The sequence below is a fragment of the Urocampus carinirostris genome, chromosome 6 (assembly GCF_059441175.1).
Source record: "Urocampus carinirostris isolate Australia breed hairy pipefish chromosome 6, RoL_Ucar_1.0, whole genome shotgun sequence".
In the NCBI taxonomy this organism is placed as follows: domain Eukaryota; kingdom Metazoa; phylum Chordata; class Actinopteri; order Syngnathiformes; family Syngnathidae; genus Urocampus; species Urocampus carinirostris.
Genome location: NC_142354.1, coordinates 6,181,369 through 6,425,513, shown reverse-complemented (window position 1 = coordinate 6,425,513; position 244,145 = coordinate 6,181,369). Strand labels below are relative to the sequence as shown.

Here is a 244,145-nt window from a genome sequence, read left to right as displayed (position 1 = left end):
ATCTCGACGCGGGTGATGCGCTGATGGTGACGTTTTAGTTTATTATAAACCCAAAAACTTCCACAACCTTATCTACCGCATGCCTATGGAGTAAGGTAACTCTCTAAAAGCCGTACCCACGAAGAGGCCATCCTTACCCGTAAAATGTCACCTTTGTACGTACGCATTTGTGTATTTAAAATGTTCTTTGAGTGCGAGTAAAAATTGTATTGTTCATTAATTTTGTATTGCGAGTGCGTACGTGTCATGATTAACGATGTGAATCACCTGTGCCCGCTCATTTGGCGCCAACCACTGCGGGTTCTGATTGGCTCCTTGTCCCTATTTAAACTCGGTCCTGTCAATCCCGTGGGGTCAGTCCATCTGCGAACTTCTGTTTTTACAAGGCAAGCCTTCTTCGACCCTGACTCCCGCCTGTCCCGTTTTTGCTCCCGTTTGTCTCTGGCTACGACCCGTTTTGATCCTGACCACGTCTGTGCTCCCGTCCCGACTTACGACCCATTTTTGACCCCGACCACGTTTTTGCTCTCCTTTCCCGGCTATCGACTGTTTTTTTTGTTCCTGACACTGCCATCGCCCACGAAGGAAGATCCACTTCTGTATTCGGATCACAATCCGAATTCGAGAGCGGTTGCTTCCCGCGTCCAGCGAGCATCGGATCGCGGGCACTGCCCTTCCTCTTTCTTTCAATAAAGTTGTGAGAAAACGTTCCGCGATTGGGTCTACTCTATGTGCTGGTCGTGACAGTACTAAAAGATCTTAAGTCAGTGTCTGACTGGCCGAAACTGTCAATCATTGCTTTTGGGTCAGGCAGGGCTTCTTTCTTGCTGTCTTTTTTTTCCTCTTTGAATTATTATTATCCATTCGGCGTTGTTGTTCTTTGTCTCTCTGCTTAAAGACGTACTGCTGCTGGGGTTAATGGACCAATTTTCAACCTGTAAAAATGACAGACGGTGTAAGGTTCATCTGTAAAGACATTTTGTAATTATTATCAAAGAAGGAGAGACACAAATTAAGCTTTCCTCGAGGGGGAGGAAACAGCCTTTTAGTTTGGGCTACAGACATTTTATAGGTACCCGGTACATGGCATCAGATTAAACGTTGCAACGTATTGGTTTGTCAGGAAGGTTTGTCAGCATCTTTATCAGGTAGGCGCACACTCGTCGGCATGCGCTAGGTTTGGAACCACACACCAACTGAAAACATTAAACTATGGAATAAATAACACAGCAAATATACCTTGACTACGTATGTGTACCACGGTAAATGTAAATATGTGTAACCGCGGTGTACTTGTCCCACCAAAGATCCATATTCACGCTGGACTGGATGATGAGGTTTTTATTACAGATACTGCAAATGAATGAGTCACAACATTAGCTTTTCTGCTGGCTTTGATCTCTTTGATCTCAGTAGCAGCTCTCTCTGGAAACTCCCCAACAAAGCAAATCAAAGAGCTTTCTTTTCAATTTACATAAAATACATTTTAGAATATCACAATACATTTTTACATCCATTTTAAGAAGATACTTTTAACAAGAGATCGTATAGTGGATTTTTAACGTTTACAATGAATTCAACATATTTTTCTTTAGTCTAAATTTTAACCAACATCATCCTTTTTAATATACATGAGAAAATAGAAATAAAAACAATAATGAGTATAAAAACGGGTACAATTTACCTGCAAATGAATGAGTCACAACAGCTTTTCTTCTGGCTTTGATCTCTACAAGGGGAATTAATATTTTAGTAAAACAGAAACAAAACGAAAATAAATCTAAACAGCTTGACAACATCAATCACATTACTGTGCATGTTGAGAGATTTGTCAGCTGTGGTTACAATGTTTAAAATTAACTTCTTTTGTGGAGCACCAAAAGATGTGTCTTACCAGTAGCAGCTCCCTGGAAACTGCCAACAAACCCCGCTTCCCGGTCACATGTCAGAATCCAAAACCAAACCCCACCCCATACCAGCAGATGGCACTGTTGGACTCATCATTGCAGGACATTTACCTAAAACTACACATATTTCAGCAGGAATTTCGATGAAACAAAAGTTATTATTACACCTGTTACATATGTATAGCGGCAAATGTATTCTAGATACTTAAAATTACTCCAACAGATAGCCTTAAAATGTTCCTGTCAATTTGAAAAAAAAAAACAAAAAACAATTCATGATGGAAAATTGTCAGTAATGTAACCTCTGCAGACACAAACTTAAAAGATTAAAAAAATAATTGTTTCACTTACACTTCTTTGTTCATAAATCACCTCTCCTCACAAGACCTCACAATTAAAATGTAAAATTTTGAGTTTTCTTTGGTGTTTGTCCTGCAAATCAAGGTCATTAGTCAGGTTTGGGCTGGGTCGAGCTGTAATACCTACGGGTCTGGGTTGTGCTGAATTATTTTAGGCCTGATTTTGCCGTTAATGCAGGGGTCTCCAACCTTTTTCAAGATGAGAGGTACTTATTGTTAAAAATTAGCGCAAAGAGCATCCAGCTTGATAAGAATTTCTAAAATAACAGCTGGTCATGTTACTACTAGGTTGTTGTTACTATATTATTACCAGAGGTGGGTAGTAACGGAGTATATTTACTCCGTTACATTTACTTGAGTACGTTTTGGGAAATGTTTGTACTTCTAGGAGTATTTGTAAATCCCTTTACTTTTACCTAAGTAAAATTGTGAAGAAAAAACGGTACTTTTACTCCGCTACATTCGGTAACAGTGAGGTCGTTACTTCGTTACTTAACAAATTCCCTCCACGTAAGTAAGCGTCTGCCTTTATCATGACGGAGACCCCTGGTCTTGTGCCTAAATCCTACTCCCCAGCATCCCCCTCCCCTCGCGTGAACGCGCATTCTGCTTCTCACGCTGCGCCTTTGACAAAAGCGATCGTATTGTATATTTTTTTGGTTTTTTTTTTGGTTTGAACAAATTTATTGACACTAAAAACAGAAAACAATCATGACAATCTCAACAGCAATTAAGCACATTCACAATATTATATTCCAATATTACGTTTTTAACAGCAAACACAAAGTGAGGTTTGAACAAACCTTCTCGAAAATCTTATTAGCAATGAAACATATTCACAATTTCATTATATAACATCTTTGTTAGTGTCAATAGATCCGTCCAGGCCAAAGTCGATTGTCCTCGGTCTGAACAAATCCACCGACACCAACAGCAGCAAAACACAGCCATCAAGCATATTCACAATTTTTTTATATCTGACAATATGACGTGACGATATGACGTTTTAACATTTTTTCCTGACATTTTCAACATCAATTAAACAATTTCAGAGTTATTTTCTTTTAACAGTAGTTAACCAGCGTGTAAAAGGCAATACTATTGTGCAAGGGCATAGCTCTGCCATCCCACCCTCCCAAGCAGCATTCTTCCAGTCCTCTGTGTGGGTCCTCTCCCTTCTGCGTGGGTCCTCTCCCTTCTGGGTTCCACAACCCAGGCCGTTGCTGCCGGGACTCCCACAGTGTAGCTCCGGCTCCCCCCTCCGGGTGGGTGCAGACGAGTCTTCTTTATGGCTGTGTCCTAGGCCCGCCGCTCGCAGATTGTATGGTATCTGCAGCCATTTGGAGCACAGCCACGGGGGGGAACTGCCTGCACCTCCATACCAGCAGGTTTCTGGAGGTCCAGATGGCGTCCTTGATGGCGGCGAGAGTGAGCCAGTCCCTGGCAAAGTCGTTCTGAGGCCTCCTCGACCGACTCACCCCGTAAAGCACGTACTGTGCATCAGGGACCTCTCCTGCTGGCAAGTCCGGGAACTTTCCTAGTTGTTCGGCCATTGTCCACAAGACCTGGGCAGCGCTGCACTCACAAAAAAGGTGCCTCACCGACTCCTGGGCGCCACAGCCAGGTCGAGGGCACGTCGAAGTCGCTGACATTCCTCGGTGGTGCATTACGGCTCTGACTGGGAGAACTTCATGAGCCACCATCCATGACAAGTCTCGTAGTCTGTTTGGGAGGGCAGGATGATTGACGTTGCTCCAAACCGTTGTGGATTCGCCAAACGCAAGCCCCCGCACAGGGCTTACTGTTGCTCGCTCTTGCACAATAGCAATAAGGGCCCTGTGGTTTTGTAAAGTGTGACATTCTTGTGTTTCCAAATCAAACTTCTTCAAAAAATCCCGAATAAAGAGATGTGTTGGTGGCAAGTTAAATGAAACTGGAATCAAACGATTGTTTGGTACAAGCTTTAGCTTCCGCAAATATGAGCCCATCCAAAACCGGGTCATTGCTTGACTTTTCGGGTTGTTGGGTGGGCCCACAGCGTTTTGGAAGTGGAGAGAGACATATTTGCTTCCCAGGAAAAGCTGGAGGTCAGGCACTCCTTTCCCCCCTTTTTCCTTTTTCTTTTTCATTGTATCTCTTTTTATCCTTTCCCACTTTGAGCCCCAGACAAAGCGAAAGATGGCTCGGTCCAGTTGTAACAGCACGTTTCTTTTAGGCTTAAAAATAAACTGATTGACAAAAGCATTGGGAGGATGATCGCTTTGATGATTAGGACCTTCCCCTCTATTGTCAGTTTTCTTAGTGACCAAAAAACAAGTTTTTGCTTAACTTTCCTTGTCACGTCATTCCAGTTGGTCTCGCCTCCTCCATCCGCATTGAATTTTATCCCTAGGATTTTCTGGTCTGTCTTTAACACCGTCAGCGGGAGTCCTGCCTTTTCTGTCTCTTTCCACATTCCATAAAACTTCACTTGTGATTTTTCTCTATTTAGCCTTGACCCAGAAGCAGGGGTCATCATTAATTGATTTTTGGAAAAAAAATTAATATTTAAGTGCGAAAAAATTAAAATTAATTTTTTTGCGGCAAGGCCAATTAATGGGTATTTATTGGATTTCTAGCCATTAATTGGTAATTTAATGGTATACTAGCCGTGTCAATATGGTCGAACAAACTGGTCCCTTTAATCTTTGCTTTTAGTACAAAAAATATCTTCTGAGTTATTGGTGATCACATCAGCTACCGTCATGTTGGGGCTTGTTTTATAATTATAATTTGTCGATTCCTCCTAAGTTAATATGCGAATTGTCGGAACACTAACTGAGGTTAGATGAACAGTGAATGATAGAACATTCACGCCAACATTATCATGCGCAGTAAGACACCTTAGTAATAAGAGGTTTTGCTATTTATTACACATTCATTTATGAACAAAAATGTGTACAACATAGAAACATCGGAGATAGTGAAAATGTTAGAGATTTTCATTAGATGAAACGATGTGGGAAACAAATTCACTGTCCCAGAAGCGGTTGTTAGAAAACAAAAAAAGTTGGGCTTCTAGGCAATTTGTTGACAAGTTGTACCGTTCATCCGCATAGGCACGTCCGGCAGCACTGAAAAAGCGTTCTACTATGTTGGAAGTTGGCAGTATAAATGTTGTATCGATAAATTGATCAGAGGTGGGCAGCATCATGTTCAGGCGGCGCCGTTTTATCAAATTTTGGCCGAAGGCCATATCCGATGACTCATCTATTGGACTTTCATCGACCGGTGCAGTTTCGGTGACTTTGAGAGCCTCCACTGCTTGACGCTCTTTTGTCGTAAGTTGACCATGTTTTTGGTTTTGAATTTTCACAATAGCCCTCTCAAACATAGGCGCTTGAACGATTTCGGCGTCGGGGCTGAGGTGATGGGCCATGGCAGGATGGGACGACATTGCAACATCAAAGAGGTACCTCGCCTCTGCGACTGTCAGATCTTCTTGCTGCAAAGTAAGCGTCAAAGAATCCAACTTGGCCAAATCACCGTTGAGTTGAGTGAGTTTATGAACATCCGCTGCGTTGAGAAGTAAATCCATCACCCTTGGGTCGGTGGTGAAAACTTCTTTTGCAAGAATTTTCTGCAGCTCGAAGAACCTGCGCACCATCTTTGCCGTGCTTGACCACCGTGTCTCATTTCTCGTCAACGGTCGAAGGTCTGTGTACTCATCCAGTAGTGCACTAAGCGTGCTGTATCTCAGGCGAGCCATCAAGGAGTTCAACTTACAGAGTACCTTAAAAAAGTAAAAGCAGGAAATAAGAAATATGCTAAATTTGAGCAGCTTAAAATCGCCTTGCGTAAAATTCCTTTGATAGAAGGCGTGGCCGCGTGGGGTATGTGAAAAAAATATTGTGGAACCGCTGTGACAGAGTGCACTCTGTCTTCAATAAAGATATTGTGAGATATAAGTAAGCAGCATAGAAAAGAAGTTCACCTTTTCGTAGGGCTTCAAGAGTTCTTTGACAGCGAGGATGAAGCGATGGGAGGCGCAGCCGACCAGAGGAACATTGCACTGCTTTGCAATGGCTTTGTTCACCTTGCAGTTGTCGCCACAAAGCGCCACCACGTTGGCCATAGACTTGCCGTACCTGCTAAGGATGTCTTCGATGAACACCAGGTGGTTTTCAGCCGTCTGTGCCTTGGGATCCAAGAGTGTTGAGAAGCCGAGGAGAGCACTTTCCCGACCGCGTGGGCTTATATACGAGGCGAAAACGCCAACGTAATAATCGGAAGAACAAGTCCATCCGTCGAATACCACCGCGAATCGGGATGGCAGATCGAAGGCGATTTTCTGTCGCACACCCTGTGTCACCAAGGCCAAATACTTCTTTAAGGTGTTTGTGCAGATTGGCTCCGTATTGCTGATGTCCCTGATGGTAGGCCGATCAACAACATTGAAAGGCTCCAGGTCGATACAAACCAACCGCAGCCACTTGAAGATTCGTATTCCTTTTCGGCAAACGGTTGAAGGTGACGACAGGAAATTTTCTATCGATCCAGGATTGGATGACTCCTGCTTCTTTGCATCACTTTCTTTCTGCAAGTGCTGACTTTTAATGTGGCTTTCCAAATTGCTCCAACCGGTGTTGCGCCGTTGGATGCGCTCGGCGCCACATGAGCAGCGCCATTTGCCGTTGACGACATCAATCTGTGTGAAGTACTCTCTAACCATTTTTTCCTTCGGTCCCATAACCGTGCGAAGATTACAATTAATACAGCGTAATAGTAGTGGTGTACAACATGTGCGTATGTGCATCCACGACGTACGTGCTTGAGGCAAAACGTGAGCTAATCAACAAGCCCGATTTTGTCCCGACCAATAAAAAGCTGCTTTGCAACCACACTATGTACGTACAGCTACCGTGTTTCCCCGAATATAAGGCCGGCCTTACTTCAAAATCATCGTCAAAAATTGAGGTTTTGAAATAAAAATATGTGCAAAAGTAATAAATTTTCGCTAAAAATTTCTTAGAAAAGCATTGCCGTTGTTAAATAACGTTGATATCTACGGTTTTCATAGGTAATATGAGCCTCTTATTTGCAGGAAGGTTGAATTTCATTTCTCATAAAAAGCTGGGCCTTATAATGGGGGAAACACGGTAGCTTACGCGTATGCATGCACTGTCCCGATTGTGCGTGTATGTGCCCTTGACCGCATACGAAATGCTCGCGCGGCGAGAAAATTTGCACGTTTGTTGACGCAATCGACTAACAAAAAACCCGAATATTTTCGCAATTAATGGGTCGCAAACTCGCAATAATTGCTAATTATTTAAATTTAGCAATAAATGGATTTATGAATTTAAGCAACCATTCCATTAATTTTTCGCAATTAATGGCATTAATTTTTCACCAATCATTTATTGCTGACCCCTGCCCAGACGCCCTCCCAAACAGGTCAGTCAAGTCAAGGGCTCTTCCAACAGATGCGTGGTCAGTACATAAAATATTAAAATCATCCATGTACAAAACACACTTGGTAATTTGTCCCCCACTTCCTGGGATATTGATGCCTTCGACAAATCTATCTTTTCTTAACATTTGTGCCAAAGGTTCAATGCAAAGAACATAGAGAAGGGGAGACATAGGGCAACCTTGACGTACACCGCAGTTGATCTCGATTGCTTCCGATAAATTCCCGTTAATCATGAATTTGCTGTAGATGTCTCGGTATAGCAGTCCTACCCACTTGATGTATTTTTGGGGAAAACCACATTTTTGCAATACCCTGAAGAGGTATTGGTGCGAGACTCGATCAAAGGCTTTTTCAAATCTAGGTTTAGGACCGATAGTCGCATGTTTCTGTCTCTTGCATAACAAATGGTGTCACGGATCAGCATGAGACTGTCGCTGATCTTCCTTCCCACAATGGCACAGGTTTGGTCTGGATCAACCAAGTCTCCCAAGACAACAGACATTAGTGTTCCTAGAAGCTTGCTGAAAATTTTACAGTCCACGTTTAAAAGCGTTATGGGTCGCCAGTTTTTTAAGTCAATTTTGTCTCCTTTTTTGTGCAATAGAGTAACTATCCCTATTCTGAAACTGTCTGGCATATGGTCTCGACTGGAAAATTCGTTAAAAACAGTTAACAGATCTGGTGCTAAAATATCCCAAAAAGTCCGGTAAAATTCGAGGTTGAGTCCGTCCTCCCCGGGTGATTTGCCTTTTTTCATAGTCTTTATGCAATCATTCAGTTGGTCTTGGAAAAAGTCCGATGTTAAAAAGGGGTCTTGACGCACTGATCTTGAAATATGATCTAATACATGCCCCATTTCATTCTCATATGTTTCTTTCTTTTCAAATAATTTTTTGTAGTAGTCTTCGACCAATCTGGTTATTTCACTACTTTCCTTTGTTATTTGCCCGTTTTCGTTTTGAAGTTTAAAAGGCCCCTCATTTTTGCCCATAATTTTTTTTAAAAAATAGCGTGTACATTTTTCCCCTTCTTCTATTTCTCTTTCTCTGCTTCTTATTATGATGCCTTTGCTCTTTATTTCCGCCAAAGCGTTTAGTTCTTGTTTGGTCTCTTTGATTTCATCATTAAAGTCCATCCCCTTTTCTGTTAGGATGAAATAGCGTTGGAGTCTTCTTTGTAGTCCCGACATGCGTTTCATCTCTTTAAGTTTCTTGTTTTTCCCTGCATTTTTAAAAAAGGTCTGTGTTCGTTTCTTTGTCATTTCCCACCATTGTGCTCGTGAATCATACGAGTCTTGAAGGGTCTGCCAGTCTTTGTACAGCTCCCTGTATTGTGCGGCTAGAGCCTCATCCTCCAGCAGGGAGCAGTTTAACTTCCACAAACCCTTCCCAACAGTCATACCTGAAGGAAATGAGAAAGAGCAGGACAGTAGCAAGTGATCCGAAAAAAAAACTGGAATTAATCTTGCATCACTCTGTGCTAAACCCCTCGTAAATATGTAGTCTATTCGAGAGGCTCTGGCATTGTCACTACTGAACCAGGTGAAGCCCTCCTCTCCTGGATGTATGGATTTGAAACAGTCCACCAGTTTAAATGTCCGGCACATGTCCTGTAATAAAGTTGATGTTTTATCTACTTTAAACTCCTCATCGTTCCTCTTTCTATCCTTCCTACTTAGGATGCAATTAAAATCTCCTCCCACGATTAGTGGTTGATGGCCTAGCATATGCGACTGGATGTCCTCTAAAAGTTCGTACCTGAGTTGTCTGTCGGCATGGCCGTATATGTTAATGAGGTTAAAATCATTCCCTATATAAGAAAGTCTTGCTAAGATTGCGCGTCCGTCTCTCATCACAGTACTCCCCTTTATGATGAGTTGAGGGTTGTTTATTAAAATGGCTACCCCATCGTTACGGTTTTCATTCGAGCCACTCCATAATGACGGATATGGCCAAATCTCTTCCCACTGTTTATAATTTTTTAGAAAGGGGATGCAGCATTCCTTTAGTAAAAACACATCTGTTCTGATAGTTTTTAAGAACGATAAAACACTGTGAGCCTTAACCTTTGATCTCACACTTCTCACATTGATAGTAGAGAATGTAATGTTCATAATTGTTGTTAAAGTATTTAAACTAGTTAGACAAAACCGGGGGATCTGAGTCCATTCTTTGGTGATCATCGAGATCATCGAGAGTGTCACCTGTGTCAGACACATCACTTAAGAGTAGTACCTCATTTTGAGACTCACCGGGGAAAACTCTGGGACCCTCTGACTCTCTGTCTGTGGTTCCAGGTCTTCCCCTTTTTTCTGGGTTAGGGGGTGAGCCAGAGGACCTATCAAGGGGTCTCTTACTTCCCTGCCCACAAAGGGTCAGATTTTTTCCCTCCCCGACTTCCTCCGTCTCAACTTCATACAGTTCCCTTGTGGGCTTATTCACCGGCAATCGGCTTTCTTCTAAATCTCTTATCTTTGTTTCTGTTTTTTTCACCACTCCCAATTTTGTTTTACTTTTACCCCTCTTTCCAGTGCCCGTATGGGTTTTTGGAGAGTCATTCGCCTTTTCGATTTGTTTGTCTTCTCCAAATCCCGGCAATGACGTAGCAAACAAATTTGCTAATTTGGACTCTCTTCCAGGCCCTTCCTGATTAATATGTGTTTTCGGAGTGGCAGTTACTTTTTCTATTCGTTTGTCATGTCCAAATTCAGGTATTTTATGAGAAATCGAATTAGAATTTCCAGGTTCTTCCTGTTTCAATTTTGATTCTCTGGTCTCTCCTCCAGGGGTTTTGGTAGGTACATCTATTTTTTCAATTTGTTTGTCTTGTCCAATTTCTTTGTGCATTTCTTGATCAATTTCATTGGGTATTTCCATAACTTTATTCATTTCCTGTTCATCTTCATTGGGTATTTCTATAACTTCATTAATTTCTTGTTCATTTTCATTTTGTATTTCCATGACTTTATTAATTTCATTGTCTTTGTTATCTTTATTCATTTCATTGTCTTTGTGACATTTATTCATTTCATTATCTATGTTGTCTGACATCATTTCATTGTCTTTGTTGTCTTTGTTAACTGCCTTCCTAGCTTTCAATTTGTTAGCAAACGAATTCGGGCAGTTTCTAAAGAGGTGATTCGTTTCTCCACAGAGATTGCATTTTCTGCTATTGATACATTCCTCAAAGGAATGTCCAATTGTTCTGCACTTTCCACAAAAAATTCGATCACATACCTCAGCCAGATGCCCATGCTCACCACATTTGCGACAGAGTTTCGGTTGCCCTTGATAGTGGATAAAGCCACGGTTTTCCCCCAGGAATATAGTCGACGGGATTTGTTTCAGTCCCTGAAAGCCCTGAGGATCTTGCCGTAGTTGGACTGGTACCCTCCAGGCACCAGTCCAATAGCCTTTCTCACACCTCACCTTCATAGTCTGGCCTTTTACTGAGCAGTATCTACTCAACCAATAACAGACGTCATCAGCACTGATTATTTCACTAAACATTCTAACAATGACAATCTTGTTAGCATTATCAGTCAGCTTCTCCACTGTAAATCCTGAAAACTGGGACCTCACTCCCTCAAAGCGATTCCAAAACTCTTGATAAAGAGCTGCCGTTTCAAAACTCACATCAAAGCCTTTGCCAGAAGTCATTTTTATGACAGCATGTACCTCCTCCTTTTTAAACTTCAGAATCTTTTCAACAAACTTGTTAATAAAATCCATCCTTGACATTCCCTCCGAAATTGCCACAACACCTTTGAGCAAGAATCTCACGCAGTTACGTCTCCGCCCGCCGGTATAATGCCCGGCCATGGCAGGACTCGGCTGCTTTACTTCTAACTATGTTAAAATGGTTAGAATTGTAAAATTAATAATTAACAATACTCTTAAAACCGACGCCAATGACAGAATTGACCACTCAATAAGTATACAAATTTGGAAACACAGTGAGTTTATTAAAACAATATAGCGATCATAGTCTATAAAATTGCGTTTATTAAAAAAACGAGGCACAAACGTTGTCTATATAATGCGTTTATCAAAACGGATACAAACGTCACCAACACTTTTGACGAACCAATGTATGCTATAATATCCACGATCACAATTAATTGAACACAAGTAGCCTTTATTTGATGTACTATAATAGCCTTATTGTAATGCAATTTTTATTGTGAATGAAACCCTGGTTTCGTGGATCCCGCGGTGTAAACAAATGCGTTTTTTTTTTTCATTTAAAATCTAACTTCCCTGCCTATATACTGATTGCAAAGTAAGACAAACTTTAAACCTATTATGCTTTTTGGCTTTGGGATCTAACTACAGGGGAATACCTCCACTTTGTGATGTGTTACTGAATAGGTGTCCGACAAATGTAGTTCGTTTTTATTATTACTATTATTACTAATAATAGTAATATTATGAGAAACGTCTGAAACGCTTCTGACATATTGACGTCACAGAAGATTACTCTAAAAGTCACAAATCCATACCTCTCAACCTGTACGTTTTTGCCGTACAAAGTACGTTTAATATGCATTTTAGGACGTGTATGACGTACAAGAAAGTCTGTACGGGAGAACCGGCTTTTTCGGCTCAACTCATTAAAGAGAGCCGGCTCTCAAACGGCTCACTTGCTCTGATGCATTATATTACGAATTATTATGTTGTATAAAGAGGTTAATAAAAAAAGGAAGTACGAAAGGAGAAAATGAAAAAAGACAGGTTTGTGGTTATCCTTTTAATCAGTATATTACCAACAATAATTTAATGCAGAAAATGAATTAATAATTTGAATAAGAAAATGTATTATTCTACTTAATTATATTTGCATGTATTTTTTCCTTCTACAGTGAACGTCCAAGCGACTTCATTTTCGAACTTTTTTTATTATAAACTTCATTCATGTCGAGCAACTCAGTATCTCACAACAAAATGTTAATTAACAATGTATATGATATAATGAAACACATGTACAACATGTTAAAATACGTAAATAAACACGTTTGAAAAAAAAATATTATGTAAGATTATTTTGTAAGGGAAAATACAACATTTCGTAAGGGCATGGTTGACAGGTATGCAAGTCTGTATCCATTTTAGCAGGGGAGTCAGATTTTGGCAGGTAAAATGCCTGCCGTATCAGACGCACAGTTTGCTAATTGTGTCATAAGGCTAATGGATTATTGATTAGATAACCCATGTCCAAAGATGTTGCATTATATTATTATTATATTATATTATTATTATATGTGTATGAATTGTATTTTAAGAGACATACATACTCAGTCATCACCAGCTACGTAAAGCTGTTCTCAAGACCTCTATCACCATTTGTCACGTTAGCATTTACAGTTTTCCTGAGAAAATAATTCTCTTGGCAGAATAGCCAAAGCAGAAAGCAGAGCTGGACTTGATACATACATGTACTTGTTTTATTTATGAAAACATATTAGAAGACAACAATACTTACTGGAAATGTTAGCACAGCTGGTTAGAAAAGCTATAAAAGTGGCCTTCCTTTAGCTAGTACCTGGAGCATCACCTTTGTGTGTGTGATTAACATTTAGAATGGCCAATAAAAGATAATTTTCAACTTTGAAACTCAGTCTATTCTTGTTTTAAGTAATAAAGCCTATTTCATGCGAGAGATTGCCAAGAAACTGGAGATCTCCCGCCACTGTGTGTACTACTCCTTTCAGAGAACAGCACAAATAAGTCAAACCAGAGTTGAAAGAGTCAAAACAGAAGATCCATTTAATTCAGAGTTTTGGCACCACAAGATTGTGAACACCTTGAGTTCTGATAGATAGATAGATAGATAGATAGATAGATAGATAGATAGATAGATAGATAGATAGATAGATAGATAGATAGATAGATAGATAGATAGATAGATAGATAGATAGATAGATAGATAGATAGATAGATAGATAGATAGATACTTTATTCATCCCCGTAGGGAAATTTACACTTCCAGCAGTATCCTTGTGTTGAAAATAAAACAATAGTAAAGTAAAAGGAATATAATACATGAATACCCAATGTAACGTGTTGATATAGAGTATTTAGGTAGTGCTAAATAAAATACACACTGTAATAAAAATACGGTAATATGCAATGTGGGGGTATGGTTTAATGTGGGATTTTGCTCCCCCGGGTGGAGTTAGAGAGCCTCATGGCATGAAGAAAAAATGATCTCCTCAGTCTGTCCGTGGAACAAGACTGTGGTGACAGCAGTCTATCGCTGAAGCTGCTCTTCCGTTTGGAGATGATGCTATATAGTGGATGTGATGAATTGTCCGTGATTGACCACAGCTTTTTTAGTGCCTGACTCTCAGCTACTGTTGTCAGGCTGTCCAGCTCTATGCCCACAACAGAGCCCGCTTTCCTCACCATTTTATTAAGACGAGGGGGACAGCCCATAAAGAAGCTGGTCTTTCACAATCAATATGCACTACTGTTCAAAGGTTTGGGTTCACACAGATAATTTTGTGTTTTCCTTGAAAATGTAACATTTAATCATCAAATGAGTTATCCAATGTCCGTGATCTTTTGCTGATACTGACCACTTTTTTTTGGCCACTCTGCCTTGAAGGCCAGCACCTCGGCGTCGCCTTTTTATTATATATTTTGACACTGCTGTTTTGCAGGTTCTATTTAACAAGGCTGATCATTGAAGACATTTAAGACAGCTTTCTCAAACTACAGACTCTAATGTACTTGTGCAACAAGATCTCCCACATCTTTTTCAACTTTTTGTGCTGTTCTCTGAAGGGAGTAGTACACATCATTGTAGAAAATCTTTCTTGGCAGTTTCTCAGAACACGAATAGACGGTTGAGTTTCACATAAAATTTATTTTTCAGGCCACTCTGCCTTGAAGGCCAGCATCTCGGAGTCGCCTCTTCACTGTACATGTTGACACAGGTGTTTTGCAGGTACTATCTAATTAAGCTGCTCATTAAAGATTAGTAAAGGGCTCTATTTCTCAAACTAGATAAGGGAATTTTTAAGCAACCCTAAACTTTTGAATGGTATTTTATTTTTTTCCTGGAACAACTTAGGTGCGTGTGTGAGAAGAAAAGAAAAAGAAAGCTGTGGCTTTAGCTGTACTTTTGGTATTTAGTAAGGTAAAATGAAATCTGACTACACTGAGTACTGTGCCTTCCTCAATAATCAGCCAGTTTATTCGTGACCTGTTCGGACAGATATTGGACCAGCTCTTTACACCCGCGACAATTCTCAATACCAAATTAGCCACTCATATACGAGTATACGATATCACACACGTTTATTTTAATGAGACCCTAATTATGGCATGCTCGTCAAAAATAAAACAGAATGCAGAGCTTGAGTGCACTCAATTCGATGTTTGAATATTCTGTTTTAATATTTGTAATGCAACGTGTCTTGTGTAAAAGCCTGTACATAATGTAAATACTCTTTTGTAAAGTTATTTATCTTGAACCTAAAGACACTTGAGTCAAGTAACTGCTTCGAGAGTGACATAACGACAAAAATCGCTGAACAATTAACAGTGGTTTTATCAAGTCAAGGACTGTTTATTTGTACAGCTCTTAATTACACAAGGTCTCTGCACAGACAACCATTACAACAATGCCTGATCTCAACCCTGCATGAGAACAAGAAAAAAACTGAGCCTGAGAACCCATTAGAAAGATAGCTCAGGAGGTAAACCTCCTTCCTTGCAAGGGCATTACTAGACAATACCCAGTCAACGACAACTCTAAACATATGCAAATAAATCCAGTGAACAATGATAAGCTTCCAGTCTCAAAATCTCTGCCAATGCACCAGGTTCTAGATCTACGCCCTTGAGCAGCATCATATTGGACTTTAAATACAATCTTTCAACCCTCGAAGAGAACAAAGCAATTTTCTGTTGAAATGTATTATTAATATGTTTATAAACATTTGATATAATCAGTATTACATTTGTGATGGAAATGAAGACATTTTTTGTTGTGCCCTGGGGTAAATTCACTCTTAGGATTAAGAAATTAGATAACACTGTCATGATTACCAGTTCAGAGCACCTGCGACTGCTTAATTGGCGCCAACAGCATGGACAGCTGGTTGGCTGATGCACTCTTTTTAAACCCCCGGCTTCCAATGGGAAGCAGTCAGATCGTTATGCAAACTGTTCCCACCAGCTCAGTAAGCCCTTACGTCCGACTCTGTTCCTGCCCTGCTTTTCTCTGCCTGATCTTTGTTGCCAACCTGTTTCCGGACCTGACTTTGCCCCGTTCTGCCTGCCTGTTACCCGATCTGTTTTGACCGTTACCTGCCTGCGTCCTGTTGCCGACCTCGTTTCCGAACTTGACACCGCCTTTACACTCCAGTCCCAGCCAGCGACTTGTGATTCCCGCCTGTCTTCGATCCTCTTCGCAAGACACGGAAGTGCCACTTCTGCATTGCCCGCTCCTCTTGTCCGTCAGCCATCGGATCGTGTAAGCAAGCCCTGCTCTCCCTCTTTATTAATAACAACTGAGAAAACAAGCGCTATTGGGTCCTGTGTCCGTTTCTGGTCTGTGACAAGGGATAAATGATACATTGGAATTGTACTTGCATCACACCACTCATTGTATTGTATTGTATTGGTCTCCATCTATGTGTTAAGATTTGGTGGCAAATAAAAAACTCAAGTGGAGAAGGCAGGGCTGTTCAAAAAGAAGGTTGTATTTAATAACAAAACCAGGATCAAAGTTGCCAGTAACCACACAATGTTCAACCTAGAAGCACCAAAATTGGAAATTGAAGGATGCAGGGAACAAAGAAACCGGAAACAAACTAACCTGAATTGATGGTGGATATGAAAATGAAAATGACCAAACTCGCATAATGTTCAAAATGTCCTTTCAAAGGGTTCAGGATAATTGGGCATACCTGTGTCCAGTTCAAACTCCGGTAGGGGCCCTCTGGTGATTGGAGCTATGTCAGACCCTAACACCACAATTACATTAAGAGTTGTCATCCCTCCGGAATGACATTTTTTATATAAATTAGTTGATCATGAATTAAAAAGAAACTTCGAGCATGTTTGACAAATTGTACATTTCAGGTTTTGCCTGGTACTTTCTGGTCTCCTTATAAACAAGTGCCTTCTTTTCAAATGATGTGTGTCTATTACAGGGGTCTCCAATGTGGTGCCTGCAGGTACAAGGCTATCCCCTGATGACAGTGAGGTGCCTGTGGACCCTTTCTGAAAATAGCTCACCAGTGCTTGGTCATTGTGATTTTCTAGTAAAATGTTTTTATATTGGTTAAATTAGTCTATTTAACCCCATTTTAATAATTAACCTGGTAATAACATAGTAACAACATTGTAATAACATAATTGTTTTTTAATTCAAATAATTCCGTTTATGGGCTTCATGAACAAAAAAAAGTATAATTATTTTTATGCGATTAATTAAGATAATATAATGAGCATCTATTCATGCATGAAACATCTATATTTATAGATTAATTTTACGGGAAATACTAAAACTCAATTCCAATTTATAGGTTTTATAAAGCGAATGAGCAAACAAGGTACAGTTTTTTGGCTAGTTATCATTTGACGTTTTTTGCTAGTTCTCGCGCTAGATTTTGGTCCACTATACATCTAGATATTTACCTTTCTATCTGGTTATTTGGTTGGCTATTTACTGTTTTAGCTAGATATTAAGCTCCCTTAGTTTGTTTTTTACCTGTTTACCTTTCTAGATAACTATCAAACTACAGTTTTAGCTATTTAGCTAGCTTTCTGGTAAACTTTTTACATGCTATCTAGCTTGTATTTCTAATCTTTTTTTGCTAGTTTTTAAGTTAATTTGGGCCTAGTTTCTAGCTAGCCATCTAGCTTTTTTTTTTTTTAGCTTTCGTAGTCGGGTTTTTACTCTTAGCTAGCCTCCTTCTTTTAACTGTTTACCTTTCTAGCTAACTATCAATACCTAGATAGATAGATACTTTATTCATCCCCGTAGGAAAATTCACACTTCCAGCAGTATCCTTGTGTTGAAAATAAAACAATAATAAAATAAAAGGAATATAATACATAAATACCCAATGTAACGTGTTGATATAGAGTATTTAATTGGTGCTACATAATATACACACTTTGATAAAAATATGGTAATATGCAATGTGGGGGTGTGGTTCAATGTGGGCTCTTACTTCCCCGGGTGGAGTTAAAGAGCCTCATAGCATGAGGAAGAAATGATCTCCTCAGTCTTGCCACAACAGTCTAATAGAACATTTGTAGGAGCTTTTTGCCAATGTTGAAGGACACCAGCCTTCTGAGGAGTTAAGTTGCTATTTTAGAATTGCATATCAAACTGAGTGCCCTTTGAGCTAATTAGTAACAAAAAGCAGAACTCAGAAAAAGGTTAGAGACCCCTGGTCTGTTGAAATAAACATGTAGAATTTTCACCAACCACAATTTCATAATGCCTAACCCAGAGGTTTCAAACTCAATTTACCTGTGGACCGCCAGAGCTAGGGTTTTCCACACACAAAAAAAAAAACACACACACACACACACACACACAAAAAAAATCTGAAACAAACATTTGACAGTTTTCAAAAATCGTTTTTTTAAATTCCTTGGACAAATAAGATCTAAAAAAAAAAAAGCATTATTTCATGTGAAAATTAGTAATAGATTAATCACCTAGGGCTGCACTTACCAGAACCATTGCATATTATTCAGTGGCTCCTAGTACAGTAGTGAAAAAAAGTGCCCAGCAGGCTTGCCTGGAGTTTAGCTTCTTCGCCTTCCTCATGTAGGCCAGGTTCTTGTGATCTGACCTCATGTTAAACAACTGCTTTGATCCCTCGAACCAGCATCTCAACCCCCACATGACCTCATGGACTGCCAGAAGTTCTTTTTTCTCCACATCATAGGGGAAGATAATTTGTGCTCACCCAGATCGATCCTGAACTGCGGTGTATAGGCATGTCTGACCGGTTTTGATAAAATGCCCTGATTCGCTACATTAGACGCCAAGCTGGTGTTTCGGCCTCAGGTCCTTTTTGTGAAAGTTGTGTTAGATAAGGCCTCTCCAATATTAGAAGAAATGAGCTATGCTGCTGGTATGTTGCTGGAACTTATCTTTCCTTGGTGTATTCCTATAAAGCAGACACTCGGACACTCGGACACTCGGACACTCGGACACTCGGTCCCCGATCAAGTGTATGATGATCCTTTTAGTAGTAGTCTTGCTCGGGTTCGTGTTACCCCGATGGTCAGCGTCCGAGCACTGGCTGTTTGTCGCCCTGCAGTATTTGAAGGAAGACGTCTTGATTGAAGGCGGCTGCAGCTGGGTCAATTATGATCCTCCCCACCTGTGCCGGCTGAGGTAGATAGAAAGCTGGTTCAGCAGTGAGGAGAAGGACCAAGGATCCCCTTTGTCTGTGGCATACACAACAGGCAACCCCCCAAACAACTGGCAAATCGCAGGGCAAAAAATAAGAAGAAAAATAATGATTTATGGTCACTTTGAGTCTCCTTAATTGTATTCGTGCTTTTTACCACTTGTTTTCGGTTGCACAACAGGATAATACAACATTTTCACAGTTCGGTTTACGGATCCTTTAACCGCATGAGTCGTCGGGACAATGAGGACGCAACTCTGGACAACCTACTCGACTGCAGTAAAACATATAGTGGTCAAATTCACAATGTCTCTTTAACTTTCTTATCAATATGGCGGCTTCATACTATGCTGAGGGTCGCAAATAGCCCCTGTGCGGCGAGTTTGAGACTCTGTCTGAACTGGAGAGCTTCTGATCAGCTTTTGACATAAAACACAATAGTCCACAAAGGCGGCTGAAGTTGTTATATAAGAGTGTTCAACAACCTATACTTCAAAAGCATATGCTATTGAATGATCAAAAATACTGACGTCAAAATCAAATAATACTTAAAGCAATTTTAATCTCTGAATTGAAAACAATATGCACAGTATTAACTTACGTTTTACAAACTCAAACTGTGCTCGATAGGTGGCAGCAGTGTGTTTGCCCACACTCAGTTTGCGTGTTAATCACAACGAAGAAATATCACAGCAACAACATGGCGTCCGTGGTGTTTAGAACGACGGAAAGGCTTCACTAATGGGAATCCTATCAAAAAGTAAGTTATAACTGCTGTGTTGCGGCCCTGTGCAGGCCGCAGACGGATAGGGTGGTTCCCTTTTTGGACGCTCATTCCTTGCCGGATGGAGGGCCCTTCAGGCGGCCGTGGTGGCCCGTGCCCCTCTTCGTCATTTCGGGGGTCGTCAATGGTCGCCCACAAGAGACACATGCCAAAGGAGCCTGACAAGTTCCAAATCCCGAAGAAGGAGAAGAAAGGTGGGTTAAGTGTTTGTTGTTTTCTAATTTTTTATTTGACAGACAGAAACTCAATTTAAACCAAACTTGTCGCAAAGGATGCTAGCCAGTTAGCTTTTACGTCTCTTTATGACCTAAAGCTTTAATCCTTTGAACAGCGACCATTAAGGCCCGCCCCACGTTTCCAAAGCACTCTACAAGTATTTGGCTGAAACCTAGAGCGTTTAAAGAAATCCCATATAACAACCATGTAATTACTCTTCAAGGACAGCACTTTGGTTTGCCTTAAACGAGGGTTGCGTCGTTTGAGGTGTCCTTAAAAATCTGAAATCTCTATTAAGTATGTGTTCACAATACCCAACTAAATTCAAAGACCATTATGCTTTATTTTGCATTACACCTATATGCTTTCATCTTATTATTAGCATGGCTGTTAGGGACGGAACACGACAGGTAGGAGGAATGGGTCTTGGGGGGGAGTGCTGGAGACTGAAGTCATGTTCGTCCCTGCAGGTTTTTTCTTTCAATTTGTTCAGGGTTCCTGCGGAGCATTGAAAAGTCTTAGAAGGCATTGTACTTGTTATTCTAAAAATAAGGCCTAAAATGGCATTAGACTGTATTAAATCCAATTTTTGAAAGTCTTAAAAGCGTGAATATGTTACGGTTTATATTTGTTTAATATAATAAGTCTTGGTGACATTTATCTCTTGTCTTTGAATAATTTACTGATTTACTTTCATGGCAACATTGCGTAACGACAATGACAGAACTATCAAAACAGGGATCTGGTTTTAGTCGGGCCTTTCAGATTAGACGCATGTCGTAGGTCTACCTACAATCCACATATCAACCCCGGACAGACGTTTACTTTGAACCATGGGAAAGTGTACATTTATTTAGAAATGCCTGTCTGACTAATGTTTTTTTGCCATGGCTAAAAGTTGCGCCAGGTAATGTGTATGAGGCATGGTGTGTTGTGTGCAAGAAATGTGTTTTTCTTTGTTTTGGTTGTTTCAATTGTGGATTTTTTTTTACTTGGTCTTAAATTTGATGTCATAGATTTCAAAAAAGTCCTTAAAATGTCTTGAATGTAACTTGCCTTTAGCTGTAGGTACCCTTTTGTTGGGTAGCATGAAAATGGTAGAAATGAAAGTTAAAAAAATGCCTGCCTCAAATAGAGTTCAAACAACAACCCAAATACATCCATTATCTGCACCACTTATCTTCAGTAGGGTCGTGGGGGTGCTTGAGCCCATCCCATCTATCTTCAGGCAGTGGGCGGGGGACACCCATAGCCTGTTGCCAGTCAGTCGCAGGGCACACAGAGACAGACAACTCGCTCGCTCATTCACACCTAGGGACAATTTGGACCGGCCCATTAACCTAACATGCATGTTTTTGGAATATGGGAGGAAACCGGAGTGCCCGGAGGAAACCCACGCAAGCATGGGGAGAACATGCAAACTCCACACAGACCCAACCCAAACCCACAAAAAAATTTAAAAAAGCATTTATTTAAGCGTGTTTCAAGAATGCACGTACTTACACGCACATCAAGAACCATCTAAGCCTGCAATGATGACAAAAGCCAGGAGGTGAATAGAATTGTCTTTATTGTCATTGACATCAACGTTGCGAAACATTGTATGCAACAAGATTAGACCTTGCACTCTAGGGTAAACATATACTAAAGGCTTTATCGAGAAAAATACGTTGAAAGACTGTCAGCATAGTGCTTAGAGACTGCCCTTAGTTATATTGGTGCAATAAAAAGTAATACAATGTAACATTTAGTAGCAACAAATACTCCCAAATAACTGTGTTCCACCAAGATCTTAAAAGCTTGAAAAAGTCTTCAATTTGATAACTGCAAATTAAGGCCTTAAAAAGGTGGTAGATTTTGTCTACAAGTCTTACATTTAACTCTCAAATGTATTAATTTTTTCTGTGTGATAGAGCTAATAACTGTACAATTATTGAACTGTCAAAGGGATGTAACTTTGTGTCAAAAACTATTTTTCCTTTCTTCCGACTTTATGGATCGCTGACCGATAAATGCCGGTAAATAAATGTCGGTTGCAAAATCCAGATTTGCGTGTTTTTGAAAATGCAGCATTACTTTGAAGCTTTACCTACAGTCCGTTTCTAACACGCTGTCGTTGTCAGAACAACTTTGGGTTTGGAAAGTGTAAGTTTAACCTGTTGTGGTTAAGTGTCTTCAAGTATAACTGGGTTCAGGCTGTATCGGGGAATATGTGGGAGTCTGTATTGTAAAAATGTCAAGCTTGGCACAATGGGACGCATGGCCTTGGATTGGCATATGAAGAATACCTACCGTATTCCTCAAATGACAATATAAGTGAGCTCTTTAAAGTCATGTTCCCCAACTCAAGAGATCGCCACTACGCTCTTGTGTAGGAGCAACAAGGACAAGTTTGCAGAACTTATTAACCTGAATGAACAGATCGCAGCAAAAAAAGCAAAGCTCCAAAAACTTTAGTCTTTATTGTGTCTGCAAACAGGCACACTGACAGATATATTCACACACACAGTTGCACCTCTTGCAGTCACTGATGCACACATCCACTCACACACACGCACACACAACCACATTCCGTGCAGCTACTGCTTTCTGTATATATTTTTTAGGTTAAGATGTTGTTTATGTAATGTAGCTGCACAAACACACACTCCTCACACAGTTTAGTCTTTGATAAAAGATAAAAGATTGCCGCAGAGGTTTATAGGGCTATATGCTGTATTTGTAATACATTTGTACTAGGCGTGCACATCTCCACACTGTATTGTGTTATTGAAAAAGTGATTGTCAGTTGTTGCTGTCTTTTGTAGTTATTCTTTATAGTACAGACGGATTGTTTTGCGTTATTTCATAAATGCATGCGAGAATAGGTGTGAGATTGGTCTTAAATTGTATTTGATGTGGTCTTGAAAAGGTCTTTAAAAGTCTTATGTTTGAATGGAAAAATCCTGGGGGAACCCTGAAATAAGCTGCAAGATTTTTTCAGTTTTTTACGCTTGGTTAAGGTGGTCATGGCCCCGGCGAAGAAACTGTCTATGGGCCTGTTAGACCTTGTTTTAAGTGACATGTAGCGACTACCAGAAGTCAACAGGTCAAAGATGTGATGGCTGGGTTAGAAGACTCTTTTATGATGATGATGTTGATGGCTCTTCTGCGGTATCGCAAGCCGGCATTGTTGTGGCTGCATGTAAGAGTTCAGAATTGTGTACAGCTTCTTTAACCCTTGTAGCATGCTGGTACACATTGTGTTCCGTTTCAGGTTTTCTGTCTTTTCAATCAAAGAGATCATTGTGCTGTGATTTATGTTATTCAGTTTAGAAGCTAAATAATTTTGACTTGTAGACATCTATTATAATTAATAATTTCCGACTATCACAAACATTGTGTGTTTCAATGCATTTCCTGGTGTTTTGGTATTTTTCTATTTAGTGCCGTGGAGTGGATTGTATGCAAAGTAAAGAATGTTGAGTGGCACCAAAGTCCAAATATTATAATAATAATAATAATTTTGCCTGTAAACCACTGACTGCTGGTATTGCACACCGTAGTGCATCACTCGTGTGACTATTCTTTTGCATTGCTTCGCAGAAGTTTTTGCAGAGCATTCTTTTACAAAGCAATGCAAAAAATTATTTGCTTTTTTTGCAAAATCAAGTGTCTTGAACTTGAATTGCGTGTGTGGCTCTTGGCACAGACAAAGCACTTGTGGGTGTGTTCATCCTGCACTGATTGATTGGTGGGAAAGAAATCATCTGTAGGATTCCCATGGGAAAAGTGAACAATTCAAATAAAAATGTCTTTGACTGTCAACTATTATTTATCAGCCGTTTAAATCTTAAGTGGATTGACTTAAAGATAGGTGAGCTTTGTTATTGTTATTTTTGCAGTTCTGTTGAAGCAAATCTCCAGCGAATCGCGGGAGTACGAGGGCGTGATGAGCATCCTAACCGCCGGCCACGTGGACACTGCTTCAGCTGGCTGCTTCACCTACAGCTTCCCCCGTCTGGTCCACAGTGAGCTGCTGGAGAAGGAGGTGCAAAGCATTATGATTTCTGTGTTTCAATGATTGAGCAGAGTTAAAATAAAAATCAGTTGTCTAACTCTTCTTTTGCAAAAGGAGAAGAAAATTTGGTTCACACATCTTCTGACCAGAATGGTCCCACTCCTTAGTTTTTAAATCTCTCTAAGAGGTTGTGCTTCACCATCTAATACCAAGAATTCCTTTCTTCAACAAGAATAACAGCTTAGTTCTTAAACAAGGTGAGGTTAAAAACATGACACTTCGGCCATGTGTCACAATACACAGTTTAAGTGTTAAATGAGATAGCCTAAATAATTAACAGATTGGGCTCAGAAAGACATGGATTTTAAAATGAGATTTTAGTTTTAGAAAATAACCCCGCCTTGGTCTCATTTTTTTCCTGTTGAGAAATTAAATTCAAATTTAGAAATGGAAACTTTTGTTCAGACATGTGATATATTTTAAACAGTGGTCGGCATTATTTTCTGTATCACTGACCGGTTAAATGTTTGACTATATTCTTGTGGCCCAGCCCAATATAACATCAATAATAGTAAAAATAATAATAATATCCCAAATCCACTGTGTAATCACTAGACTACCAGGGATCTAGATAACAGGAAAACATATTTGATATTATCTCATCAATACACATTTTTTACTCACAGTTCCACTTTGTACAAAGTTGTTTTGGCTGAACTATTTCCTATAATGGTCCATTACAACATTGTACAACATGGCCACATAAGTAATAGTAGTGTGATGATGAGATTTAATAATATTTCCCTTGTCACTAACAAGCCCAGTGGTTAGAATTCGGCACTCTCCACGCCACAATTTGGGTTCAATTCCCATTGTATGTAATGGTCAGCAAATGATGACAGCGATATTTATCAACTAGCCAATCATTGCTCAGTTCTGGTAATATGTTGCCATAAAGCCTTGGTATTAAAAATGGTGTATTCTTCAATAATTAAGGTTTAAGCAAAACGCTAGGCTTTCGTTTTCTCCTGTGCAGCCCGGTAAAAAAGGACCCACAGCCCGATACCAGTTTGTGGTTGCCAACCACTGCTCTAAAAAAAATAATTTTCTGCACCGTTAATCTTCACGAGAGACGCGGGAGTGCCGGAGCCCATCACAGCTATCTTCAGGCAGCGGCCAGGGGACAGACGACTTACTTGCTCATTCAAACCTAGGGACAATTCGGCCCAGCCAATTAACCTGACACGCATGTTTTTGGAATGACTAAATAATATAACTTTTGAAATGGACAAAAATAACGAAATCAAGGGCATATGTTTGGGGTGTGGCAGCTGACAAAATGCTTTGCTTTTTGTGTGTGTCCTTGCCAGTTTGGTGTGAAAAGAAGGGAAATGAAGGCTGAGGGTCGGACCGATAAGGAGCTGGAGGAAAGTTATTGTTTCCTTTTGACGGAGGAGTCCAAGGTAAGGAGAATTTTCTTTTTTTTTTTTTTTTTGCACCAGTTACTTTTTTGGAGGGGCGGGGCGTATTTCTTTTACAAAAAACATAGGTTCTGAAATTTCTTCTCATGAACTGGTATGATCAAACGCAAAACCCATGTCTATTTCCTTATCTGCATTCTCGGGGCTCTGCAGTAACTTTTACACTGGTGCTGACAGCTTTTTTTCCTACTTGGTTTCACTAGACAGGATTTTGCTGCTCCATTTTTGTATGGGTATATATTACACAGTGATCGTATTTGCATACCATAATTCTGTAAATATTGATAGCAACTCAAGAAGGACTGCAATTGCACTACTAAACAAGTAGTAAACATGCAGTTTGTTTAGTATGTAAGTGTTCTTCATTTTGGTTCTTAAAACAAATACTACTTCCATTATGCAAAATAAGCAAAACTGCTTTACAGGATTTTGGAAGAGGTTCCAAACATCACAACTGTGAAAAATGAGTTGATTGTGAATTAAGAGTGTGTTGGTGTGTTGTAGGTACCTCGACTGTGTGAGAAAGGCCTCTTTGTGGGTCAAAATTGGCATTCAGCATTGGGAGACCCCAAAAAAGGTGGATGAGATACAACATTCTTACTTTTATTTTATTAGGAAATATGAGTTTTGTTCTTGAAATTTTGTCTAACTACTTTTTTATCTTTGCGGTCTTTCTCCCTCTGATTCTGTCCTGATCCTGGATTTTTACCCACCTATTTCTCTATTTTTCTCTCTTGCACTCATCTGTTTTTTTCCCTCTTGATCCGTTTCCCATTGTTTTTCCTGCTCTCTCTTCTATCACTCTTTTTTTCTCAACCGTATTTCTCCGCAGGAGTCTATTTGTGCAGGTATTCAGACTTGATTCAAATTCATCCATTCCACCATGGAGCCTCTGGTGAGATCATCATCTTCAAAGTCATGAAGGTGAGATTGAGCATGTCTAAACTGGCAGATGCTGTTTGATTAGTATGATCAGTGCCCACTGGGGATGCTTACATGTTAATTCACTCTTGCGAACTTAGGGCAAAGTCAAAAGCATTTATGAAAACATCAAGAATGTTCTGGACCCCACACCCCGCTTCGACAGCCACCTTTCCAAGAACGTCAGCAAGGTCACGTCTGTCCATTGCTACAGAGCTTTCGAGCAGACCCATGTAATGAGCACAAATGTCATGTTTTTTTTTTTTCTTTCAAATCAGTTCCGGATATGTTAACTTTGTAAAATGTTCCAGCATTACTTTTACGAATACGACTTTGACCAACTGAAAGAGCGTCCCCGCCATGTGTGCCCGTATGCTGTTGTCTCGTTCCATTTCAAAGGCAAAGACGTGTCACTTCTCAGCATGCCTTTGACTCCCATCAGGTATTATCACTCAGGTTAATTGTGCCTTTTATTGTACAGGTCATCTATTAATTCCAAACATTAAAAATGCAAAGAAAGATTTGACTGATCTCAAATGTCATAAGATACAGTGAGTTACACATCGTTGCGGGACTGGACTGGATTGACTGGTTTATTTCCAAGTGGACAGTGCATATCAACAGAACACATGAAACATGGTTAAAAAGCAAACAGAATTAGCCAGAAGGCTAATTTTTTTTTGTTTCTTTCTGGCCTTAATGTAAAATGGCTGATAAGTTTAAAGTTTAGTAGACACTTGAAATGGGAAGAGAAGACATTGATTAATGTTTAACTTGTAAGGAGAACAGGGAGAGAAGCCAAACCTCAAATAAGAGATTCCAACCTGTTCTATTCTTCCATGTCTACAGTTGGTGGAAATATGCGCTAAATGAAAACTTGCTATTTACAATACTTTGAGCCCATAGACGACTGCCTGAAGCAGGTGCACAAGTCACTAAATGTTATCTGCTTTTATGCAAGCATACTCTACAGCAGGGGTGGCCAACCCGGTCCTCAAGAGCCGCATGTCCTGCATGTTTTTGGAGTTTCTTTGTTCAAATACAGGTGATCCCAATCACCTGGGTCATTATCAAGCTCCCGCACTGCTTGCAAACAATCTTAAAATTTGCATCACCTGAGAAACCTCCAAAACATGCAGGACATGCGGCTCTTGAGGACCGGGTTGGCCACCCCTGCTCTACAGCATAAGGAGGATAACATTTTGTTTGATCCTTTATTAAATTGTCCCACTAGAGCAGATTACTTATTTCTTGTTGACTCCAACTTATTTTACTTATTCATGCACTTCAAGACCCCCCCCCCCCCCCCCCCCCCCCCAAAAAAAAAAAAAAAATCTCCACAAGAATACAAATGTTCCCCTACTTACGAACGGACGATTGTTCGTAAGTTGAATTTGTTAGTAAATTGCTTCAGTTCTATATTTTGTATGTTTAAGGCTTATATAAGTAACCTATATTGTTTTTTTTTTTTTTTTACTGAAAAACAAACATTTCATAAAATAATATGCTATATAAAGTTTAACTTACTTGTAGTAGATGGGCTTCAAGAGTTAGGCTTCCTCCACCTCAAGGGTAAGGGTAGAAAGTGGCCCAGAAAAAGCAATTTAACCATTTTCTCAACCGCCTCAAGCTTTCTTATTCTACTTTTATTTCAAATGAAACAGCTCGCCTCTTCTTTATACTTTATACCAACCATATTGAATGGATGCACAAGATATTAAACTATAAAAATGTCAAAGTTCTTAGTGCGCTGGAGATACTGTACAGTACATTTACACACAGACTAGGGCTGTGACAGGAAGAGGAAGCCGGTTGATGCTGGGTGTGAGCTCTCACAGCGGCACACGCCCGTAGCAGCGGAAAGAAGCACTGCAGTGGTGTCCTGTACTCGGGGAAAAAAGTGCACAATGCAGAATCTAAATTACAGCAATGTCCGTAAAATTTTTGACATCCCGAAAAAAATGTTCGTAGTTAGTTTTTCGTAACTCGAATGTTTGTAAGTATGGGAGCGTCTGTAACAGATGAATTAACCAACTCTGTGGCCTTGGGGTAGGGCAACCGCCCTGAGATTGGGAGGTCTCAGCAGAGTCGTACCAATGACTTTGGTAATCACTCCCAACGACAGTTGTTGCGACACATTTCGTCATTTCTGTTAGATGACTTGTCTAAATACAACAATCAGTCATTTGTTCATAGTGTATTAAAATTACAAATGATATCTAAAGAACTGACATACTGACAAAGGTACTCTGTGGTTTAGGTCAACCAGTGGTCCAGGAGAAGCCAGTAGAGGTGAGAGATAGCTCTCATGTAATTAAATTCATTCAAGTGTCTTTTGAAAGGCAGTCCAAAAATTGACGGATCTGTTCTTTCCCGCAGAGCCAGCACAATTCACTGTGTGGAGTGGCAACCTGGTGCACAATGGCAGTAACGTCTTCCCCATCTCTCTGCGCTCCTCGTTGTTGCCCTTCCTCCCCCACAAATTGTGAGTAGCTGTCAGTTGTAGCACAATTACAGTGGGACCTCGCTCTTTCGCGGTTCCGTGTTTGCGGGTTCAGAGCTTCGCGGGTCTAAAAAATAATATTAAAAAATATATAATATATATATATATATATATAAAAAAAAATTTTAAGCATTTTTGAAGGGGCGTCGCTACTGGGATAGAAACTGAGGAGGGGGAGATGCAGATTATGATGTGGATCACATAGAGCATATTTTAAATTTGTATCAAGATCAGTTCCTCTAAATATATCAGAAATACAGATATAGTTGTTGAGTAGTACATTTGCCATTTTCTCTATTATTTGAGTAATACAAATTGTAAATTTTTTTTCTTCAACATTCACGTCTCATGAAATAATATATCTCATCTCATTAGCCGTACCGCTTATCCTCATTACGGTCGCGGGGGGGCTGGAGCCCATCCCAGCCATCTTCGGGCAGTGGGCAGGGGACACCCTGAACTGGTTGCCAGCCAATCGCAGGGCACACGGGGACAGACAACTCATTCGCTCATTCACACCTAGGGACAATTTGAACCGGCCAATTCACCTGAAATGCATGTTTTTGGAATGTGGGAGGAAACCGGAGTGCCCGGAGGAAACCCACGCAAGCACGGGGAGAACATACAAACTCCGCACAGAAAGTCTGGAGCTGGATTTGAACCCACGACAGGTTCCCATGACATGAACTGTGCCGCACAAGCGCTAACCACTGTGCCGCCGTGCTGCCCTGAAATAATATGTAATCCTGTGTATTTCACTTTGTATGCTCAACCTATGTCATTCCCAACAAGCTAATACACAATAGAATATACAAAAAGAGTAGATTTTTTTTCTATCAATTGTCCCCTTTTGAGATTAGGAAATTACATCATGATGTTGATTTGAATGTGCAACATTATTGAAAGTTTTTGATTTGGAGATGCACAAGCCACAGATCTGTTTAGAGGCCATTTTGTTTATGATGTTTTCTCTAGACCTGACAAGCTTGACCTGGGACGCTTTATGAGGCTTGATAAGGTGGCTAAAATGCTCCCACATGAGCTGTTTTCGTACAACCACTATGGCAGCAGCAGCCAGGAAGGTAGTGCAAAAAGCGAGTATTTTAATTCTGGTATTACTTTTTAGATAATATGATGTCCCAACCTACTGTCTTTGCATGTAGTTGTTATACAGGGCCATCACTGCAGCCTGCTGGAGGCGGTGGACAGAAGTCGCTCGATGAATAGTATTACCAGGCTACTCCAGGAGATGGAGGACCAGAACATGGTGGGTAGACATATTTGGGGTAAAGGACCTCTCCAGCGTAGAAGTCCCATTTTTCATTTGTAAATTCTCTTCTTTTAATCTTTAATACACACATTTTCTAAATTTTCAAGTGCATCCAATTATTTTTGGTGTATATGATAAAAACGAAGTTCTCCTGAAATGCCCTCTTGCTGCCCTTATGAGCACTTTTTTAATCTTTGTTTGGTTTTGTAGTTGTGAAGCCCTTGCATGTGATGTAGTAGTCTTCCGAATCAAGTTTTCATCACCAGAAAGCATTACCTAATTTATGTGTCTCATTGATTGTTAATGGGAATAAAGTTAAAAAAAAAGACTGGCCTGGGAATAGTAACCGGTGTCATTCTCTCAAACCATGATTTTTATTGATGTTTTATAACTACATTCGTCCCTAACTTTTTGTTGGGTTCTTAAAAAAGAGTTTTAATTATTTCACATTATTATATATATTTTATATACAGTGTCGCTTTTTGATAACATTTTCTGCGTTAGTCAAAAGCAAAAGAATTTTTCCTTGATGTGGTTTATTCTAGATTAATACTGGAATCGGAGAGACTTGGTGTGTAAATAAACCACTTTAACGATAACATACGATTTCTGTTTTGGTTAAAGTTTGCCACTTCTGGTTTTAAGCAAGTAGTTCTGTTTTTGTTAATATTCTGGTGACTTATTGTGTTTCTCTCATAAAAGTATATTGCGTAATAAAATCTAAAGCTTTTTAATGTCTAAAGGTTGGTGTGTATGTGAATTATACAAAAACATGAGAATGTTAGAACAAAGCAAAAATACAAACATGTCAGGCTTATTATTAATCCTCAATCTTTTCTAATTGTTCAATTTTAATGTTTATGAAGGTTCTGGTGAATATGCTGACTGAGCGAGGCTTTCTCTTCCTAATGTCCAGTGCTCAGATGGTCTCTCCCCATGGTAGGAAGCATGGCAATCTCATCAAATAGTGCTAACTATTTTAATGTAATTCCAATGTAACAATCCTTCTAACTTTGTATTTGTCATCATTTATTTAGAGACAGGAAAAAGTTGGAAAAGACGTCTGCAGGCCTTATTTGTCTTCCCTCAGAGCAGAAATGTTGACCAATCTGGTGAGGAGCACAACACCAGCACTGATACCAGCTGTTTTACGAAATACTTTTTTTGTTATTCAGAAAAAAATCTCTTTAATTGAAAAAAATACTGAATTAACAAAATTGAAAGTAGGGGGTAGTTTGGTCATTTTCTGGCACAACACAGACAAGCATACAAGTGTGCGTATTTGAAAATACGCTAGTAGCAAAACTGAGTTTGGGTCTGGTTTATTCTAGTATTGATGACATAGTAAAACACACGGATAAAAACTCTGCTTGGGGCCGCTTTACAACAACACAGACAGGCATACAAGTGTGCCTATTAAAAAACAAAAAACAAAAGCAACACTGAGTTACTTTGTGGTTTATTTAAGTATTGATTACAAAGTAAAACCCGGATTAAACAAAATGAGAAGAAATAAAAAGAACGGGTGCAAAACAGTACTTGGTACTTACATTTTTACCGGTAATCCATACCATAACTGTCAAAATCCTTGTCCTCTGATTCTGACGAGAACAGCTTCACTAAATCTCCATGAGAAGGTTCGCTTTTGTCACTTTCAGGGTCACTTTCCCTATGCTCGAACAACAGTCCTGCCCAAGCGTCGATAACCCATTCTTTTTACTATATTCATCCATCTATTATCTGCACCGCTTATCTTCAATAGAGTCTCAGTGCTGGGTGCTGGAGCCCATCCCAGCTATCTTCGGGCAGTGAGCAGGGGGAATCCTGAACTGGTTGCCACCCAGTCGCAGGGCAGACAACTCACTTGCTCATTCACACCTAGGGACTATTTGGACCGGCCAATTAACCTGACATGCATGTTTTTGGAATCTGGGAGAAAACCGTAGTACCCGGAGGAAACCCAAACCAGCATGGGGAGAACATGCAAACTCCACACATGAGGAATCAATCCCATGACCTGTGCCGCGGATACGCTAACCACTAGTCCATCGTGCCACCCCTCTTTTTTTATAATCCTCGTAAATTTTAGCGCCACAGTAGTCCTTGTTCGGACGGGGGAAAAAGACGATATACAATAACTTTCAAATTGCCTATGGCGTTAGCATCTATGTGTTGCACTTCCGCATACCGTGGATGCATTGCGTGTGATGTCACGTGTCCTCTTTTGCTTGTTGGAAACTTGTGGCAAATACGGGAGAAGCCCTAAGTCACAGGAGATCGCATGCATATGTCGCATTTGTTTCAAAATGTGAACGACTCATGAAAAAATTTCACCCAAAATGTTGTAAGTCTTGTCTCGGCCAAGGCTCGAACTTGTGACCCCTTAGTCCCTGGGGCAGGCGCCCAACCCTAAACCACCGAGCTGGTCTCTGCCGATTTACACGAGACACAAGGCGCTATAGGGCGTGCTGCACAATTTGGAGGAAATCTGAGACTTTCATGTGCGCTTAAGGTTGTGAAAATACAGTAATTGAAAATTTGAAACACTGAGCAGTATATTTTTTTCCCAAATATTTGTGCGTTTAGCAACCAGTTGTGCCACCTACTGTGGCGACTTTGGCGGAGGTGGCGTGATAGGACTCAAGCATTTTATCCCGGCACTTCATTATGCCCTCAGCAAGAGCCATGCAAATCCTAACTCTGAGATTGCCACCAACGTGGAGCTGCATGCACAAGAGTACCTGGTCGGCCAGAAGAACAGCAAGGTAGGGCAATTGAGTGTTTGCGTAACCACCACATAAACGCACATAAACTGAAAAAAAGTTATTTGTTAAAGTCACTAGGTACTTCACTAAAAAAGTATTTGTGTTACCCTGACTGACACCCAAAAGTAATGCGTTACTCTGAAAGTAACTTTCTTATTACAAATCACAATATATACTCGCATTGAAGCCAAGCCCCTGGAACTGCATTAAAAGACACGTAATAAAATACTTAGAAAAACCCGTGTACACCAAGCTTTGAAAGCAGTGAACCGTTAATATATCTTAGCTTGTGGAATCTTTAGAGTGTGCCAATTAACACACTATATAAATCTTGTCTTTAAACTACATGAATATCTACTTCTTCATTTCTGGGTAATGTCCAAAGTGGTTTCCATTTTTCTCCAGGTGTGGTGTATTGAAAAAATAATTTTACAAATATGAGGAGCAGCACTCTTTTACCGTAAATGCTGTGCTCACGTTTGCTTTTGTTGGTTTGTTCCCTTATAAGCCACGCACTTCCTACCATTCACTCCTGGTGACACACAACAAAATGTTCACATATAAACAGCCCCCCTGATTTCAGTATTTTATTTAACAGCCTATGTGAGGATGTACACTAGGAAGAATATCAGTAGGGAGAAAGTATTTGCCCTCGTGCTCTGCTTGCGACAACATCACTGTAACTGTTCAGTTGTATATTGCAGGTAGATATAAGCACAACGGTTACACTGTATGTCTATACTAATAAGTGAAAGAGGAATCGCCAGAGTACAGAAGACATTGTAATTAAGGGCCTGGTTTTAAAAAGCAGCAGAGTAAAGGTCATTTTGTAACGCCAGTTGAATTGCAAAGTTTTATCAATAACACATAACAAGACTCGTTACAGAAAAAAGCACTTGTGTTCCTTCGAACAAATTTCTCTCTACACTGGGTTTTACGATATTTTAATAATATTCTTATCAGAATGAATTTCCCATTAAAGCAGAACTACTATAAAGAGGCACGGTGACTTACAAGTGTAATGCAGATTAGCAATTTATTTAATGCTTCCATTTTCTGGTTAAAAAAAATCTTGGTATGTTATCTGACATAAAGTTCTCATGACAGCAGTACGTGTATGTTATAGCAATCACTTTTCAAATTTGTTTGTTCGACTGGCTCTCTTGGTTCTATTTTGTTTGCTCGGTCCTATTTCTAAGTATGCAAATTAAAAATCATGTCAAGTCATTTTTATTTCTATAGACCTTAGTGACAAGAAGTCTCAAAGGGCTGCACAGCCTGCTGTTACACCATACCCTGATAAGTTTTTTTTAGGTTTTGAGCCACTCTAACACGTGCAAACACCGCAGATTCGAATTCAAGACTTGGACAAGTATGATGTCAAATCAGACGAGATGGACGCTCTTTCCCGTCCATACAAACGCCTCCGGCTCAACACAGATGGCTTCATGCACCCGTATCTTCATAATCCGGCTTGCTACCAGCTACCAGTGGCATACGCTAGCAAGATGGTGGAGCTGCATTGCCAACACTTTCAATCCATAAAAGTCCAACAGGGCCCCACCAGCAATACACGCAAGGTAACTGTATTTTTGTATATAGATAGATAGATAGATAGATACTTTGTTCATCCCCGAAGGGAAATTCACATTTCCAGCAGCATCCCTGAGCTGAGAACAATCGAGAACAATCGAAAATAACACGGGAGCTGCTGGAGTGGCTGCCATTCGTGACGGCGCCGGAAGAAAAGATTCAATTTGAATCATTTACAAACAAACAAACAATTGAATCATGTACAAACAAACAAACAAAATATTCATGTTTCAATAAGTGGAGTGTTAATAAAATATTTCTGATACTGATATAACCAGATAAAACTAATTTTAAGTTACCTGTCCAAATGAATGTTGTGCCATCTCACCTTTCCCACTCTCTCTCCTGCAGTTGACTTGCTGCTGCTCGCTCCTGAAACTAATACTTACCTCTTTGTGTATTGCCTGCATATGGCGACACCCTCTTTCAGCTTGTCTGTCAGAACCTTGATCTCCTCCTAAAATGCTTAATTACTCGTATGCAATAGTATAACTGTTTCGAGCAGAATGTGGACTATTGTAGGCTGTAAGGGTGACAATTACATATTCATAATTTACAAGAATGCACATGAACCCCAGGATACAGTGACAGTACCTAAGAAGTTTTAATATGCTATTTGCTGAACTAGCTCCTATACAGTAAGACCTTGGTTATCGCGGTTAATGGGGACCAAAACCACCCGCGATAGGACCAAAAACTATTTTTTTGGGGGTGCGCCCTATAACCAGGTGCGCCTTATAGTGCGGAAAATACGGTACTGTTTTTTCCTCGTACTTTTTCTCTTGATTGAAAACAGTTTTATGTTTGTATGTATGTGTATATACATATAAATTTATTATATATAGTATGTTTTTGTAATTGTGTAGCTGTATATAGTGAGATCTATTACATTTCAGAGAAGTGCAGTTGCGTAATATCTTAAAGAATATTACACATGTAATTACTCTTCTATGTTAGTAAAATAAGACTCAAAATTCGTAGTCCTAAAATAGATGTACGATGTGTTGGAAAGAAAATAGTTATAGATATGGTGCAGGCGTTTTGAGCAATTAAAGCAAAAATATGTTTTTGTTTTTTGAGAGGGCCACAAAATATATTTTAAGATGAAAATTCAACAAAACCGCCCAACCCACTTTCCAGACAAAAGCTAATTCTTCAGCAAATTTTTATTTCAATGTGACATTTGATACACTCTTTGAACTTATAAAAATGTCAGTGCATGTGTCTCATATCAACGTAAGGATCAGTACCACATAAAGGTGCGGGTCAATAGCTCTCACACTACTATAAAACTTCAACTTTAACAGAAATCGCACAGTACAATAAAGTTAGAAAAAATATAATAAAAAAAGGCAATCAAAAGTAAAAAGTCTATCTTCTCTGTGGGTTATTTTTTTAAAATTCCATATAATGTTACATTTGTTTGATTGTATTCCGTGGTCGGTGTTGTAGAAGTTGAACTGCTTTGACACATCTGCATTAAATGTGCTGTGTTCACATCTCTGCTCTGCACTGCTCATATGTGCTTGCCTGCCTTAAGTGTAAAAATAGTATTGGGCTTTGGTTCTGCCATCAGTCTTTTATACTATTTGTCAGTCCAAATATTGAAATTTGGGCGTTCATTAAACGATTCAGAATTGTACACACCAAAATTGCAAGACATACGAAAATTTCCCCGACTTTTTTCATTCCTTGTCCATACGTTAATTATTGTGTAATGTTGGCGACATGCTGGGAGCCCATCTCAACCGACTTCAGGCAATCATACTATCGACCTGTTGTCAGCCAGTCAAAAGGCTAAAACATTAATTTCAAGCTATACGGATGCGCCAATTGATTTGCCATGTAGGTGTTTGGAATGTAGGAGGAAACCGGAGTGCCTGGAGAACATGTAAACTTCACACAGGAAAGCGGGTAATTGGAGTTTAATCCTGTACCTCTGAACATTGAGGGTGGGCATCATACTGTCACCCAAGAAATAATTAGTGTGAAATAATGAGAAATATAATAAAACATTCAAATAAAATAAGTATTAATGTTGCCCTTGTGTGTAGCATTATACACACACTATTATTGACGTCATAACCTGACTTTTCGTTGCATTTCCAGTGTCAGTGCAAAAAATGTTGAGTTGCAAATTGTGCTTGTGGGGCCCGTGACTGTCAATGGGATTGGCTTAATTTCTTTTCTTGACATTGAAGATTGTGGTTGGACGTGTCACCAACTAAGTGGGAATGTTTTGTGTAATTGTGAAATCTGATTGTGTGAAATGGTTGAACAAAGGCAGTAGGCATCTTTTATCAAGAAATATTTGACTACTAATGAAATTAAACTTCAACAAAGGATTAGGGATTTACATACATACAAGTTAGTCATTTACATACATAAAAAAATTGTTCTTATTGTCCCACAAAACCATTTTATTATGTCTGATTGGGATTTACGTAACATGGGCACATCAAAAGTCCCTGCCCCCCGAATAGAATTGGCTATTGATGACAAAGTAAAGCACCCGGATAAAAACTTGTCGATGTTCGCTTTTAAGCATTCTCCGATTGCGAACCATCGATTCATCAATCTGGCTTCCATGATCTTCCACTTAGCATAGAAAGCGAGAAAGCATTTAATGGAGGGAGTGTGAGGTTTTAAATTTAAATCATATTTTGGGGCAGAACTCTGTTCAGCCTCCGGTAGCCTAATAACTTTTAAATTGCTTAAGACGCTACGGCGTTAGCATCCATGAGTAATCCCGTAATTGATGCACTGCATGTGACGTGGATTGTCCACTTATGGCTTTCTAACAGGAGACTCTCAAAAGTCACAGGAGATCGCATACAAGTTGCATTTAGTTGGAAATGGGAATGATCTCACAAAAGTATTGGATTTCACCCAAAAATTGGAATTGAGCATTAAGCTTTGCAGTGTGAATGGCAGCCTCATCGTGTCCTCAGCTACACCCGCCGATTTACAGAACACATAGGGCGCACTGCATGATAGGGCGCGCTGCAAAATGTGAAGAAAATCTGAGCCTTTTATGGGCACCTTATGTTAGTGAAAATATGGTATTTTTTTGTTATTTCTGAATGAGCTATATATTTCCACAATGTGTAAATTCATCTTTCAACTCATTTGGACGCTGGATCTATGTGGCACTGTGCTCAGTTGCAAAAACTGCTGGACTTGGTGTTAACCTGCAAGAGGAACGCGGAGAACGAGGTGAAGCAAGAAGAGGTGCTAGGAGAGACCAAAACGTTGGCGAGGAAGCGAATAATGGAGCAGAATGTCGCAGAGCGGACGCTAAAATACCTCAAGTCCTCGCAAGAGCCGTCGGAGTGGAACAAAGGTCAAGGTGGGAGCACATTATATTTTTGGAATACAATACAAATTTTGTGTGCACTTGTTTTTTGACCCCTCTTTTTTTTCCAATGTTTTCATTTATCCATTTTTCGGGTTATTTTGTCCAGCAGCGGAAGGCAAGCAGCCCGTGGCTCTCCCCAGCTCTCTCGCCCTCGCCATTCAGTCTGTGGGTCTGGTAGGTGTGGCGGTTCAGGAGGACGGATCGGAGCTTTCCGGCAGACTTCAGAAACTGCTGATAGGTGAGTGCACCTCACAATGTTATGTCATACACAGGTTTCGATGACAACTATTTGATTTTATCCACTTATTTTGTGGTCACTGTTAAAAGCTTAGAAATATATTCCTAATAAAGTGACATTCAAAAAAGTAGGTAGTTGTCCATTTAATGCCGTATACATATTGAAATTAGCATTAGCATCAACTCTATGCAATAGCGCACAAGGAATTACTTTTTGGTGGTATGAGCAGGTTAAGTATTGTAGAACAAGACACACAATAAAACAAATGTGCAATTGTGGACATTGCATGTAGCAATTCGAGATGTATCAGTTTGTTGTATGTGCCGGGTAAGCTGTATGGAAGAGTCTTGATTAAGAGAGTGAGAGGATCTACGAATGAGGTGGTGATGGAGGAGCAGAGGGGTTTCAGGAAAGGAAGAGGATGTGTGGATCAGGTGTTTGCAGTACGACAGGTGTGTGAGAAATATTTTGCAAAAGGTAAGGATGTTTATTTGTCTTCCATGGACTTGGAAAAGGCGTATGACAGAGTTGATAGATAGGCGTTGTGGCAAGTGATGGTAATGTATGGAGTGGGTGGAAAGTTGTTGGAAGCATTGAAGAGTTTTTATGTGAACAACAGAACATGTGTAAGAATAAGGAGTGAGACAAGTGAGTGGTTCCCTGTGTTGACAGGTGTGTGACAGGGGTGTGTGATGTCACCTTGGCTGTTTAATGTGTACATGGATGGCGTGGTGAGAGAGGGAAATGCAAAAGTATTTGGCAGAGGTGTAGAGATGATCGATAACAGTGGAACGGTGTGGCGGGTAAATCAGTTGTTTGCATATGGCACAGCGCTTGTGGCTGATTCTGAGGAAACTTTGAGAAGGTTGGTAATGGAGTTTGGAAGAGTATGTGATTGGCCAAAGTTACGTGTGAATGTTGGGAAGAGTAAGGTGATGAAGTGTTCACGTGATGGAGTGAGCATGTTGTTAGAAATAAGGTTGCATGGACAAGTGCTTGAAGAAATGTAAAGCTTTAGGTACTTGGGTTGTGATGTGGCTGCAGTTGGTGGAATGGAGTGTGTGGTATTGCACAGAGTGAATCAAGGAAGCAAGGTTTTGGGTGCTCTGAGGAGAGTGATGAACAGCAAGAGTATGAGTATGGAGGTTAAGAGGGGACTGTATGAGAGTGTGATTGTGCCGACTGTGTTGTATGGTGCAGAGACTTTTAGCCTAAAACGCAGATTTGAAAAGGAAATTAAATGTTTTTGAGATTAAGTGTTTGAGGAGTATGTTAGGAGTGACAAGACTGGATAGATTGAGAAATGAAATTGTGAGAGACACAACTGGAGTAGTAGTGGACCTGAACAAGCGTGTGGATAAGAGAGTACTTTCGGTTGGTTTGGACACATGGAGAGGATGGATGAGGAGTGAATGTTGAAGAGGATCTACAGAGCAGAAGTAAATGGAAGGAGACCAAGAGGAAGGCTGCGATTGACGTGGATGGATGGTGTTATGAGTGCACTGCAGGAAAGAGGTGTAAATCGAGTGGAATCTAGAGCTCTTGTTGGTGATGGGAATGAGTGGAGAGGTGTTGTAAAAGGATAGTGGGATGTGTGGATGCGTTCTAAGGGATGGGCAGGGGTAAACCAGTAAAAGCTGTCGGGCCCTGCTGTTAAACAAAAGAGTGTGTTGTGTCACCCTGACCCGAGTGACACGGCCGCTTTCTTGTGTCCCTTTTCATCTGGAGGGACGAAACCATGACCAACTTGGGTGCCGAGGTGCCTAACTTGTCTGGGCATTTGGGTTGGCCATGGTCCAAAAATGTTTGTGTGTATTTTTGCTATTTTTTTCCCTTTTTATTTTATTTGTTATTGTATGTGTTTGTCTTGCTGTCGGTCACCACTCTTGAGGGATATGACCAAAGTAGGTAGGTAGATAGATAGATTCAAGTCAAGTCAAGTCATTTTTATTTGTATAGCCCTAAATCACGAAGAGTCTCAAAGGGCTTCACAGATAATTACACTATATTACACAGACTATTTTTCAGCCGACGAGAAGAGTAGGTTATTCATATGCTATGGAGTAGAAGTGAGTTTTAAGCTTAGATTTAAACATTTCCACTGAGGTTGCAGATCGGATCTCAGGGGGAAGAGCATTCCACAGCACCGGTGCCCGGATGGAGAACGCTTTCAAACCAGCAGAACACTTCTTTGCTCTTGGGATCACCAGAAGACTGGCACTCTAGATTAATTTATTCTTGATTTGCAAAATGTTACTGCTAATATCATTGCACTGTTTTCAATTCACTATATTTATATCCACTTATTCCAGCACAAGCGCCACCTTGTAAATATTGCCCATCCTAATATTCTTTTTTTTATTCGGTATCTTTGAGTCCCTACGTTTATTCTCGTAGACGATATTCACTACGTTCTTACTGGTATCGTTAAGCAATTTTGATTTGTTTGTGTGTGAACATTTTCATGGGAATTACGCATGTAGCAGGGGTCGGGAACCTATGACTCGCAAGCCATATATGGTTCTTTCCACGAGTACATAAGGCTCAGAGATAAAATGGAACTTGCTCAATTATTTTAATGTATTGTTACATGCGGTGCCAACTGTCGCAGGTCTGAAGCTGAGACAATATGGACTACTCAAAGGATTCGGTCCAATATATATAGGACACCATTTTAACTACAGTATAAAGTCATGGACGCGCTAACCACTCAGCTGCCGTGCCGCATTTATATATATATATATATATATATATATATATATATATATAGATAAAATTGATTTGGGACCAAACATCACACTGTGAAATAAAATGTGCTGAAGAATTTGCTTTTGTCGGGAGAGAATCAGCGGTTTTGTTGAATTTTCTTTTCAAATATATGTTGTGGCTATCTCAAAAAATATCGTAATATTTTTATTTTTATGGCTCTTTCGGTCAAAAAGGTTCCCGACCCCTATCATATAGCAATAAAAAAAATTAAATTTTACCCTTTTTTTTAACACTTCTGTGAAAAATAATTATAAATATTTAAACCAATGTTAATTTTTGTGTGTCCCTAAAAATAAAGCATTGGTTAATATTACTCTCTTTATTCGATAACAAATATGGTAAAATAAATAATAGTCTATATTGCTCAAAACTGCCTGATTTGTGCATCTTCCACCAGGTCTCAAACAGGCTGCCGTAGCCACGCCTATAAAATGCCACAGAAGGGAAGCTTCTCAAGATGGCCGGGCCCAGGCGTCTCCGTTTAACCGGTTGGCAGCCAAAATGGGCTTTCCTACCAACTGTGACATTGACCTAAGGAAGCAGGAAGATCTGGAGGTGGGCTGGAGGCCTTTCCAGACCATTCCGCCCGCTCCCATTTGAAGGCTCACTCTCATTTTCTTGTTCATTCTCAGGAGCAGGCAGCAGGCAGCGTCAATAGTCTGGAGGGATTCAGTCCCAATGGAGAAAATTTTCATCTCGACCCACGAGGAGCAGGCGGCATCGGGAGAAGAGTGTGCGAGGAAGATATTCCATGGAGGCTCATACCCATCACAGGTGAATGTTGTTTTTTTTAACCTGATGAGGACCACAATTTTATTGTTGCCGGAGGTTTTGCTAAAGCTTTTCCCACCCTCGCCAAAGAAAGATGTGTGTGCATCTGAAAATATTGGGTGCATACGAAGTGCTTTCCTTGTATCGCTTGTGATTGGTCCTTTTTTGAGGGTTCAGATTCTTGAAAGTACTATAAAAGCATTGAATTCATTATGTTGAAAATAAGGCCCAAATTGGCATTTAAATGATTTAAATCCAAGTTTGTAAAGTTTTGAAAATGTGAACTTGTTAATAATATTTATATTTGTTTTCAACTAAAAGGATTTCGTAGCATTTATCAATTGTCTTTTTTAATAATTTACAGATTAGTTTCATTGCATACTCGCATGACCACAATAAATCAAAACGATGATGTGGTTCCAGTCAGGGCCTTTCAGAGCAGACACATTTCGCAGGTCTACCCACAATACACAGAGGAACTTTGGATGTAGACATTTACTTTGGACGATGGGAAAATGTAAATTCAATGAGAAGTGGCTGTCCAACTAACGTTTTTTGCTGGAACTAAAAGCTATGCTGTGTGTAAAATATGTGTGTGAGGCTCCATGTATTGTGTGCCAGAAATATTTGTCTGGGTTTTTTCAGTGTTTCATTTCATTGACTTGGTTTTAAATTTGATTTCAAAATGTATTTAAAAAGTCTTAATACATCTTGAATTTAACTACCCTTAGCTTTAGGAATCCTGGTTTGCACAAATGTTGCGATGGTGTTATTGTAAATGGGGAGTTTTCCAAAAATGATCAACTGGTTAGGATTATCCAAAAAACACACAATATGTTTCTTTTTCCATAGGGAAAAGACTCAAATTTGTGAACGGACCTTTTGCTTGTACAGTACCTTACGGTCATGAACAAATCAAAATTTAATGTATAGCACTTTTTAGACAGCGAAATGCAACTAAAGTGCTGTATGAAAACATTAAGTTTGGGTAAAGAATAAATGAAAAAGACACGGCGTGGAGAGAAAAGGTGGCCCTTTTGCAAAACAACACATCGCTCTGCCTGCAAGTGACGGTTGAATTTAATCTTGTTTTGTTGTTTTCTCAAACTAATGATTCAACTTGATTTTACGTTGTTGTTGTCATATAACAAAAACATGTATATGAATAAATATAAGAGGAAGCTACATAAACCAAAAACAAAGGTGAGAAAACAAAAGACGTATTCAGAAAGGAGTAAGCAGAAGCATAGAACTTTGTGAAGTTTGAGAATTTTTCTTTTAATTACTGCTGGCAAAAAAAAGTTTGCTTTGAGGGCCTGAATATGTATGTAACTCTTGAAACTTACACCTCAAGCTTGTGAAAAGGGTCGAATTATATGTTTTCTGTGATTTTTCAAAGCAGGTCTCTAGCGCAGAAATGTCAAACTCCGTTTGGCTCGGGGCCAGATTCAGACTTAATGTTTTGAGGTGGGTCGGATCAGTAAAAAAAGTCAATGCTAAATACTTAGCTTTATTTTTCAGTGCTACGCTTTATCATTCAACCTACATTTATTTGTAGCCTACCCTACACTTTATAATCACAGATGAAAAAGGGATCTATTCTAAGCAAATCACACCTTACAAACAATGAAAAAATAATTTGTTTATGTTTGGCATTGAACGCGTTAACAAATTGATGATTTTAACAAATGATCAAATACAGCTTTACATCCGAACCAACTAACCACACTAAACAAACTCAAATGGGAGCTACTAATAAAAATTTGCCTCAACTGTCAAACTGCTCGGAATTTAATAAAAAATACAAGATGACATACAACTATTGAAGCTGAAAAAAATACCGCACACTATTGTCTTTGAAATGAAACCAAATAAATCTCATTTTGAATAAACTGCGCAAACACATGTTTTGCCATCACACTCTTTACTCCTCTCTCATTGAATTCCGCAGTCTATGCACTGCGACTGGCTCCTGAAACTTGCCATCTTTTTGCCTTTACAAATGCAGCAATATTAAGTATTAAATTCTGAGTAGCCGCTCATTTAACAATGTCATTCTAGTGTTTGTTCGTTAACCCTGACCCCTGTTTTTTTTTTGTTTTTTTACTGTATTATTGTTCATTACAGAGAACACCGATTGATAAAGATTAGTAATCCTAAACATGGATAGAACCTTTGCTGGACATACTCTTTTACACCTTTGCCAGATGTATCTCTGGAGATGATCTAAACCTAGTTGTAACCTAGTCTGGAGCAGGCTAGCTATAATAGAATAAATCACTTTAGTAACTGTTATATTTAACATGCATTCATGCAACTGACATGAGGCTAAATTCTGCCAAAATAGCAAACATATCCAGGCTTAATCCCTTATTTTGCTTTCTTGCAATACCCCAAGGTGTGTGTGTGTGTGTGTTTGTGGGGCCTCCTTAAGATTACTGAAACAAAGTGTGGGTCTACGGACCTCAATATTTTCATCTCTACAATTGGAATGGTCAAAATAAAAAAATCATTGGAGCAGGTTTGCGGGGTAAACAGATGTGTTGAACGCAATCAAATGTGTTGCAGGTCTGAATTCTGAAAATGATTCGCAGAAGGGCCGGAACGTCCCACAGGACCCCCGCCTCTACTTTGCCAAGGCAACCCCGTCTCACCACGCCCCTGGATTGTCTCCCTTGGACAACCCTTCTTCGAAACCCTTGGGCGAGCCCAGTGCCACTCCCAGCACCCCGCCCTCACCCGTTCCTCCCGACTCACCCGTCTCAGCTGCCGTATCGATTCCTCCTGCCTCATCTAGCCCTCTCGCCTCACACTTCCCTCCTGCCTCAGCTGATAGGTGTCCCTCCCCAGAGCCCAATCGTCTGTTATCCCCAGAAACCCGCCACCACCATTTTCCCGCAGGTTGCCCATCCCCTCCATCTTTCCCACCCCAGTGTCAGTCATTATCACCAGAACAGCAAAGAAGCCATGTGGACCACCAGCAGAAGGTTGCTTCTCAAGCCTTCAGGGATTGCACAGGTTTGTGGCAACACCTGTTCACTATTTGAAATGCTCACATTAGATTTCTCGTTTTATGAAGGCTTTTATCAGTCAAAAAATTGACCTCTTTAATCTTTTAAATAGTCAGACACTATAGTCCTAAGTCTACATTTAGTCTACACTTACACTGACGCCGCATAGTTTCTTTTGATACAATGAACACCTGGATGTAAAATGTAAATGTCTTTTATTTGTTAGGGTCTTGTCACTGCAAAAAAATACATTCTTTGTTTAAACAAAAGCATACAAGTCAACAAACATAAAACTTAAATTGTGCAAACCCATCCATTATTGCGCAAAATAAATCTCAAAATATGAAATAATATTATCAAGTAGAATATTAGTTGTAGTACCTGGAGTCTTAGGATTTAGCTTTATGGTTTATTTCTAGTAGGCGTGGTCAATACTGGGAATTTTGATATAGATTTGATCCAAATAAATACAGAGTACTATCGAGCAATACCTATCCGACCCATACTTTTTGTTGCTTGGAAATGTTACAATCATTAAATAATCGAGAGTATAATTAAGCTAAATACTGCACAAATATTTTTACCTCTAAAAATGTTTAAAAAAACAATTTTTATCAAATAATGACAATAAAAATATTTTCATTACAACTGTTTCATAACAAAAGTCGAGAGTCAAAAACGCAAAAGCATCAATGTAACCAAAATACAAATATAACAAACTTAAAATGACAACTATACTTTTTATAGCACAATATTTTGAAAATGAAGTCGAAGTGCAAATATTCCAAAGAATACAATCTTAAAACCATTAACAGTATTGTAAAATATGTTCACTACAACAGTTGTCTCGGAACAAAAGTCTAGTAAGTCAAACCCAAAAATGTAAAGACTTCCAATTGCACAATAGTTTGAAAATGAAGTCAACAGTTCAGATAAAGTGTAAATCAAAATAATAACATAATTTTCATACAACTGTTTCAGGAAAAAAGTCAGGATAGGTCTAGTCATGTTTATTTGTGTAGCCCCTTATCACAAGAAGTATCAAAGGGCTGTACTTACTATTATTACACCATCCCCCGATCCCAAACCTAGTGGAAAAACTAAACCTCAGCATGAGGAAATAAAGAAATTTTGAGAAGGAGGGCACACATGAGGTAATCCCCCTTCCAGGATGACCAGGCTGCAATGGATGTGTCAAGGGCACCAACAAACACTATACATATTATCAACATAAAATATAGGTTATTCATATGCTATAGAATATAAATGTGTTTTAAGCCTAAATTTAAACGGTTCCACTGAAGTTGTAGATTGAATTTTAGAGGGCAGAGCATTCCACAGCACCGGGGCCCGAATGGAAAATGCTCTCCAACCTCTAGATATCTTCATGAGAAATTTAATCTGAAAGATATTAGGGGGCAAGTCCAAGCGTAATTTTGTTTAATACCAACATAACCTTAACATCACATCTTAAACTGACAGGGAGCCAGTGCAGGTCATCCAAAATTGGGTTAATGTGATCAAACTTTATTGTCTTGTTTTATAGCCTCGCTGCAGCACTCTGTAGGAAAAAGCCCCCAAAAACCAAAAAAGCGGAAATGTGACAAAAATACAAATACTGTATAACAATGTCGACAAGCTAACTAAAATACCTTCTATTGCTCAATGTTTTGAGTCAGTAGTGCAAAAAAGTATAAGCATAAATGGATCAAATTTGAAAGTTGTGTGTATAATCTTACGACCCACTGGCAACATTATTATAGAAAAGGGTGAGTACTGTATTAATCCCAAGACAATGATATTGATTTGTTCCAAGTACTCGCTCATTTTTGACAATATTGATATTTGGATCGAACTGCCCACCCTTAATTTCTTATGGATGAAATTCCTCTTGCTGTGCTAAAAAATACAAAATGTTGTGATTTTTGTGATTTCCTTTGCACTTTTACTCAGTTTTACTACTACTTCAATCTCCCTTGTGTCTTATTTGCAGTTGATGAGATGAGTGTAGTCACTCGGGACCCGTTGGAAGGTAGAACTCCAAGTGCAAAACGCCGTCTTGAAGGAGCAGAATATCAGGCTCCCTTAAAGATTGCTCCGGTTAGTGACACATCACCCTCTCTGAAAATGGGAGACAGAAAAGAGGATCAGGAACAAAAGATGGATGTGGTGGACTTGACGGTGTCTTCAGAGGAGGACAATAGCTCCTCGCCTTCCATTTGGAATCCACTTACCGGTCACCTCCAAAGCATCGACAGCATCCTGGATCACCACCTCAATGACTTTTCGGCTGACTTGCACCTTCTCTTGCCAAAGGAGCGCATAATGTGCCGACTCCCCGAAGCACTGGCTTTTCATCCTGGCGAGCCACTCATTACCGTCCCTTCCCTTATGATGCCGTTTTCCCAATATGTGTCTTTGTATCACCCGTGCCCGCCAGTTCAGGGGTACGTGAGCTCGCTGCATGACGGCATCAGAAGCATGTTACAGGACTTCGACAAGACAACCTACGAACGCGAGTCTGCAACCGCCAACACGGTCAGCGGGTTGGTGTCCAGCATCAGGGCTGAAACAGACAAGAACGGGACAGAACAAGCTGAGGGGGCGGCAGAACACCAACCTAGTAGACAAACTGTGCTTGGTGAATCGTTTTCTGACCCGGTGCCGTCTATCGTGACCGAAGCCACATCGGTCTGCCAGACTTTCACACAGTCTAATAGTGTCTCCACGTCTTCCTCATTGATGGAAGTGGCATTGTCCAACTGCAAGCCCGTTTCTGCCCCTTTTCCCTTTCCGCCGACAGAGGCCCTCAGCAACGTCATCCGACACTTGGAGCCAGAGGTGCTTAGCAACTTGTGTGACATCATCAATGACGTCCGGAGGAGTTCCAACGTGCAGTTCTACATGCATGCTGTCCAGCCGGACGACCTCTTGGTCAAGAATATCAAGGTAACATCGTACAGTGAATAGGTGTGTTTGATATCACTGTTTCAGACGCATAGTAATAAGAGTACTCATCTTTTGAGAAGTTACTCATACCAATCAGGCCTGGTCAAAATATATCAAATTATCTAGATTATAACGCACAAGCCCAAAAAGTCATATATTTTTCATACATAAGGTGTACCAGACTTTAAAGCACATGAAATTGGGTCTACAGGAAGAGCTACCACATGAATCCATATGTAACCATTTTGCTCTTTATGTACTCACGGTATATATGAATCCAAGTCAAAGTGCCGACAGTTTACAACTAGACCACCAGTGGTACAGATTATATATGAAAAGGCATTAAAGCTCATCTCACTATTACACTATTTTACTCACGGTGCCAGAAATACCGATTTTTGCCTTGTAGATTATAATTGGTTAAACAGTCTGTCCCATTCTTCAACTGTGCATCAATAACGTGTCGGTTTTAATTTTTATACATACATAAAAGAGCTTGTATAGTATTTTTGTTGAAAGACTTCCTGTTTTCTCCATTCTCTAACATTAATTGGTGAAAAAGTGAATCGACTGCACTGTGCAAATCAGTGTTTATAGCACTGTGAGTAATAATCGTGTGATGATGAGATAAGCTTGAATGCCTTTTTGTATGTCATCTTTACCATTGGTGGTCTGTTTTTAAAGTGTTGGCACTCTGATTGCCACTACTCGGATTCAATCTCTGTTGCATACAATATTTCACGATTAAGGTCATCAATGTTATTGATTTGATCAATCAATGCACAATCATTGATCAAATACGGTAGAATACCAAAAAAACCTTGTACGGTAACACATACCTATAATTATTGGATGCATTTCCAACCTTACCATAAAACCTTTTATAGAATTGCATACCCATGATTACTCTATGAAATTCCAATGTTATCCACCATATTCTGAGGTATATAAGGTGCTCTTTCAAATTTTTGGGCAAATTAGGGTTATAGGTGCGCCTTACAGTCCGAAAAATACGTTAATTTTTTTAATCAATTTGAAAATTGTAAATGTTAAAATGGAACTACTGATGGGCAGCTAAGTTATTGTAAAAAAATGCTAGTGAAAGGAGACACTAAAACTAAGCTATTTTATGAACATTTTATACGCGTGTTTTAGTTTTTTAGCTCTGTGAGCCTTAAAATGTGTATTTGACCCATCGTGTGCTGATCCCAATCAGCTGAAAGTCAAGTGAATGGAAATCAGGTCCGATTACTTGATCAAAAATGCCTTTAAAATAATGCTTTTATTTTGTATTCTTTTTTGCAGCCGATTATCACCACTGCGGGGGGATAAAACTTTTCTGTTAACGCAAGAGTGGGAGTAAAAAATTCGGTATGAGAAGTCTTAAATCAATATTTGGGCCAAGCTATGTCTCAAAACCAAATATATTTGCGATATACTCAAGATCTAAAAATCATATGTCCTTATAAATGCTCAGGCATGATTAAAAATCGCATATTTAAAAAATTAAATTATTTGTGACTGTGCAAAATACATGGTTCACACCAGATTTTTTTACTTTCAATGGTATTGGAGGAATTGGGAAATTGGCTTTGAAAATCCTTAGAGTTTGAATTTGGCCTTAAACTGTACAAACCCTTAATTACAGATGGGACATGGGTAATATGAGAATGCCAAAATGTGTATCTTTCCTCTACAACACAAGATTTGTTTTTTCCTCACATCTTTTCTGAATGTATCCAAGGCCTTATTTATCTTTTTGAATAACTTGTCACAGTTGTTATCAAGTTATCAAAATGGGCAGTCTCGTTTTTCGCTTTATAAATTGTTTTTTTTTCTCCAGCATATACTTGGACTCATTAGCTACGTGTCTTTGTGTGCATGTTGTAGGCATACCTCACACACCAAGGCTACCAGGAGCAGGATCCTGTCTCCTTTCTGAAAGAAGAAGCCCTTGATCGCAAACTTCTGGTCATCATTAAGAACAAAGACATAGAGGGCCACATTCACGAGGTAATCATTGATTATTTGGGACTGTGAAAAAGGAACAAATGCAGCACTTGACTGGAAATATCTGACATTTTGAAGCAAAGCTGTCACTGTTTACGTTTGAGGTAAGTTCGGGCCTAAAAGATCTGACTCATCCCGGGCCTGCGGGTGTTAAAGCCTGACCAATTAATTTGATTTGAGGGACGAAGCCTGAAGAGAAACAAAATATATACATTTTATCTGTGAGGACTTGGGAGAAGGAGAGATGGTTTTGTCCAATCCCCACCAGCTTCTTTGGGTATTGTTATTGTACAATAATACACCGAAGGGCTTCTTCTCTCAGTGCAAGAAAGCGATGTAGAGCCCGGTTTGCTTGCTGCATGCTAGCATCGGGGATCCTCGGATAAGCCAGGTCTATGTGATGATTAAATTACATGGGTCAAGAATGTAGCAGTTTCCTACAAACTGTAGCTCCAGGTCATCCATTTTATGGGTAATGGATCTAGCATTCTTGAAATACTGGCTTGACAGGGGTGGCTGGGTACGTCGTCGTGTGCCTGACCTGTGACCGCCTCAGTCTCTTTCCGGGTCCGTTAACAATCCAGTGTTGATCAGAATTTCTTTGTGCTTTTCTAACTTTCCCCAGTCTAATTTGATTTCTTTGTAACAAGCCGTTATATTAAATATTAGCTGTCGTCGTGATTTGCAGTTTGTTTTTAGTAAAGCCGTTGACTTGTGGGCCCGCCCAGCTGTTTGACTGACACACTAGCTTATCAGAGTCGCGCACGCGCAAGTTTCACACCCACCCAACACACACAGTCCTCAGCCACCTGTCCCCGAGATAGCATTTTCTGTGTGTTGTCTGCTGCAGAATACAGCATCGATGAAAATAAACGAAATGTGTCAAAACCGCAAAAAAATAAAACGCGAAACACTAAAGGATTACTGTACATTGAATTTTCTAGAATTTTATTCAAGCACAGTTCAGAAACAAAAGGACTTTCTTCTAGACAAATGACTAACGATTGTTACCTTAAGACAATTTGATCATTATAGTGTCATATTTCATGACATAGAATGAAAACTCACAGTTGAAGATTAACTCTTTGAATTAAACAATTTGCAAAACTTCCACAAGGGAAGCCTTGATTCTTAAAGTGAACCTCAATCAAAGAATGCTCAATTCATTTTAGGTTGCATATGCTTAGGCAATATCCATCTGCTAATCAGTTGATCTCTGGTTGGGCATTTAAAGAATTGGTGTCATAGGATCTCTGTGCTCAGGGTTCAGCTAATGATCAACCAGAAAGCAGGTGAATTGTGATTGGCTATCAGTTCAACTTGAGCAACATCAATGTCATCATCCCATCACAATAGCAATCAAAAGGTCTGCGCCCCAGTAAAGGATAAAAACAGGTTGGTTTTGTTGTTTAATTCAATTTACAAACCTAATCACAATGCGTTAAGATTACTGGTGGCCCATTCTACCTATTACGGTCTTAAAAAACTTTTGGCGCTTTCAAAGTAATCCTGAATTCCTAAGTATGCAAAATGTGAGGAAATTCTAAATGTTTTTTGCATGGAATCTACATATAATAAATTGGTATAATCCACTTATTTTCCGAGGTAATGCATTTTAAACACAGCATGTCTCTGTCATCCTGAGCTGTGACATCATCAGAGGAACACCAGCACTCCTGCAAGCCAGTCGCCATGTTGTTTTATGCGCTAATTAGTCAGAAAGGTTACGATTGTTTTTGTGGAGAATGTCTAAGTGTTGTGTCGCAGGTGGATGCAGTAATGTTACAACAAAGGCTAGCAGCAAAAAAAGGGCTAACTGGCCAAAAATACACTCCGAGAGCTGCCAACGGAAATCTGTTAACAGGGGGCTAACCGGGAACCAACAGAGAAAAGCGGCCGCAGCCTCAGTGGAAAAACGCAAGGCTGGCAAACCAAAAAACACGCAGTAAGCCGCCAGACTAACCGGTAACAGAGAAAAGCGGCAACAGCATTAGCGATAAACTCTAACCCGGCCGGAAATAAACCTAGGGACACAGCAAAACCAAAGCTACCAACAGGCTAGCTGGCCAAACACAATGGTTGGGTACCAACGGGCGCCAACCGGGAGCAAACAAAACAGAAAAGCCCTCGGCAGCCTCGACGCTGACCAGGAGGTAGCCAGACAAAATGATACCAACAGCGACACATAAACCGAAAAACACAGAAAAAAAAACCAAAAATCACTTACTTCCAAGCAAAAATGAGTGGTATGCAATCGCTGTTCAGTACAGTCACTGTCTGTTTTGGACGTTGCCTCATATTGTGTTAATAGGATTCGCCTGACATCACAGCTCTACAGCAAACAAGCCAGATGGATCAACTTTTAGATTCAATTTCTTGAGCCTTCAGGCCTGTGGAACACGATACGTTCTGTATCTAATTGATTAAAAAAATATGTATGGGATTACCTTCAAGTGTTGCTAGAGGCAAATTCCCCGTCATCTGTTTCAAATTGATAAAATGTTGTGGACTTTGTTTTTTCCAGATTCCGGGTCTGGTTTCGCTCAAGCAGCACCAGTCTGTGGTCTTTCTAGGCATCGACACGTTGGAGGACGTTAGGAAGCAGACGTTCACGCAACTGTTTGTGTGTGGTGGCTGCGTCCTGTCAGAGGACGTGTTGCTTAATCCTGACATGGTCACCCCAGGTAGGGGACACCGTCCAATAGGGGTGGACAATGCTGGGAATTTTGGTATCCATCCGATTCAAGTAAATACAGGATAGTGTAAATTGATATGATCAGATACTTTTTACCTGGGAATATCAATAATTGAATCCCTCCCCCATCAAGTTAGCTTGTCATTATGATAAACACAGCACAAAGATTGTAGGCCCTAAAAATGTTTTATTAAACTAAAAGAAAGAAGTCTGGGAGGATGGGGTGGAGGATTGATTTCACAATTGCGCTCGAGGACTTCCTCTTTTCTAGGATGAAATGGTGAAAGTAGGAACGGGCCTGTTTTGAAATACAGTCCAAATGCCAACTCAAACCCCCTAAAAGATGTAAAAAAATAGTTTATTCAGGTCCGTCTAAGAGAGACTTGCACGTGCTATACAAGCGGCAATCATGATTTTTTTTTTTTTTTTTTGCAAAATTAAAAAAAAAGATTTTGGTTTAGATTGCGAGCAAAAAATCATGACGTGTCATATGAACAGGCCTTTTTTTTTTTTTTTTAAATACTCGTAGGTCAAGAAATTTGCATTTAATTGACATCATATGAGCCTCACCTAGATGAGGACATCATTGTTGGTCATCATGTCAGTGTTCTCGTTTGCCCGCGTCCCTGCGTCCTAGACGCATTATTTTTGCTGGGAACGCATCGTGTCAAATCAACGTGCGTCCCCGGGACGCAATTTTTTTGACGAGAAATTATCAATTATTAAAGAAAAAAAGTAAGTATAAAAGGACAAAATGAAAAAAACAGGTTTGTGGTGATCCCTTTTAATCAGTATATTACCAACAATAATTTAATGCAGAAAATGAATTATTAATTTGAATAAGAAAATGTATTATTCTACTTAATTATATTTGCATGTATTTTTTTCTTCTACAGTGAACGTCCAAGCGACTTCATTTTTGAACTTTTTTTATATAATAAACCCCATTCATGTCAAGCAACTCAGTGTCTCACAACAAAATGTTCACTAACAATATATATGATATAAGGAAACACATGTACAACATGTTAAACTACAAAAATAAACACGTTTGAAAAAAAAAAAAGATTTTTTTGTATTTTGTAAGGGAAAATACGACAGTTTGTATGGGCATGGAGCACACTAAATTTTGGGGACGCATAGATCTCTGTTGGGACCCATAGATTTTTGAGCATGCGAGTCCCGGGACCCATCACTTTTAAGAGGTAAAACGAACACTGCTATGTGTATCCAAAAACCTAATAAAAAGATCCGGGAAAAAATGAAAAGAAACTTGGGATATTTTGGTCACTTTGAGTCTCTGTAATTTCTATTCTTTGTTGTGCTTTTTAGCCATAATTTTCTGTTGCACTACATAGTACAGCAACATATAGGAATCAAAAAATACATACTGTTTTTTAAACAGTATGTAAAATGAATATGAATAGTTCTATTGCAACGGTTTTGAAACAAAATTCCAAGGGAGCCAAACCAGAATATCAGCAATATAACGAAAATAAAAAATGCTGACCATGACAACTAAATACCTTCCACTGCACAAATGTTTTGAAAATTAAGTCAGGAGTGCAAATACAGTGTACCGTAAATACAATTAATCCCATTTGAAAGTTATAATGTATGTATAATCTTACAATTCAGTAACAGTAACAGCAATATTATTTAGCTATTAAAAAGATGGGACGGTATTGATCCCAAGGCGAGAATACCTCTAAATACTTGTTATATTATATCGATAATTTAAATATTCAGAACGATCCGCCCGCCCTTACCACCTGGCGATGCTGATTAGGTCGCAATTCTCTTTCCACCTGAAGACATTTTTTTTTTCTTGCAGTTCAACTGGAGGCCCTGTTGACACTCCTGGAGCAGCGTAATGCTCCAGAAAGTATTTGGAGGTGGAAGATTCACAGCAAGCCCCTCAAGAAGTTGAAAGATCAGGCGAGGTACAACTGGATTCAGCCAATTCAGCAAAAAGACTTGCCCTCTATGTTCTATGTTATGCTTGGATGTGTTTGACAACCTGGTTCTGCCTGCTGGTGACGGATTTCTTTTGGTTAGTGTCCACACCATGTCTAGAGGCTTCTACTGCGTCTATTAATGTAATGATTGATCAGTCAATAAAGGTAACTGACCAAAATTGCAAAACATGGTGTGCAACGGGAAACAAACCTGAGTAGTGGAGGTAAAAGTGCTGACACATTACCACTAGACCACCAGTGATATGAATGATCTACGTAAAGGAATTTAAGCTTATCTCGTTATTATTCTATTTTTTTTACTACCGGTGCCAGAATCACTGATTTGCATAATGCATTCTGATAGGTTAAACAGTCTCTCCACGTCTTCACCTCTGCGTCAATAGCGTTATGACTGCATAAGTTAAATAGCTTGCATAGTCTTCTGTTGAAAGACTGTTTTTTCCATTCTCTAGCATTCCGTTGGTGAAGCAGTGGAAAGACTGTCCAACAAATCAGAATGACCTGTGCTAATCAGGGTTTCTGGCACAGTGCGTAAAAATAGTTACGAGCTAAGCTTGAAATGATTTTATTAAGTCATCTGTACCACTAGTGGTCTATTGGAAAAATGTCAACGCTCTCACCGCCACCCCTCAGGTTCGATTCCCATTGCAAACAATATTTTGCGATTTTGGTCTGCAATGTTAATCGATCAATTAACCATTGCTCAAATACCATAGTATACCATAATCACAGATGGGTAGAGTAGCCAAAAATTTTACTCAAGTAAAAGTACTATTACTTCAGAATAAAATTACTCAAGAAGAAGTAAAAGTAGTCATCCAAATACTTACTTGAGAAACAGTTAAAAAAGTACTTGGTGAAAAAATTATTCAAGTACTGAGTAACTGTTTTGTTTTTTTAAACAACCAATCAGATCATCAAATTATCAAAGTCCATGCCATCAACAAAAAATACATTTAATTTAAAAGTGGATTATGATAATCAATGTAAATTCAAGCGCTTCAATAAACGATAAAATACAAATAGTATAATTCAAATAAATAAACTAAGCACATTTTTATTTTAACAGGCTCTGCAAGGAGAACAATAAGCTAGTCCATGAACTCGCACAGAGGAGACGTTGCATATTGTAGCTGGTGTTTGGCACCCTTATTAAGAAGAACGTGCTTTTGATGTGAAGCCAGAGGTTCGCCTCCTCTTCTTTGTTTTCATAGTCAGTATTGCTAAGTGACATTTTCGATTTGTTTCCTCAGTAAAAAAAATTCCCCCGCTGAAATTGAATATGGTCACGTAACGAGGCTGCTACGTTTGATTGGTTAAACATTGTAGAGCCTGCTGGAGGTATCCGTCATAATAAATGCGCCTTAGAGAAGACAGACGGACGCTTACTTACGCGGACGGGATTTATTAAGTAACTACTTCAATGTTGTCTAATGTAGTGGGGTAAAAATACAGTTTTTTTTTCTTCAGAAATCTACTCAAGTAAAAGTATAGGGATTTAAAAATAGAAGTACAAAATTTCCCAAAACGTACTCAAGTAAATGTAACGGAGTAAATGTACTCCGTTACTACCCACCTCTGACCGTAATTACTGTAAACAATTCCAGTCTTATCCACTGTATTCTGCAGGATATAAGCGGCACCAGGTTATAAGACGTGTGCCTTATAGTCCGTAAAATATGTGACATGTTATGGCATTCTTCTCTACAAAATGAAAACATGTTGGAGCTGACCTGTCTTGCCACTTGTGATTCAGCTAAGAATGTAACAAACATTCCTGTGTGTGTAATTGTTTGCCAAGGTTCCGGAGAGACGCAGCTGGTCTGCTGGACGTCATCCTCAAGTATTTCCAGCAGGGGATCGTGTATGTCCTACCGCACCACCACTGCGACGACAACAACCAGCCCTCGCCCGACCTTGACTGCCTCATCCAACAACACGCTCGTAACACCCGCTTTCGGCACACCGTGTTCCTCAGACGTAGGCTTACTGGTTGTCAGCAGAGGAAGACGTCACTTGTAAAATGGTCCTAGTTGATATTTCTTGAAATTTTCCTCAGTGCATAGCTTGGACTTCATGCGGTACTCCAAGAGCGGCATCATCACGGCTGGCATGGACGAGATGCTGAATAATTTTGACGCACTGCTCGGTCACCACGACGACTGTGACCGGCAAACTTTCTCCAAGGACTCGCACCAGCAAAAAGGTCCGTCCCTCTCTTCACATGTATTTTCTGCAGTGGAACACTCAAGGCCACCATAGGGGTAACCCCAGGCTCACCTGTTATATGTTGTTGTGTCCTTGGGCAAGACACTTTACGCACCTGGCCTCCAATGCAAATGATACTTGTGAGTGAAATGTGCAAGCAGTAACAGTAAAGAGGGTAAAGGTAAGATCGGGCCTTAAAAAATTCAGCCTGACCCAGCTCAGGCCTCGCCAATTAGCTTCAGGCTCGGTCCAGCAAATGAAGTTAACGCAAAATTTCACATTTTATATGTGAGGTCGCTGGAGAAGGAGAGGTGATTTTGATAAATAATTCATGATTGACTTTTTAGGTCCAACCCAGCCCGAAATTTTGCTCTGGATCAGGCTTGGGCTTAAGATCTGACCTCTGCTTCACACACACCTTGCCGCCAATGCAACTTATACTGGTGCGTTAAAGGTGCTAGTGGTCAGAGGGGGCATAGCCATGTTTCTCTTCGTCTGCCCTTGGGCAGCTGTGGCTATGTATTTGGCTTACCACCACCAAAGTGTGATTGAACAAATAATACACCTCCCGTGAAGCGTCTTTGAGTGTCCAATAAAGCGCTATGTAAATCTATTGCGTTATTATCAAGGGTACATACAGAGACAAAGCTCAACATTTCTAAAGTATGTTGTTGTAAGCCTGGGCTCCTTAAAATTCCCTGCAAGAGCCACATAACTTTTTCCTTCTCCGACAAGGGGCCGGTTCAGTTTTTAACAGAAAGGTGAGCGATTGTAGGAGTGTATAAATGTATAAGTGTATTGTTTTCCAGAAAGCCACAATCAAATAACCCCCTCTGGATTTTTCACAGAACAAAAGTCAGAAAATAATAACACTATTAATGAAATAATTGTTAAGTCATGTCAAGTCATGTTTATTTGTATAGCCCTTAATCACAAAGAGTCTCAGAAGGCTGCACGGACCACAGATTATTGCAAACCGCAGACTATTGTGACACCATCCCCTGATCTAAAACCAACACGAGGGCAAGGAAAAACTCAAAAACCTCAACGTGAGGAAAATGAAGAAACCTTGGGAAGGGACCGCACATGAGGTAATCCCCCTTCCAGGATGACCAGGCGGCAACAGACGTTGCAATAACAAATAATACACAGATGTTGTAACGTAAATTATAGGTCAATAATAAGCTATATAATAGAAGTGTGTTTTAAGCCTAGATTTAAACAGTTCCACTGAGGTTGCAGATCGAATATCAAGGGGCAGAGCATTCCACAGCACCTGGACCCGAATGGAGAACACTCTTGAACCTGCGGATCTCGTCTTGGCTCTTTGGATCACTAGTAGACCAGCAGTTTCAGAGCGAAGGCTCCGGACTATAAGGGGAAACTAAATCTGAAAGTCTATGCATGATTTTGTATACCAGCAACAGAACCTTTTTTGCAAGGTCTGTGATGTGCAGTCAAGGGAGGCTGGCTTCATGGAAAGAAATAAAGAATTCAAAATAGATGAAATCGTTATTTTTATTTGATGTTAAAGTTCCTTCTCATTAAACTTCCCCATTTTTTAATTTTCTCTTTTAAAATCGCCAATTATTGACATTATATGAGGAATATTATTTATAAAATTAGTATGTATTGTAATACTATAATTAGGATATGCAGAGTGAGGCAAGCAATTCTCTTGCCTCATGGCAGAAGGCGATAGAGAGTCTAACGCTTCTGATTTGGTGCACACCTCAGCCCAAACGATACAATAAATAATAGTATTAGAATGCTATGAGCAAGTCAATCATACAGTATTTTTTTTCTCGTTGCATTGCCTCATATCCATAGTGGAAGATGACTTATTTAATTCAAACGAAGCAGTGCACTTTATTGATAAGTTAGGGTGAGAAGATTAAGCTTTCTTTCTCTGCAAATTAAAAGATAAAAAATGTAGGTTTGTTCATTTATTAATCGTACTGTGCCTCACCAAATAAGAAACTTAACGCACGTCACTATTGTAGTCCAATGTCAAATTGGATTAAAGTAATTAAAAATATACAATAGTATTTTCTGACCTTACATTACAGTTGGTGCACATCTTCACCAGCATCTGTTAAATACAGCCTCTACACGGGTTTGAGACTTGTTAGCCTAGCAGCCATAGCACTAGGCCAGACTTTACTCTCTCAAAGCCACCTCAGTCGATTCCTGGACTCTATAACAATCCACAGAGCACCGGCTGGTAATCAGCATTTTTTTTGCACTTTCCTAAGAGTCTGATTTAATTCATTTTCAAAGTAACAAGCGGCTAAGGCTACTAGCTGTCGCATAGCATTGCTGTTTGTTTTGGTGGCCATTTTGCAAAATGCCCACTGTTTGACGGCATACACCAGCCTATCACAGTCGCGCAAACTCTGCTTACAAACTTTCCCTCGCTTATATTGGCTAGTGTCGATAAAACTTGCCTCTCAATTCCGGTTGGCCAATCACTCACAAACATGGAATTATAAATCCTTGAAAAACAGTGTCTTACGGTTACACAATCAAACGGGTCACATCACAATATCGATTAGATTACGACTATCCGTGGAGCCCTAATTTGATCTCATCACCACGTTTTTAGTCACTGTACCAGAAACGGATATTAACTTTGTTGTGCACTTCACATGTTAGAATTACAATAAATTCCATTCTTCTATTGTATTTTAAGCGACAAAATGATTGTCCTTGTGAAATGCACCATGAAATTAACATTAGTCTCTGGTACCGAGACTCAAGATAATGGGATAAAAGAACACGCACTCAAAATTTTTGTTCTTTTTTGGTTGAAATAAAATGTGCATCAAAAGATTCTCTGGTACTGTTCAGAGTGCTGGACCAAATTAGAGACGTTCTGTAGTTAGGGGACCACCGCATTAAGCCAGAAAAGAAAGAAGCCTGCTGTTTCATTTTGTTTTTCTCTGAGAACTTTAGGGCGAGTTTTTTACTGCTCAGGCTCACTCATCAATGCAACTACTCTTATCTTTAGGTGCAGCCGGGAGTCCAAGTGGTGGTGACGACACAAACGGCAGTGCTACGGAGGAGCAGTCTTACCCACCTGTCTTGGACCCCTCCCAAGTCCCGGAGCAGCAGGTCATGGAGACTCCAATCAAAGAAAGTGACTGGTATCATTGCGAAAATGACATTCACTTACTGCACATGGCAATCTCACAGCTGCGAGTGCAGAAGCACCAAATGGGTTCTGACACCAAAGGCACGGCCTCCCCCACGGGAACAACAACACCATCAGCCAATGAGAAGACTGCTTTAGACTCAACTAATGACAGGGGAAAAAAGGCAAAGCTTTCAAGTGTAAGCAAAACAGATGTGTGCATCTCCTCCAGTCCAACTCCCTGTCCTGGTGAAGGCAGGCCAATCAGGTGAGCTGTATGCTATTATTAGGACTGCAACTATTGAAATGATTAGTTGAATATTTCTTCTTAAATTTTGCATGGATATGTTTATGTGGTAAATGAAAGTACAAGAAAAATGGGTACAAGGAAAAACTGAGCTTTTATTGAACATACTCCGGATTTGTCCAAAAATTCTTAAACCAATTGAGCACTGTGCTCTGTCACAAAAACATTTTTTCAAATCAAACGTTAGCCGCACAGAGAACACAGTAAAAATGAAGAAGTGGTAAGGAATTAAGCCAAAACCTCAGCCTCAGAAGAAATATTCAAAAGAAGCTAACAACATTTATGACGCTACAAAACATCAACGTACATTAAAAGCATCGTGGAAAGAGCAGACGACGCAAAGCAAAAATTGCATGACTGAAGATGAGTAAATACAGGTACATACAGTGCATCCGGAAAGTATTCACAGCGCTTCACTTTTTCCACATTTTGTTATGTTACAGCCTCATTCCAAATTGATTTAATTTAATCTCTTATCTCAAAATTCTACACAAAATACTCCATTATAACAATGTGAAAAGGTTTTTTTTTTTTTTTACTTTTTTTGAAAAAATAGAAAACTAAGAAATCACATTTACATAAGTATTCACAGCCTTTGCTTAATACTTTGTTGATCCACCTTTGGCAGCAACTACAGCCTCAAGTCTTTTTGAATATGATCCCACAAGTTTAGCACACCTATCTTTAGGCAGTTTTGCCCATTCTTCTTTGCAATAAGTCTCAAGCTCAATCAGGTTGCATGGGAGACGTTTGTGCACAGCCATTTTCAGATCTCTCCAGAGATGTTCGATCGGATTCAAGTCTGGACTCTGGCTGGGTCACTCCAGGACATTCACGGAGTGGTTCTGAAGCCAATCTTTTGAGATCTTGGCTGTGTGCTTTGGGTTGTTGTCCTGCTGAAAAATGAACCTTCGCCCCAGCCTGAGGTCAAGAGCGCTCTGGAGCAGTTTTTCATCCAGGATATCTCTATATATTGCTGCATTAATTTTTCCTTCTATCCTGACTAGTCTTCCAGTTCCTGCTGCTGAAAAACATGCCCACAGCATGATGCTGCCACCACCATGCTTCACTGTAGGGATGGTATTGGCCTGGTGATGAGCGGTGCCTGGTTTCCTCCAAACATGGCGCCTGGCATTCACACCAAAGAGTTCAATCTTTGTCTAATCAGACCAGAGAATTTTGTTTCTCATGGTCTGAGAGTCATTCAGGTGCTTTTTGGCAAATTCCAGACGGGCTTCCATTTTCCTTTTACTAAGGAGTGGCTTTTGTCTGGCCACTCTACCATACAGACCTGATTGGTGGATTGCTGCAGAGATGGTTGTCCTTCTGGAAGGCTCTCCTCTCTCCACAGAGGAACGCTGGAGCTCTGACAGAGTGACCATCGGGTTCTTGGTCACCTCCTGACTAAGGCCCTTCTTCCCCGATCGCTCAGTTTAGAAGGCCGGCCAGCTCTAGGAAGAGTCCTGGTGGTTCCAAATGTCTTCCATTTACGAATAATGGAGGCCACTGTGCTCATTGGGACCTTCAAAGCGGCAGATTTTTTTCTGTATCCTTCCCCAGATTTGTGCCTCAAGACAATCCTGTCTCGCAGGTCTACAGACAGTTCTTTTGACTTCATGCTTCATGCGTGTTTGTGCTCTGACATGCACACTCAACTGTGGGACCTTATATAGACAGGTGTATGCCTTTCCAAATCATGTCCAATCACCTGAATTTACTGCAGGTGGACTCCAACTAAGCTGTAGAAAGATCTCAATTTTGAGCTTCATGGCAAAGTCTGTGAATACTTATGTAAATGTGATTTCTTAGTTTTCTATTTTTAATAAATCCCAAAAAAGTAAAGAAAAAAAAAAAATTTTTCACATTGTTATAATGGAGTATTTTGTGTAGAATTTTGAGATAAGAGATTAAATTAAATCAATTTGGAATGAGGCTGTAACATAACAAAATGTGGAAAAAGTGAAGCGCTGTGAATACTTTCCGGATGCACTGTAATGATGGCAGATGGAAAACAGCGGTGTCATATACATGCAATGAATGTTATAAGTAGATTTATTATAAACTTAATTTTGTTGTTCTGTTATATATTCTGATTATCAATCCTTAATACTTTGCAACAATGTTTTGTTTTTTTTTCTGCGATTAGTCTTATTGTGTTTCAAGTAGTTAAAAATGGGGCAGGCAACTTTTTGTTGTCTCTGAAAAGTTGTCTGCCCTGGTGTCCAGTAACTTTTTGTCATGAGTTTCAGACACTGTAAGAGCTTGTATATTATTGACTTTTCAACATTCTTTGGTTAATAAGTGCATACTGTTCAACCTATCAGAATGCACTATGCTAATCAGTGTTCTTGGCATCTTGAGTAAAAATAGTGTGAAAATGAGATAAGCTCTAATGCCTTTTGGAATGTGGTAAAGTTTTGGTATTCTCTCCGCCACTACTCTGGTTAGAATCCTTTTGCATACAATGTTTTTTAATTTAGGTCAGCGATGTTTATATTTATTTGATCAGTCATTTCACAATCCTTGCTCAAATATGTTAATGTACGGTAAAATATTGTACGTAAAACTTATAGGTAACGCATACCTATAATTACTGTATGCGTATTCTGTGGTAAATAAGGCACCTTGAAATTGATGGCTGACTTTGGGTTTCAAGGTGTGCCTTATAGTCTGTCTAATTATAACTATATGCTGTGACATTTTACAATATTCTATCAGCTGAAATCTGAACATGTAAATGGTCTGCATTTATATAGCGCTTTTCAAGTCAATAAAGACCTCCAAAGCGCTTTACAATGCGCTTCACACTTTTCCCTTTTACACACACTAACTAACCGATAGCAGCGTCAGCCATGCACGGCAACTACCTGCTAATCGGGGGCAGTAGGGATTCACAATGTCTTGCCCAAGGACACTTTGACATATAACACAGAGGAGCCGGTAATCGAACCTGCGACCTCTTGAGCCCAAGACGAGCGCTCTACCTCCTGAGCATATCACACCCACAAAAAGATTTCCCAAAAGATGGACTGTGTAACAGAAATGCCACAAATGGGGCTCAAGCATTGTAAGAGAATTAACAGATCACCTACTAGCATTTTGGTTTAAACCAACAATTCTCAACACTCATTCAAAGTAAAGTTCTCCAGATTGTAGTTCAATGCCATTTGTCCATGTGCCTTTTGTAGCCGTTCAAAGTCTGATCGAGAAGACTTGCAGAAGCAAGACATGAACAAACTCCCTGGCCAGTATCCATTCCGTGCGTCTTCCACTTTCGGCCCACCACCGCAGCGGTTTAGGGGAGCCTACAAGAACCACCCGTACCACAACCACCATTACTACAACCACCCGTACAACAACCATCCCTACCAGAACCAGCAGCACCGCAACCACCAGTACTACAACCACTAATATGAGATTTGGAACGTCCAACACAAGCCGATTGTGTCAATTAGTTTAGCCTGCAGGGGGCGCTGCTACTGGGAAATGCGAAAGTGCGTTTGGAGCCGCTCCATAGTTCAAAGACTCTTGTTACCACCCCTTTCATGTTGATCCATTAATGAAGAGCTGAAATGTTTTGAAAAGCCCCTCCTAAGACTTCAAGTTGTGTGTAGTCAAAAACTTTTGATCCCTGAAAAAAGTTTTGTGAAAGGTGGTTTTAACTTCATTTTTTAAATTTCTTTTTTACATACTGCATTGTATAAAACTTAAATTGAAAAAGAAACACCTTGCTAAGTTTGTCATTTTTACACATTGGTGTGTTTTGTACAGCCTAGCGGCACTCAGCCCCTTTTGCACTCAGTTTTTGGGGTTAGGCTTTGCGCCGACAGTACTGGTGTCTATGGTTTCCAGTGGACGCCTCTTGAGCTGACTCAGATACAGCACCTTCATCATCTGGTCGGTGTTTTTCAGTGTAAAGCGCCACTCGGTTCTTCAGAGATGAGTTGGACTTAGGCATTGACGGGCAGCAGCTCCAGTGATGTTGGGGCATACTTTGCCCTCAAAGATTTCTGGTGGTACCTTTTTTAAAAATAATTTGCTAGCATTTGAATACTTACTCCCAAGGTTTTTACAAAAAACTCAGATCTGTCGTGAGAAAGTACACAATACAATTGTACGTTATGGGCACGTATTCATTTTTGACTGTGGACAGTAAGCACTTGGACTTTCTCCAAATGACCTCAAAAATGTTTAGAACCCTTTTATTCTCGGGTCATGGGAGGTAACCAGAGTGCAGGGGTGGCGAACAAGTTTGACACAAAGAGACGAAATTTTTAACTGTAGAGTCAAAGAGCCACACCACGCACTGACCTGCCATGACAGACACACACCCAAACACACACAATTAAAAACGGATGATATCCCAAAACACACTCCTCTCCTTACAATACAGTATTGTTCTTGTGTTGATTTCAAGGAGTGTGTCCACCCTCAATACACACACAAAAAAAAGTAAACATGAAACAAGGTAAAGAGCCACAGTATATAGAAAATATGATGAGGCAAAGAGCCGCATTCTTATTGGCCAAAAGCCGCATGCAGCTCTAGAGCCACGTGTTCGCCACCCCTTGCCAGAGTGAGTTGGGGAAAACTCAGTACTGTACATCCAAACTCTTTGACCCCCACATATATTTGTTTTGACTCATCATGTAAGGTAGTCTGCATACCTTTCGATTTATACGCTTTCCTCATATTTTTTTTATTGTTTCAAATTGTGTTCACCAACTTTTGTAGGAATTAAAGAAAACAAAAACGATTTTTGTTAGACCGACCTCTTCTTGCCCTTTTTGACCCTAATCTGAATCATCTGTCACTTGTGGCGGACGTCATCATCGTAGATTGCTAATATTGTTGCGGTATTTGACAGTTTCTTGCTGTAAGTAAATAGGTACCGAGTGGTGTTTGTAAGATTTATTATTATACAATAAGGGAAACCGCATTGCTATGTTTAAGCACTAAAATGTCAAAGTGAAGCGGGCCTTCTATTTTGTAGTGTTCCAAAACATTTTAAATTTGCTCATTCAATTCAAAAATAAGTAAAAAAATGACCAGCTTTAATAAAAAACTACAATAAGTTAACGAGAATTCAATTCACACATCTTGCAAAACTGGGCAAATTAAACATCGGCGGACATTTCATCATGTCTAACAGAAACCCGTAGCTCCACCATGGCCCTGGAAGGATGCGAGTGCTGTCTTCAACACATTGACATGTGCTTGTTGCCATGACGTCGCAGGTCACTTTCCATCTCTCTTTGCTTCTGGAGTAAACCCTAAACACACACACAGTGGCTTGTCAACAGTATGAAGAGTAACATGTTGCAAAAGGTGTGTTCCTTTCACATTTACTTTGGTCACCGACGAGTACCGTAACACGTTATCAACCCCATTTTGTAAATCAAATTTTGTTACAAAATGTTATTTTAGAAGCAGACCATGATTTCCAATGTTTTCCTGATCTAACGGTACCTCCCTAGCTAATGCAGCAATACAATAGTGAATCCAACGTTTAAGTTGGTTTATAAATACAACACACCGTTACGGTGGTGCTGGAGTACAAGGACTTTAAATTTCTCCCTACTAAGATACTGGTCATCTCCAGTGTGTGGCCTCGCATCTACCACATTTTAAGTAGAGCATCTAAAAATCTCAGATTTTTATCAAATCCTGCAGCGCGCCCTATGTGTTATGTTAAGCGGTCAACCAGCTCGGTAGCCTTAGGCAGGGATCAGAATGGAGATTTTCATTTTCAGCTGAAATAGCCAGGGTCCAGGGCGGAGCCCGGTGGGGGGCGAAGCCCCCCTGAAGTCAACAGCATTTATCTTATTTGCTATGTGAATATTGCACTAGAATGAATTAAATCCAACAAAACAGAAACCATGTATTATATATATATATATATATATATATATATATTAAAAAAATAATAATATATTGACATTAAAAGCATTTGTAATATTGAACATGATCATGATGATACAAAATCTATTTTAATCATGTTTATAACAGATTTTAAATTTTGTTTATCCTGTTCTAAATATTGTATAAACACAAAAGATAAAATCATTTCATAAATAAATTGATTTATAAATACCTCAGATTAGGATTTTCTGTCACACAGGGGAACCAGTGGTTGACTGCTGCTAGTATTTGAAGTGGAAAGATTTGAAACGGCCAATAATGTTGAACCGGTGGCTGCCGATTTTAAATGCGGATCCGAGTGCATAATTTGATCGCCGGCAAGCTATTTTTGATTTGTGCTTGTTCATTTTAGCATTATCGATCAGTGCCACACAACCTCGCGTACCATAATTGATCAGATCGACACAGTATAGACACTTCGCTTTCCCTGGAACATCACACTTTGCGATGAACTGGCTCAAAGTTTCTGTAACTTCCTCGATCTTTGCGCCGATTTTAACAATTACTGTGACAGTCTTCTCCAGCCATGACCACTTAAATTTATTCTTGATTCCTTTATCAATCTCGGAGACAAAAGCCTCGTCTTCTTTTCTTAGTATTTTCATATTTACTTTTTCAAACACTCATTTCACCGTTTGAAAAGACCGGAAGGAGCGCCATGTTTGAGAAAGCCAATGCTCTGAACAAAAGCTCCGCTGATTGGTTATCAGCAAACCTATCGACCAATGGTCTAAATGCTAACTTGGGGTGATGAAACAGTCACGTGTAATACCTCACCCCCCCAAAATATTTTCTCATCGAATTTAGACGATTTACGGGAATGACCTTTGGGGTTCAAAAACAGCGGAAATCCACGGATCCGCGGAAAATTCTGATCCCTGCTTAGGGTTGAGTTCCTGCCTGGAGACTGGAAGGTCACAGGTTCGAGCCTTGCATAAGACTAGCAACATTTTCATCTTTTCGTGAAATCGTTCACTTTTCCATCTAAAAGCGATACATTGTTGGCGGTGAAGGATTTTGTACAAGTTACATTTTTCGAGTGCAATGAATATTTTCACTGAGTGGGCGGCAGGTCACGCTGTTCCAAATGCGGAATGTTCTGGCTGGGGAATTTTAATAACAGGACACTGACGGGGACGGCAGGTGATGTTTGGAGAACAAGGCCCTGATGATGTAGAAACGCTCTGCTGTTATGAGTTTTTCAGACATCGGGACGCTCTTCCCCTAGATGGTGGGGCCACGTGCGCTGTTTCATTGGCACGCCCATGGGAGGAGCCAGCACACAGGCTTGCGGAAAAAACGTGGGCAGAGGAAGGAAGCAGAAGATCGAGAGAGGAGACTTCACGGAGACTTGAGCGACACTAATTCGGCCATATATTCGACGGAGTTCACTTAGCTAAATTATTTAAGAAATTAAATCTGCCCCCGTGTGAAAATGTTGGCTATTCTTGTCCATCTTTCCCCATCAAGAAACAAGCGCGCATTGTTAGGAGAATGTAGGTTATGTTTGGTTAATGGAGTCAGATAACCAATTCGAACAATTTTGGTAAACGATACATTTTAATATTTAGTTCCTAACAGCGGAAGTACTCATGCTCCGGCATTAGCATCTAGCAATTTAAAAGTTATTGTGCTACCGGAGGCTGAAGAGAGTTGTCTCCCAAAATAGGAATTAAACCCAAAAGGTCACCTTCCCTCCATTGAACGCTTTCTGTGTTTTCATCTACTATGGTGTGTTGATTTCGTCACTACGCAGGACATGGTTCCAAACAGGTGGTTTCTTTCTTTTTTAATCCACATCTTACCATTCATAATTTATTATGATGAATGGCTTATAAATTAGGGGAAATAAAGCAAAATTCACTGAAATACACAGGAAATACAAACTACAATATTTGAACCTTTTTTATAATCAACAAATTCAATTGTCAATAGCACAGGAACCCTAAAGAATGCCTTTTGAACAATCATCACGGACAATTCTTGTCTCGAAGGGAACTGGTTCTCGATTGATGTTTAGCCAGCTCCCACTTCCAAGCGCCGGCTCATAGGGCTATTTTGTTGGCGAATGACACGAGTCTTTTGCAACCGCATTCCCCAATTTTTCGGCGATATTAGTAAATTATTTTTAATGGCTATTTAACTATGTGCTATTTTAAATGGTGACGCGATTTGAATTAACGTGACGTGACAAACTGAGGGAGAGCGAAAAACCGCGCCGCTGAGAACAGCGTCAGGTGTGCGGGGGCACGCCAAAAGTAACACGCTGCTTTTGACCGTCGGATACGATACCAGTATTGTAACAACGGAAAAAATAATCGATTACCCAATGACTGAAAATGTAACACCATTACGTAATGGCATTATTCATAAAGTGGGTATTACCAACACCGCTTAGGAATTTATTACGACATATGCAAACGTAGCCAACACCGCATCGCCGAGAAACATAGTTCATGCGAAGCGGAGTCGGATTCAGGCACTACAGCAGCGTCCGCGAACGAAGGCACCCACACCCTATCGTGGGGTGCACCTTGTGTAGTGTTAAATATAGAAATAGAACCAGCTACGGAGACTGCGCCTTTTAACACGGTGCGCCCTATGTTCGTGAAAATACGGTAAGCTGTATTTACAACTATAAAATACTGGAATTAGGGGGGGCTCAGTTTATATGTACATATTTGGTTGTGTGTCACCATAGGTGAGCGGTAGCCAGTAGAGCTAAGGCAGAGCCTAAAAGAAATCCAGACGGAATTTTAAAACCTGTTCCAGCCCGAACCCAACCAATTTTTTTATTTAAGGGACCGAGGCCAATGAAAACCAGAATTTTTATATTTTATTCGTAAAGGCTTTTCTCTCGTTGCCTTTATCTTTGATTATCCATTAGTCATTGTTCTTTGTGTCGCGTGGTGGCGGATCTGCATGATATTCAGACCCCCTCTTGCGCACAGCCAAGCGTGTTGCCGAGCCTGTGGGCTGCGCTGCGCGCTCTCAGGCTCAATGTCTTAACTCAAGTAGGTGCTGAATTGATATTTTTATTTGTAAAATTATGCAAAATACTATGCCTTAAGAAAGAAGAAAACTTCTTGGACATTATCCATAAATGGAGAAGGAAATATTCGAGTGGTTTGGAAACAAAAGACAAAATGGAAACGGACCGTTTTAGCTGTGTTGGTTTGCAAACTCCCTAGATTGTACAAGCCAAGAAATATGAGAAGAGTTTGACACTCTTACAAGTTTGTGGACATCTTTTTTATTTTTTAATGCAGTTTTAGGGGGCCGGTTTCTATGTAAGTAGGGTAATTAGTAACTACTTCCTCTCAGAGTGACACGCTACTTTTTGGTGTCTGTAATCTGGGGCGTAACGCAAATACTTAAGTAACCATCCATCCATTATCTGCACCGCTTATCCTCAGTAGGGTCGCAGGGGTGCTGGAGCCCATCCCAGCTATCTCCGGGCAGTGGACAGGGGACACCCTGAACTGGTTGCCAGCCAGTCACAGGGCACACAGGAACAGACAATTCGCTTGCCCATTCCCACCTAGGGACAATTTGGACCGGCTTATTAACTGGACATGCATGTTTTTGGAATGTGGGAGAAAACCGGAGTGCCCGAAAGGAAACCCACGCAAGCACGGGGAGAACATGCAAACTCCACACAGGTGGTTTGATCTCATGACCTGAGACTCTGCCGCCATGCTGCCCTACTTAACTTATTACTGTAAATACTTTTTCCAGTAACAAGCCCAACACTGTTTTGGAAGCTGGACTCAGTAAGGTAGTGTTGTAAATGAAACCTGTCGTAAATGCTCCAGGCCTTTGAGGATTTCCTTCTGTCTCTGTGCGCCGCGCAGAACCAGGATGTCCTGGGGTGAAGCGGAGCCTTCGGGAGGATGCGCCCAGCTGGAACCTATTGACAAGAATGGAAAGCTAGCATCACTTCACAAGAATACTGTATGTGTGTATACACACCAGAGTGTGCATCAGGGGGCGTGTCACTTGTCTCTGTGGGGTCCAAGTGGATGACGTCATTGGTTCGGACGTATGGGATGAACTGTAGTAAGGGTTGAGTGACGGGAGGGGAGCGTTCCCCGTGAGATGAGGAGGGATTACTGCAAAGGAATCAACAAAGCAGGGGCTAAGAATATACAGCTCGCAAACCAACTATGGATCTTTTCACGAGTACATCCAGAACGGAGATAATATGCATAAGAAAATCCTCTATGTAATCAAAATTTTGGTATGTGCAAGGCAAAACAGTAAATATTTGATTCAGTCAAGAATACCTGGGCAAAGACCAACTACAGTTTACAGTCACGGTGTTACACTGAAGGACCCCGTTTTGGCTGTACGTCTCCAAGGAGTCCTATAAATGGAAGCTCATTTGAAATTGTATGGTCACTGTTGAGACTTTATGATGAAAACCCACCGAACAAACTGTAAACACCGGAAAAAGCCAGTCAAGCACCCAGAGCAATTTGATTACATGAGCGGTACAGGTATTGCGGTCACATAGCTGAAGGTAAATACATCCGTATACCTCCTTTACAGTAAGTTGTGCCATTTTTACAAAATGAGCGTCAAAAATCTTAAGTAACTGAACGAGGGAGACATATTTTAAGTGGTCTATTTGTTGATATGGGACACAGGCTCTGGCATTATCAGGATTATTTCATACATTTGATCAAATCATCAAACGTCACACAGTGAAATAAAATGCCCTGAAGGATTAGCTTTTGTCTGGAAGTCAAGTTCAATGCACCGACTTAAATTCAAAAGATCGTACAATCATAAGTTTTCTTTTGAGGAAGTTTTTCTCATGCCTGGGTATATGTTAATTCCAATTTAATTCATATTGACTTTTGCGCGAGTTTATTAAGCTTGACAGCTGCAGATTGAGTCCCTTAACGAGTGCCTTGATCATGGCACGATAAGTTTCTATTCTACTGTACACTGGAAATTTCCCTGCTAATTCTGCCAAGGTCACAATCTTACTCCATAAGGATAGTGGGAACTTAGTTCATCCATTTATGTGAGTCACTAATTAGATGAGAAGGTATTTGGCTACCCAAGGGAGTCATAGTTACTCTCGTTGTATAACCATACTTCATTGAATTTGATAATATTGACATTCAGAGCACTTTGTAGAAATCAAATGGCACCATCGCCCGCCGCAGGCCCCTGTGATGCTATTTTAATGAAACGATCAGGTTCCCTGGTCCGCACCAGTTCTAAGCCCGCCGAGGCGAACCGCCAGGGATGTGTCGCGTCTGGGAGCCCCCACGCGTCAATGCAGATCTCTGATGGGATCCGCAACTAAGGAGAGCCGCAGGAAGAACCCAGCACGCATCCAAAGTTGACACCATTCGCCTCACAAAGATAAAAGAATAAGCTGCATCGTATTGCAAGCTGCTGTTTTTGAAATTTAAAAAAAAAAAGCGCAACTTGTTGTCGTGAATTTACCGTAGTGATACCTACAGTTTACAGTCAGTGTCACACCAACAGACCACGTTTTAGCTGTACATCACTAAAGAATTCATAATATCAAAGCTCATGAAACGATTGTTAACACTATGATGAAAAATCCAAGAGTCAAACCATAATTACCCCAAGACAATCCCTTGTCAGTCCGCGGACACCACTCAAAGAAGCGCAAGAGAAAAATAAGCTGCAGGTTCAAATATGTCAACTCGATGTTGCCAAAGCCAGGTTCAAGAGTGTCATTTAGAGCATAGGTGAATCCACCTATGCTCTAAATGACACTCTTTGTCTAACGATGCACTGGAAATGTATTGAACCAAAAGCACGATCTAGAGGACAAAAATAAACGTTGCTTGAAATTTCTTTCCCCCCCACAAACCTTTTAGTTTTCATACAAAATGCGGATTTTGTAGTTCGAGAGAACTAGTGTGATAATCTATGGAAGATTTGTAGAGTTTGGTAGCTCTTGGTTTGAGCAATCCCCAAAATGCTTTGAGGATTGGTTCGGAGATGCTTGGCTGTAAAATGTTCGAATGTAACTCCAGTCATACGAGTTCCGAGTCTCACTCCTAATCCTTCATGTTCGCGCAAGAAGATTCCGTAGGAAACGAACCTGTGGTGAGACTGGAACCTATGCAAAGGTGTCAAAAATGACCCATTTGGACAATATTTCTCACACTGCGCATGCACAAAGGGAATATTCAGTGTTTTAAAGCCCAGCCTATGGCGGTGTGTAAGGAGTAAATCGAGCCCTTTTACATGGGGTTCTTTGGTAAATAGAGGTTGAGAAGCAGTGCATTCAACTATCCTTAGAGACTTGCAATTAAGGGCTATACAAATAAATGTGAATTGACCATCTACTGTGTTGCCATCAGATGTAATCCTCACCTCTTGGCAGAAACACTCACACGTTTAGAATCCACCTGGAAGCAAAACAAAATAAGTAAGAACAGAGACTTGTTCTTTGTTGTCTCTTCAACAAATGGTGCTGTGGTTTTTGCTTTACCACATGATGGCAGGGAGGTCTTCTAGCATTTACATGCAGTTTGGTTTGATTAGCGGGAGGGCAGTTCCTTTGCTGCAAGCCGAGTATCTCCTCCTGCCTCTTGAGTCGGTTCTCCCGTCGGCGCCTTTGCTGCGTGGCCGGGTAACGATCTGACGCGGGAACGAAGCGTCGACTCGGCCTGGGTGGACAAAAGCAAGATGTGAATAATGAAGTGATAAGGAAGGTCTTTCTTTTTCAATTCGAGAATGGTAATAATAGGATACTTAAGGATTAACTCATTCAGTGCCATGACATAAAATATGTTTATAGAAGCATTGTCCCTGAGTGCAAAAACATAAAAATGTTTTTAGCATTATTATTTTGGAACTATTCTAAAGGCCTTAGGAATTATTATGAGTCACCACAAATGGCAGGAGATGCTTTGATCAGATCTTTGTCAACACTTAGTGCCTAGTTTCGTTCTTTTAGCCACAGTGTTTCCGCAGTGCAGTGGTAAGCTCATCCGCCTAACATGTGAAAAGTCCCCGTTCATGACCGGGTGGAAACATATGTTTGCCTGGAAGGGATGGGCGCCACCAGGCTGACATTGTCCAAAACAACACAGGAAATGGTGCCCCAAAAATCGACAGTATTACACCGTTTGGCACCTTGCTTCGCCCATATGCCAAGTAAGTGCAATAAGGCAACAGGTAACAGTCTGTACTTATATTTTTGCTTTTAACTCTTCAAAGCTAAATACTTACCTAAAAAAGATGACAAAGTGCCTATGTAATTGTCTGGGAGAGAGAAGGATAACGTTTTGTGTACCTCCACGATCGCCATGACAACCCCAATCGTGATCTCCGGAAACTTTGGGGGCCGAAAAGTTCTTGCAAAGTTAATGCATAATTTTTGCAATTAAATGTCATTTTGCAAGCAAAGTGCCCTTCTGTTTATGGAAAGCATTGTTCAGATATAGGAGTTATCACAGAAATATATATAACAGAGTGTTATATTCAATATTAAATTATGGCAAAAGTGACGCACTACAACAGCTGTAACAAGCATGGTGCTAGTAGTTTCTGGTCAGTTCACCTGACTGCATGTGTTGTGGTGAGTCTCATCAATCTCTGAGTACAGAGTGAATTTATGTTAATATAATTTGGTTTGTTATCCCTTTTCTGACTTGTGTCTTACTCCTAGGATATTCTTTAGTTGTTATGTGCTCCTATTTGTCTTTATTTTGAGTTAATTGAATTTTTGTCAAACTGAGTATGCGTGTGTGTGGGTGCACGCGCTTTGCATTACCATACGTTCCTGTAGCGCAGATTGAACTGACGACAAACTCATCCAGCACTACCCACTTTGTCAGTGTATTTCCAGGTAAAGCGCTTTCATTTTTTTGTTTATTTGCTTTTGTAGTTTGCACTGTTGTGAATTGAAGTGGTCACTTTTTTTACATTCATCTTTTTCGGCCAATTGCAGGCTTTGTTTCGCCCCTTTAGCCTATGCGAGTCTGTAAATGATAAAAAGGATCCACCCCCTTTACCTCCGAATAACTTAGCCAAAATGACTGATTCAAATGATGATTGACACATTGGTTAGGAAATGAACCGCCGGTATATAAATCCCAGCATACACCGCGGACTACTTCACATTCGGGGGAAAATCTAGTCGGTGGCTGCTTGCCTTAGTTGCAAGACTTTGCGACTTAATATTGATCCATATATAAGGCGCACTGTATTATAAGGCGCATGGTCAGCTTTTGAAAAAAAAAAATCAAGGCCTTTAGGTGCGCCTTATAGTGCGGAAAATACGGTAATCCTTTCCTAAAGAACGATTTTCCTCAGTTTTCTTAAACTGTTGTATAGTACACAATGGTAGAGGCATCCTTTTGTTCCTAATAAAAATTTTCCTTTGATATTTCCTATGCCTATATAGCCTCAGAGCAAAATTTTCTGTAGGCCTTAAAAAATGAGTCAAAAATTGTCTGGCACCTGCACTTTCCATTTGAGCAAAAACGTCTCCCACTGAAAGAGTTAAAGGTTGGATGAAATTATTTCTCCTAATCAACAGATTGTGAAGAGATAAAACAGTCTCTGCTGAATGATCTTAGTTGGCACCTTTGCGTGTTCCACTCGGGCTTCCTCTTTTCATTTCTCCTCTCTGCCCTGTCGCCACATCCTGGAACTGGCGCGTTCTCCTTTCCTTGCCTGGCCTTGTCAACGGTCGGAAGACGTTCTTCTGTGATGAGAGGAGGGGCCGCTTCTGTGCATGCAAGCACGTGTGTGAGTGGTTGGTCACAAACGTTGGGAGGATTCTGGCTAGTTAGGTGATTTGGTACCTGTCTGCACAGCCATGTCTCTCTTCTCCTTCACATGCGCGGTCGGACATAATGCTGCGTAGCAAATACGTCAACATAAAGACTTGACGGCAAAGAATGGATCACTCACTCTTTCTCATACATATGCACTCACTTTTGCTTTTTCCCCATACGCACCTGTTCTCTTTCCACCCGTGATCCCTTATACACGCGTGTCCTCTCACACACACTTTCTCTCACGGCGCTCTCCCTATCACACACCGCTCTCTGTCACAGTTGCTCTCACAAATGATAAATACTCTTCATTTATGTAGCGCTTTTCAAGTCCCTGAAGACCTCCCTGAGCGCTTTGCAATGTGCTTAACACACACAATCACGCACACAGATGGCCAGAGGCACCAATTCACAACTGCTCTCTCTCACTCCCACCTTCACTCTCACACACAACCGCTCTCTCGCTCTTACACACGCGCACACTCTCACAAAATTCCCCAAAAACATGGTCAACTCACCTTGCACGTCCGCTGACTCGTTCACTTGTCCAGCATCATCTTTCTGCTTCTTCGTCTGCTCCTCCTACACATATCATTTGAGTTTTTGGTTGAAATGTCAATGACGTCTGCTAGTACTTTATAACCCTATTTTGGCAAATTAATTTAAAGAACTTAACTGTAGCTTTAATTTCTTCACCCCTATTTTGAAGGTATAAGTGAAATATAGCATTCATCATTAGTAATCGAATATTCTCTGGACTTAGTAACACCTAACTGTACTCTACGTAAGGTTTAAAACCCTAACTACTCTAAAACCCAAAACTTAACTGTTTGAAACCCTATTTTGATACCCTAGCTCTAACTCAGAAAGCCTTATCCTATTCAAAATCCCAAGTCTAAAATTACATTAGTTTGAAACCCTACTCTGATGGTCATTCTCTTAAATCTACACTTTATAACCAAAATCCTAACCAAAAACCCAAGAGTGAAACGCTATCTTGGAACCCTCACAGAAAAAAAAATTCGCAGGACCTTGTTTTCTCCCTGCAGGAAAGTCCTTTGCATGAGGTCCCTCTCCATCATGATTCTCCTCTCGTCTTCTTCCTCCTCCTCCCTCTTTCTGGTCTGCTCTTCTTGCTTCTGCAGCCGGCGCTCCTCCATCTGTCGGTGGATGTCTCTCTGAACAAAAACGAACAAGTAAGATGAGCACGATTGAGGAAAGAAAGCTGAAGCACACCTGCTGCTGCAGCTGCTTGAGCCTCCTCCTCTCACGCTCCTCCATCTGGACTGGGTCCAGCAAGGCGGTCATGCTCCGAAGATAGCTACAAAACACATTTGGGTGTTGGTGCCATTGACGCTTTGTGATGTTCCTAATTTTGAAGTCCATATATAGGCAATTACAAAACCTTTTTGGATTGTAATAAATACATAAATGATCTTGACATATTATTTCAATAATTTAATTATTTTTATTTTTCCAATTGGTTTTAAGCTTGTTTTCTAATGAAGTCATGATTTTATATTTTAAAAATATATTAAAATAAATTATTATTAAATATTTCTTCTAAAATATATGATACTATTCAAATGTGTTTTTTAGAAAGAAATATTTACCTGTAATCATTAAAATGACTTCTTTAATTTATTTAAAAACAATTAAAATATATAAAAAATAAAATACCAATTTAAATGATTTCAAGTAATTATTATTTTTTCCTAATTTATTATGTAGTTTGTCAGTTATTTTTGGTATAGGATAAGTTTGTTCTGTTTTTAATATTAGACACCTGCATAGGATGCCAGTTTGTTATTCTGACCCCTATGCACATCATTGTCTATATCGGCCAATCATGTTTTTATCAGATTATTTTTGTGCAAAGGTTGTTGTTTGGACTGTTAATTAGCACTATTGTTTGTGTTTTTTCCTAAAATGTGCTGCTTACATCATTGGCCAACCATGTTGCTGTTCTTTGATTTCCACACACTGTAGGTCGGCTTTTATTTTGTATTTTTTAAGAAAAAGAAAGGGCTCAGAGGAGGGCTTTTAGAACAGGTTGGAATTTCTTATCTGATCTTTGGATCCTGTCTGATCTCCTAGCAAGTTTAAAATACATTAATGTATTTCTCCTTATTATGAGTGTCTACTAAACAATAAACTCAAAATGTTTCTGTTTCTTAGGTATTTTTATTAAATTAATTTTACTCTTATTTTTTTGTTTCCACAGTAAAACTAGAAAAAAATAACAATACCTGAGATAGCGGTTTTATTTGACTAGAAAAGAACAATATTAAAACAATCCTTAAAATGATAAGAATAATTTACCAATGGGACCTTTTTGCAGGGTAGGTATGATTTTGCAATAGGTTCACTTTTTTAATATACAGTGGTGCCCATTTATACGTGCAATGCTAGACACGAGAATTTAAATACACGAGTTTTTTGGGGGGGAAATCACTGCTTTACGAACAAGGGTAAATCCAAGCTACAAAAAGTCCCCTAGGCTACCACTAGAGACTGCTCACTGCCAGATTCAGCTCGTCCCAGTTTGTGAAGGGCTTCTCACCATCAGGCACCTGATCCCGCACACTTGTTTGAATTACGCAGCTAGTTTGTTTTTAATCGTATTACATCTCCTTTCTCAGAGAAGAAAAGGAGAACGATGTCAATTGAAATGAAGCAGGTAATAATAAACAATCATGGTGTGTGTGTGAGTGACCTAGCTAAGGAGTACGAACGGTCAACATCTCCTATTTGTACGCTATTGAAATAGAATGATGTCATCAAGGCTATAAAACACGGCAGGAGTGAGACAGTTCTTTCAAAATTGTGAACCGCTATTCATGACAAGATGGAGAAACTTGTTATTGTGGATACGTAACACGGAACACAGCAAGCAGAAGTTATTGTCTATCTACATTCTACAAGGACCAAAAATCTGAGGCAGCATCAACAAAGGGAATCACCATCGGGGGACAACCAGAATAGATTTCAAGCCCAGCTATTGCTGATTTCAGAAATTCAGGAAGAGCTCTGGCATACACTGTGGTACGGAGAAGCTGCGAATGCAGATAAAAGTCTGCTTTAGAATAGTCTGCTGTAAATAATGTGTGTACGTTTCTCTAAAGTTACAGGAACTCTAATTTTAGGTGTACACCATGTGCTTATGTATAATCACCAGTCTTTTCTATGTCACTCTCCCATGTAAAAACAAACACACTCTCGCATCTCCGTGCGACTCCTACCATGGTAAGTGCTCACAATAAACCTGCATTTTATTTAGTTAACATCATCATTGGGAGGTCGGGAAAAGGACAATTCGTTTTTAATTTGTTTCTTATCGAGAAATTTCACTCATTACACTAGCTACCGAACTACGAGCATGATCCTGGAAGGAATTAAAACTCGTATGAACAGGTACCACTGTACATTTTAAAATCTCAAAAAGTACCTTGGGAATTAGCATACCCCATTTTGGAAGGACTGCTATGAAGTACCTGCTCCTGGTTGGCTGTCTGCTGCTGCTGTTGTTGTTATCAACGCTGGCTCGGTCAGCACTGTCTGCTCCACAACTGCTGGAGGTGTCCCACGCAAGGGACACACTGGACGATGCCTCCCAGTCACCAGAGGGCGCTAAAACTGGGACGACAGCAGGCGGGGCTAACACCACTGCAGGAGGCTTGCGCTGCATTGAGTCAAAGTGCGCTGCCCACAACTCATGATCCTCTTTCTGCAACGGCAATATACAGAAAAATGTTTCGGAAATTATATATGAGAAGAGGGCTTTTGTTTTACTTTCCCACCTGGTTGAGCAGAATCTTCTCTTGCCTCTTTCTCTGGCTGATCTCCTCCCTTTGTCGGTCCAGATCCTGTAGCCAAAGCCTCCTCTGCTCCTCTTTCCTCTCTGACACCAAAGCCTCCTCCATTGGAATTACCGCCTAAACACACATCATTTAAATAATCTATTAAGATTGATACTATAAAAAAACTTGTGAACGAGGACTTTTTTTCCTTTTACCCCAAGTTTGAGGCTGGATCTGATGGCTGCCGGTTGGTCCCTTTGGCAGTCTGCCACTGGAACTGAACAAGGACTTCCTGGTTCGTCCTCTACCTATACAAGCACAATCCAGATAAAATGATCTGATGGAAGATGACCTGAGGTCACATTCAGATTTTAGGTGACGTACAGACAATTCCATCAAACGTATTGGGACGCATGGACTCAATTACATATGGAACACTAATTAGTTTTCAGTTATGCCTCAACGAGAATCATTTTCAACACTTTTGAGAACTTCATTTCCATGTACAGTCATCCCAAGTGGCAGGTGGCAGAGGGCTGTGTGTGTGTGTGTGTGTGTGAGTGTGCACGTGTTAGATGGGCGTGACTGTATGTGTGACTGTGATAGGCTGGTGTGTAATGTCAGTCAAACAGCAGGGCAGGCGCTTAAGTAAATGTGTCCACTGAAACAAACTGATACACAGTGCAATTTGTTACATTTAAAAAAAAAATCAATTGAATTGGACTCTGAGGAAAGTCAGAAAAGTGCAAAGAAATGTTGTTTACCACCAGGTGCTTCATGGATTGTTATCAGATCTGGGAGGAGACTGAGGTGGCGTCAGGAGAGAAAATGATAGCCGTACTGCAGGTTCAGCCTATTGCAGATAGGCCCTGTAACAACGCTCACAAAAGCCACCACTGCCGAGCCTGCATCTCACCAACACCAGATCTATTACCCATAAAACGGATGACTTGGAGCTACTTGTGGTAAAATGCTACATTTGTGACTCTTGTATTTAAATCACCAGAGAACTGGTTCAGTTAGAGGATCCCCGATGATGGTGTGTAGCTAGCCAGCTGCCCTCTACACATCAGTTTCTCACACAGAAAGCGAAAGCCTTCCAATTTTGTTGTGTTATTGTATAAAGACAATAAAGACCAATTGTTAAGTCATTTATATGCAATTCTGTGTTTTGTGTTTTTTTCATAGATCTTTAGTTGTTATTTCTTTATACTCGAAAATAATACATGTTACTGATATCAAATAAATAAGTGTTTCTACTTCAGATTTTATAGGGCAGCACGGCGGCGCAGTGGTTAGCGCTTGTGCGGCACAGTTCATGTCATGGGAACCTGTCGTGGGTTCAAATCCAGCTCCAGACTTTCTGTGCGGAGTTTGTATGTTCTCCCCGTGCTTGCGTGGGTTTTCTCCGGGCACTCCGGTTTCCTCCCACATTCCAAAAACATGCATTTCAGGTGAATTGGCCGGTCCAAATTGTCCCTAGGTGTGAATGAGCGAATGAGTTGTCTGTCCCCGTGTGCCCTGCGATTGGCTGGCAACCAGTTCAGGGTGTCCCCTGCCCACTGCCCGAAGATGGCTGGGATGGGCTCCAGCCCCCCCGCGACCCTAATGAGGATAAGCGGTACGAGATGAGATGAGACTTCAGATTTTCAAAAATAGCAGGAGCTTTTTGAAAGGCAACCACTGCAAGAAACAAGGGAATTTTCATCCCAAATTCAGTAAAAGTGGGTGTCAGACATTGGTAGGAAAACAAAGTTTTTGTGCATCATTACTCGTTATTGCATCATTTTTCATCCAATAGCATGTTACTGACATTTGTTTATAGAAACATAGGATTGAACATTCCTAATATTTCCCTACCTGTAGCCTTTGTGAGCTGAAACTTTGTTGCCGTCGTTGCTTCAGAGCCACCTGCTCGTCTAAATGACACACACACATAACTATATACAAGAGAGTCAAAATATAGTACGGTACTTGCTTTTACTGTATGTTGTGTAGCCTATTTGAAGTACTTCGACTGTACTATATTGTATGTGTGCTCTGAACTCATTGCACAAGTGACATCTCGATTTGATGCTGATCACTGTTGGGATTTGCGCATTACAAATAAACGCATTTCCTGGAACACTATTACTTTTCTCTGTAACGAATACTGTAACGTGTTACCAATGGAATTTGTAACTCAACTGTCGTTACAACATTGTGCGTTACTATTTAACAGCAGATCACAAAATCCATTATATTTAGTTCTTTGGCGGTTATACCTTCTCTTACAAAGTATCATACGACCGTAATTCTGCAAGCGACTTAATATTTTACAATACAATTATATAATTAGATGGGCGGGCGTGTTTATTTCTACCTACAAAATACAACTGAAAACAGTTACCGTGACACCCTCTCAAGGGCGTGTAATTTCTTTCAACTGATATTTTCCCTGCGGTATACATTTGCATCCAAGCCTTATTTACAAGTATAACATAAAATACTGAAATCAGGGTTCAGTTCATTCACGCATATTCTGTCGTGTGTCACCAGTAGCAAATGGTGGGCAATGCTTGGGGAGGGGGCGTGGCTTATACAGGAACAATTATGGGGCAAACGCGAGCACAGAATTTACAGTGTGAAGAAGAAAAAAGTGCTGAATTTTGGTCTTTTTATTCGTAAGATTATTTTGCAATACACTATGCCTGGAGAAAAACAAACATCTTGGACATTACCCAGAAATGGAGGGGGAAATACTTGAGTGGTATGAAGAGACAAAACAAAATAGATATGGAGTGTCTTGACTGTTAGTTTGAAAGCTCCCAAAGATTCCAATAGCCAAGAAATATGAAGGCATCACGGCTTCAACAGGTTGGTGTACACGTTTTGTACCATATCTTTTTCTGTGGCTATTTTTTTAGCAGTTTTAGGGGTTTTGCTTCAATGTAAGTATATATAGTAATTTGTAACTAGATAGTTATTTTCTGAGAAACGGGCTACTTTTGGGTTTCAGTAATCTGGGGGTTAGGGCAATTACGTTTTAAATGAAGTAACTTGTACTTGTCACTAACAACTTTTTTTCAGTAACTCGTCCAGCACGGACATGAAATACAATAATATTGTTAGGGATGCACTGGGGGTTAGGGCAATTACGTTTTTAATGAAGTAACTTGTACTTGTCACTAATAACATTTTTTTTAGTAACTCGTCCAGCACTGACATGAAATACAACAATATTGTTAGGGATGCACTGGATTTTCAGCACCGAAAAAAAAAAAAGAAAACTAAAAAAATTCTGCAGGAAAAAAAATAATGATGATATCACAGTTTTAAGATATTATTCATTTTTACTGGTTTACTCAAAACTTTGGCCGAGCGTTTCCCATTTTCTGTTTTCCATTCTAATACATCGCATGCTCAGGTCTCTGCACTGGCTTCCTGTCGCTCAGAGAATAGACTTTAAAACAGCTCTGCTGGTGTATAAGTCTCTTCATGGTCTAGCACCAAAGTACATCTGTGACATGTTGGTCCCATATGAACCATCTCGGACCCCAAGAACCTCAGGGACAGGCCTTCTGCTGGTGCACAGAGCCAGGACTAAACAGGGGGAAGCTGTGTTTCAGTTCCATGCAGCTAAACTCTGGAATAGTCTTCCTGATGACGTCAGACAGGCGTCTACTCTGACAGTGTTTAAGTCCAGACTGAAAACAGCTCTGTTCAACTGTGCATACAACTAAAAGGGTTCCATCTGCACTCTTCACTTTTACTTTATTTTAATTCATTGATTTTATTATGTTTATCCGGGGTTTTAATGCATTTTAAATGTTCAATGTATTTTCTTCTATGTTTTAACTGTAATTGTGTGTTTTTAACCTGTCTCTTAGCCATTTCTGTAAAGCACTTTGAATTGCCTTGTGTATGAATTGTGCTATACAAATAAACTTGCCTTGCCTTGCTTAATTGTAATACTTGACCACCAAATCTAAGAGCCACACTTGAGTTTGAACGTGTTGAGAAGTATTGCCTATCGGTATATAACAGACAAGTAGTAAAGAATAAATGTACCTAGTTGTCGTTTCCACTGAGCCTTCTTGTCTTCCACGGATACTCGGCTGTCAATGTCACGCTGCTCCAGCCAGCTGGAAAAACCCTCAGAAGGCCTACATCATCAACATTTACATTGTATTATATTATTAACTATCTCTATAGCACCTTACTACAAGCAAAACTCATTTTGGGATGTTGTTTTTTTTTAACAAGTTTGGGTGGGGTTGTTAAGAGAGGTGGCAAGAGGGGTGCAACGTGTAAAATATCACAAGATGAGGTTTTGTTAGTGTCAAACTTCTAGCAAAATCAAAATGTGACCAAAATATATTGTAAATGAAGCTTTAATTATGTTAGCCCTAAAGCTCATGGCAAAAAAACATGCACATAATTGACACGACCTGTTCAAAAGATTTTGAAATTTAATTAGAAGTCACAAGATGAGGGTAAAGAGGAAGTTTGGTTTCTAGGAACCTGCTCAATTCAGTTTAACAAAATCCCACAGGATGTACATTTAAAGACTAAGGTGTTTTTTTGTTTTTTTTTTTGCAAAAAACAATGTGATATAGCAATTGATTGATTTGCAGTAACGGGACACTGTGTAATATTTGACCAGTTGATGTCGCTGTATAGTGTCATGCAACCGAAAACAAGTGCTACAAGTCATGCCACATTTATTTGTATAGCCCTCAATCACGGTCTCAAATGGCTGCAAATACACAGTTATAGAAGGTACAATGATCTTAAGTCAGTCTTATTCTAATGATATACAGTTTAATTATTTGTTGTGTTTAAAGTAATGCAGATGGACAGTATAAACCTTGCTTTAGTTTTTCCTGAATACTAAATATTTTGGGGGATAATTGTATGATTATCAAAAGTCAGTGGCGGACTGAGCATTTCACAAAATGTCAATCATTGCGGTCGGGTTGTACCAGTCATTGTTCTCTTTGTGCTGCGACATGTTGCTGCTGTGGTTCATGGTCCAAATTTGAACAGGCTTTTTAAGTCAATAATGGAACATCTTTGGTTCATGTACCCTCTGTCGACATTGAAATATAAAAGATGTAAATGTTTATACAGTCTTGTTTAACTTAGATTTCGTTACAAAAGACAAGCTTTGTGTGTTGCGCTTCCGCTCCCTCTAGCTGAGCCATATGTTTTGTAAAGTAAACACAAATTTCTCGACTTTTGGAGTATTTTTGAAATGCATGTTTATATGCATTTCAGGTGAATTGGCCGGTCCAAATTGTCCCTAAGTGTGAATGAGCGAATGAGTTGTCTGTCCCTGTGTGCCCTGCGATTGGCTGGCAACCAGTTCAGGGTGTCCCCTGCCCACTGCCCGGAGATGGCTGGGATGGGCTCCAGCCCCCCCGCGACCCCACTGAGGATAAGCGGTACGGCTGATGAGATGAGATGAGATGTTTATATGATGATTCATGTATTTTTTTCTCATTATTATTTCAATGAAGGAAGATTTTCTTCACCACTAGGGGACGCTAAATAATACACAATGTCCCTTTAAATTATACAAAAACAATGTAGTAAAATGATGAAACACGTCACCGGTTGTCAATAGATATTCCACTTGTTGTTTCATCACTTCTTACTCTCTCCATCTCTCCTACACATCCTTCCTCTTCTGTGTTATACATGAAAGGGAATGTCACCATCAACCAAATAGTTCCTCAAAATGTCATCACTTTAATTTTTCACTCACCAAGCTGACTGGACGCTCCCTGTTCCTCTGCAGCGTTTTGATCATGACTAGTGGTCTGGACATCGTGGAGAATAAGGCGCATATGTTCCAAACTCGTCGCAACGTCCGTTAGCCCTTCGTGCTCGATTGAATGTTGTCTTCTGGACTTTTTATCAGACATCTCAGCCCATCTTTTAGACTGTGCTGATGTTTTGTTGGTTGACGAAAAGCTGCTTTTCTGACACTCTGACTTCTCCTCCAACACACACAGAAAATTGAGACATGTCATTTGTTGTCCTGCTTATTTGTCCGATACATATGAATTTTAGGGAATGGGGCTCTTTGCAAAATGAATTACCGGTAACTATTTAAAAAAAAAAACATTTCTTAAAAGGTGGGGTGCGTAGTTGAATGTGGCCTTTGAAAGTAGTGTTTGGGCCAAATAGGAATAGGGGGACGGGGGAGTGGTGGAGAGTAATTCCATGCTTGTTACCATGTTTTTTTGTTTTTGTTTTTTTTTTTAGTGCAGCATACCACACGGCATAGAGAAATATACGAACAATTTTCAACAATAATGGAAAATGCTAAAATAGGAGCCCTACTTCAAGTACATTAGTAAGTGCATTATTACTTGTGGTGAACCCACCGCGGACACCAAGAATAGCAATTACATGAAAAAAGAAAAAGAATGGCAATCAGCCTAATAATTTAGGAGGATATATGCCTGTGCTCAATTCCAACTGGCTTAGAAATTCAGTATTAGTGCTGCTTGTTGATCAAACACATCCACTATCATCCAAAAGATCGTCAGGTAGCCCTTTGCTATTATACCAGATCAATGTACGTTTGGTTGGGCACGTCAGTATAATTTTTGTATTTATTATGATACCAATCCCTCGTGAGGTGTCAGTTTGTGCTCTTGCGTCCCAGTCAAATGTTGTAGTTTTGTTTTATTTTTCCATCGTCTCGAACCAGTCAACATGCACGTACTTGCACGTGCTTTTCATAGGTTGCAATGATATCACAAGCCATAGGTGGCATCAGCGTATAAAAAAGTTCCAAATTCAGTTAAAGGACCTCTTTGAGAAAAATATAAAACCAGTGATCATAAGGTCATGAAGATCCTATATGGAGAATATTTTTTAAGCAATTTTGGATATGTACAAATGTTTTATGGCATGTAGTGGCCAGTCATTACTCTAAATTAAGGGAAAGGAGGAAAAAGGACTTAGATTTAAAGAAAACAGTAGACGAGTAGTGGATATTTGTAAAACGCAGCGCACATCCACTAGCTCCAGAATTTAAAGAGAATTCAATGGGAAGAACATGGTCAGATTATTTAAGACCCCCAAAGTTAGGAAATTATTTTGGGATGTTCAGCAACCACGCTGGAGCGCATGTGGAAAGGTAGACGTCGACCACATGCATATATTTTCTCTGTCAAAGAATACAAGATTACTCGGAGAATTTATGGTATGGTTAAAAGATGATTGTGCGACATGGGATTATTTAGGGAATCTAACAGTAGACACATTGCAGAAAAAGGATGAGTACCAGGTAAAGGTTCTTCTGACTGCAAGCAAAACAAGTAATAACAAGGCTATGGTACAAATAAGAGCTCTCTACTGTGGAGCAGTGGATGTGCACTGTGGAGAAATATTTTGTAATGAAGAGGATAGCACTTCGAATAAGAACACAGGACACCATATCCAAAGACTATAGAAAAACAAAGGACACCACCTCCCTACGAGGACTGGATTTTGAAAATGACTTGATCATCAGCGATATTCCCAATTCTGCAATGCTTTTAACCTTTGTTATCTTTTGTTGATCGTGGGTATAAAACACAATAGAAATCAAGTTAAAAAAAATATTCAAAAATTCCGTACAGCCCATTTATATACAAAATGTCTATGTGGTCATGGAGAGGGCAAACTAAATACAGTGGTATCCTACATACAAAAGTTTCAGGTTACACAGTACCTGAACTGGAAAATATTGCCTCTAGTTACAAATGTATTTGCCATTCCCAGAGTTCTACCTGGAAAACCGGTGCATATGCGTAAATCTGGCATGCTCTTAGTGTCCCCTTCCCGCTCTGTAAATAGCCTACTGTCTGGTACCACGACAAGGAGCTGTCATTCACAATATATGCTACAAAAGACATGCAGAGAAGTGGACAAGGAAAAAAAGAAGAGGAGACTTTTTATGGCCAATGAAATAAAGCAAGAGATAATAGAAAGATGCCCTGCGATTGGCTGGCAACCAGTCCAGGGTGTCCCCTGCCCACTGCCCGATGATTGCTGGGATGGGCTCCAGCATCCCTGTGACCCTACTGAGGATAAGCGGTGCAGCTGATGAGATGATGATGGTGATAATAAAAAGATATGATAACACACATTGCCGTGCCGAAGTTCAGAGATGACACAGAGGAGGATGCAGGCATCATTCCATCGGTCCAAATTTAAGACATTTCGGCAAAATTCAGTGAAGTCTCAGAATTAGTGGAAAGAAATCATGCAGATATAGTGCTGACAGGTCGGGCTTTCGCTTTTTATGATAAAGTCTGCCTCGCATATTTTGGACAGATTGTCATAAGCTGGTAAAAGCATACGTCATTGGATAAGTTTTTCAAGAAACGTGAGGGGAAAAAATTAATACATTCATCATTTCCTTTATTCTTTTTTTTAACTGATTTGCTTCTTGTTTACGGTTTATTGTGCGGATATCTAATTTTAAAATGTATTTGTTTTAGCTTGGAATAAATTAGTGCATTAACATTTAAAAGGCGTCTCAACTAACAAATGTTTCAGGTTAAAAAGCTACTCCCAGAACTAACTAAGTTCGTAAGTAGAGGTAGAGGTTCAAGAAGTAAAAACATACCTCGGGTGCATTTTCAGCTTCGCTTCCTACCAAACGACAATCTGGTGTTTTGAAACTCATGCGACCGTCTCGTATTCTGCTTGCTGCCTTGTTGGACTGAAAGGTGTCTCCTTGCTCTGCTGACTTAGCATATCCAGGAGCCCCAGGCTGCGAGACCATGGGGCGCCGCCCCGCCTGAAATGGTCTCCGCACATCCTCCACACAGAAACGTTGCCTTGAGTTCAGGACGTAAGTTGGGCGAGTCTTGAGGGATTTCTGCAGAAAAAGTCGTGCAGCATTTTTTTTTCCAACATTCAAAGCACATTGCAGCTTTCACAAGATTTTGAGTCTTTGGATACTAGTAGCAAGAAGATGGCGGACAATAATGTCAGCTCCCTCGTGGGGATCCTCAAGTTATGTCAAATAAATATACATTTCTTGACCTACGGCTTTTATAAAAAAAAAAAAAAAAAAAAAAACTTTTATATGACTGTTCATGTAGTTTTGCTTCTTATAGATATTAAAAGTACATTTTCAATGAATCAGGTGTTTCCGCGAGAAGGCGCTAAATAATACATAATGTCAGTTGAGTTTTTATCTTTATAATTGTAAGTCTATCTGTATTGGCTACACTCATTTAAAAGGGGCAGTGTGTTTTATTTGATCACTAGATGTTTCTGTATTGTGTAATGAAAACGGAAATGAGTGGTTGAAAAAAATGAAATATAAACTGCGGAGACTCTAAGTGACCAAACTGCACTATCATTTTATACATGATTTTGCCCAGCCATTAGAGATTTTTTTTTTTTTTTTTAAAACTCTCAATTTTGCACTTAATATATTGTACCCGTACCAGGCACTACTTTTAGCATGGCAAATAACGTTTGTCAGACAGCCACTTCTCTTTAAATTTACTTTCCAATTGTCCAAAGTAAACGTCTGCGTCTGAAGTTGCTATGTGTATTGTAGGTAGACCTAGGACATGAAAGGCCCGACTGAAACGACATCACCATTTTGATAGTTCCTTTTTTGCGGTCACGCCATGTTGCCTCAAAAGTAAATTGGTGAATTGGCTAAAAAAAAAAAAAAAAAAAAAAAGACAATTCGTATCACTAATATTCTTAATTCAAACAAATAAAGATATAATTATTGTGTTCACATTTTTAAGACTTTCGAAAATTGGATTGAAGACATATTAGTGCTAATTAAGGCCTTTTTGGAATAATTCAATGCCTTTAAATTTTCCACGATTTGTGGGAACCCTGTTTTAGTCACATGACTCTTTGGTGTAACAATACTGTATTTTAGAGGGAAAACATTCAAAGAGAAGAGTAAGTGCCACTCTTTAATCAACCTTTTTTCAAATATTTTAATTATTGTTTACTGATGAGGAGAAGCATAAAACATCCACCCTGTTACGCTTATTTAGAGCGAGAACCAATATTTGTTTGGTAATTTTGATAATAAGTTTTTTTAACATGTTTATAAACCATTCACATTACTTATCGTATATTGGTAGTAGTGGCTACCTTAAGCATAAATCACCCCTCCCTATTACTGGTTTGCACTGTAACTGGGGAAACATTTGGCCTATGTCATGTGTAGAGAAATTGATTTAAAAAAAACAAAAACAAAAAAAAAAAGTTACGGAATAATAACCTGGGCTGGACCAATAAATTTTTCGTATGGGTTGAAAGTATTTCATTCATATTAAACGTTGAAAACATTGAATATGTTACATTTTTTGACCATGATGGAAGGGCACCGAAATGTATGAATGGCCCATCTAATGCTTTTGGGGTCAAGTCAAGTCATGTTTATTTTTATAGCCCTTAATCACAAGGAGTCTCAAAGGGCTTCACAGACCACAAATTATTACAAATAACAGACCACTATTACACCTTCCCCTGATCTAAAACCTACATGTGGGCAAGAGAAATCTCAAAAACTACAGCATTTGGAAAATGAAGAAAACTCGAGAAGAGACGATGTTTGTTTCAATTGTGAATGTGATGTGCATAGTCATACCTTAACATGGTGCTTTTCAGTACCTACTGATAGAGAAAAGAAGACATTTGAAAAGTTGTTTCCAAACAGCACACATTGGGGACGTGAAGTTCGTTTGCATACCGTTGTTGACGACACTTAACCTGGGTTTTCCATTTTGAAGTTCAAATAGCAGCCCGTCCCTGTTCCAAAAAACACATTAACATAGGTATCATTTTCCTCCAAAATTGGCACATTACCTAATCTAAAGCGATCTGTGTGGTGTGTGCATATCACTGCAATTTACATTTTCAAAGCTAGCACACTAAGCTAAACTTACCCGAGATACATGGCAACAAACCAAATCAGCAACGTTATTTGATGACCCGAAGTATCGGTTTTGTTTTTTTGTTTGTATAAACGAATGAAAATCGCCCAAAGGTTGATGGTTGTTTGCACTTTCAAGTCGATTTTCCCCGTGCTTCCTGGGTCGATACATTATTCACGCTGGTTGGTGACAGCATCGGAAACGTGCTTTCTGATTGGTCAGTTCACTTTTCTCATTCAAATAAACAGCCAATCAGAAACATTTCCGACCGGGAACTCAGCCGTAGTGCGGTGATGCGTTTTTGCACCTAGGAAAGTTCTCGTTTCTGATACGTATGTTAAATAAAATTACTCTGCGAGAGTACAGTATCCATATTTTAAATACGTTTGAAATATCCCTGTCAACCTCGGCCAATAGCTCCCCTTATTGAAAACTGCAATTGATAACCCGGAATCTAAAAAGAGCAATTTTGCATTAATTTGGCAAAAGGCAGAGGGGTGGGAGGCGGTAGGGAGGGAGTTTAGAGTTCTGACATAAGAAGCTGTCATTAAGCCTGTTGGTTCCGAGACCCCGCATTCTTTTACTTGGCAAAACGGGTTGAAGAGGCTTTGAGTCAGGTGGGTAGGGTCACCTGCAATCCTGGTGGCCCTGCGGGGGAGGCAGGTCTTGTAGATGTCCAGTAGGGGTGGATACCAATGACCTTTTCCGCTGTTCTGACAATGCGCTGCAGGGACTTCTTCCTCAGGACACGTAGTCACCATACCACACGGCGATGCAGCTGGTCAGGATGCTCTTAATGGTGCCTCTGTAGAAGGCAACATCTGCTACCAGTGACCAAATCAATCCAGATTAGAGCCGAATTGGGCAAGATGAGATCGATCTACCAAAAAATAAGTTTTAAAAAAGATTTCTAAAAAATAAAACTGTTGTACGGTGGCCACAATTTGAAAATATCAAGAGACATATTCAATATAAGGGAAAATATTGGATAACACATTCCTTATAAATAGGGCATGGAAAGGACACTATTAAAAGTAAAATCATTTCAAGTTGATTAAAACAAGAACTATAAAATGTATACCCAGACTAGATAGTCACATTTAAAGGAGCTGTATGGAATTTGGAACGTTTTACTCGTTGCTGCCATATCTTAGCTTGTGTCAACATTGCAGCCTCAGTCATCTCACGAATGCATAGCTTATGATATCTCAAATAAACGCTTATTTCTTCATTGTTCTTGAGGTTTGGGTTGCCGTTTGGACTTTACTTGTGGCAGGTCTTTTCTTACTTTCACAATTTTCATGCTATACTGACAAATAGAAATTAGGAGAAAATGCAGGGACAAGCATGATGCGACTTTCAGCGCTCCCCCCAGTCCCCATTCCTCAAGCCTAATGTGTTCTGCCCCAAACAGCTCTACTAAAAGTAAGCTAAAATCAGATAAGTGCTTTTGGAAAATAAAGCATAAAGTCTCATTGACTTTAGTTGGGGAATATTAACATGTAATAAATAAGAAGAATATTTACCTTTCAACTTTTTAAGGATGCATCAAACACCCCTCTTTAAACACGTTCAAAAGCAAGCCCTTATTTTACCACAGTGGTGGTCCATCAGGGCCTGCAAGGCCTTCTTTGCTGGCCTAAAACATATCTGAATCATGTCATGTTCCTTGCTTTTATTGCTTTTGCCCCAATTGTGCTCCTTCCAGATGCGTATTTTCACATTTAGGAATTTAACCAATAACATTCCAGCCATTACTTGTTGCCAGGGTCAGAAATCCACCCGGAATCCTTCACAATCAGTTCTGCAGCTTAAAATAACTGTTTATAAAGCTGTTCCTCGAACCAAATTCTGAGTTTGAGATGTCCCGGCCTTCTAGCTTGTGTAAGAAAACGTCAGCGTTTCAACAAACTATGATTGCTGGGGGCAGTAATGCAACAAAGTGATGGCGCCAGCTGCCGTAAAACTTGAAGAGGACAAAGAAAAAGGATTGGCTAATGATAGATTGCACTAGACAGAGCTAGCAAACTGTATCTGTTGCGAGCTGCACCAGCAAATATATTATTATGTTGATTTAATAGCGGTTTTGTCAACCCACAATGGCTTAAGGAGAAGAGTAAATGTATTTGTTTGCTAATGTCAAAGCCCTTTTAAGGACACCATGAAATCGCTGGATCAAAAAAAAAACAAAGGAATCTATGTGGAGTTTCTTTCGTTCATGAGAGAAACATAGATTTACATTACCACGTGTCCACTAATAGGTGAAGAATGGAAAATGGATTTTGTGTACAAACAAAACAGATCAGCACGGCGGCGCAGTGGTTAGCGCGTGTGCGGCATAGTTCTGAGGTCAGGGTATCAAACCTTCCTGTGTAGAGTTTTCATGTTCTCCCCGTGTTTGCGTGGGTTTCCTCCGGGCACTCTGGTTTCCTCCCACATCCCAAAAACATGCAGGTCAGGTGAATTGGCTGGTACAAATTGTCCAAAGGTGTGAATGAGCGAGTGAGTTGTCTGTCTCAGTGTGCCCTGCAACTGGGTGGCAACCAGTTCAGGGTGTCTCCTGCCCACTGCCCAAAGATAGCTGGGATGGGCTCCAGCACCCCCGCGACCCTACTGAGGATAAGCGGTGCAGATAATGGATGCATGTGTATCCGCTGTCTACCCGTCCCACCAAAAATCCACATTCACGCTGGACTGGATGATGAGGTTTTTATTACAGTTGCTGCAATGAGTCACACAACACGTTGTTAGCACCTCCGTTGGCTTTCAACACGTTGGCAGCGTGCTGTAGACTGCCCAAACATATCAAATAGTTTTCTTTCAGTTTACATAAGATACATTTTAGAATATCAACCATCACGATACATTTTACATACATTTTAACAAAATAATTTTAACAAGAGATCGTGTAGTGTTTTTTTTTTAAACGTTTATAATGAATTCAACATATTTGTCTTTAAACTGAATTTTAACCAACATCATCCTTTTTGTATATATATGAGAAAATAGAAATGATAACAATAACGAGTATAAAAACGGGTCCAATTTACCTGCAATGAATTAGTCACACAACACGTTGTTAGCACCTCCATTGGCTTTCAACACTATAAGGGGAATTAGCATTTTAGTACAACGTACAACGTCCGGCAAAACTAACATAAATGGCGACAGAAACAAAACGAAAATAAATCCAAACAGCTTGACAACATCAATCACATTACTGAGCATGTTGAGAGATTTGTCAGCTGTGGTTTTAATGTTTACAATTAACTTTTTGCGGAGCACCTAAAGATCGTGGCTTACCATTGGCAGAGAGCTGTAGACTGCCAACAACCCCCGCCTTCCGGTCCCAAAATCAAAAGCCAAACCAAACCTTACCCCATACCAGCAGGTGGCACTGTTGGACTCATCATTGCAGGACACTTACACAAAAACTATACAACATATTTCAGCAGGAATTTCAATACAGTGGAACCTCGGTTTTCGAATGCCTCTCAGTTTGAACGAATCGGAGTCCGACCAAAAATTTCGAGAAATTCTTGCTTCGCTGTTCGGTCAAAAAATCGGAGTTCGAACGCCGGTAATGCATGAGTGCGTACGTTCATGTTAGCGTAATCTTTCGCACGGAAGATTACGCTAACGCAAACGTACGATTAGCCTGGGTTAGCTTTTTGTGTACGGTAAACATTCAGGGGGTTGGAACGGAGCCCAACATTCAGGGTGTTGGAACGGAGCCCCCTTTCCAATGAATCGCTCACCACTTGTTGTGGAGACCCGGGTGCTAAATGACTTGTAAACCACTTGATTTTTTTATTTTTACACGTTCATGTTAGCGTAATCTTTCATACAGAAGAATACGATAACGCGGACGTACGATTAGCCTGGGTTAGCTTTATGTTTACGTTAAACATTCAGGGTGTTGGAACGGAGCCCAAAATTCAGGGTGTAGGGACGCAGCCCCCTTTCCAATGTACCGCTCACCACTTTTTGTGGAGACCCGGGTGCTAAATGACTTGTAAACGACATGATTTTTTTATTTTTACACATTCATGTTAGCGTAATCTTTCGTACGGAAGATTACGATATCTTGCTTTAGCTTTATGTTTACGTTAAACGTTCAAGGTAAACATTCAGGGTGTTGGAACGGATTAAAACAATTTACATTATTTTTAATGGGAAAAATGATTTCGGTGATCAAACAAATCGGTTTTCGAACAGGGTTCTGGAACGGATTATGGTCGAGAACCGAGGTTCCACTGTAAAACAAAAGTTATTATTACATCCGTTACACATGAATGGATAAAACAGATCGTGGCTATATCCTAAAGAATCTTGCAAATGTATTAGGTTATTATTAGTACGTTTTGTATGCGTAAAGCTTTTATAGCCATTTAATGTTGGATTTATTTAATTATAGCTGTCCTAAATGCCGAGGTGTGAAATCCACGGTCCACCACTGGTTAATCAGATAACACATTCTTTAGAAAAAAGGTGGGGTAAAAAGACTCGTTTACAAAAAAAAGTCTACGACTCTAAATGTAAAAAAAAAACAATCCAAATTGATTTTCAAAATTATATAATTATAGCCGGTCTAGATAATCACATTTATTCTGACAACAAATCGTTGTTGACTGAAAAGAAACCAGCGTCTGAGCTTTTCGGCATGCTGCTCACAAAACAAGCAATACGAAGCGTAATGTTCCCACATCAATGCACGACCAGCTAACAAAAAAAAACGTCTGCGTTAGCTCCCTGTCATGACGTTAGCCTGATGCTGGATGTTTTTCATCCATCCCGCATCGTTCTCGGAGCTTGAACGGGCGAACATCCTGACACTTGTTCCCCAGTTCGCCGGACACGTTTGCCGTTGACGGTTATCGGGTAAGTGACATCATGTCGTCGCTTATGCTAGCTCAAACGGCGAAAAAAACGTTACCGTAACGTTTTGACGTTTCGCCTCCTCCAGTTGAGCTTTTAGCCACTTAGCCTGACGTTAGCATCCTGAGGGCTCAAATGAAAGAAAGTCAACTCAAACTGAAACAACGTCCTCAACCATATATCAAATAAGGATACCCAGAGTATAACTGTACTTTCATTTTGTTTGTGTTTTTTTTTATAATTTGCCTTTTTACACGATATGTTATCTGGCTATTAGCTAGCTTGTAGCCAGGCTAAGGTCAACAAGCTTGGCTGGTCTTGACAGCGACGTTTATTTAAAATGCGGATGCGAGGTAAGTTTTGCCTGATGGATGGGAACAATTGTGATTTTATGCCAAGTGAAGGAGATATGAAGCAAAATTCGGACTTTTTAGACGGGAGAATATTGCAAATTTTACCATTTATAGTAAAACCTTGTTATTCGCGAGGCTACGATTCAAAACAAATAGCAGTCGTTTTATGACTGTGACGACTGCCTTTCCTTAGCAATGACTCTTTTTTCTGTTTGTTTAAAAGTAAAGCCGAAGCCTGGGCCAAAATCCACCAACTGTATAAAAACTGTCCAGGGGGTATTGGTGATCAATACTGGGAATTTATAGTATCGAGTCGGTCCAAGTAAACGCAGGATACCAATCCAATACTTTTTGTTTGGAAACATAATTATCATTGAAAAATAGAACCATCCCCTCTTGGATTAGGTTATAATTGCAATAGACACCACGCAAATAATATTAGCAGTAACATAATTTTATTTTTCATTTATAATTGGAGGTAGTGTTTGCAGTTTGAAAATGGTCTACTTGCTGATGCCTGAAATATTATTTTTGCGTCTTATGAATACTCCTTCTTTCATCTCTTTTAGGATTCGTGTAAGCATTTTATGGGTGGGTTGGCTTTTCTTAATTTGACCATTTTCATCCTAGAAAAAAATAAAATAATGAGCACGGTCGTGAAATCATTCACCAACCCACCTTTGCCCCAGCCTAATGCACTCTGTGGCTAGAACACCTCTGATAAAACTAAGTTATAAGCAGAAATAAATAAATATCGTCAGTTGGGCATTCCTAACACATACTTGATAGAGAAAATTGTTAATTTGGAGCTTTTTAAGGGTACCCCAAAACTATGCACTCTACTTGCACTATATAATTTAATTAAAAAAAACCACTTGTTTTAGGTAAAAAAGCAAGGAGAATCAAACAAAGGCAGAGAAGTAAAGAAAATACAAATACTTTATAACAGGGGTCTCCAACCTTTTACAAATTAGCGCAAACTGCATCCAGTTTGATCCGAATTTCTGACATAGCAACTTAGTTAGATGGTTTGCTAAATAGCTAAAATAAAGTAGCTTGATAGCAAAAAAAGTAATCTCGTAAAACTAAAAGGGAGCAGCTAGACAGCATGGTAAAAGACCAAAAAGCCAACTAAATGGCCAGTTAGAAAGCTAAACTAGAGCTTGACAGCTAGCTAGAAAGGAGGCCAAATTTTAGCTTTATCAAAAAATATATAAAATGTTAGCTAAACAGCATGCAAAAAAGTAAGAAGCAAGCTAAATAGCTCGCTAAAGAGTTAAAAAATGTAGGAAGATAGCTAGCTATAAAGCTTAAAAGATAGCCAGATAGCTAGCTAAAAACAGCACATTTCTTGCTCATTCGTTTTATAAAATCCATTAATTGGAATTTAGTTTTATTTCCTGTATTATGAATCAATGAAACAATGAATACATACATGTGTTTAATACATGAATAGATTCTCATTTTGCTTTAAAATTAATTATCAATACTTGAATGCATTTTTTGTCCATGAACTGTAATTTATTTCTTTGAATTTCTAAATAAAATGTTTAATGTTATTACTAAGTTACTACTAGGTTAGTTATTTAAATTTGGGTTAATAGATAGATTTAACAGAAAATTACACTGACCCTGCACTGGTAAACTATTTTAAGAATGTTGGAAGACCCCTGCTGTATAAGAATGTCAACAAGACAACTAAAATAACTTCCATGGCACAATATTTTGAAAATGAAGTCTGTAAGAAGCACTTTTTTGGTTCTGTTGCCTTAGTGACAACGTTTTTTTTTTTAGGAATAATAACATGTTAATATTTTTGGTGTCAGCTCATTGAGCTTTTTTCGTGTGTTCTATAAAGGTATATAATTTAACTTGGTGGATCTCATCTCTAATGATGTGCCAGCGACAATTTCAAGAGATTCTGCTAACCCTGACTAATACGCATTATCAAAGGCGCTGGGTCTGTTTGTGCGTTTCCTTGCTGTGATCAGGCAACAAAAGGACATGCTACGCTTTGTCCGACATTAAATAATCTTGTGAAAAAGTTTGGGCACTCCTGATGATTTTCAAGATTTTTCTTTATAAATCATTGTTCAGATCAGCAATTTAGGTAAAATGTATCTTACAGAAGACAAACACGGTGGTACTTCAGAAGTAAATACAAGTAAATAGGATTTACAGAAAGTGTCCAATAATTAAAAGTAGGGAGGTGCATACATTTGGAAATTTAAACAGAAAAATTACATTAATTAAGGCATTTTGACCATTTTTCTTTACAAAACATCTCCAGTTCCGTCAAGATTAGTGGTTTTTGATCATAGACAGCCCAACTAAAATCACACCACAAATGATATTCAGGTTTGTGGAATGAGTATTTTTTTTAGGTCAGGACTGTTCTGTGCATTTGCACTTTATTGTTGTCAATTGTTGTCTGTGCATAGAACAGTGCGAAACAGAATTTCGGTTTCTGGTTTGTCAAGTCCGTTTGATAAATTGACAAATAAAATTGACTTTCAGGTGGCACTTCCAGAATGTTGCACTTGTTTTTTTGCATGAATGTCTAAGCTGAGAAGAATCCTTAATTTTTGGCTTGCTGAGGTTTTCTTGAGTTTTTAATTGCCTCATGTAGGTTACTTTTTAGGGGATTTTGTAATGTGCACCCATTTGAGAGACTTTGTGATTGAGGGCTTTCAAATAACTGTGACTTATGTTTAGAATCATTGTCAAGCTGAACTAACTAGCCCAGCTGCAACCTAAACTTTGTCACTGATTCTTGAACATTTTTCGTGTCTTCTGGTACTTCATGATGGCATGTTAAAACAACTGCCAAATTTTACACTGGGATAGCAAGTGTTTGTCATGGAATGTTCTGTTTCTCATCCGCCAATACCGCCTTTGTTGTGTACAAATAACTCAATTTTAGTTTCATCAGTCTACGGAACCTCATTCCAAAATTAAGTTGGCTTGTCCAAATGTGCTTTGGCATACCTCAAGCGACTCTGTAGCATGTTCACAGAACAGGCACCTGCCACGTTACTCTCCAAGAAGGCATCTCTTTGTGCAAAGTGCACTGAATTGTTGAATGATGCACAGTGACGCCATCCGCAGCAAGATAGTGTTATAGGTCTTTGAAGCTCGTCTGTGGGTCGGTTTGGTTGTTTTCACCATTCCTCTTAGTCTTTGCTGAGATTTTTCTTGGCCGATCAATCCAGACTTCACTAAAACTGTGCCTGTGACCATCCATTTGCTCACCATGTTTGCTCAAAGTAGAAACTGACATCTAAAATCTCTGATCTAGCTTTTTGTATCCTTCGCCTAAAGCTAAACAATCTTTGCCTATAGATCATGTTTCCACTCTTTAGAGAAGATGCAAAAAAAAAACTTGCAACTGACCACCTTAAATACCATTCATCATAATATGCTTCACCTGTCTATGATTTGTAGGTCAAGGATCTGTAATATTAGCAAACAAGTTTTCTGTTCCAATCATTAGTGCTAAAGTTATTCAAATCAATAAAACAGCAATGGTGCACAAATTTATGCACATGCCTACTTTTGTTTAAGGGACATTGTGTAATATTTAGTGCCTCCTAATGGTACTAAAAAACTTTTATTCAATAAAAAAAAACATTGATTTGAGTACTTGGCAAAAATTCATGCCTTTTCATACCAATGTTAATTTCGGGAAGAAAAATCATAGGTCGAGACATTTGTATTTGTTTTACACAGTGGAATCCCCACTTAGGTCATGGCCATGTTTTTCCAGCACTTTGCCACCATGTGGGACTACCCCTTGCTCGCACCAGACAACACAGGGCAATCTAGTGGTCAAATATTACACATTGGGGCTTTTAGTAACCCTTGCACGCGTTCTGTAAGTCATAAAAGCTTAATTTCACTTCTGGAGCTAGATCAGGGGTGGCCAACCATTCAGCGACTAAGAGCCAATTTTTCGTCTGTGTTACTACAAAGAGCCACATCATAGTTGTTAACGGGGGCGAGTTGATTATTTTTTTTCTTTGTTACTAAAAATGCCACATTATACACATAAACATCTTTTAATCATGTACGCACGCATACACAAATCTCTACTCGACTAGATCTGATGAAAATAACCACACCAACATGATAATATCAATAATTTTCAACAGTTAACATTGTGAGCACTGTTCCAGATCCATTATCGACTTGAGGTCTGAGAGCTTGGGATAGTCCTTGTCCTTCTCTTCCATGAACAGTTTCACTGGATCCAAAAGCTCAAAGAAGCGAGATAGTACCTGGCTTTTTGACAGCCACCTCACAGTGCAGTGCAGCGGCAGGTCACCTGGAAGTCCTTGGTCCAGTTCAGCGATGATATTCCTGAATATCCTCCGGTTAAGCGCATGTGTGCAGATGAAGTTGACGATTTCCATCACAGGTTTCATGACGTTGTCAAATTTGAGTGATTTAGACACGAGTTGCTCCCTGTGGATGATGCAGTGGAAATCCCAAAAGTCTGGAAATGTTTGATCAGCTTTGTACAGTCCCACAAGCCCGTTCATTGATCCGATGATGGCTGGCGCTCCATCCGTAGCTCTTGCAGTTAGTTTGTTTGCAGGTCAGTGTGCAACTGTTATTCAACAGCTGCATTAATATCGGATATTCTTCGTTCCATACTGTGGCGAGACAGTTGAACATCTGATTTGCTCTGTTTTAGTTTGTTGTCTACAGGAGCCAAGATTTCAAAGGCGTCAATGACGCATTTTTAATGAATTCTCTTTCGTTGTATAGCTTTTTAGCCCGTGCTATGTTCCAAGCTAACTGATACGAAGCAAGCATTACGGTCTCAGAGTTTCATAATTTTTTTGAAAGAAATGCAACTGTTTTTCTGCTTTGCTTTTCGTAGTCAACAACTTTTTCTTACTAAGTTCAGTCCCTTTTGGAAATTCCTGTTCGATGTTAGGGTGGAGTGAGCTGAATTGACGCTGAAGATTTGAAGCTTTGAATGTGCTAATGCCGCGTTACGTATAAGGCAGATAGGCTTGCCATTACGTTCAATAAAATAATATAAACTATCCCATTCTGGCAAAAACGTCCTGTGTTCTTCTTCATATTTTAGTTTGGCTGTGCCTTTTTACCTGCCATTTCAAGAGGTAATTTCACATAAATTGACTACAATACATTTTGTCAAACAAATATTTTCTCGTCGCTCGTTTTACGTCACTAAAACAGACATTCATTGTCGGAGTGCCATCTAGCTGTAGGGAAGGCAAATTACAGTGCCGGCTAAACATTCTTGATGCATGTCATGTTACAGCTTCGAAAGAGCCGCATTAAACAAGTTTATAACAGCTCCTAAAGAGCCGCATGAAACTAGTTCAAGAGCCGCATGCGGCTCGAGAGCCGCGGGTTGGCCACCCCTGAGCTAGATTATGTGCCATTCCCTTCAGTTTCATTTTGTGAATTTAATTTAGGCTTGGACTTGATTTGAGTAATTTAACGCACAACAGTTTTTTTTTTAACAATTTTGGTGTTAAACTAAGAAGGATTTGTCTCTGGATTCAAAGGAATGGTTTGCGCGCCACTTCAAACTATGGCAAATAACAATAGCTTTAACTGATTTATTTTTGGGGTTTTGATTCAGTTACTAGTGTCAGAAAATATAGACATGTCAGATAATCATCTAAAATATGGACAATTCAAAGCAAACATAGATGTTTGTCACTTTGTTTTTTTTGCTGGACAAAAAGATTAATTGGTAGTTGCTACAAACAATTATTATAGTATTTTTTTTTAAAGAATTTTACAAATGGGGGTTTTCAGATTTATTGCCTGGTTTATTTTTCAGCCCCATTTTTTAAAAATTTTGGTGGATATTAGATGGGCTGAATTAAAACAGTCTTCCAGCAATATCATCTAACTTCCCTATTGATTTCAGACATTGTATTTTTCTGCTGAAATTACTTAATTTAATTTATTATTTATGAACTGCGTCGTTTCCTGATAACACTAGATTGTTATTGTTTTTATTGGAAAGTTGAAGGTGTTGTATGCAAATAAAAATTTGGGATCGGCATCTGCCTGTTCAGGGTTTTAGTCATTTTTCCCTCACCTCCCTGTCGTCTTCAAGACTATTTTTTTTTTATGCGTTTGGTGCCTGGATTGCTCCAGACCTGGACTGCTTAACATCGCTGTTTCCTGTCAGGTCACTTAAAGGAAGGCGTCCTTCACTTTAATGATCCTCCTAGCTACTTTAAAACATGACAGGACGTTATCCAATGGCTGCAGTGAGGAACACGGCCTAATGATAGCCAGGAAAGCAACGCACGCCCCTCCCCAACACTCACCTTGTCTAATCATTTCATTTATTAATGGCTTACAACATGACTAGAAATATGAACTACAACCTGAATTTATTGATGACTGTGAAGACGCCATATGCATTTACACCGTGGGTCGCCAACCCGGTGCCCGTGGGCTTGTGACGCCCGTTGCGACCTTTTCATGTGCCCAATGGCCCGTTCTTAAATATATATCTAATAATGAACTATCCATGTCTAAGATGTGAGGATTTTTTTAAATTGCATTTACAGTTATGTAAATTAAAAACAAAAATATAAAAAAAATAAAACCATCCATCCATCCATCCATACATTATCTGCACCGCTTATCCCCACAAGGGTCACAAGGATATATTATTATTATTTTTTTAGGATTTTGTTTTTTGTTTAATCTTACATAATATAATGTCTGTTACTTTTGTTCCTGTTTTTGTTCTCGCATGGACCCTTTAAGACGTGACGCGAGGGAGGGGGGCGGTGACAGATGCGGATGTTTTGTGCTTTGAAGTCAATATATGTGTGCACGAGACCAGTGCATTACGACTTACAGTAGCTCTTGTGTGAATGTTTATAACGCTTGTTATTTTGTTATTAAATGGGCGACGAGACTAAATCAGTGACTGGGTGCATCATTGATCACATTTAAGGGCAAGTCAATAATTTATAATTTCTACAAACATCATGAAGAGTTCATGAAACTGAAAAATTTATCGCGACTTCCCCTCAAAATGTTGTTGTCGCAAAGGAGCTGGAGCTCATCCCAGCTAACTTCGGACAGTGGGCAGGGGACACTCTGAACTTGTTGGAATGTGGCCTCTATACACCTATTGGGATATTTTATTAAAAAACAGACATTTTCAGCTCAAAGTTATTTACCACGTTAAAAATGTAGGGGTGTATTTCTTTTTCGGTTCATGTTATCCTTATTATAAAAACTGCTTTTCCTTCAGAATTGAAGAATTTATAAGTGACTCCAAACTTGTGAATGGTAGTGTAGCTACCATCAAGAAAAATAATATTGTTTAGGGGGGGATTACATTCTTAATTTTTCGTTTGACTAATAATAATCCAAGGGATCGGTTATATGACATTAGCTAACATCAAGAAAAATAATATTGTTTTTTTGGGGGGGAGATTACATTCTTAATTTTTCTTTTGACAAATCATAACAATCCAAGGGATGGGTTATATGACATTAGATCCTTTAGGACAGCTATGTCCAAAGTCCTGCCCGCGGGCCAGTTACGGTCTGTGATCTTATTTTTACTTGGCCGTGTCCTCTGTCCTAAAATTGATAATATGTGGCCTGCCAGTCATGTTAATGTAGTTTAAAATAAATTTGTAACAAAAAAAAAAAGATCACTTATTCACCGTATCAGTGCAGTAGCCCTTTGCTATTGGCTTTCTGTAAGAATATTAGCCCACCTCGTTTAGGATATGGCGACTGTAAATAGAAAGGGAACATCGACTGTGAGGGCCGTCGTTTCCAGGACAAGTGACAATTGAATTTTTATTTATTTATTTATTTATTTATTTTTTTACAGAAATCCGAAACCACTTCATGTGCCTAATTTGCCAATAGACTGTGACTGTTTTCAAAGAATATCTAAAGGCACTGCCAGACGAAATATGCTGCCTACAAAAAGCTAACTGGAAACTAAAGCTGTGAAAAGTTGAAGCAACTAGAAGCTGTTTTTATGATACAGCAGCGCTTTTTAACAAAAATGCCTGGCTTAATAGTCGGCCCTCGCACTATTTCAGCTAAATATGGCCTGCTTTTTGAAAAGTTTGGACATCCCCGCTTTAAGACTCATGATCTTGAAAAACTGTCATTAGATTGGCTGTTTTTAAAAAAAAAATCCCTTTCTTTGTTGAGTTTCCAAAGATCAGATATTTTCTCATTCATTTATTTCCTTTATTTTTGTGTTCCATTATACTTTTCATTTTATACACACAGTACACGCACATCTATTTACACTTTCATTCTGTTATTGATACAACAATTAAGTCAAACTAACAAGCATAATTGCCTCTTTCCTGGTTTCAGTACCGCAACGTAGTGTTTCATTTCATAATTTTTCATTATTTGAAATGCACATGTATTTAAAAGGAAAATGCACAATTTTCGGTGCTAAAAATTAGATGCATTCCTGATAGTACAGTAAACCTCGGATAAGTCGGATCCAGATGGACCGGTCATTTTCATCCGACTTATCCGAGGATCCGACTTATCCGAGGTCGCAAAATTTCGAACTAAGAAGAAATTTAACTCTTAGAAAAGTGCATACTTGTATATGTAAAATGAAATACCACAAAAATCAGTGCTTTGTCGACATCTGGATGATCATTTACCCTCTGCCTTTTAGCGGTCGGAGCTCTAAAATCTGTCGCACACATATCTTTTATCTTCTTCTTGCTTTTCAGAATGTCGCTCAAAGTTTGAGGGCTCATTCCAAACTTCGCCGCGATGTCTTTTTGCTTCATGTGCTGATTCTTTTCTTGGAATTCAATGATAGCGAGCTTTTCTTCATACGTTCTAGTCTTGAGACTCCTGCCTTTGGTTTTAGAACTTGAGGCCATCGCCACACCGTAGACCGCACAGACCGCAAGGAAGTCCAAAGAAATTCACACAAATTCAATTTGAATGCTAGCACTACTGTAATAAGAAACAATGGGATTATGATTACGAGGCTTTGTTCTATGACCGCGTGCTGTGATTGAGAGTGCTATCATTCAACACTGAGGAGGAGTTTGATGAATAGCCTCTGCCAATCACGGAACGCCACGTCACATCAAGAAATCTTCCCGGAAAATCTGGGAGGGGTGAAAATCTTCCCGGAAAATCTGTGAGGAGTGAAAATCTTCCCGGAAAATTCCATCGCTTACTGCCACTGGAGGCTGAAATTTAGAGCATTTGGGAGATGTCCTAGGCGACCTGATACCGATCCGACTTATCAGAGGCGAAAACCATTAAAAAGGGTCAATTGTACGGAAAAATCCATCCGACTTAGGCGAGGATCCGACTTATAAAATCCGACTTATGCGAGGTGTAATACTACAGAAAAGCCTAGAGAACAAACGTTCCACGCAATTTGTCCGACTTATCCGAGAATCCGACTTATGCGAGTCCGACTTATCCGAGGTTTACTGTATTATCAATATTATTGTAGTTGTTGTACTGTAGTTGTTTTTAGACGTGATACCTAGAATAAAGGACTAAGCTTATCAAAGAAAGCCTCTTAATAGGTGGATGCAGTGTGAGGTACGGTATCAATTATTTATTGACTTGATATCATGTGTTTTTATTCAATTTGGGAGTTATTTTTAAATTCTATGCTCATTTGATACAAATTTGCATGTTTGCACTACTTAAATGAAACCTGTTCATAATACATAGTTTGCTTCAAATGTTTTATCTCTTTTATTTCACAGAGACAGAAAAATCTTTAAAAATAAATAAATACAAATAAAGATTTTATCACAGAATTGTGATGAAATCAAGATAGTGATAAAAAAGAAAATCTTGAAATATTTATGCTGTATCCCTCATGACCTATAATCTATCCCAATTGTATTCTCTAATGTAAGCTTTTCTTTCATGATGAACATTACAATATTGTAGTCACTGCATTCTCCTAATTGTCAACATCAACCGAATAATCCTTTGTGTGTGCGTGTGCGAGTTAAGTGCCCATGCACACGTTTATTATTATCGTTGGTTGGATTCCTTAACCACGAGGGTTGTAGGGGCACTATTTCTCGTAGTGTGTCTTGAGCAAGTACAGCCTGTTGGCGCCCATCCCTCTCCTTTTATCATTAATATTTTTAAATTGTTGTTTTTGTCACAGCTCACTTGTATGAGTATTCTTGTTGATAAGGTAAACCCACTTTGTGCCAAAATGACATACAGAAGTTTTGACTAACCTAAAGTGTCTTTGCAACAATGTTGCTGATTTGAGTGTACGAGTTTCTGTCTTATTTTGTGTAAGCAGCTGCTGTAAAGGTATATGTCTAGCTGTGACTATTTTTCCAATAAGTATCTACTCTTACAGTTTGTGGCCCATGCATTCAGTGTGAGATTTGATATTTGTTTGGTCTTCATGGTCCTTAATGGTTTCATGAGGACAAGCTAAAGCTGCTCTACTTCATTGCGTCTATTGTTAGCTGTTGCATCAGCAACTTCTCTTCGATAGTCTTCATCCCGTTGTTCATTATAAAATTTAGCTGGTTGAGTCAAGTTATCAGAGGGACGTGATAACGGTAACGATGATGGTGATATGTTGTGGAGGGCAATGTTGACGCACCGCTAAAGCATATTTAGTGTTTCTTTTTATAACATTAAAATTTCGTTAATATAGTGTTCATATTTAAACCCTGGATCTTGTAAGACTAATACCAAGACTACAATACCTACTTTTCGAAACAAAATCTGTACGTAATGTGGAACCTTTATTTTTGCAACCTCTTCAGTTTGTTCATGATGTGCGTGCAAGTATGTGCATTTCTTTGACATGTCGAATACTCATTTTTTTTTCTTTGGGTTTGGGATGGCGTTTGAACTGTCCTAGAATTGGGCTTCTATAGCTCTTTCCTTTTTTTAGGGCATTGTGATCAACTTGCATGTTGAAAGTTTTAAAAGCATCAAGATTCCTGAATATGCTAAAAACTTGTAATGGTATCAGTGAAAATCATGATGCTTATCGGACTGCGCCAATGCCATTAAATAGATGCATCCCATTTATTCAATTACATAACAGTTGAAATAATTTAATTAGCCGACACTTAAGGGGTTGACTAAATGAGGTCGAGTTGAAAAACTCTTCGGCTGATGGGACTCTGTTTTCCAGACGCTCCTATTTAAGTCCAGCTAAGCTCCTCCAACTGCAGCCGTCTTGATGCACAGTGCCCCTTCGAAGCAATGACACTTACTGATCAATCCCATTCTGTGTCATTGAAAGACAAAATGGAACAATGCCTTTGAGGCTGCAAGCCAGTCAAAAGGTCTTTGAAATGCAAAATGAAGGCAGCATCCACAATGGATAATCGGCCTTATCTTGGTTCACGCAAATCCTAAATAGACACTTAATTGGACACATGCCTAAGCTGATTGGACCGAGCAAGCCACCATTCTCCTCATCTGGGCGCACATATGGCTGAAAATAGTTTTAGATTCAGTTGACCTCTCATTTGAAGACACTAAAAAATATAGGGAAGAAATAACATTGTGACAACAACTGAGACGTTTTTTAAACCTGCATTGTTTGTTTGCTTCATGCAGTGTAGCGCAGACACGCTTTGAGGTAGAGAAATATCTGAAACATTTTCTCAATAAATTACCGGCAGCCAAACGCTGTAAAGGTTTTCATTTGAATTTCTCAATTTTACAAGACGTCTTTATATCGGAAACTGGAGAACACTTTATAGCTTCTACTTTTTTTCTGTCAGGGGATTATAACTTTTTCGCTCGAGATTAAGGTAACTGGAAGTTGTGTGAAAATTATGACTGTTAAAATTCTTAAAAGACAATGTAGAATCATATAGTGATAACATAAAATTTGAAAAAGCTTAACAAGATCCATAAAAGACACTCACCTTTAAATGCAATTGTGACATGATACCTTGAAGAGAAGGGCTAGGCATATGAAAGGAGCCCTCCTGAAGCCTGTGCATGCATAAGTGAAGTGAATAGAAATATTGTGCTTTCATTCAATCCGTGGGTTATTGTTAAATTTCATGTACATTTGATACTAACTTGCACATTTGCACTAGGAATATCTTGAATACACTTTTTTAGCAATGAGGTTTTGCTTCGAAGTACTTGTGATTCCATACTTGAGTGGCTAGAGAGGAAACAGTGGCATGGCTGGCTTAATGTTTTCTTTCTTTTGGTTAGAAATGAGCAAGTAAGTTTGAGGAAAAAAAAGTTAAAACAATGAACAAATCAAGAACGTGATTTTATTAAATAAAAACAAAAGAAAATAAAGAAATTTCTGCCATAGACCCCTCCTGTAGTTTTAAAGCCTACCCCCAGGTTTAAGAAACACTCTTTTCTCCATGTTTGAACAAACTGCAATCGCGTGTTCTGCTGGTTCGAGAGTGTTCTCCATCCGGGCACCGGTGCTGTGGAATGCTCTTCCCCCTGAGATCCGATCTGCAACCTCAGTGGATATGTTTAAATCTAAACTTAAAACTCACTTCTACTCCATAGCATATGAATAACCTACTCTTCTCGTCGGCTGAAAAATAGTCTGTGTAATATAGTGTAATAATCTGTGAAGCCCTTTGAGACTCTTCGTGATTTAGGGCTATACAAATAAAAATGACTTGACTTGACTACTCTCCATCACTGTATTTCATGTGGTAACTGGAGAGCAAACATGTGCAGTTTACATGCTTTTGTTCTTGTTTTGCAGGCTCTTAAGATGTCTGATCTTTGATTCCCACAATTCACTAAATTCATGATAAAACACGACTTGGATCGATGAATGTGCTTTGTGACATGCGTTGAGGCAAAACATGGCAGTACGGCTTGCTTGCATTGAACCTCACTTCTGGAAAAAACAGTTCTTGCAATATTTTGGTGTTGTACAATTTAATCCTAGTTATCCGTAACATGCATTTAAAACTTTTTGAAAGTATAAAATAATGGAAAGATACCCCTCAAATTTGATGTGCTCAATTTATTGATGATTTAACTTCTGTTATTAGTGTGCCCAGAAATTTTGCTTTTACTTAAAAAAAAAAAGGTTACCGTATTTTCCGCACTATAAGGCGCACCGGGTTATAGGGCGCACCCCGAAAAAATAGTTTTGGGTCCTATTTTTGACATACATAAGACGCACCGGATTATAAGGCGCTACAATGGGAACGTGGACAAAACAGTCAGATAGTTCAGTCCAACGTATTACCCTCTTAACATTCCCAAAGCTTGCAAAGACGCAAATACGTGTCGAGAACACGTGCGGATGCGGTGTCCGTACGATGTCACTCAAATGCATCGTTCCATCATTCGGAAGGTTTAAAGTCTTGGGATTCAAGAAATGCCAAACATTCCTTAGTTTCTATTTTCTTTTTCGCTCGCAACTTTACTGTGCATATGACAATAAACACTTGGAATTGAGTTTAATTTAAAAATAGACACTCCATTCCATCCATTATCTGCACCGCTTATCACAGAAACAACGTGTTCAGTCTGAAACAAGATACAGGGACAATATTAAACCCGGAATAGCTCACAGAAGTCGTTGTGTTCATAATGATGTGCAGGCAATGTCCTCTTGTATCCGTGAGGGTAGTAAATCCAGGAGAATACAATATTTACAAATACAGAATAGAAAAAAATGCTTTCTCTATGCCGTCAGCCACATGCTATACGCATTCATCTTTTTCGGCCAATTGCAGGCTTTGTTTCGCCGTTTAAGCCAATGGCAGCCTGTCAATGATAAAAAGGATCCGCCTCTTGACCTCCGAAACACTTTAGCCAATAGTGATCGAGTCAAATGATGATTGACACATCTTTTTCGGCCAATTGCAGGCTTTGTTTGCCATTTAAGCCAATGGCAGGCTGTAAATGATAAAAAGGATCCGCCTCTTGACCTCCGAATAACTTTAGCCAATAGTGATCGATTCAAATGATGATTGACACATTGGTTAGCCAATGAAACGCCGGTAAATAAATCCCAGCATACACCGCGTACTACTCGGCGTTCGGGGGAAAATCTAGTCGGCGGCTGCAAGTTATTGGGAAAACTTGGCAACTTTAAAATTGATCCATAAATAAGGCGCACTGTATTATAAGGCGCATGGTCAGCTTTTGAAAAAAATAAAGGCTTTTAGGTGCGCCTTATAGTGCGGAAAATACGGTAATTGAGGTGAGAATGACTTAAGCTATAAGCTTTTCGAGAGAGAGATTGGAGAGTTAGACTTTCCAGTAATATGTACTAGGTTTTGCTTAAAATGGCATGTATAACTGACATTGGTATTTTATTTATATATTTATATGTATAATCTCCATCAAATATGAATGTATTCTTACACTAATAGGAGAAATGTACACTCCCCTCCCAATTAAAAAAATCAAAAGTAAAATGTGTTTAAGCAGGTTAAACTGTTATCTTTAAGTTAGATTTCAAACTAAACTTACAAACGAAAGAATGAGACAGTATTTAAAAAACCCCAACATAAAATCAAACACCACTTAATTTAGTTCACTCACCACAAAAAGTAGCATAATACCTACGGTTTTCTTTTTTTTTTTAGTTTTGTTTTCTTAATAGGTATATTTTAGAGGGTGGTAATTATTTGAACATTAGATAGATAGATAGATAGATAGATACTTTATTCATCCCTGAAGGGAAATTCACATTTCCAGCAGCATCCCTTCGCTGAGAACAATACAATAATAAAACAAAAAGAATACATTATACAAATACCCAGTGTGACGTGCAAATGCCCACTGTAGCGTGTTATATAGAATAACTAAATAGTGCTACACAGAATACATATTGCAATAAGATTCGGTAATATGCAATGTAGGTGGTGTGGTTTACTGTAGGCCTTTACTCTGCCGGGTAGAGTTAAAGAGCCTCATGGCATGAGAAAGAAAAGATCTCTTCAGTCTGTCCGTAGTACAAGACAGTGACAGCAGTCTGTCGCTGAAACTGCTCTTCTGTCTGGAGATAATGCTGTGTAGTGGATGCGATGGATTGTCTATGATTGACCGCAGCTTTTCCAGTTCCCGTCTCTCAGCTACTGTTGTTAGGCGGTCCAGCTCTTTGCCCACAACAGAGCTCACTTTCCTAGCCAGTTTATTGAGACGAGAGGCATCCTTCTTCTTGACGCTGCCTCCCCAACACGCTGTCGCATAGAAAAGGGTTTCATAGAATATTTTCAGGAGCTTTTTGCAGATTTTGAAGGAGGCCAGCCTTCTGAGGACGTAAAGTCGGCTTTGCCCTTTCCTACATAGAGCTTCTGTGTTGGCAGTCCAGTCCAGTTTGTTGTCCAGCTGCACACCCAGGTATTTGTAGGTCTGGACAAATTCTACACATTCTCCTTTGATGGTTACAGGAACCGGGTGAGTTCTGGTTCTCCTGAAGTCCACCACCATCTCCCTGGTCTTGGTGGTGTTCAGGTGCAGGTGGTTTGCGTCGCTCCATCGGACAAAGTCCTGAATCAATTTCCTGTACTCCTCCTCCTGCCCATTTCTGATACATCCCACGATCGCAGTGTCGTCGGCAAACTTTTGCACATGGCAGGACTCAGAGTTGTACTTAAAGTCCGATGTATATAGAGTGAATAGGAACGGAGAGAGCACGGTCCCATGCGGAGATCCTGTACTGCTAACCACAGTGTCCGATGTACAGCCCCCTTGTTTCACATACTGGGGTCTGCCTGTCAGATAGTCAGTAATCCATTCTACAAGGTGTGAGCTAACTCCCATCTCTGTCAGTTTCCTACTTAGTAGCAGAGGCTGTATGGTATTGAAGGCACTGGAGAAGTCCAAAAATGTAATCCTCACAGCCCCCTTAGCCCTATCCAGGTGAGAGAGGGATTGGTGTAACATGTATACTATAGCATCCTCCACTCCCACCTTCTCCTGGTAAGCAAATTGCAGTGGGTCGATGGGGTGACGGACCTGTAGCCTCAGGTGGTGCAGCAGCAACCGCTCTATGGTTTTCATCACATGTGATGTCAGGGCGACCGGCATGAAGTCGTTGAGTCCCTCAGGTCTTGATTTCTTTGGGACTGGGATGATGCAGGATGTTTTCCACAGCTGAGGAACCCTTCCCTGTTCAAGGCTCAGGTTGAAGATGCGCTGTAGAGGGTCTCCCAGCTCAGACGCACAGGCTTTCAGCAGTCGGGGGATACTCTATCTGGACCAGCTGCCTTGCTGGTTCGCAGCCTTCTCAGCTCTCCACACACCTGGGCTGCAGTTATTTTTAGTGGGGGGATGTCTTCCATGCTAGTGTCCAGAGGGGGAGGGGGAAGGACAGCTGCAGTACTCAGGGGTGAGGATGAGGCGGAGTGGTCAAACCTGTTGAAAAAGTTGTTCTACTGGTTGACTTGCCCCACATCTACATCCACAGCCACACCCTGCTTTGTGCTGCAGCCAGTAATTGTTTTCATCCCTTCCCACACCTTCTTCATGTTGTTGTTCTGCAGCTTTTTCTCCAACTTCCTACTGTACTGCTCCTTCCCCATTACACACATACTATAATTCTTGCCTAGCTGTTCATTTCAGTTCACTGTTTGTAATGTTTTAATTGAATCAACATCTTGAGCCACAACATGCAGCACAATTGCTAACTTGGTAACACCAATTATAATTTTGATAAAAAGCAAAGTACCGTGCTTGTATGTTGCTTGCCAGAAGCAGGGACTTACTTTGTATATGTATGAATACACTTCTGCAACTTGTCGTAGGGACTGATAATACAATAATAGATAGATAGATAACGTAAATTCCGGACTATAGAGCGCAGCTGATTATAAGCCGCACCCACCACATTTTAAGAGGAAAACCGATTTTGTACTTACACAAGCGGCACCTGTATATAAGCCGCACCTGTATATAAGCCGCATGCGCCCACATTAAAAAATATAACACAAACACAAAATTAACCAAAACCCGACTAAGTCCCGCAATTGAAACTGAATGTCCTTCATAAAAATACACAGTCCAAAAATCACAGCCGGCAAAATGAACGGAAAATGATGCCGGTACTTAAGGTTTGATGCAGACCTGCAGAGTCCGGGTCCCGTTGAAAGTAATCCAAATTACAATTACAAAAATCACGGTAAACCGTCCTCATCTTTCTCCTTAGAACTGAAGCCGTCAAAGTCGTCTTCCTCAGTGTCGGAAAGAAACTTCGTCGTATAGACGTCGTCCCACGCTCCCTTATTCCAAAACACGCTGGCAACACGCTCGCTCCTTTATCGGACTGCTCGATTGCTTTTAGCTTGAAAGCTGTGTCATGTGCCTTTCTTTTTGCATTTTGCATGATGAGGGTATGTTTACGCTCATTTAATTTACTGTATGCACAAGCCAAGAAGTTGCAGTCTTCTTCGGCGCATATATTCCACCGGTATAAATCTTACCTTTTGTACTCGAGCGCCGCTGGCGGTCGTTAGAAAAATTACATAAATTGGCCGCATCACTGAATAAGCCGCAGGGTTGAACGTTTGGGAAAAAAGTAGCAGCTTATAGTCCGGAATTTACGGTACTTTATTCATCCCCGTAGGGAAATTCACACTTCGAGCAGTATCCTTGTGTTGAAAATAAAACAATAATAAAGTAAAAGAATACAATATATATCTATAATTATATCTATAATTATATATATATATATATATATATATATATATATAATACATAAATACCCAATGTAGCGGGTCGATATATGGAATTTATATTTATATGGAATTTCTCTGGAGATATAAAACAATACACATAATGCTTGTTGAACTAGTGAGCTGGAGTTGGCGTGTATCATTTGACTCTGCACTAAAAGTTTTGTCCGGCAACAATAAGGTAAAAAGAAATATTCTGGATACATGAGCAGCATTGCGCACCATAGCTCTTTTGGTCAAAAAGGTTCCTGGCCCCTGGACTAACCCAGTACTTTCAATTGGTCTTTTTGCAGTCGGACTAAAACCATAATTGGATCAGTGTGCGTTTACATAGCTTTGGTTAACCAGAATACCGACTACGGTCCCATTTCAATCGGACTATTGTACGATTGTAAATGTACCCTCAGACTATGTGTCTGCAGATCACCTAGACTTCATAACCTGTCAGAACTTATTTTTATCAATTTTATGTAATATCCTGTCTGCGCAGGAACTGCTGACCTGCGCACAATCCTGAGCTGAGCAGGCGGCGCATCAGAAAAGTCACCTGCGTGCTCGTTTTCCGGTCTGGCGCCGCCTCCCCCTGGGGCCGGCGTGCGCTCCCAGCAGCCTGTGGTCCCCTGCACCCCTTCCTCTCCGTCACTGCCCGCAAGAGTCTATGTACCAGGTAAGGGCATGACCGAACGTATCGTTCTAAATATCGCTTGAGGATAGCATTAAAACTGTTTGACTACACACAGGAGGAGGCGCGGTTTGTCCGCCAGGAGCCATGTGCCTCCCGCACACCAACAGCATGGACAGCAAGCTACAAGGGGCGGGGCAAGGGGGTTGCACACCACTTCGATGCAGAGGAGGCGGGGTTCCACTGGAGCCCTTTATGCACCAGGTGAGGACCCATAAAAAAATTTGGATAGTTATGGCAGCTATTGAATGAATTGTCTTTACTGATTTATGTTTTGCTAAATGAATACAGTGTTTCCCATACCCTGGCTGGACATCAGGGCTCATTTGGTCTTGAAGTGTCACAAATGTTCACTCTTGAAAAATAACTATTTGACATCTATTTAAATTTGAACTTAATCAAAATTACTTAAAATTCCTCATATCGATGATCAAAACGCCATGGTATGTATTTGGTCAGTCAGCCCCCTCCCCTGGGCTAAAGTGCGCATTCTGTGTTTAGATGGGTTGGTAAAACGTGACATTGGCGAGTGTCGCTTTTTCACCCAAGTTGCACAATTAAACTATTGGCGACCAGACAAAAAGGTTTAAAACCAAGTGTTCCTCGAATAAAATCTGCCCAGAGCCTTTTCACATTGACCGTTTTTTCAGCAGAGTGCAAAAACGCTGCCCTGCCATTGGAAGCAGCTAGAAAAATGTGCTCTCAGGGTCTGTAAACACTTTGGTGGAAACGGGCCCTTAACTCTAAGTTGTGCAGTACTCTAACCTCATGTTTACCATTGAAGAACCAACATTCCATCATAGCATCAATCACAGAATCAGCGGTACTGAAAATGAAAACCGACGTCTCCCTAACCTGCGTACATTCGCCTTACGGATTCCGGCAGATACGATCATTTTTTTTCGGGATGTTGAAAAATATCCGGACATTGCCGTAAGTTAGATTTTGTATTGTGTGCACCTTTTTTCAAGTAGAGGACAATACTGTAGTGCTTCTTTTTGCCGCGTGGCGCTGTGAGAGGTCACCCAGCATCCACACCAAAGAAGAAATCCGGCTTCTACTTCCTGATTCGTGTGTAATCATAAAAACGTGTACTGTATCGCTAGCGCGCTAAGAACTTTGAAGTTTTTACTGTTTAATATCTCGTGCACCCATTCAATATGGTTGGTGTAAAGTGTAAGGAAGAGGAGAGCCGTTTCTTATGAAACGAAAGTGAAATAAGAAAGCATAATGCGTTTGAAAAAAGGTCAGAATGCTTTTTTTCGGCCACTTTTTACCACAGAGGAGGATCAAGTAAAAAAGTAAGTAAAACCTCACTTTATTCATCTTTATAGAGCATATTATTTGATTAAATGCTTTTTTTTTAGTACAAAACAATACACGTTACTTATACAAGCCTTAAAAATACTTATATAAACCATAAAAATACAAAATATAGCACTGAAGCAACTTACAAACAAATTCAACTTACCAACAATCGTCCGGTACCTAACTCGTTCGTAGGTCGGGCAGCGTCTGTACTGTAGTTTACCAAATCACCGATGATTGATTAAATTCGGTGGTTTGGTCCATTGGTCATTCTATATATAATATATAATACTGTGTCAACCTTGGGAAGTCTGTTGATTTTACACTTTGAAAAACACACAACCAAGAGAGAGTTTTTGGGGTTGAACAAAAAAACCTTTATTAATTACCTAAACGTTCTGGGGAGATAGGGCGAGAGGTCCAAAAATAACTTAACCCGCCTCTGATTGGAGAAGAATCTTTCTGTGGTCGGCGGGGCAAATGCTTAGTGGTCGCACACTGGTCCTTTAATTGTGAGAATGGTGCTGGAGAGTTTTGTTACTACAAAATCAAGTAACTCTTCAAGGTTCTGCCTTGTCTTTGGCCCAGACAAAAGAAAGTTCCTCTTTTTTCTTTAAAAAGGATTCGGCCACTGGCATTTTACCCCAGAGGCGTGGAGAAATTGGCACATTTGGTTCATCAAACTGGTCATCTCTACTCCTCCTGGGAAGCGGCACTTAAATTCTGCTCCTTGGGCAATGAGTGCATTGGCCTCAGGTGGGCCTAAACCCAAGATCCAATGGATTGCAGAGCATGCACTGGGAGGTAGCGGTGGTTCGCGGCCTCACCCATTAGAAAAGGCCATGTCGGCCCGGCCAGTCAGTGCAGGCTGCCCTTTCGGATGGGTCCTTGGGCTGCCACAATACCTTTAAAAAGTACAGCATTGGTGTCTGAACAACATTAGTTAGACGTTTTTGCATTCATTTCCTGTCTCATTTACAATGCTTTGCAAGAATGACTTGTTTGCTCTGTCTTTGCCTTTTATAACTAGTGTATTTATCATGATTCAATAGTTTACAACAACACACATTCATTATAGACCTAGCTTTTGGATATTGCTCTTAAAATGCCACCTGCATATGAAATAGAAATGTTCAAAATTTTCTTCTGGGGGAGCATGCCCCAGACATCCTTAGACTGTTCACCCACCTACTGGTAAACACTGGAATATATTAGGAAAAACATTTACCATACATTTATATTATAAAAGGCATATTTATTCTGGAAATTATTTTGTATAGCACTGCATTCCCCCCTCAAAGAGTTGATAATACTGGTCCGTAGCGAAAATTATCATTATAATTATAATAATTATATTGTCAGATTTAAAAAAAAAAAAAAAAATTATATTTATTCATTCCAAAAACAAAATACTTTTGCTTTTGTTTAAGCACTTGGTTTAGTATCCAGGCATGCACTCAAATAGAAGAAAATGTACCCATAATGTGTATTTCTAGTTGAAATATGGGAAGACCAAACCCAAAATAAATTACAAAAAAAATTTAATAACATTCAAAATATTTATTTTTGCAATGACTTGCTTTTAAATTCATAATACAAAATGATAAATAACTGACGGGTATTCTATTCGCTGCTGAATTTAAATGTACTATACATACTACATTGTGAAGCGCTTAGGGAGGTCTTCATTGACTTGAAAAGCTCTATATATTAAATGGATTTCATTTACTCATCGTATTTTCACGGCTATAAGGTGCACCTAAGCCTTTTTTTTCTTTCTCAAAAGCTGACCATGCGTCTTATAATACAGTGCGCCTTATATATGGATCAATATTGAGTCGCAAGGTCTCACAACTAATGCAAGCAGCCACCGACTAGATTTTCTCCCGTAGGCGAAGTAGTCCGCGATGTATGCTGGGATATATATACCGGCGTTTCATTTTCAAACTAATGTGTCAATCATATGAACTGGTCACTATTGGCTTAAATTATTTGGAGGTAAAGGAGGTGAGTCATTTTATGTACAGGCTCACAAAGGAGTTAAAGCAGCGCAAAACAAAGCCTGCAATTGGCCGAAAAAGATGTGAATCGCGCGTTTGGTTGCTCTACGGCCTGTAGAAAACATCTTTTACTACTGAAGTCTGTATTTGTAAACAGGAATTATGCGGCTAAACAGACAGCTAGCAACAAGCGATGTCCATCGCTGCAGATGCATCTCGTTGGATTCTTTCTTTTTATTTGTCGGCATTATTGCGTGTCTTAGAGTGTGAAAATATTTTACACGGTTGGATTTACTACACTTACGGATGTAAAAGGACCACGGTTGTGTATTATTATTGAACGTGATTGCTGCAAGACGACCTCGGTGAGCTACCCCGGCTTTATATTTTCCCAGTATCTTTTCAGACTGATCTTGATGTTTCTGTGATGAGTCTATTTTGAAATTCAATTCAATTCAAATGGACCAGTAAAGAACCACGTTCCCTGCACAATGAAATGCTTACTTTGCTGTCCACACAGTTTCCAGCGAAAAAGAAAATAGAAAACTAAGAAATGGTTGGCATTTCTTGAATCCCTAGAGTTTAACCTTCCTAATGATATGTGGAATGACGCATTTGAGTGATTGGTGACGTCGTCCAGACACTGTGTCCGTACATGTATGAGAGACGTATTTTCTTCTTTGCGAGTCGTTGGAATGTTAAGGGGTTAATTAGTTTGACTGAACTATCTGACTGTTATGTTGACGTTCCCACTGTAGCGCCTTATAGTCGGTGTGGCTCATTTATGGAAAATATGGGACAAAAAATATTTTTGGGGGGTGCGCCTTATATTCGTTCAAATACAGTAAATTCGATTTTCATGAAACAAAACTAAAAAGAATTATTTATTTGACCGGCCCCTAACCGAGGGATTACTGTATTATTTTTTCAAAGAAATTCGGTCAGACAACATATTGCAACAGATAAAGTAAAACTGCTGATGGGTCTAAAATGCAAATAGTAACAGCAAATTAATTCTGTTTCCGTATTCTCAATAAAGTGCCTGCTTATTATTAACAATAAGCAACTTGTTGCCGCAGCACCAAACAATCCTGACCTTTTGATATTCATATTTGTGGCATTTGAGTTTTTAATGGACATGACGGGAAATAGTGACAATAAAATGGGAGGAGGGAACTGATGTTGATGATGATGATGATACAACAAATGAGTCACCCTCTCATATTCGCCATAGTAAATTAATATTAAATTTTATTTCTCCTTGGACATCTTGGATCCATCCAACCGACCTCATGGATGAACGGATTGAATGTCACGCACAAATAATGTGTTAACGACTGAAAACTGCAGATCTATGGATAGTTTTTCCCTTTAGTGTAACAATCTGTGAAGCCCTTTGAGACTCTTCGTGATTTAGGGCTATACAAATAAAAATGACTTGACTTGACTTGACTTTAAACATTAGCCCAAGTCAGGCTAGCGGGTAACAAAACTTGTAGGCAAAGTGACACTCAAACTTTTGGGAAAATCTCTATTTGGTAGAAGCTGAGACGTGCTCTTGTTGATTTTTTTTTTTCTGTCTCAAGTCAAGTCAAGTCATGCTTATTTGTGTAACCCTTAATTACAAAGAGTCTCAAAGGCCTGCACAGACCACAAATTATTGTAAACCACAGACTATTATTACCATCACCTGATGTAAAACCTTCATGAGGGCAAATAATACACAGATATTGTCAACCTAAAATATAGGTTATTCATATGCTATAGAATAGACATGTGTTTTGAGCTTAGGTTGCAGATCAAATCTCAAGGGGAAGAGCATTCCACAGCATTGGGGCCCGAATGGAGAATGCTCTCGAACCTGCGGATCTCTTTTTGGCTCTTGGGATCACTAGTAGACCAGCATTTTCAGAGCGAAGGCTCCTGACCGGAACATAGGGGAAATTAAATCTGAAAGATATGAGGGAGCAAGTCCTTGCATGATTTTGTATACTACCAACAGAACCTTGAAATCACATCTTAAGCTCACAGGGAGCCAATGCAAGTCTCTTTTTATGTTCAACATGAAAAATAAGCAGCTGTGCAGAGTTGAAATTGACTTGACTATTTTGTAATTTTTGTGTTTTTAGGTTGGAGGTCACACCAGTATGATGCGCTATGACGACCACACAGTGTGCAAGCCTCTGATCAGCAGAGAGCAGCGCTTCTATGAATCTCTCCCTCCCGAGATGAAAGAGTTCACACCGGAGTACAAAGGTAATGACTTTGGTGCCTTTTTTTTTGCGACTGTAATATATGTACATGTCGTAATTCTAGACACGTGCTGCTGCTGCATCATGCTGTCACAACACATTTCATGGTAAATGCTCTTGTGTTGTTAATATGCTTTATAAGCCATGAGATAACCAATCAGATGATGCCTAACAGACATGGAGCTGTACATGTTTCTGGAGCTATACTGCCATCTAGAATCTTTTTTTTTTTTTTTTAAACAATAATTGTTTTTAGTTTTTGAGACAAACTGTCGATTAGTTATTATGTTCTAGAGGTAAGATCTTGAGTCCGGGCCCGAGCCTGGGCCGAAAGTCTAGCGGCCCACCGGTGGGCCGTCTGAGCATCAAGGGCTTAAGGTACCGTATATTATAAAAAGTTTCTGTGTACCATCTTTTTTTGTAAATATCTCATGTTTAAATGTGGGCGAATGCGTCTTATTGTAAGGTGCAGATTTTGTATGTACAAAATGTTAAAAAATGTGCGGTTTATGATCTGGTGCGCTTTATAGTCCGAATTTTACTGTACTTAAGTAATTATTTATGTGACTGCTTTCTACTTCTACTTGAGTAATATTTTTATGAAGCAACAGTACTTTTACTTGAATAATACACTTGGGCGCCGAAATGTGCACTTCAGCCGCAAAGTTAAATTATTTTTATTATTATTATTATTATTATTATAATAAAAAACATGATAATCAAACTATCAGTTTATTTCCAAATCACAAAATCCAAAGAAATTTTCATCCTCGGCGTCACGAGAAGATGCGCCACATCCTCTTTCCACCTTTACATCCGATGCGTCAGACGTCATTTCCGCTTCTCACCAATAGCTTACACGCTTTACAAACGTTCTGCTTTTCGGCTGCATATTTAACTATTTGCAACCTGTAATCTGTAGAATATGATTTTTTTTTTCGGTGGTATTCCCCCTAAACGCGCACTTTCGTGCCAAAGTCTTAATTTTGGCGCTGCACCTCAAAGTGCACACTTGATTTGAGGAACTTGGCCCTAAGTAAACTCAAATCCGTGTACTTCAGCCAAAATGTACACTTTAGCGCTGAAGTAAAGCTTTGGATTTACTTGGTGCCGAGTCCCTCAAATAAAGGTAATCGTGCGGGTTCGGGCTTATATACCTGCAGGCCAGGTCTGGTCAAGCAGGATTTTTTTAGGCTTAACCTTACCTCTATTAAGTTCTTACTTCGTTAAGGGTGTCCTTAAAGGGACAGTGTGTAAAGTGTAGTGCCTCTTAGTGGTTACAAATAACTACCATTCAGTAAAAAATACAAATTGATTTTGAAAACTAAAAATCCATGAACTATCATACCAATGTTATTTATTATTAAAAAAAAATCATAGGTCAAGAATTGTTTTGTTTCTTTTACATAAGTGGAATCCCTACTTAAGTCATGTTTGTCGTCGTATTGTTGCTTTCTGCGGCGCCGGTTTTTGTTCGCATTAGACAACTGTGCCATCAAGTGGTCAAATATTAAACACTAAGGCTTTAAAAAAGTTGTAAGTTAAATATTTTCTCTATTATGTGTTAACAATACCCAAATGAGGTCAGTAGCCCTTATGCTTTTATCCACACCGCATATATCTGCTTTTCTCTTACTTTAAGCAAAGTTGTTCGCGTCGGTCAGGAATCGGGGCAGGGGTTTTGTCAAGTGACATCATACTCGTCACTGCGCTCTGTTCTCCTACTAATTTACCAGATCACTGCACGTTTGCTTGACATATCCAGTCTCACTGTTTCATTTATTACAATACAAATCCCTCATAAGGTGCTCTTGCATCGGTCTCAAGTCTATCAACATGCACGTACTTGCACGCATATTCGAACGTCCTTTGCAGAGGCTGCAATGATGGCACAAGCCAAATATGGCTGTGGCCAGGAAAAAAGTTCTAAATTCTGTACAGGTTTTTTTAATGTGCTGAGTTTTTGTGTTAAGAAATAAAACGTGTTCTTGCTCAGAGATGATTATATGCAATTCCCAACCATTACATCAGGATTAATATTGCATTATGACTGAAATACTTAATGATGGTCCTGTTTAAAAACCAATGGCCGTTTTAGTCAAGCAGCAGAAACAGCGCTACAGTGGTCTCCTAACCTAGCCACCATGATGCAGGTCCCATAGGTGCCATGACAACAGCAATCCTTCAAGTGTCTATATTTAGCGCTGGCCGTCTTCCCGCTGAAGACATCTAACATAATTGCAGTAGGCAGGCAGGCGCTCTTTGAAGCACGTCATTGAGTGTCATTTCACGTTTGTATGCAGATGCTAAAATAGTCCCCTGTACACTGGCACATGCGAGGAACTAAAAATAGCAGTTTAATGAAATAAGACGTTCCTCCTAATAGTCTGTAATTTGGTTTCCACCTGGTGTCATTTTGGGCAGCCTCTGGCTAGAAAAACAATGGATGTCAGGTTGTTTAACTAGCGAAGCAAGTTATTAAGGAAGACAAGGAGCGCTGAATAATAAATTAAATTAACAAAGGACTTTAAGCTGCTTCTTTGTTGCCACTGTCCGCTACAACTGTCACATGGGAGAGAAAAAACTAGAAAATCTATAGTTCTCTTCAGCTTGTTTGCAAGTACAGTGGGACCTCGCTACTTCGCGGTTCCACGTTCGCGGGTTCAGAGCTTCGCGGGTCTAAAAAATAATAATAATAAAATTAAATTTAAAAAAAAAACATTTAAAATAAATATGATTTTTTTTTTTTTAAGCATTTTTGAAGGGGCGTCGCTACTTTGCGGATTTTCACTTTTCGCGGTTGGTTTTGGTCCTCATTAACCGCGATAAGGGGCCGGTCACACAGCCGTTTGCGGCTGAATCACGGCTAAAATTTTGCGTTTTATTTTTGCCCGTGGTTGCCCGGGATGGAAAATGCGCAAAATTGGCCAACCAGCTGTTCATCGGTGGTATGCCCGCAAAACAGACGCCAGCGACTGTTCCGCTTCCTCATCGCGTCATTTCTGCGTCATTTTCTCGTGTGGACCACGGGTATAAAAGCTCCCGAGCCGGTGTTGTGCCCAAATCAGACTCCTACGCAACACAACCACCCCCCCACCCCCTCGCGTGAACGCGCATTCTGCTGCGATCGCTTTTGTTGTAAGCGTGCATTGACGTTGGTGACTTTTTCATCCGCGTTAACAAACGCATTTTGTAGGATACGATCGCACTTTGTTTAAATAAACGCGTTATATAGACTAGGATCTCCCAATTGTTATAATTAGCTCGCTTTATAGTTTTAATAAGCGTTTTATATAGAATACGATCGCTTTCGTTGGAAGCGCAGCAGAATGCGCGTTCACGCGAGGGGGGGGAGGATTTACCGTTCGATTACGTTCACAACAAAAACAAAGACGGAATGGTTTAAGTTGTATTACATTTCCAACAAATGCAAGACGAAGTGGTTTTGGTTATATGTTCGCCATTACATTCCCTAAAAGTGAGATAAAACGAGGTAAAAGTGGTTGTAGTAGCGAGGGGATGCAAATCTCGGCACCGGGCTGTAAAAATCATAACCGCACAAGACACAGTCCCGTGAAGATCAAGATTTCAAGCTATGGCATCATTTTTATTTTATTATCTTGAAAAGAAATGTCAAGAAATAAAAATGGATTAAGACGAGGTCACTACGCTGACGGGGATCCATGTTCACTCCCTTGACGTCTCGAGCACAACTGACGTGTGCTCGGCATTCGCGCTGTTTATACGCGGAGAAAGGCGTTTGGCCGTCACACGCGTAACACGCTAATTTCACGTAATAACACCGCGATACAGGCGCAGAACATGCTATTACCATGCTCCACCCACGATTACCCGCTGAAATTTCCTGTCCTACCCATGTGTAACCACGCCCTGGTCGCGGCCAGAGCACGTCGTTCCGCGTCATTTCCGCGTCATTACCTCGTGTTGACCACGTGTGCAGCACGCGGTTTAACACGTGCTCAAACTTTTGAGCAGCTCAAAAGTTTTGCGCGCGGCCAACCTCGTGTGAATTTCCGACCGCGAGTAAAGCACTGCTGTATCTCGTCTATATGGCGGTCTCAAAACGTCCAACAGCGCCCAACAGCATCTGCTTCACGGCCAGAAATTTCTGGCCGTGGTTCAGCCTCGATACGTTCGTGAAAGGCTGTGTACCCGCGCTCTGAAAAATTGAGCAGCGCAAAACGTTTTCGCGCTGCCACCCACGCGCGAATTTCCGACCTCGTGTTAAGCACTGCTGTATCTTGTCTGAATGGCGATCTCAATGCGTCCAATAGCGTCCGCCTCAAAGGCAGAAATTTCTGGCCGTGATTCAGCCGCAAATGTCTGTGTGACCGGCCCCTAACCGAGGGATTACTGTATTGCAAATTAACATCAAAAGCATCAGTACATTGAAAGTTACACGCCAAATTGGATGATCCCTGATTAATACTTTGCAATGAGTCACTCATTGCATGACCATTCCGATTCATATTCATATTGGATGTAGGGCTGGGCGAAATGGTCAAAAGACCTAACCCAATTGTAATCAATTTTAAACGGTGAACCCCACCCAACTCATGATTGTGTTTAAAAAATCATGTTGTGCAAAACGTTTAGAAAGGATAACTAATTTCTAATCAATTTTGATGCAAGCCTGACACTCATTAATAATGCAAAAAAAAGGTATTGGTTGGATGCCAAAATAACTGGTTAGTGAATAGTTTATTTATCAGCACAAAGTGTACCTCAAAGGTAGGGCATGATGTTTGAAAAGTCTTTAAAAATGTTTGATGTTAAATGTGTTCTATTAAAGTGACAGTGTATACTATTTAGTGTCTTTTAATGGTAAAAGAGACTTCATACATTAAATAACCCATATTGCTTTGAAAGGACTATCGCATACGTTTTTAAAAAACACTCCTAGTTTGAGAATTTAGCGTTACATAAAATGAGCCTAACCCATATGGAGTTGACATAATTGACCGCTATCTTGCTGCTACAGTGACTGAAAAACCTCAGAAAACCTGGCCACAAGATGAGTAAAATCACGAATTATGGCCACTTTTAAGTCCTCGTATTTTTTGTTTTTCCATGTGCTTTTTAGCTCTTGTTCTCTGTTGCTTTTCACAGTACAGTATGAAGATAATTGAATTCTTGATATTGAATTTATCATTAGAGCAAGTACTCTTCCCCAGTTTGTCAACGTAATTTGATGATGTTTTTGGTGCATCCAGGTATGGTGTTGGTGTGTTTCGAGGGCGACTCTGACGGCTACATCAACCTGGTGGCTTACCCATATGTGGAGAGCCACAACGCCGACGCGGGCACTGGAGAGCACGAAGAGCGCGTACCCGCCGATAGGGAGCAGCCGCGGCGGAAGCACTCCCGCCGCAGCATTCATCGATCGTCCTCAGCCTCCGAGCACAAAGACGAGCGTTGCGATTCCGCTGACAAGTACGCTTTGCACTTGTTTGGTTGTGTGATTTATGAATTGATTTTAAATGTTGTACATGAGATTATACTTTCCAGTGGAGCTCTGGTGGATGGATTGGGACTACCCTAATCCTCAACAGGGCTGTGGAATAATGGATTCATGTAATCTAATTTAAGATGTTTGCAACTCTAGTCCAGAATTGCAAAATTTGGATATATTAGAAAATATTTTATTTTGTTACTGTCAGCCCCGCCTTTTCATCCAAAATTGCAATACATGAAATCGCCACTCATATCGATCAACTTTTTGTTGGTAAAACGTTTTCCTACAAGTTTCCAAAAATACGTTAGTAATTAGAGAAGATTGAAAAGATTTGTACCGTACTATATACTTCCGTTGACTATATCAAGCTTGGCGATATGTGGTCTCAATCACTCAGTATTTTTCAACCGTTTTTCGTTGATGTTCCCACTAGTCAACTCATTTTACATTCATTTGTATAGCCCTTAACCAAAAACGAACTTTCAAAGGGCTGCACAGAACACCATCACAACATCCCCTATTCTGAACCCTACATGTGTGAAATATTAATTGAGCCGAGTAGCTCCTTAACTAGGATAATCTTAACCTTGTTTCAAAAATAAATAAATAAATCCTCTCCCTTTTGCAAATAGTGTATCTCGTTTTTAGTGTAGTTTATAATTTTTCACGATAATTTAAACTTGAAAATAACAATCCGATAAGATTGATGGCTGGTATTTTTTCCCTTTTTGGTGTGTGTTTTTATATTTTTATTTCCATGTAGTCGTCAATATTTAAACATTTATAGAAATCTTCTGAACCAATTCCTTATTTTACAATTTCAGTAAAACAAATTGTTAAATAGGCTTAAAAGGAGAACATGAAAAATAAATATGTTTAGACAAAAACGTTAAAAATGTAAAAAAAAAAAAAAATCTAGTTAAATAAGAAGAATTGAATTAAAATGAGCTAAATTACCTGCTAATACATTATTTTGTTTAATTGCAGTGAAAGTAGAAGGTAAACAATTGCTGTAAATTTGAATTCACACAATTTTAAAATGTCACGTACCCAATGGAGGACCTTCATGTAACCCCAAAGATACACATACTCACATTGCACCTCTGCTTTAATGGGTCATTAAAGCAGAGGTCAGGAACATCTTTGAGTCGGAGCTATGAAATAAAATTGAGATTTGTTTTTTTCAGTGAGAGCCACACCATATATTTTAAGACCAAATCTAAACAAACTTGCCAACCTGATCTCTAGACAAAATGTAATTCTTCAGTAAATTTAATTTCACTGTGTGACATATGATTTCATGAAATGATGATAAAGCCAGAGCTTGTGTCCCAGATATAAAAATGTCCCACCTAAATTGTGTCTCCCTCCTGCAGTTAAGATTGTTGATGTTCTTTTCATTTTTTTTCATTTTTGCAGTGAAAAATGTTTTCAAAAGGTGCGAGAAGAGTCATTCCGTACAAATGTCACAAAATACTGCAAACAAGAAGTATATGGATGTATTACCTTCAGCTATGTGACATGGTCACAGTTGGAGTGGGAATTGAGTGCTCATTATTCGTTTTCCATTGAAAGTTGCATTGTTGACGATTTGGCATTTTTTCACTGCGTACTGGTGGATTTGCTTTGCTATTTCCTTTCTTCTTCCCCTTTAGTGATTAACGACATTGGGCATAAGCATTTTACCCGACACCTATATAGTGAGAGATTTGTTTCAAACACCTGTACAAGCGTATTGTTCAGATCCACTCAAGATTTAATAAATGTATGTCTTAAAAAGTTCTTGAATTTGGCCATGAAAAAGGTGTGTGAACCCCGAATTAGACACATGTTCCCTACCCCAGCACTAAAGTTCTTATTAGTAGTACTGCCAAAAGCGAAAGATTTAACTTGGGAGTAGATGCTTTAAATAGAGATAACAGTAATTCTTATAACGGTCTTTGTACTTCAACCTCGCATCTCCCCATCTGGCAGCAACTTGGCTGAGCTGAAGAGTCCGCGGTCCGAGCCAAAGATCCACCAGGACTTACCGTTCCAGATGCTAGACTGGAACAGCGGGCTGAGCTCAGAAAAGATCAGTCACAACCCGTGGAGTCTCCGCTGCCACAAGCAACAGCTCAGCCGCATGCGCTCCGAGTCCAAGGATCGCAAACTCTTCAGTATCCTCCTCTTACTGGCCACTTGTGGCTATCTAATCACCTTCTCTCACAATAATGTTGGCCGAGCATTTTCAAGTCATATGGCATATACATGTTTAACTTTTTATCTCCAACATCGTAGAGCCCAGTATACATGACACATACATTTGTAGTTAGGGCTCACATCCTCTGGAGTTACAATAGACTACAAAAGTTAACCTGCTGGTGTGTGAATGCAGTGTTTCTCAACTTTCTTTGAGCCTAGGGATATTTTTTTTTCACCCACTTAATCTTAATGCAGAAAGCCCCTAGGAAACGGTTTTTTTTGTTTGTTTTAAATTAAATTTAAGTAAAATTATTTCATTTACATTTATTAATATTGTATTTTCCAGATTATAAGGTGATGTCACTCAGCCACTTGACCACCACTGGTACACGTGACGAGTAATAATGCATTATACCTTATCTGATTATCACATATTTACTCATGATGCCAGAAACACTCTCCACTTCTTCACAACAAATATTAGAGAATGGAGCCAACAAAGTCCTTCAAGAAAATACTATACAAGCTCTTTAACATATGTATACATATTCAACCCCAACGCTCTGTAAGCACAGGTGAAGAAATGGCGAGAATGCAATTTTCAAATTAGTATTACTAGCACCATGAATAAAAATATTGTGACAATGTGATAATGCTTATTGCTTTTCCTTGTGTTATCTGTGCCACTGGTGGTTTAGTGGAAAAGTGACCACTCTCTCAGCGTCATAACTCAGGTTTGATTCCCGTGGCATACCATGTTTTTGTGATTTTGGTCGGCGACACTTATCGACTTGTCACACTTTGCGTTAAGAAACAATAAGTTTATTAAGAGCCCAACGATTATTCACGAATCCAAGTGGTAGGTCTTATGGTATTTTTCGAGTATGCACCTTAGATTCCGGTACGCCTTATAATGCGGAAAATACAGTACATTTTAAAATTGAGTTTATTTTTTGTAAAATAACAAAATCAATACTTAGTGGAATTTTACCATGGACTATATTATCAATATAAGCTGAAATGCATCTTTTAAAAAACTTGCCAAAATGGTTAACTCGCAGAGTAGATACTTTAGCAACATTGTAATGCAGATTGGGAACATTTTCTAATATGACAGAGTGATATGTTAATTTAGCAAGTTTTAAGGATTATTTTGGGTTGTTTTGGGTATTTTGAGTTTTTTCTAAAGCACCAGGGACAAGGTTTTATGTCACTGAGGTCGAGAATCACTGCAAAATTTACCTTAAAGGTGCACCATCAGTAAGTAAAAGGTGAAGGAAAAATGCAGTTCCTTTTTCCCCTATGTTCCTGTCAGAACTTTTGTTAAAGCTCCGTAACCGCGACTTTCTCCTAGAGTTCCTGTTATTGGAAAACGTGGTGCACCACTTCTCATACCCGTGTATCTTAGACCTGAAAATGGGCACCCGGCAACATGGCGACGATGCCTCGGAGGAAAAAGCGGCGAGGCAGATGAAGAAATGCGAGCAGAGCACCTCAGCCACGCTGGGAGTGCGATTGTGTGGCATGCAGGTTGGAGACTTTGGTAGCAAACACTTAAAATCAAGCCTGGTCACGTGTCAACCACCTTGTATTGTCTGCAGGTGTACCAGCTGAACACCAGCCATTACCTCTGCAGAAACAAGTACTACGGACGCGGCTTGTCCGCGGAAGGATTTAGCCAGGCCTTGCAGCAGTACATGCACAATGGGTGGGGCCTGAGGCGGGACCTCTATGAGCCCATCCTCCACAAGCTGCAGAGCCTCAAAGCGGTGCTGGAGCGCCAAGCATCCTATCGGTTCTACTCCTCCTCACTGCTCATCATTTACGAGGGCAAGGTGAGTTACATAGTGACGTTTAGACTTGGTAAGGTCCTTCAGATACAGTGGGTACTGAAAGTATTTAGATCTCCTGAAATGTTTTACTCTGTCATTGCAGCCATTGCAGAAATAAGAGTTAATTTTATTTCTCCTTAATGCACTCTCAACTCTCATCTTGACAGAAAAAACAAAATATATTAACAAAGAAACTCAAATGGTCACGTTTTCGTACCTTTTGCAGCAAGCAGGGTTTGTATGGCTGCTTGAAATCCAGACAAATGCTTGAGATTTAAAGCTGTATTTTCAAAGTCATAAAAATGCTTGAATTCTGGGTGAGGTGCTCACAAAAGCATGAAACTTTTTCCGGCTGTCTGACTCGACAAACCTCGCATTGAACGTGTCGGCTTAAAAATTACGCCGGCACGGTAGCCGCGTTGTCATGTGAAGCGTCATCACCCCATACAGTTGCATTAGGACAGGTACATCAGTCCGGTCCATATCAGTTAAATTAATCAGAAAAAATTGTTCAGATGATCAGTTCATATTTGAGTGTTTGTGAATTCATATCACATCATGTAACTTACGAGGCGAAACCTGGCATGAATCAATCAAATAGCTATATAGTTTGATGTCATTTAGTGCTGTCCGTAATATAAAAATAACATGAAAATTCGGTACAATTTGAACCAAACAGAGACCGCAGCAAACACCAATAAAATGGGGAACCAAAACTAATTTTTTCTGCCACATTCAGTTGCTGCTTTAATATTTGGCTAGGATTTAGCAATTTCCTGGTTCTTTTTCCTACTGGCAGCACTCAGTCACCTCAAACAGGGCTACAGATTGATTCATACCGGATTTCCTCTGGTACTGGAGAAGTTTAAAATTGGCCCTTAAAGTGCTTAAAAAGTGATTTTCCCTGGCCATGAAAAAAGGTTTACGAACCCTGAGCAAGTTTCATATGTAACTCACATGCTGAGCAAATGGATGAGTTGTGTCTAGGGATGGTGGGTACCTTTTACATTTACCCCAGTGTTCTTGTAATTCTTGTCACCTGCGCATTAATATTGGAAGTGTAGCAAATTTAGGGGTTGATAAATTATTTGAATAAATAATCATTTCAAAAATTAATGTGAAAAGACACATTTATGATTGTTTCACCTTGCAGAGCACCACATTAGTTCAAATAGCTTTATCAGGAAAACGGATTAAAAACTTCAATCTCATAATCTGAAATCTGGCTACGAATAATTTAAAGTGAATTACAGGAAATTATTTTAATAGTAATCTAACAGAAGGGAGTTGACGAGAAAAATTACACTTGTGACTAAAGAATAATGGGTGACAGAAAGAGAGATTACTTGAATTATGCTAACAAAATAAAGAAGGAACAATCACAGTTGCTTAAAGTTGAGATGGGTAGGATATTCTTCCAAAAAGGTCCCGTGAGAGCAGGGTTGGGTAGGGTTACTTTAACTGGATTACTTTAAATTACTTTTGGATTACTCCAATACCAAATATGCTAATAAAAGACAAAATAAACTAAATATGAATAAAATTATGACTCACAACACGTGGTAAGCTTTCTCTCCTGGCTTTGATCTCTGGCAAAACTAACAAAATACGACAAACAAAATGAAAATAAATCCAAACAGCTTGCCAACATCATTTTTGCCGTTCCATGTATTCCGTTACTCCCCAAGCCTGCATAAAATTTAGTAATTTTATTCATATTTAGTTTCTTTTGTCTTTAATTAGCATATTTGGTATTGGAGTAATCCAAAAGTAATTGAAAGTAATGCAGTTAAAGTAACCCTACCCAACCCTGCGTGAGAGTCAAAACCTAGTAAGTAGAAGCCTTTATTGATTTACTCTATTCTACTTTGAAACCAAAGAACAAACCCAATTTACAAGCTCAAGCATGTGTTTAACAAATAAAAACACTGCTTAATAAAAAAATGTTTGTTTTTTTGGGGGGGGGGAATAATTTCTGTACTGTCATTATAATTTTAGAAATAATCTTGCAGCATGTATTGCACTAAGGCAGAAATGATTTCCCAACACTACACTTTTAATTCACATGATATTATGACACCATCATGTAAACGGTACAGAAAACTCCTTTAACCTTCCTGTCGGCAGGGGCCGGAAACCAAAACTGTTGAAAGAGACAAATTGGACTAACATATTTATATATGTGTGTATATATATATATATATATATATATATATATATATATATATATATATAAAATCTCTTGAACACCCTGCTATCTTACTATTTCTCCCACTTAGAAATCATGGATAGTTCTGAAATTTTCATAGTAGGTGCATGTCCACTGTGAGAGAGATAAACTAAAAAGAAAAATACAGGAATCACAATGCATTATTATTATTTTTTTTTACAGTTTTTGTGTGATACAGCTGCTAGAATTATGGCCCTGAAAGACCTGTTAGTCTGTCCATTAGAAGTCCACCTGCACTCCATGTATCATCAGATGAATCAGATGTACCTGTTTGACGTTGTTAGCTGCATAACGACACCTGTCCACCCCGTAGAATCAGTAAAACTTTAACTTAACCTAACCAAAGAGCTGTCCAAAGACACCAGAGATAAAATTGTACACCTCCACAAGACTGGAAAAGGGCTATGGAGCAATTACCAGGCAGCTTTGTGAAGAAATTTCCACTGTTGGAGCAATCATTAGCAAATGGAAGAAGCTAAACGTGACGGTCAATCTCAATCGGAGTGGAGCCCCTTGCAAGATATCACCTGGTGGGGTCTCAATGATTCTAATAAAGTTGAGGAATCTGCCCAGGAAAACCAAGGAGTGGCTCCATAAGAAGCATATCAAGGTTCTAGCATGAGCTGGCCAGTCTCCAGACCTTAAGCCAATCGAAAATCTTTGGCAAGGCTCACACTCAGTGTTTCTCAGCGACAGCCCAGGAACCTGACTGATCTAGAAAGGATCTGTGTGGAGGAGTGGGCCAAGATCCCTCCTGCAGTGTGTGCAAACCTGGTGAAAGACTACAAGAAACGTTTGACCTCTGTAATCGCAAACAAAGGCTACTGTACCAAATATTAACATTCATTTTCTCAGGTGTTTAAATAATTATTTGCAGTTATATCACACAAATAAATAGTTAAATCCAGAAATCACAATGCATGATTTTTTTTCTTTGTCATTTCTCTCTCACGGTGGACATGCACCTACGATGAAAATTTCAGAGCCCTCCATGATTTCTAAGTAGGAGAAATAGCAAAATAGCAGGGTTAAATTACTTATTTTCATAGCATTAAGGAAGGAAACGCACTGTATTTATATTTATTGAAAAACAGTAATAATTTCCTGTTATCCTACATAAAGCAATATATTTTTCCATTATCAAACATTTTTTTAAATTGCTAGGGACCGCCACAGAGCAGCATGCGGTTCCAGAGCAGGTTTCGTGGGTCCACTGCTAACTTTGTTGGCAAGCGAAAGCATATTCCTCTGCCTTTTGGCCACCATTGCCAATGTTATTGTCAGTTCAGAGCATTTAAATGAAATGAAATGATCTACATTTATATAGCTCTTTTCAAGTCAAGACATCCCAAAGCGCTTTATAATGTTTTTTTAGAGAAACCTAAAATTGAAAAAGATTTGCGCGTACGTGATGTAGGTTCACAAAGCCTTTTTTGTGTCTGTACAACTCCGACCTCAATGTCATCGATGCACAGGCAGACACTAGCAGAAAATGGGCGGGGCAACTGTTAAGCTAAAGAAAATTCAGAGCACAATCCACAATGAAAAACTGCTAAGTAACAAAACTGCGATAAGTAAACCACAAAACAGTAAGGGATTACTTTAATTTTCTCAAGTTATTTGTGGCAATAAATGGTAACATTATTTAAGAAAAAAAACTGCCATCTCTTCCAATCATTCACAGCTTTAGAAAAACGCACATAAACAAAAGCGTGGCAGATTCATTTCACGTAAATCTGTGCTCAGAAATACTAGCCCAAACAAGTACCTCCTCCAACAATACTCTTTTTCGGTAACCTGTCCCTAGTTGTATGAATGTTTATTTTGACAGCACATGGTTCCCATCAATCACAGTTTTAAATGTTGCTTTGTTTTTGACTTGTAGAAACCCGAAACACCTGCAGGGTTTAACTCCGGGCAGCCCGTCACACGGCAGAAGATTCCCGAGGAGCCCAACTGTGGTAATCAGGGGCCCCTCGAACCACATTCAACCGGGGACGCCAAGTGCGCCGGGGAAGCTCTGTCCCACCCGGACCCCTGCCCTGCACCTGCCATGACCAACCTCCCTCCTCCCCCATCAGCCCCGTCGCCCCAACAGCAGCAACAGCCCCCTCTGGTGGACGTTCGCATGATTGACTTTGCCCACTCAACTTTCAAGGGTTTCCGTGGCGACACGGCAGTCCACGATGGACCCGACCGAGGCTACGTTCTAGGCCTGGAGAACCTGATCCAGATTCTTGAGCGTCTGCGCGACGAAAGCCATCAGTAAATATCCGGTGTAAGGAAGTTAGGAAATTGCCCTACACATTCCCTTTTGTTGCAGTGTTGCCACGGCAACACTTTTAGTGAAGCAAAAAATCCAGGAAGCTAGACAGTGGATTTAAACAATTGATCCCATTTCCCATTGGCTGTAAAAGCAGACATTATCCTCCTATGAGAGGCCGTTTTAGAAATAAATCATATTTGATCTCACATACAACATAATATTCTCACACATTCACTACTATTCTCTCATACACAGTCATACACCATGCACAAACACTACTATACTCTTTCATACATACTACTATAATGTACTCTCATACACGTGTGTGTGCGTGTGTGTGTGTGTGTGTGTGTGTGTGTTAGGTATTATAGTGCATGTGAGAGTATAGTAGTGTGTCAGTATGATGTTATACGTGAGAATATGATTTACTTCTCTAGCACCATCTTAAATATTTCCTTTGTGATTATATTGTGTGTATTTAAAAAAAAAACTCCCTAGTCAGTAAGTTTCCAAAATTTTGAGAAATATTCATAGGCACTTGTACAAAAGGGGATGTCAATGATGGGTTGCCTTGAGGGTTAGTCAAATCTATTCAAACAAGAGGGTAAAGGGAAGCAATTGACCCATACTTCCTGGTAGTAATACGGGTGTGTAGGCCTAGAAGGTTCTCCTGTATTTAAGGCTACGGAGACATTTGGGCCCTTCTCTAACAATTGTCCATGTGTTGACAGGAAATTGTGACCTACCAATGTCTCATCTTTCCTTATCGCACCGGAGGTGAAAAAGGCAGCTATGTGAGGTCAAACATCGGCCGAGCCGTGAATTGGAATGAAATTGTACACTTGACACTCACAAACCTTCTGGGAATGAATTAATCATTTGATTTCAGGTCACATTAGTCTTGCTTTGGAAATGGCAGCCAATTTGCGGAATAAGACGACCAATGCGCTCCACAAATTTCTTGTGCCCTTCCTTGTTAAAATCAGAGGCAGGATTGTTTTAAAATCTATCGTTGCTGTTCCCTCTTCCGCCTAAGGTTGTTGCAGGCAGCTTCTTTGAAAGCAATATATATTTTTTTTAATAACTTTTTTTTCTGCAGAAAAGGAGGATAGCATCCCCTTATATGGACTGTAATGCGCAGGTGCGCTCGAAATGTTGACCTCATTAGGAGTTATTGTGTTTTTGTGCTTCATTTCAATATGAATGTCACTAGTTGTGTGATTGACAAACCTAGTAATGGATCTTCCGCTCACTTTGTGCACTTGTGTAGTCTTCCCTAATGGTGGACGTCGTCTTATTTTCAATTCAGGTTTCTCGCGTCTTTGTTTTCACAACCCTCTAAAAATTGCTCCAGAAGATGTACCGTATTCTTTGCACTACAAGGTGCACCCCAGAAAAATAGTCTTTTCCTGTGTGTTTTTCTTTTAAATGGCGCACTGGACTATAAGGTGCATGGAATTAAAACTAGAGCAAGAGCGACCGTATTTGGTATACATTGGTGCAGGGGCCAGCTACTTGCAGCCCTAGGGTTCTTTAGTGCTGCCGTAGTGGCTCCCTGGAGCTTTTAAAAATATACATTTTTTTAATCTGGTTTCTGTTGGACAAACACAAAACAATCATTCTTAACATTTTTTAAAGCTGTAAAAATGTTTAGAATAAATATTAAATGAGAAACCTATTTATGAATCATTTTCGTACAATTTAAAATAGGCTTTTATAAAGCTTCTATTTTTATTTTTTTTTGCAGCTCCAGACATATTTTTTCTTTTGAGTCTGTTGTGGCTCTAATAATATTTTGGGTTGCCAGCCCCTGCATTAGTGCAATGATTGATCAGTTGAAAAATGTCATTGATCAATATCGCAAAACATTGTATGCAACAAAAATCAAACCTAGCTCGTGGCGGTGACATTGCTGGAACCTAATTACTTGACCATTAGTGATACAGAAAAAATCCAAAAAAGCATTACATTTAATCGCATTTCGAACAATATTTTTACTTGCGGTCCCAGAAACTAAGGTTGGAGAATGAAGAAGACAAAACGGTCGTCCTGAAGGGTTTTGGTGTATCTCAAGAGGAATTGGTTTGGTTCACAGATCCCTTATCCACTTCCTGTGCTGTGTCTTGGGCAGTGTAGTGCCGCCCATCCCTCTCCAGGCCGTTTATTTGGGTAGGGGTTTGTTCCATCTCAGCCCTGGGGCCTCATAAAAGACTACATATGCACGATACAAGGTCTACGCCATTTGCGAGCAACGGTTTGTTTGGAAGAAAAAAAACAAGAAAGAAGGAAAAGAAATTTGCTTGCAAAATGTGCGGACATCCAGGGGGACTCCAAAGACCAAAGAAAGGGAGACTTCGGAGGGAGTAGACTTTCGGGGACCAGCAAGACTTGCTTAAAACATTTATCAAGGGCTTTCCCCAGGCCTTTTATAGGCATAAAGGGGTGGTAGGCCTTTCATAGGCATAAAGCGGTGTCTCCCTCTTGTGAGTTGATTGTAATTTATGAAGAGAAACAGGTGTGGGACGTGCGTGCGCACTGTTTCATAAATCAGGAAGTTTTTGTTTGCACTCACTTCACGTGTTTCCTCCGTACGCCACCTTTAGTGATCTTTCCTACACACAGTTTTATAAATCAGTCTCAATTTTCAATAGCAGGAAATCCTGATCTGACTCAGAAACAGCACCCTCATCATCTGGTCGCTGTTGGTTTTTGGTGTAAAGCGCCATCCCTCTCTTCAGAGATCAGCCGTACCTCGCCATCGACAGGCAGCGGCGCGTGACAATACTAGTACAGAATCCTAAATCACTCGCTCTTACAAGTTTTCGAACAACACTTCCGCTCGACAGCAGATTGATAGTGATGCGTATGTGTGCCTTTGTTGCATAACCCAAATACTGCACCATCAAACTGTTATAATGTTCTATACATTGTTTATATGACTAAGACTCACCAGACATTTGTCTTTTTATGCTGCTTTCATCATACATCCAAGCTCATTGGCATCTCACAAAATACTCCTCGGGGCATTGGGCGTTACCCTTATTGTCCCTGTATAACTCCTAACACAGGCACATTAGTTCCACCTATTTGTTCCTAACAATAGTCCCACATTTTCCCACTTGTTTAAAAAAAAAACTGTTTTGGATTACAGGACTTATTAGCAGAATATGATGATTCGGACTTTACTTTTATATTAGTCTTTCAGGTCGACGTTTTGCTTACTTCGTTCTCTAACATTCGTTTCAGGCATCGTCAGTGTGTCATCTGTAATACTGATGGTCTAGTTAGTGTCTGTGCTCTCACTGCTGTGACCCGGATTCGATTCCCGTTGCACACAATGTTTTGCAATTTTGATCAGCAATAATGTCTGATCAGTCACTGCACAAGTACGGTAATATACAGCATAACCTCATACAGTAATGCACATGTATAAAAACTATACTATTCCAATCTTATATGCCACATTTTGCGGTATATAAGGCGCTCTGGGTTTTATGGCGCACTTTAAAATTTTTGGGTTGATTAGGGATTTTTAGGCGCGCCTTATAATCCAAAAAATACTGTTGGCATATAAGGCGCACCAGATTCAAAGGCACACATTTAAATTTCTGGTCAATTTGGGGTTTTTAGGTGCGCTTTATATTCCGGAAAATAACCGGAATATTTTGCGGGTCATAAGGTGCGCGCGATCAAATTTCTGGCCAATTTGGGTTTTTTTGGTGCACCTTTACAGTCCAAAAAATACAATCTGGACAATTAGGAGCCCTCAAAACACTCAAATTGGCCAGATTTTTTCAAGTACGGTGGGTATTTTGCGGTCTATAAGGTGCAATTTCAAATTTCTGGCCAATTTAGACTTTAAGGTGTGCCTTATGGTCCGGAAAGTACAATAATTATTTTTTTCTCTCATTCATTCATTTTGGAACATGACAAATTGAGTCGTTTAAGCCCCACTTGAAACAATGCACTTCCTGGTCCCGTGACATCACCATGCACTTTGTTTGCGGGACCAATCAGATGACAGCATTTGAGGTGATACGAGTGCTTGATAAATAGGGAGGGGAGAAAGGAAATGTTTTATTTTTGGGGGTTTATTGAGACGATAATTTATTTTTTTTATTGTACCTTTTACCTACCTTGGTGAATATGATCTGTGTTTCTCCCAAAGTGTAAAAATGGAAAAGTGACATTTCAGGTGAATATTTAGCAGTATTACATATTGGTAATTGTCTGACACTCCAGCAAAACAATGTGTGTATTTATAGTCTGGCATGTCCTTTTTTTTTTTTTTTTTTTTGTATGTTTTTTGCAAGGTTGGGCAACCTGTGACCCACTTCATTATTTGAAGCACATGTAAAAAAATGAATCATTGTTTATTTTGGGACTGGACAGCTTTTTAAAAAGCTAACAAGGTACCAATCCTGCTTTGAGACATTGCATGCACACAATCGACACGCTAGCTTCTTTAGCCGCGCTATTCTACATGTGCTAATGTTGTCATTTGTCAAGATTCTTATTTTCTACAGCCGTCACAATCCCAAACTGTTGGTAAAAATGTGACAGTGAGATTAAATCTTTCTAGATGCTTTGGGCTTACTGTTTTGCTTTTAAACGATTTCAGGGTTCGTATGGGTGCCTAAAATTCTTGAAAATGCTTGAACAATGTTATGATATTCGGTATAATGTTGTGTTTTTGAGGATTGGAAAGTGCTTGAATTTTGGGTGAAGTGCTTATGAATGCTTGAAATATTTCCCATTTTTAACAAGTTTGGATAAAACCTAAATGGAGAATGATGAAATGGGTATTAGTGCAAGGGGCGCCTCCAGGCAGTGATTGGAGGAACAAGTAACACTAATTCAGTGGACCTGCTCATCAAAAATACTCTGAGGGTATTTGACTTTCAGTTTAAATGGTCTGCATTTATATAGCACTTTTCAAGTCAATGATGACCTCCCAAAGCGCTTTATAATGCGTTTCACACTTAAACCATTCACACACACTCACACACACCGATAGCAGCAACTACCTGCTTATCGGGGGTATTGGGAATTCTGTGTCTTGCCCAGGGACACTTCGACATATTACAAAGAGGAGCAGGAATCGATCCTCCAATCTCTTGATCCCAAGACGAGCACTTTACCTCCTGAGCTACTGACCTAACTTAATATAGTTTAACGCTCTGGTTGTCCTCGGATTAAAATGACCCACCACTGTCTTTAAAAAAAAAAATCACCTTACTTATAGTTTTTTTAACTATAAATTGTATGCTCTTACATTGGTCCCAACAGTAGAAAACACAAAAGGTTTCTGTTTAAGCTGCATAAAATATAAAAATGCTCTTAAAATGAGGACAACACAAGGGTTTAAGGTGGAGTATCTTTTAAAAGTAGAATATTTTCTCTTAAGTATAGTTGGCAATGTCCAACTAAGTTTAAAGAGCCTTTTATATATATTTTTACCATTACTTTCTGCTTTTCTCTTACTTTAATCAGAGCTTTTTGGGACTAGCAACACATTAGGTAGGGAGGTAAGGGAGTGATCTCATGCTCTTTTCACAGGTTTCTGATAGCGTAGCATGAGAATGGTGAAAATAAAAAAGGCCTAAAATACAGTCCAAAGACTAACTCAAACCCCCCAAAAAGATGAAAAAAGTTTATACAAGAGCTTTTAACAGATGCATGTACGGTACTTGCACGTGCCACACAAGTAGCTTGACAGAGGATGCAATGATGATTTAAGACAGAAAATGGCACACGCGAGGAGAAAAATTCAAAACTCCTGACAGCGTCTTCAAAGTCTCGAGGATGTCATGATATCTGATCTCAGGATTCAGACATACCTGCTTTTGAGATTAAACAGAAAAGCGGCTGAAGTTTTGTCTCAATTTGATATTTTGCATGCTATCGTTTTAAATTAGGAAGTGTGTCAAGTGTTTAGAAGGGTATGAGCAGTCAAGACATGTTGATTTGTGTAGCCCTTAATCACAAAGAGTCTCAAAGGGCTGCATAGACAACATTATTGCAAACCACAGACTATTATGACACCATCCCCTGATCTAAAACCTACATGAGGCCAAAAAATACACAGATATTGTCAACATAAATTATAGGTTATTCATATGCTATAGAACAGAAGTGTGTTTTAAGCTTAGATTTATACAATACCACTGAGGTTGCAGATCGAATATCAGGGGGAAGAGCATTCCACAGCACCAGGGCCCGAATGGAGAATGCTCTCGAACCTGCGGATCTCCTCTTGGCTCTTGGGATGTGGGGAGATTATAAATCAGCTATTATAAAGTAAAGGTTGAACCATGAATTACAGTCGGGGGTCGCGGATGAGGCTGTGAAATATAAAATTAAAATTTATATCACTATGATAACGCTACACACGAGTTTAATTTGTTCCAGGGTCGGACTCATATCTCGAATTGTTTGTGGAATGAAATAATATTCCCAATATGGTATGATTAAAAAAATGCATTCATCCGTTCCTAGCCTACCAATAGCTATGATAGCTATAAAACACATTTTTATTACTACAAACACAAGTAATAGATGCGAGTTTATGCGGGGTGAGTGACGAGAGAATGTTGATACTGAAGCTCTCCTTTCGCACATAAAGTTACCATAACTTTAAATAAACACACACGGATTTTACAGCATAATGTTTTCCTTTTATTTTAATGAAGCTAAACGCTGGGGAAACTCTTGCGCGGCTTTGCCATCTACACTCGCTGGTTTGCCATGCCGTACCACAGAATGTGTGCCTGTCCTCTTTTTGATTTTCTCAAACCAACGATGGCTGGCCTTGAAATTCATTCCAGTTATACCAAACAATGACTCCTCTGTTGATGCTTCCTCAAGTTGTAAGGCAGGGATGTGATTTTTCCGCTTATTCGCGGAATTCCGCTTTTTTTATCTCCAAAAATAAAATTTTAAAATTTCCGATTTTTTAATTGGTAAAAAAACCGATTTCGTCTCGACAGCATTCCATTTTAGTGTTTCCGTAACTGAAATGAAACGTACTTGCGATTGGTTGAAGTCTCCGTGTTGACCAATAAACGCGCTTGTTATAAAGGCGTAGGAGTATGCCATTGTTCATTTCTCACACGTTTTTGCCGAGTGTTTAAAGAAAGATGTCCGAGATCGAACGCAAAGATGCTCCGCGAGTTAAAGAAATTGCTAAGATCGTAAAAAACAAGTTTCGATCGGACTGGTTAGAGAAGGAATTATCTACAAATGTTGGTGACCCCGACGTGATCCAATGTAGCGAGCAGAGACGGGAGTCGTAGGCGGAGTGTCAAACAAAGGTGCCAACGAAAGCTGCTTTAATGACATTTAAACCGGCAATAACAAAACAAACACGAGAGTGGCTAGAACCGGCCGAATTAAGAGTCCCCCTAGGAACTCGCTAACTAAACAATGGTTCCGTGGGTGAATTATGTACAACCCACTACAGTACTTTCATTTATAGATAACATCTTCTGCTATAACAAAGACATTTGTGGTATGTTCTAATATGAGTTACTTTTCATTTGGTCATGATACAATTATTTGTTCATGAAATTTGAACTCTTCAACATGATTTATGTGTTAACTTAGTAATCACATGAGTTAGATATGATGATATTCTCAGTGATAGTTTTTAAAAGCAAAGGCAGTCCAATGTTTTTTAATGTGACTGATTTTGAGTTGACTTAAACTGTAATTTTATATGGGATAGTTCAAAATACATTGAAAATTTATGCTGTTGTTTTGTCTATTTCTTTGTCATCTGAGTGCATTGAAAGTACCTAAAAACACAGAAAACCCATGTGCTCCGGGGGGCTTCGCCCGACTTGTCCCCCCACCAGGGCACTGCCCTGGACCTAGCTGGGTGCCCGCGGCCCCCAGACCCCCGCCTAATTTTCTGATAATTTCACTTCGGTCAAATCACATCCCTGTTGTAAGGCCTTGTAGATGGATACCACCTTCTCGGACATGATGCTTTCTGAGACAGTATCTCGAGCTAATTACTTGTTGCGCATCCACAACAAGTTTTTCGGTCTTATCATCAATATTGCTTCTCAATTTGGAAATGATGTTCACTGCCCGGTTGGTTTAATGGCAGCTTTCTTGTTACAAATTGTCGATGAAGGCTGATCATACAGCCTAGTTGGGTTACTCAGATTTTTACGCTCAGTAAAAGAGCCTTTATAGGCCCCCCTCATCACGCCGGCACGTAAATTCTTTAGGGCAAGGGGTTGATTGCTCGAATAAACACATTTTTGTGCGTTAAAACCCATAACGATAGGATAGAAAGTGTAGTTGTCAAACGGGACGAGAAACACCAAAGATAGAAGCAGACACTTAAAACAATAAATCACAAAAAGTGCGAAATAACATGGAGCTGCTGGAAAGGCTGACACTCGCGGCGGCGCTGCTTTGATGGATTTAAACGCATCTGAGAAAGTCACATTCAGTGGAACCTCGGTTTTCGAACGCCTCTCAGTTCGAACAAATCGGTTCTCGACCAAAAATTTCGAGAAAGTCTTGCTTCCCTTTTCATTCAAAAAATCGGAGTTTGAACGCCGGTACGCTAGGGGCGATGCTGAGCGGCGTACGGGTGTAGATTGCCCCCACCCCTCGTGAAGAACTGTTGTCACGTGACCGCGCACTTCTTATACCAGCTCAGTAGCCTAGATGGTAAGGCGCCCGCTTTGAGACTGGGAGGTCGGTGGTTCGCGTCCCGGCTGAGTCATTCCTAAGACTTAAAAAGTGGTCGGCGGCGCCCTCTGTTGGCTGCATCGGCTCGCTACAACGGGTCAGGTGCAATCGACATTTCGTTCTGTGTACATTGTTACACAGAATGACAATACAAGGAAATTATTATTATTTTTGCTTTCGTTTTTAATGTCAGTGAACCGAGTGTTTTAACCCCTAATTATGCCCCGGAAGAAGGTCGGTGCAAGCAGCAGAGTTGCAGGTGAAAAAAGAAGAGTAGTGCGTACAACTATTGCATTTAAGAAAGAAATAATAGCAAAATATGAAGAAGATGTGCGAGTTTCCCTTCTTTCGAGGGAATAGAGCATGGCTTCTGCAGACCACCACAAAGGTAAGAAATCCTATTCATAAATCTTTTCTTTATCATTTAACCGCTCACCACTTGTTGTGGAGACCCCGGTGCTAAATGACGTGTAAACGACCTGATTTTTTTTTTTTTACACGTTCATGTTAGCATAATCTTTCGTACGGAAGATTACGATAACGCGAACGTACGATTAGCCTGGGTTAGCTTTGTTTACGTAAAACATTCAGGGTGTTGGAAGGGAGCTCCCTTTCCAATTAAGCGCCAGCCACTTGTTGTGGAGACCTGGGTGCTAAATAACGTGTAAACGACCTGATTTTTTTATTTCTACACGTTCATGTTAGCGTAATCTTTCGTACGGAAGATTACGCTAACGCGAACGTACGATTAGCTTGGGTTAGCTTCATGTTTACGTTCATGTTAAACATTCAGGGTGTTGGAACGGACTAAAACGATTTTAAATTACTTTTAATGGGAAAAACGATTTTCCGTGATCGACCAAATCGGTTTTCGAACAGGGTTCTGGAACGGATTATGGTCGAGAACCGAGGTTCCACTGTACTTGCATGGGCAACACAAAGTGCTTGACAGATGCTGCAATGATTATTTCAGCCAGTAGATGGCGTCAGCAAGTAGAATAGACATCATCTTTCTTTCCCCCTCAAATTATTTTTTTACCATTTCCTTTACCAGAACTTTGTTACAAAAAAGGTGCACAAAGTAGATGTAATGTGATAAATACAAAATAACAACACAACAGAGCAGGTTCAGTTGTCTAATGATAGGGAACAAAAGCGACAACTGGAACTAGCTGAATATGGGGATGAGCTGTCTCTAATGTCTGCAAATTCTCGCAACTTGGATTTTCTCTCATGTCAGCCGTTATTTTTCATCAAAAAACAACTATGTCTATTTTTTCACACATCGAGCAGCTTATATGTTAAGACTACATACAAAAAAATGGTAATCTAGTGCCACAATGTCACATTCACTCAGTTGATCATTGGACAAAAAATGATACTGAACAAAGATACTGCAAGGATAAAATTGGGCAGCACACTGGACAAGGTCTTACAGCACGATAGTTGAAAAACACCGGTCTAATGTGTGACACATAAGTGGTCATTGCTAAATCACATGAGTTGATTCCATAGTTAATGTGTATCTGAAAACCTAAATCAAGACTTTTAAATTGAAGTTTGACTTAATAGATTCTGCAGACAATAATCCAGTGTGTCTGCGATTGCCTGGCAATTAGTTTAGAGTGTCCCCCTTCCCACTGCCCGAAGTCAGTTGGGATAGGCCTCCTCGCAGAGATAAGCGGCTGGGAAATAAATAAATGCATGAGTCATGTGTGTTCACTGTTTAGTTGGGCAAGCAGATCGTACTCGCGGTACAGAACGTAATCTTTGAGCAGTGGAGGAAGTGGAAGGAAGCTCATAAAGACTGGTGAGCGCAGACGAAGGCGGCCCAGGCAGCTGCGGATGCGCAGGCGGCAAAGATGCTTTAGGCAGCGAGCGTTTTCTGAAGAAAGTGGAAAACATGCACAATAATCACACATAGTGTCATCGTCATCCCCCCAAGCCACCCAGCCCACCCCATAAAAAAATAAAACTTGATTTCCCCAAAACTTACTGAGAGTGATTTAAACTACTGTTAGGAACTTAATATTAAAATGTACCGTTTACCAAATTGTTTCTAATTAGTTATCCGACTCCATTAACCAAACACAACCTACATTCTCCTAACAATGCGCGCTCGTTTCTTGATGTGAAAAGATGAACAACAAACCAGCATTCCCACACGGGGGCAGATTTTATTTCCAAAACAATTTAACTAAGTGAACTCCGTCGAATATTTGGCCGAATTAGTGTCGCTCGAGTCTCTGTCAAGCCCCCACGTGGAGTCCACCTCCTCGCCTCGATGTCTGGAGAAACTCAAAACAACACAGAGCGTTCATCAAAACAATGCCTGACGTCCTTCGTCAGAGTCCTGTTATCAAAATTCCCTAGCCAAAACATTCCGAATTTGAAACAGCGTGACCTGAAGCCCACTCAGTGAAAATCTTCATTGCACTCGATAAATGTAACTTGTATTTAATCGTATAAAATCCTTTATAGTAAAATGTATAAAATCCTTCACTACGCTTTACCAAAAATATGACTGGTGTGCGTTTGCTTATGTTGTAGTTCACCTTGCAGCCTGCAGATGTCACCCCACTGCTGATGCTCCATGACTGCCGCTTTAAGTTTACCGCAAAGGGTCACGTGATCCACGTAATCCATCAGAATTCGGACCACATGACCAGACAGGTGCTTCAACCAGGACACCGTGATCACCTCGCAGAACTGTTAGGCAGACACACGTTTTTAGTGTACTTGTTAACCGTGTGTGCTTCTACGATTTTGCAAAAGTATGTGTACAAATATGTACTGAGCCTGAATATGTTAACTCATTAAGCCTATTATCAGGATTTTTAGCATTGTCAACGGAACGTTTGAAGATATTTGTTATGGTGATTAAGGGCTATACAAATAAACATGACTTGACTTGACGTGTAAGTATAAAAGTTATGTGTCGGGTTTGGCTTACCACCAGTAGGCGCCAACCTGGGGAAGTACCCGAACCACAGACTTGGTTTTCCAATACCTGCAACTGACTCCAATCCGGAATGCACTATTTATTGTCCGTGCCTTAATAAATGGAATCGACATTTAAAAACTGCATTTTGTATTTCCTTATGTTGTCTCTGTGTGATATTAAAATTGGTTTGATAATCTGAAAACTTTGTGAATGATTAATATGCAAAAAAACACAGAAATCAGGAAGGGGGCAAATAATTTCTCACGGCACTGTGTGTAACTTATGTGTGTGTTTGAAAACATACCATGGTGTCTTTGATGACACTGTTGGTCCAGCCCTCGTAATCTTGAGGAATATGTGATCCGTCTCCATAAGGACAGTCGAAGCAACGCTCCACGTGGTAACCGTAGTTACACAGCATCCTCATAACCACCTGACATGAATGCACATTAGTCAACCATGCCACTGGAGCGAGGGTCAGCAACCCATGGCTCAGGGGCCATGGGTTGCTGACCCTCGCTCTTTTTGTTGCTCAGATAAGGGGCACATCATGCACGTTTGTTGTTTTGTGAATCCTCAAAATAAAAAGGACTAAATAAATCGGATTTCTTAATTGCATTTTTAATAACGTACTACAATTCATTAATATAGTAACAAATTTAAACTTGAGGCGGTATCCTACAACAAAATAGTGACGTGGTGCATCATTCTCCACAGGATGTGCTGCATCCAACTTTCATTTTGATAGTAGGCTAATATAGATATATACAGCATGTGCATTATAAGGTTTATATGAGGCTTTAATCTTTTGCGGCTCCTGACAAATATTTTTTTTGTTTTTTGGGTCCAATATGCCACTTTTAACACTGTCTGAAACTTATGACAAAAAGTTACTGGACACCAGGGCAGGCAAGTTTTCAGAGTTGTCTATATCTAGTTGCTCTTAACATTATAGGTTGCTGACCCCTCCACCTAAACAAAGACACGAGGATCCAGACCTCGTCATTGAGCGCGTACTGCAGGGCCGATGGGAAATGCGTGGTGTTGATTCTAGAGTAAAAGTTCACGTTGGCGCCATAACGCAGCAACATTTTGATCAAATCGTAGTTCCCGAGGCGCAGAGCCACCTAAAGAAGACAAGGAGTTTAATGTGCATCATAACCTCGGCTTTATGACCCTGTAGTACCTGTAGACACTTGACGGGGTCCTGGTTGGTCATGGCACCGCCCTCCAGAAGGAGACTTACTGAGGACACGTCGTTATTGGACACGGCAAAGAAAAGCGCCGACCTTCTGTCGTCGTCGTAGCCGCGGCGCACGCACGGATGCAACATGTAGTTTGTGTCAAAACCCGCATCTAACAGGGTCTGGGGAAGGGTGCGCGTTTGGGGGGAATGAGTCCGTGCTCAGCAGGAATGCACACCTCTTTACGTGCACACACGTACATTCTCCCACCTTGATGCAGTGTGTGTGACCCCCAGCAGCCGCACTGTGCAACGGACTCATTCCGCTGTCATAAATGTCTTCCATGGAAGTAACTGGTATTAGCAGCGTCAGGACTCTGCACAAAACACGCGCAAATACGAGCACAAAAGTAGGGCTTCCACGACAATGTGATACAATAGACACAAAAAGTTATGTTCCAAATTTGGGACGATTCCGATAACTGCATCGAAAGTAGTTTTTGCAGATAAAAATGTGAATCTTACAGTGTTAATCATCTCAGAAGTGACCAATGAGGAGGGAGATGAGAAAACATGACTATTTGATACGGGATAAGATTGGTTGATCACTAATACACAAAGGTGGCTTGGCAATGAAAATTATAAGGACTTTGTCAAGTCGTTTGAGAATGGTACGGCAAGTTCAGCAACCGCAGACTCTCGGTGTGGAGTTTGCAGGTTCTCCCTGTGCCTGCATGGGTCTCCTCCCAAATTTCCCAAAAAACATGCATGTCAGGTTAATTAGCCGGTCCAAATTGTCCCTAGGTGTGGATGAGCTGGCGAGTTGTCAGTGTCTGTGTGCCCGGCAAATGGCTGGCAACCAATCCAGGGTGTCACAGAAAATGGATGGATAGAAATAATTTCAACCAATTGTTCATTTAGTAAAGATGAAATGAGCAATTTTTAAATCTAAAAACATACATCTGACGAAGGGCAGCACGGCGGCGCAGTGGTTAGCGAATGTGCGGCACAGTTCAAGTCATGGGAACCTCCTGCGTGGGTTCAAATCCAGCTCCAGACTTCCTGTGCGGAGTTTGTATGTTCTCCCCGTGCTTGCGTGTGTTTCCTCCGGGCACTCCGGTTTCCTCCCACATTCCAAAAACATGCATTTCAGGTGAATTGGCCGGTCCAAATTGTCCCTAGGTGTGAATGAGTGAGTGAGTTGTCTGTCCCTGTGTCCCCTGCCCCACTGCCCGATGATTGCTGGGATGGGCAGGGATAAGCGGTGCAGCTAATGAGATGAGATGAGATGAGATGAGACATCTGACGAAAACATTGTGGTCTTTTGTGCCCCGTGTGGACCTCCTGCCTTATCCTATTTGCAAGAATCCCTAATTCCCTTATTGCTGAGGACCCCCTGGCACTCTTGCTACGTCACTGGTCTTACTGAAGGTGGCCCCGGTGCGCCGCGCGGTGTATAGGCAGGTGGCCGCTCTGTTTGGCCACGTTTGGGTCAGCGCCATGTTGCAGCAGAAGTCTCACCACTGAAGAATCGCCGCTGGCGCACGACTCGTACAGCACAGAAGCCTCGTCCTGTGCCAACGACAGCACGTCCGCTCCTAAAACACAAAATAACAGAACAGAGGAGAGAGTCTCGTCAGTTTGTAAGAGGTGTCAACTTGGACTGTACTCAGCAATGGAGAAGGACATTTTCAAGCCGTTTAAAGCCTATAGATAAAATAGATATCGAGTGTCTCAGCTACGTGTATGTTTGCAAGCCCTCAAGCTTACACAAGAAATATGAATGTTTTAGCACCTCCACAGATAAGAACAAGCAAACAGCACAAGTGAAGTCAGTTGTGCGTTTACATAAATGTTCACTTTTGACTTTGTCTTTCTCACCTTTCCTGAGAAGGAGCTCCATCACCTGCAGGTGTCCAGCCTGAGCAGCCAAAGCCAGCGGCGTGAGTCCAAATTCGCTGCGTGCATCCGGAGCAGCCCCAGCATCCAACAGGAGGGTTGCCATCTCCACGGCGCCGAGCAACGAGGCCTCATGGAGTGGCCGGCGGTTGTGGTGCCCGGCCTGATTCACTGAAGCGCCTCTCCGGAGAAGCAGCTGTGCCAGATCAAGGCGACCCGAACGAATCGCTGTAAACAAAAACGAGAAACAAAACAACGCGTAATTCCATTTTAATGTTTAACTGCTATTTGAATGTATTTGTGTTTTACAGCACTTGAGGGTAAACTTGGATTATTTCGGGAGGCCGGGAACACATTAATTGGTTTTCAGTCTTTTCTTAAAGGGAAAATTCATTCAAAATATGATAAATTGTAGACACGAGCTTCATCTGGGAACAAAAAAATCTCGTACGTAGGCGGGCCACTGTACATCACTTTAAAAGATTTGATAACCCCCATCCAAAACAATTACACCAAAAAGCACAACATCAATTTTGCTTAGGTCAGGCCTACCTACAAGAAGTGGCGAGTCCTGGTCCTGGTTCTGTGTGTCAGGACAGGCCCCATGTTGAAGTAGAAAGTCTGCATTATCTATATGGCCCCGGTCCACAGACAGTAAGAGCGGAGTCTCTCCTCGCGTAGTCTGAAGGTCCACCGCTTCCTCACCTGAAGATGTAAGGTTTCTGGTTGGACAAAACAGGGGTTGCTCTGGCAGGGCTGCAACAGACCTGGGTAAGTGAGCTCCAGGATGGTTTGGTTGCTCTGGACAGAAGCCTCGTGAAGGGCTGTCCACCCTCGGCTGTCCATCTCAAGGAAAAGCTCTTTGTGGTTGAAGCTCAGTTCCTCTACCAGCATCACATGACCTGAATGGTGACACACAGGTATGCTAACACTATTGCTGACTTTTGACAGTGGATCGATGCCATGCTTTGATACATTTGATACCACTTTGAAAAATAAAATGAGAATATCAGGGTTTGCACAAGTAGCAGTTAACCAACAATTAAACAATAAAAAAGAAATTGTCATGATACATCCATCCTTTCAGCCCTTTTCTGACACTTATCCAAGTTTGGACTGTGTGGGCAACAGCCTCAGCGAGGGAGCCCAGGCCTCCCAAGCCCCAGCCACCTCATCCAGGATATCCAATGAGATCACGGGGTTTTCCCAGGCCAGCCTATACACATATTCCCTCAAGTTTCTTTCTTGGATTGTCTCCAGGACTTCCTGCCTGTGGAACATGCTGGGGGAGGCATCCAAGAGGCGTCCTTACAAGATAGCCGAGCCACTTCAACTGGCTCCTTTCAACATGGAGGAGACGCAGCTCTACACTAAGTCCCTACTAGATGGTCTAGCTTCTCACCTCATCTTTATGTGAGAGCCCGCTCTTCCAAGGAAACTAATTTCAGCCGCATGTATCTGGAATCTTTTTGTTTCTGTCACAACCCAGTTTGTGACCATAGGTGAGGGTGGGAAGGTAGATTTAATGGTAGATCGAAAGTTTCTCCTCCCAGCTCAGCACCTTCTTCATTATGGCAGACTGATACAGAGTCTGCATGAAGCTTCACCATCCTGCCTTCACTTGTGAACAAGACCTCAACTACCTAAACTAAACTCATCTTGGGGCACAATATCTGATGGGACATTCTGGTAGATGTTCCCAAAAGACCCTCGCAACAAGGTTGGGTTTCCCTGGTCAGAGCAGCATCCTCTACCACCGCCCCACCAGCTAGTGATCGGTTGAAAGCTCCACTCTTGTATTCACCTAGATAATCAAAACATGTGGCCCCAAGTCTGATGAAAGGACTAAGTCGGTCATTGAACTGGAACTTCACTTACCAGATCTTTCTCTACAGAGAGGGGACATTACATGCTCCATAAGCCAGCTTCTGTAGCCTGGGATCAGTCTGCCAAGGTCCCCTCCTTTGGCTGCTGCCTGTCTTTCTGTGCATCCAACCCTTTTGGACCCTCCCACAGATGAAGAGCTTGTAGGAAAGGAAACCTAAATTGTCCTTCGGGGCTGAGCTTAACCAGACTTTGCGGACTCTACTTCCAGGCCTGGCTCCCGAAGGACGACCCAGACACCCAATTCAGTCAAAGGAAATTGTGGACAAATATTGTAAATCATCATTTTCTGTCTTTGAGCTGTTCATCTACTTCTTCACCCAGGTCCTAGGACATGTTTGTCATGGGTGTTCCTACCAGGATCTTGAAGTCCCCATGCAAAATCACTCCTAATATAAATGGAACATGCAAATCACCCCACCACATTAAAGAGGCAGCTCAAGGAGGGGATATTGCGATACAGTTGTTAGCAATTGTGGATATTTTCTTCACCTTTCCTTATTGCATCAAGCAAGTAGACGTTGTCTGCACTCTTACAACTGCAAAACAAATGTATCAACAATTAAAATGACATAAATAGGGTGTAGTAATGTGATGATGTATCTAAAATATCCCAAGTAGCCACCTGTTTGTTGAGGTACTTGAATGGACGTTTTTGAATGTGTTGGCATCCAGCAGACTTTGTTGGATCACGTATTGCATGGCGTCGTCGTTATCATCCTCGTCATTTTCCATTGATAACATTTTAAACTCCATGCTATACAGTTACAAAGTATGACATGAAGACCATTACTTAATTGTATGCATGTATGTCGATACAGTAGACCTGGGCAACATATAAAATTCATTGCATTATTTTGTAAATTTCAAAATCAGCAATTTGATCATTTGCTATATAGTTAAATCGAGGGTATAATTTCAATTGGTAAATTTCCATTATTGAAACTTGGTAGCAATTGAAAAAATAATTGATAATATCTACTTAAGTTATTTCCAAGATATGAGTATCTTTTTCTTTGTACTATTTAGGTGGCAGCTGTGACAGGACTGCTCCAATCCCATCAAAGGATGCGTCGACAGCCAAAATAAACGGCGCATCAAAATCTGGGTGGGCCAGAGTGACACCTGTCACAAGGTCGTGCTTCAGTGTTTCAAAGGCGTTCTGGCATGCATCGGACCAATCTGCAGGCGTCAGCTTCACTTGACCTTTCTTGCGGGCTCTCTTGCGCTTATGCTTGTCACCAGATTCAGATGTGAGCCTGAACAGAGGTTTTGCCTTCGCAGAACATGCTTCAATGAAGCTTTGGAAATACATCACCATGCCTAGAAAAGATCTGATTTTACTAGGGCATGGCGTCTTGCCATCTGACTCCATTAGATCAGCGACTTGTTTGGCGGTTTGATTCCTGCACGGGAAGGCGTGCGCCATCTTGGAGAAATGATCAGTTACCTAGTGTTTGGTAGGATCCCTCGTCTCCCTGTCGATGTCATGTTTCAACATGCTAATACCAATGACGCTGTTGTCAGCTACTCTGACTTTGTAAGCCATCTCAAGAGAGATCTACATGAAGCTGCTCAGATTGTACAGAGGAATACTCTCAGAGAACAGACTCGTCATGCCAAGCTGTACAACCGTAGGGCCAAAGGATCACCCCTCGTCGTGGGAGACCGGGTGTTGATCGCCAACAGAGGTGTCCCGGGGAAACGCAAAGTTGCAGACAAGTGGGAGTCGACCCCGTATGAAGTCATATCAGTCAAGCCTGATCTCAATGTCTATAGAGTCAAGGATTGTCTGACGGGCAAAGAGAAGGTAGTTCACAGGAATTTGCTGCTCTCTGTTAGCTTCTTGCCCTTAGAGGATGATCTGGCCAGCGAATCTGAACACTCAGAGTCTGACGCTGCTATGCATGGAAGTGATGTATGCCCTGATTTACCTGATGCGGTTGAAGACAGTGATGTCCGTACAGTAAACTGGGTGATACAGGCAGATGAAGAGCAAGTTCATCCAGAGGTGGTGGATAACTCACTGGACAGCATATCTGATGCCCAGTCCGACTCTCTCACAGCTGATACATCCAGTCGAGGAAGTCAGCACATCCTCGAACAAGATGTTGACCATACTTCAAGTGACAATACGGAAAGCCCATCACACTGCTCTGAAAACATGATCCCTTTGGGTATGGGTCTCCCAGACGAGACCCCATTGAACACTGACCATCCGGACGCAGACTCCCCTGATACTGACTGTTTAGACTTGACCGTCCCAGACCTTCAAGCTCAGGTTAATTGTGCTAAACCTGACCGTTATGGTCTTAGGGTCCGCCAGTCCATCAGGCCTCCTAGTCGTCTAATTTGTCAGATGAATGACCAGTAGGTAGGTGACAATCCTCTGTCCGCAATATCTGCTAGTTCCTAGTTTAAGTTCAGTAGAGATGCACTTTCAGTTTGAGTAACAAAGATTGAGTAAGAAACAAGAATTGTGCCTATGTGAGCACTTACAACTACAGGAACAATGTTTGATATTTCAGAGATGTAACAGGCATCTTTGAGTCTGTGCTTAGTTAGGAGTTTGATCGCCTCCTTTCTTTTCACACTCCTTTTTGGGAGAGTTTTAGAACTGACATGCACTTCAGTTTGTTCCTTGTAATACTGTACCAGTTTTCGGGTCCTCTTTTTCATCAGTATTTGCCTTTTTGGCATGTGATTTTTTTTTCTGTTTAGTGTAGCACTCCCATATTTAGCAGAATTTCAGGGGGGTGTATGTAACGGGTGTGATAATAACTTTTATTTTATTGAAATTCCTGCTAAAATATGTGTATAGTTTTTGGTAAATGTCCTGCAATGCTGAGTCCAACAGTGCCATCTGCTGGTATGGGGTGGGGTTTGGTTTTGGCTTCTAACATGTGACCAGGGGGTGGGGTTTGTTGTCAGTTTTACCAGAGTACTACAAAGGTAAGACATATCTTTTGGTGCTCCACAAAATAAGTTAATTTTAAACTTTATAACCCCAGCTGACAAATCTCTCAACATGCATAGTAATGTGATTGATATTGTCAAGCTGTTTAGGTTTATTTTCGTTTTGTTTCTGTTTTACTAAATATTAATTCCCCTTGTAGAGATCAAAGAGATCTGACCCAACAGAAAAAGCTAATGTTGCGACTCATCCATTTGCAGGTAAATTGTACCCATTTTTTATACTCATTATTGTTTTTATTCCTATTTTTCATATACATTAAAAAAAAAGGATGATGTTGGTTAAAATTCAGAGTAAAGAAAAACATGTTGAATTCATTGTAAACGTTAAAAATCCACTATACGATCTCTTGTTAAAAGTATCTTGTTAAAATGCAAAGATTTATACATGTATTGTGATATTCTAAAATGTATTTTCTGTAAAGTGAAAAGAAAGCTCTTTGATATGCTTTGTTGTCAGTTTTACCAGAGTACTACAAAGAGATCAAAGAGATCTGACCCAACAGAAAAAGCTAATGTTGCGACTCATCCATTTGCAGAAACTGTAATAATAAAAACCTCATCATCCAGTCCAGCGTGAATGTGGATCTTTGGTGGGACACGTACACCGCGGCTGCGCATGGATACATGCTTGCGGCGAGCTCTCCAGCTAATCTTCTATTTATTGCCGTTCTCTTGTCTTTTTTGCTTTCACTTTTGGACACATGTGTGGCCAAAAACACTTACAGTAGGGACGAACTTATTCGGTTGGGTGGGCGTCTAAATTTCGATTATTCGGGCACTTTTTATACCGCCCATGATATACCGAGCGAACTTCAAAGAGACCCGGCATCCTTGTGGACAGCTATTCCTCTTAATAAACGGCGGCGGCGGCCCCGTAAAGAAAGGAAACAGAAACGTGGTTGCCGTGCAGGTAGATGTGTGAAGCGTGTGAAGTCCAAGCAGCAAGATGGACGCGAGGATGGACGCGAGGATGTAACTAATTCCACCATTCATTCCTCGCCGGACAACCGACGCTTTAAACTCAGCGCTCACAAACGGCCACAACGCTGGGAGCTTTTGAAGATCTCGACAAAGACTACAAAGAGTTCAGCTAAGTCAAATGATTCAGCAAAGCTGAAATTTGGTCTGTTAAATATTAGATCGCTTGCTCCAAAAGCTTTACTTGTTGATAACATTATTCGTGATTATAAACTTAACTGTATGGGTCTTTGTGAAACGTGGTTACGCCCGGATGAGCACTTAGCGCTAAATTATGCCTCTCCCCCAGACTACGAGAGTAGTCATATAGCACGCACGCTGAAAAGGGGTGGTGGTGTTGCGCTAATCTCTGAAAAATCGCTCAAATTTAATACACGTACCTCTAATAATTACAAAACGTTTGAGGCTCTTGTGATGCGGTCCCCTCAATTGTCAATTGATGTAATAACTATCTATCGTGCACCTGGGCCATACACAACTTTCTTAGACGAATTTGCTGAACTTTTGTCTGAACTAGTAACCTATGCAGACAACATTATAATTATGGGAGACTTTAACATTCATATGAACTCCCCACACAGTTCACTTACTATTGCGTTTAGTTCTCTAATTGATGCATTTGGTTTTACTCAACTGGTTGACTTGCCAACCCATAAAAATGGGAACACGCTAGACTTGATTCTGACTCGAGGAGTTTTAACCTCAAACATTATGGTGCTACCGTGTACTACTGTTATCTCTGATCATTATTTAGTGACATTTGAGGTGCTAACTAAATGTAGAGTTAATAAAGCTGAGGGATTTAGCGGACGCAATATAAGCACTGGCACAGTTTCTGAGCTCTTTGAACTCCTTCCTGGAGCAGTTGCGTCCTTTCCTAAATACAATGGCTCGATTGACTCACTCATGAATGAGTTCAATACCACCCTGACTAGTGTGCTGGATTCAATAGCGCCCATAAAACTAAAATCACGTCCTAAAAGACGCACACCTTGGTTTACTGATGAAACTAGAACCCTTAAAAAAGAATGCAGGAAATGGGAGAGAAAATGGCGCGCTACCAAGCTTGAGGTTTTCCATCAAACCTGGTGTGACAGCTTGTTAAAGTATAAAGCGGCCCTTGCCTCTGCAAAATCGGCCTACCTTTCGAAGGTGATTGCGTCTCAAAAGAACAACCCCAAAGCCCTTTTTGACACTGTAGCATCGCTTACAAGGCAACAGCCTATCGCAGACAGTTCGACACACTCTGCTCAGGAGTTAATGGTCTTCTTCACTAAGAAGATTCAATGCATACAGGAAGAAATTGCAAAAGATATTGTTAGTACCACACGTATTAAAGGACTGAAATTTACAGATGCACGACAGGGTGGCTGCCCTGGGAAAATGGCCGGTTTTAGTGAACTGTCACTTGATGATCTCAAACAAGTGGTAAATGCGGCCAAACCGACAACTTGCCAGTTCGACCCGCTCCCAGGTTCACTTATTAAAAGTCTTTTTAGCGTCCTTGGGCCTTCAGTTCTAAATATTATAAATACATCACTCTCCTCAGGTGTAGTTCCAGCAGCTTTTAAGTCCGCCGTTATTAAACCCACACTGAAACGACCCAACCTTGATCCAGAAATATTAAGTAATTACAGACCTGTGTCAAACCTACCTTTCCTCTCTAAAGTACTCGAAAGAGTAGTGGCACAGCAGCTGAATGCTTTCATATCGGAGAATAACCTTTTTGAATCCATGCAATCAGGATTCAGGGCTAACCACTCTACTGAGACAGCTCTGATCAAGGTAACAAATGATCTCCTAATGTCAATGGATTCTGGCGCTTCATCACTTTTGCTGCTGCTGGATCTTAGTGCTGCTTTTGACACAGTGCGCCACAATATCCTACTAGAACGGTTGGAAAAATGGATTGGTCTCTCAGGAGCTGTCCTCTCGTGGTTCAAATCCTACCTCTCAGATAGGACACACTGTGTTAAATATGGTGAAACGACATCTGAGCCCTTTAATGTTACCTGCGGTGTTCCGCAGGGTTCAGTGCTCGGCCCCCTACTTTTCAACATTTACATGCTTCCATTAGGTGATATTATTCGCAAGTACAATATCAGCTTCCATTGCTATGCAGACGACACTCAACTATATCTTCCGTTGGAGGAATCTTCCACACTAAACTGTGGAAATTTGGAGGCCTGTCTCACTGAGATAAAAGAGTGGATGTCACTCAATTTCTTGCGTCTTAACTCTGAAAAGACTGAAATGTTAGTCATTGGTCCTTCTAAATGCCGGGACTTATTCTCAAAAACTGCTGTGAACATTGACAAATGTCACATCACACAGAGTGACTCAGTTAAAAATTTAGGTGTCATATTTGACCCTGATCTATCCTTTGAGATGCATGTAAAGCAAATTACTAGAACTGCCTTCTTCCATCTTCGCAACATTGCTAAAATCCGTTCAATACTGTCTCAGTCTGATGCGGAAACAATAATTCATGCATTTGTTACCTCCCGTCTCGATTACTGCAATGCACTACTCTCCGGTCTCCCGAAGTCCAGAATCAAGTCTCTTCAGCTAGTACAAAATGCCGCAGCGAGGCTCTTAACCAGGACAAAAAAGTACGATCACATAACACCGATTTTGGCTAACTTGCATTGGCTCCCAGTTAGCCAAAGATGTGACTTCAAAGTTCTCTTAGTATTGTACAAAATCATACATGGACTTGCTCCCTCTTATCTTTCAGATCTGATCTGCCACTATGTCCCGGTCCGAAGCCTACGATCTGAGAGTGCTGGTCTTCTGATGATCCCGAGAGCAAAGAAGTCTTCTGCTGGTTCGAGAGCGTTCTCCATCCGGGCACCGGTGCTGTGGAATGCTCTTCCCCCTGAGATTCGATCTGCAACCTCAGTGGAAATGTTTAAATCTAAACTTAAAACTCACTTCTACTCCATTGCATACGAATAACCTACTCCTCTTGTCGGTTGAAAATAGTTTGTGTAATATAGTGTAACAATCTGTGAAGCCCTTTGAGACTCTTCGTGATTTAGGGCTATACAAATAAAAATGACTTGACTTGACTTGACTTAACATTGCGTTCTTGTCTAAACACTTTGCACAGGAGGCATGTTTTAATGAGTTGAACATTCTTTGAACAGAAATTGTGTCTGGTGAAGTTTATGATTCAAAATCATTAAAATCTTAATTGTAAAGACTGGAGGAGAGAATCGGTCTATTGCAACCATGTCATCCTGGAAGGGGTATTACCACTTGTGAGGCCCCTTTTCAGATTTCTGATTTTCCTTTGTGCTGAGGTTTTGAGTTTTTCCTTGCCCGTATGCTGGTGTAAGAGCAGCGGATGGTGTAATTGTAACCTGCACAGTCCTTTGAGGCATTTTGTGATTAAGGGCTTTACTAATAAATGTGACTTGACTTGGGTCATATAGCCCAGCCCTAATATATACTGAACATCATATGTGGGTACACGAGTTACATTTACACCGTTACATTTACTTGAGTAAGATTTGGGGAATTTTGTGTTTTTATGAGTATTTTTTAGTCACTAGGCTTTTTACTTTTACTGAGTAGATTTATGAAGAAGAAAATGTTACTTAAATCCCCTCCACGTAAGTACGGTCAATCTCTGCTGAGGCACATTCGTCAGACCTCGATTCCTTTATTTCATTCCGACCAGTGACCGGAAAATACACTAGGTGGCAATTGTGAGCGGGGTTAGGAAGGTTTTTTTTACTGTACTGTATGCGCAATTTATATAGCTGTAGTCTCACACATATAAATATTATTGAATTCACAGAGGGTTCACCTAAACAAACTGAATACACAGACTTAAATTTACACAAATACGATTTGTAATTAATTGTTGATTGAATAAACTAAAATGACTCGAGAATGTGATTGAATGGTTGTTTAAAAAAAATCTTTATATAAGACTTGCTACAGTTACTCAGTACTTGAGTAGTATTTTCACCAAGTACTTTTTTTTAAACTTTTACTCAAGTATTTATTTTGATGACTACTTTTTACTTCTACTTGAGTCATATTGTTCTGAAGTAACAGACATTATCATCCATCTATCCATTATCTGCACCACTAAGCCTCAGTAGTGTCACGAAGGTGCTGGAGCCCATCCCAGCTGTCTTCGGGCAGTGGGCAGGGGACACCCTGAACTTGTTGCCAGCCAGTCGCAGGGTACACAGAGACAGACAACTCATTCGCCTATTTACAATCAGGGACATTTTGAACCGCCAATTAACCTGGAATGCATGTTTTTACAATGTGGGAGGAAACCATAGTGCCCGGAGGAAACCCACACAAGCACGGGGAGAACATGAGAACTGAAGGCTGGTAGCTAGATTTGATCCTATGACCTCAGAACTGTGCCACGGACACGCTAACCACTCACCTGTCGTGCCGTCCAACAGTACTTTTCATTGAGTACATTTTTTGGCTACTCTACCCATTTCTTCCCAATATATATGCAGCCCATTTGTCAGTTAAATTCATGCAAAAATTCACAATAAATCTGTTGTTAAAAAGCAAGCTATGTCCACAAAGCTCGAAAATTAATCGTGCTTATTGGTTAATGAAATAAGTCCCGTGTCCAAGACAACAATGTCGCATTTTTAAAAGCACAAGCATATCGATGACCTTGGTGCTACTCTTTTCCTCAGTGTACTCTTAAAGAGTATCCCCCGTATGTTTTTCACAACATTCTAATGTTGTAATCATCATGCATAGTTTTTAGGCCTTTTCTGTTGGCCTAATACATATCTGAATCGTGTGATATTAGTTATACTTTGCCCATGAATACTCATTACTGATTCCAAATTGTCTGTCAGCTTCCTTTGATTGTCTTCCCTCCGGTTCACTTCTTCCGGATGTGTGCATTCATATTTAACCAATCACATTTAGTTTTTGCTAGGCTCATTAATCTATCCAGAGGCCTTCACAAAGAATTCTGAGGGTTGTGTACCGCAACATCAGAAAGCTGTTTATCAAATTCCGAGTTGGTGTTGATTTTTATCTACAAAGTACAGAAACAACACACAAAATGTTTATCTACAAAAATAGAATAAAAAAGTGTGAGTTTGTCCTATTGCATTGAGTTTTGTAACACATTCCATTGACCTTTGAACTTGTAAAAAGGATAAAATATATATAGCTTTAATTCTTAAGGTTTGAAGACCAATTTGGTGACAAGGTATTGAGGCCGAGAATCTCTGTGGTCTGATACTTAACATCAAATAGTGTGATTCCTTTTCTTGGCCTTGCACCGCTACCAAATATTGGAACCCTTTGAGACCCACGAGATTAAGTTTTCCCACACCTGATCCAAAAACATGCTAGTCCAACTATTAACATTCAGCAGAACACAATTTTTACCTTTTGCAGTTCAAGCTTTAACAGATTTTAAGTCAAACTTGGATCGTCCAGACGTCCTATTATCTTTTAGTCTATCCCCAGGAAATGCTGAGTAGCTCGGGTCGTGTGGTCATGTTGACGCTGTGCTGCGTTATGAGCATTCTCGTTGTGTGTTGTTACTATTTTTAAATGCAGGAACTCACATATCTCAAAGTACAGCTGGGTCAACTCATCCAACCAACATTTATTTTGGGGATAAAGAAAAAAACAAAGTGCATCTCAAATTTTTCTCATAACCTAGAATTTAAAAATTTACTTATTTAGTGTAAACCTTTGACAACAGTCTTATGCATTGTGGCTTTCATTAAGTATATGTAATGGTTAGGTAATTATTGTAACTATTCGTCCACCATTTGCAGGACCCCAGAAAACGTTTTCATCAGTGAAAATTGATCAGGATCACTCAAGTCCAGAGCGCAACAAAATGTCATGGTTAAGACTACCGGTATTTAAAGGAGCTGTTGGAATTTGGAACTTTGTGGCTCTCTGCTGCCATCCCCTGTATTAAGTCACGATCACAGCTTAAGTCAGCTCAATCATGATGCAGGCGCAAGTACTGCACATGCATTTTCTAGACGCGCATAATTTTTTTTGTGGGTTTGGACTGTACTTGAAGCGGAATTTTTCTTTCATGGGGGAACAAGAATGATGTCACTCACCAGTTCTACCCCCAGGCCCCATTCCCGAAACAGTGTTTCAACAGCTCTGCAAAAAGTATAATAGAACCAGAGCACAGTGGAAAATTAGGGATAAGGGATCTTTGAACTCAATCATTATTCACGGATCTCTTAACCACTTAGGTCATTGGAGATACACTTATGACAGAACTCTGGACAGTTTTCTACACTTGACGGTTCCTGAAAAGTTCTTGGGACTAAGAAATGTTGACACCAGTCAATTTCTTGATGCTGTCGACCTATGTTCCCTTTCAAGGGTTCTTCTTAATTATACATTTTTGATTCCCTATAACTGCCACCATCTAAAGGATGACTTGCTAACATTTTTTAGCATTGAGCCACAGGAATACTCATTTCAACAGGACCATACACGGCAATGAAACACTTATGAAATTGTTTTTTGGAATCAACTCGAAACGCAACTTTATTTTTTGGGTTGTTGAACGTCATACTGTTTTTCAATTATACTGTTGGAAAAGCTACTAGAAGTCTTCAAAAAAAATTACCAATACAACAAGGTTGGAAATCTGAACAGAGAAGCTTTTTATTTCTTTGTAGGACTTTTACGACCTGGGCCTCTCTTTCTTGCCTTTGTAAAGCGCCAACAGAGACACGTTGGCTACTTTAACCACCTTGAAGCGAACTCCGGGAATGTCTCCCACGGCGTGCCCCTTACGACCAAAACCGGCCACCAGAACCTCGTCGTTTTCCTGCAGGGGGGGGGGGGACAACATTGGGAAATTAGGGTACTCCCCTCGACAACGAAAAATTCATTGTGTTGACACCTCACCTCAATGAAATTAAGGCAGCCGTCGTTGGGGACAAAGGCGGTAATCTTCTTTCCGTTCTTGATGAGCTGAACCCTCACACACTTCCTGATGGCAGAATTGGGCTGTTTGGCCTCCACACCGCTGTGTGCGCACACAAACCAACAATACGCGTTTAAAAACTGAACACATCTGACCAATAATGGTCATTTGTTTGTGGGCAAAATAAGTCAACCGATTTTATATGTCTGTTTTTGAACGTACACTTTCTCCAGCACAATGCCTTTAGCATGAGAAGCTCCTCCGAAAGGGTTAGCCTTGAGGGCCGTGCCCAAGTGGGCTTTCTTGTACTGCTTGTCGTGCCATTTCTGCTCCCGGCGGTGACTGCGGAGCTTCCTGGCAGTGCGCAGACCACGACACTTTCCTACAGGGAAGTACAAAATCCATTTAGGATTTGCAAGACATTTATTCTTTATTGCAAGTTCATAAATCAGAAAACTCCAATTGAATTACTATTTTATTGCTATATAATTCTGCTGCAACTTAGGCCGGTCTCCAAGCAATACCCTTATGATAAAAATAATGACATTCCATCTTATTTTTCTCCATTCAGTCTTTATGAGTTTATCATAAAACGTGCTGTTGTTGATGTAAATGTTAATTTCGTTATCACTTATTACAATTTCAATTGTAACTAAGTGACTTTACATTAGCTACATTTATCAATGACAGAACAAAGTGGTTTGTTTATTAAATTGTTATTAAATTGAATAAAAACCGAGATTTACTTTAGTATTTATGTACAGTAAGCTTACTGACTCGCATAGACCGTGAATAGTAACAAAATAACTCACAATATATGCAACGCATTCGCCTTTAAACATCGCATAGTAACTATTTCGATAGCATTTTGACAGTAAGGCAATAAAAGCAAGGCCAGGAAAATCGATTGACATTATGCTGATTAGCGCCACATGTGTTTCTGTATTTAACACCCAAATACAACGTCAGTGGCTTTAATCATCAGCAGGGGCATGTTTTGTCGCTTTTATCAAATTTTGACAACGATCATACACACTTACTAAAATAAGCTAAGAAGCTAACTAGCTCCGCAATCGGGACATGGTCGCCCCACGTTGCTGTTCCGCGATCAAAGAAAGATGTTCCGTTTTCACGCCAAGCGGACGGTTGCTTTGAGTAAAACCGTCTAACGTGTACACAAGTCGATTATTTATCAGATCATTGATACAAACAGACTATTGAACAATGTTAGGTGAGTGAAAATGCAAAGGTTTGTAGAGTACCCATGTTTGCTGAGACGAGCCTGGGAAGGAAAAGAAAGACCCACAATGCAGAGCGGCAAAATGTCCGCTAAAAGGACCCCGGAAAAGTCGTTCGCACAGAACGCCTGGTTCAAATGTCACCTATTGCGCGATGGCTATAATATGAGAACAGTTGTCCAACTATAAAGACAGCATCCGGCTTGATGGCTTTTTGTATTTCTGAATATTTCTTAAACTCAAAAGGTTTATTATGTTAACTATTTCAATTTTGTAATATTGAGTTGTTTTAAGTTAGTTATTGGTCCATCTAAATGCCGTGACTTGTTCTCAAAACGTCCCTGAACATTGACAAATGTAATATCACCCAGAGTGACTTAGTCAAAAATGTAGGTGTCATACTTGACCACGATCTGTCCTTTCAAACACACGTTAAGAATATTACTAGAACAGCTTTCTTACATCTTCGCTACATTGCTAAAATCCGCCCTATGCTGTCTCAGTCTGATGCGGAGATTACAATTCACGCGTTTGTTACCTCCCGTCTCGATTAGTGTAATGCACTACTCTCTGTTGTGTATGTGTGTTGCTCCGATGCCTTTTATTTGCACTTGTCTTACAATCTATTACAATCCTACTACATACACAACACTCTCCGGTCTCCCGAAGTCCAAAGTCAAGAGCCTTCAGCTGGTAACTGCTGCAGCGAGGCTTTTAACTAAGACAAGAAAGTTTCATCACATTACCCCGATTTTAGCTAACCTGCATTGCTTAAGATTTGATTTTAAGGTTCTGTTGGTAGTATACAAAATCATGCATGGACTTGCTCCCTCATATCTTTCAGATTTAATTTCCCCTTGTATTCCGGTCCGGAGCCTTCGCTCTGAAAATGCTGGTCTACTTGTGATCCCAAGAGCCAAGAAGAGATCCGCAAGTTCGAGAGCATTCTCTATTCGGGCCCTGGTGCTGTGGAACGCTCTTCCCCCTGAGATTCTATCTGCAACCTCAGTGGAAATGTTTACATATAAACTTAAAACACACTTTTATTGTATAGCATATGAATAACCTATATTTTATGTTGACCTTATCTGTGTATTATTTGCCCTCATGTAGGTTTTATATCAGGGGATGGTGTCATAATAGTCTTTAGTGGGGTTTGGGGTTTTTAAGGGTTATTTGTCACGAGACGGGCGTGGTGGCGTGGAAGGTGACCGGACCAGAACGTAGGCAGGAGGCATGAAGGGAGAACTCAAATGCGTTGACGATCCATAGGTTTTATTTAATAAAATAAAAGTCGCCCGATACTCCGGGGCAAAACAGAACACTACAGAGTTCCTCCGGCACGAACTCAACAGGACAAGGCATAACAGACTAAAACAGGACAAGGCATAACAGACCGGGATTGTGTATAAGAGTAGTAAAGAGTAATGAACCAGCACCCGCCAAACCCAAAATCCAGCCTTAAATAGCAGAACAGCAATATGCTGATCTGCTTCAGCTTGAGTTCGGGGGCGTGGCATACTGGTCGTCATGGCGACCGTGACAGAGCCCCCCTCTTAAGGGACAGCTCCCGAGGTCCCAAAAAAGAAAAAATTACTACCTCGCGCCCCGGAATGTTGACGATCGCGATTGGGGCAACCCTGCTCCCTCCTCCGAACACGCAGGAACGGGGAGAGGCAGGCGCCATCTGCGTCGGGCGGATCGGAATCGGCGCTCGGCAGGGGGGGGGTCTGGTGGCCAACTGGACAGGGGATGACAGACAGGCAGAACCGACGAGAACAGGACGGATAAACAGGACAGGCCGATGCAGAAGAGTCGCACTCAGGACAGGCCGATGCAGAAGAGTCGCACTCAGGACAGGCCGATGCAGAAGAGTCGCACTCAGGACAGGCCGATGCAGAAGAGTCGCACTCAGGACAGGCCGATGCAGAAGAGTCGCACTCAGGACAGGCCGATGCAGAAGAGTCGCACTCAGGTCAGGCCGATGCAGAAGAGTCGCACTCAGGTCAGGCCGATGCAGAAGAGTCGCACTCAGGTCAGGCCGATGCAGAAGAGTCGCACTCAGGTCAGGCCGATGCAGAAGAGTCGCACTCAGGTCAGGCCGATGCAGAAGAGTCGCACTCAGGTCAGGCCGATGCAGAAGAGTCGCACTCAGGTCAGGCCGATGCAGAAGAGTCGCACTCAGGTCAGGCCGATGCAGAAGAGTCGCACTCAGGTCAGGCCGATGCAGAAGAGTCGCACTCAGGACGGTCAGATGCAGAAGAGTCGCACTCAGGGGGGTCAGATTCAGAAGAGTCCAGACTCAGGGGGGTCAGATTCAGAAGAGTCGGACTCAGGGGGGTCAGATTCAGAAGAGTCGGACTCAGGGGTTCAGGTTCAGAAGAGTCGGACTCAGGGGTTCAGGTTCAGAAGTGGCGATTCAGACAGGACAGGCGGAATCAGAACAGGCAAGACATGAGAGGGTCAAAATCAAAACAGACAAGACATGAGAGAGTCAAAATCAGAACAGACAAGACATGAGAGAGTCAAAATCAGAACAGACAAGACATGAGAGAGTCAAAATCAGAACAGACAAGACATGAGAGAGTCAAAATCAGAACAGACAAGACATGAGAGAGTCAAAATCAGAACAGACAAAACAGGAGGAGCGGAGTCGGACTGGCAGGCAGCGGAGTCGGAGTCGGCCCGACGGGCAGCGGAGTCGGAGTCGGCCCGACGGGCAGCAGAGTCGGAGTCGGCCCGACGGGCAGCAGAGTCGGAGTCGGGCTGGCACGCAGGGGAGACGGAATAGCAGGCAATCGGCACGGGAGTCGGGCAGGCAGGCATGAGAGTTGAACAGGCAGGCGTCAATTCTTCCCGGGACCCCATTCGAGGCACAGCAAGGGCCACGACGGGCGGGGCCGTGGTTCGAACGGGCAGGGAAGGCCAACTCAGTAGGCGCCTGCCGAACTGCGCTCTCCAGCTCTCCCCAAGTCGCGCTGGGATCGTTCGCTGAGTTCTATTTGTTGGCTGGTTCATTCTGTCACGAGACGGGCGTGGTGGCGTGGAAGGTGACCGGACCAGAACGTAGGCAGGAGGCATGAAGGGAGAACTCAAATGCGTTGACGATCCATAGGTTTTATTTAATAAAATAAAAGTCGCCCGATACTCCGGGGCAAAACAGAACACTACAGAGTTCCTCCGGCACGAACTCAACAGGACAAGGCATAACAGACTAAAACAGGACAAGGCATAACAGACCGGGATTGTGTATAAGAGTAGTAAAGAGTAATGAACCAGCACCCGCCAAACCCAAAATCCAGCCTTAAATAGCAGAACAGCAATATGCTGATCTGCTTCAGCTTGAGTTCGGGGGCGTGGCATACTGGTCGTCATGGCGACCGTGACATTATTGTTCTATCTTCGTTATTTATTATCCATTATCCGTTATCGGTCAGTTCATAATACGCTACAAAGCCTAGGAGCCGGGACATTAGTTTGCAATAATCTGTGGTCTGTGCAGCCCTTTGAGACTCTTTGTGATTAAGGACTATACAAATAAACATGACTTGACTTGACTTGAGTAATGGCGCCATGTTATTATCTTGGCAAAACTATTGATACCTTTAAAACGTACTTGTTTATCCTTAATATTAATAATGCATACAGAGTGGTAGTGTCTAAAGAATTTAGAAATTCAATCCAAACACTTTGGAAAACTAGAACACGATTTAAAACAACAATATTTTTTTTCTGTAAACCCTTGGTCGTCACGGGGTTACGTTCTGACTTTTCTAAAGTTCCCAAAAGAACCCGTGATAGGCAAAATTCTGAAGTACTAACTATTTATTGTGTAATATTTAGTGCCTCCTGTAGTACGGAAAAACCCCTTTCATACAGTTAAAAAACATTGTTTTGAATACTGGGCAAAAATATATCAACTATCATACCAACGTTAATTTCAAATAAAATAATAAAACGTCGAGAAATGTGTATTTCTTTTTCCACCCAGCGGTGCCTTTAGAAATTTTTTACAAGGGTGGCCGGACCTAAAATCTTGAGGTGGCAAACATGGGCGCAAGCACCCCCAGAAATTAGAATTTTTAAAACTCTCTTTTCCTTAATAAAAGACAGGACAGGCTTGAATATGATGAAAACTGTCAAATTTCTTTGTTTAAGTAAAATAAAACGAAAATTGGCACAAAAAATGCATCGTTAGAAATACTCCACTTCCTTGAAATGGTTCAGTCCATTTAATTCCTTGCACAACGGTCGATATTTTGTTTTGTAGTATTACTGTAGTTCTATTTTTTTCAAGTATTTTTGTAGTATTCCTGTATTTTTGTTGTATTACCGTAATTATATTTTAATAGTAAATTTGCAGTATTTCTGCAATAGTATTTTTGTATTATTTACATAATATAATGGTTGTATATCTGTAGTATTTCTGTTGTGATATTTCTTTGGCAGTATTTTGTATTATACTATCACTGTAGTGTTTTATTATTTGTTGTAGTTTTTCTCTAAAAGTATTTTGTAACTATTTCCATACTAATATCTTTGTAGTAATTCGTTACATTTATTTTGTTATTTCTCTTATAGTATTACTGTAGTATTTTGTAGTATTTCTATGGTATTTTTTCTTATTAAAATGAAAACTAAATAATATATTAGGTCCATTTTTAAGCACTAGGTTGGATATTTAGTTCTTTAGTATTTCTGTCGTATTTTTATCGTATTTCTGTAGTTTTATTTTTGTTGCAGACACACAAAAGGACAACAGGGACAAAGTAGTACCATATGTACTATTATATATATCTTTATTATATTTTGACCTTTGTTTGGCGGGCTGGATGAATTGCTTTTACTTAACCCATTACAGAGGGGAGTGATTTCAAACATGTACATTTACATACTGTCATTGAGCGACCAGTCCTGTACTGGAACCAGGTTGGCATTGGAAGAAGAACTTGGTCGACAAATTGATGATGATTTTTGGGGTCAAGCAATCTTTAGAACAAACTCTTCAACTTCTTGTGCCAGACTGCGGCTTATCCAATTTAAAGTACTGCACAGAGTTCATTACTCAAAGTCCAAACTTTCTCTCATCTGTACAAATGTCCTTGATAGGTATGATAAATGCCATGGTTCCCCCTGCGATTTAAGCCATATGTTCTACAGCTGATTCAACCGGCAAGACTTTTGTAAGGGCTATTTAGACACTATGTCAACCGTTATCCAGGTGAATATACAACCTTTCTCTGGGTTTTCCTTGTCTGCATATGTGCCCTATGCTCTCATTTCACAATCCTGTGCCTTGCATTTTGTGAGGTACAACCTTTTTCTTTTACATATGCACTTGTTGTAAAAAAAAAATACAAAGTACGGCAGCTGAGTGATTAGCGCTTCCGCTGCACAGTTTTGAGGTCATGGGTTGCAATCCAGCAATCCAGCAAGCAGCCTTCCTGTGCGGCGTTTGCATGTTCTCCCTGTGCTTGCGCTGGTTTCCTCCCACAATGCAAAGACATGCATGACAGGTTAATTGGCCGGTCCAAATTGTCCCTAGCTGTGAATGACCGAGTGAATTTTCTGTCTCTGTGTGCCCTGTGACTGGCTGGCAACCAGTTCAGGGTGTCCCCTACCCACTGCCCGACGATACCTGGGATGGGCTCCAGCACCCCCGCGACCCTACTGAGGATAAGCGGTGCAAATAATGGATGGATGGATGTTTGATTATAGTAGTACATCCTGTTTTGATATTGATAACAATAACAATAATAATAATAATAATACGGCGGCTCTGTGGTTAGTGCGCAGCCCCACGGTGCAGAGGTTCAGGGTTCAGCTACCGCAACCTCCCCGTGTGGAGTTTGCATGTTTCTTCCGGGCACTCCGGTTTCCTCCTATATTCCAAAAACATGCATGTCAGGTTAATTGGCTGGTTGAAATTTTCCCTAGGTGTGAATGAGCGAGTGAATGTTGTCTGTCTATGTGTGCTCTGTGAAAAAATGTATGCATGACGAATACAACATTAGAATGTTGTAAAAAACATACGAGGGATACTCGATGAGAGTACACTGAGGAAAAGAGTAGCACCAAGGTAATTGATATGCTTGTGCTTGTTAAAAATGCGACATTGTCGTCCTGGATCCGTGAATTTTTTCATTAACCAATAAGCACGATTAATTTTCGAGCTTTGTGGACATAGCTTGCTTTTTAACAACAGATTTATTGTGAATTTTTGCATGAATTTAACTGACAAATGGGCTGCATATATATTGGGAAGAGATGGGTAGAGTAGCCAAAAAATGTACTCAATGAATAGTACATTTGGACGGCACGGCGGGTGAGTGGTTAGCGCAGCAGTGGCACAGTTCTGAGGTGGGATCAAATCCAGCGACTAGTCTTCCTGTGCAGAGTTTGCATGTTCTCCCCATGCTTGTGTGAGTTTACTCCGAGCACTCCGGTTTCCTCCCACATTCCAAAAACATGCACGTCAGGTTAATTGGCTGGTCCAAATCGTCCCTAGGTGTGAATGAGCGAGTGAGTTGTCAGTCGCAGTGTACCCTGTGACTGGCTGGCTACCAGTTCAGGGTGTCCCCTGCCAACCGCCCGAAGATAGCTGCGATGGGCTCCGGTACCGCCAGGACCCTACTGAGGATAAGCGTAATAATAATAAAAATAATAATAATAAAGTGATTGAATAAACAATGCTGAGATACTCAAAAATAAATGATAAAAAAATGAATCAGCTTTCTACTTTAAATATTTCAGGTTAAACTACACTATAATTGCAACAGTTTCAATTCTACGAGCAAATGCCTTGGCCATGACGCTGTAACGGCATCTGCTATCTGATTGGTTGCTTCCTCAGTCCGTCGAGAGAGGTTAGCTTGGAATCGACCGATTAAAGTAGATTAGAGGTGGAGGGAGAAAAGGAATGTGTGTGCTGGCATCGCAGTACATCACATCACAGCGCAGCGCAACACAGTCATGAGTCCCAAATCTCCAAAATCCTTCAGCAGCATCCTCTACCGCATCCTCTTCCTTCGAGCTCTTTTTGTTTTGCAGCCATCATTGTCGTCAGCATCGTCTTTTTACCGTGGCCCACATTCTGGCGACAGGTAGGTGAGCACACGCAACACTTCTCTTGACACTAATCTCATCTTTGAGCTTTGACACCGCAAGGAGCAAAAAACATAGTCCTTCATTTAGCAGCATCTTTCAGGCTCTTTTCGTAATGAGCGTGTGTTAAAAAAAATCATTACACCCCCAAATTGTATTCACTAATAAAAACACAATCCACATTTACGTCGTATAATTGTATTTTTTCCTTGATTCAGTAGGTTATTTAAGATAATATTTTATTATCTGGTTTACCTAAACCTTGTATATGATGACAAACAATTATTCCAAAAATGGACTGACTCGCGATTACAGAAGCATTTTCATCTGATGAAATTCTTAAAACGAATCACGCCTAACAGTGTCTACATTGGGGGTCTTCAACATGGTGCCCGTGGGCACCAGGGTGCACCTAAGGACAGTTGAGGTGCCGGCGAACCTGTACTGAAAATAGCTCACCAGTTCTGGGTCATTGTAGTTTTCAAGTGAAATTACTTTGTTAGATAGATAGATTAATTCAACCTCTATCTATCCCTCTCTCCCTCTCTCCCTCCCTCCCTCTCTCTCTATCCATCTAAAAAGTAGCAAAACACACACACAACTTACTCTACTTACAATAAATAAAGACAAAGTAACAACCTGGTAATAACATGAGAAGTTGTTATCTTGCATATAAAACTGGGTCCTCTTTGCGGTATTTAGTAACAAATAGTAGCTCTTAGCTTAAAAAGGTTGGAGACCAATGCTGTATATTTTGTTTTTTCTCACGTTGATATATTATTTTCATCGTAACATGCAGTACATCACAAGCATAAGGAACATAGTGAGTAAATGAAAGAACACAGGCACAGTTCTAGTTAAGGCCCAGAGTGGCAGGCCAAGAAAAATCTCAGATAAGCGGATGCGAAGGATGGTGAGAACAGTCAAACTCAACCTACAGACCAGCTCACATACGCATTTACAATATAAATATCCTTTACCATAATGTAGTTTTAGAGTTAGGGTTAGTAACATTATATTATTACAACATATTTGATTTAGATATATTCATGGAACGATTTAGATGATTAAAATTGTCCCCAATTTACATAAATACAAAAATCACATAAGATATGTAGTTTAGATGAATATACTATATTGGAGTAATACTGTATATCAAGAGTTTCTTTCAGTATTACCTGTTGTAAGAGTCACTAGCAATACTACTATATGTTTGAAATGTCAACTTTGTGATACTTTATGGGGTAAGTCTCTGTTTTTCTGTTATGATTTTTAATATGTCTTCCCTGCAAGGGAAAAAATGAATTGGGTAGGCACTTTAAACCTTCGTCTTCAGCCTACTCCATTTGGGCACATGTTAATGAATTGTGTTATTGTATTGTCCAGCTATTGTTCATTAATTATCTAATTATCAAAATGTTAAAGGTTTTCAATGCTGTAACCAATATTTAACAAAACCATGTACCCAGTGCGGCGTTCACCTTAACGCAGCTGTTAGTGGAAGACGATTCCAAATCTGCTCTTGGCTCAGAGCCTCCTGCCTGCCCGTGTACATTTGTGTTGTTTGTATGATTATATAATCCAAGCAATCCCCCCCAATCCATAGTGAATTGACCCATTACTCCACAGGAGTCAGACTGTTTTATGGGTTGCAGATTGAATGAGGCTGGATTTTAGCTACAATCAATTGCTACTGCAACTATCTTTTTAATTAGATTTTTAATAATCTTTTAATATGCTATTATTTCTTCCTACAGGTTTGCTGCATTGCCATTCCATGGTGAGTATTGATAAAGGAATGGATAAAGAAATTAGGCGCATTACTGAAAACTAGTTAGTCAGTTATAGTTACTAGTTACTTCATTTAAAAAGTAACTCTGATACCCCACAGATTACTGACACCAAAAAGCGCATTACTCTGAAAGTAACTGGTTATAAATTACCGTATATACTGGCATAGAAGCCAATATCCTAAAACGGCTTTTAAATTACCCACATAATAAAATAAATAGAAGAAAATGTGTACACCAAACTGTGGAAGCAGTGAATCCTTCATTTTTCTTCGCTTTTGTATTTTTGAGAGCCAAGACACTCCATATCAATTTTGTCTCTGTATCAGAAAACCAGAACAGACCAGTGAACCCCAGAGCATTTGTTTTAGTCTTTTATTAAGGAAGCGTTCAGGGCTTGCTGGAGATTTGATGGCCGTCAGACGTCAGCAGCGGCGCCGGGGAGATAACTTCGGAACGAGTCGTCAATCGTAGTGCGGAAATCAGGCAGGTCGTGTTTACCGGGGCTGGAGAAGAGATCAAAACGTGGGACGGAAACAGGTCGGATCGGAGGCAGGGAGAATCGGGTAAGCAGAGTTCTAAACGAACGGGATATCGGGAGAAACACACAGAGTTACAAGAATGTACGCTCTGATACTCTTGCGCTTAAGAGAGGAGTGCCAGCCAACCAGAAGGCGCCCACCCAGGCGCCACAGGATTGCTCCAGGTGATCTGAGTTAATAATCATGACACTCTGGTTCTCAAACCACTCCTCTATTTCTGGGTACAGTCCAATCTTTTTTTCTCCAGGTATGGTATATTGCAAAAATGATTTTACAAATGAAAAGACAAAAATTCAGCTCACAATTATAATATATTCTTATTCTACATTTGCCCCATTTATTTTCCGTTTGTTTGTTGTTCTGCATAAGCCATGCCCACTTTCTCACGCACTTCCTACAATTTGCTGCTGGTGACACACAACCGAATATGTGCATAAAAGCTGTTTGGACATTTGAGTTGGCCATGGTCCAAAACATTTTATGTGTGTTTTTTGGCTATTTTTTCCCTTCTATTTTCTTTGTTATTGTATGTGTTTGTCTTGCTGTCGGTCACACCTCTTGAGGGATATGACCAAGGAAGGAAGGAAGGAAGGAAGGTAGGAAGGTAGGTAGGTAGGTAGGTAGGTAGGTAGGTAGGTAGATGTAAATTCAGCTTGGATGCAAGTATATACGGAAGGAAGAATATCACCATGAGGAAAGATTCAGCAACCTCATACTCTGTGGTCGAGACAGCACCAACATAAATGTATTCAGTTTTTACTTTCTATGTAAATACAAACATGCCCAACCTTTAATATAGGATTAAAGGCAGTTTAAGGGTTGTGTGTAATACCAGAATTGCAAGAATTTTCAACAATCAGAAGTCGTTGTAATCTCTTGATATATAAAAATATTCATACATAGTGAGTACCAAAAGAATGTAGTAACACACCAAGTCAAGTCAAGTCCTGTTTATTTGTATGGCCCTTAATCACAAAGAGTTTCAAAGGGCTGCACAAACCACAGATTATTGCAAACCACAGACTATTTTTACACCATCCCCTGATCTAAAACCTACACGAGGGCCAGGAAAAACTCACAAACCTCAACGTGAAGAAAATGAAGGGCCTGAATGGAGAACACTCTCGAACCTGCGGATCTCTTCTTGGCTCTTGGGATAACTAGTAGACCAGCATTTTCAGAGCGAAGGCTCCGGACCGGAATATAGGGGGAAATTAAATTTGAAAGATATGACGGAGCGAGTCCATGCATGATTTTTTTATACTACCAACAGAACCTTGCATATAGTAAGGACAATTTAATTTAAAAAAAAATATATTAACGGGTTACAGTACAGTACTTGTGACCAAGAAAACTAATTATGTCCCTTTGTATCACGTTAGTCCCAAAATTAATTTATTGTTATTACTATTAGCAGTAGTATTAGTAGTAGTAGTCATATTTATTTATTTTTATGTATCGCTTCAATTCATGTTTAAACTTCTTAGTTTTAAAGCATTTGTGTTATTCTAGTTTTTAACCTAATTTTTTTTCTAATAGGTGGAGTTGAAGTCGGATTAGTGGCCGTTGACGGACAAATGATGAAAGAAGAGACTTTAAGACAGCATGACATCAGGAGTGGAAGGAGGTTATTGCAGATGGCAGGAGCTCCTCTTCCATTTCCTCCTCTTAAGGTGGCATGTATAAAAATGTACACATAAATTATTAAGCAAAAGCACCTTATATATATACATATATATATATATATTATATATATATATATTAGTAGAAGCTCTGATGTAGATCAAGATAATATATTTCTGTCTAATGCAAGTAAAAACTCCCTGTACTCACATGGACTGGAACAGTAAAGCCTTGGTGAGGCTAAGCCTTTGAATTTCAAATTGCGTCCTACTAATTTTGCTTACCTGTCCGTTGAATTCACTGTGTTATAAGCCAATTTTTGGCTGGGTTTTTACTTTCTGGACCTGGATTTTCCACCACTGCCAATTTGACATCAAAGTTAAAAACAAAGGTGCATTTACATAGGAACATAAAAATCTTGGCCAAAGGGGGAAAAACAATAGACATGTGCAAATCAATTATTTCTTAATCTACAATAAAGGGCTTTTTAATGCAGAGTTATGAGTTTGTCCTGGACCAACACTGTCGGAGCCTATGTTTAAAGTGACAATGTATAATATTAAACCAGTAGATGACGCTGTGCTGTGTAGTGCAACCAAAACAGAGTGCTAAAAAGCACAAGAAAGAATACAAACTATGCAGACTCAATGAGAAAACTTCACCATTTTTGTTGTTTTGCTTAGCCTTCCATGATTTTCTTTGTGGTACCTGTAGCAGTCAGACACTTATAGTCGTATAGTTGTATGCAAAGGTTTGGGCAACCCTTGTTATGTCCAAATAACTCAATTTTAGTTTCATCAGCCCACAGCACCTTATTCCAAAATGAAGCTGGCTTGTCTGAATGTGCTTTAACATACATCAAGCGACTCTGTTTGTGGCATTCCCGCAGAAAAGGCTTCTGCCGCGTTTCTCTCCCATACAGCTCTCCTTGTGCAAAGTGCACTGAATAGTTGAACGATGCGCAGGGACACCATCTGCAGCAAGATCATGTTGTAGGTCTTTGGAGCTGGTCTGTGGGTTGAGTTTGACTGTTATCACCATCCTTCGCCTCCTCTTATCTGAGATTTTTCTTGGCCTGCCACTCTGAGCCTTAACTAGAACTGTGCCTGTGTTCTTCCATTTATTCAGTATGTTCCTCATAGTGGAAACTGACAGCTGAAATCCCTGGGCTAGCTTTTTGTATCCTTCCCCTAAACCATGATGTTGAACAATCTTTGTTTTCAAGTCATTTAACAGTTGTTCTGAGGCTTCCATGTTGCCATTCTTCAGAGAAGATGCAGAGAGGAGAACAACTTGCAACTGGCCCCCTTAAATACCCTTTCTCATGATTGGCTTCACATGTGTATGTAGGTCAAGGGTCAATGAGCTTACCAAACAAATTTTGTGTTCCAATAATTAGTGCTAAAGTTATTCAAATAAATAAAAAACAAGGGTGCCCAAATCTATGCACCTGCCTACTTTTGTTCAAGTAATTATTGCACACTTTCTGTAAATCCTATGAACTTCATTTTACTTCTCAGATATCACTGTGTTTGTCTGCTATATGATATATTTAACTGAAATTGCTGATCCGAACAACCAATGATTTAAAAAGGAAAATTTTGAAAATGACCAGGGGTGCCCAAACCTTTGCATACGGCTGTATGTCATCTCTCGCTAGGTGATGCTTATGTTATGTAAAACAAGCAATAAGAGTACCGGTATTCAAAAATGCAAATTTTATGATAATTTGTGTAGTTTTTTGTATTATTAAAATAAATCATGTTTTTTTTTTTATGAAGTTTTTTTACCACCAGGAGGGGTAAAAATACACACTTTCCCTTTATGATTTTTGCTTTGTTTTAGCCATGGTTTCCTTCCAACCAATCAAATAGCGCACGCACATCACTGGTAGCTGGCCAGCGAAATAGCATTCTTGATCGGTGGGCTAGTTACTGTCACAAGCCAGGAACGGAGACAGGACCCAATAGAGTTCGTTTTACTCAGTTTTTATTAAGAAAGAGAGCAGTGCTTGCATCCACGATCCAATGATCATCGGTCACGGGTAGCAGATAGCAGGAACGCGGAAGTGGCACTTCAGTATCGAGTGAAGGTAGCCGTTGACAGTGAGAAACAGGTCGATGGCCAGGACGGGGGAGCAAAACAGAAACGGGTCCAGAAAAGAGGTCGGCAACAGGTATCAGGCAGAAAAGAGCCGCAGGTGCCTCGAATCAGTAATCATGACAGTTACATGCTTGTTTGACTATGTAGTCAAATCAATTATAAATACGAACTGAATACTATATTATTCTATATATTAATTTATGTATAATAATATCCCTATCAGGAAAACTATAGTAAAAAAGGAAAATATTCTTTAAAATAAGCACAAATTTCAATCAATATTTTTGCTGTTGTGCTGGAATATCCTGTAGCTACAAGCAAGTCCTGTGATTTAATATTCAAGCAACCTTAAAGATGTATTTTCGTTTTTTCCCAAAGAACTCGGTGTATCTGATCCGAGACCATGGCTCCTTTCTTTTTGTGTGCAAATTTGTGCTCTTCAGTATGAAACATAATACATTAGCCGTATTTTCAAATCCTAACCCATTCAAGTAGTCAGGAAACCAGAAGAGGTGAATTGTAGACACAGCAGTGTGATACCTGACTCCATATTCATAAACTCAGTATTATTAAAATAAACAGAAAACTGTTTGGGGGGACTGAGGTGGTGGAGTAAAGTATGTGATCTTCCCCTGGTGTCTTTATCCAGATGCAAAGTTTTTTCAAGTTTAGTCCCTATCTTCAGAAACTAAAATGGTAAATGGTCTGCATTTATATAGCGCTTTTCAAGTCAATGAAGACTTCCCAAAGCGCTTTACAATGTGCCTCACACTTACACACACACTCACACACCAATAGCGGCCGTGCAGTCATGCGCCTTATTGGGGGCATTAGGGATACAGTGTCTTGCCCAAGGACACTTCGACATATAACACGGAGGAGCCAGGAATCGAACCTGCGATCTCTTGAACCCAAGACGCAACAAATCTCTTCCCTCTATTAAACACATCTCTCATTGTATGTCATGGAATGTATTTTGGTCGCTTAGTAGTTGAAACCAAGATGACTAACCTCTGACCTTTGTATTAAGTTGCAAAAAACATATTGTTTCAAAAATGCCTGCTTCCCATTCATCAAAAATTTACCTTTAAGTATCCTTCCATACCTGTCCCATGTGTATCAGGTGTTGTCCAATGGGAGGCCATGTGTGATGTTCCAGGCCAGGAGGTTGTATCTGCGTTACGAGAGGCAGAAGCAAGTGGACCTAACTGAGCGAGCCTTCTCCCCGCAAAAGTCTGTGGACACTAGCCAGTCGGTGTGCCGCCAGGAAAGAGCCACGTATGGACAACTCTGTACCTTTACCTTGCTTTGGTACATCTTTAGGTGGTAGCATATTCTGGACCTATTTTGTCTACAATAAACTGACAGAATATGTATTTATCCAAATGTTTACTGATAAGCCTGTAGTTTGGTAGACACTCAATAAAAGGAGAGAAGGATTTTCAACTTGCAAGGGGAACAAGAGAGGACCCAAACCTCCGATAAGAAGTTCCAACCTGTTCTAAAAAGAGCCCTTTTATATTTATAAAATCTCCTAAATTACAAGAGCAGATCCTCCCTTAAGGGCGTGGATATCAAACAACAGCAACCTGATTAGCCGAGAGTGATAATGATGTCAACAGTGCATAATAGTCAAAACAACGAATAATAGTGAGGTCAGAATTATGAAGTGGCATCCTTGGCGATCTCCTTCGCAAGTGTTCAACATCAAAACTGAATAAACTTATTAATAACAAACAGGCCAAATCCATGTTAAAACTTTCTATTGCTTCTGCCTGATTTAAACAGCACTTTGACCTGTGTTTCACCAACAGGCTGGTGATGAGGTTTGGTGACGTGGATGATTTGAGAGGCCTATCCGTCAGGTAAATTATTTATCAATCAAGCAGGAATATGTTAACACTGTTACATTTTTGGGGGTGGACCCAAGTGAAGGGGAAGCAGGAACTGAAGAAGGAGTGCTTAAAATAAGAAAGGTATTTAATACTTAATTGTTTATCATTATCCCCTTCCTATGTCACTGAAACAAAGAAATTGTAAGCAGTTTTCATGGTCTAAAAAAACGAATAACAAACATCAAATTATATACTAAACTTTATACATGTGCAAGGATCCCTTAACCTCCAAGGTTGTTGGAGCACCACTTCTTGTGGTGTGTCTTGGGTTAGTGCATATAAGACAGATAGTACTGGTTTCCATGGCTACTGGTAGCAGAAGAAGCATCCTGAATAGACTAAGATACAGCACCTTCACCATCACCATTGTCGTTAATACACTTAAAGTTCCAGTGACCGCAGGATTAAATAATAATATGTTTTCTGGAGATCACTTGGTTATCACAGTAATGGGGGCCAGAAGCACGAGCGAAAAGGGAAAATCCGCTAAGTAGCGACGCACCTTCATAAAAGCCACCAAAGGGCAAACTTACCTCGAAAGTATGTCATTACCAACTAAGAGTATATGTCTGTTAACAAAATTACAACTATGGATCAATAAATAATTCAACACATGATTGTAGTCAAATGAATGCTTTTATTGTCGTTATACAAAATTAAAATTAAATTGGAGCACATTTGTCAAAAGCACAAGCCCCTTCAGGTATGAGTGAAAAACCCTCCCTTACTTCAACATGTCCCATCCACCGCTGTGTGGTCTGGGCTTTGTCACCCCCTGACACCCACGTGGAAATCGGAACACTTAAGACTCTCGCCACACTGTCATGGACGTTGAAACCCCTTTGCTTGTGTGGGTACAGAGCAGATTGGCTGGATAGTTGCGAGCTAGCATCGGTTGTTAGCGTAGCTAAGCACTAGGCCGGACTTAATGCCAGGCTATTGCTTGCCTTCCAAAGCTGCCTCAATTGATTCCCAACCGCAATAACAATCCACGCATCACCTGTTGGTGATTAGCATTTCTTTGCCTTTTTTTTGACTTACCTTAGAGTCCGATTTAACTGCATATAACAAGCCGCTAATAGCTAGTGGCTGCTTTCCTACCCAGTTTGTTTTGATTCAGAGATGTTTGTTTAACTGACAGCATACAGCAGCCTATCACAGTGACGAACACATTCAAACCCACCCAATACAGAGTGCCCTCCCTTATCTCTCCCTCGCTGTGTACTGTCTATCAGAAACACAATGCATGATACATATCAATGACAAAAAGACAGTTTAATTTAATTAAAAATCCATAAAGATGTTAACCAGCGATGTAGCGAGGGGTCTCTGTACTTTGTCTTCCACTCTGAGTTCATCAAAGGTAAAATAAACAGTACAGTAACTATGAGAGTGTTCTTTTTGTTCTTCCCCAGACTGCAGCTGTCCAATACCTTTTACGAAGCTTCGGGCCAGTGGTGGTTCTCTTTGGACAGCGTCTCAGTGCAATACAACACTTCACAGGAAGCCGTGTTCAATGCCAGCGATGTATATGCACCCTCTTCGTCCTCCTACCACTGCTCGCACGTCAGCAGCCTAGAACGTCACAGCGCCCTCTTGAGGCCCGGAAGTGACAACGCACGTCGCTGGACGCTCACATTTACTGATTTCCAGGTAACGTTTTCACAGGTTGTACGTTAAAACTTTAGTAGACACTAAAATTAATGCGAGAAGATGCCTGAAGTCCAGTGTCAAGTACCCACAGTCAGTGATGGTCTGGGGCGTCATGTCAGTTGCTGGTGTTGGGTCAATGCAGATTGCTATCAGGAGATTTTGGAGAACTTCATTCTTCCATCTGCCGAAAAGCTTTATGGGGATGAAGATTTTATTTTTTTTAGCACGACCTGGCACCTGCTCACAGAGTCAAAACCACTGGTAAATGGTTTACAGACCATGGTGTTACTGTGCTCAAATGGTCTTGCAACTTTCCTGACCTGAACCCCATAGAGAATCTGTAGGGAAAATGTGAAGAGGAAGTTGAGAGAAGCCCGACCCAACTCTCTGGATGAGCTTAAGGCCCCTATCGAAGCATCCTGGGGCTCCATAACACCTCAGTAGTGCTACAGGCTGATTGCCTCCATGCTGCATTGAAGCAGTAGTATCAAAAAGTATTGCCAACCCAGTATTGAGGGAATAACTAAACAAAATTATTCGAAGGTTACATTTTCTTAAACAAAAAACACTTTTTTTAATTGGTCGGATGAAATATGCTGATTATTTGAGATGGGGATTTTTGGTTTTTCCTTCATATTTTCGTCAAAATCATCAAGATTAAAACAATAAAAGGCTTGCACTATTTCAGTTTTGTGTAATAATTTTAAAATATATGCAAGTCTAATGTTTATCAGTATATTACACAAAATAATGAACTTTATCATAATATGCTATTTTTTTAGGAGGACCTGTATAATTTTATATATTAGGTACTACCTTTCCAAAAACCTTTTTGTAAAACGAGACTTTTTAAAACATTCAATTACTTTCTAACTAGACTGTCCTATGATTATTGCTATCAAGCAAGTACTTGGATCGGATTGATACTTCGCTCCTCCACCAATTTCCTCAAAGCAATGTATCTTTAAGTCTCACTCAACGCTCTCAGCCATTCTCTGACTTTATGCCTGAGTGAGCTTTTAGAACCTCTCTCTACTAGTCCTGCTGGTCCACCCGCATGCCAGGCAGAAGAAAGGGCAAAATCTATGCGTCAGCCCCAACAAGAATTTGATAGAGGAAAACAGGAAACTCAGCCAATGTGGCTTATTATTTTCAAAAGAAAAGGATAATATCAGGTGTCATTTGTGTGGTAAAGTGGTCTGCTACCGTGGCCACAAATTTGAAGAAAGCTCAGGCTTTAGTAAGCAACGAGCTGTAAACGAAGATGTAAACATGTTACTGCTCCTGAACGAAAACCTGTCATCCCGTTTTCACTATGGCAACAGAGCCAATGAAAGACAATTAACACTTTATTTTTATTACTGACTTTATTTTCAAAATATTGTACATTAAGTTATTGTAGTTATCTATTTGACATTGTTGTACAGTACAGTAATCCCTCGGTTATCGCGGTTAATGGGGACCAAAACCACCCGCGAAAAAGTGAAAATCCGCCAAGTAGCAACGCCCCTTCAAAAAAGCTTAAAAAAAAAAGTTTTTTTTAATTTTTTTTTTTTCATTTTATTTTATTATTATTATTTTTTAGACCCGCGAAGCTCTGAACCCGCAAACGTGGAACCGCAAAGTAGCGAGGTCCCACTGTATTTGTATTGTTACATTGCTGCTTTGTTTAGTTTGACTCTCATGGGTTTTGTTTTGAAACAGTTGTAATAGAAATATTTATTTCTTTACACCGTTAAAGTTTGCAATGTAGTTATTTGATTAAAAAAAAGAAACATTTAGCTCCAGAAATCCTTGTGCTTTGTTGATTGTAATCACAAACTAACTCAAGCGGAGGAGGGTTACTTATTCAATGGTCATGACATTTCCAAGCAAAAAGTATCGGATCTGTATCGATTGATACTTAATGTATTTACTTGGTACGAATAAATACTAAAAATCCTAGTATCGGCCACACCTAATTTTGATTCAGAGGTTAATTTGTAAATAAACGTTGAAACCTGTAATGTACTTTTTTGTTGACAATGTCTCTTTTCTGCTGTTTCTCAGATCCAGGCCTTCAATGTGACATCAGGCAAGTTTTCGCCAGTAAGCGACTGTACCACATTCCTCACGCCGGCCATCCTAATGGGTTTGGTGACCTCACTCATCCTGCTGCTGGTTTTGGCGTACGCACTGCATCTTCTCGTCCATCTTAACCGCATTGAGAATGACCGCGAGCGCAAGGCACACGGGGACTTCCTTGGGAACGCAGAACAGATGGAACACTGTTATGGTGAAAATGTGGCTGATAAAGATGCTTCCTAGTGGGGTGTAAACTTTTTTTGAAACATTTTTTGCCATCTATTATTGAATAGCTATTGATTTGTCTTTCTATGAAATGAAATAAAATCTTTTTATCAACGGCGTAGCTGTTTTCTGCACAAACCTAGAGGCTGAAATTTGAATTAACTTTCTAATGAAATCATTTAAAAAACCCCGGGGAGATCTTAGGTTCAGAGCTTTGGCAGAGCTGGGCATCCAGAGTGTCTGGTTGGTTAAAATAAATAAAATAAAAAATATATATATATCATTTAAATAAGTAATACGGTGTAAAAAAGTATCAAATTAAATTATAAATGACAATCTATTCATTTATTTATTAAGAATATTTGATAGCTTGAATAAGTACTTATGAATTTTGAGTCTTTCTTTGCCCGTCCGGAGGTTTAAGATCAGGGGATGGTGTAATAGTAATCTGTACAGCCCTTTGAGACATCTTGTGTTTATGGGCTTTACAAATAAACATGACTTGACTAATACATACTACAATAATAAATAATCTACCTCTGTGTTCTCAAACACAAGGGATTTTATTCATAAACAAAAAAGAGAAAAAAATCAGTATTGGAAAGATCTGTATCAATTCCTAACATTTTTGTTTGAATGATAAATGGCTAATAGATAATGTCACAACCAGTACGGGAGGAGGACCCAGAAGCATAACATTTCTCACACAAGCTTTATTTTACGGGAATGGGGCAGTCATGCACGTTAAGACAAATGCCAGTGATTCGGCGATCGCTGGGCGAAAGAAGTTAGGCAGAATTCTGGCATGGAACAACAGGAAGCCAGAGGCAGACTAGATAGATACCAGTTACACAAGCAGATACCGGACAGATGAGGTCGATACCGGACAGAACGGGACAGACAGGATTGATATCAGATACAAGAGTCTGGAGACAGATATCAGACAGGGTGAGACAGACGGGGTCGATACCAGACACTGGAGACTGGACACCGATATCAAACAGAACAAGATAGACGGGAACGAAACCTGATATTGGAGATTGTAGCAAGGTATCAGACAGGACGAGACAGACAGGATCGATACCAAACACTGGAGACTGGAGTCAGATATCAAATAGGGTGAGATAGACGGGATCGATACCGGACAAGATACACAAGCAGGATACCGGACAGAGTCAAAACACACGTCTTGCAGGTGCAGAGGTTCGTTGACAGACTGACAAAGGGTGAGTGAGAGCACTGAGCTTAAATAGGAGAGGAACCAATCCATCAATGAGCCGCAGGTGGTGCAACATGGGCGGGGCCAATTGTGTGCAATGGGCAACCGTGACAGATAATCCCTCAAAATGTAATGATAATGTACAATAGAATAATATAAAAAAGAATAGTCTTTATTGTCATTGATATCAACGTTGTAAAACATTCTTTGCAACAAGATTAGACATGACACTCCAGGGTAGAACATGTAATCAAGACTTTGAGAAAAAAAATGTAAAACTAAAAGACTATCAGTATAAATAGTCGAAAGAAAATTGATTACAATGTAGTTCTTAGAAAACTGGCTTAAGTTATAATAATATAATAATGAAATGAAAAAGAATAGTGAATTGTAACTATTTAATGTGGTCAACTAATAAAGAAAAAAATACATAATTCTCAGAATACATCTTAAATTGTATTCCTGATTAGATGTTTTAAGAGCTGCGCTAGAAATCAAATGGACTGAACCATTTAGAGGCAGTGGGTTATTTCCGATGCTGCGCTGTTCACATTTTGGTTTTGTTTGACTTTTTTTTATTGTAGCGTTCATCATAATGAATTCTATCCAGTCCTTTATAAAGGAAGAGAGAGTTCTAAAAATGCTATTATTTTGGGGGGTGCTTGAGCACCCTTAAAAAAGGGCTGGTTACACCCATGCACAAACCTATGTTTTGTTGTGCCCCAGAGTTACTAAGGGGGTATTGCACCAAAGTAGAATAAAGAAATCCAGGCTAACCGAATAAGCACAACATAGCTTTCACAGCATCCTCAAATAGACCATCGCTGTATTTTCTGCGGGTGAGGATTCTCATGCCAACAATCACTGCCTGAAAGGCAACTGCGCCCGTTCATGCAAACAGCAATGATTTGAATTCAAACGTACTGCCTCAAACCCCAGTTTACGTTCGGTATGACCGTAGCAGTGTCAATAGACCAGTAATAAGCTAAAAAAAATAAAAATGAATTCTTTTTTTTTTCTTTCTGTGCGGCCTGGTACCACTCTGCAGTCCGGGACCACTTGGTTATATTATTTAAAAAAGAATGACACCTCTTTAATCAGATGTGGGTAGAGGAGCCAAACATTTTACTCAAGTAAAAATACTATTACTTCAGAATAATCTGATTCAAGTAAAAAAAGTAGTCATCCAAATAATTACTTAAGTAAAATAAGTACTTGGTGAAAAAACTTTTTAAAAACTTCAACATCTTATTTATTGATTTATTTCAAACAACCATTCAAATCAGCTCATCAAAATCCATCTAAAACAACAATAAATTTAATATTAGAATGAAAGATCAGAGTAAATTCAAGTACTTTAATAAAAAAAAAAATTATAATAACATTAATCAAAGAAATAATTTAAGCACACGTACTTTGTTAACAGGCTCTGCAAGCAGAACAACAAGCTATCCCAGGGGCTGGCACCCCAAAATGTTGAAAGAGCCATATTGCACCAAAAAAAAGAAATTTGTCAGAAGCCACAAAAATTAAAAGCCTTATTCTAGCCACCTGCTGTATGAAACATATTAGCTTATTGTCAAACTGACTAAGTTGGATGCGGCATATCCTGTGGAGAATGACATGACTACTATTGATACTGCCTCGAGTTTATTAAGTACTAATGTTTTCATAAAATTGAATAAAAACAATTAAGAAATTCATTTTTATGTCATTTTTTGTATGACGATTGAAAAAACAACAACAACAAAGGTGCATAATGTGCACCTTATCTGGCCTACAAAAAGAGTGCAATAAAAAGTAGCATGCATTATAAAAACAAAATAACATTAATGCAGTTGAAGTTTGATTTCTGTGATGCAATTTTTCTCTTTTTACCTTTAGACTCCATGGCTAATCACACACCTGCCATTTTGCTTTAAAACAGAAACCTGCTTGGTATGTGACACTGCCCCTTTAAAATGGGGCGGGACTCAGGCCGCACAGTGGCTCTTACCGGAAAGAAAAAAAGCAAGCAAAGGACTCTTGAGAAATGCGGTACCGGTACTTACGTGAAGGGGTTTTAAGTTACTTAGTAACGGCTTCAGTGTAGTTTAATTTATCGGAGTAAGAGTACAGTTTGTTCTTCACAAATCTACTCTAATGAAAGTTAAGAGTATAGTTATTTAAAAACACTTACAGAAGAACAACATTTTACGAAATAGATGGATAATAGGGAATCTTTATTATTTCACTTTTATTTGTCATGATTACTCATTGTACTCACCTGTGCCCGCTCCTTTGGCGCCAGCTGCTGCTAGTTGCCTGATTGATTCCCCTCTTATTTATGTAACCGCGGTGTACTAGTCCCACCAAAGATCCACATTCAGGCTGGACTGGATGATGAGGTTTTTATTACAGTTACTGCAGATGAAATGAGTCACAACATTAGCTTTTCTGCTGGCTTTGATCTCTTTGATCTCGTTAGGAGCTCTCCCTGTAGACTGCCCGACAACGCATATCAAAGAGCTTTCTTTTCACTTTACATAAAATACATTTTAGAATATCACAATACATTTTAACATCCATTTTAATAAGATACTTTTAACAAGAGATCGTATAGTGGATTTTTTAACGTTTACAATGAATTCAACATAATTTTCTTTACTCTGAATTTTAACCAGCATCATCCTTTTTAATATATGTGAGAAAATAGAAATAGGAACAATAATGAGTACAAAAACGGGTACAATTTACCTGCAGATGAAATGAGTCACAACTTTAGCTTTTCTGCTGGCTTTGATCTATTTGATCTCTACAAGGGGAATTAATATTTTAGTAAAACAGAATCAAAACGAAAATAAATTCAAACAGCTTGACAACATCAATCACATTACTGTGCATCTTGAGAGATTTGTCAGCTGTGGTTATAATGTTTAAAATTAACTTCTTTTGTGGAGCACCAAAAGATGTGTCTTACCGTTAGCAGCTCTCTCTGTAGACTGCCAACAAACGCCGCCACCCGGTCACATGTTAGAAGCCAAAACCAAACCCCATCCGATACCAGCAGGTGGCACTGTTGGACTCATCATTGCAGGACACTTACCAAAAACTATACACATATTTCAGCAGGAATTTAAATAAAACAAAAGTTATTATTACACCCGTTATATTTATACCCAGTACTTCAGTCACTCCTTGTCAGTCCGTCAGGAAACCTCTGCATACGCAAGGCAAGCACTTTGACTCTGGCTCCCGTCGGTCCAGTTTTCATCCGTGTACCACTCGTCTGTTCCTGATTCCCCGTTTGTCTCCGGCTATCGACCCGTTTTGTCCGTTTGACCACGCTCTGATCTCCCACTCCGGCTAACGACCCGTTTTTGACCACCGACCACGCTCTGATCGCCCGCTCCGGCTAACGACCCGCTTTTGACCACCAACCATGCTCTGATTGCCCACTCCGACTAGAGACCAGTTTTGCCCATTTGACCACGCTCCAATCTCCCGCCCCGCGAAATCCACTTCCGCATTCTGATCACGCTCCGATCCCGTGAGGGCCTTGCTTCCCTCATCCAGCGAGCACCGGATCGCTGGCGTTTGTTTCCTCAATATCCCAATAAACTTTTGAGTGAAAAGTTACGCGTTTGGGTCTACCATTTGTTCTGGCTCTGACATTATTGTGACATGTTGGTGTTTAGTTGTGAGATTTCTAAGGACGATACATTTGTGTGCTTATTATACATCTACGACCCAAAAAGAGTTGAAACCAAAAAGTGACATCACGTAAAATTCTGACTCTAAAAGACCTACCTGATTATAAGCTGCACACAGTGCATTTGAAAGAAAAAACATTTTGTACACACATAAGCCGCACCTGACTATAAGCCGCAAGTGTACAATTATTCCCAATAGGGTAGTTAGCCCTCCCCTTTTTATTGACACCTTTACCATGTCCAAGGCGCAAAGTTACATTAAACTTGAGTCTTCCTTCTTCGACCCGCTCCCAGGTTCACTTATTAAAGGTCTTTTTGGCGTCCTTGGACCTTCAGTTCTAAATATTATAAACATATCACTCTCCTCAGGTGTGGTTCCAGCAGCTTTTAAGTCCGCCGTTATTAGACCCAACCTTGATCCAGAAATCTTTTGTAACTATAGACCTGTGTCAAACCTACCTTTCCTTTCTAAAGTACTTGAAAAAGTAGTGGCACAGCAGCTGAATAATTTAATATCCGAGAGTAACTTTTTTGAATCTATGCAATCAGGATTCAGGGCTAACCACTCTACTGAGACAGCTCTGATCAAGGTAACAAATGATCTCCCACTGGCAATGGATTCTGGCGCGTCATCACTTTTGCTGCTGCTGGATCTTAGTGCTGCTTTTGACACAGTGCACCACAATTTCCTACTAGAACGGTTGGAAAAATGGATTGGTCTCTCAGGAACCGTCCTCTCATGGTTCAGATCCTACCTCTCAGATAGGACGCACTGTGTTAAATGTGGCGAAATGACATCTGAGCCCTTTAGTGTTACCTGTGGTGTTCCGCAGGGCTCAGTGCTTGGCCCCCTTCTTTTCAGCATTTACATGCTTCCATTAGGTGATATTATTCGCAAGTACAATATCAGTTTCCACTGTTACACAGACGACACTCAACTATATCTTCCGTTGGAGGAATCTGCCACCCTAAACTGTGGAAATTTGGAGGCCTGCCTCATCTTGCGTCTTAACTCTGAAAAGACTGAAATGTTAGTCATTGGCCCATCTAAATGCTGTGACTTATTCTCAAAAACTGCTGTGAACATTGACAAATGTCACATCACACAGAGTGACTCAGTTAAAAATTTAGGTGTCATATTTGACCCTGATCTATCCTTTGAAACGCATGTAAAGAAAATTACTAGAACCGCTTTCTTCCATCTTCGTAACATTGCTAAAATCCGTTCCATATGTCTCAGTCAGATGCGGAAATTATAATTCATGCGTTTGTTACCTCCCGTCTCGATTACTGTAATGCACTACTCTCTGGTCTCCCGAAGTCTAGAATCAAGTCTCTTCAGCTGGTACAAAATGCCGCAGCGAGGCTTTTAACTAGTACAAAAAAGTCCGATCACATCACACCGATTTTGGCTAACCTGCATTGGCTCCCAGTTAGCCTTAGATGTGATTTCAAGGTTCTCTTAGTATTATACAAAATCATACATGGACTTGCTCCCTCTTATCTTTCAGATCTGATTGTCCCCCTATGTCCCGGTCTGAAGCCTACGTTCTGAGAGTGCCGATCTTCTGGTGATCCCAAGAGCAAAGAAGTGTTCTGCTGGTTCGAGAGCATTCTCCATCCGGGCACGGGTGCTGTGGAATGCTCTTCCCCCTGAGATCCGATCTGCAACCTCAGTGGAAATGTTTAAATCTAAGCTTAAAACTCACTTCTACTCTAAAGCATCTGACTAACCTACTCTTCTCGTCGGCTCCAGAGCAGGGGAATGTATAATAATATTCTGAAAAATAGTCTGTGTAATATAGTGTAATAATCTGTGAAGCCCTTTGAGACTCTTCGTGATTTAGGGCTATACAAATAAAAAAGACTTGACTTGACTTGACTTCCTTGACACATATATTCCAAGTGTCTCACTCTTACCTTTACTGCTTAGACGCCCCTTTTACAAAATGGACAAATTACCCACCTCATTGCATAAGCCGATAATAATAAGGTTGACAATAAAGGTTTTCTTTTTGCTTTAATGTAGGCTATTTGTTTCTGAGCCATATATTCCAAGTACAATATATTTTCAAAATACTTTGAACCCACTGTCAATTTTATAAACTATAAAATTAGATTTTCATTCCTGTCAACCTGTACGTTTTTGCCATACAAAGTACGTTTATTATGCATTTTAAGACGTTTACGACGTACAAGAAAATCTGTACAGAAAAACGCAAATTTGCCAATTTTGGGTACCATCCGGTATACACCGACTATCATGAAACGGCAAATCAATCAAGTCAATTGAGTTCGCCGCGGTAGTCTCTATCTTGGTATCTTTTTTCACGTTGCAAACTAAGCCAGCGTTTGATGCTACTGTGCGCATGCATCTGCCGCTGTAGTGCCTCATTTTGACTCCCCTGCACCCCCCCCTCTCAAGTGAACGCGCATTCTGCTGTGCTTCCGACAATAGCAATCGTATTCTATGTAAAAAGCTTATTAAAACAATAGCAGACGCTACAGGTCACACAAAACAAAAACAGACTCAGAGATAGTTTCTTCCCCAGCGCCATCACTACCCTTAACACACACCGCACAAAAAACTGAAACTCTTGCAAACACACTACCACATACATATGTAAAATTTTATTCATGCCTATGCTCACCTTGCACAATGTTGCCTATTTTGCACTACTGCATATTGCACTAATACGATCCCAAAACTGTATGTAACACCCTACATGCCCACACTTTCTTGTGTAAATACAGTGTAAATTATAACCTTTATCTTCTTTGTTCCTTTATCTTCTTTGTTTTCTTTTATCCTCATTGTATAATGTGAGACTGGAGTGCCACGTCCAATTTCTTTGTCACAATATGTTCAACCCATTTTGTAACAATGACAATAAAGGTATATTCTATTCTATTATATTCCAAACTACATAAATAAACACGTTTGAAAAAAAAATATGGCATAAGATTATTTTGTAAGGGAAAATACGACAGTTTGTAAGGGCATGGAGCCGTGGAGATTGACAGGTATGGATTTCGGACCAGATTTTTTTTCACAAAGGAAGCCAAATTATCCGTAATGATAGGGGGCGGTAATGCACTAAAGTGATGGATACAAACAGCCGTTATACTTAAAGAAGAAGAAGAAAAACATTGGTCATAACTTTGAAGACAACGTTTGTGTCATCATTGTTTACATTTGTTGAATTCAACTTCCATTTTTGTAACACGACTTGAAAGGTAAATGGGCACGTTCGCTAGGTGATGTTAAAGGAAACTAGTACGCGCCTCATTAGCCCGGCTCGGAGTGACAGCGTCTGGCTTCATGTTCAACAGACTACTCGCTGCCCTTCTTCCTTTTCACTCTCGCTTCCGATCCGCCTCGTCGCCGGCAGTTTTGACCCTGCTGCGTCGTCTAGGCAGCATGGAGCCGGCCAGCGTGAGATGTGTTCCCGGGGAGCCTAAAATGACCATCTCATTCCAAATGGACGGCTCCCAGAAACACATGCAGCGGGAGCAAACGGAACCTCTCGGAAAAGTCTTGTCCCGCATCGCCTGCAATCTCGCCAAGGGCAAAAGCAAGGCGAAGAAAGGGAAGAGGAAAGCGGAGCAAGAGGCGGCGGAAGACTGCACAATTTCCGCCGTGGTGAAGCTATTCGTGGGCGACAACGAGGTACCGGAGACAGTGCTCAACGCGGAGGCGTGGCGGGATGGGGCAGTGTTGCAGCTGGGCGAAGTCCGCTACTCAGTCCGCAGGAATGAGCCCACCTTCACCACTGCTGAGCTCCCGGCTTCCCTGATGGCCGGCTTTCCGGTGTGCCCCAAGCTGGAGGTGGAATTTGGAGAGCTGGAGCACTGCGAATTTACGTGGTACAAAAAGAAGAAAGAGACAAATTCGAGGTAATTGTGGCACATTTGACATCTCTACTACAGAGGAGGTTGACGTCCCCAGCACAATATTTCACAGTATCTTATGATCTGCTTACCTGTCAACTAGGGCCCATTTTAGGTTCAGAGCTTTGAGGGTGCAGAGCTCCCAGACTGTTTGGCTGGGTAATTACCTTTTTGTTTATGTTATTATCCATTACTCATTTTTAATAAGTAGGACCTCCAGACATATTTCATAGGGGTAGCAAGATGGGTCCGCTTAAAAGTTTGGGTTGGCACACCAAAACTTCAGTCATGATTTCAAGCTATTGAAGTAAGAAGGTCAGGGGAAAACTATCAGGAAGACTTGCGGACACGGTTACTGATATACTTTAGTGTATTGTGTAGTATTTGATGTTACTAATGATGTAATGTGCATGTTCCATAACTGTCCAGTCAACATTTTGAGTTACAGCAGAACAAAACATAAGATGTGAAATACAAAATAAAGTATGATAGAATAAAGATAAAAATTGAACAAATCAAAAGTATGTAAAATGGATCAGTTTAAACTCTTATCCAAAAAGTGGTTCCTTAGCATCCTTTTAAAAATATCAAGGGTCCCCACAGACCTGTCTGACTGCTGCTTCATCGTAAGTTATGGTCCTCTGCCAGGGGACCTCAGGGATAGCGATGGCTGATATAGTAAAAGCAAATCAGACACATAGGATGGCCCAAGACCATTAAGACATTTTAAACTAGTAAAATCACCTTAAAATTGATGAAACACACAGGGAGATAATGCAGCGATTTTAATTTGTTTTGTGATTCCTTCCCCTGTAAGCTGGATTTTGTAGTAGGCTCAAGCGGGCAGTGTTCTTTTTGGGGAGACCAGAGAGCAGGGCATTAGAATTCTATAAACAGGAAGATACGAAAGCATGCATCAGCACCTCTTTGTTTGCCTGAGAGAGAAACATCTACTTTCAGGCAACCTGATTGGTTGCGACCATGTTTTATGGGTATTGATCGTTTTGTGTGATGTTAAGCGCATACCCGTAATTTTACGGTCAGCCAGACTGAATTTGTCTACCAGATGCGGTTTGTTGTTGCCATGGGCCTACATAAATTTTGTTGTATGTTCAAATGAAAGAATGTGTAAGCTTAGGACTTATTAGGATTGATCCAATATGGCGGCGTGCATGGACTGTTGGCTCTTCCAAACAGTGCTTCTTTTGTCTACCTTGTGTATTTTTGTCTTTGGACTCTATCCATGCTTACATCAGCGTTAAACCAGTACACCCGACAGGAGTTTGTAGACCTCTGCTACCGACGTTCATATAAACTCACTGACAAATTGGTCAAACCACCAGGTGCTTCGTGGAGTATCAGGTTTGGCGAGAGAGCAGGGTGGTGTCGCAGGTCCGATTTACTGCTGAAGCTATATAACAACTCTCAAGCCACCCTCTGCTAAGCCTGTATCTCTCCAACGCCAGATCCATTACCTATAAATCGGATGACGGGAGCTATGATTCAACCACTACATTAAGGATGGTTGCATTTTATTTATCACAAGAAGCTGTCTCAATTCAAGTACCCCCGATCCTAGTGTGCTATCTACATCGCTTCTTGCCCTGAAAGGAGAAGCCATCCAATTTCCCTGTACTCTTTTATAGTGACAATAAAGACCATGAATTGATTATTTCATTCATTTGTGCTTTTACTTGGAGAGTGGAGGCCAAACAAAGACCCTCACCTGCATTCGCCTTTCGGAGAAAGTAGGCTCACCCTATAAACACTAGGCTGAAATAAGTTAAAAAAAAACCCTGAGAGAGTTCACCCTTATTCGGTGGTTGGAAGGCAGACATAGGCTCTGAATTTACGCAATTCAACCCCCAAGTATAGCTCGGGCACGCTAAAATACCTTGCCGATGATGGTATGCCTTTCGTCGGCTGAAAGTAGTCACAGAGAGTCGCCTCATTTGAACCCTAACCCCTACACAACACACACCCCTATGAGTCTTGTTTGCGCATCAGTGAACATTTGTTGTTGTAACTTAGAACGCAACTTTTAACGAGAACCAAAGTAGATCTTTGATCGCAATATTTCGAATGTCAATCCTAATAATAATGGGGTAAACTTACTGGCTTCCACCCATCCCACATGGCTGCCAGTGCTTATGTTGCTCGGATGTGTTATGGGATTAGGAACTATTAATAATCATGTTGACATTTCCAAGCTACGTTACAAAAACATACTCTCACAAATTACCATGTTCTATAGTTTTTGGACCTACTTGTCTTTTCTTTTTCTGTGGAATTATGCTCTTCGATGTCTAAAATATGATTTCACAAAGAGCACAAAGTGGATCGATCCAAAAATCGATATTATCGTTTCTGAACAATGCATGTACTTGGATCGGATCAACACTATTGTCGATACTCATTTACGCAGATATTGCAATGCATTTACAACTTGGTTAAGTCTCTATTTTTACCCATGTACTATTCTGGCATTCTTTTTATTTTGTTTTTGGCTTTTAAGTCCTTATTACGTATTTATCCTTGAGTGCCATGTCGTATCTCTTTGTAAACAGATAAGATACACAAAAATAACAATGTTTACGAATATTAATAGTTGTGATAGTTTCAGGCAGCACGGCGGCGCAGTGGTTAGCGCGTGTGCAGGCACAGTTCTAAGGTCTTGGGAACCTCCTGTGTGTTCAAATCCAGCTACCGGACTTCCTGTGCGGAGTTTGTATGTTCTCCCCGTGCTTGCGTGGGTTTCCTCCGGGCACTCCGGTTTCCTCCCACATTCCAAAGACATGCATTTCAGGTGGATTGGCCGGTCCAAACTGCCCCTAGGTGTGAATGAGCGAGTGAGTTGTCTGTCCCTGTGTGCCCTGCGATTGGCTGGAAACCAGTTGAGGGTGTCCCCTGCCCACTGCCCGATGATTGCTGGGATGGGCTCCAGCACCCCCGCGACCCTACTGAGGATAAGTGGTGCAGTTAATGAGATGAGATGAGGTGATAGTTTCACAAATTGTCATGTTGTGTAGTTTTTGTACTTTCATGGTTATTGTTTTGTTCTGTGGAATTATCCTCTTTGATGTCTGAAATATGATTTCACAAAGAGTATAAGGCAGATATGGTTTGCCTGTTCAGTAAAAGTTTCAAACTACCGTAAATTCCGAATTATAGAGCGCCCCTGATTATGAGCCGCACCCATTACATTTTTAAAGGAAAAAAAACATTTTGTACATACATATGCTGCACCTGACTAGAAGCCGCAAATGCCCGCATTGAAACATGAGATATTTACAAGAAGGACGGTACATAGTTTTATTAATACATGGTACCTTAACTCATTAACGTTCCAACGGGCCCTCCGGTGGGCCGCCGGACTTTTGATCAATAAATAAGTGTCTGTACGATTTCACTCACTGAAATGCCACATATCATTGGAAACCTTAAAACTCTTCGGATTCAAGATATTACCGTATTTTCTGCACTATAAGGCGCACCTAAAAGTCTTAATTTTTTTCAAAAGCTGACCATGCGCCTTATAATACAGTGCACCTTATATATGGCTCAATATTAAATTCGCAAGGTCTCGCAACTTACGCAACAGCCACCAACCCGATTTTCCCTTGAACGTGGAGTAGTCCGCGGTGTATGCTGGGATTTATATACCGGCGTTTCATTGGCTAACCAATGTGTCAATCATTATTTGAATCGATCGCTATTGGCTAAAGTTATTCGGAGCCTCGGATTGGCTAGAGGGCCAAAACAAACCCTGCAATTGGCCGAAAAAGATGTGTCAGTCATCCGTTAAATCGATCGCTATTGGCTGAAGTTATTCGGAGCCTTGGATACGCTAGAGGGCCAAAACAAACCCTGCAATTGGCCGAAAAAGATGTGTCAATCATCCGTTAAATCGATCGCTATTGGCTGAAGTTATTCAGAGCCTCGGATACGCTAGAGGGCCAAAACAAACCCTGCAATTGGCCGAAAAAGATGTGTCAATCATCCGTTACATCGATCGCTATTGGCTGAAGTTATTCGGAGCCTCGGATACGCTAGAGGGCCAAAACAAACCCTGCAATTGGCCGAAAAAGATGACTGAATAGCAAGCTTGCTAAAGTATGCCATAAAGAAACATGTTTCATTAGTCTGTATATGTAAACATTTTACTCTCCTGGATTTACTACACTCACGGTTGTAAGAAGACCATGATTGCGTATCATTATTGAACGTAAGAACTTAGGTGAGTTATGCGGCTTTATATTTTCCCGGTATCTTGTTTTAGAACGATCTTGATGTTGCTGTGATGAGTTGAGTGAATTAAACTCAATTCCAAGTGTTTATTGTCATATGCACAGTAAAGTTGCGAGCGAAAAAGAAAATAGAAAGTAAGGAATGGTTGGCATTTCTTGAATTCCAAGACTTTAACCTTCCGAATGATATTTGAAATGACGCATTTAATTGACATCGTACGGACACCGCATCCGCACGTGTCTACGACACGTATTTGCTTCTTTGCAAGCTTTGGGAATGTTAAGGGGGTAATCAGTTTGACTGAATCATCTGACTGTTTTGTCGACGTTCCCATTGTAGCGCCTTGTAATCCGGTGCGCGTTATCTATGGAAGATATAGGACCAAAAACTATTATTTGGGGGTGCGCCCTATAACCCGGTGCGCCCTATAGTGCGGAAAATACGGTATGTCCATTTCAGAATATACCCATCAGAGAAACCCTACGATTAGTCTGAAACAAAATACACGAAAACTATAAAGTCAAGTCATGTTTATTTGTATAGACTTTCATAAAAAAAGTCTCAAAGGGTTGCACAGACCACAGATTATTGCAAAACACAGACTATTATTACACCATCCCCTAAAGCCGGCGTAACTCACCATTATGTCCCCTGGCTGTCTTCAACTCCTTTGAATGTCCGCAAAATGTCTTCGTTACATCAAGGACAATCCATAAATCCATCCACCCACCCATTATCTGCACCGCTTATCTTCAGTAGGGTTGTTGGGGGGCTGGAGCCCATCCCAGCTATCTTCGGGCAGTGGTCAGGGAATACCCTGAACCGGTTGCCAGCCAGTCGCAGGGCAAATAGAGACAGACAACTCACCAGCTCATTCACACCTAGGGATAATTTGGACCGGCCAATTAACCTGACATGCATGTTTTTGGAATGCAGGAAGAAACCGGAGTGCCCGGAGGAAACCCACGCAAGCACAGGGAGAACATGCAAACAGGAAGGTTCGATCTCATGACCTCAGAATTGTGCCGCACACGTGCTAACCACTGCGCTGCCTTGCTGCCAATCCATAGAATCCGACCGTGTAAAATATTTACTCCAATACACACAAAAATGCTGACAGATAAATAATAATTTGCTTAAACATTTCTGCTTCGTTGGACTTTGCTTCTTTTATTCCGTGTGTTTTGCCACATTATTTCCGTTTACAAATAAACAGACTGGTAAAACTATTTCCAAGATGGTCGTTGGCCCTCCTCTTTTTGATTATCATTTTTTCCTGGGCCTGTTTCATGGCAGTTTTGTTCATGCACAAAGCGCGAAGTAACATTAAACATGGTCTTCCTGCGCAGGGTTGTAAAGCTTAGGGAAAAAGTTGCGGCTTATACAGTAGTCCAGAATTTACAGTACCGTATTTTCCGCACTATAAGGCGCACCGGGTTATAGGGCACCCCGAAAAAATAGTTTTTGGTCCTATATTTGACATACATAAGACGCACCGGATTATAAGGCGCTACAATGGGAACGTTGACAAAACAGTCAGATAGTTCAGTCAAACTTATTACCCCCTTAACATTCCGAAAGCTTGCAAAGAAGCAAATACGTGTCGCAGACACGTGCGGATGCGGTGTCCGTACGATGTCACTCAAATGCATTGTTCCAAATATCATTCGGAAGGTTAAAGTCTTGGGATTCAAGAAATGCCAACCATTCCTTAGTTTCTATTTTCTTTTTCGCTCGCAACTTTACTGTGCATATGACAATAAACACTTGGAATTGAGTTTAATTTAAAAATAGACACTCAATTCCATCCATTATCTGCACCGCCTATCACAGAAACATCGAGTTCAGTCTGAAACAAGATACTGGGAAAATATATAGCCGGAGTAGCTCACCGAAGTCGTTGTGTTCAATAATAATGTGCAACCATGGTCCTCTTATATCCGTGAGTGTAGTAAATCCAGGAGAGTAAAATATTTACAAATACAGAATGGTAAAAAATGTTTCCTCTATGACGTAGACAACCACACTGCTATTCACATTCATCTTTTTCGGACAATTGCAGGCTTTGTTTTGCCCCTTCAGCCTATACAAGCCTGTAAATGATAAAAAGGATCCGCCCCCTTTACCTCCGAATAACTTTAGCCAATAGTGATCGATTCAACTGATGATTGACACATCTTTTTCGGCCAATTGCAGGGTTTGTTTTGCCCCTTAGCCTATACAAGCCTGTAAATGATGAAAAGGATCCGCTCCCTTTACCTCCGAATAACTTTAGCCAATAGTGATCGATTCAAATGATGATTGACACATTGGTTAGCCAATGAAACGCCGGTATATAAATCCCAGCATACACCGCGGACTACTCGCGTTCGGGGGTAAATCTAGTCGGCGGCTGCTTGGGTTAGTTGCAAGACTTTGCGACTTAATATTGATACATAAATAAGGCGCACTGTATTCTAAGGCGCATGATCAGCTTTTGAAAAAAATAAAGGCTTTTAGGTGCGCCTTATCTCATCTCATCTCATCATCCGTACCGCTTATCCTCATTAGGGTCGCGGGGGGGCTGGAGCCCATCCCAGCCATCTCCGGGCAATGGGCAGGGGACACCCTGAACTGGTTGCCAGCCAATTGCAGGGCACACAGGGACCGAGAACTCATTCGCTCATTCACACCTAGGGACAATTTGGACCGGCCAATCCACCTGAAATGCATGTTTTTGGAATGTGGGAGGAAACCGGAGTGCCCGGAGGAAACCCACGCAAGCACGGGGAGAACATACAAACTAGGTGCGCCTTCTAGTGCGGAAAATACAGTAGTTTACTGGGAGTTTAAGGCTGTATAATTACAATACGTAAATAAGCATTTCTGTTTTGGACGTATGTGGAGAGAATTAGACCATATGATTGTCACGTTCACGGGCTGAACCAAATATTGATGATGAATAACTGTAGGGGTTTGCTCACCCACATAAATGAGATCATATTAGTTTCCTTGGTTACCAGTAGCAGGTGACGCCTCCTGTTCTGATTCAGATGCAGAACCTTCATCATCTTGTTGCAGTTGTTTTTGGGTGTAACGCTCTTCAGAGATGAGCCGTACCTTGGTATTGAGTGGCAGCGACGTGTATCAATACTGATGGTCAGTCTGCTGATTGTTTGGATCCCTTAATCACTAGGGTCTTAAGGGCAGCATTTCCTGTGGTGCGTCTTGGGCAAGTACAGCCTATCCCACCCCTCTACAGGCTAAGATGTTACCTAACATATGTTTCCACCCAGTCTCAAACCGCGGACCCTTGTGTGTTTGGCGAACGTGCCAACCACTGCACGATAGTAACATCCTAAATCACTGTGGGGAAACGATTTTGTTCTGAATGTTTGGAGTCGCATTGTACATTGCACTGTGGCTTTCATTTTATTGTTGATCAACAAACTATGGCGATGATGTTACTTTTTTTCTTTTCAGGCTTAAGGGCTTTTTGTCAAGACCTTGGTGTCTAATGTATTTTAACTGTAGGTAATTTTCCCTTAAATTGATCAGTCATTGCCATGATAGAGCTTTAGAAGTAAACTTGTGGTGATGTCACATAGAATTCTTCCCGTTTGACAACTAAACATTTGGATTACTTTCTATCCTATGGACATGGGTTTTAGCGCACAAAAATGCAGTTATTCGAGGATTCAACTCCTTGCCCTGAAGAATTCTCGTGCCGGCGTGATGAGGGGCCTATCGTGGAAGAAGAGCCGGAGCTAGCTAAGCGGCTAGCGGCGTTATAAGTCTTCGGTACCGTCCGTAATCATGGTAAATGTGATCTCACTACCAAATAAGTCCAACGAGTGCTGGTGGAAAAAATCGAAGCGCACAGGGAGCGCAGTTGCTGTGTTTTGCGGAAACGTGGCTCACGTTTAGGACCCCGGACGCTAACATGTAGCCACCCGGAGCTATCCGGCTTCAGCGCCACTATACAGAGACATGAAAGCCTACGGGAATCGGAGAGGAGAAGGACTCGCTAACACGAGGTGGTGTATTCCTGGACACAAAGAAAAAGATTTTCCATCTGCCGCAGGGATGTCGAACTTTTGGACTAGCGTGTGACGTCATCCACTCCGCTACAAGCACCCTGAGGGCATCATGTAAATCTGTTAATAAACAACAGGGTAGACTGCTGGAAGTGTGAATTTCCCTACGGGGATGAATAAAGTATCTATCTATCTATCCATCTATTTAAAGCAAATATTTTTTTAGATATTGCTCTCAGACTCAACCAGGAAGATCATCAGTAGTTCAAAACATAGAACAAGGAAACAAACCAAAATCTTAAGATGTATGCAAGGGCTCAAAGTTAAACATTTATCATGTTAATTTTTATAAATTTGTGTTCATCATTTATTCAAACGTGAAGTATTCACTTTTAGCTCCAGAAAGAAGAAAACGGTAAGAAATTCAATCTTAGTTTTCTAAAATATTCCTTCAAAATTTTCCAAATCATTTTTGCAGGGTAGTGGTTGGCTGTCATGGGAGAATGTATCTACCTGTATATTAATAGTAAATATTTGATACACTTTCGGATATGGCTGTTTTGACTATATAGTGGACTGGTTGTAGGTATTGAAAAAAAGTTTAGAAAAATGTTAAATAAAACAGCTGCATAATATTAATAAAAAATCTGTTCAAAATGTTTTGAATACAAGCGCTTTGACAGAGAAATTGGCTTGGTCATGTGATATCATGTAATGGCCAATGTTGCAGTGGCAACAAGTTTTGTTTTTAAAGCATATGAAAAATAAAATGTAACGTAACTCTAATTTAAAAGAGTAGTCAGCAGATGTTGCAAGAACTTCTAATAACAACTACCCGTTTTAACAATTAGATTTTAACCAATCTATTGCTTTAAATACTATAGACAATATATTGTTGCAATCTTTGTATGGTTATATTATTAATACAGACATCCCTCAGTTTTGTGGTTTATAGGGATCAGAACCACCTGCGAAAAGAGAAAATCCTACTTCGAAGCGTCGCATGTTTATAAAAGCCCCAAAATTGGTAAACTTATCTCAATGACGTCATTACCAATTGAGAGTTTGCTACTGTAACAAAAAACAATTATAGATCCACAAATAATAACACCAAACACATAATTACAGTTGAATATAAGGTTTTATACAAGGTTTCATTCTCATACAAAGGTAGAACAAAACTGGAGGGCTTCTCCTTTCAGTGTAAGAATTTAGAGATCAAGGGCGGCCGGCTAGCTGCGGGCTAGCAGCGTGTGTCCTCGATTTGAGCTAAGTCCCTGTGATGTATAAAATAAGACCTACACAAATGTAGTGGTTTCTCACGAATTGTGGCTCCAGGTAACCCATTTCATGGCTAATGGACATGGCATTGGCAAGATACAGGATCTGCAGCAGTGGCTTCGAAGAGTTGTTTGCCTAGCCGTTAGCAGTAGGCCGGACCATCATCACCGCTCTTTCTTTCTCCCAGATGCCATCCGAGACACTTCTGGAACCCCATAATAATCCACGAAGCACCAGGTGGTGATCAGAATTTCATTGTGCTCTTCTGACTTTGAGTCTGATTCAATTGATGAAATTATTTTCAATGTAACGAGACGCTTAAAGCTGTCTGGCTCTTTGCTGCAGTTTGTTTCAGTTCTGAAAGCACAAAATATCAAACATTGATTAAATTCCCTTGAAAGATGTTTTGTGAAGTTAATGTGTATGTGGAGTTTATGAATGAAAACTTTATTTGAACATTAAAATAAAAAACAGAACAAAAACAATAACTCAACAACAAAATAATTGCTGGGATGGGCTCCAGCACCCCCTCGACCCTACTGAGGATAAGCGGTGCAGGTAATGAGATGATATGTTCGAAAAGGGGTAGTAAGAAGCAAATGCCAGTAATCTTTTTTTGTATTTGAATTTGAACACGGTGGACATTGTTTGGTCTTGTCTTGTAAATTATTCCAAAGTTTGACTCCACACACAGACACACACATACTTTTCCTGGTGGTTCTCACCTTTGGGATTATGGATTTACTACAGCCCCTTAAAATACAATTTCCCTCTTTCCGAATGAAGAATTTATGGATGTTTTCTGGCACAATGTTTTTGTTGACCTTAAATAGCAGTTGTGCAGTGAAAATTTTTACTAAATCATCCAATTTTAATAATTTGGACTGCAGGAATAAAATATTAGTATGATCTCGATATCCTACCCTGTGTATGGTTCTAATTGCACGTTTTTGGAGGATAAAAAGGGGCTGTAGTGAACTTTTGTAATTATTGCCTCAGACCTCTACACAATAGGTTAAGTATGGCAGAACTAGAGAACAATATAATAAATACAATGCATTATAGTTTAAAGTTAATTTGGCTTCATTAATTATTGAAATGCTTTTCAATACTTTAGTTTGTATGTGTCTGATGTGTGTTTTCCAGCTTAATTTATTGTCTATTATGACCCCTAAAAACTTAATTTCTGATACAGTGTCTATTGCAGCACCATCCATTTTTACTTCTATATCTTGATTTGCCTTGCGATTACCAAAGAATATCATTTTGGTTTTCTTTAAATTTTAAAGATAATTTATTTATATCCATCCATACTTTTAGGTTAATTAATTCACGATTAATACAGGTTACCAAATCAATATAGATATCATTTGAATAGAAAATGTTAATGTTGTCTGCAAATATTACTATTTTCAATAGTTTTGAAACATTAAAGATATCGTCAATTTATAAATTAAATAACTTTGGACCCAGGATAGAACCCTGTGGTACTCCACAACAGATGTCCAAGTATTCAGATGACAAATATCCCATTTTCACATATTGCTTCCTCCGTGTCAAATAACTTTGAATCCATTGCAAAGCCAAGCCCCTGATGCCATATCTTTTCAGTTTTTTAATAGTATATTATGATTAATGGTATCAAATGCTTTTTTTAAGTCAATAAATACCCCAACTGCGTATTTCTTTTTTCCTATGCTATGGGCGATTTCTTCTACTGCATCGATACTAGCCATTGTTGCTGATCTGTTTGCTCTAAAACCATATTGACTTTCATTAATCAATTTGTTTATCTACAAATTTTTCTAGTCTATTATTGTAAAGTTTTTCTTAATATTTTAGAGAACTGAGGAAGCAGAGATAATGTGCTTGTTTCCATTTTTGTTTATTGGTATAACTTTTACTATTTTCATTTGATTTGGAAATTTGCCTGTTAGAAATGATAGATTACATATGTAGGTCAATGGTTTCACAATGCTATTTATAATTTGCTTAACTATCACTTGCATTCAGTCCTCAACTACAGTGGTTGGCAACAGCCCAGCCACAGACTGGTATCGGACCGTGGGTCATTTGATACCAGGCCGCACAGAAAGAATTAAATTTGCTCCTTTTTTGTTTATATATTCGTGTACACACACACATTGCACATTGCTCTCTGCACTATTGTAATTACAGCGTTATTGTTACAGTGTTAATGTTACTGTGTACCTGACTTGTTAACCTGACTGCCCATTTTGCACATCTGGTTAGCTACTCTTCTTGCACTATCGGCACTATGGTAAAATACTATACGTAGCCAAATACAATACAACTTTATTTATATCTGTACATTCAAGGAAACTGTGGGAGTCAGATGCATCGACATTTCGTTCTGTATACACGTGTACTAGAATGACAATAAAGTAGATCTGAATCTGAATCTGAATCAATTTAAGCATCTAAGGGGACTACTACTTACTGGAAGTCGTTTTGGTTTTGCTGTTCATTTTTTAGAGTGTGGTTCTATTCTAATATCTCTGTTTTAAACTGCATAATCCCTTCATTTAATGAAATTGAGAAGTGGATTTATTTTCCCGATTTGTTCGCCAGCTTGTAATTAGTGTGGGATGGTGGGTACTGAAATCTGACCAATCGAGAACCACTGATCTAGGATCCCTAGTGGTCCAGTGTTTACATACTAGATTTGGACTTATTGTTTTTCCATCCATCCATTATCTGCACCGCTTATCGCTATCTCCAGCCAGTCGGCAGGGGACACCCTGAACTGGTTCCCAGACAGTTGCAGGGCACCTTATTGTTATTATTTTTGTTAATTTTAATTTTGAGACTATTGTTGTTGTTGTTATTTACACAGTCCACAGATCCCTTAGCTCAGTGGTGTCCAAACTTTTCAGAAAGCTAAAAATGTGTGAGGACAGACTATTCAGCCTGGCAGTTTTTGAACACTCTTTAATAAATGTCACCCTCCGTGAAAGGTTTACATTGCTTGGCGATCAGTGACGCAACCTAATAGCTCGCCCTTGTAACATTTGTATTTGACTCTCAGGGTCTCGTGAAAAAGTGCAGCTGTGCCAATAAAACAGCTTCCAGTTGCTTCACCTTTTCACTTTGTTCGTTTCCAGTTAGCTTGCCGTAGTAAGCATGTTTGTCGTCTGGCAGTGCCTCTTGATGATATATTCTTTGAAAAAAAGCCACCATTTCTTGGCGAGAGTACTCCAATTTCCACTTGTCCTGAAAGCGGTTGCCCTCACAGTAAACTTTTTGCTATCTCGGCAACGGGGTGAGCTAAAATTCTTACAGAAAGCCAGGGGCAAGGTTGCCAAAGGGCTACTGCCATCATCTGGTCAAATGGGGAATTTTTTTTGTACAAATTTATTTTATACCGCAGTCAACATTACTGTCAGGCCACATATTATTAATTTTCTGAAGGAAGCCACTGGCAGGTAAAAATTTTATCTCAGGCCCTAACTGGCCCCAGAGCTGGACTTTAGATATGCCTGCCTTAACCTCTAGGGTTGTAGGGGCACTTCCTGTGGTGTCTTATTACTATATTATTGGTACAGGCCGGAAGTATTCTTTTTTTAAAGGCACTAGATAAGGGAGTTAACATCAGACCTTTGTTTTGGTTGCAGTACTGAAGCGGCTGGAGAAGGGATTTCTACGGATGACGTTTGGACCGAAGTGGCGCACACGCGAGTCTACATCCCGTCCAACCTGGACATTGGCTACCATCTTAAACTACGCTGCGCACCCAAAGATGGTGGTGCTCGAGAGGGGCGACCCCACAAACTCATCTCCACTAACGCAGTGGAGGCAGGGCCAGGAGCGTGCACCTTCGATAAGCGGCACACGTACACGACCAAGGAGCTTGCATGGCCGTCCCTGCGGGTAGTGTCCTACAACATCTTGGCTGATGTCTACGCTCAGACGGAGCTGTCCAAGACTGTGCTGTACCCCTACTGTGCCCCATATGCTCTGCAGCTGGATTACAGACAAAACCTGATTAAGAAGGAGCTGGCTGGATACCACGCTGATGTCATCTGTCTGCAGGAGGTAGACAAAGGTGACTCGTTTTAGGGATTTTCGATATGTATGAGTCTTTCAAAATAAATTAATGATATTTTAGTCTAGAATACCCTTCACCGGTCCAGCATCGATACAATACCAATATTGCTAGAGAGGTTATGGATCTATTTTCTTATCTTTTTTATATAGTTATGTCTTGTGTGTTTGGGTGTGTGCACGGGCTTGTGTGTGTGCGCGTGCGCTTTGTGTGTGTGTGGGGGGGATTATTCTCCTGAATCATGGTCGGTGCAGGTATGGTAAAAGAGCCAAACATGCAAGAATTCCATATCTAAAAAGTGTGTTGGGCGCCAACAGGGCAGCATCCACTCCTGTCCCCTAATCCTCCGAGGCCCAAGGACCACCAAGGCATGCCAATCCTACCCTGGCAGTAGCCCTCTCCCAGAGAACCATCCTTGGGCCTAGAACAACACCACCGTGACGACCAGCCACCCCCAGCCCATTGGCGCAACGCTGAGACGGACCAATCTCACTTCATCCCACAAATTCCCTTTAGGCTGAACCCTGTCGGACCCGCTCAGCCACTTGGCACTTTGACCCCACCTCAAGGCCTGGCTCCAAAAGAGGGCCCCAATAACCCACCTCTAGGCGAGGGAAATCGCAAGTTTATGATCTGCGCTTTGTCTGGCTCCTAACGCAGGACTAGTTTTGTTGTGGGTTACCCTACCAGGGGCTTGAAGCCCCAGAAAACGAAGCTTCTATGATTCTAAAGACATGCAAATCTTTTCACCACAATTAGGGGACTGCTCACGGAGGGGCATTCATATCTAAATTTTGTAAAAGGAAAAGTTTTTTTTTTTTTTTTTTTTGTTAGCTTTGTTAACAACATTAACCTAAGCTGCCCTCCTCTTCCTCTTTTGGCACTTGCAGGGGTATTTTTGGACAGTCTCAGTCCCGCTCTAGATGCCTTTGGCCTGGACGGCGTTTTTAAAATGAAGGAGAAGCAGCATGAAGGATTGGCGACCTTTTACCGCAGGTTGGTTCGAGTAGAATCCCCATTTCAAAGAACTTCTTAGCAGTAATCAATAAGTGCCTCTTATTTTACTTTCTCTGTTTGGAGTTTGCTTCCTGTCCCTGTTTGTGTGGGTAAAAACATGCTCTTTAGCGTTGTTTAAAATGCCATTTAGGGATCTTATTGAGGACAAGCACCTTGCAAAAGGAGCAGAAAGCCCTTCAAGCACTCTATTGTTCCCTTAAGGACAAAATTCAAGCTGTTGAGTCGTCATGACATCACGTTGAGCGAGGTGCTGACGTCAGACCCGGTCCATGCCGATCTGCTGGAGAAGGTCTCGGCCGACGAAGCCCTAAGAGATAAGATCGTGAAGCGTTCCACTGCCTTGCAGGTATTTCACATCTTATTGGCATACTCTGCCCGCTCAATTTTTGATGCCCTGTTCTCTGGACAGGTCAGCCTGCTGGAGGACCTTCACCAACCGGGCAGAAAGGTGTGTGTGGCCAACACGCACCTTTACTGGCATCCTCAAGGTACAGATCCCGCTCAGAACAGTGCCACATTGTTTTTAATCTGGCCCAATTTTGGTTTACTATCAGGAATTCTCAAAAAGAATGGCAGCTGTCAAATCTCCCCTCTTGTGTTACTGTTAGCAGGTCGGCGCCTTGCATGGCTGCATGGCCGCTATTGGTGTGTGAGTGTGTGTGTGTGAATGGGTAAGTGTGAAGCACATTGTAAAGCGCTTTGGGAGGTCTTCATTGACTTGAAAAGCGTTATATAAATGCAGACCATTTGCCATTTTCATTTATCAGTCCCTAGCAAGGAAGACTATCTCAAATGATACCTTAAGCCACTGATCGGCCACCTTTGCTGTACCACGGACCGGTTTTAATGTCTTACTATTTTCTTGCGGCCCGACCCAATCACAACATTAGTAATAATAACAATAATAACTACAGTGGGACCTCGCTACTTCGCGGTTCCACGTTCGCGGGTTCAGAGCTTCGCAGGTCTAAAAAATAATAATAATGAAATAAAATAATTTAAAAAAAATGGTTTATTCCTGGATGCTGGCTATTTCAGCTGAAAATGAAAATCTCCATTCTGATCCCTGTATATATATATATATATATATATATATATATATATATATATATATTTTTTTTTTTTTTTTAAGCATTTTTGAAGGGGCGTCGCTACTTGGCGGATTTTCACTTTTCGCGGATGGTTTTGGTCCCCATTAACTGCGATAACCGAGGGATTACAGTACATGCCCAAATCCACTGCGTAAACACTTGCGATCTTAATTACAGAGGAAAATCCATTTGATTTTTATCATCATTACACAACTATTACCCAGGGTACCTCATTCTACAATGTGGTACCTTGAGTATGAATTTTTGTCTCCTTCATCTTTCACAATCCTTACATTCTGGTCTTGGGTACACATAGCTCTCACGGTTACAATCCGGGTTCAATTATTGATCAATTGACTGATCAATAACTGCTCATTTAACGTAAAAACCTCGCTGTAACGCGCACCCAATCTTTGAGTTTTATTCGATTAAAAAAAGGATACACTAATCAATGAAGCACAGTACCAGTCCGCGGCCCAGTGGTTGCTGACCACTGCCGTAAACCATTGGAGGGGGAAACTGCTCTTATATATCGTTTGAAAGATAACCTGAGGTATAAGGGAAAAGTATTAAAAAAAAAACAGCAGCAACTAGGCCTGTGAACATTTTCCTCATTTAAACTTTGCCTCTTTAACAAAAGAATAGTAATGTTAACTATTCTGTTCCCGTCACAAAGTGTTTAATTTAAAAAACTTAATGTTCAAATGAACTTTTAGATACAGATGAAGTTGACCTTAACTGGGGATGGGTCTGACTACTCTTAAACCTGTTTTGTATGCGGGGTGAGGTCCCCAAGGCAATGAAAAACCATCTGCCCGACTCACCTCAAGCATTGTTTGGGTGTGGATGGCCAATGTGTGTTTGAATATGGAATCATATATAAAAACAACAATAAGATGACAAACATAATAACAATGATTGAACAAAATATAATAATTTGTTTTCCCTCCACAAAGTTAAATGTAGGATTGTTTTATTTTTACACTTGCTGTCTTAACAGGAGCATCGCCACAATGCTAAAGAATTATCAGCACTTTGTAGTGCAGTTGATTGTATAAAAAATGCTATACAAACATTGTACCCACCGTTTGAGTGGAAAATGGCTAGCAATAACATTTGTCTGATTAATTATGGTGCTTCTTCCAGAAGCTATGATGAATTTTGTCATTCTTGAGCCGAGGTGTCTAAGGTGGTGGCCATTGGTACCAGGTAGCCCCCGAAGACTACCTGTGTAGCCCGTAGAATGTGTTCTAAAAGGATATCATCGGTCATTGATTTCTAACTGGCATGACGTTTAGTGGTTTTCTTACCCCATTTTAACCTCTTATTATTTCAACCCTGTAATAACTTAGGAGCAACTTAGTTATAACGTGTTATTTGAGAAATGCATTGCAGACTGGTAGCTGTTAGTGCTAATCAGTAACAGAAAAGTAGCTCTGAGCTTCAAAAATGTTGCCGACCCATGTTCCAGACCAGGGGTTGGCAACCTATGACACGCGTTGCGCCCAGTGTTATTTAGAAGCTTTGCTTGAAAAGCGCTATATAAATGCAGACCATTGACCCGTTACCATTTACGTTTGACACCTCTGTGTGTCAGTGCGTGTTTGCGCAGCGCCTCGCAGAGGAGAGATCCGTGTTTTAACCTAGCCAACGAGACACAAGCGCGATAAATGAAACAAATCATGACGGCTCCTAGAGCGAAAACATTGCGTTCTTTCCAGCCAGCGTGGACAGATGACTAGGCTTTGTGCAAAAAATGACCGTGCTGTTTTGTGCATTATGCCCCGAGAGCGTTGTACCTCGTGCATCATGTGTTAAAGGTCAAAACGAGACGAAACATGAACATGAATTCAAGGCAGAGACTTTAAAACGCGCTGTGTCCAGATACGGCAAACACAGACCCTGAAAACCTTTGTCACTGCTAAAGACACCACCCTTGAAGCTATCTAACAAATTGCTCTCTGAATAGCAAATCACGGAAAACCATTTACTGATGGCGAATGTTTTAAAAAAGCGTGTGTGTGTGTGCGCGCGTGCCCTCTGCATTGTTGCTGTTATTTTAAGTAATGCCACCCGTTTTGATATTTTCTGCAACAAGATATCATTGATGAATGGTATAATAGCTGACCATATTACTTGTTTTTTGATTGTAGTTTATAGTTGATGAAGAATGGTTGATTCTGGTCAATTCTTGTGGAAAAAGTTGAAGTCAGAATGGCTACAGGCCTTTCCACATGTTGTTCACATTCATATTTTAGTTAGTTGATGAACAAGAATAGTGGAAGATAAATAGGTCAGTTTTACCAGTGTGCCGCTGGAATTTTCTCTTTCCAAAAATGTATTCGGTATTTTTGCACTCTTCAGACAAGGAACTGTAATAGTCATCCATATCAGTAGGTGGCAGTAGATTTTTATATACTTTTTATGTACTAATTATCTGCTCTTGAGGCAGCACAGTACATTTAATAGCTTAATTTGTTTAACAAAGCGGTTTAATATTGTACTGTAAAAAATAAAAACAAAACACATCATTCTTTTTTATTTGAAGTATTATCTTTTTTATATACTAATTATCTGCTTATACGGTAGTACAGTGAAGTATTTGACATAACTTCATTTTCAAAAAATTTCGACGGACGGTGTGCTTCGAAACCTTTTTTATAAATAAAAGTTTACCTTGGTACAAGAAGGGTTGAAAAACCCTATACGGGCTATAGGCTATATGGCCCTATACGGTTATACGATTAAAATGTCTATCCATGTTGTATATTTGGACTGGTGTAAAATGACAGCTCTGTTGGATATTAAAAAAACGTGCGAGTCATTTATCTTGGTGTGACATACTGATTTACAAGGAAATTTGAAAGTGGCATTCCGCACCGAAAAGGTTGCTGACCCCTGTTCAAGACTTATTATTTTTACTTACTTTGAATTCTCTATGGCCGGCATTTCTATAAAATCACCATCAGTGGCCTGTCTAAGAATCAAGTCCAAAGCAGGAGAATTTTTTTCAAAAAGGGGCTTTAATGTCAGCCCAAAAATGTTATAACAGCTAATGTTACTAAATTAAAACCCGTAAACGTGTTTGGACTCATTGAATGCAATTACATTTTAAATCCAAAAGATGGTGTTGTTAAGAGCGCAACACAAGTGTCAACACAGGGGTAAGATGCTATACCAACACTGTGACCTATATGCCCTTGCATGGAGCAAACACTTATGTTGTTTGATGAAGATAAGAAGATTGCACTGCAAAAATAATAAGATAAATCAAAACAAAGTTCAAATCTTGCCATTTTTTTTGCTGCTTTTAATATGTTCCCTAGTTTACAACAAAACAGAATAAACCAAAGAAAGTAACGTATGAAGAAAAAAATGTTCCACTAGCAGATGATAATTTATGCTCATTTTCAGTATTTTTTGTTATTTTTCTAGAAAAAAAGGAAAAAGTATAGTAGATGGGAAAAATATGGTCACGGTCCACAGCCCACTATAGCCTATAAGACAATAGTAACAGATTCAAATAATGATTGACACATTGGTGTGCCAATGAAATTTTGAAAAGAACGATATGTATGGAGTGTATTCAGATTAGACCCCAAAATAAACGTGCGTAATGCCACCCATGATTCATTTTTACACACCATTATTCTGCACAAGTGTGCATAATAATAATAATAATAATAATAATTTCCTTTGTATTGTCATTCTTTGTAACAATGTACACAGAACGCAATGTCGATACACCTGACCCGTTGTAGCGAGTCGGTGCAGCCGCAGCCAGAGGGCGCCGCCATTATACCAATTAGGTATGTGTCGGTCGAGGCGCGAACCAGCGACCTCCCAGTCTCAAAGCCGGCACACTACCATCTAGGCTACTGAGCTGGTCATGATTTACTTCTGGAAAGAGAAGTCAAACATTCACAACTCTTTCAAAATGACTAAAAATTGGCCAAAGTAAAGCACACAGTCACAGAGGTTTTATAGCTGTAAACTGGTCACCCCCAACTGGCCACTTTTGGAAACGCCTCGACCTACTATTCGAAAAATGTGTAAAATACAATGTTTAGTTTTTCAGATTGTGATCCAATTTGACAAGGTACAAGCAGGCTATTGTCTCACTTGTTTTCCAGCTAAAATGCCCAAGCTACACTCATCTGCAGGCATTTGATTGCCAAAAGGTTTCAGGCGGGAATAAAAACATATTTCCGTATGTTCCAATTTAAATTACTTAAATTACTCAATGTTATTAGCACTAGCAGGGATTATTTCAGTTTGACGCAAAACGTCAGTGCCTTTCAAAAGAGACCAAAAGCGCCCATATTCTCCAAACGGGTTAAGAACTGCATTCTATTTACTTTGTATATGTCTTGGATTGGAATTTTAGGAAAATTTTACAGGAACGTTAATGAGTTAAAAATATTGTAAAATCAAGAATTACAGGAAAATGATTAACCAAATCGAAAACCTGTATTACCTTCTGAGCCATGGTGACCTCATAAAACGTACTGTCAATTTAGGAGACCTAATAATTTAATCTTTAAAAAACACATGAAACAAGTGCCGGGACTTTTCAAAAATAGTTTTGATGGATAGTGAGCCTCGAAATTTTTTTGATTAAAAAAAAAAAAAAAACATCCCTTGTCTTGAAAAAGTATTGGAAACACTGTTTAATTGTATGCCACCACAGTAACGCTTGTCATCTTTACTTTTAAGGCGGAATGGTTCGCTTGGTACAGATTGCTGTGGCACTGAAGCATCTGAGTCTGGTAATTCGACAGATGGCCCCAGGGGCTCCGTTGATCTTTTGCGGCGACTTCAACTCATCACCAACCTCTGGTAACTAATCGTCTACCATTTAACCCAGGGGTCTACAAACATTTTTCTGTGAGGGCCACATACATTTTCCTGTCTAAAGAAGGACCAATGTCAAACTGTAACAGAAAATGTGACGAATGCATGAGAGCCTAAATGTAAAAATGTATCGTTTTCATAAAGCCAACAGCAAATAACCATTATGGATTCTTCACAGAACAGGTGTCAGAAAATAAAAATTAACACTATTCATGAAATTAAATTCAAACAAATAACACTCTGAGGGTTCTTCACAGAAAAAAGTGCATGCCGCATAAACTTTCTATTGTGTCATGCACAGTTTTAACACGTCCATGATCAGCTTAGTTGTTGGCGCACTGTACCATCAGTGATATAGCTTACTTGCAAAAAGGCGGTAGATTTTCTCATTATCACACTTTTTTAAGCCACGGTACCAAAGACAATTTTAAATTTATTTGTCGGTTGTGCTAACATTTTCTATTTATTTATCGTAAAGAAATCGGTGATCTATTGAAGTTTTTATGTACCTTTATACGTGTTGCTGCTAAGCCTAACTATTTCCTGCATTGTTAGTTTTTGGTTTAAGTGAAAGATTAGTTAGTTGTATTGAAATTGATTAATTTCCTGTTAAACAGTTTATAGAGCTATTCAAGTTTTATTTGGAAATTATAACAAATATTGTTTTTATATTTTTGCCTTATTAAAAATGTCTTATGCTCATTTTCAAGCTCTTACAGCAAATTAATAGCGGCTTAAATATTGGTTGTTGGCCTTCTCTTAATCCTAATATCAGGTATTTTAAAACCCATACGCTAGATCAGGGGTCGGGAACCTTTTTGACTCAAAGAGCCATAAAAGCAAAAAATATTAATTTTATTTTGGGAAAGAGCCACACCATATATTATGAGACAAATTTACTAAATTGCTAAACCGGCGCCCCAGACAAAAGCTAAGTCTTCAGCACATTTATTTTTGATGATTTGATAAAAATTATGAAAAGAGAATAATGCCAGAGCCCCTGTCCCAAATTCAACAAACATACCACTTTAAACTTGTTTCTTTCTTGCAATTACTCAAGATCGGTTAAACTCCTTTTGACCCTTTTTTTCATACATATTGGTTTCAAAACCAGATGCAAGCATTTATTTTGTAAAAACGTCACAACATTCTGAGAATAGGGAGCCTTATGTGCTTACCTTTGGCGAGAGATGGGAGGGAATGCTTGTACTTTTTGCATAGCTCCACCCATCCCTCCCACTCACCCAATCAAATGACTAAGTTCTCTTCCGGTGTTTTGGCGTATTTACAGTTCTGTGGATTCATCATAAAGTATCTGAACACTGAACACAGATTATATAGTGAACTTTTAAATAAAGGATTCTTTAGCGTTGTACAGCCAAAACGATTTTTTTTTCCCTCTTTTTTTGTGTGACACCTTGACTGTAAATTGTAGTGAAAAACGTGCCCTATATATACTGCGAAGTGTTACCCTCGTGTTTAGCTTTGGTTTGGCTTCACGTGTACTTGGATAGGATAGACAACTCCGGTTTTGAACGAGATGGAGAAATTTTGCATGCAATCAAATTGGTCTCTGAGCCACAGATACTCATAGAAAGAGCCATATATGGCTCGCGAGCCATAGGTTCCCGACCCCTGCGCTAGATCCTTAGTTGTGAGCCCCACTCATTTTTCCTTTCCTATCTTAGGTGTCCTGGAGTTGCTTACCAAGACGATGCTTACCATGCAGCACGGCGACTGGAGCAACTCTAGTGTCTTGGGGGATCATTCACCGGCTTCTTTGCTCACAATGGATTTTTCTTCCCCATTCCCACCCCTTCTGAGTGCCTGCGGCCCTCTGCCCTACACTAACTACGTGGGGGGCTTCCAGGGCTGCCTGGACTACATCTTCATTCAGCTGCAAAGCATGCAAGTGGAGCAGGTCATCCCCTTGCCAGCCCACTACCTAGTCACCACGTACACGGCTTTGCCCAGCGTGGCCCACCCATCCGATCACATTGCGCTTGTCTGTGATCTGCGCTGGGAATCCTGAATAACAGATTTTTCATTACTGGAATATCTGGTTTTATTCAAAATAAAGTAATTTAACCTGATATCCATTGTCTGTCATTGGCTGTGGTTTTTGCATTCTTTTCAATTAAAACATTTTTTATTCAAAGTAGAAAATATTAAGGGTAAATCTAGGCTTTTGCGGTTTGGTCTGGAAATATGTGCTCATACAGATTTAAAAGCATTTGTTTTTCGTGACTTGTTTTTTTCTGTGGAGGACTAGTGTACAACTTTTTTATCGAATTCCTGCTTATTGTAGAAATGTATAGATAAATACCTACTGATGAAATAAACACCGGAGGTGCTTTGCTACAAGCAGAGACTGCGGCAGCAACTACCGATGTGGATGTTAAGTTTCTAACTGGTAGAGTGTGGGGTGTTCATAAGGACCCCATCTACATCCTCAGCAGGTATCTTAGGGCCACAGGTGTTTCGCCCCTTAACCAGTACACCTCTTCTAAGTGGGGAAGCGAGGGCTGAGTTAGCCTTTACCTGGAGAAGGGGTCAAATACATATAAATAAATAAACACTAATTATGCAATACTTAAATATATGACCTAAATGCAACTCATATATTTATACATTTTATCATATATTTTGTCATCTATTTCTGAATATATTTTGTTGTGTATTTTGTCGTAGTTTGATGCAGAATGTGATTCAAATAAGAGGGCGGTTCCAACTGGCTGAGCTTTTTCACCTAATGGTTAGGTTTTAATTGTAACTAGGATTGCAGGGGTGCTAGAACCCATCCCAGCCGTCCTCAGGCAGTGGGCACGGGACACCCTGAACTGGTTGCCGGCCAGTGACGGGGCAAACAGACTGACAATTCACCCTCTCATTCACACACAGGACTATTTGGACCCGCCAATCGCGCATGTTTTTGGAATGTGGGAAGAAACCAGTGTGACCAGAAAACATGCTAACTCTGCATGGGGAGGCCTTTGGAATTGAACCCAGGACCTCTGCACTAAGGGACTGACACGCTAATCTCCCAGCTGTTGAGCCAACCATCTAGATAATAGTTCATTTATTTTCGCTTATTTAAAATCCATATATATTTTCCTTAAATGTGGAGGTGTACTTTAAGGTGTCTTTGGGTTGAAAGTTAAATATTTTCTCTTTTAAGTATGTGTTTACGATGCCCAAATGAGTTCAAAGAACACTCATGCTTTATTTTCCAATGTGTCCATCTGCATTTATCTTACTTTTATCTTCCTCATGCCATGAGGCTCTTTAACTCCACCCGGTGGAGTAAAGGCCCACATTAAACCACACCCCCTACATTGCATATTACCGTATTTTTATTGCAGTGTGTATTTTATGTAGCACTATTTAAATACTCTATACAACACGCTACAGTGGGTATTAGCACGTCACATTCGGTATTTGTATATTGTATTCCTTTTGCTTTATTATTGTATCGTTCTCAGCGCAGGGATGCTGCTGGAAATGTGAATTTCCCTGCGGGGATGAATAAAGTATCTATCTATCTATCATTTATTATAGGCACGCTCCAAAAGATATCCAATTGGGCAAATCAAAGGGATCTGTGGTTGACTGTACAAACTCAAAACTATTTTGTATTTCCAAAAAAATGTATTAAGTTGCATGACCACAGTTCTTTTTATAACTGTGGCATAGAGTCAATCAACTTGTGGCACCTTTCAATTGTTATTTCACTCCATGATAGCTAAACAACATTCCACAATTCATTTACATTTCTTGGTTTTGCTTCACAAACAGTATTTTTGACATCACCCCACAAGTTCTCGATTGGATTAAGATCTGGGGATTTGGCTGGCCACTCAATAACATTAATTTTATTGGTTTGGAACCAAGACTGCTCGCCAACTGGTGTGTTTGGGGACATTGTCTTTTTGAAACATCCATTTCAAGGGCATGTTGTCATTAGCATAAGGCAAAATTACATACACAAACTGATCCATGATCCCTGGTATGCGATAAATGGGCCCAACACCAAAGTAGGAGAAACATGCCCAGACCATGATACTTGCACCACCATGCTTCACTGTCTTCAATATGTACTGCAGTTTGAATTCAGAGTTTGGGGGTCATCTCACACACTGTGGCTCCTGGACCCAAAATTTACAATTTTACTTTCATCAGTCCACAAAATGTTCCTACATTTTTCCTTAGGCCAGTTGATATGTTCTTTTCCAAAATGAAACCCCTTCTGCACATGGCTTTTTTTTTTTACATGGGAACATCGCGTGAGATTCTTGAAAATAAGTTTGCATCACACAGGCGTCTTCTCACTATTGCAGCACTTACAGGTAACTGCAGACTGTTTGATCGTCCTGGAGCTGACCTTTGCCATATCGTTGAAAATAAAGGCCGTGCATTTTCTGAACTGTGAAGTGGATCAAATATGTGATAAAAAAATCATTTATGAGGTGACTGGCCACACTGTAATCAAATTTAATCACGAAATAGGGGAGCAGATTGCTTATGACGATATTATCGATGATTTTGCATCAAGGAAAGACAGAAAGGTTAGGTACCGGTTTGTTTGTTTTTTTCACTATACATCTACTTTTCTTTTCCGATTTTAGCTAACCTGCATTGGCTCCCTGTTGGTTTAAAATGTGATTTTAAGCTTCTGTTCGTATTATACAAAATCATGCATGGACTCGCTCCCTCTTATCTTTCACATTTAATTTCCCCCTATGTTCCGCTCCGGAGCCTGGTCTACTAGTGATCTCAAGAGCCAAGAAAAGATCCGCAGGATCGAGAGCGTTTTCATTTCGGCCCCCGGTTTGGTGGAATGCTCTTCCCCCTGAGATTCGATCTGCAACCTCAGTGGAACCGTTAAAATCTAGGCTTTAAACACACCACTCCGTGTTACATGCCGAAGTGTCCTTGGGTAAGACACTGAAACCCCAATACCCCCAATAAGCAGGTTAGCGCCTTACATGGCTGCACAGATCACAGCCGCTATTGGGAAATGTGAAGCACAATGTAAAGCGCTTTGGGAAGTCATTGACTTGAAAAGCGCTATATAAATGCAGATCATTTCATTTCATTTTGATTTCACCTCTATAGCTTTTGAATGACCTATATTTCCTTTTGACGATATATGTGTATTAATCGTTATTGCAACATCCATTGAAGCCTGGTCATCCTGGAAGGGGGATGACCTCATGTGCGGTCCCTTCTCGAGGTTTCGTTTTTTTCCTCGTGTTGAGGTTTTTGAGTTTTTCCTTGCCCTTATGTAGGTTTCAGATCAGGGGGTGGTCTAATAATACTCTGTGGTTTGCAATCATCTGTGGTCTGTGCAGCCCTTTCAGACTCCTTGTGATTAGGGGCTATACAAAGAAACATGACTTGACTTGACGATTCCAGCCATATTTTTCTCATGTAACTGAAATGACAGATTAGGATCAAATATTACACCTAAATTTTTGATCGAGTCACCGTAGGTGATATCATATTTGTCAAGGTTCAGAGCAGTGTTTGAGAACGGGTCAACGAGCTGGACCAACAATCAACATTTCCGTTTTATTTCCGGTCTATCGTGTGTTACTCCATATTCCGAATGAAAAGGTTATTTTTACTATTAGGCGATAAATAGTAGAATTGTCCCTTTAAAAAACGTTCAGTGATTATCACTGTAGACACGCTGTTCTGATCCCATTGGTGGGAACTGGTGAAGAGGTGGAGCCGCGTGTATCATTGGCTGGTTCTGAAGATTGAAATCATAGTAAACATTTAATTTGACGCTATTAACTCTGCACTTGTGAAATTCGATTGTATTTTTAACCCCTGTTTGTTTTGTGACTGCAAATGTAATTAATTTACGAACAAATAGTGTATTGCTTTCATTACCTAAAACGCCCCTTGCGAATAACTTTATTACATAGTGCATTAACACCGGAAGTGGTGAAATAACACAACACATTGTTAAAATATATAATTTTTGAGTGTCCAAAAGGGAAGTAATTGTATGTTTTTGCATTTTCGTATCTAATAAAAGTTGTTAGTTTAATCTTTATTCTGCTTTCCTCCTGTATATTGATTAAAGCGTGTTTTCTTGTAATGTATTCTAATTACTTTGAAAACCTAAACGGGAAACATAACATAAATCATACTCCTGTATAATTTAAATTGACCACCCGGAAGACAGACGAGGACCTGGGATTTGAACTCTCTTACGTGTCACTCCTGAATTTCAAGCATCCATACATATTACCGTACTGTACATGACTACTCAAATCGACCAAAATCGACTGACAGTGTGAGTTATTATATTGTCTAACACTTTCCAACATAAACACGAAGACAACACGACGTGACCACAACAAAGGTGAGTTATTTAGCCGCTGTAGCTGGCATGAGTTCCCCTCTCTCACTGGTGTTCTTTAAATGGAATGTATGAACAACTTGAGTCCATATTTAAACATGTGTATTTATAATATGTTTTAAAGTTCCGGGGAACCTTGTTTGCCATAATGTTTTTTTCCCATTTGTTGTTGTTAATCATGTTAACAATCCATTTCCAAAAACAGATATGCAATTAAACATCAAAGGAAGCAGCACACTACAGTAAAAAATATAAATGCGTTTTTTTAATGTCAGATTAACTTTCTGCAAGTCGAAAACGATACTCTACTGTTAAACAGTTATTATTAGCATACCAGAGACCCATACCAGTACAGCAGTACTGTACCTCAAATTCCTTTCTTCTCAATACACAAAATTGAGAAGAAAGGCTTTTGAATCCTAAAGTGGTATATGCATTTGAAAACTCTTTAATCTAAATTGAATAGTATCGCAATGGTTCTTTACAGATATATTGTTTGTTATTTAGCGTCTCCTAGTGGTAAAAGGACTCGATTCATTAAAACAAAACTGTATTGTTTTAAATAATAAGCAAAAACACACATACTGTTATATGAACGTGTATTTTTTTCATACTCATTGGTTGAGAAATATGTATCTGTTATACATATACCACGAGGCTCACCCAGAGGGAGCTGTAATGCTTGTCCATGATCTTGCTGCTACAGGTACCGGTACTTCCAAAAACAAAAAGCCTCGTGAAAGGCTGTCGTTTCTATTTTTCTCTGTGCTTTGTAGCACTCATGTTTGGTTGCACTGCACCAGGGATCTCCAACATTTTTTTTCAGCTGAGAGCGACTTTTTGCTGCTTATTAGTGCCAAGGGCACATATTTTGATACACATTTGTAAAATGACAACTTATCATGTTATTGCTATGTTATTACCAGGTTAGTTATTGACTCAGTAAACCACTAAAAACAAATCATTTTACTAGAAAACCACAATGACCCAGCATTGGTGAGCGGTTTTCAAAACAGGCCTGCGGGCACCTCAGCTGTCCTTGATACCTCAGAACTAGGCTGGTTTCAGCACCTATACACAAACCTGCTATCGGTGCTCGGCCATCCTTTGCCTTTAACGTTATCTAGAGTATCATAAATGTTGCACGTCTTCTTCAAATTGAACCGTTCAGGCTTGTTCCTTTGCATGTTTTCAAACTGGGTGCACCCCAAAGGTGGAAAACAAGTGAGTGCCCATTAAAAATGTATCAACTAATAGAAGATAATTTATTGTCATTGTAAAACGTCAAATGCACAAAGATGCACACATCCTGAATTTTCTTGCACCTTTACGATAACACTTTTGAATTTGGCTGAGCATTTGACATGTTACAAAGACGATACATTATATTTTGTGTCGGTTGGAAACTTGCACAGGGATCATTCAAACATGAAACCTCTTACATCTATTACATTTGTCTTTCCTAATTGACATAATTGGAATTTGGCTATATCTGTTCTAGATCAGGACAGCTTTTCTGTCTCATGGCTGATTAATAGTGCAGCCAGCAGAATGTACAACTGAATGTAACAATACTGTATATGACAATACTATGTATATACATTTTAAGAAGATATTAAAAAATAAGAGCTCAAAGGCAATAAATGGTGCTTACAGCTAGTCTTGGGCCCAATGGGTTGACCACAACCGACATCATACAGATGGGTCCTGTCGGTTTTTATTCAGGCTTCCACTTCTTGTCTCCGCTATGCTGTCACTAGGTTTAACCAGCTTCTCTTACTAGTCGTTTTTTTTTTAGCAGCCCAGCTGACCTGTTCATGGCCATACCACCGTGAGAACGCCTCATCTCAGGCTTATCAGGGTCAGGCCCGGTTAGTACTTAGATGGGAGACTGCCTGGGAATACTAGTTGCTGTAAATGGATCATTTGGTGCTCGCTATGTTACGACAGCACTGACTGTACCATCTGTGAAAATGAATTTCCCTAATGGGACGAAATAAATTGAATTGTTATCATTATAATCCCTCCTTTCTAAGATGACTGATTGCTCATTCCCAAATAGAAATTGATATTTGATGTTGCTTTCAACATGTAAGTTAGTTGGCACGTTTTTAAAATCAATGCAGTCTCTGGGCTCAAGGGTATCAAACTTATTTTAGCTCGGGACCGCATAGTAGAAAAACCATTATCACGGGGGCGGACTAGTAATTAAATGGAATTAAAAGTGTGCCTTGGCTGTGGTACTTTACAGAGGCATAATTCAATTATGCTTAAGGGATGTAAAATTTGATTATAAAAGATCATTGTGGTTTTTTTCCTCAAACTTTTCCTTCACTAAGGTTTAATGTTGTGTTAAGGAACTCTGCATTTGTAAAGAGAAGCAAAAATGTAATTTATTTCCACTAAAGTTTATTTAACTTGGCGAACTCATGCAGACTGGTAAGTGACAAAAAGGCATACAAACAAAAATGTAAAAGATTGAAAATAAAGTTTTAAAAGTGTTTATTCTTTTTTTTTAATAAAAATAAATATGGGAACATGGCTGTTAGATTTCATAACAATTTATAGAAAGGAGCTAATGCTTCTTAAAACTTTTGCAAAGACACCCATGTGCAATTTGTTTTCATTTTTCATATTGCTTTACACAGCCCATCTTGCTTGCTTTATAGTAATTAAAATAACATTGAGATGGGTTTACTCAATGTTCCCTGGATGATTAATGGTCCTCGGTCAATTAGCCTAGATGGTAGTGTGCCCGCTTTGAGACTGGGAGGTCGCTGGTTCGCGCCTCGGCCGAGTCATACCTAATAATGGCGGCGCCCTCTGTTGGCTGCGGCTGCATCGGCTCGCTACAACGGGTCAGGTGTATTGACATTTCGTTCTGTGTACATTGTTACAAAGAATGACAATACAAAGGAAATTATTATTATTATTATTAATAGTCAGCTTTGCGAGTAGTGCTTGGCTTTGGTGATATCTGGTAGTTATATTTAAAACTACATGTCATTGTGGCTCAATTATATCCTGTGCTTTTCTCACCATTGTCTGTGGGCCTAATAAGATAATGTGTCGGGCCACAAGTTTGACATGTGTCTTCACTCATTATGAGATGCCACAATTTTTTTTGCCATGGTTCTTTGGAACAAAGTCTGCTTTTTTCTGCATTTTAACTCTCAAACAAGCTTAAAAGATGTTTAGATTAATGTTTACGTTTATCAGGTCGTTTGAAGAATTACTTGTTTTTGGAGTTACGCCCTTGAACAGGGTAGTTAGTTTTCAAAAGAACAGTGTTTATAATATTTAAAAAGTTTCCTCTCTCGTAACTATTTGTAAGCGATTTTAACGTGCGTCCTACCTTTCTATATAACAATGGTTTCTACTCACTGTTCCATCAAATTGTGTGGGTATTGATTATACTTTGTGTATTTTTATCACAGATAAACACAAAAACATTAGGAACATCTTGCAGAGTGATCGTTGATGAGCCCTTGGTTGCCACGATAACTTGCTGAAAACATCAGTGAACATGAAGGCTTTAATCCTAGTAGGCGGCTATGGCACACGCCTGCGACCACTCACTTTGAGTGTCCCCAAGCCATTGGTGGAGTTCTGCAACAAGCCCATCCTGCTGCACCAAGTGGAAGCTTTGGTAAAGGTAGGCTATAATGCTGGTTTTCAGATTTATTTTTTCTCTGTACTTCTGCAGCACTTTCTGTTCCCTTGAAAATTATTAACTTTGTTTAATGATGAAACAGTCAAACACTACAAAGTTGAATTATTGATGGCAATTTTATTTGTAATGACGCAATGTTCAATTGAAAAAAAATATTTAAACATCTAAAATGGCTTTTTTATAAAACTGTTTCGGCTCCCTCTGCCGGATAAAAGTGGTACTACAACTCTTTGCATTGATTTAACGTAATTTAGGCCTCATAAATCACGTGATGCAACGAATTGATGATCTAATTCAGGGATGTCAAACTCAATTGCACAAGGGGCCAAAATTCAAAACACACTTAAGGTCGCGGGCCAACCAGGATAAACATTTATTGAAACACTTAAACTTAATGTTTTTGGAACATAAATTAGAATAAAAACAGACAAGAATATTAAATTTAAACCTTAAATCACTTGTACAGTATTTATTATTTTGCTCTAAATAAAAATAGCTTGTTAAATTATACAACTTAGAACTTAACTTTAACAACTTAACATTAAAATAACATTCAAATTCCTTTGCTCCTATGTCAATGTATATATTAAAAAAAAACTTAAATATCCCAAAAGATTTTGCTCTCCTTGATATATCTGCTGTCAAAAGTAGAAATATGAAAATGCTACAAAATGTATATGTATGTATGTAGTATGTAGCAGGGGTTGGGAACCTTTTTGACTCAAAGAGCCATAAAAGCAAAATATATTAATTTTATTTTGGGAAAGAGCTACACCATATATTATGAGACAAATTTACTAAATTGCTAAACCCGCGCCCCAGACAAAAGCTTCGTCTTCAGCACATTTATTTTTGATGATTTGATAAAAATTATGAAAAGAGAATAATGCCAGAGCGCGTGTCCTAAAATCAACAGACATACCACTTTAAACTTGTCTCACTCAAGATCGGTTAAACTCATTTTGACCCTTTTTTTCATACATATTGGTTTCAAAACCAGATGCAAGCATTTATTTTGCAAAAATGTCACAACATTCTGAGAAAAATGGGCCTGATGTGCTTACTTTTGGCGCAGGCGGAGTAGGGCGAGAGATGGGAGGGAGTGCTTGCACTTTTTGCATAGCTCCATCCCTCCCACTCACCTAATCAAATAACTTTAAGTTATCTTCCGGTGTTTTGGCGTATTTACAATTTGTTCCGTGGATTCATCAAAAAGTATCTGAACACTGAACACCGATTATATAGTGAGCTTTTCTATAAAGGATTCTTTAGCGTTGTACAGCCAAAACGAGTTTTTTTTTTTGTGTGGCACCTTGACTGTAAATTGTAGTGAAAACGTGCCCTATATATTCTGAAAAGTACTGCCATTTAATCAAGCTTTGGTTTGGCCTTGCGTGTATCTGAACAGGATTAATGGTTCAAGTTTTGAACGAGATGGAGAACGGGCCCTTAATAACAGTATGTAAAATGGTCTTGCGGGCTGAATATGTTCACACGGCGGGGGAGTTTGACACATGTAATTAGTTGCCAACGCTTTAAATAAATAATTTGACTAGATTTTATTGACTTGTTGTTGCAGCCTTAGTTTCTATGGCTGTGTCTTGTTTGGCCCAATGTGTATGTACTTATTTATTCTTTGCTTCGTCTAGGCGGGGGTAAAGCATGTGGTTTTGGCAGTGAGCTACATGTCGGAATTGCTGGAACGGGAAATGAGGGTCCAGGAGCAGAAAGTAGGTTCGAGAGTTTCAAGATATATTAAATATTTTTCTTCAACACTTTTAAATGAGCTTACGTCTTTTTTAGCCTTGTGTAATTTTTTAAACACCGTAAATTATTCAAGAAAAACAGTTGCGCTGAGTGCAACACAAATAGGGAACTGGACTCCTACAAAATTTAAAAGAAGTAAACCGCATGGTGGAGTGACTACACGTTAAAAGATCTTCATTTTTTGCATGCTCAGGGAGATTACTTATGCACTGATTAGCAACCAAATAATTGCCTTTGATACTGGAAACTCAAAAAGATACATTTTGTCGTCATCAATATGTGCTATCTTTCAGTTTGAACTTTTTTTCGGTATTTATGTTGCTTATTAAAGTGACTGTGTATTAAGTAACGACTTCAATGTTGCCTAATGTAGCAGACTAAAAGTACCGTTTTCTTTTCTTCACAAATTTACTCAAGTAAGAGTAAATGGATTTAAAAATACTAGACGTACAAAATATTTTAAAACTTACTCAAGTAAACGTAACTGAGTACTGTAAATGTACTCCGTTACTACCTACCTCTGTTTATAAGTCATGTGTAGAAGTTGTGGTTGCAATAATTCTGAGTTTCAGTGTTGTTAGTTTTTACTTGAAAACAACATTTCTGTCAGAGTAGTTTACGGTAGGACGTCTCGCCGGTAGTATGTCTCACTGAAGCATCTAAGGACAATAAGATAACATTTACCACACATGCCTCTTATTCTCACTTGACTTTCCAAGTCATATCACAACTGTTGACGGCAATTCTACTTGTGCCAAATCTGGACATTTTCTCCTGAGGGTGTACTCTCCTCTCTCCCCAACAGTTTGAATTTATAGTCTAGTAGACACACAAAATAAGGATAGAACGCATCAATTTAGTTTAGAATTGCTAGGAGAACCGGTGAGGACCCAAGCTTTAGATAAGAAATTTCAACCTGTTGAAAAAGGTTGTCCCAGGAGCTCTTTATTTTTATTAAATCTCTTAGGTTACAATAATCAGATCAGCTTTAAGAGGTGTTGATATCAAGGATTAGCAACACGATTGGCCGATGGCAACCACAATGTAAACAGTGCAAAATAGCCAAAATAATGAACAGACATTCTATGCAATCTCCTTTGTAGGGGTGTAATATTAAAAACAGAATAAACCAATTAGTTGCATGCAATACAAACGTTTTATTATTCCATAACATTGAGTAGAAATAGAGCTTATCAGTAAATGGTCTCCTTTAGGATCTGCTGTTTTTCTTGGCAAGTTAAAAATCGATGATATTTTTCCTTTTCTGTCTAAAACTTTTCAAATTTCTTCATCCTTTTCAACCTTTGAACGCTTTAGCTTTCATTGTATTTATTTAGCCTATTTGTGAAAATAGCGGTAGAGAGCGAGTATTGATTCAACCTCTGATGGTTAATGATGCATTTGTCTAGGCCAGTGGTTCCCAAAGTGGGCGGTACCACCCCCTGCTAGTAATACACTGAGGAGCCAAGGGGGCGCCTGCAAAAGTTTGGGAACCATTGGTCTAGGCCAGGGGTGGCCAAACTTTTTGAGTCGCGGGCTGCATTGGCTTAAACATTTTTTTGAAAGGGCCAGGAGGAAAAAAAAAATTTAATTACATTTTTTGTGTATAGCGATACAGTCTTTAATACAAACCTCAGCAATACCTGAGTGTAGCTCCCATGCTGTCAGACAGAGGAAAGAAAAACAACTGGACTTGTTCTAGGTTTGAGGAGTGGTAACATTTATTTTGTTAAATATCTTTGATTTCGGGCAGCATGGCGGGGCAGTGGTTAGTGTGTGCGCGGCACAGTTCTGAGGTCATGAGATCGAACCTTCCCGTGTGGAGTTTGCATGTTCTCCCCGTGGGTTTCCTCCGGGCACTTCGGCTTCCTCCCACATTCCAAAAACATGCATGTCAGGCCAATTGGCCGGTCCAAATTGTCCCTAGGTGGGAATGAGCGAGCAAATTCTCTGTGTGCCCTGCAACTGTCTGGCAACCAGTTCAGGGTGTCCCTTGCCCACTGCCCGAAGACAGCTGGGACGGGCTCCAGCACCTCCCCGACCCTACTGAAGATAAGCGGTACAGATAACGGATGGATGGATAGATGTTTTATTTATTTTTCAGTTTTGATAGCCGGTCATCTACTCTAATTTTGTTCTTAACCTATTCATCTCATTAGCCGTACCGCTTATCCTTGTTCGGGTCGCTTATCCTTGTTAGGGTCGCGGGGGGGCTGGAGCCCATCCCAGCCATCTCCGGGCAGTGGGCAGGGGACACCCTGAACTGGTTGCCAGCCAATCGCAGGGCACACAGGGACAGACAACTCATTCGCTCATTCACACCTAGGGACAATTTGGACCGGCCAATTCACCTGAAATGCATGTTTTTGGAATGTGGGAGGAAACCGGAGTGCCCGGAGGAAACTCACGCAAGCACGGGGAGAACATACAAACTCCGCACAGGAAGTCTGGAGCTGGATTTGAACCCACGACAGGTTCCCATGACATGAACTGTGCCGCACAAGCGCTAACCACTGCGCCGCCGTGCTGCCCTTTCTTAACCTATTTTTAGTAGCAAAATTTACGTTTATGTGCACTGATAGGGTTTAGAATGAACAATCAATCTATTTTGTGTCAGAATAAGTCACACAGTAATACACTTTGAATTTCAATGACAGTTCAAATGAATGACAAGAAGGTTCATTAAATAAGCAAAGAAAACACAATTCCAATGTTTTCCAGTTCAGGGGACCCCAAATGCCGTTACTGGCTACATCTAGTGTTAAAACTGAGAAGTGCAACAGAGTTGAGTTCAAGTGCCATGTGCGGGCCATATTGAACTATATTTTCAAAATTTGCTGCGGGCCAATAAAAACTGCCAACTGCGGCCCGCGGGCCGTAGTTTGGACACCCCTGGTCTAGGCAGTAAGGATCTATCACTGATCTTTATGTGATGCATTTTCTTTTGTTATTCTTCTGCTTAGCTTGGAATTCGAATCTCACTATCACATGAGAAGGAACCTCTTGGAACCGGTGAGTGGACTTAAATCCCTACATAATTTCCTCGAGTTACAATAGAAGTCATTAATGACACATGTTACATTTTCCTAATTAAAGTGGTTCGTTATCCAACTGACTCGATTTTTTTTTTTTTTTTTTAATACCCAAAGGACGTAAATAGAGCTCGAAGACACATGTGGCACTTCATGCATATCAGTTCACTATTCTGTAAACTGAACACACAGGAAGAAAATGAGAAAAACAAAACTGAACTCAAAACTAGCTGACTTTTGTTCAACTTTAAGGATTTCAGATTTCGGTAATCCTAAATCACATAATGTATGATACAAAATGGCCCAAAAAGGACACTTGTAAGAGCCAATTAAACTAAGGGGTATGATAGTAAAGTATTTAATTCGGGACGCGTTAGATAAATTACAGTATTTTTATGTTTTTTTTATTGTTATGGTTTTTCTTGCTTATACCGTATATATCCTTTTATACACAGCATGTTTTACTCAAGAAAATAATCAAAGTTTGGATGTGCGTTATAGGAAGGCTTTATGGTAGTATATTCCTGTATCTAAGTAATGATTGATCAGTCTACAAAAAACGCTAACTACATTAGCCTAACATTGGTTGCAAATGGAATCAAACCCCGATCGTGGGTGTGAGGGCAATGAATCCTAACTACCAGACCACTACGATTGTAGATGACAAAGGAAAATTCATTCCATTTCAACATGGTAGCTTGAGTGAAAGTAATTTGATGATGACATAAGTATTTAATTCTCTTTCCTCTGTTGTTTAAAATGTCAACTCATGTTTATTTGTATGGCCCTTTATTTGTATAAACACAAGGAGTCTCAAAGGGCTGCATAGACCACAGACTATTGCTAACTACAGACTATTATTACACCATCCGCTGATCTCAAACCTACATGAGGGCAAGGAAAACTCAAAAATTTCAATATGAGGAAAATAAGAAAACTTTAAATGAAGAAGGTCATGTTCTTTGGGAAGCCTTCATTGACTTGAAAATCGCTATATAAATGCAGATCATTTGTCATGTGCCCTCAGCAATTATCTACTGTGGATAATGGATCGTGGCTGCACCAGTGCAGTTCACTTTTTGGTGGACAGAACGGCAAAAAGAGCCACCAGGCCTGACAAAAATGCGCTCTTATAGGTTTTTATAAATGTTTTGTGTAATCTGATGATATCAATAGTCATCACATCAAGTATTCAATCAATTAAATAAACTGACTATTATAAGAAAATAATTGATAAGCACTGCACTACAGTAACAGCCAAAATGTTACATTGCTTGACAGTATTTGCATTTTCATGACATTGCTGTTTTTTTCATTTACGCTTTTGTCTGAAACGGTTTTGTAGAAGTATTCAGATTTTTGTACTGTTAAAGTTTACATTTGTAGTTATTTAATACAAAAATGGAACATTTCTAGAGCCCAAAACTTTGCGTTGTGTTACTGTAATTATGAACAAACTCAAAGGTTCGATTATTCGGTGATCATGACTTTTTCCAGGAAAACATATCGGTATTGATGGATAAAACCCTGTTTTAACTTGGATCAGATTTATACCAAAATTCCCAGTATCGCCCACCCCTAATACATGCAAAATATATGTTGGTATTCAAACAGCTACTGATTAATGGTACTTTTAACTTTCAAATGTTTTATTGATTAAAATTTCAACGCATTCTTCATCTGGCGAATCAGCTGGCCCTCTGGCGCTCGCCCGTAAGCTGCTGGACGTAGACAACGAGCCCTTCTTTGTCCTCAATTCAGACGTCATCTGTGACTTTCCCTTCCAAGATATGCTCAAGTTTCACTGTGATCATGGCAAGGAAGGAACCATTGTGGTGAGTCTTTTTTTTTATGTACATGGTTCTCTTCTCCATTTTCTGGTTCACTTAGATGGTCATTACAGATAAGAGTACTTTGGATCGCCAGGTGTTAGCAGTATTGGCATTTGCAAAATGACTTACTCTGTAATTTAAATAGAAAAATAAAGTTGTACATACATCCTAGGAATCTGTAAATACAGATGTCAGCCTTTTAAGGTATCGTTACTTGCAATGATGACAGATTCCTGTATCTCCTGACCTCTAGTAGGCAATTAACACTAACTTGACATAAGTAATACGTAATACATTGACATGTACCTGTACATGCAATATTTACTAAAACTATCAATGTCGGTCGGATTGAAAGAAAAATATTGGAAAATACCAGTCTTTTTTTGCAGAGCTGGGAATTTTTGTTGAATTAAATTATTTTTATTGTCATTTATATATACGTTGTGAAAAATTGTCTACAAAGGGACTAGACAAGGCACTCCTAGGAAAATATGCAATAAAAAATATCAATAAGACTGTCAGGATAAATAGGTGAAAATATTAACAAGGTAGTGTATACATAATGCACCTTTCAAGTGGTCTTTGGCAGTCCAGAAATGTATCTTTTGGGATGAATTGATCACAGTTGTTGTTTTATTGAAGTTGGACTTTCACATTCATCTGTGTGAAGGTAACTCGTGTGGAGGAGCCGTCCAAGTACGGCGTGGTGGTGTTCGAAATGGAAAGCGGCCGGATCCATCGCTTTGTGGAAAAGCCACAAGTATTTGTGTCCAACAAGATCAACGCTGGCATGTATATCTTTAATTCCAGCATGCTTGGCAGAATCCAGGTGGGCTAAATTGCCGTCTTGAATCTTTATTGGTTTTTGATATTAACTATTACTTTTGTGTGTGCAGCTGAGACCAACGTCCATAGAGAAAGAGATTTTCCCTGTAATGGCTGAAGAGGGACAGCTTTATGCCATGGAACTTCAGGGTAACTATGATTTGTCTTGCCTAGCTTAGTCTAGTGGAGCATGAGGCAGAAGGAGACTTGTCGTGCAGAGATCTTGTCAAATTTTATCTGAATATACTGTAAATATAAACAAATTCAAAATAAATATAATTTATCTCATGTAATAAGAAAAATAGTGTGAAAATAGTGTAATAGTTTTCTGCAAAAAGGCTGATGCTTTTGAGTTGTATGTTAAAACTTCAAATTCATACATCTTTCTGTTATGCTGTCATGCAACTAGTGTAATAACATTTCCTGCTATCCGTATATTGATGTGGTGTCTGGGTGAAGAATCCCCATAAGACTTTAATTTAGGCTTCAGTTAGTGGTTAGCACATTTTTCCAACACACTGAAGGTCCCCAGTTCGAAATTGGAGTGGAAACATTAGTTGGCCTGGTGAGGGATGTGTGCCACCAGGCTGTACTTGCCCAAGACACACCACATGAAATGATGACTTAGTGGTTAAGTGATAAAACCAAAAAATGCACTTTCAAAATGGGTGACATTATATAACGAAGGGGCAGAACACAAATGCTAGTGAATATGTCTAAGGCACCAGACCAAGGGCATAGTTTTTGCGTGGACTAGAGGACATGTCCCCAACAATATCGATACAGACTGTAGCGCAAAGTAGAAGTGTTTAATGACTAGATGAATTAATATATTGTAGTAAAAAGTAATTAAAATAAGAAGTCAATAAGTACATACAATATATTGCTAAACCACAAATTGTTGTAAGGAGCATTAATTACAATTAAAGGATTATGTTGATTTACATTTTAATGTGATTTAAAAATTGAAAGGATATAACTAGAAAATGTATACACTTATGACTACATATGGGGTGACACATTTCAACATCACAACAGCACTTGCTTGATAATATGTTTGTTCCATGTATTTCTGGTATTTCTGGTTGTCTTAGCTCACAGCTCTACCAGACGTAAGTTTGTGTTTCTATTAATCTTACCCAAAGCTGTAGCCTTTCTCACCAAGCACTGGCACCAAACAATTCCAATCAATGGTTTTTAGTTGGATCAGAACTTGGTGTTTGATAGTTCTGTGCTACACAAACTTACCAACTTACTAGTTTTTTTGTAAAAGAAGAGAAAAAATTTACTTTTATTGTCATTCTTGTAACCATGCACACAGAACGAAATGTCGATACATCTGACCCACACAGTCAAACTGAAGCGAGCCGATGTAGCCGCAGCTGAACAGGGCGCCGCCATTTTAGACCCAACTGCTGTGTTGGGAGTCATTAGGTGGCCAAACCCCACAATTCCAACCCTTAATGCCGAGCGCCAAGCAGGGAGGCAATAATTACCAATGTTGTAAGTCTTAGGTTAGGCTACCGAGCTGCAATTTTTCATCATTAATAACTGCAATATCACACCCTGGTCCAGACCCTGGTCTGCATTCATACCAGAGTCCGAGACTAAAAAGGGGAGTGAAAAACCTTGTTTAGAGAATTACACTTAGACATAAACCAAGGACTCAGATTGGAGTGAAAGACCTAGGACAGAGAGAGTACATCGGAGTACCAGACCAGAGCAGGTATAAGTCAAGTTGAGTTCTGAGTTACAGTAAAATACCATCAGTCAAGGATAAGACTTCAGCACAAGTTTATTTTTCTCTTGTTGGGATTCTATGACTCAAGTTTCTTCTTTCGTCCAAGAATCTGACCTAGTACCAGAACCCCAACTTGAATAAACGACTATGTGACTGTTTTTTTCCCCTATTTTACAATGAGAATACCCTATCCCAAAATAAGGTTTTTACTGCCAAGTAGGTCCGTAGATAAAATCCAAAGCTGTTTAATTCTAGTATATTGTTGCTTGATGTGGTAGTTTTTAGTGCGTCAGTAATTGACTGTTTAGTTCTGTCGGGATTTCCTGATCATCACAAAACCCTGAAATTTTGACATTCCCGTCACCTTTGTAAAGGTTTCTGGATGGACATTGGCCAGCCCAAAGACTTTCTTACAGGGATGTGCATGTACCTGCAATCACTACGGCAACAAGCCCCAGAAAGACTACGCACTGGCCCTGGTTTTCTTGGCAACGTTCTGGTGGTGAGACTTCGGTGTGCGGTTAATCTGAATGAGTCCAACGTGATCTCGATGGGTTTGCCACTTTGCAGGACCCGACAGCTCAGATCGGCAAGAACTGCACCATTGGCCCCAACGTGACCATTGGTGCCGGCGTGGTGGTGGAGGATGGCGTGCGGATCAAACGCTGCACGGTTCTTAAGGGGGCCCGAGTCCGCTCGCATTCTTGGCTGGAGAGCTGCATTGTGGGCTGGAGCTCCTCAGTGGGCCAGTGGGTAAGTCGAGGCTAAAACCGTATATTCTGGTTTACAGAATCTACCTGATTAAAAGTTGTTACTCAAATTTAGGAATGAAAATCAACTTTTAAGTGTTTGTATGTGTGCTTGAAGTTCTTAAATGCTTGAATTTTAATGTTTTATTTTATTTGCAAAGTGCTTCCATTTTATTTGAATTGCTTGTAAATGCTTGAAACCAGTGCCATTTTTCACATCAAGTCTGCTTAAAAATTACACAGACACTGCTCTCTGGTGGCCTCACTGTGCCATAGCATTTTTCTTCCCTTTTAATTCACTGCAGCTGGCATTGTACAGCATTGTCATATGAAACTTCATTGCTCTCTACAGGTCGTGCCCAAGAGAACATCTAAACGGGGCTCTATGAAATGTGTATAAGTGCAAGGATTACACATTGATTCTGAACATTTATTATGGGCCATACACAATATTAAGTAGTCAAATGTAATGGGAAGAACTTCCTGTAACTGAAAATGTGAGCTACAAATTACCGTCATTTTACCCACCACCTAGAAGGGGGGAGATATGTCTCAAAAACAAATATGTTCAGATTTACTGAAGATCTAAAAATCATATACATGTATCTTGATAAATGCACATGCAAGATTACGAATGTGAATCGCAGATTTATTTGTGGCTCTGCAAAATACATAATTCACACCGGATTTTTTCGTGATTAAGGCCGATACAAATAAACATAACATAACATGACATGGAGAAATTGGAAAATATCTTTAAAAGTCAATTAAAAGTGCTTGAATTTGGCCATGAAAAAGGTATGACAATCCTAGTCCTTGTATAAGCCGCACTGGATTGGTAGTTTCTGCGATAATGAACCAAATTGCATCCACTTATTATCGTTCCTCAAGGATTCAAACAATCCTCCGGGGACCTTACATTGACGCCGATGATTCAGAAAGAGAAATGTAGCGTTTTTGATAACTTCCACTGCCGTTCAATTCGAAAGAATAAATCAAGAACTTCATTTGTGCGTGAAAAAGTTGAAATATCAAGAGTGTGTTCCTGTATGTATTACAGTATATGATTAATGTTGGCAAAACAGGGCATTGAAGAAGTTTCCAGACGTCACTGTGGTGTTTTGTATTTGGAGTGCATTCGTTGTGGAAAAGAGTAGCTCGCCATTTGCCCCGGTGCCGCCACGAACAAAGTAAGAATAAGCCGCACCATATTTAAAGCCACAGTGTTAAATGGGAAACAAAGAAGCAGCAGCTTGTAGTCCAGATTTTACTGTAGTTTTTAAGGGTTTTAATCTTTGAGTGGTAAATATGTTCCTAGAGGTTTTTCTTATTTTCAAATACATAGCTTCCATTTATTTTGTGTTAGGTCCGCATGGAGAACGTGACGGTTCTTGGTGAGGACGTTCTAGTCAACGATGAACTCTACCTGAACGGTGCCAATGTTTTGCCGCACAAGTCCATCAGCGAGTCTGTGCCGGAACCTCGTATCATCATGTAACGTAAAGAAATTCCCCCTTTGCCTCTTCTGTGAACTCCTCTGAGCAGTTAAACTGTGAGTCCAAAATTGGCAGCACGGTTGAGGAACAACCACACTGAACTTTTTTTCAGTGATTGGCCAAAGACGATGTTAATGACAAGAGAAAAGAAATAAGGACTACGCTTCATCTCAATGTGCAGAGAAATGTACAGATTGATGGTTTGGGGAATGGTAAAAGAGTACCCACTACACGTGAAACTGTAAAGTCTAATGCAGTAGCATTTTTTTAGATTGCAAAGCAATTGGTCCCAATAAGGACATCATGGAAATGAAGGTAGTCTATCACAGTGTGAGACTGTGGTTGTGTTAATAGTACACACATGTACAAAGGAAGTCTAACATGGTTTATTTTTGAAGTTTCATTCTGCAGTCTTCCTGCTTAAATGTTCTAACTGACTGTCTGTCCTCCTCCTGCCTTTCGATGTCTATTGACATCTTTGACCTCACAGACCATCCTGTGTTACTGCATAAATGTTGGGCACGTTACTGAAAAACGATATTTACGGTTACTGGTTTCTTCGTTTAAAAAGTCATTCAGTTCCGAATGATTTCAGCTGACGAAGGAAGTAGAGCCTTTGTCTGGCTGACTTTAGAATATCAGTAGCATTGACTGTCCATGTGAGGTCAGCTGACAAGTAAGTACCCAGAAACTTGAATGAATGGACCAGTTTCACCTCACTACCATTAATTGACAGTGGCACATGCGGGGGAGGCTTAGTACGGAATTCTATTATCATCTCCTTAGTTTTACCTACATTCAATAACAGATTACTCTCATGACACCAGGTGGAAAGTAAATCAATTTCTGCTCGGTATCCAGTTTCGTCTCCATTTGAAATAAAGCCAGTAACCGTGGTGTCGTCTGCATATTTAGCGAATAGTGAATGGTCAGAATTGGGTTGACAATCATATGTGAATAGGGAAAACAAAGTTGGAGACAATGGACAGCCCCGAGGCGTACCAGTGTTGAGGACAATAGAACATGAATCTTTCTCACCAATGTGAACGGACTGTTCTCTATTGAGAAGGAAATCTAAAATCCAATTTGATAGTAAAACTGGAAAATTGAGGTCATGAAGAAGTTTAAAATACAGTTTAGAAGGAATGATAGTGTTGAAAGCCGAACTAAAATCTATGAATAAAACCCTAACGTATGAATTCCTATGCTCAAGGTGACTTATAATCTCATGAATACAAATTGAAACTGGATCATCTACACTTCTTTTAGCACGATATGCAAATTGGTACAGATCTAGATTCATGAATTTCAATGCAATCTTCTCGAAAGTTTTCATGATCGCGGACGTGAGTGTATGGGTCCATAATCGTTCAAACATGAGACAGTGTTCTTCTTCAGGACCGGTACAATTGTAGCGCGCTTCCAACACAAAGGTACAGTAGCAGAACTCGAAGACCAATTGAAAATACCAGTAAAGACAGGGGCAAGTTGAGAAGCACACTCTTTGAGAAGGCGGGGTGAGAGTTTATCGGGGCCTGGTAATTTCCTCTCGTTCAACCTCCTGAAATCACGTCTTACCTCCTCTTCACTGATGATCAAAGGATTGTCGTCCTTGGTCACCGGGGCTGGCACTGGAGTACTACTCTTGTCCTTGTCAAATCGGGCATAAAAGTCATTGAGCTGATCGGCTAGAGTAGCGTCCACATTACCAATAGTTTTCTTTGGTCCTTTGTACTGAGTTATGAGCTTCAAGTATGACCATAGAGCTCTGGAGTCCTGAGTGTCGAATTGTACCTCTACCCTATCGCGGAATGAACGTTTGGCAGCCTTAACACCCTTTTTCAATGCTGATTTCGCTTGGCGGTATGCATCGGGGTCCGAGTCCTTGTGTCTATAGGCGCCGTCCTTGGCAACGATCAATTTCCGGATGAACTTCTTGAACCATGGTTTTGAATTGGAGTACTGAGTTTTGGACGTGGTAGGTAGACAGAGCTCCTGGCAGAAACGTACATAATCCGACACCGTTGATGTCATTCCCGTGTTTGAGTACTTCCCAGTCCGTGCACTCCAAACATCCACGCAGTTTATCCGCATCAGCTGGTGACCAGGTCAGATGGGTACGTTAGGTAGGTGGAACTTACTTGAGCTGTTGTTTGTAGACTGGTATGAGTAGCATCGTGGAGTGATCGGAATTCCCCAGACTTGAACGGTTGACAGATTTGTACGCGTGCTTCACTGGACAATAACAGTGGTCAAGGATCTTGTCACCACGGGTTGGGCATGTGACTTGTTGTTTATAATTTGGTAGTACGGAACGAAGATTGGCCTGGTTGAAATCACCTAATACTATGGATAGGGTGTTGGGATCCTTGTTTTCGTACTTAGATATAGCGCTTGCTAATGCTTTTAGTTCGACATCGACGTCAGCCCTGGGGTGGATATATACTGTGGTGAGGGTCACTGATGAGAAATCACAAGGAAGATAGAAAGGCCTGCATTTAATGGTCACGTATTCCAAATCAGCAGAACATTCACTGGATATAATCCGAGCTGTCGTACACCAAAAAACACACTCTGCCTCCTCGGGATTTACCTGTGATTTCTGTGTCCCGATCCTGACGGAAAATCGTAAATCCCGGCGGCTGGACTAAGGAATCGGGATGTGATGGTTTTAGCCAAGTTTCAGAAAAACAAAGAACGTTACAATCACGGAAATCTTTCTGGGTATGCATCCTCATAAACAACTCATCAGTTTTGTTATAAAGCCTCTGAACGTTGGCAAGCACTATACTAGGAATCGGAGTACGACCATTTCTTCTTCTGGCTTTCACCAATAATCCACCTCTTCTTCCCTGTTTACGGGTTCGAACCCGACGACTCTCGTTCCTAATTTCAGCATTAAAATTGTCAATATCCGATAAAAGTTGGGGGTTAAACGGCGTAATATCCACAGGGCGTAGTAACAGTAGTTCATCTCTAGAATATTGCACAATAGAGTAGGTTGAAGAGATAAAGATAAGCGATAAAATGAAGAAAATTATGAGAGCTCGACGTGACGCGTCGCCTTCGATCGGAGCCGGGACAGCGCGACATGACGTCATCACTACGCGACACGAGTCAATAGTTGTGTGCATGTTGATATGCAATCATGTGTGGTCATTTTTCTTCTTACTGAGTGTGGAGAGAGTTCAGCAGTCTCACTGCCTTGTGGATGAAGCTGTTAGTGAGTCTAGTGGTGCGGGATGGGTTGGCAATAGAGAGCAGTTTGGTTAATATTGATACCTATCTGTTGTGTTGCAATGGGTGGGAATTAAGTGTCTTTGATGGGCTTTCATATGTCTATTACTAATTTATTTTCGTGTGTCTTATTCATGACTTCTATTGAAGCTGCTGCAATTTTTTCATTACTACTTTTCTTCGCTACAACCTTGTGTGTGTCTTCACTTTCTTTCTGATGTTTTGCTACCTCTTATGTACTGCATTTGTGCTAAAATAGTGGTTTAGCACTTCCTGTGGATCACCCTTAGATTTGTTTTCATAAGTGTCTTTCAACCTGCCTATGTCACATAAGTTCCTGTATTCAATTGTGTGATTATCTACTGCTTTATTAGTTTCAAGTAACTTTGCAGCTTCCGTCACTTCTTGCTTCTTATTGACTGTATTGAACTCACCAGACTTGCTACGTGTCTTTTTTTTTTATTTTATTTTTTATTTATTTTTATTTTTTTTTTTACCCCTCTATTCACATTCTGTCCAAGACGTGTAGCTTTTGGAATGAAATAAAATTGTAGTGACACTTACTGAGTCAGGAATTAAGGCCTTTTGGCTCTGGCAGAATTTTGCTGTTTTCATGTTCTGTGACTGACGTGTCATCTATTCATTTTCTGAACCGACTGACATTGGGCAGGCGATAGCCTGGACAGACTAGACTGCCTTTTGTCTTCTCATCTCATCTCATTAGCTACATCGCTTATCCTCAGTAGGGTCGCGGGGGTGCTGGAGCCCATCCCAGCAATCATCGGGCAGGGGACACCCTGAACTGGTTGCCAGCCAATCGCAGGGCACACGGGGACAGACAACTCACTCGCTCATTCACACCTAAGGACAATTTGGAACAACCACTTAACCTGAAATTCATGTTTTTGGAATGTAAGCGGAAACCCACGCAAACACGGGGAGAACATGCAAACTCCACACAGGGGGTTCAATCTCATGACCTCAGAACTGTGCTGCACACGCGCTAACCACTGCGCTACCGTGCTGCCTGCTTCAAACACCTCATCTCATCTCATTAGCTGCACCGCTTATCCTCAGTAGGGTTGCGGGGGTGCTGGAGCCCATCCCAGCAATCATCGGGCAGTGGGCAGGGGACACCCCGAACCGGTTGCCAGACAATCGCAGGGCACACAGGGACAGACAACTCACTCGCCCATTCACACCTAAGGACAATTTGGACCGGCCAACTCACCCGACATGCACGTTCCGGGGACGTGCCTTTTGTCTTATTGATGGAAAAAGAAAACTGTATATACACACAGAGTTAATGTCTTGCTTAATTAAGGTATGATATGACATCATTGGAGGTTTAAATGCTCTTTGATTTTTGCCCAGCAAACTTCTCAATTGTTTGAATTTCTATGCAAGTTGGACTGCCCACATTTCTTTTAAGAATCAAAACATGAGTTAATTATGTCTACAATTTTGCTTTTGTGGCTTTAACTTAGGTTTGAATGTCAAGCGCAATAAAACCAGCTATCTTTAATATGACCTGAGGTTGAGGAGACCCTCTCTGCTTGATTTCATTCACAGGTTTTTATGTATTTTTTTCATGTAATATCACATCAATTTATGTGCAAAATGTGAGGTCATTTTGGGGGATATTTTATTTTACAATAGGAATAGAATCTATTGGTATTGTGACATGTTGAATGCACAACACAATTAAAAAGTGCTACCCAGACAGTGCAAGACAATCTACTTTAAGATAAAACACAGTGGTAAGTGAGGAATAATAGTATAAAAATAATTTATATTAAATAAAAAAATGAAGAAATGACTTATCCCTTGTCATAATTGCACAATCCTCATCTATAGTTTATTAACCAGTGTTCTTTTTTTCTTGCAGCATTGCGGGTAATGATTGCCTTTGGGTTGAAGCTGTTTTGTTAGTTCTTGCCTTGATGGTGCTAACAAATACATTGTGCTATTAATATATTTCAGCAATTAAAATATTTTAAGATACATGATTATCCTTTGTCATTATTAGAAAGTGCCAATAAAATTATATTTGCGACTCTGTGTACAGCATTAAAACAAGTTCAAAACAGGATTGATATGTGTTTGGAATGATTGAATTTATTTTTACTGGTGATGTTTCTGAGATTAGATATTTCCCAATGAATAATCATCCATCCATTATCTGCACCGCTTATCCTCAGTAGGGTCGCGGGGGTGCTGGAGCCCATCCCAGCTATCTCCGGGCAGTGGCCAGGGGACACCCTGAACCGGTTGCCAGCCAGTCGCAGAGCACTATGAGACAGACAACTCAGTCACTCATTCACACCTAGGGACAATTTGGACCGGCCAATTAACCTGAGATGCATGTTTTTGGAATGTGGGAGAAAAACGCAGTTCCCAGAGGAAACCCACGCAAGCACGAGGAGAACATGCAAACTCCACATGGGGGGGTTCGATCTCATGACCTCGAAATGTGCTGCACATGTGCTAACCACTTTGCTGCCCAATAGGATAGGCTTAATTATGATGATAGACGCTAGATATAAAAAAAAGAAGGAAAACAAAAAGAAAGTGTGAACAAAGCAGTGCCGGAATACCCCACTCCAGTGCCTTCAAATGGCTCAGTCCATTTGATTTTGACTACCGCTCTCACTTTCTCTCCGCTCTTCTTTTGCTTGGCTAGTGTCAATTGCGGCATTGTGGCAGAATCTTTGGATGCTCCGGTGTATTACGGTGTAAGTATGTTTTACAGTTGTTATGTTGAACCACTATTTTACCACCCAATACCATGACTTTATCATCAATGGATATTTGTCCTCATTTTGGCTGCATTGAATCAAATGCAACGAATCAGCTTAATCGTTGCGTGTATGTAAACTATGAGTGAGGACCTGGTGACACAGCTTAAGACGTAAAGTGTAATTATGGAAGTATGAAGTGTTGAATAGGATGTATCGTCTGATAAGATCAATTTTTCCTCTTCTGTATGTATATGTGTATGTGTGTGAAATGCAGTGGCTTATCGGGAAGAATGGTAGAATTCCCGAAGGGCCGCCTCATGTCAAGGTGGAGTTTGGGCTGGCTGGATGAGAAAAATAATTTGAACATGTTTCTGTTACTTGCACTATCTAAACCTACTCGTGCATTCATTCTCTAGCAAGCTATTAGGCCACATTTAGCGCAACAGATGAGGTGAGTTATACCATCTGGTAGAATTCCCCCGCCGAATTTGGACCACCACCATCCTTTATTTTCCGTAGCGGTAAAATGAACACAAAACAGCACAAATGATATAAATCAGGTATGGGCAGAAAGGTTTCCTCCCACTGTATCGGAAAAAGCCCAGGAAAAGAACATGATAAAAGTAGGACTGTTATCATCCATTTTAATTATCTTGCACTCTTTGCCTGTCTTCTGTGTGCCCTGGTTGTGTGTTGTGCTACATGATTTTAGCAGTTAACTGCTTTTACCGGTAGCTCCTCTCAAATAAGCTCGCAGTGATAGGAATTGGTCTCTTTTTTTTGAGAAGCGGCTCTCTCAGCTCGGCTCGCTAAAAAGAGACTTGTTTTTGTTGCTTTTATCCATATATTAAAAATTACTCTGCAACAATATGCACACAATTACTTTTGAGAGACAAAGCTTAAAAAATGGAAAAAAGGCAACAATGAAAAAGGAAACAACAGAAGAAAAAAATGAAATGCTATTGGTGCGTGAGTGTGTGTGTGAATGGGTAAGTGTGAAGCACATTGTAAAGCGCTTTGGGAAGTCTTCATTGACTTGAAAAGCGCTATATGAATGCAAACCATTTACTGAATGAAATAAAGGCAATAAAAGAGAAAAAAGAAGAAACAATGATAAAGGAAGGAAACATAAGTTAAGGGCTAGATCAGGGATCAGCAACCTTTTTGATGTGGAGTGCCACTCTAAAATTTCCTTGTAAATCAGTGTGCCAGTGTGTTTTTTTTTGTGTGTTTTATATCCAACAGAGCTGTAATTTTACACCAGTCCAAATATACAACATGGATATACATTGAAATTGTATAACTCACCGATTTATCTTCCACTATTCTTGTTCATCAATCAACTAAAAAATGAATGTGGAAAAACAAAACAAGTGGAAAGGCCTGTAGCCATCCATTACTTCAACTTTTTACCACAAAAATAAACCAGAATCAACCATTCTTCATTAACGATGAACTACAATCAAAAACAAGTGATATGGACAGCTACCATACCATTCATCAATTAAATCTTTTTGCAGAAAATATCTATTATCTAGCTATCTACCTTGGTCATATCCCTCAAGAGGGGTGACCGACAGCAAGACAAACACATACAATAACAAATCACTGGTTTACCCCTGCCGCATCGTACGGGTGCCCAGCCCATCCTTAAGAACGCGTCCACAATCCCACTATCCTTTCACAACACCTCTCCACTCCTTTCTATCACCAACAAGAGCTCTAGCTTCCATTATATTTAGACCTCTTTCCTGCAGTCCATTCATAACACCATCCATCCACGTCAATCGAGGCCCTCCTCTTGGTCTCCTTCCATTGGCTTCTGCTCTGTAGATTCTCTTCAACATTCGCTCCTCATCCATCCTCTCCATGTGTCCAAACCAACAGAATACTCTCTTATCAACACGCTTACTCAGTTCCACGACTACTCCAGTTCTGTGTCTCACGATTTCATTTCTCAATCTATCCAATCTTGTCACTCCTAACATAGTCCTCAAACGCTTCATCTCAAAAACATTCAATTTCCTTCTTAAATCTGCGTTCAGGCTCCAAGTCTCTGCACCGTACAACACAGTCGGCACAATCACACTCTCATACAGTCCCCTCTTAACATCCATACTCATACTCTTGTTGTTCATCACCCTCCTCAGAGCACCCAAAACCTTGCTTCCTTAATTCACTCTGTGCAATACCTCGCACTCCATTCCACAAACTGCAGCCACATCACAACCAAAGTACCTTAAGCTTTCAACTTCTTCCAGCACCTGTCCATGCAACCTTATTTCTAACGCCATACCTACTCCATCACGTGAACACTTCATCACCTTACTCTTCCCAACATTGACACATAACTTTCGCCTATCACATACTCTTCCAAACTCCGTTACCAACCTTCTCAATGTTTCCTCAGAATCAGCCACAAGCGCTGTGTCATCTGCAAACAACAACTGACTTGCCTGCCACACTGTTCCACTGTTGTCCATCATCTCTACAGGGAGTGCAGAATTATTAGGCAAGTTGTATTTTTGAGGATTAATTTTATTATTGAACAACAACCATGTTCTTAATGAACCCAAAAGTCTCATTAATATCAAAGCTGAATATTTTGGAAGTTGGAGTGGGGCTTTTTTAGTTTTAGCTATTTTAGGAGGATATCTGTGTGTGCAGGTGACTATTACTGTGCATAATTATTAGGCAACTTAACAAAAAACAAATGTATACCCATTTCAATTATTTATTTTCATCAGGGAAACCAATATAACAGCTCAACATTCACAAATATACATTTCTGACATTCAAAAACAAAACAAAAACAAATCAGTGACTAATATAGCCACCTTTCTTTGCAAGGACACTCAAAAGCCTGCCATCCATGGATTCTGTCAGTGCTTTGATCTGTTCACGATCAACATTGCGTGCAGCAGCAACCACAGCCTCCCAGACACTGTTCAGAGAGGTGTACTGTTTTCCCTCCTTGTAAATCTCACATTTGATGAGGGACCACAGGTTCTCTATGGGGTTCAGATCAGGTGAACAAGGAGGCCATGTCATTAGTTTTTCTTCTTTTAGACCCTTTCTTGCCAGCCACGCTGTGGAGTACTTGGATGCGTGTGATTGAGCGTTGTCCTGCATGAAAATCATGTTTTTCTTGAAGGATGCGGACTTCTTCCTGTACCACTGCTTGAAGAAGGTGTCTTCCAGAAACTGGCAGTAGGACTGGGAGTTGAGCTTGAGTCCATCCTCAACCCGAAAAGGCCCCACAAGCTCATCTTTGATGATACCAGCCCATACCAGTACCCCACATCCACCTTGCTGGCGTCTGAGGCGGACTGGAGCTCTCTGCCCTTTACCGATCCAGCCACGGGCCCATCCATCTGGCCCATCAAGACTCACTCTCATTTCATCAGTCCATAAAACCTTAGAAAAATCCGTCTTGAGATTTTTCTTGGCCCAGTCTTGACGTTTCAGCTTGTGTGTCTTGTTCAGTGGTGGTCGTTTTTCAGCCTTTCTTACCTTGGCCATGTCTCTGAGTATTGCACACCTTGTGCTTTTGGGCACTCCAGTGATGTTGCAGCTCTGAAATATGGCAAAACTGGTGGCAAGTGGCATCTTGGCAGCTGTACGCTTGACTTTTCTCAGTTCACGGGCAGTTATTTTGCGCCTTGGTTTTTCTACACGCTTCTTGCGACCCTGTTGACTATTTTGAATGTAACGCTTGATTGTTCGATGATCACGCTTCAGAAGCTTGGCAATTTTAAGAGTGCTGCATTCCTCTGCAAGATATCTCACTATTTTTGACTTTTCAGAGCCTGTCAAGTCCCGCTTCTGACCCATTTTGCCAAAGGAAAGGAAGTTGCCTAATAATTATGCACACCTGATATAGGGTGTTGATGTCATTAGACCACACCCCTTCTCATTACAGAGATGCACATCACCTGATATGCTTAATTGGTAGTAGGCTTTCGAGCCTATACAGCTTGGAGTAAGACAACATGCATAAAGATGATGATGTGGTCAAAATACTCATTTGCCTAATAATTCTGCACTCCCTGTACACCTCTGCCAAATACTCTTGCATTCACCCCTCTCACCACACATCCAACAACCTACTTAACATCCCTTTCTTAACCACTACATAATCCATCAGTGCTTTGTCCACCATCTTTCATCTATCCACTCTGACAAAGGTATACTTATTCACGCTTCTTTCTGAACCAGGTCCATATGCACTTATAAACATCCATACTTCTACACCCCACTTCAACCTCACCCACATCGATCTGGAAGATATCTCTTTCCACTCCACCAGTTTTTCCTTTGCTTTCTCACTCACAAGCACAGCCACTCCTTCTCTAGCATGTCCACCCGTAACTCCAGCCTTCTACCATACATACCTCCAAGCTGTAATTCACCCTTTCCTTTCATCTTTGTTTCACTCCAGGCTTACACGGCAACCTTCCTTTTAGTCATCATCCTTCCGATCTCCTCTTTCTTCCACTCAGTCGTTTTACTTCCACATCCTCTCACATTTAGTGACCCTATAACTAGGGTTTGCGAGACCTTTTCGGTCTCTCCCCCCCTTTCTTTGCCTTGCTGTCTCTTAGGGAGTAGAGATAGAGAGGAGAGGATCCCCAGTCCCCTCGCTCCCTCCACTTTATTCGCTTCTTACGACACACAGCGGACCATGGTGGGAGAATTCTCTTACCTTTCACAAGGAGAGGACCCCTCACCACAGGGAAAATATCAAAACTTGGAATAACAGCAGCAAAGCAGAAGGCACGCCCGCGCACACATGCATACACACACACGCTTCTTTAAAATATTCGCCATCAGAAAATGGTTTTCTGTGCTTTGGGGCGGCAGTAGCTCAGGAGGTAAAGCGATCGTTTTAGGATTAAGGGATCCCAGTTCGAATCCCGGCTTGTCCGTGTTACTTGTCGAAGTGTCCTTGGGTAAGACATTGAACCCCCAATTACCCCCAATAAGCAGGTTAGCGCCTTACATGGCTGCACAGATCACGGCCGTTATTGGGAAATGTGAAGCACAATGTAAAGCGCTTTGGGAAGTCATTGACTTGAAAAGCGCTATATAAATGCAGATCCTTTCATTTCGTTTCACTTTGCTATGCAGTGAGCAATGTGATAACTTGCTTTAGTGGTGACAAAGGTTTTCAGGGTCTGTGTTTATTGACAATACCTGGACACTGCGCTTTTTAATGTTTCCGCCATGTCAGACTCATCCTTGAATTAGAGCTCATGTTTAGTCTCGTAATGACGTTTAACACTTGATGTGCGAGGTACAATGCTCTCGATGCATAATGCACAAACGGCACGGTCATTTTTTTGCACAAAGCCCCATTCATCTGTTGACGCTGGCTGGAAAGAATGAGATGTTCTCGCCTGAGGAGCCGTCATGATTTGTTCATTTATCGCACGTGTGTTTCGTTGGCTGGGTTAAAACACGGCTCTCTCCTCCTCAAGGCGCTGCGCAAGCACGCACTGACACACGGAGGGGCGCTAATGTAAAGCCTCTCACTAACACGGCGCGCAACTGATAATGTCTAAATTTCAGGTAAAAATGCGCATTTTTAAAATATAATCATTATTTTGCCGTGCGCTCGCGTGCCAGAGGTTAACCCCTTGCGTGCCACTGCTGGCACGCGTGTTATAGGTTGCCGACCCCTGGGCTAGATGAATCAAAAGAATACAAGGGAAATAGGAAAAAAAAGAAAAAATCTTGGCGAAAAAGAAACAAAATAAATAGAGAAAAATTAAAAAGCAGGTCCTCTAACAATACAACCTCACGGGCTAAGAAGCTCACTGTCTCAGGAACTGATGTACAATATGTGTGCGCGTGCTTGCGTGTGCGCGCGTACACCCCACCAGAAATAAATGAGTAAAAACTGGGCCTGCCATAGTTATGTTTCTGCTAACCACTAAGTGTAATGTACGGTTCACTAAAAGGTAAGGAAACTCCTGAACAGTGTTGAATGATCCTAAATTACTTTAAAGGGACAGTGTGAAATATTTAGTGCCTCCTAGTGGTACACAAATCCTTAATTCAGTAAACAAAAATGGCAAAAATACATGAACTATCATACAAATGTTAATTTTTATAAAAAAATCCAGAAAATTCTATTTCTTTTGCATAGTGCTATCCATATACCTAGTAGTTGCCGCCAAGTTTGTCTTGCATCTTGCTGCCAAGCTGTGCCTCATTTGGCAATGGTTTTTGTTGGCATTAGACCAATGGTTCCCAAAGTGGGCGTTGGAAAGAGCGGTGAGGAAGAAGGGGGCAGTAGGGGGGCGCCAGGAATTCACTGGGGAGCCAAGGGGGCGCCAGCCTACAAAAGTTTGGGAACCATTGACAATACAGTGCAATCTTGTGGTCAAATCTAACCAGTGTTGAGAACAACGCCATTACGTAACGGCATTATTTTTTTCAGTAACGGCGTCATCCAACTACCTTTTTTTTCCTGCCGTTACTGTTACTGACGGTCATGGGCTGTGCGTTACTTTGGCTGCAGAACGCTAACAGCGGCATGTCCCCGCACACCTGACGCTGTTTTTAGCAGCACGGTTTTCTGCTCTCTCTAAATTCTTTAGGTCCACTTCCGCATTCAGAACACGATCCGATTCTGTTAGCGGCTTGCTTCCCGCGTCCAGCGAGCACCGGATCGCGGGCGCTGCCCTTCCTCCTTCTCTCAATAAACTTGTGGTTAACGTTACGCATCTGGGTCCTAATTGTGTTCTGGTCTTGACACTTTTCTTACATAACGAAAAAAAACCAGTTCATTAAATATAGTCAGAATTCCCACCTTTTCAAGGGAACTTTGGTAAAAGACCACCGCAGTGTTTCATATTTGCTGAGAAAATTTCTTTGACATTCTCTTTAAAGTAACAGAAATAGTTACTTTCCCTGGTAACTAGTTACTTTTACAATAGAGTGTCACGAACCAGCACAGG

The 244,145-nt window shown here is 40.2% G+C and overlaps 9 protein-coding genes across 17 annotated transcripts; 5 read left to right on the top strand and 4 right to left on the bottom strand.

Annotated features, from left to right (window-relative positions):
• Positions 1–5,237: 5,237 nt before the first annotated feature.
• Positions 5,238–6,977, bottom strand: LOC148363655 (uncharacterized). Its single transcript, XM_088337324.1, has 2 exons — positions 6,240–6,977; positions 5,238–6,038 (listed from the first exon to the last, which is right to left on the bottom strand). The coding sequence occupies exons 1-2, from the start codon at positions 6,975–6,977 to the stop codon at positions 5,238–5,240; spliced, it is 1,539 nt and encodes a 512-aa protein (XP_088193450.1).
• A 12,192-nt stretch (positions 6,978–19,169) lies between these two features.
• tasora (transcription activation suppressor a) lies at positions 19,170–64,827 on the top strand. Of its 3 annotated transcripts, none has more exons than XM_088337612.1 (29): positions 19,170–20,088; positions 23,995–24,140; positions 25,481–25,573; positions 26,096–26,168; positions 26,424–26,515; positions 26,614–26,745; positions 26,824–26,954; positions 28,773–28,804; positions 28,892–28,997; positions 29,991–30,097; positions 30,179–30,282; positions 31,152–31,224; positions 31,323–31,397; positions 32,872–33,050; positions 34,400–34,630; positions 37,806–37,992; positions 38,111–38,239; positions 41,406–41,563; positions 41,641–41,782; positions 44,348–44,797; positions 46,784–47,739; positions 49,630–49,752; positions 52,274–52,433; positions 54,279–54,387; positions 56,225–56,403; positions 56,483–56,629; positions 59,642–59,745; positions 59,827–60,032; positions 63,260–64,827. In XM_088337612.1, the coding sequence occupies exons 1-29, from the start codon at positions 19,956–19,958 to the stop codon at positions 63,480–63,482; spliced, it is 4,980 nt and encodes a 1,659-aa protein (XP_088193738.1). In that variant the 5' UTR covers positions 19,170–19,955; the 3' UTR covers positions 63,483–64,827. The 3 variants fall into 3 exon arrangements, with proteins under 3 accessions (XP_088193738.1, XP_088193737.1, XP_088193739.1); XM_088337611.1 differs by having other exon boundaries at positions 19,171–20,088; positions 38,108–38,239; XM_088337613.1 differs by lacking the exon at positions 19,170–20,088 and adding an exon at positions 20,272–20,407 and having other exon boundaries at positions 38,108–38,239.
• A 281-nt stretch (positions 64,828–65,108) lies between these two features.
• On the bottom strand, positions 65,109–89,660 carry ccdc66 (coiled-coil domain containing 66). Of its 5 annotated transcripts, none has more exons than XM_088337615.1 (21): positions 89,493–89,660; positions 89,297–89,355; positions 89,195–89,220; positions 87,188–87,442; positions 84,326–84,560; positions 84,172–84,247; positions 82,627–82,721; positions 80,437–80,495; positions 78,792–78,884; positions 78,577–78,711; positions 78,271–78,503; positions 76,013–76,097; positions 75,808–75,954; positions 75,295–75,358; positions 74,804–74,857; positions 74,583–74,727; positions 72,481–72,658; positions 72,363–72,397; positions 69,966–70,105; positions 69,791–69,903; positions 65,109–65,344 (listed from the first exon to the last, which is right to left on the bottom strand). In XM_088337615.1, exons 1-21 carry the CDS (start codon positions 89,501–89,503, stop codon positions 65,270–65,272), a joined length of 2,313 nt encoding a protein of 770 aa, XP_088193741.1. In that variant the 5' UTR covers positions 89,504–89,660; the 3' UTR covers positions 65,109–65,269. The 5 variants fall into 5 exon arrangements, with proteins under 5 accessions (XP_088193741.1, XP_088193743.1, XP_088193740.1 ...); XM_088337617.1 differs by having other exon boundaries at positions 84,326–84,557; XM_088337614.1 differs by having other exon boundaries at positions 84,326–84,564; positions 87,189–87,442.
• Positions 89,661–94,061: 4,401 nt separating this feature from the next.
• ip6k1 (inositol hexakisphosphate kinase 1) lies at positions 94,062–137,196 on the top strand. Of its 3 annotated transcripts, XM_088337610.1 has the most exons (10): positions 94,062–94,361; positions 112,871–113,047; positions 113,121–113,266; positions 118,500–118,626; positions 123,857–124,076; positions 126,073–126,257; positions 127,637–127,812; positions 127,884–128,117; positions 132,230–132,622; positions 133,342–137,196. In XM_088337610.1, exons 3-9 carry the CDS (start codon positions 113,150–113,152, stop codon positions 132,611–132,613), a joined length of 1,443 nt encoding a protein of 480 aa, XP_088193736.1. In that variant the 5' UTR covers positions 94,062–94,361; positions 112,871–113,047; positions 113,121–113,149; the 3' UTR covers positions 132,614–132,622; positions 133,342–137,196. The 3 variants fall into 3 exon arrangements, with proteins under 3 accessions (XP_088193736.1, XP_088193734.1, XP_088193735.1); XM_088337608.1 differs by having other exon boundaries at positions 94,063–94,361; positions 132,230–137,196; XM_088337609.1 differs by lacking the exon at positions 94,062–94,361 and adding an exon at positions 94,410–94,711 and having other exon boundaries at positions 132,230–137,196.
• Positions 137,197–143,028: 5,832 nt separating this feature from the next.
• Positions 143,029–158,699, bottom strand: asb14a (ankyrin repeat and SOCS box containing 14a). Its single transcript, XM_088337083.1, has 13 exons — positions 158,578–158,699; positions 149,871–149,986; positions 149,722–149,754; positions 148,109–148,247; positions 147,898–148,067; positions 147,328–147,573; positions 146,873–147,044; positions 145,718–145,823; positions 145,450–145,629; positions 145,262–145,390; positions 144,568–144,696; positions 143,875–144,028; positions 143,029–143,204 (listed from the first exon to the last, which is right to left on the bottom strand). The coding sequence occupies exons 2-13, from the start codon at positions 149,983–149,985 to the stop codon at positions 143,029–143,031; spliced, it is 1,749 nt and encodes a 582-aa protein (XP_088193209.1). The 5' UTR covers position 149,986; positions 158,578–158,699.
• Positions 158,700–159,812: 1,113 nt separating this feature from the next.
• On the bottom strand, positions 159,813–161,494 carry rps23 (ribosomal protein S23). The gene is made up of 4 exons (XM_088337607.1): positions 161,365–161,494; positions 160,325–160,484; positions 160,084–160,204; positions 159,813–160,003 (listed from the first exon to the last, which is right to left on the bottom strand). The coding sequence occupies exons 1-4, from the start codon at positions 161,366–161,368 to the stop codon at positions 159,857–159,859; spliced, it is 432 nt and encodes a 143-aa protein (XP_088193733.1). The 5' UTR covers positions 161,369–161,494; the 3' UTR covers positions 159,813–159,856.
• A 6,710-nt stretch (positions 161,495–168,204) lies between these two features.
• On the top strand, positions 168,205–180,453 carry atp6ap1la (ATPase H+ transporting accessory protein 1 like a). Its single transcript, XM_088337605.1, has 7 exons — positions 168,205–168,443; positions 170,202–170,224; positions 172,316–172,449; positions 175,626–175,780; positions 176,317–176,367; positions 177,813–178,050; positions 180,100–180,453. The coding sequence occupies exons 1-7, from the start codon at positions 168,313–168,315 to the stop codon at positions 180,355–180,357; spliced, it is 990 nt and encodes a 329-aa protein (XP_088193731.1). The 5' UTR covers positions 168,205–168,312; the 3' UTR covers positions 180,358–180,453.
• Positions 180,454–188,351: 7,898 nt separating this feature from the next.
• On the top strand, positions 188,352–211,807 carry pde12 (phosphodiesterase 12). The gene is made up of 7 exons (XM_088337604.1): positions 188,352–189,147; positions 202,322–202,752; positions 203,643–203,748; positions 203,971–204,115; positions 204,179–204,257; positions 209,577–209,699; positions 211,403–211,807. Exons 1-7 carry the CDS (start codon positions 188,573–188,575, stop codon positions 211,744–211,746), a joined length of 1,803 nt encoding a protein of 600 aa, XP_088193730.1. The 5' UTR covers positions 188,352–188,572; the 3' UTR covers positions 211,747–211,807.
• A 4,106-nt stretch (positions 211,808–215,913) lies between these two features.
• gmppb (GDP-mannose pyrophosphorylase B) lies at positions 215,914–236,358 on the top strand. The gene is made up of 10 exons (XM_088337603.1): positions 215,914–216,090; positions 219,525–219,742; positions 221,410–221,490; positions 224,491–224,539; positions 226,252–226,394; positions 227,062–227,220; positions 227,288–227,366; positions 229,332–229,459; positions 229,528–229,710; positions 231,073–236,358. Exons 2-10 carry the CDS (start codon positions 219,614–219,616, stop codon positions 231,202–231,204), a joined length of 1,083 nt encoding a protein of 360 aa, XP_088193729.1. The 5' UTR covers positions 215,914–216,090; positions 219,525–219,613; the 3' UTR covers positions 231,205–236,358.
• The last annotated feature ends 7,787 nt before the right edge of the window (positions 236,359–244,145 follow it).

Coding starts and splice junctions, on each gene's coding strand:
- LOC148363655 (XM_088337324.1), bottom strand. CDS start 6,977: ATGGTTAGAGAGTACTTCACACAGATTGATGTCGTCAACGGCAAATGG. Junction 6,039..6,239: donor TCTTGAAGCCCTACGAAAAG/GTGAACTTCTTT, acceptor TACTTTTTTAAG/GTACTCTGTAAGTTGAACTC.
- ip6k1 (XM_088337610.1), top strand. CDS start 113,150: ATGTGCCTCCCGCACACCAACAGCATGGACAGCAAGCTACAAGGGGCG. Junction 118,627..123,856: donor GTTCACACCGGAGTACAAAG/GTAATGACTTTG, acceptor TGGTGCATCCAG/GTATGGTGTTGGTGTGTTTC. Junction 128,118..132,229: donor TCATCATTTACGAGGGCAAG/GTGAGTTACATA, acceptor TTTGACTTGTAG/AAACCCGAAACACCTGCAGG.
- gmppb (XM_088337603.1), top strand. CDS start 219,614: ATGAAGGCTTTAATCCTAGTAGGCGGCTATGGCACACGCCTGCGACCA. Junction 224,540..226,251: donor GAAGGAACCTCTTGGAACCG/GTGAGTGGACTT, acceptor CTGGCGAATCAG/CTGGCCCTCTGGCGCTCGCC. Junction 227,221..227,287: donor GCATGCTTGGCAGAATCCAG/GTGGGCTAAATT, acceptor TTGTGTGTGCAG/CTGAGACCAACGTCCATAGA.
- pde12 (XM_088337604.1), top strand. CDS start 188,573: ATGTTCAACAGACTACTCGCTGCCCTTCTTCCTTTTCACTCTCGCTTC. Junction 189,148..202,321: donor AAGAAAGAGACAAATTCGAG/GTAATTGTGGCA, acceptor TTTTGGTTGCAG/TACTGAAGCGGCTGGAGAAG. Junction 209,700..211,402: donor CAACTCATCACCAACCTCTG/GTAACTAATCGT, acceptor TTCCTATCTTAG/GTGTCCTGGAGTTGCTTACC.
- rps23 (XM_088337607.1), bottom strand. Junction 160,205..160,324: donor GGCATTGTGCTGGAGAAAGT/GTACGTTCAAAA, acceptor GTGCGCACACAG/CGGTGTGGAGGCCAAACAGC. Junction 160,004..160,083: donor GCTGCCTTAATTTCATTGAG/GTGAGGTGTCAA, acceptor CCCCCCCTGCAG/GAAAACGACGAGGTTCTGGT.
- tasora (XM_088337611.1), top strand. CDS start 19,956: ATGGAGGGCCCTTCAGGCGGCCGTGGTGGCCCGTGCCCCTCTTCGTCA. Junction 28,805..28,891: donor TCCAGGAGAAGCCAGTAGAG/GTGAGAGATAGC, acceptor TCTTTCCCGCAG/AGCCAGCACAATTCACTGTG. Junction 31,225..31,322: donor TCAGATGGTCTCTCCCCATG/GTAGGAAGCATG, acceptor TCATTTATTTAG/AGACAGGAAAAAGTTGGAAA.
- atp6ap1la (XM_088337605.1), top strand. CDS start 168,313: ATGAGTCCCAAATCTCCAAAATCCTTCAGCAGCATCCTCTACCGCATC. Junction 168,444..170,201: donor GGCCCACATTCTGGCGACAG/GTAGGTGAGCAC, acceptor TTCTTCCTACAG/GTTTGCTGCATTGCCATTCC. Junction 175,781..176,316: donor TGCCGCCAGGAAAGAGCCAC/GTATGGACAACT, acceptor TTTCACCAACAG/GCTGGTGATGAGGTTTGGTG.
- ccdc66 (XM_088337614.1), bottom strand. Junction 78,885..80,436: donor TCAGCTCACAAAGGCTACAG/GTAGGGAAATAT, acceptor GTGCTTGTATAG/GTAGAGGACGAACCAGGAAG. Junction 76,098..78,270: donor AGACAGCCAACCAGGAGCAG/GTACTTCATAGC, acceptor TGTGTTTTGTAG/CTATCTTCGGAGCATGACCG.
- asb14a (XM_088337083.1), bottom strand. CDS start 149,985: ATGGAGTTTAAAATGTTATCAATGGAAAATGACGAGGATGATAACGAC. Junction 145,391..145,449: donor ACCCCGTCAAGTGTCTACAG/GTACTACAGGGT, acceptor TGTCTTCTTTAG/GTGGCTCTGCGCCTCGGGAA. Junction 144,697..145,261: donor AGTACGCGCTCAATGACGAG/GTCTGGATCCTC, acceptor CATTCATGTCAG/GTGGTTATGAGGATGCTGTG.